Source organism: Trachinotus anak, unplaced genomic scaffold (genome assembly GCF_046630095.1).
Source record: "Trachinotus anak isolate AG129_WGS33_773 ecotype Australia unplaced genomic scaffold, CSIRO_AGI_Tana_v1 ptg000015l, whole genome shotgun sequence".
Taxonomy (NCBI): Eukaryota; Metazoa; Chordata; class Actinopteri; order Carangiformes; family Carangidae; genus Trachinotus; species Trachinotus anak.
The window spans coordinates 7,676,816-7,894,113 of record NW_027273866.1 but is presented as its reverse complement, the minus strand read 5'-3'; the positions used below and the strand labels follow the sequence as shown (position 1 = coordinate 7,894,113).

The following is a 217,298-nucleotide window of genomic DNA, read 5'->3' as shown; positions in this document are numbered from 1 at the left end:
ATTTTCAATTCGGTTGGATCAGTGTAAGACACTAAAATCAGGTGTTTATAAATTGATCCCCTTGGATTAGTAACATCAAAAAGCCCATCTAGCGCCATCACCTTTCAGGACTTTCATCTTCACTTTCATCCATTTTTTATCATGTTTGCTCCAAATTGTTCCTAGACATCAAGACATAATGAGAAATAAGTCTCTGTGCCTCCTTTGTGCATCTCTGTGGTATCAGGAGCATGAACCAATCTCTGCGTGACACCAATTGCCCTGTGACAATAAAGACCAAATTGAACTTGCAAAATAAAATTGGACTCTTGGCTCTTTGTGGTACCCAGAGGGCTCTGTGCATCGGTGGACTAAATTAGCTGCTTTTGACTGTTATCTGGCAATCAAACGATAAAAGGGTGCAGAGTGAGTGGGTTACTGGCAGCCAGGGACAGGAGACAGAGGACAGTGGAGACAAAACAGACTGACTCAAGCAAAGCAAACAGCGAAAAGCCTTGTATGTGCTGCTAAAATATAACAATACTATCCAGCGTTGAGTGATGCATGGATACAGGTGGAACAGCTCCCCACATTTGCAAGACTGTATCTATCAATAGAGCTATAAGGTATAGAAGAGCCCTGAGGGGTCATATTGAAGAACTTCTTCAGCATAATGTTGATTGAAAGACTCTGATGAGGCTCTCAATCTTTTACAATAACAGGGGTGACTTAAACAGAGAAATACCACACACAACCGCAAACACACACATGTGCGAGGGCCACGCGTCTATCATTCAACTTGTCCGGCTGCCATGATGGAGATGGATTTAGTGTGCTGTGTTTAATGGTGTGTGGCTCCATTACAGAGTCCTCTGCCCCGTGAGTTGCTTTGAAATCTGACTTCAGAGTATTAAGTTTGATTCAGGATGGGTTCTCCCTCTGAAAATCCTGTTTTCACTCCTGAGTTAAGCTTCCGCCTGTGGGCAAAGTGAGATTAAATGTTTCTCCAGTGTTGGCATGATGCATTATAACAGGCGAGAGAAAACAAAGCAGACTGATTGAGACACATATTACAGCTGTGAGGTGTTTTGCATTCCACACTGTATTTTCCTTTGTACTCTGTAGTGAAACAGATGTAGGCTTAGAGTAAGAGGTTGCAGGGTTCACTATGTATTTACTATTTCCACTTCAACTATTTTCTTATTCATAACACCCCAGATGTAGAAAATGAGACATTACAACATCAGCAGTATTGATGTAATGCTAACTACTTCAACACTGCTTTCATACTGTGCCAGTCTGAAATACTAAATGCAAAATGAAGATATTTCCACCCCGGCGCGTGTTCTAGTATTATTTGCACATCTTGCACAGTGACACTTTCTCTTGAGGTCCACTGATTTTCAGTAGCTTCATAGCTGATGTGATATAATACGTGTTTATCCATTGTTCTATAAATTGAGGAAAAAGAGATGGGAGAGGGGAACATTCTTTACTCTAAGTTAAAGAAAAGACACTGAACTATAAAAAGTAGACACACCAGATAAGGTAAACAGAATATTAGTGAGACCTCCCTCTTGAGACCATCCTCTTACCCTCATAAACCACCAGTCTGAATTTAATTAAGTATTGATTTTTTTTTTTTTAAATATTAAAACTAAATGCGTCATTGATTGAACAACAATCTTTTTATTAGTAATGCAGAATTCAAAACAGGGACTGAGAGCAAATTTCTTTGCCATATTTTCTACAGCGACAAAGCAGCTATGATTGATCTGAGCATGCAAGTGGTTACTGAGGCTGGCGAGCGTTCAGATGATGGATGGTTAATAGCTCCTTCAAAGCAAATAAAAATGGCTGTCTTTGGCAAAGAAATATTCCAATGACTGATCCCAAAATTCACACAAAAAGCACAACTGTTGTCAAAAATGATGTCAGTGCGAGCAATTATACGAATAGTTGTAGGGATAATTTTAACGAAGTGACGGGTCTTTCTGTTGCAGCAGTGCCTGAAGGTCAGATGGATAATACCCATCATCTGACAGATCTTCTGGATTGATCAGATGAAATACTTTTGTCCTAGAATGACTCAAAAAAAAAAAAAATACAGATATGCCTCACAAAGTGCATAATAGCCATGAAAAAGTGGTTCTGCTCAACTCTGTGAAAGCTCATTTGTATTTTCATGCTACACTGCACACAATTCTGCATGCTACAAAGGAGCATAATAACTTCAGGTGTATTCCAACTCATGCTGATTACCAGAGGATTTAAACTGAAATGCACTCAGGCAAAGAAAGCTAATTGAACATGAGAAATGGGCGAGATTTCCGTAATGCAAGCACATTTCTTAAAACAACACACATTTCAGGAGTTTGTTCAGCTCAGTCCTTTATTACAAATGGTTCTTGAGTATCTAATGTGATGGCTTAGGGGCCACACGTGAGAGATACTCTATCAAACACCTGCTGGTAAAATCAATACCAGATCCGAGGTCTTAATATTTTCTAATTTCACACTACTTAAAGATTATCAAAGCGGATTGCTACACTTGACCTGGTTTGATAATGTGAAATGTGCACTGAGAGTGAGGCAAAGAGAACGCACACATACACACACTTATTTCCTCACTTGACAAGCAAAACTTAAACAAGAGGTCTCGGACTCCCCCTCCTCATATAAACACACACTCCACCTCCCCGAATGTTCCTCGAAGTTACCAAGAACCACAAGAAAACAACCCCGATGAAAGAAAATCAAACACGTACTGTTTGATATTCTCCACTTGGAACACAAAGACACTCGCAATAAAATCTCAAAGGGGAACACGCAACATCTCACACACTGTGAACGCGCGCTCACTTTTTGAAGTAATGTATGCATGTCGGCTTGACCACAATAAGATGTGTTTTTCTCTCTAGTGAGCTCTCATGCAGCTCTGTAACCAGTGTGTGATGTGTGTGTTTTTTCGTACCTCAAACTGTGCAGAGTAAACAACAAACCGCATGAATTCAGTGTTTGATTAGTGCAGCAGAGAGACAAAGAAAGGGGGGAAAAAAATGGAGATGGAGAGTGTATTGGGGAGTGTGTGAGTGTATGGCAGCCATCTGGCCATGTGGGGAGATGAGAGGCAGCTGGTGGTTGGAGCGCAGGGTCCCTCGCACCGTTCCATTCCTCTATCGTCAGATCTCCATGTTTACCCTGCTCACCACGGGGACTGAGGTACCTCATTCTCCCTAATCCAGCCGGCCTGCACAGCTCCTTGAGTGACGTCACAGGCTGGAAGGATGTTTATGTACTCCAGGATTTTGGGGCGACAGATAGAGGGTGTGCAGGGAGAGGAGCCGAGAAGGGGATGGAGCCGAGGGAGAAGGCGTGCCAGGTAGAGCTCTGACAGTTCCCACCTCCTCCGGAGAAGGAACGTCACTGATTAACCTTTTAACCCTGTGGATTCTTTGGCAGGTCCAAGATCATGTTATGAGGGCAATCTTTACTCAAACCCACACAAGTGCTGTTTAACTTACAAGAAGTGTGTCCTGTGCCATTCTGTTTTATAAATGCAGCAGAGCCTACAAAATGAATTTGGATTTGATTATAATTTTTAATATATGAGTGATGAAACCCTGCAAACAGCATGAATAAAATACTTCAAAGCTACTTAATAGAAAATCTAAGGGGAATAGTAGGAAGATTAGTTTAAGTGGATAAACTGTGCTTAGGTCAGGGGAGCGCAGCTGCTCCAGAAAACTGCTCATGTAAAAATTAAATGAATGGCCCACTAATAATTCCAAATTGCTCCAACCATTCTGTAAATTTGTTAAGGTGCTTATAACAAAGTAGGCAGCAATTAATATTGCTTTGTAAAAGTGAAACCTTAGCGCATGAGCAATGTATAAAATATCCAAATGAATTCCCAAGAATAGCTGTGATTGGTTACTTTCCCACCACCGTTCCTCTTCCAAAGATTCCAATCCTACGACACATCTCGGAAACTTCAAGCCACACGAGCAAAACCTGGAGGATGTGTCAGTCTCTGTGGTGTGTCATGCATCCAAAATCCAACCTCAGCATTGGATCGAGCAATGAGCAGTGTCAAGCTTTCAGCATATTTGAACGTCATTAGGCAGACTGTTGCTGAGACTGGTATTGCCATACAGAACCTCAACTTGGTGTTTCACCTCTTTCATCACAACAAATCACCAGACAGTTTTTCCCTAGAGAGACCCAACTGCCTGAAATCCCAAACTCACCAGCAGGAAACAGCTAATGCCCTTTTAACCCTCTCTGCTTGTGTGTTCGTCTGTGTGTGTAAGCATGTGTGCGTATTCATTATTTTTCTCCCCCTTTGGCCACTGTCTCGTTTCCCCTCCACCTGGAAAAAGTGACTCATTACTGTGAAAGCGTTTGCTCATGTGGGGGAGTGCAGAGGTACAGTCCAGTGTTTCTACAGTCACAGTCTAGAGAGCCCAACACTGTATCCAGCACTTTCTTGTTGCTGTCCCAGTGGCCTCACAGCCATAGCAGCAAAACATTCCCGTTCAGATGCAAAATTTACACTCAGCAGGACTGCTGGTGTAAATCAAATTGGATTGTCTGAAGGTAAGCATAAGAAAAACCTCCCAGAAGACTCAGCAAACATTTTCAATTTTAAATTCTTGAAACTATTTCCACATGCTCTACCAGATGGTTGAGCAGCCTGCTGTACCATGGATTCACAAATCCAGACAAACTGTAACATGAGCCGTAGGAAGCTTCGAGGGCTGGAGAAATAAGAAACATTCATATTTGATTATTGGTGTGACGACTGCCAACAACTCTGTCTTTTCGCCTGCATGGAATAGAAAATCATTTGTCTAGGAGCTTTGGCTATTGTCAGTGTAAGGGTAAACAAATTGTACTCACTGAATGACATCCGCTATTAACACAGCTGGTCCTCTGTGCTTACAATGACACCTTATGAGTCATAAAGTGTCTAAGCAGATTGCTGTAGTACAGAAATGCAAAGTGATTTCAATGAAATCTTGAAGGCCGGAGAAATTGGAAACATATTCCATATTCATAACAATATTTGATTACAAGACAGCTGTTTGCCAGCCAGGTGGATTTGTTTATCCTTTATCATGCCTTATTTAATACCATGGCTTTCTAAATTCACCTAAGGACATCTGCTACAGTACAACTGGTTGTCTGCCTATCGTGACAAATAATGATGACTTAAATGCTCATCTTTTCCCTCTGCAACATGTTAGTGATCAGCTGCAAAGACCCAGAGGCAAAAAAAACAGAAGCACATTAAACTTGAACCATTTCAAATGAGGCAGCGGTGTCCAAGTCTGTTCAAAATGAAGACAGGGCTTATAAAAGAAGCCAAATCTATCAGGAATTAGAGCTCTGTAGGGAATTGGGATGACTCACAATCAAGCCAAGCAAAACATTAGATAGACACAGTTACACACACACACACACACACACACACTGCCTCTTCCACTCCTTCTGTGTGTGTGAATTCCCAGGCAACAGATATCTGTTGGCATGGCTATAGAAACAAAAGATGGTGGTCAACAGCTGCTGGAGGCTCGGGTCAGTGTTGAACATCGACACACCGCACACATCGATCAGTGAGCTGTTGGAAAATGTTCAGGTAGCGTAGGCCTGTCTGAACAGGTCATTCAGAGACATTGAGCAGCTTTCTTATGGTGACCTCGGGGAGTGACCTAGTTACTGTTCATTCAGTCGTATCTTCAGTCATAGATATTTTAGGTTTGAGTCATGGAGATGGGATGATAAATGTCATAGAATGTTATTTTTTGCCAACACTATAGCTTCTAATATCCTCATGATGTGAGACTATCATGAGACTAGTAACTTGCTTTGGTAATATAGGTCTAGCTAAGCACGTAATTCAAAGGAGTTAGACTATGAATGGTTTTAATGTTGACCATGAGTTGTCCAACTAATTTGGTCATACTGTGGGAGGCCTGCGATAATCAGATGTATTTACAATAACAATAATAATAATAAGACTTCACTTGTATGGCACTTTTCACTAGAAGTGACAAAGTGCATTATAGTTAGGATTTCAGTCACAGAGACTTTCTAATAAAACACTTGGTAAATCACTTTACCATGGCCCATAAACATTCACCTGGGGCTCCTGTTTGGAAATATTTAACCACGACACTTTCTTAAGACTCCTCCTCTCCCCCCGCAGTTCACTGACATTCCCAAAACACGCGCAACTGCAGGAGCGGGTTTTTACGTGGTCGTGTGACACTGTACGTGATTGGCGGGCGGGCTCTGCGTCTGGGAACCGGCTACTGGTTTCCCACACACACACAGACACACACACACACACACACACAGACAGACAGACTCTCCGCAGCGGGGTGAAAAACAAACTCTCCCTCCCACAGCTCAGATACCGATAACTGCTGCAGAAGTGGAGCCGACGCGATGCCGCACACTAAAAGCCACCGTTCGCTCTGAGCGGACGGCGAACAGCGAGGAGGCGGCTCCGGGGAGCGGCGGGTGAGCTGTGACAGCAGCGGGACAAATCCACGCAGGGGAGACTCCTGCTCCACACGTGGAAAGCACCGCCGAGACGCGTCGGTGAGTGCCGTTAAATGCGAGGCTGTACTTCTGTTTCAGAAAATGTAACGTGTGTATTTGTAGTTTTTGTTTTGTTTTTTTTTTTCCCGCACGGAAAAAAAAAAAAGTTTAATTGACGTTTTTTTTTTTTTTTTTTTTTTTTAAATTGCGTCAACATCTTTTTTTTTTTTTTTGTTTTTTTTCCTGCCACTTTGCGGTGGAATAGGAACAAGTGTGCACTGTACGGGGGGAAACCACTTAAATTGACGTGGTTTTGTTCTGGTTTTATGGACCAGCAAACCTGGCGATGAAGCGAATTAACCAGTGCTTTGACAAAATGAGTCAAAGCTGTAGCAAAATGTGTAATTTAGTTTTTTTTTTTTTTTTTTTTCTGTTCAGTTTTACGGAGGTGAACCGCGCCTCCGTGCCGTGGAGCGGTCTCTGCCAGGTCGCGCCGCCGTGGTCAAGGTGTGTGGTAAAGGAATCGAGGAAGCGTTTCTGTGTCACGTCTTAACTCGTCCAATATTTGATCGGAACGAGTTGAACACGTCCCCCTCCAATATAACTTGGAAGTGTAAATATCCCAAGACGAACTGGGTGTTGTCCAACTCGAATAGTAAAATGATTGTGGGCTGCGCACTCCTGTAGGATCAGTGTAAGACACATGAGACGTTTCCTTCACAGAAGTTTAACTCACAAGAAAAATAAAATCCCCACTGAAAGTCGTTTGGAGGCTGTTAGAAGTCTGGTGTTTGTGGTCTGTGCTGGTGCAAGTGAGCCATATGGGGTGAGGTGTTCAAGACGATCATCCTCGAAGCTGGTGTTTCCTCCAATAATCAATATATCTGATTAGCGTTAAATCTTTAATGTTCAGTGGATCATTTGGACTGTCACTGGTGGTTGGTGTTGGTTGGTAAGGACATTAAGCAGTCATATGAACATGCTGAAAATGTGTTTTTGTTGCTGTGTGTTTTGAAATAGGTGTTTGACGTACGTAAGCAAACCAATCTGCTGGTAAAAGCCCTGAGGGGCCACCTGTGGGCCCCTAAAATAAGAAAAGGCAAACTGATGTTCTCAGTCAAAGACTTGCATTATCGAAATGTTATGTTTTTTGAAAACATAGTCATTTTGGCTGGGTGAGAGGTTGCAATTTTGACATTATTATACAAAGGCTTCTGAAAGGCTTCTTTTTATGAGCCTAAGGAGTTAAAACATTGTCTCAGTCCATGCAATACTCAAGTTATTCAACATGAACATCACCGAAATTAGAGATACAAGTCTTGAATCATAACAGTGACCAAATGTAAAGTCCTTCACTTTATTTTGATATAATTTTAATATCCAAAAATGCTTGTGCTGGCTCTTTGCCAAGCGCAAAGAGGAAAAAGCTAGTTGTATTAAAATGTGAGTGTCTCTGAAGAGCAATTACCACATGTCTCCACCGGTGTATCTCCCTGACAGGCTGGGACCTGGAAGCCCGTTTGGTTCAGATTAGCAGTGAGGCTCCTAATCCTGCCCTTGTGGCTCCCAGTACTGTTATCTAACCCACTTACGTTAATATATTGCTTCTTCCTATGCAGGAGTTCAGAGCTTAATTTGCTCTTGCACACCATCAAAGGTGAGTTTATACCTTTCCCCATACTTCAGTGTCCAATTGCGGCATAATGTAAACTGTCGAGCTGGCTCCCTCCCTGTGTGTCCACCACTTCCGCTTGTTCTGTTGCCAGAGAGGACAAATATCCTTGAAGGGAAACATAAAGAGCCTTGTTTCTTTAATGGATCATATAATAGAAAGAGGAACGGAAACCTGACTGTCAGTGTTTCTGACAAAATGACGCTAAGATTTAGAGTCCCCAAGGACACTGAGGCTGCGGTTACCGCTCTTGCATCACAGAAATGATGTGTTCTGTGCTATGACAGTGAGCAACCCCTCTGTTTTGCAATACAGTAATAATGGAGAAGTTGTAAAGTTAAGCACGGGCGGGTTATGTTTTTGTCTGTTTATGTCAGAATTTTTGCTGAGGTTTGTGTTGCCCATCATCTAAATCTATAAACTTAGCTAAGTACTCTGACACGGTGCTGTTGCTTTGAGCTTATCCTTATGCAGGCTAATTGTACATTCATTTTTATGTTTTTAATACCTTAAGCCATTGTCCCAGTCTATTACTGAGTCACTGTGTTAATGATCCCTGCGATGTTCAAGACATCTGTTGGTAAGTGCTCTATGTTTGCTTTTCTACTGTTTGCCAACCACTGTTCAGTCCTTCCCAAACGTTTTATAGCCGTAAGGTGCTGGGCTATAAATAATGTGCTCATTTGGGGGCCTGCCATGTCATTCATTGATTAGTGGTTATCCCATACCTCCCTGGAACTGTATAACTTTCACTAGTAGCTGAGTCACCCAGGAAAGTGGATGGTCCTTCCATATCCTTCCGTTTTTGAGGGAAAATACTCAGGTCGTATTCAACCTGCTGCTTTGATGGAGAGCTATTGTTTTTGTGATAAGTGGTTTCCATTATGCCGTCGCATAAATAGACCATAGTGGGACAAAAGTGTCTTTCCTTGTGTACATTGTCGTTTACCTTTTGTCCCACACTACACAATGTGCACTTACATACTGTGAAGAAAAAAAACAGCTCACATTAAAAACACAAATTACACAGAGAGGCAAAATGAGCAGGGAGCAACTAAATCATATTAAATTATCGGAAGCACCTCTAGGCAAAAGATGGTTTTGATCCTGTGCTCCTCCTCAAAAAAGCTCCACTCTCTTAGAGCAGTCAGGCGAATTGCTGTAATGCTCTCTTAAGAATAAAGGGCCCTACAAATTACAGTATTGGCATCGTTCAGAATACCCAATTATGGATACTAACGTAGGTTTGCCCATTCATAATCCCTATGCTGAGCACAGAATTTTCATCTGCGTGTAGCCTATAATCTGTACCGCTCAATTAGATGACCTTCTTTCTTGTAATTTCTTGTCCCGCCAGCGTTGTTGTGTGTGCAGTATACAGAGTGGTTCAGTCTTCGAGTTGCACATGGAAACACTGTGCTTGGATTTGGATGTGTGGAATCCAGATGCCCTGCTGTGTCAAACACAAAACAAACAAGAAAAAAAAAGACTGTCTTTCACCTGAGTGTGCTAAAATGAAGCATAAGGAGGAACACGCGGCTCAGAACCCACTGTATCTCAGTGTCAAAAGAAAACAGAGTGCTGGATACTGAATATGAACAGTGGCTGTCATTTCTGTTGGGAAAGTTTGCTTTAACTTAGACTGTGAAGCCTGGTGATATTGTTTAGGATTGTAGTTTTCACTCCTTTGCCCTGGTTTACGCTTACTTTTCAAACCCTCACTTTATGTACTCTACTGTACAAACATAGTGGATTTGGCTCAGTCAAACATATTTGAAGATTCCTGGATGTCTGTGGTGGCAGAAAAACCGTGTTAATGAACTTTGCTGACTGGCACGCACATCGAGTTGGTTCTGATGGAGGGATTTGGTCCTACGTCTCAAAACTTGGACAGCCAAATCAGGTCTGACGTCTTACCCAGCTTGAATAAGCTGTCCTACTCTTGTGCTTGTTTTTGACTTTGGAGTTTGAAAATTTCAGCTGTTATTCTGTTGAGCACTTTGTACAAGATTATTTCAGAGGAAAAATTCTCTGACTCACTGTCTCCCAGTGCAGCCTTGAAAGTACAGCTATCAGTGACAGAGAGAGCTGTTTGATTTCCCCAAGTGCAGTATTGGAGTGGTACATTATAGAAATACTCCTCGAAAGAATGGGCTCCCTATCACCGACTTGTCTTAAGAAATACCAGAGAGATTTGTACCTCAGCATGAACTAGACTGTAGTTGTTCCACAGAAGAATTCTTGGTGTTACTGGCACCTTATCAACAAACATGATACTTTTAAGTGGCCTGTTATGGAAACATTTTTACTGCGCATGTCAGAGACAAGACAGAGTTTTGTCTGTTATTGGTAGCTCGGTGTCGCACCAAGGTAGGATTAGATTTGAATACACCACAGGCTGTCACTGACAGCACAAAAAACAGCAGGGTAGACAGTGTAATCTCTTAATTATTTTAAGAGAGGTAACATTCAGCATCTGTGCATGTGGCGGTGTTACTGTTGTATGACATCACTCTCTGAAGATGTAATCCGTGATGATGTGCGCGCTGTGGGAGGTTTCTCTTTAAAGTCGAGGCTGTGTATAGAGCCGTGAGTCAACATGAAAGACACGCATGAGAGGCAGCAGATGAGGTGAAGCTTTTATTTTATTTTTTTCATACATCTTTCAGAGTGCACTTTGGTAACTTTCAAAGAGGAAATTTTATTCCAAAGTCAGTCACATATCAGTGGGAGGAATAGATACAGAGGATGAATGGCTTCAAGAGGAAGATTATATTATCAGTCGGGCTTGGTTATCTTACTAGATATCATTGTGTTTTGTGATGCAGTTTTTGTAAATCGTGTTCATTTAGCTCAGGTTCTCTGAAATTGCGTTCATGCTCGTTGTCTACTGCTGGCAGATGGACTGTAACTTGTTTCCTTGTTGCCGTGTTGTCTTACCCACGACCAAAAATTCTTGTTAACACACCAGTGTAGTACACTTACTGTATATGTTGACTTGATGTTTCTAAAGTATGCCATTGTCCCTGTCTCTCAAATACTACATATTGGTCTCTAGAAATACACTTTTATTGTAAATGATCTGAATGTTTCTTTAAGAACATTAGTGATAGATTGTTCTTACCATTCTTTTGAAAAATAGAAATGTCCCAAAAGCAGCCCAACCTTTCTGTTTCTTGAAATTTTTTAGCATTAGCCCAAGACACCACTGTTCTTATTTGTGCTTGGTTTTGCAATTCTGGCTATGTACACAAAAGGGATTTTGGAGCGTTCCCATAGCAAGTTTTATCAGTGGACCGTAAATATGCAAAGGTTAGGTTGAAGCTGTCAGAGTCTAAAAGGAAAAATTTCAGATATACCAAGTTAAGGATGGGTTACAATTCCCATTCAGTGGTGGGTGTAAAGATAAGGCACGAAAATGTGTTTTTCCATGCTTATCACCTTTTTCTGGTGCATGTGCCCACATACACATTTGTCTGTCTAACTTAGCTTACCTTAACTTTAACCTAATTCTAACCCCAACCCTGAAACTAAGCCTTAATCCTCAAACAGTCCTTTGAAATGGTGAGGATGTTGTCACTGTCCAAAAGTGCTCTCACTCTCATTGTTCAGAACAAATTAGTCCTCACAAAGATACGATAAGCGCACACATGCATACAAAACCCTGTCTCACCAGTTTCAGTTGACCGTCAGTCTCCCTTACCTCTCTAGTCTACATCTATACTGCAGCTCATGTTTTCATATTTAGGTGATTGATTTCTAGTGGCTCACTATCTAAATATTTCTCACAACAGCTGCCAGCATTTCATTTACTTGAGCAGCAGAGTAAATTTACTTGATCATTCTTTCCTGATGGAATTTTTAGTTTGTGCCAATTGCTGGTTTGGCTTTGCGTTTTTTGCACCTCTCCAAAGGGAATTAAAGACACACCCTGGATTCAGTGTGATTATGGCCCATATCTTCCGCCCTGGCTTTGCTACTGTGGCAGGTTCTCATGGACTTGTAAGCACAGGCTGGAGAGCAGGACTCTGTTAAGACATGGCTGTGCAGCTAACTCATAGACCCCACTCCAGAGAGGTCTCAGGAGAGCCGTGAGCACTGACTGAACAGATTTCACATGAGCACACTGGGCCGGCCGGAAACAAGGGAGCGAGCAGCAACAGTGCTACTCCTTTTCTACTGCTTGGCAATACACAGCCACAGTTAATGAAGTGTTTTTGAAAGGGGCTCTGCTTGGAAATGGGGTGATAAGCAGCCGTAAAATATATGTACGTCGTTTTCACTGCCACAGCTCCTTGGCTCCCACCAACACTACAGCTCAGCCTTGCACTGTGAGCATTGTAGAAGACTGCTCAAAGTCATACCATCAGCTACGCTTTGTAGCTGGCTACATTTCTCTGCCTGGAAGCTCCTGTCTGCCTCTTTCTCCTCCTTGTTTTCCTCTCGCATCCCCAGTCCCTCCCTCCATCCCTCCATCCCCTTATCCCTCCTTCCCGTCATGCTTCAGTGGGCCACCTGAGGCGGGATACGCGCTCCCCTTTGCCTGGTGACAGCTTGCAGGGAGATGCGGGCAGCATCCTGTCTCAGCTGGAGGATGGTGGAAAGAGGGAGAGATGCTATGGATTAGGGCTTCCACAGAGAGGAACTCCGCCGGGCTGATTTACTGCTAGAGAGCAACAAGACCAGTGACTTTTCTACACTTAATTTAGATTTTCTGCTTTTTGTTTTCTTTGTGCGATTCAGTTAAGTGAGAGTGAATGTAGATATAAAAGGAGAGACTGCTAAGGGAGGGGTTGACCTCATCTGGGGCAGTTACTGAGTACCTGTACGTATGTATGTATGTATGTGTGTGAAAGTTGATCAGTGCATAATATGATTGCGAATCTCAATTGTTTTGCCCCTCAACAGGGAAATTTATTATCTTTCTTAAGATTGTGTAGAAGCTCTGATACATACAAGGATTTAGACCACCATCCTTTGTGAAAATGCTGAATACATTCAGAGCTGACCTCAGAATATTCATAAAGCTTGTTATGTTCAGAGTACATGATGTCCAAGTTTTTTGAATGCTGTACCGTTTGTGCTCTTTGAGGTTGGACTGGCACAGTACAGGTCTTGCAGTCTTTATCAGAGCTCAGTATGCCTTTGACACAAAGCTCAAAGCAGAGTTTTGCACGGTTTTTGCATGGTGTCTGGCTCACTTAAAAGGCTTCGGTTGAAAGAGCTTTCCTGCTTTTGACAAGAGTGCAAAACAACTTTGTGCTTGTGATGAATGGTATCATATTTTTATAGGAAAGTTTAGGTATTTTCCTGGCTGAAGTGTTGAGATGTTTGGCATCTTTTAAATTCCAAAGACAGAGATATTTATTAGCATTTCTAATTACTCTCCACAAAATCTTGGCCTGGGTTTTTGTTTACTGTTAAGTCTTGGTTTGCAGAAAGAGCAGAGAGGAGGGGGGAGGATAGAAAGGGAGCATATGCAATAATGCTGTAAACAGTCTCATACAGAAGTAAATGCACAAAAGTTGTAAATGTAGAACCATTAAAACTACAGTTACTAGTACCATTGCTTATGATAATCTTTAAAATTCACCATAGTAGACTTTATATAATGAAAATGTGTTTACAAGTTTACATTAAAAGATTTAATTGGAGTTTAATTGTTAGCCCCAATGGTTTGTTTTGTCATTGTTATCAAAATATTGATTTAATATATTGCAGTGAGCCATTCATATGCAACAAGTCCTCCAATCTAAATGACCATATAGGTTGGTTGTCCTAACCCTTGGATGTGACCCATAGGAGTGTCCCAATGGCAGGCGTAGTGGCCCTTCAACATCATGGTTATAATAATGCATTGCTATACATTCCACTTTTGTGTAACCTGTAACCTGCAGAAATGTTAAATTTCTGCAGGTTACAGGTTCTGTGTCAGAGAGGTGATGAGTCAGCTCACTTTGTCAGCCCCCTGAATTACACACACCTTTGCCTATAGTGCACCTCAGTAAGAAATCATCGCTAAATTCTATCCCAGAAATTACCATAGAGCTTACACATAACAAAAAAATAAAACAATAATAGCCTCATTGAAGTGCTGCTTACTGCAGGGCTATTTATTAGATTGCATTATGTTGCTGCAGTGGTATTGTGTCCAAAGGTTTTATGTTCCCCTGCTGTTGATGTTTTCCTTCTGGCTTGACGTAATCCTACTTTAACAATGACCACAAGTCAACAATGGCAGCCTTTCAGCCACTGAGTTTGGGGGGGGGGGGGGGCTTGTGCACTTTTAACTTCTCATGTAAACTTTGTGCTCCTGCAGGATTTGCTTTTTTGCTAATCAGTCAATGAAATGTTGACTATTTTCTTCTCCACAGCTGCTGCACTCTTAGTGCTAGTGTTAGTGCTCTGTTGTTTATTAGCTAGCGTGTTTGATGAAGGCATTGTTTTGCAGTCTGGCTTTGCCTTGTAGTAGAGTAATTCAACCCCTGGTTGTGAGAGACTGATTCGTTCATCGGGGTGGCCTGTGTGGTATGTGGTTGTGAGTGCTTGTGTGTCTCAAGTCAATGTGTGTGGCTGAGAGAATGATTAAGCTCCATAGTTCTCCTGAGAGCATTTGGACCTAATTAACCCACTTCTTCATGACTGTATCCTGCGCTTAAACACAGTTGGGCCGACTAAGGACAGTTTTCTCTGACGCCAACAGACATACAGCTGTGTCTCTCGTAGTACATTCCCAGTCAGCAAGAAATAAATTCACCAGTAGATGTTGCCTGCAATAATAGAAACATGATTGCTGTTCTGTATCAGTGAGACTTACCGGTGCTCTTGACAGCGTTGGTTGAAGTCATTTCATTTCTGCAAGTGGCAGGTGCTTCCAAGCAGAACATTTAGAGAGATGGCGCATGGAGACTGGCTGCAATACAGAGAGATGCAACCATTCTTCATTTTGGAGCCCTTTATTCCCTCTCTCATTACTTTAATGTTTTATACACTGTGAGCAATAGAGAGTGTAACAATCTAGACTGGCTATGTGTGTTTACTTTTGGACTGATTTGCCTAAGGCTATAAAAATACAAAAGACATCAGCTTTATAATTTTAACAGAATTATTTCTCCTGCTCACTTCATGTAACTTTAGCCTCACGTCTTTATCTTTATGCAACAATTGAACCAAATTAAAAAACAAACCAAAAAACTTTCTCACTCACCTCTAGTACAGTGGTTCCTCATCTGGGACAGAGATGTCCTTGAAGGGTCACAAGATGAATCTGATGCAGTGGTGAAATGATTACTGAAATAAAAAAAAACTAGATTCTGATATTAAAGATATTCAAAATACGGTATAGTTCTATCATCAGGCCTTTAAGTGCTCACAAATCAGACATACAACCTGTGACGAGGAGTTGCCAGTACACATGGGTTTAGAGTAACAGGCCATATGCACCGAACTTGGTGGAGGGATGGGGTTTGGGCCAGTGCAGAACCCATTGAAATTTGGGGCAGATTCGGTTCCCCATTTGGAGTAGTTTGGCTATGTTCTGAGTTATCTATCTCTGATAGTGCACTGTCGGCGAAGATTTTGTTTGTGCAGCTTAGACCATTGAAATATTATGTTTAAAAATTCAATGTTACATCTCTTTCCAGAATCAATGATTACAGTAGAGATAACAGTAGAGGCAAATTTTGTAAAATAGGAGACTTTTGGAAAGTGAGACTTTTGTGCACCGTAACTAGTTAACTAGTTAACCTGTTCCATAATTTCTGCTTAATTTCATTTGCTGTTTTTCCTTATTCTGTTCTCCTCTTCAGTGAAGAGCGGCTCCCATCCTCTCCACTTTGATTGTTTGCCACCTTTTCACTCCTGCCTACTTCAGAGATGAGTGCCAAATCAGCCATCAACAAGGAGGTCTTCATACCCCACGATGAGAAGATGCTTGCTGCCGTGCAGGTGAAGCGGAGGACCAAGAAGAAGATCCCCTTCCTGGCCACTGGTGGTCAGGGAGACTACATGACCTTTATCTGCCTCTCAGGTCAGAGAACAAATGAAACTTCTCTTCTCTTCTCTTCTCTTCTCTTCTCTTCTCTTCTCTTCTCTTCTCTTCTCTTCTCTTCTCTTCTCTTCCCTGCCAACTGTTGTGACCCAACATCACGTTCAGCACGTCTCCCTTAATTCTCCTGCTAATGTTCACACTGATGAGCATGTTTACATTTCCTCTGCCAATAGAATGACACGCTAAATCAATTTACTGCCGGGCTTTAGGTCAATCCTTTTTTAAATAGATTAGATTTAAGGTTGAAATTGTATAATTGTTTCAGCAGAAATTGAGGTTTGAATTATTCTGTTTTTTTTTCTCTCTATCTGAACATTAGCTGAGATATTGCTTGTTAATTGAATTAGCCATGCATATTATTCATGAGGAGACTAGCTAGAGCCTATTAATTTCAGTGCCAGCAGAACTGCTTATGAAGATCAATGACACTCCTTAATCCTACTATTTTAATGTGTATTAAATTCTGCTTTGACAGTATCTGATCATATCACAAAAGGTTCAAAGTTACTTAATTGTGACTAGGAGGAATTTAGAGTGTATCAGCACAGCATAAAGACCAGTAGAGCTATCTCTGTGTAGGATTCAAATTCAAGGTTGCCTTCCAGTAGTTATGCTGCTGAACACTGAGCCTCTATGTTTACACTCTCGTGTATGAACACATAAGAGCCAATTGTTTCGAGCACAAGTCACAGATTAACCACAGGTTTCTGTGAACGGACAGTGCTTTCCAAAGGTTAAATGCAATGAGCCATTTCTCCTTTGATGTGAAACTGAGTATTGCTTGATTTTCATTTGTTGTAATGACAGTCTTATCACATTTCCCACCAGCAGCCTTCACCTCCGTGCCTCGTCTGATCTCTGTTGCTGCAAAATCTATTAAAGGCACTGGATGTCCTAACTGCTTAGTCTGTGTGGCGTAATTGAAATGCATAAATTATCTGATATACTTGAATTTTTTTTAATCATGATTTCAAGAGAATATCTGATATAATATGGATCGATTAGAGATTAGTCTTGAGTGGAGAGCTGTTGGTTTGAATCCCAAATGTGGTTGTGAAAATTGGGGAATCAACTTTTTCTCAACTTTGAGTCCTACACTATTTATAGTATTTTAATTATTTCTTTGTTTTTTTTTTGTGCATTTTCATTACCTTGAAATGGATCATCTTTGTGACAGTGTAACCTGGGCAGAGAGACAGACAGAGACAGGGTCAGTCTTAAATCCCTGTTGAGGCGTCAAGAGGTATCCAATTTAAACTGCTATCAGTGGAGGATTTATGCCCCAACTGGCTGGAGCAAGATAAGTTGGCTACAGTCAGTTACTCCAACCTTGCTGTAAGGATGGAGAAACCTAATGTAGGATTGTGTGACTAAAGGAACTGTGGGCTGTTGCATTCGTACTTTGTTTACTTTTATATAACCCAACTGAATAGGTGTGCTTTCTGTTTTTGTTTACGGAGGATGTAAGTGGGAGGCTTTCAGTTTTGTTTTGTTTTTTTTTTTTTTTAACTGCCATTCATTCACTGCCACCTTTGCTTGCTATGAACAGAGACAGCAAGCTGTTTCATCCTTGTGCTGAAAAGCCATTTGTTGATTTAGTCTTGATCCTTTTTAAAGAAGAAAACATTTTCTATCCTTTGAAACGCAATATTCTGTATGTGTGACTGGATGTTACATAAGGATCTAAAGCAAAATCAAGAAGTTTAGTCCGGCCATATTTTTCCTGTTAAAAGGGTTTTTTGCTCTCTGCTCTGTATAAACAGTCTCCTGACCAAGCTGCTGTTTCGTATCACATGTGGGAGCACAGTAGTGAAGGCAAGCACTGTCAAGTAATTGACTTAGTCATGAGACATTTCTTTAAGCCAGCCAACCATTGTTCTGAGTTTTGTGTGTGTGTGTTCCTGCATGTGTACTGTACAGCTAAACCATGAGTGTGAAACCAGCCTGTGCCCATTGAAGATACAAGGCTGGTGTGTGTGACTTTAAGTGTTCAGCATGTGTGTAACCATGTGAAAGCACTGTGTATGTATATAACGGTGTGGGGGGGGGGGGGGGTCTGTCTCATGGCTACAGTAGCAGATAGTTGAGGCCTGAGGGCCATACAGTGGCAGAGTTATGTAATCTGTGGCATGACATGGCTAAAGGAGGCCTAGCTGTAATATAGAGACAGCCAGGGGCCCTACACTCTGAAGCTGAGCAGGGTGCTAGGATGAAGCACCAGGCCATCACTACAGCTCTACTCTCAGGATCATATGCTGTTATACATTCGATCTGAGTGAACACAAGAGAAACAAGATATTTTAAACTAATATGACTTTAAAAATGCCCTTGCTTGCAGTTTTAAAGTAATGACTTGTCAAGTTTCTTATCTGTTTGGAATTAATGCCTGCTTTCACAGGCATGTAATATGGACGTTATGCAATTGACCTTGTAGCCACAGCAGTCAGTTAGAGATGTCTTTTCAGTGTGGGTGAGCCAGAGTCTTTGAATTGGCTGTTTTGTTGAGAACACGACTATTTGTCTGAGGTGGAGAGCTGCATCTCTCAGTGGAATGAAATGCCTGGACAGCTGCCACTTGCAGTGTTTCTTGTTTCAGAATTACATTTGGCTCCAGGAAAACAAGTGTGGTTTGACTCTGTTGTTTTGCTTCAGGATGAAATCTTGGAAATCAGTCGTAAGTCAGCAGAGCAGAACAATACCATTCTTAAACTTGAGTGACACCACAACCTGTAGCAATAAACTGATCCCCATTAGAGCAGGCTTCTTGTCCAGAAGGTCTAAATCAGTAGTATCTTAAAAAAGGCTACTACATTTTTTGGGTGCTTGATTAAGCTCAAGCTCAGTGTTGTGGTTTAAACAAACTGGTCCATTTTGTCCAGTTTCCTTTGCAGTTATCTGTCACTATCTGGTCAGTTTCAGTCTAGATCTTGATCTTAGTCTCTGCCTCCAAGCGAAATTTGCTGTGGTTTGATTGTGGTGAGAACACACCAAAGACAATGTAAATGTATCTGATATAAATGTAAAGCTAAGCTAAACCGATTTTTCTGATTCCTTTGCTGATCATGGTAACCACTTCATTATGAGCTATATGCAGTATCAAGTGTCAAGATGGATCATGCCATTCCTCTTTTTCTAGCTGCCCCTTGTTATTTATTTCAAATTGATACCAAAGAAAGTCTCGACTGATGTTGGTTATCTGTGAGAATTATGAACTATACATGTCCATCAGGGGAAATTTATGTTGACGCTTTCCCAACAACATCAGGGATCATGAACATATAGGAGTGTGCTGGAGCAAAGCCACAAGATCAACATGGACCAAGTTGGGTAGCAGGCTTTCCCTTTGATCGCAGGGCCTCACGCGGTGCCTTTATGGCTGGACCTCAGGGCTCAAACACTGGACCGCCCACAGAATGTTTGGCAGGAGAGATCTGAGGCCAGTTGAGCTAGATAAGACACTGTGAAGGTTCACTGGAGTAGCCTCCTACTCTACAGAGTTTTCATTTCATTTTTACTCATCTCTGAGGAAAACATAGTTTCATTCCTTTCCCGCCCCATTTCTCCTTTGAGCAATTCTTGTTCTCCTGGTTTTCACCACATCTTTTTCCCTTGTTGTTTACATCTGCACAGTTTGGGTGTGTAGCTACCACGAGTTGGCAGCTTTGGGAAGAGGCCTAAGACATCTTAGGAAATGCCATCCTTTTGACTTTCCTTTTTCCAACTAGCTAACCTTACTCGATTGATGCAAGCCAGAACCCGACTCCCAGTTATCTGTCACTAACACATGCTTTGTTTGTTTGACTACGCTTATGTTTTATGTTAGTATGTGAATTTCCATGTGGGAAGCAAGTGGGTATCCATGTTCATGGGTGTATTCGTGCATTATGTGTTTCTGCAGGCATGTTATTTTGTGGGTTGGTGTTTAATGTGTAGGTTGTGTCTCATATGATATGCTGCGATCCTCGTGTGTCTTGGTTGGAGTGTACCTCTGTTTGTGGTGTTTGTGGTGTTTGTGTTGTTTGTTTTTGATGTTTAAACTTATTTTCCATCACACCTGTTATTGGAAGTTGAACCACGTAAGCAGAAAGAATCTATTTAATCAATTTAAAATGAGTAACATTAACTTGTGACAGCTGTATAAATCATACTCGGTCCCATTCATCGACAGTGAGCCCTCTTTGTTGGAGGGACAAAGATCTCATACTTTCTGTCGAAGAAATGTAACAAAGCACAGTATCAGTACTTTCTCAGAGGCTTTTTAGAACAGAAATTTCACATTATCACAGCAGTTTGTGTGTTGCGCTCTCCACTTCTCTCCATTTGTTATCACTGTCCTATTGATTAGCTTCTGAGATGGATGGGCAAGCAGATTGTGTAGATTACTGGTATATTAAGCTGCTTAGACCAGTAAGAAGATCCGGTCATAACATGTCGGTCTAACTTTATGTATTTATAAACATACATTTTGGGTTGTGGGTGTGTTTTCCAAGGTTAGCCCAAGCTTACAAATCCAGATGGAAACACAAATGAGAGACCATGAATACTTATTTATAATGACCTCGGAGGTGTAAACACATTCCACCATAAAAAGATTTCATGTTTTTGGGAGTGATTCAGTTCAAGGTAAGTAAATAACTTAGATGTTTTTCTATTAAAACCTGTTTTAAAAAAGGAAAGAAAAGAAATCATAAAGGATTACTGTCAGTATTGAAGCTTAGATCCAGATTAAAATGTTGCTTTTGCTTTTGTTTATTAGTTGATATTTAGATACTTTATTTTCCCAAATGTGGAAAATTATCTTCGGTTTTGCAGCCCAAATAAAACCACAAAGGACAGGCATCAACATCAAGATTTTGATGTAACTTTTACACTTCATAAAACTTATATAACTTTTTTTAAACATCTCAGGGAGTCTGGGCAAATGTTTGCTAACGAGGTTTAGCCAGGCGTTGGTGCGTGGGTGGTCTGTTGTGAAGAATGTTGCCTTCTGTGGGTTTCTCACAGGGCTAGTGTAGAGGCAGTGACTGATGCTGGCCTCCCAGTTTTTTACTAAGAGCACAGACATACAGCCCACTCACACAGGACCAGATACATCAGCATGACAGTAATACCCCGTCTCCTGTTAAGGTATGTGCGTGCAAATGTGTATGTGCATGCACCCACATGTCCGTGCCATCCATACCAAATCCCACTGTGTCAGTGTGCTATGGAAGTCTTTATCTCGACTCATTAGGTTCTTGCAGCAGCTCAGCTCATTTCTGTGCTGGACTACTCTCTAAAACACAAACTGTCTTCACTCTTGCCTGCTCTTATCACGTCATCCTCCCCCTCATCCCTTTGCCTCAAATCTCCTCTTGGCTAAGATGAGGGTCCTTCAAAGTCGCCGCTTGAGTGACTTTAGCCAAGGCGAGGACAGCTAAGGCAGAAAGTAACAGGTGAGAGAAATGAAGGGCAGATGGTAAAGTGAAAAGATTAAAGGGATGGAATGACAATCTTTTGGAAGCTTGGAAATGGTAAGCTGGGAAGGCCTTTAACACAGACACAAAATAGACACAGACATGTTTTTAAACAAGTGTTAAATAGGTGAATTGGGATCTCAGTTAAACATTTAACTTGAGCATCAACACAAATACTAAATATATTTTCCTAATTTTTGTTAATTGAGATGTCTCACAAATCTGTGATTGACTCAGTTTGCTGTGTAGAGTAATTGAATAGCTGAAATGCAAAAGTAGCTGAAGAGAAAATTGTTTACACTTATTGAACTGATTTAGTACCTCCTCCAAGGTGTCCTACTGTACTGAAGCTTGAATGCTATCCTTCACTTGTCTGCCAAATGAGTAAATGTAAATGCAAATCATTACTTGAAATCACACCAAGAGGTGTTTTTGATATTAGACAGTAGATGGCATATCATTTTTGGCATACTCAAGAAATGGGGTCATTGAAAAACCACTGAAATGTTTTGGATTGCTACGGCATACCTGACCTGAATGGCCGCAGATGTTGGGTTGTTATCCATTCTGTCACTGTCCAGCAGCACTTAAGTCTACAATTGTGGATCCCGTGCTCTCATCCATTTCAGTTTCAGAGTTGTTTGCCCTCACACGAGGCCTGATAGCAGACAGACAATTTAGTTTCTTGTTTTAAAACAATAGGTGTAAGAATATTTGCTAAGTTGCTGTTGGCTGGTATTTGTGACATCAAATGTAATTCATCATTTAAACATGGGTAGAAACACATTAGCTGTTTGCATGTTTCTTTAGATTTTTTTTATTTTTCACTTATTCAAATTTATCCAATTTTAAGATGGAAAATAGGAAAACATTTGTGAAAGAAGCCCAATAGCTTAAAAGACATGGCGGAAGGCAAATTGCATAATAAGGTATCCATGGTCTCTGATGTCTCTTGCTCTTGCTCAGTCAAACAGCGCCCACACACACATGCTCACAGCAGGTGGGGCTGGATAGATGAAAGACTCAGGTGGTCTGCAGGTGGACTGAGGTGTGTGCGTTGCAGTGCATACAAAAGCCTCCCTCTGTAGAATCGGCCAGTGTGTTTCATCTATTCCACAGAGAAGTGACGGTTTTTGTGTGTGTGTGTGTGCGCACACATGTTGGGAAATCAGTACATGCCCCAGTGGTTCTGACAGCTCTGTTCGTAGTGCGTTCCTAAACCAAAGCCAAACTGTCCAAACTGTCTCTCATCAACTCAATCCGTTTGCATTCTGTCCAAATGGCACTTGGGTTCACAGAACACCCCAGCAATTTTCCTTCATGATCTCCTCTCAAATCAACCATAGTCCCGTGTCCCGTTCCCGCTGCAACTGCTTTCAGCTTGTCTGTGTTTGTGTGTCTGTCTTGTTTTCCAGTAGCAGCAGTAGGGTGCTTTTCTTTGTAGCATGAATCTGTTGATTGGTGTGGTGAAGGCAGTGCACAGTTGTTGGTTTGGAAGACTCTGCTCGGCTCCCTTTAACTCGTGTAACTTCATTCACTCTTTGGCTGCTGTTGGTGCAGCCTCACTCCTTCTTTAGGGCTCTCTAGGGTTCCTGTTTACAGGCTCCTGCTTGGAGACACCCAGGAGATGGGAGATGAGAATGAAAGAGGTGAAACATGGGAGTAGGGACATTCTTTCATTGCACCTTGCATGCTTAGAGAATATGTTTGACTTAAAGGGAATTATTTTTGGTTAGCTGTGATTTGGAGCTGATATTTTTTATTTTGTTTACAGTTGTTTGTAGTTGTGGTGTAGTGGATTTCCCATCCTTACATATTACATCAAATGCAGGTAGTTTTGAGGTAAATTATTCTTGTGTTCTGGTTGTGTATTTACCACAGTCATTGGGATGAGATTTATTTGAGTCATTATTATTGAAGGGGGAGATGGTTAGAGTTTATTTCATAGGACTGGTAAACAAAGACTTCTCACTGTAAAAGATAGTCTTTGATCTGCCTCTGAAGCTGATGCATAAAGAAGTGATTCCCACCTGGAGGTCCACACACAGTTTCAGCTGGTCATTACAATAACAGAACAAGGTATGGTTCTTTGTAATCTCAAGACTTCACGACTGCTTCATTTGTTTTGACAGAAGTGTTTAGAGTGTAGAGGTTTTGTTTCTGGCCTCCTTGCTGGGGTGTACTGTTGTTATTCTGAATGTTGGAAGAGTTGATGGCACACAGCAACAGGGAATGGGCCCAGGGCGATGAGGTGATGTGGCCACTTCGGGATCATTGAGGATGTAATTATTCAAGAGGAGGACCACACCACACATGTTTTTGATGCTGTGTACTCTGACCATATGTATTAGCTCATCAATAGAGCAAACACGGATTCAACACAATTCCCTGTGTACCTGGAAAAGGTCATCTTCATGGTGTTCTCAGCTTTTGTTTTGTGTAAACAAAGTTTGTACCCCGGATCCTTCCCCTCATCCGTGCAGTGTGAAATAGTGAAATAGAGGAGCAGAGGAGGAAAGAAGAGAGAGCAGTAATGAAAGAGCGAAGAGCCCTGGCCTTATAAAAGTCAGCCAGCCATATAATTAGCTGATGCGCTGTTCTTGTCATACTAAGAGCCCTCACAACTAAACATTTAATAACCAACTTTAGTTGCTCAGTCCAATTGACTTTCCAATACAGTTCATTTGTCTGTATTAAAATAGTCTCTGAAGATACTGAAAGTACAAATGGCTCAAGAAAAACATTTTTATGAGCTGTGTCTGAGTTGTAAAACAGGGCTTATTTCAGCAGCTTATTTCGCAATGTGTTGACATTGGTTGCTTATTACAAACTGTCCTGCCAGTTCTTAATAATTCTAAGTATTTGACAAAGGTACTTTTTTCAGTCTGTCACAGTGATTTGGGGGTAATAACAGTTCTCTTTTAGGTCAAGGGGTTACCAGATAAATGGAAAAAGGACATGACTCAGGGCATGACTGCCTATATTTTTAATGATTATTAATTTTAATAATGATGTCCCAGATGTATTTCATGTAATCAGGGATAAAACCAGTTGCTTGCCTTTGTAAAAAAAAGAACAAAAAAAAAACCCTCATAGACATTGTCTTTAACACTCTTGGAAACATTTTCTTTGGCCTGTTAATTCAAGGCCTCAATGGCTGGATCCTCTTTGCTGCACTTGGCCCTCTTTCAACAAGTGCATTTCTTGTAGACTTGACAGAGGAAAACTTTTCCTATCACAACGGTGAAGTCAATGTTCTGGACTGCTTTATTTCTAACAAGTCTTTTTTGTCAACTTGTAAGATGTTTGCAAGATGTCGTCCCCCAGCAGAATAATGCTTCCCGTTGGGCTAATGTATGTCTTTTTCCACAGTTTGTTTCCTGTGCAATTTATGTGCAGTGGTGTGTTCTTCAAGCAGCAATTGAACAAACGGGACTTTTGTTTGTCTCGTACGGTTTCTGTCGACTTAAAGAATTAGAGTTTGAATGAAATAGAGAATGAATGAACTAATGCACCATGCTTCCCCCAATATTTGATCTGCAGTCTTCTCCAGGGTTGCCACATTTATTTTGTAACTTACTCACATTGGACTCTCTTGTCGTATATGGTCTTGCTGAAACATTTAGGCCACTTGCTCAAATGAGGCAAATCATTTACTGGCAGTGATGCACTTACAAGCTTTGAGTGGTTCAAAGTTAGGCGTATGTCAGCTGCATTTGCAACACATTTCTTGAACATACTGCAGATGGAACATTGTGTCTCTCAAGCTTCTGCACTCCTTGATGACAGCACTTAAAAAAGGGAGTTTGGTAATGTTCTTCCCAGTGACCAGTGCCATCTGTCTTTCAAGCCTTTACAAAAGGCAGAGAGTGCTTTGGGTATTCAAGTAATTTATATACCTGCCTTAGTGACTTAGTGTACTTGATTGGGTCATTTGTTTGTTTGCAAGCAAGGGAAAGTAGATGCTTAATAGAATGGACTTCATCATTAGAGTAGAGGGCCTCTCCCCTTCTCTCAGTCAAATGTTGAAAGATTGCATTAAAAGAAAATGCCTGCACTGTATGATAGATACTGGGAGTTCTGTAAACAGTAGCAGCTCATATCTCACAGTAGCTATGAATGTGAAAATGTTTCGTAGTTAAAAGTGAATTCATATTGTGTTGACCTTCTCTCGACAATTCAGCTGCTCTTTGTTGGATAAAAACCAGCAAACAGGGACTTACCAAAGTGTCTGTTGGCTGGAAAATTGACTCTACACAATCATCCTGGTTTTATGCATCCAGTAGAATTGATCGTCGGTTTGGCTGCCAAAGTTTGGCACATCTGTAAAAAGTATCCAGCTGTATTAACGCATATAGCCTGATTGCTGCCAGACAGCATATTTTATAACTCTGCATATAGTAGGTTGCATTTATTATATTTTATATTTAAAAATGTAAAATGTACACAAGTGCTCTAATCTTAATTTGTACTTCATTGTGATGTGTACATTCATTGTTAATAAGTCATTCTAGTTTATTTTAATAACTTTTAATGGAAATTGTTACAAGGTGACAGATGACCGATTTGAGTTTGGCTGCATCTCAGTAAGTCAAGACTCCCTCTGTGACTCTGCTTGTCATGAAAAACTTAACTGATTATTTGACACTATCAGAGACACATGAAAATAGCGACCAAAAGGAAAGGAGAACTATGCAGCAGAGTATATACCCGCTTAGTCTCAGATAAGAGGAGGCAGAGAGGGAGCTGTGGATAGTGAAAGAGACAGAGATGTGGGAGGAGAAAGGGAGGGAAAGATCTCAAGAGTCCTGACCTCTGATGGTCTTTACTGGAAAGACAGAGGATTTGAAATGGAAAATAAAAGTTGGAAAGCTATTACTGTTATTCATCTTCTGTACATTAGTTTTTTAATGGGCTTTCTATGAACTGAGGAACAATGATGGAGTATGATCAGGAGATCTGTTTGCTGATGCACTGCATTTCAGAATGCTTCCAGCATGAGTGCATATGTCTAATTGTTTCACTTTATTCCACTGCTTTGAAATTTATTTGGTGTGGACATATAAAGGCTGAAGTAAAAGCCTCAACATTTATGTTCACCATGATGAAAACTATCTTCTTTATATGAAGTATTTCTCCTCATGCTAGTTTGTTTCTCTAGAGTCATGTCTTTGTCGTGGTTAAGAGACATTTCTTCTACATCCTCCTTATGCTGATGCCTGTCTTGCCTTGATTTACAATTCCTTTGATGGCCAGAAAGGTGTCTAATACATCAAGTGCTGCATAAATAAAATATCTGCCAAAGGGAGGCCAAGGGAGCTGATCAATTTATGCATGTCCTTTATAAACTGTCAGCTTCTCCTTTGTCCATGTCTGCACACATAATTAAACACATCCATGTTTCTCAGTGTCTCCATCTTTTTCCTGTCTTTCTTAAACTTTATCAAAAGAGACTGTGCAGGAGAAGCATGAAAAAAAGTAAGCTGTACCATTCTTCACTATGCTTTCTCAATACTCTTTTTTTCCCCTTTATACAGTATTCCTCTTCTCTTTACTCATTAGCTTTAAGATGTCTCTTGTCAGTTCCTTGTAAGCCTGTATTATGGAGCTAATAAAGCTAAAAGCATACTGTGTCTAAGCCAGCACCACAGACAAACACTCACAAAAAAACTGAGAAGACTAAAATCTCGTGCTTTAACCTTGGGTTCACTGGTTGGAAAACTTTAAAGACAAATATGCTATTCTTTTCTGCTTCATCAGGACCCCGTTCTGTCTGTCCAGTTATCTTTAGCTTGGATATCTTTACTGTATGGTAGTTAGTGCAAGAGGGTTTGTGTGTGTGTTTCATGATATAAGCGAGGTAGTGTCACCATCCCCCTGGCAGAGATATTGGGTTCAGGATTTTGGGGAACATAAATGAACATGGCTTATCCATGGCACATTAGCATTTAAGTATTGCCAAGTGAAGATTTTTGAATCACTGAATGTAGCCTTTATTTAATTTAACATGACTTTATTTGTGTTTACAGTGCAAGGATTCTTACTGTATTTAATTCAGAGTAAATGCAGTCTGTTATTAATCAGTATTTCTTTTATTTATACTTTTATCTATGAACTAAACTGAATAGACAATGAGATGTATCATGATCTGGGTGGCTTGACACCTATGCTTAATAATATCCTGCTGGAAACCCTGTGAGTGGATGTGACCCTGATTGCCCCCCCTGACCATTCTCCAAGAAAGTGTAAAATAGGAAAATAAAACTGGCATTATCATGTTTAAAAAAAAAAAAATTGTGTCTCTATTGCTCAACGAGAGGAATCGGCTTGTTAACTGCCTCTAAGTGATGGAAGCAAGGAGAATTATCGATTAGGCTCTTTTTCAGAAAGGCCCTTACAGAGCTCACAGTAAATATTTGGTGGCAGTGCTGGTCTGTCATGGCTGAGGTGTAGTTACGTATCTCTTTCAAGGTGCATCTGGATCATTTATTTCTCATTTCATTTTCTAGACATTTTATCAATTTGCAAACTAGACATTCACTCCAGGAATGCATTTCTTTAAACAAAGAAACGCTGTGTGGCACATATTATGCTGCTACATACACTTTACAGAGATGAATGTCCTTGAGCATGCAGCCTCTCAATGGCCTTACCTGATGTCTCAGTTGCTTCTAAGATATCATCTCAGTGTGTGATAAATTAAAGATGCATCCTCCTTTTTATTCTTTAGGTTTTGAGCAAAGCTTATGTATTATGGGATAATTTACCATAATGTACACGCTGTAGAAAGCTAGTGGCATTAATTTGTTTCACGCTTTGAATGGAGGATACCATAATAATCCACACAGGTTCTCTCAGTAACACATAAAGGCCAAATTCTTTCTTAAAAGTAGCATGCTATGCCTACTAAAGGCAGATGATGTATTATTACATTTCATTAATTGTTTATTTTGTTCTTGTCAATGGTGAAGTTCTTAAAGTCACAAAAGAAATAGTTGAATAGATTAGATTTTTACAAAACTGACATTGAGTCAGGGGCCTATTTTCTGGAATTCCATTCATTGCCGCTTTAGTCTTGTGATGTATACCAGTTTTCAGTTGTTTGCCTCCCCAGACTCTGCAGAATTGTTCTCTGCCTCTGTTTAGTAGCTGCCCAAGAGAGAACAAGGAAGCTTTAAAAGAAGTACAGTAAGAAAAGCTTCTCTAATAAGGCAGATTGATACCATCATATGTAATGAATTCAGAGCTGTATCTGATTCCACGGGTATATGCCTACTGAGCCTGATGATTCTTATATCATTTTAAAGCTGCTAGTATTGATTTTGAAGTGAGGCACATGGATTTGCTGAGCCACTGCATCTGGAGTTAACTCTATCACTCAATTTAAAGGGAAAGTGGATTTATCTATAGCTTCTCAACAGAGAAGAATTCTGCCTTCGTAGCAGATCTGAGTCTAGCTGTAGTCTGGAAGACAAGGTGCAGAGAGCTGCGTTTAATACTGCATAGTCCCTGTTATATTAATCTTTTTAGCACATTATTTCTCTGTATTAAAGATGAATTTGAGCGGCAGTGTTGGGAATGAGGAGTAAGGAACAACTGTTTCAGTCAACAGATCCAAGGCAACTCCAGCTTTGCACCTGCTTCAGTAGGGAAGTTAACACAGTGAATGATTTGTGCTCCCTGAGCAACATGCGCTGAAGGCTAAATCTACATGAGCCAACTTCAGTGCTTAACAGTACACTGTGCTTATGCGAGTGATTGGGACTTGGCCAAGGCAGTCTCCTAGATCCCTGACCTAGTCTTTTTCTAATCCTTCCCCTCAGATGCCGCAAGTAAATGAGTGACTGAGTGAAAGAGTGTGAGTGATAATCGAAAGTAAGAGCTGGAGAGAGTGAACGAGAGTGTAGAGCTGCTGGAGAAATCACCCAACACAGCGTTAAGGCAGTGCCAAGAGACTTGTCTATTGTATTGCTGGTTTCATGTCTGGCAGGTAGCCCACAATGCATCTTGATTCAGCCAAGGATGCAGGCTGGACCTATATAGTTTACATATATGAACTTCCTCCCGCCCCCCCCCACCCCACGGTGGTCCTTTACTGATCGCTGTTTTGTTTGGGTGGTGGGAGTGTGTTTGTTTGCTTGATCAGGCTATTACATGTGGATCAGCTTTGATGCAAACAGACAGCACTGAATCTACTGAGCTTGAGTAATTGGACCTTGTGGGGAATTTCATCATACCCACTTCTGGAAAATACACACATTCATGACAACACACACATACACACGGTGTCTCCCATAATAACATTCTTTATTACAGTGATCAGATAAAACCCAGCCTATTGTTAGATTAGAATAAATGGCTCTTTTAAAAAAAGGTTTTTCCTCTTTGTCAGTAACAAATCTTGAGCAGCGTTGGGGGTCAAGACTCCGGTCAGGTAATCAGAAGAGATTGTCCAGAAAAGCCACAGTCTGACTACGGAGGGCTTTATTTTCACAGGAGGGGAAACAACGTTTGGCTGGGGTAAAAGTGTCCACTTCCACCTCAGTGAAACATTTTACAGGAACATGTTAGATGGTGTAAAAGCTCTGGACTGACCTTTACTCTTAAAATAGGTGTTCTTTAACTCTTCGAAAGCCTCAGATAGACTTGATCATATTTCTTTCTCATGACTGCCAAATAAATTACTCTAAGTATTTCTTTGAGTTGCTATCTCTTGGAAAGAAGAACGCTAGTGCGCTAGTCCAGAAAGAGAAGTACGTACTGCTCTTCATCAACATTAGGGGTTGGTTAGATAGATCATGGTTAGTTGGAAGTACATGAAGCATAGAAGAGCACTGGGTTAACAGTTTTTATGAACGCCTTTGTTAATTACACCATATAATATATGTGTAGGTGTGACTTCAAGATGCAGAGACAAAGTCAAAAGTCAAGAGACTTTAATGACTGGTGTAAAGTTTTGACACGCCTCCCTGTAAAGACTGTAGCTTTGGAGGGATTGTCATTGGTAGCACACCACACATTGTAATGACAGAGAGGTTTCCTGACCTAATTGTTTACCCCTAGGTTTCTGAATTCCAGTCTTGGCCCCCTTAGTATTTCTTTTAACCAAATGTTTCCATGAGGTGGAATGGTTCTGGTTCTGTTTATTTCATTGGTGTATTTTAATAGACTTTGAAAGCTTGGACAAAAAGAAATTCTATGATCTCATTTGAAATTGAAGTCATCAACTTGCATAATTTTTTGAAATATAAAAAATGGGAACACATACTTAGCCGCTCTCCTCCTCATAACTGGCAGGAGTCAACGTGTCTGTTTAACACAATCAGTTATACTGTGGTGTTTTTTGAAGAAGATTTTCTTTAATCAAGGCATTTCACGAGTTGTGAAATGAACCAACAGGCCACAAGTCTTTCCAAAAGAAAGAACATGAAATTGAATTTGGCCTTTTCTGATAAACTGAACTGAAATCGAGAAGACAATCAAAACAAGGCTGTTTGATTATAATCCTAGAAAAACTGACTGTTCTGTATCAAATGTACATCTACTCACCAAAAATAATACTGCTGCTCAAATGCCGTTTAATTAACAAGTTAATGATATGATGCTGATTTTCTGTTTTTGTATGAACTTTCAGTTGACGTATGAATTTGAGGAACTGAGATAACACTTTTTCAGGGAGAGTTTACCCCAGCCTCACCCTGAACCCAGCTGTTGTGAGACTTTATTTTGACGTACTTTTTTCCTGCTCTGTGACCTTTGAATAAATTAAGAGATAAGATAAAAGTTTAGATGAAGTTTACTTTCTATTACTCTTTCCTCCCCATGCAACCCATAACTCTAATTGAACAACTGGGGCCTAAAGTCATATAACAATTCCTGGCCATAACCTTTATCTGTTCATCTCTCCCCGTCCTTTTCTGCCATGGCTCTTTTATCTGTTCCTCCATCACACTCCGTCATTCCCATCTCCTCTCACTTTCTTCACTTTCATATCTTTGACCTTCTCCTTATATTTAACATCTGTTGGTCTTCATCTTCACCCCCCTCTCCTTCATACAGTACTTTCTCAGTTTGGTTCTTATCTAGTTGTAATGATGAGCTGGGGTCTCTGGATTTGAAGCTAAGGATGACGAACACTAGCCTGCATTCGAGGCCCAGTAAGAGCAGCTGTAATCGTCTGTCTGTTATTACATGTGTGCTCATGTTTATGGCATGTTTGTCACTTGAAATTCATTAGAGAAAGATAATGATATTTTATAGGGGGAAAAAATCTTAAACTGGTTTTTGTGAGAAGTGTTTCATATTGAAAACAGTAATATAAAGGAAAGGCAGTTTTTTCCACCATATGTCATCCCATGAGTGTTTTCTCTTTTTTGTTTTATGAGCTCTTCTGATCATCATTCAGTGAAGACCTGCAGGATTTATACTTGACGCCTCAGTAATGGTTTGACCTGAGGTGAAAGTTCATGTGTCTATGTCACTTACAGCTTTATGTAGAAACCATGGTGGTGTAAAGCTCTACAAAATTTCAAGTGTTCTTGTTGACAGGAGCCAAAGCTCGGCGAAAACCACCCCTGCAGTTTCAATTTGGCTGGGCTTCCAGCTCCATGTCAATAAAAGTCTATGGGTTTGGGTCAGTGAACAGTAGAATGTGAACTAGCAGTATGTTTAAAGAGTGTGCCACCTGACCATGCGTCACTATCTGCTCCAACAAGAAAATCAATCGTAATTTGCATGAGTGTAGTCTGCAAAACCTTAAACCTACACTTGCAACAATTACACATTGTAAAATGTATACAGTATACAAATGTCAGTTATTAATCATTATTGTTAATTATAAATATCTGGTTTTGGTGTATTTACTCTTAAATGTGGAAGACACATTAAGATTAGTAACATGGCTTTTATTTACTTCTAACATGTTATCTTGGAATTATTTGAGAGAGATTAAGCAACACTAACAGATACACTATACACATATGTTGTAAAGGATTTTTACACTATTTCTTCTATGGTACACTCCCTGATTCTGATATAGTTCCCATTAGTACCCGCAAACCATAAATGTTTTCTCCAGTTCATTGCTGTTCGAAGATCAACACTGTTAACAGCACAACTTTCATATGTAGTGACTTTCACAGATAGGCCTGTCTTCATTAGCTGCCTTTATGATCTATAACCATCAAACAGGCAGCACTCTAGTACTGTCAGGTCTTCTGTCATTACAAATCAGAACCTCTCACTGACCAATTAAGCACTGTTTTTTGTTTGCCCTGCCTCTGCATCTAGGGACCTGATCAGGCATGTAAATGAATGTCTCTGTGTTGAGAAGCAGTGGGAAGTAGGTGGTCGGTAATGGTCTCTGTGTTCACCTTGTTTGGCCTTTTTGGTCTTTGATTGATTAGCTTTGGAATAACAAACAAAAGTTCCTGAATAAAATGCCCATTAGCTGTTGTGCAACAAGCTGTTGTGCAATAAGCCCTTTTCCTTATTGATTTTTTATTGTCAGGGTTTCTGACACAAAGCAGAGTGTTTGTAACTAAGACTGGAGGCCTTTTAGATGAGCTAACCCATCTTTCCACGTTTAAGTCTGGGGTTCATCAGAGGCTTGAATGGTGATGACAGATTTGTAAAGACACATTTAAGGCTAATGTCAGAGAAGTCAGTGCCTATGTGTAAAGCTGTAATGTCACGATAGCTCATCTTGCAGAGAGGGACCAGGAGCTGTCTGCTTTATGATTTTCTGCATTTATATAATTGCCCTTTGTGATGTGTTTATTGTGGAAATTCATTTTGCAACAACATTAAAAAAAATGAATATCGCTCTGCATTTGAGCTTTCTTGGGGTTTCATGAGTCCTAGGCAACAAAACTTCAGTGAAGGCTGCCTGCCTGTCTTGTAGTCAGTAGGAGCCTGCTATTTTCTGTCATCATTGTATCATACTCAGAGGGATACACAAGGGATAGCAATACAATATATCTTATGTATTGATTCACACTCCACCATGGTATCAATTGTCTGGCATAGGTTCAGTATAAAGTATTAGTTAATTTTGCAATGACACATTTTTATATACTGATTTGTAATGTATGCAATTTCTTGATGTCCTGCCTTGAATGAATACATGTTATAGATTCACTCATTATAATTCTGATAACCAATTTTGCAAACATTCTTTCTTTAGTTTTTTTTCTCACTGACTAGCTGCATTGAGTCCCTTGCCCATCTCCCCTCAGCCTGTGCTTACATTGCAATGTTCGCTCCAGCCTTATGTGTCTGTGAGTGGCATGCATGTTAATTGTGGTAATGAAGGTCACCTAGAAGAGCAGCTGGAGTCGTTCTCTGTATCTACAACATTCCCTGTGGGGAAGTTTCTGCCTGGCGTGAGCCTCACCAGGACACCAAAAAACACCATATGGTCCCCACCCACCACCTCACACCTTTCTCAGGGCTGCTGCTGAGAAATTCAATCACAGAGCTCCGAGTCTTGCTTCACTATGAGGTCTGCTGCCCAAACTAGAAGTTGAAGTTACTGAGCAGGTATGGCAAATAAACATCCTAGCGGATTTTCTGGCCACCTGATGAATATTACAATATCTGAATACTCTTGTGGTTTGCAACTAATCTAACCAACAAAATAAGGGTCAATCTTAACCATGCAGACACCACAACAAAATGAGTTTGCGAGGACTTGGGGGACATCCAAGTTTACTTATTGTCATAATGACAGTGAAAATGGCAGATTGGGCCCTTAAAAGTAAGAAAATAATATTGTAGTTGGTTGAGCTCAGAACAGATTCTGTCTATAATTTGTGCGTATTTTCGTTGCCAGTTTCGTTTGTGGTTGCTAGTAGAATCACTAACTTTGCAAACGAAGTGATGTCCTGTGATGATTGACAGTGCAAATTGAACATCAGACATTCAGCTATCACTAGAAGACAAACACCTTGTCTCATGGTTCGTCATTTCAATGTGACCTTTATCTCATTCTGTCTGTCCTCTTAGATGAAGAGGCTGAGGGTGCAGCCATGTTTGGGATACATCCATTACAGGTCGCTCAGTTCTCTTATGTTGCTATCTGGTTAAAACCATTTATCTTCAAAATGCCAACTTTTCACAAAGTAAGAAAAACAATCTTCTTTTGAGCAAGGTGACGGTGCAATACAAAATCCAAAGTTTGACATAGTTCTATGAGCCTTAGAATTTTTGTAATCCTTCTGCTTATCTGAAAGTGCAAGAATCATGGAACTCTGAGATGAATGGATTTATTTGAGATCACTGCTCTCTAGCAATGTGTGGGAACCCAGCCAGTGGACAACAGCTATACAAAATGTTTTCTAAATTTTGATTTAAATTTATCACAGCAGCATTGTAGCTGAGAAGGGATCAGTGAGATTGACAGCCTCGCAAAGGATATCTGTCATAAAATGCAAAGGGAAATCAAGTCCATGCATTTGATACATTTTTTTTTTAACAGGAGACCTCCAAGCTTTTCATTATTATACATATAGTGGAACACTCTTCAAGTCTCTCCAGACCTGTAATTGGTATTTGCCTCAAGGCTCTACAGTTGGGATTGTGTAAATTCTAATTACTGAAGACCAGCGGCAGAGATTTTATGTTCATTTGTGTTTGGATTATGTATGATTGGTCTATTGTGTCGGCACCTCCTCAGTACTGATCAGCCCTTGATACTTGTTGAGTTGAGCACACACACCGTACTTTGTTTTGAGGTTAAATTAAGTGCAGCTGTGTCACCTTGTACTAAGTAGTGAGAATTCAGAGTAAAAGTGTAGTGCAACTAACATGTAAAGATATGGCAGTTAGACAACTTGACGTCTAGCGTTAGTCAGGATTTAAAGGTTAGGCAGGATGTGGACTGGCACCTTGGCATCTCTGTCTCTCCAGGCAGCTGTGTTGCTGAACCAGCCTGGTGACAGCAGACTGCAGGGACTCTAGTGATCCACTGTTGAGACTTCCTCTGTCAGGTCCTGGGTGGGTTTTGCTTTGGTATTTCACAATAAGGGCATGGCTTAGCACTCCTGCAGGTTCTCTGACAGTGCTGTACCGTTACACACTGTGTGCTAGTGGGATGCCAAGCACACACATATACACAGTGAGGAACGTGTCTATCTGTTGGACCGTAGCTCTTATTTTTGCTTAAGTTGAAGATGATTTCAGAACAAATGAGGTATCATTTTAACAGTTTCCTTTTTAGTTTAGATAGAAATCACACATTTCACTTGTTAGTGAGTCTGAAAAGATGAACTGAAGACCAAAGAATGGGGGTTGTTTTTTTCCACATGTGCTGAACACTGTGCTAAAGACGGAAGGAAAGGAGGAATGATATCACGGTTTAATATCATTCTCACAACCCCCAGCTGTTTTCCTGCTACATGGAACATCATTCATGGTGGAAAGAGCAGAGGGACACCCACCAACCGAGGGAACAAATGAAACCTTTCCTGCATATTTGTGATCCATCCTGGCAGAATAGGAATCTGTGCCCTTCAATGACACTGTGTGTGTGTGTGTGTGTGTGTGTGTGTGTGTGGGCGAGAGGCCTTCAGAGGACATATTTCTCACTCGATGCTCTGGTGTCATACAGTCATTACACTGTCACTCCCTATGATCCGTCAGAGATGGGCTTAAGCTCAAGGTGTGGCACATTACAGGATAACTTTGACTTAAATATGAAATGTGCTTGTTTGCCCTCAAATCCTCAGTCAGATTTTAAGTTTGATATCAGTTTCATTTCTCTGCCTGTCATACAGGGATTGGCCCAGGACGTGTTTAGAATAGATTGGCTCAAGGACTGTGATCAGGAGAAAGCTGACTTTTTAACTTTGGTGACTTACATGCAAATGTGTTTTTTTTTTTTTGTTGTTGTTTTTTTTTTTTTTTTCCCAATTTTTGACTGAGTCCAGCCAACTAGCTTCCAGACTTTGAGCTAAACTTTGCCAACCTGTCACAGCAGCAAAGTTTATTTCCAAAATTGTGTGAGTGTTTAACTGAAAAAAGACTTAGTGTGTGTGTGTAATGACTCCTATGTGTAGTATGTATGTCCAGATAAAGTGTAGCCTTCCTTTAGGTTTACAGTTTGGTCCGATTAACTGTAGTGTCTACGACCCAAGCCCTAGACTACATTTATTGTTTAGAAACGTCTGCTGGGACAGTAATCATTAACTCCATAAGGCAAATGCAGGTTGCATTACAAAGTCATGTGTCTCCCAGAATCTTTGTTTAATATATCATTGTGCAAACAGGTTCACGAAGTACAATTGTATATGCTCATGTGGCCTGATCACCCTATTCTTGTTCTATCCCATGACCCCTTTGTAATGTACTGAATTATTCATCCTATTCTCCTACTCCTGCTTTGACCAAATGTTCCTGAGAAGAGGACTAATGGATTTAAAACAAGAATAATGGCAAAAGGAGATGGGCATCCTGGTGCCGTAGAGTGTTTCCAACAGTATAAATTAAATTAATTCTATGACCCTCATGTTTTGGATAACCTTCCACTATTCACTAGAATTTCACTACTGAACTATCCCTTATTAAATCATCAGTTTCCAGTTTAATGGACTACATATTTGTCTTACAAACCCTTTAATTGTACACATCTGTCACCATTGCATCATCTTTGAGGTCAGGTTATGTCATCTGTATTACAACCCTAGTCAGAGGGTTGCTCAAGAAAAACACAAGAAAAAATATTTACCCTAGACACAATTATTGGCACCATTTTGATGAACTGAAATTAGTTCCTCAAACAAATTAAAAAAATCTGTCTGAGCTGTGCTAAATTTTCAATGTTCATATGACCTGAATTAGCCAGTGAATGATGGTTTTACTGTATAAAAATGGGAAGATTGTTTTCAGTTTCTTTTTCACAATGACAAAGACAATAGAGCTGTTTGAGAGCATCAGAAAAGCTATTATCAAAAAAAAAAAACCCATAACAATTCCAAAGGCTATGAAGCGATTGCTAAAGATCTTGAAATCCCTGGTTCAACAGTTTCAAGAGGATTCTGTCACAGAACTGTTATGATGCTTCCAGGAAGTGGCGCTGGGAAGACATATGAGATAAGTTTGGAAGGTTGGTGTAGATTGTGGAAAACAACAAGACATCTACAAGAGCTTCAGGCTGACCTGGAACAGTCTGGAGTGGTGGTTTCAGCCCGAACCATACAGCACACACTAAACCAAGTAGAGCTCCATGGGTGAAGGCCAAGGAGGACACCACTATTGAAAGAAATGGACAAAACGGCAAGACTAATGTTTGAAAAAAAACTTTCGCAGATAAGGTACAGTCTTTCTGGGATAATGTTTTATGGCTGCCTCTGGTACTGGAGGCAGTGAATGTATCAAAGGAATTATGAAATCAGAAGATTACCAAGGCATTTTAGAGCAAAATGTTACCCAGTGTCAGAAAACTTGGTTTGAGGCAAAGGTCTGGGGTCTTTTAGTAGGACAACAAACCAAGACACACAAAAGAAAGCTTGAAAAGGAAAAGATGGACTGTTTCAAACCATTCAGCAATGTGTCCTGACCTTAATCCCATTTAAAAACCTTTGAAGAGAGCGATTGCAAAAAAGACGGCTGCAAATGTAAAAGAGCTTTAATGCGTAGCAGTGGAAGAGAAACTACCAGCAGACAGGTGCAAGAAGCTTTTAGATGGCTACAAACATCAAGAGGCTGTCATTGTTGCCAAAGGTTCTGCAACTAAATATTAGTGAATGGTGCAATAATTTTGTCTCTCGTGTGTCTTGTCTTTGTATTATTTTACGATTACCCATTTGTTTATTTTTGTTTGTTCAGTAACCTCAGATATTGTATTAAAATATTCTGGTTAAACAAATTTGGTTCATTTACATTTATTTCTGAAGATATTCTGAATCGTCTACTTGAAATTCAGGGGTGCCAATAATTTTAACCAAGACCATCTTTTGGGTAACTCCTGTGAATGTGGACAGCAAAGGCTGTTAAGGAAAAAATATACAGCAGAGGCATAAAATTATATCCCTTGGGTTCCCTTTTTATATTCATCATTTTTAGCTTTATAGCTTCAGTTGGTGTAGAGGAACTAATCCAGGTTGCTGAAATTAAAAATGTTGTTGTAAGAACTCCTGGGCTTTGTTATAGTCCCTTAAGAAGCATACACAATTAAGCCTTCTGTTCTTTACAAAGCCATAAGTTTCATTTGTAGCTCAATTGACTATCTTCAAGACCTTGATGTGGTCTGTATTTATGATCTTGCTGTGGAGTCTTCATGCAGCCTGTCGCTGGCGAGGAAGATTGATGGATGCTACTTACCATCCTTCACTCATGGGTGTCATGCCACATCTATCATGTACCCCAGAACTTTGCACAAGTCAAAAGATTAAGCAGTTTCTGCTGCTTTATGAATTTTAGTGCAGGTGGAGCAGTGATATTCAACAACAAAGCATGATTCTGAGGTTAGTTTTTAAGCAGACTATAGAAGAAAAAATGTGTAATGGAATCGTCTGCTTTGTGAAACTAACATATGCTCCACATGAAATATTGACCTCGCTTTACAATCCTGAGAAAGCATTTCAGGTTAGGTATTAATCCTGTCTGAATACAGTACGTGGTAGGCATTGTGAATGTAACCCTCTCCCAATTCCCTACACGCGCACAAACATGTACACATGCACTCTGTATACACTATAAGATGACACTGTGTTTTGAGTATCTAATCAGATATGTTTTTTCTTTTTGACAAAAGCTACAGCATGTCCTTTGAAACAACAAAATGCCAAAGCTTTTTTTTAGCCTTAATCTTATGAAAAGCAGACAGTGTATCAAAGCAGAAAAAACAAAGTGCCCTGTAGCATAGTAATACATGTTGTCATCATTTTCTGTCTTATTCTGTTATAGTCCCAAAATATCTTTCTCTAAATTTACAACCATGGCAGTAAAACTTGTCTGTTTTCTGAGGACTCTGTGAGCAGTATGTATTCTTGGGTGTTAAGAGAGAGTTGTGCATGTAATCTCTGTCTCTCCCCTTCAGTATTACATACAGATGCCGCTTCACTAAACGTTGTGTAAAAAAGAACAGATGGGCCAGGAAATGAGATCTGGAAACAAGCCTGAAATGTAATGCTTTGATTCACCATTTGATTTCACTTTTGGGGATTTAAGGTAGAATTCAATAGGAATGACTCATCAGTATTCAGTCCAACTCTACCAGACATTTCAGTAATGACTATGAACAACATAAAATATGAGGGTAATGGATAAATTATTGCAGAATTGGACTAGTAGGTTTAAATTCCTATATTACTAACATCACATAAACACAAGTCAGACCACCCAGTCAAAAGATAAATACTCCTGTATGTCTGAAGTGACCATGTATGACAGAGGACTGGGATAAAATTACAGCCAGTTGGATTCAGTGTAAAAGGAAGAATGACCTAATGAAAGTGTATTTTTTTTGAGGTACTTCCTAAAGAGATGTCTCAGGGTTATGGTAAGACAGGGAGTGTATGCGTCCGTGATGAACAACACACAGTATTTCACTTTATCTGAATGCACCGTCCCATCTGTGCTCACTAACAGGTCATTACTAAGAATTTTTGTCAAATACTATGTGACCCCAGTTTGACACAGAGGATGCTTTCAGTTTGAGGATTTCTGTTCCAGGCACATCCGTTTAGGTCATCCCAAAGAAGTAAGTGTTGAGGAATGCACCCTGTTTTGACTGTTAGAAATACCGGCACATACTATTGCGTGATGATATCCAGATTAGGTTGTTATGAGGTCTTCGTGTATTAACATGCACCAGAGTTTTGGCACACACATGTTTTGTGTGTGTTAATTTTTTTCCAAACGGAGCTGTGATTGTGTTGAAAAATGTAATATCAAACACTTTTTGCATCTTTTTGTCACTATCCCTTACTCTCTTCTTAATGTATTTTCAGTGCATTCAGAGAATATTCAGACCCCTCCAATTAAATGTTGAAGCCTTAAGTTTAAAAAAATAAAAAATAAATAAAAATAATTTTCCCCCCTCATCAATCTACACTCAATACCCTATAAAGACAAAGTGAAAACAGAATTTTAGAAATTTATGACAACCCCTTTGATTGAAATAAGAGCAACCGGAGCTAAATTTGTGTCACAGCAAAGGGTCCAAATACTTCTATCAATGTGAGATTTCAGTTTTTCATTTTTGACAAATTTGCAAATATTTCTGAAATTCTGTTTTCATTCTGTCAATATTGGATTTTTAGTGTTTATCATTAGTATTTAGTGGCATGTATGTAGACTGATGAAGGGGATTTTCTTTCTCTTTCATTTTAACATTAGGCTGAATTGAATGGGTCTGAACACTTTCTGAATGCTACATTTACCTTTCCTCGTGCTAATTTCTACCTTTTTCTAATGAAGTGGAATATAGAAAATTTAGAAATGCCAATCAATGAACAATAAACACTTAATAAGGTTGTAAGAAAATGTCATATTTCCCTTGGAGCCTGGTGGAGTTGTGCGGAAACACAATCAGGTCAGGTGTTACGTGGCCAATAGGGAGCCTAGACAGGCAGATGGATATTAAATCCATCCCATAGCATCACAGTAGGGGAGAAGCCTCAGGTCGGTGCCCCAGTGTAATTAAATATTTCCTTGTATCCGTGGGCTCCGGCTCCAGAGGAATGTCTACAATGTGGGCTGGGGCCTCGCCTGAATAGCTGGGTTATTAAGTGGTTCGTGGAGCACTGGGTGATGGACGAGCACAGAGGGTCATAATGTGGAATATAGGCCTCACAAGAGACCTTGTGTTTCCTCCCTGGATGTGCACAGGAGCGGGAAGCAAGATGAGAAAGAGAAACACAATGACTTGCCTCTGTGGAAAGTGTGATTGTTTTTCTCTCTGTATTTGATGATGATGTTTTCCCTGGTTTCTCTTCATTGGATTCTAAGATGTAATGCTCATCTTTCGTAGTGACTAAATGTAATCTATGCTTGATGTACTGTAGGCCTGAAACTATCTACTGCTTACTATAAAAAATATCCTGCATTTGTGTACACTTGAATTTGTTTTTGCCCTGGGTCTTGCAAAATTACATAATTCCGTCACATGGGTTTGTCACGTTGACCATGACAACTTCTGGGGAGGATGAAGCCTTCAGTGAGTGCATTTGATCAACAAATACTCTAAATGTTCTTTGACACAGCTATTCTAATGGCTCTTCTCTCCCTCTTAACCTTATTTCCCACCTTCCCTTCATATCCAGTTTTTCTTTCTCATCCTCTCACAAACTGCTACTTTGATTATTTTACTCTGCTGTAACTTTACCCTTCGTGTTACCTCATTAATAAACTCCTCAAGCTGCCCTTGACACCTCTGATATCAAGAGAAAATGTCACACTGATCAGTAGCATGTTTGCACTGTATCATAAGCTGTCAACTAAGCATCTCATCACTCCATAACCAAAGTGTTGCTGAGACAGGTCTTAAATCAAGACAAGCCAAGTTTAGTTTAACTGTGATCTACACAGGAGAGATGGATATGGTGATCAATAAGGAAACTGGAAAGTTTAGATCACATTGAAGTAAGTCATTAGTTAATAATATATGGCATTGCCATAAATGTTATGTGACACTGTGCTGCTCACCACATTATATTATACGATTGCCTACATCGTGTACATTTCACATTTCAGTTCTGAGAGACTTTAATATAATCATTTCTGAGTTGCTTTGATTTGAACTGAACTTAAAGAAACTCTGGTGCCTCAAATGAGAGTTTTCACTTTGGATGGCTGGCGCACATGATTTGTCAAGCTTCCAGAATTCTTTTAATGTGTTGTCCTTGGGTGAGTGTTATAATTGGATGGATAACAGATGTGACTGGAGGCAAAAGGCAGCTATGTTTTAAAAAGCTCATTTGGCTTTTGAATTCTCGATGTTTAAAGAAGGTTGGATGAAAGAAATTATTTGACTTTCAAAATATCCCCAAAGACAGCTAGTTTAATTCTGAACATGTGGCGTGAACATGAGGTTATATCGATGCCATGTCAGTCATACCTAGGTTAATTAAAATACAAACATGCAAAGTTAGTTTTATTTAATTTGAAAATAGCTGTCGTTTTCCAGCAGTAATTTCTAGTCCCCTACTAACAGCCATTAGTAGTACCCCATGCATGTTCCCACTGTGAAGGATTACAGCAATTAGCAGTGGTGCATTATTGTTATTTTAGGGGGTTATTAGTTACAAATTTCAAAAATACTGCAGCTTTAATTAAAGTTCAAATACACTTGAAGGACAGAAAAATTGCATGAGGAACTTTTCCTTGTAATGTCTTGCTCAGTTGCCAACCAGCTGTGACAGACAGCTGGATCTGTCAAATATTCAAAAGGTTATTTGTTATTTGTTGGGTTTATTTTGTTATGTTAATGTCATTCAAAGGATCACTGCAGTTTGGTCTCGATTAAAGTGAAAGTCAGATAGTTACTGTTTGCTGCCTGCTGATTAAAAATCCTTCCATGGAATGAGGCTTTTAGGATGTATGAGAACATGATGAAAGTCCATCTAAAGGTTGATGTAAATCATGCAACACTACATGTTTTCAGTCAAACAAGTTCTACTCTACTAGTAAATGTATTGCACCAATTTTGTTATAGTCTTAAATAAAGAATATATTGTTCTATGAGGACATAAAGCTGTGCACGGCTCCATTGTGGCTATGTTGTGTTAAGCTAATGGTCTCTGTGTCTGTTTTGTAGCTATTATTCACCATGGTATATGCACTCCCTTTTACTATTGGTGCCTTGCCACTGCATGGTCATCATCCTGCCTGAGGAGGCCTTGCACACAGCAGTCACTGTGTTTTCGAACCCATGAATAGACTGTAGGGGCCTTTGTTCTGGCGTGTTGTTGCCAGTCTAGCCACTGCTGTGGTTCATTCCAGTGACAGCTTCTTTCTGAAGATAACAGCGTGTTCCAGCTCAAGCAGAGAGGGGGCAGCTTTAAAATAGACCTGTAATCACAGACCCAGACGGAGAAAAGTGTTAGACGTGCCTCTGGACGACAGCTCTAATAACAAGCCACAAAATTCAACCTGTAAGGCAAACTGTTTGGATATTTACCTTGCAAGATAATGTCTTTCGTACCAAGTTAGCTTTTTCGAATTCTGCAATCCATATGCAGGCAGTCATTTCAGGTTGTTGTTGTTGTTTCTGCAAAAAGATGGGGTCATGAAGTTTGTCGTGTGTGCCTTCTTAAGTGCTTTGTTTCGTTTGATGAAAAGTGTGAAGCAAATACTTTTCCTGAGATGAAAGCATTGTGCGCACTCTTTTCCTCACACAACCTCTGAACTTTCTTAAACTCACCACTCCTGTAGCCTCATCTCTTTTACTTTCTTCAAACACATATGTCCCTTGAGAGCATTTCTGTTTTACAATGGAGAAAAGTCCCACCGCCAAGCCAAACAATCTACAGTGCAATAGTTCTTGTGGCCAAGTGCTTCACCCATTAACATTTCCTACAACCTTAACGATACAGATGAAATTGAAATTAATTGTTAATTGTGATGCAGCTTTGAATAAAAATTGTCATGCGGACCGTCCTCACTTGCTGTCCCTGAATGCCCCTGCTTCTCAGGTGTCTTTTGTGCCATGCAAATGAGATTGCCATGGCAACCCTGTCTACCTAATGTCAGAGCAAAGAGCCAGTTGACTCCCGACTGAAGGGGTCTGATTTGTCAAGAGGTCTTAAGCCCACCTGGTTGAGATGGAGGATATGAAAAGCTGCTTTTGAAGGAGGACAGTTGGCAGTCAAATGATTAAAAACATGCTTTCCTTTTTTCAAGATCTGTTTAGCAACCTGATTACAGATTTTAGTCAAGTTTTCACATTTGCTTTTCCAGACAGATCTGCAGAGTCAGATCATTCTTGCTGCTAAATATCTTTTGGCTCACAGGAATAAGCGAATTTCATGTTTCTAGAAGAAGCAAAAATATTTTGTTTGGTAAAACCTTGTTTTCTTTTTGTTGGGTGAATCTTGAAACAACCACTCACTCCAAGAGCAACACAGTTCTCCCTGCCTGTACAGTTCCACATTATCTTCCATAGCTGATGTGATCTTTTGTTATTCTGTGGTCCTGGATTTTCATATCTCCGCACGGATGGCCCAAAATGTTGATGCTTACCATATTTCAGCCTTGTGGAGGGAAATTTTTGATAGGCATCAGTGTTGACATGAGGATTAAGTTGTATTATATAAGGGAAAAGAAGTTATTAATGTTATGCCCATGCGGGTGGTCCCTCTTCATATTCTGTTAGGTTTCATGGTGTCATTGGCAAGCTCAGATATTTCTGCATACATTCCATAGTTGTTCTGGATGATCTGTGTTTTCATAGTGTTGTATTCAACAGTTTCACTAAGGCTCGTATGCATTCAGAATCGAACAGCCTGCACACTTCTCACATGATCATTTATGTCATTACTGCTTTTGCAAGAAATCTGCTGATACTCATATTTCTCTCCTAACTTCCACAACTATGATAATATTTCCATGAGGGAAAGCTGATCCTGAGAGAGCGTTTCCTCTGTGATGTCCGCAGCATGTGAATGGTACAGTACGAGTTTCCCTCCAGGCTGCAGCACTCGTGCGTAGCCAAGCACAACAAGGGACTGATCCACTGGAGGAAGTGAGAGCATGTCACCATCAGAGCATGAGAAAGGAGCAGGACAGGAACCCCAGCGTGGCCTTCCTCTGACAGCCAACCCACATGGAAACAATAGCTTTGGCAGCCTCTCAGTGGTTGTGGTCTTTCCTTGTTTCTAGATTGGTTGACATTAGTTTCATGTTCGATCCACTTCAGTTCATATACAAGAAGGGAAAATGTGTCTTCATCCATCTTCGTATCTTCACACGTCACAAGAGTTCAAGCTCAGTGAACTTTGTCCTGTGAATCTCAATCTCAGCACAACTAGAGGAGCTCACCAGAATCATGACCGCTCATATTTCAATTATACATGCAGGAGTGCAGGACAGGGTGTTGTCTAGTTTTATAGTAGTCTAGTTGAACAGTGTTACAAGAGACAATCTAAAAGAGAAGCGTACTGATTGATGAAAAGATGTAATATGTCAACATGCCTAATGATATGAAACTAATTTCTTACAAATTTTCAGGATCTTGTCATCAGTTTGTATCTGTATGTCACTTTGTCATTATTTTGTCTGACTTTTCTAAAATCACTTTCCCTCCACGAGTATGGCCTGAGTTTAGATTTCCTACCAGTCTTCTCCTTGATTGCTGTTTGAATAAAACAAGCTCCTCTAACTCTCAGTAATTGTTTAATATGCAGCGGAGCTACTCAGACAAGACGGGTGGCAACAGCTGAATATGAAATTGATTTTAGAGGCTCAAAGGTGTCTGGCAGTTTGATTAAGATCTCAGTGTTGATGTGTTGACAATTTAGCCTCATGTCCTTGAGACGACAGGTCTCTCACATATTCCCTTATGAATTTCAGTTGTCAGGTTTCGGTGTAATGTCACAGTTTCATGAAAAAAAGATGAATGACCAAATGGTGCTACCAGATTGTACTTCAAAATGCAGAAAACATTACTCCCTGACTCATTTAGTATGTATTCCTAGTGGTTCGTGCCATTTCTATAGTGTTACACTACTGTTATTCTAATCCTGGAGTCAGTGTGATTGTTTGGAAAGCAGGCTCACCACAGATATGACAGTGAATATGCTAATGCAGGGACGTCTCAGTAAAAGCCTCTCAGGCTCAGAGGTTGCACTCATTCATAATCATGATTCTTTTTTTTCTTTCATCTGATACGTTGTACAGTATGCCGTAGGGGCAAAAATTTACAACCACTGAGCCTTGACATGAGTGGTCGGTGTAGTGTATTATACAACTACTGTAACTGTATTTTCAGTATGCTGCATTCTGCTTGTATACAGCCTGGCATATTCAGCGTGATCAGAAGGCCGGTCGCACTTATCATAAAGGACTGTATTGAAACAATTGATAAATTAGTAATTTATTATACAAAAATGACAAATATTCGCCAGCTACTAATATCTGACGGTATGCTTTTTTTTTTCTCTTTTTAATATCAATGTAAATTCAATATATTTTGGACTGTGTGTCAGACAATACAAGCAAATTGAAGACACAACCTTGAGCTCTGGGAATATGATGTGCATTTCTTGCTATTTTGTGACATTTCATAAACCAAGCAGTTTCAATTAATTGAAAAGTTATTCTCTGATTCACTGATAATGAAAATAATAATTAGTTCCAGCCTTATACAGCGAGGCTCACATCTAAGAGAGAGACGGTTTCTAGTTGAATTCTTACTGTACTTGTGTCAGTCTTATCTATCACTTATCTAGTAAGAGCAATAAGACCCCATTTCCACTCAGTCAGTTTAGAGAAAGTAATGGTTTTGTGCTGTAGTCCATCATCTGCCATGAACGTAGCTTAAAGACAAATGTTCTTGCTGCGAATTTGATGAGCTTAGTTTCCAGACTTCTACTGTTCAACATATGGGTTCGTTGCATCCAGCTGCCATCCTCTTTATAACATTTTCTGGCTTCTAGAGCTTCTATTAGCCTGCTGTCTGACCCAAGACGCTTCTGATCACTCACTTCATCTGTTTGTCATGGTTGTGGCTGTCGGTTTGAATAAAAATAAATTCACAGAAAGAAGACAAGAGGAAGAATTATCTGCCTGTATTGCATCTGTCTGCTTTTGTCTGTCTGTTCCACCCTGCGATCTCCGTGCAGCATCTCAAGTATTAACTGCAGCTGTCTAAATGGATACACAAAACATATCCAAACATTTCTCCTCTCAGGGGAGTTTGCTTACTGAATGTATCACCTGATGTAACATTCGGCCCTACCTATGTTTTCAAAATCATATCCAGTAAAGGGTGTGGTAGAGCTTTCACAAAGCAAACCTGAACAAAGGGCGAAAGGAAACACAGCAGCCAGCAGGATAGTTGTGCGTTTTTTTTGGAGAGATGAGAAACAGAGTGAAGGGCAGCAGCAGTGAAAGTGAGCTGAACGCTTCCCTTTTCTCTCTGAGGTGACACAGTGACAAATGTGGGAGAGCGGAAGCAGAGGTTCGCTGATGGGGGTTAAAAAAGCAACACAGGAGCATGTTGCCCCTGAGGAGGACAAAAGGTCTCAGTATCCAGCCACACACACATCCAGCTGTGAGCCTCGATGATCTGTAAACGTGGTGGTGTTTATCTCTGTATAGGAAGAGTCAAGCATGGATATTCATGGCTGGGACAAGAGTGGCCAAGTTTAGGACAGGAGGTAAAATGTCAGTAAAAGTTTTGGCATTATAAAACACTTGAGTTAGTTATTCACAAACATTACACTTCCTAAGCATGTTACTAGTCCTATGGCCATATACCAGTCAACAAAGAAACCTCAAAGAAATTGTAACAGAAGTCTTTCTTATTATTGCACAACGTGATTGTTCATGCACCAACTTATAAAACAAAACCTCCACAATACCTAATCATTTTAATGGAAACAAAATGTACTACCACCGTTGGATGTCATTGTTATTTCATTTTTTCTTTTGTGATGTGTTTAATGGCAGCATGTTACCCACTTAAATTTGGTCAGCAGTGCAGTGGAAGAAAAATACATCACTTTCGTGAAGGGAAATGAGTTGTGTCTAGCACTGTATAAAAAAAAAAAAAAAAAAGGCCTCAGGAATTTGTACTTTGACAGGAACAATATAACCAATTGTTTAGTTTCTTCAAACCAGCTGTATGGAAAGTTTTACTTTATGTAGCTGGAACACAACAGAATTTCATTGCACAGCATACTGTGTATATGTAAGATTAGGGTTTGTCTGTTGATAGTTAGGCTGTGTCTTCTCATAGGAAATTGTATCATAGTCTCTGTTGCTGTTGGCTCCAAAAGTGAAACATCCATTGTTAATGGTTCCCTTTGTTTCTGCCGCCCACAGAAAGAAGCTTGTGGCTTTTGCTTGACTCTAATATTCCTCATCGCGTGACCTGAACTGTCCATTATCCTCACCCACACTTTCTCGCTGTATCTGAAACATGGGAGAAGTTACACAGAAACCTCATGATCTGGAATTTAATTTTGATGTTTATAATTGCTGCAGCATTCTTATCTGGTGTGTTACATTGTTTTTGTCTCCACAGTGACGAATAAGAAACCTTCCCACTTATCCATCACTAAGGTGAAGCAGTTTCAAGGATCTTCTGCCTTCGTAAAAAGGTCGCAGTGGACAATTGACCAGCTACGGCAGGTCAACGGCATTGACCCCAACAAAGTATGTAATATTTTGTCTCCCTTTCAATCAGTGGTTTTTATTTTGGTAACATAGCCTTGGGAATCTTTAGGGTTAACGTGTGAAGATACAAAGAAACTTTGTTTTCCCTTACTACACACTTGCTCATGTCTCCCTCCCACTGTTACTCTCTCCAAGGACTGTCCAGAGTTTGACCTGATGTTTGAAAATGCTTTTGACCAGTGGGTTGCTGGTTCAGCAGGAGAGAAGTGCACCTTTATCCAGATTCTTCACCACACCTGCCAGCGCTACAGCTCAGCACGGAAACCAGAGTTCGTCAACTGTCAGTCCAAACTGCTGGGGGGTAAGACAGTTGAAAAAGCTCTCCCAACTGTTCTTGGTTAATATTTGTGTTCAGAACACAGTGGCTCTGCAATGGCGGACTCACTGCTGTCATACTGTGCTGTAAGCCAGTCTGAATTTGATTATGTATGATGACAACCAGCACCTGGTGTGTATGAAAATTCATGCTTATTCCTCGTACACAGCATCTGTCGAGCGCTCTGCTGAAGTGAGGTCAATGAGAGTGTCCAACAAAATGCATCAGCTGTGACTCAAAGCATCTGACACAGATCAACTGGTTTTACAGCACACTGAAAAACAACACTAAATAATCATTTTCACTAATTAATGTGATGTTAAAACATTTCGCTGTGTGCCTGAAGTGTGAGACTCACTGGTTGGCACCCCTTCAAAATAACATTAAACATCACAGTAGGAGCTGTAACAGTCCCATAATTATTGTTCGTCATGTATATTAAATGTGTGAGACTGTGGAAAACCGGTCAGCTAACCTCTCCCTCTGAAAACATTAACTTCATGCCCAACTAATAAAGTGAAGACCGCAACCAGCTCCCAAACATCTTAGACATGTAAAATGTAAATGTAAAGTCACATAATTGGTCATTTCCTGCAAGTGGGTTGTTTATTACCCAGGAGGTGGAGAGTTCTGGTGCAGGTAGATGTTTCCTCTACAGTGAAACGCTGTAGGGAATGCAGCATCCTGCGTAGCTTGATCAGATATTGAACTGTTTACCCCCAAGCCTCATCTTTGTGCACCATTCAACTTGTTGTTTTATTCATGTAATTATTTATTGAAACTCCATAACCTCCTGCAGGTTGTCCATATGCCCCACATACAGAAATCAACTACCAGAAACAGAAAACAAAACAAAAAAAAGTTTACATTGCCAGATTTTAAACTTTCAACTATTGCGCTATAAATGACATTTTACTGTGAGCAAGACAGGGAATAGATAACCTAGAGTCACTTTTTGGGGTTTCTGGGTGATTGGGTGATGCTGCAGCTTTGAAAAGTAATATTGAGCATACAGTGCAATATAGTTACAATACAGTTCATTGCAGAGAGATGAGACTATGTCAAGTATGTGCATAAAGATACTATCGTTACAGTTAAATGTCCTTTGTTCCTGTTCTTTCTTGGTCGGTGTGTGTGGGAACCCAGTATCTGCCCATTGATGATAAAGCTGCTCGTTCTCATCAACATTCTGTTACGTTGCCTTGACCGCCCTCCTACTCTGAAAACCATGTCCATATTTAACTCGCTTAAACTGCCCCTGGTGCGTACTGTAGTCTATGTATGTGTAGGTGGGAAGGTAGTGGTGTCCCGGAGAGCACTGACCTGGGGGTCTTTAGAGTAGGATGGATTATGGAGTGCATATCCTGCATATCAACCACACGCCTCCAGTAGATCTGAAAATTACATGTACTATAACATTATTGTAAATATTAAAAATCTAAGAAATCCATGGTTGCTTATAAGACTCATTATACTGCAGTTGGCAGAAATGCTTGTAATATAAATACATTTACAAAGACTAAATATCCCATTCAAATTACAGTCTTACGAGCCAAACTTGGTTTTGTAGAATGAGCTATTGATCCAGATATTGACACCATGCTGGGAGACCATCTGGCTGATGATTTGATAATGAACTTTTGGCTCCCAGTGTGTGTAGAGGAAACCGTGTGCGATAGATAAAAAAGTTGACAGTTCACCTCGCGCCTTGTGACAGGAGGAACAGAGAGGATGCCAGCCTGCTGCCAACTCTGTCCACTTCAGTTTAAGTCTCACACCAGTGCAAAACAAAAATCATGACGCTGCTCAGGTGTGGGACCATAACTGTGGGAGACTCTATCTACAAAAATGCCTGGCATGGCAGTGCCTTGAAAACATAAAAAATAGATGGTGAATTCACATAAATGTGGTCATACAGAGAGAGATGAATCAAGACGTGTAAGTCAGTGCAATAAAACATTTTACTTAGCACTCCTGTAAGACAAATATGTGCTGCCATTCAAGATAGCAAGCATAGAATCAATAAAGGTGATATTATTGCCAGGTGACAAATCTGTGGGGCTGGAGTGGCCATTACTCGAGCTTAATCTTTCACTGTTTTCTCACGTTGACTACATGTTATTACAGAAGGTCCTGTCAATCTTGAGTTGAAAATGGGGCTTAAAAAAGTTGCCATCTGTGAAGTGATATTAACATTTAATCATCAGGTGGTATCACCTGACTCTCAAAATATTAAAATGTATGATAGAGCAGTAAATGCACCTTTTAAATTAATTGGAGTTATTTGAGGATTTGATATTGATATGTATAACCATTTAAATGAAACTTGTCAGGTTGAAGACTGAAATTAAATTCAGGAAGCTAAATTGAGAGTTTTAAGCCCTCAGCATTAGGCAAACTTGTCTCCCTCTGATTTACAGTAAATTCTCAGTGTGAATTTTTGTTTTTGGGGTGTGTTAGGGTTAAGACTCCTCCAGTCAGATGTCAATAAGCAGCTTGCATAAACGTGGGCTGGGTTTAAAACCTTTTTCACTAACATATCATACCTGTTACACTTCCTTAACATAAAACACCCACTTCATTCTGCAACCTACATTTTACCCAACAGATAAAACCAGTTTCACAGTTGCATGACATTTATAAAGAACTAGTGTCTCACTTGTGATTACATATTCCAAAAATTATAACCCCTCTTGACTAATTTCAAAACGATATCATATTTTAAAAATCAAAGTTGACTATGACTTTCAATATTTTCTCATCACAGAAGACCATGGTGTAGATTCAGTCATTATCCGTTGCAAGGTCTTTTTCAACAGAATGAGGAAAGAATTTGTTGCACACCATGGTCATCTACTAAGACAAGGTAAGCCAATGGTATACGAAACTAAAAAGTTATGTCCCCAACTAAATATGCAGAAATTCCTCTGAAAGTCACGGTGGTACATGGTGGACTGAGTTAAACAAATACATCCCCTACTAACTAGTGATGTGTTCCCATTGTAGTCAGGTTTGATAGGAGACCACATTATCTTTCAGAAATACTTAATTCTTTAACTCATGACATACATGCCAAGGAAGTGGAGGATATGGGAGATGTGTCTCTTATACATATGTAAAAAGAAATATGGACTAAAGCAAAGCTTCGAGCAGAACCATGCAGTGAATACACTTGAAAATCTATAGTGAATTAAATCATTCTGCAAAGTTGGATTTTAAAAAGTTTAAAATGAAGCATGTCCTCTAACTTCTCACCTGAGAGTAAGCTCCTGGCTCTTAGGGGCTTAAGTGACTCATGTTGTGATTTTTAGGGCTGTACTGTATTTAATACTTACATACACACACATTCTTTTTTTCTGTGCACCCCCAGTGAGAACGGGGTAAATATTTCCCTTCTGTGTGTGTGTGTTTGCATTGCAGGGGTTGAGTACATGCTGAAAGGGGTTTTAAGTTTACATCACAAGTTTATCTGAGTTACTTTCACTGTCCCCCTCCCCCACTGTTACTGAGTGTACAGAGTCGCTGAGTAATACTCTGCACATCACATTTTGATGAACAAGGTCTAATGGTTTCTTTAGTATTCTGTTCTTCTGCATAGCATTTCACAAAATAACATATCAGCTTAGTCAAGATGATAATGGTGGGAATCATGGCTGTTAAATGCATTGTGTGATTCTGACATTTATCTGCTGATTAAAGCCACTAAGAGTAGGCTCTTCATGAATACTTAGTAGCTATTTTTCTGTCCGTGTCAGCACAGCTCTGAGGTACATTTAGGACAGAATGTTCCATGTTTGTTCCTATTAGTGTCCTTAGTGCCTTACTGAAGCCTTTCAACCAGCTTGACAGTGACTGAACGGCTAAAGGCCAACTGAGCAAGTAAGGTCAAGTCTTTCGTCTTATGAAAAAAATGGAAAGGGCAGATTGATCTCCTTGCTTCTCTCTGAGAGGTTAACCCTGGGTTGAAGGATTCATTCAGGTGCTACACATCCAAAATAATTGTTAGTATCTGTAGGATGCAGAAATATGTGCATTCAAAGTTAATCAAATGTAGTTCATGCAAGAGGGGCCAATAAGGTAATGCAGATTAACAGCTTTATTACTATTTATAATAGGATCTTTTGTCGTAAACCTCAGCACTGGGTCACACATTTTACATTAGCAACTGAGTGATGGTGCAATTGAGTTTTAATGTTGCAATGAAGACAGCCAGTGACTGCTTAACTAGTTGAGATCCTGGATGCCTGTGGTGGTGGGGGTGGGGAAGAGCAGCATTGTGATGCTTAGTATATGTATATATATATGTGTATATATATATATGTATATATATGTGTGTGTGTGTATATATATATATATATATATATATATATATATATATATATATATATATATATATATATATATATATTTCATTGGAATTAAGTTGTATCAGAAAAAGAGGAAATGCACAGTTGGCTCAATGATTTGTGGGAAAAAAAGAGAGATCTGCCCGATACAAAAGGTTTAGTAGTGCCCATCGAAAGAGAGAAGTAACTGTTTTGGGAATAACTGCAGGAAGAATACAAAGAAAAGTGATTGGATAAAAGGCTGAAGAGAAATAATAAGTGTGTATCAGGATTGCCGGGGGAGGTCCCCTTCCTGGGTTAACTCCTGCCATAGTTTTATTATACTGCTGTGGGTAATGTCAAGATTTGCATTAATTAAACTGCAGCGGGGTTTTATCTTACAGCAGGAGCAGCATGAATGTGTCTTCAGGACCATGTGATAAATACATTAGCTGATTCCTTATTCATTTTTTCTCATTTTATACACCATTCTTTTATATAGAATCAATTTGATTACTTAAAGTTGTTACTTAAAGAATCACTGCTTCATTTATTGCAAATTTCCCTTTGTAGTTTTTAATGAAAAGGGGACCAACCCCAGCAAAGCATAGCATGTAAAACAATAATAAATTATAGACTTTAAGTAAATCAGATCCTGAGTACCTTAGATTTTCTAAGATTTTATTACAGTTCCTTCTTTTTAAATCTTGTTAAATGAGTAAACTTGTCAAAATACCAGACCACAGAAGCATAGAGGAGCTTTGGGTGTTCAACACGTTTCCTATTAACTAATTGGTGTAAAATATATTTTTGTAAGTACAGTTGGCTTTGTGTGAATAGATCAGACAGATTAATAACTTTGACTTAGTGTTTTCCACTGATCTTTATTGCTTGTGACGACGTGCTTTTTGCATTAGAGAAATCTGATGTTGTTTGCCCTCTCTATGAATTGAAAGTAAGTAAATCTACAGTAAATTAGTGATAGAATATTCCCTATCCCATAATATTAGAAACTGGGAAAAAAGGCCCAGATTGAAAATAACAGCAATTACAGTGTACTTCATAGTCAAGAGACTCTGGATATATATGAATAGGACTGGGATCACTTACAGAAACCCTTCATAGTATGCTTCATGTTTCTTTGGGGGGAATAACGGCAGCCTTAAAGCCCTCTGGTAATATCTAGGTAATAAGGAGAATTTTTGATGGAACTTGCTGAAGTGCAGATAAGTATGTACTCACTAATACTTGAAAAAAAATATTGTCAGACACACTCTCCCTTCAAACACACACACTACACCCCAACACATTATCCTAGAACAGTGATTTTTATGATCATGAATGCTGCCAGAGCGTATTATTGGCATAGATCTGTTGTGTGTAGGTGTGTTTGTTCTTGAAATGAACCATCCAATCTAATCAGTCCCATATGTTTGAGAGTAAATGTGACTTGGCTGTCAGCATCTCATGAAGTGTGTCTGACATGTTCCTGTTGATATCCATCATCCTATTTTCATAGCGTCATAGCAGTGTAGCCTGTAATCTAATGCTTACAGCAGAACTGGAAAAGGAAGGGTTGACTTTGAATGATCCTTCCTCTTCGCCATTATGTTTGTCTTTGCTCATAGTTCCTATTTTCTGGAATATTTTGTTGCCGGAAAACGGCTTGCGTTTTTTGTTCGTTCTCCATTGTTAAAGAAACCACGGCTTATTATGATGAAATCATTGGGCACAACAACAAAATTCCTTCTGCATTTTTGAGAGAGGTGTGTCATGGATGTACTAGGTTCAGCCTCACACAGCACTGGAAGCCAATTTCAATCAACAATGTCAGTTCATAGTCTTCACAAGGAAGCTCCTGTTTTAGATCCACCAGTGCAACATCAGTGTCATAACAGCTCCTGGCTCATTAGAATGCAGAACGAATTAACCCGCTAAATAACATAAAAGAACTTCCATTATCTGCCCTGATAACGGCGATGGCTGATCAGCCCCCACTTAAAAGACACTAAAGCTCAAGAGTTTCAGCGATGGCACCGCGTAACATAATCAACTCCTACGCATGTTTCATTCAGCTCCTGATGCTGCAGCCCCTTCATAAGATCTCCAGAATGTCTCCACCCTGCCTTTTCTGTAATTACATTCTGCACTGGGAGAGCCCACGCTGCACCCCGCCACTGATCTCTGACAATGAAAGAAAGGCACCAGAGAAAGGAAAAAGGCTGTGCAGACAAATAAAGGAGCATGTTCTCTGAGTGCATGGTGTGGAGGGGCTGTGAGGGTGGGGGGTATGTTGAGGATGATGGGAGTATTACTCCCTGGGTTATCCCGCAGGAGGAGAGGATTAAGAGGAATCTGTCTGAAGGTGAAAAGGTCTTATCCTTTCTAGTGAAGACCTAAAGCCACTATGAGAAAATGTTTTTTTTTTCCCCCCCAGACAGAAGCAGAGCAGGAATGTATTTAGCTATGTAAACTGGGATCCTGTATTCATCAATCATTTGCAATGTGTTATGATTACACATAAACTTCACTTTGCTAATGGCTTCATAGTTCCAAGTTAAGGAAGTACATTTAAGTTGTAGCTGTGTCACAGAGTGAGTTTTGACTATAACAATTTACTATGGCATTTTGATTTCATTTTTGAGCAAATGTAAAAGTAATCCCAGCAGGTGAGGCTTATTTCATCATCGCTCCAGATGTGTTTGTCATGTGCAATGTGCTCTGTTTTTTTTTCATTTCCTTTTGTGTGCGTAGGTGTGGGTAAGAAGAGCTATATGTACATCTGTGTGTCTGCACTGGGGGTGTGTATCTCTACATAAATTGCTTTGACTTTATCAAGTTAACTTCTTTTGAAGGAACACCAGCTGGTCTCGCCGTCTGCTTTTGGGGCTCTCATATAACCCAATGCAGAGGAGCCGTCCCAATTATCTGCCACTCAGCCTACCTGCCTTGATGCCACGGGACATACGCTTGCTATATTGTAGTTTTCCTGTGGGAAAAGATAGACTCAGACTTGTCAAGTCTTAATACAGTCAGTTCTTTCAAGCTTTGCTCTGTCTGTTCCTTCTCCTCAAACTCATTTTCTGTATATCAGAGGATATTGACTTTACAAAATCAAATCTATCTTATCTTATCACTGGGTGTTTGTTGTCTTTTTCTTTATTATTTTCCAACTTTTTAAAGTTGGTACATGGTAGAAAGTGTAGTTATGAATCATTTGGTTTCACAAAACTATGTTTGGCCCTCCTGGTGTGGCTGGGGTGGTCATCTCCAAAGCCAATATCCTAAAGACATCGAATAATTCAGATAGCCCTGTGTGATGTATTACATTGGGCAGAATATTGTGCTCCTAGCCAGTTTTTATTTTGTCATATTGTCACATTGTGAACTCTGTGGTGTGGTTCTGTTGGTGTAATAAAAAATTACTGAAAGTCCCCTTTCCCTCTTTTAGCAGTTTTAGCACGTCACATCAGTGGCAGGCGTCAACTTTAAAAACAATCCCGATATTTTCCCACACTGGCTTTCTGCCCTCAGGTACATCTACATAAAATGACAGATTATACCCCAGTGGAACAACGGAACTTTATTGCCAACAAAGAGAAAGCAGCAGAAAGATTGCTGTTCTTCGTTGTTAGCTTAGCGCATAACAGCGGTGCTCTCGACGTGCGGTAGATTAATGGCTTGTCAGAAGAAACATCCGCAGGGCTGCCACAGCAATCTGAAGATGTGTTTTCTGTCTTATAGCCACTAATGGGTCTCAAGGGCTGCCCGTGCAGCCAAGCACATACCCTCCCTTTATTACTCTATAGTTTAGAAAAGAGGAGACTAATCACAGAGCTGGCATCAAAGCGGTGCTGAATGTCAACAGAAATGACACGTGTTCCTAAAAAGAGGCATTAAATCCAGCATCGCGTGTGTTGCTGTTGCATACTTTCAACTTTGAAAAGGTTAATTTCACTTGCTCTTTCCTTGAAGTAAATCGGCTTTGAAGAAAACTTATTAGCCACCTTCCTACGTTGCACCTGATGGAAAGCCATTCACTTTTTCATGTTTTTCACCATTAACACTAATGCTCAGGGTCAGTGATTGGACTGCACCCATCTAATGTCGCAGGTTCATTTGTTATAGCTTATCTCCTACATTCTGTTTTTCATCAGAGAAATGACGGTGTCTTTCCCTCTTGTCTGTTCTCTCCTTTTTCGTGTTTCACTTGTGTTGTCTGTCTCTCCCTGCTCTGTCTGAATTCCTCACTCCCCCTCCTCTTATCTGCAGGTAACAGTATACTACATTCTGCTGCAGACAGCGTGACGAGCGCCGTACAGAAGGCCAGCCAGGCTCTGAATGAGCGCGGCGAGCGATTAGGCCGGGCTGAGGAGAGGACTGCAGACATGATGAACAGTGCTGAACAGTTTGCTGTGACTGCACACAAGGTGAGGCAAAACACAGGGCGGGTTTAATGCATTTAAATTCTGACCTCGGGTCCCACCTCCTCTCTTATAGAATATCTAGTTATGATTTTAAAGTCATTACTAGTTTAGCCAAAAGATCAAACATTTTACTTAACCCTGAAGATAATTTGCAAGAGTTGCCTCATCGTGACTCCAACCTCTCAGTAGTCGTGCTTTCTGCTCTGGGAAGATAATAGTTTTTTTCTTCCCTCATTTATTTTCTTTAGTATTTCTCTATAGGGTGTTCTCTCATCCTCCTTTTATCCCATATGTCTTGCTTGTCTGGAAAACTAATAGCATGCTGTTTAATGAGGCTATAATACTTATCCTATGATATAAAAAAAATTCTATTGCTTTGCAACAAGCGCAGCTGATTACGATCATCATAGCTGCCTCTCTAATAACACATAGTAGCTATACACACCCCTGGGTTTACAGCCTGGCTTCTTGCGCTGTTGTGCTGTCAGTGGATAACCTTCCCTCTTAGACATGTGCCAGCAAAAGTGGAATGTCACTGTCTTTGATAGTGAAGCCATCCCCTACCCACGGAAATTACTGTTTTGAATGATGCATAATACCATACTAGCGATGGTGGGATAATTGAAAGACATTTGAAAAGCCTTTCATGGCCCTCTTACTGTTCACAGATGAGCCTTCCCACCGTGATGAATTACAGAAACTGTGATAAGTAGAGAAAAATGTCACGGCTGTGGTGGTTTCTGGAGAAAATGACTGTAGAACCCCCATGAAGAATCACTCATTTTTCCACATTTCTCATTTCATTCGCTGCCATTAGCCTCCATCTTTATAACTTGTCGTTTGTCCTGCACATTATTATCCAAACTCATACTGTTGCATGTCTGAAGCCCTCTGTTTAAGGCAGTAGGTAGCAGTACAAATGGATAGTATTGCTAGAATTAACAAAACAGTCTGCACTTTACCCATTATATTTCTGGCTGACAATGACTTTGTGGATGGCTTGACAGGATGTGTCGTGAAGGATTTGAGCTTTTCTATTTTTTAAGTAGCATGTGTTTTAAGTGGACTAAGCTGAGCGTCTGCAGTGCTGTGAGCCAGTCACCTTGTCCCTTATTCTCTTGGTTCACTTCTGTAATTCCATTTCTGTGCCTCGCTGTGCGACAGCAACTGATTTAGCTTGGCTGCTTGGCTTTAATCAAGACCATTCTTTTCTGCGTGCTGCTCTACTGCCCCCACTTGTTCAGTCTGTAGAATTCAATTCTATTCATTTTTCAGCAACATACCCTATACTCAATCTGTTGCCTGTGTGTGTGCATGTGTGTGTAAATGTGTGTTTGTCTACCATCCTCACCTCTCCCCACCCTGTAGCTTTGTATTAGATTGGTGGCCCAGGTCATCTCTCCAATGAGCCTCCAGCCAAGCCCATTTGAACCTGTGTTGATGAGATAAATTAAGTTAACTTGTCATTGCCTAAATAAAAAAACAAACAAAAAAAAACCCCACCAGGAACCATGGCTGATGTCCAGCTGTATAAACAAACTTCCCCTAACAGCTTCTCCTCCTTTGTTGAAGAGTACTAAAATAATCAAATCTGTACATTACGTTTCCTCATTTTCCGAATCACTGTGCTCGCATCCACATTTTTCCAAAGAGACTCTGTTGTATCTGCTTATTTCTAGCAGGGTAGCATTTTCCTGATAGAGCATTTTTTTAACATCCACTTGCACCGCCTTGTTGAGTTTCTCATGGTTTTATCCTGCTCCCCCACCCCAATTTTTCTACAGCTTGCCATGAAGCACAAGTGTTAGACCACTGCCAAAACCGACTGGGCTTGGGGGGGGGGTTCACCAATTGCCAGTCCCTGTACAGAAGAAGGATTCCAGATTTGATTCTTTTTAAAAATTTTAATATTATTACTATTTGTTAACAATGTTAACATTTTAATGTTGTTGGGTTATTGTATTCTGGTGCATCTTCCAGTGGTGACGCATCAAGCAGAGGGGAGGAAGAGAGGTAAACAATGCTACTTCACACCGTCAACAGAATGTTTCATGCTTCTGTTTGCCAAAAAAAAAAAGTTCAAATCCACGGCCATGACTGTATTTGATAACCACAAGCACTCATAACACTTCCCCTTTTCATGTGCTCACAGGCCAAATTTGAGTGTACACATGATGACAAGTCATTATCAGCAACCACTCCAAGACAAGGAACAGCTTGTGTCACAGATTATTAATTGCCAAGTTATGTATTAGCACTGCAGTGATTATGCAGTCTGATTAATGAGTGTGGCAGACCCTCTCATGGGTATCATTGGTGTGATTTAGGATTGGGTGGAACTATGCCACATAAATATATAACACGTACATACCTGAAGAAGATACCACGTTTAGGAGAGTGGTTGCCAATTTTTTGTTTGATTCCCCCAACTCTGCACTCTTTTGGGCTGTTGTTCTGTCCAGGATTTCAAATTGTATCAAAACAGTATTAGTTAAAATATTGTCAAGATGTTATTTCATAAGCTGCGGGTGAGATTGAATAGAGTTGTTTGGGCGACATAAAATATAACAGCAGTGAAATATTTAGGCCTCTGTTGTCTGTCATTCAAAAAAAAAACAAAAACAACAACGTTGAATACAATTGCCAACATCTTTGGAAGTGTACTTGAAGAACTCACTTAATAAGCTTTTTCATTACAATCATTTATGTTAAAGGGGGGAATTCAGTAAACCAGCTTCTGCGTTGTAAAAAGCGAAACATGTAATTCTTCTAGTACAATTATCTCAATGTCTGTAGAGCTAATATGTCTCATGAAAATGGGATGTTTTGAAATTACCTATGGCTGTATATCAACTACATTTAGTAGACATCCCTTGTGCTTTTTGTATAATTTGAGTTGTTATAATAATCGTAATAATGATGTGTGTACTGATAGATAAAGGCCAAAATGTCTCAAATAGCAGCAGCAGTGTGTAGTCGTTTATTTTTTCGTGTCAGTGCTCACACTGCCTTTATCTTTTGCTTCCTCACTGGCAGGATACCACCCTCACAGTTGAGATGTATTTTATTCTTTTTGTATTTTGAATTTTATAATTCATGATGTTAAAATGCACTGACAACCTTATCTTGCAGAGCACTGTTGAGTTCATAATGAAACGTTCCAGTTGCCTAACTCTTAGTGTGCTTTGATTCCTCTCTCTAACACTTTGGATGTTTATTGTTTCAATAAAAAAATACACAAAAATGGGTTTGTATTATTCTCTGTGTCCTTTTTATCACCAGCGTTAACAATTCAGTTAAACGATGGAATCGGACGTTACACATTTATTTTCGTTGGTTATTCTTCATCATTATTGCATTTGTTTGTTTTTACTTCCATGGATGTTCTCGACCTGTGAACAATAAGCTGCCAAAAACTTGTGTGTCTCAAGGGTCATTTTCTCTTCATGCTTCATGCTTCAAAAATGCTTTTATCACGCTGATCTGGACTCTCAGTGATACTGCAACATGTAAAGTAAAATGGTTCTTTATTTGTGCCTTTTGCTGTGAGCATCTCACCTCAATCTGCAGTGATTTATTTACATTGTTGAATATTATTTGCATGCGTCTTGTTTCACCATGGTTTAAATTCAGTTACTAGTTCAACAGTGTGTGTTTATGTAACATATACATTATTAATTGTAGATAAAGAACATTTTTAGTAGTGACTGAAGTTTTTATATTTCAGTTCTGTCGTGCCACAGACAACTCCGGACATGACTGAAAAAGTAATAAATATCATGCTTCTTCACGTTGTGCAGCTTTCCCCACTGCCCATGATGTTAACTCTGTAAATCAATACTGGTAATATTTCTTCTGTAAAGGGTAAATTATAGGATTCAGAATTACATTGTGTGTGTGTGCGTGGGCGTGTGTACATAATTTGTGCATTTGTGCCACTCCTGGCTAAAGTAAAGACTGCTCTCATGTGGTGTAGTTTAAAGATGGAGTCTGTGTCCCAAATATAAATTAAGGACCCACCACAAGAAATTATAACAAATGATTTTAACTTTCCATGATCTCAATTAAATATGAGATCTTTTTCATGCAAGGAGTAACTTTAAACAATAAATAAACGTTAATAGTAACGCATTTTGACACTAGAGTAAAACTGGCCTTTGAATTCTGATCGACTAGGAAACAAAATTTTTCCATATCCGTAAAACATTTAACAGCTTTAGCTTTTTGTCAAATTTCTTTGTTGTCAGGTTGAGTTTAGATTTGAAACCTAATGAAGTGCCATCAGAAGAAAATGATAGAAAGTCCATTAACAACATTTGAAGCTCCAAGCTATATTTTGTTAATTCAGTTTGCTTGGTTTGAAAAAACCTGTCAGTTTTCTTGTGACATTTTATTTTTAGGATACCCATATCAAAGTTAATCCATCTTTTGTTATATACACATTTTCCCACTGATGCCAGTATCATAAAACAATTAAAAGTCATGAACATACAATACAGAGTAGTTTAGATAATGTATTCTTGTACAACTCGGTTCACTGTTCATGCAATATCACTATATTGTATTACATCAATTATTATTACATCATTCACTGTTTTCACGGAAGCAGGGAAGAGCTGGTGAGGCTGATAAAGACTTCCGAAGGTATAGCGCAGTCAAGTGACTAGAAATGAATCTTATCTAAATATCTACATTATCTTCTCCCTCCAGGCCACCTCTTAATAGTGTTTTATTCTCCCAGTTAATGATGTGGACCAGTCTGGCAAGCAAAATGGCAGTATGTGCAGTAGCAGTCCTGATATACATGATCTACAGCTTTTAGAGCTGCAGAGGGGGTGGGGGTAAGCACCTCATAAAAGCCTCTGTGCAGGACTTTGTCGCCATTACTCACTCTGCCAAGTCCTGTGAATTATACCTCACTCCTTAAACCTCACCCCTAATCGTTCAGCTCTCTCTTTCCCTCCTCGCTCTAGCATCCCAGAGGTCCCAGCGTATTCCTGTCCAGTTGCTGCACGCACATCATGGCGTATGTCTTGAGACCTGAAAGTGAATGTTTGTATGATTGTGACCTGATTCACTGGGGTGCTGTATATATTTAACATGTACACCAAGTAGAGTCAAGTTCTTTAGGACACCACTTGAGGGTGCTCTAGTGTTGTAGAAAGACCTAACATCTCTGGCAGCTGGCTTTATTGCCCAGTAGCATATTGATTAGTAGAGCTGGTAATAAGTACGCAATTTTAGTGTAATGTGTACATTGATTGCAGGTTGAATATGTGAATTAAGGGCTGATTGGAAGCTGTTCAGTATCAGTAATTGGTACAGTCAGTCTTGACTGAGACTTGAGTTACAGTGGGACAGAGCAAGTGAGCAGTTACGCTATCAAACGTTTTATCAACCTGCAGACGGAGCACAACAAATACCACCAGAAGTCTTGACATAAAGATCCATGTATCAATTTTGCAAGTAAAAAAAAAAAATAGAATTAGTCCTTTTAAAATAAAGGGGGGTGTCTTTCAAATTGCATAACAACTTTTTTGGAAATAAATGCATTTCGTCAGACAAGTTTAAACTAAGAGGATAAGACATTATATAAAAATCAAAACAACATGACAGGAAATTATAAGCTCACATCCAAAATTATACCAAAGTAAAAGTACAGAAGTGTTATCAGTAAAATGTACCAAACGTATTAAGAGTAGAAAAGTATGTCACTGTAATAATGTTATGCATCATATTAATGAATTACTACTACTGATGCACTAATGTATAAAGATTATTTTAATATTATAAAGCTGGTGAAAGCAGAACTAATTTTGTATAGTTTATATGCTTTTGAGTCGTTTAATTTTTAGCTGCATAATATTTTATAAACCTATCATTGTTTTTGATGAACAATCTTAATCCGCAAAGTAATCACTAACAATAATTAAATGTAGTGTTGTAAAAAGTAAAACATTTCCCTCTGAAATGTCCTGAGTCCAAATGAACAAAAATGGAGATGCTCAAGTAAAGTAACTTTTAATTTAGACTCATCCCAACACTTATTTATTTTCACATGCAGAAGAAACACTGCTGGAGCTGACACAGAGTAGCCTACTGTCGGAAATTATTTCTTCGGTCATCTCAGCAAAAAACTGGGGAATTTTCCCAGTAAGCTGTCACCTTGAGAGGTGCAGTGACATTCTTGTCAGCCAGGGAGTTGGTGTCGCTTCAGGAGAGGCACAGTGGCTGCCTGACTAACTAACTGGCTGGCCAACTAGCCTCAAGGCAACTCCTTTTTAATCTGCCAGCCTCCCCAAAGCTCCATAGGAGTAATTACAGGTTACACCCAGAGGTGAGAAGGCCGAATGAATTGGGACTGCACCCCTATTTCTCATTAGCGCATACAAATCTCTGCAGTGATTCCTTAGTAGTCCTATTAGTCAGGACTGGATTTTACCCCGAAGTCAAAGTGTAATAACTGTAGCAGGATATTGCTTTTGTCCCTGAGGTATTCTGGAGAGTGAGATCTGGAGAATTGTGCCTGGGCAGGATTTCTACAAACTGATTCAAGCATCAACAGACAGTGCTGCAAAACTTTTTCACGTGATGAGGAACAGCACTGTGTAGCTGTATGTTCTATGTTGTAAATGAAATCTGTATAGCCATTTCTGAAATGTGAGAGTGCTCCGACATAGCCAAATATTTAAAAAGAGCATTGCATTCATAAAAATCACACATTAAACTATAACTTAACTTTGGACTACAGTTGCTTTGACTTTACATTTCACTTTTGAACTAAAGATGATAAATAATAAACAATACATTTCTCTTTGTCTGTGTCTTCAGAAATAAAGAGAATAGCTATATATGCAGCTCAGCCAGCTATTCCAACGGGGTAAATTACACACAGAACAATTAGAACTGCATGACTAATTAATAATTAATAGTTTGTCCGTAAGGCCTGTATATTTCTAATTGTCCTTGCATATTTACACAGTCAGGGGAGTGCCATGCAGACAACGCCACTGTAGAAATTTGATCCAAAAAAGTAAAAAATATAGAGTAGGAGCTTCATTAGTTACCTGCCATAACTATGTAATTTGAAGCAAAGCCTGTGAGTTAGTCCAGGGGGACGAACTTGCCTGCTGAACTCCCACATGATACAATCCAGTGCACCGTCTGTGGTAAGGTGGTCTACTTAAGCTGTCAGTACCCTGCCTACGCTTTGGCTGTGCTCCACTTAATTGCTAACGCAGCTGTATTACTGCTTCAAACACTTACTGCTGCTGTTTCATAAGCAAGCTCACCTGCAAACAGTCTGATCATGGTGCAGCTGGAAAACAGAGCAACTCGCCGCATGTTTTCTTTACAGTACCAGGCTAGGCTGCTGCACTTCCTTTGTGCAAACACATGTATCACGGGTTGATGTCTCGGCTCTATTTAGGCAATGTTTTTGTGCTTAGCAATATCAGTAATGTGGCATTATGAAGCTGCTGGTGCTGGTTTTCTTGCTCTCCTGCTGTAGGCTAGTTCTACTTATATGCTGCTGACCTATGCGCTGTATATGGGTATTCTGAATTTCTTATTGTGGCTGTCCTTATTTTCCTTTAGTTGCTTTTGTGCATGTGTACTGTATGCTACTGATTTACATGAGTCTGCTCGTATACAGCTGGATGTGGGGTTCATGTCATTACACCCCAGTCTGGGCTGTGCTGGGGTTGGAATGATGAGATCAAAGTCTGGAAGCCAAATATCATCTCTTATACTCCACATGAGAAGACTGACTAAATTATATTTAATATACAGTGTGTTAGCGAGTACAATTATACATGACTGCACAAATTACCCAAGCTGACAGTGGACAAAACGCTGTTCTCTCTTGGTTTTTTATCATTTAAATTTAATATCTTTAGGTTTTGGACTGTTGATTGTCACAGCAAATTTTATGAAGAAGTCAGGATTTTTGGCTATTATCTGACATTTTGTGTACATAAAAGAGAATGAAAATAAATAAATAAATACATAAACACAGATTGAGCCTGAATTCATAGTTATTATATATCATAAAGACTTAATAGTAAACAATAGAATATGAAAATTGACTCAAGCAGCAAAACTGAACAAATAATAGGTTAAATAGCAGCAAGGCTAAGAAAGACAACCTCTTGATCTTATGCAATGTAGCATTCACCTACACGGAGCAATGACACTTGTTTACCTTGGCTGAGCTGAGCTATGATCACATGGCGCCACCAAGCAGCCACAGAGTCAGCACATCTGAAGCAGATTCCTGAGCGAACTCACTGAGGAGGGAGGAGTTCGTATCTTTTCAGTGTTGCACATCAGACCTGTTCATGAATAGTGCTCCATGTCAATTGTGCAAGTAACGGAAGTGTATTTATTATTTAACTGGGGAGGAAGAAAATGAGTTTTGTCAATTTTTACGTGAGGAAGAGGCAGCGACTGACTGATGGAGCTTGGGAAGTCACCTCAGCACCCTGCCCACAGTGACTTGGCAGATGTGTAGTGAGGCGAAGTGCACAACAGCTGCTTGCTCTAAATCGGGCCGCCCATCCTCCCCATTCTCCTCTCTGCCTTTGAGTTCCTGTGGAGTGCAATGTCAGCCGTGCTGGAATCATCATTCATTATGCTGATATGTATCTACCTCACATAGCTTTCTCTCACACTTGATGTTTTTTTTTTTTTGTGTTGTGTTTATTAATAAATCCAAAGAGATATTTTTGAGCTGACAGGAAAAAGCATAGATCGGCATTTTCTCTGCTTACAGAATATAAATATCACCTTAAGCTTCTGCTGAAAATGAGACTAGTTTCTGAAGACAAATGGGGGTGGAGGAAAGAGATCTGCAGTGACCCACTTCCTTGTGCACCTTTTATGCCATTTATGTTCACAATACAGTATACACAGGATTATTGTTGTTTTGCAAGGTACAAAACATTAGAGATCCTTGCTGTTTCACTGAAATTGACAAAAAAAAAAAAAAAAAAAAACAACAACTGCACTGACTGTAAACCTCACTCTGTGACAGAGCCTGTGGACACATCTTGATGTCTGTAACACCTTTAATCCTTGAAACATACAGTATAGAAAAAACAGAAAAGCATTCTGTGTGTTATTTGTGTGTGTGTATGTGTGCACATACACAAATCCTGCAAGTCTCATGGTCTGCTGTGGCATCATTATTGATCTAGCAGCCCACCCCTCTAGTGTATCCAGCTGTTAAAATATTGACTTGACTGAAGAAACAGATTGGCTTCAAACAAACAGTGACATGCAATCTTTCCTTCTTGTGGGAGCACTCAATGCCGCAGCTCTGCCATAGGCACGCTGAGGACACAGTGCATCAAATAGGGTGTTTCTCTGTTTCAGTGGGGATACATATGGCAGTTTCAGGATCAAAGGTGCAGACCTCAGCCAGATTAATGTTTTATACTTTCTGATAGCTTCGGTGAGAGATTCAGACAGACCTCTTAACTGGAGCTCAGAATAGCAGTACACAATGACCTAACCGCGTTCATAGACGTGTGGTGATGGTTTCGGTTGAAGTTATAACATTCAGGTATTTTTGTTTTCCTAAAGCCTTACTTTAAATTAGAAATCACAGTGTTCCCATGCAAATTTTAGCCGGAATTTCCGTCAATTTTGAGTTAGCTTCCAATAGGAACAACTTAACTGACATACATTATTAAAATAAATATGGAAAAAATATCACAGCATATCAAAGTGTGTTTTGAATTAAAAACAGGAGGAGATATGCATTAAAAATGTCTATAGCTGATCTAACCACTGACACACTGTAATCATATTTTATTTTTTTTTTAGGACAGGAAGGAAAATGATCTAAAGATCCAAGGGCTTTGGTTTTGAAGTAGAGGAAGCAGACAGTATGTTTGAAGCTACATCACCCAATCTCTCATTGGGTCTTTGTGATTGCTGACAGAGGTACAGTTTATAACATAAATGTGGCTCAAATCCACTCTTGCATCCTTAATCTTGAATCTTTAAATATAGATGCTCCTAATCATACACATTTTTTTTTTTTTTTTGACTAAACCCTTGAATGAGGATGAGCAAAGTATTACGATTCACATGAACACACACATGCACATTAAAATCATGTCACTGGGTTTGACTGATTGCAGGCCATTAATCATGCTAACATATGAGCTCCAGTCCAACTCTGTTAACATTGATCCGTGACCAGAGGAGGCTGTTGTGAAGACATGGCTTCACCAGAGTCACTTCAAATGTGCTCAACCTTGATTTTTATCCTTGAGTGAGTCCTAATGCGCCTTTGATAGCTGAATTTCTTGTTTTTCAAAGCATGTGTATGTGCAAAATGTTTTCACAGGCACTTACAAGTAATATCTTCTGTTGTGTGAAGGATGGTCCTGTTAAAATGCTTGGAGGAGCCTCTGATCCTCTGAGTCCCTGCTCACAGTGAGCAGGACATCAGCATGCAGACAACGCCCCACAGTTTTGCAGTGCAGGCTGTGTGAAGCCTCTAAATCACGGTGGAATATGCAGGAAGGAGAATTCATAACAAAATATGTCGCCTCTTGTTTGTCTATGATACATCACCACAGTCTTGTTAATATTCTCCAAATTCCACCAGAGGATTGGAGGGGGGCAACAAGGCGAGTTATTGTGCGTTTTTTTTCTGTCTGGGCTGGAGGTAACTGCAGTGTGAAGCTGTGAAGCAGCAAGAGTTTGTATCTCTCTCTATTGACTTGAGAGATTTATCTTCTAGGCAAGGAGGCGTCGCCCTAAAGCGTGTGTATCAGCAAAGTAACGACAGCCGCTGCGCTGACACCAGGGGGCAGCAATTAACATGAATTAATCACATTGATTTAGGATTCATCTTCCCTGGTGAGAGCTCTGTCTTTCTCTGCTTCACATTCTCAAACACAAACACACACACACACACACACCAAACGTGACACCATCTCTGTCCATGTTAATGCTGTGATGTGACTCTTTGTTCCTGAGCAGACGGTGAAGATACAGTCTCTTTGTTAAACTGGAGGAGGAAGAGGTCAACGCAGGTCAAATAATGTAGCGAAGGGAATGGCAACTATCTGCCTTAAACATGAAATCACCATCTTTTAAATCTGAAAATATGAACCAATAGCTATTATCTTTACAGAGAGAAATAATCACGTCATAGTTTTTAGGTTTTGCGTCAAAGCATGATACCAGTTAGGTGCATGCAGTTGTATAATATTTGCTGGTCCTCTCCGTGTCCTCACGTCCTTTCTCTTCCCCGTGTCCTGCTCAAAGGTTCAGCCTGCTGTGTACGCCCGTACTCAACCACTGAGGGGCACTGCAGCTTAAGCAGAGTCCTGTGGAGCGGCGGAACCTGGCTGAACCTTTAGAAGCGAGGACCGGCCGCAACAGTGTCAGCTGCTCACTTCATTGCCAGCCCCTAAAAGTTAACCAGGATACCCAAATCTGCTGAGTTGTCCTCTCCCTCCACTCCCCGCTCTACCGCAATACGACTTTTCCACCCAACTCCCAAAGAAACTTCTTTATATCTTCGTCTTCTGGCTATCCTCCTTTCCTTGTTCCCCCTCTCTCTCTCTATCTCGTGCACTTCATGTGCTCCCTCTCTCTTGTTCTTCCTCTTTTTCTTAGAGGCATCAGGTCCAATCCAGCTGTAGTCAATCTAATCCCTCTAATTCAGTTAATCTAATTTTCTGGATATGGTCACACTGCTCATCTCCACTACTGGTCCTCTACAGTCTCTCTCCGCACTCTGATTTCTGTCCAAATCCCCCCGGGAGCCTGCACTTTCCCACTTCTCCTCTACAACACTTCAGAAAAGTAACAGATTGGCACTAATTTGATCTGGTGAGAGCGTAATATTTATCAAAGTATCAAAGTACCAAATATCAGTGGCACATTTTAATGGAAGGTAAATCACACTCTTACCATACATTAGACTGTATACACCTCCCAGTGTTTGATTTGTTTTGATCACAGTGGCAGTGACTGTGTCAGAGCCACGTTCACGTTGTATTCTGCATCACTCTCCTCTCGGTTACTGGCATAGACCCTGGGATGATTCATCCTTACAGCACGTTGCTCTGTTTGCTGATTATTGGTGATTAAATGAAAGTTTTGCCAGTCTCCTGTCTTTGTCGGGGGCAGTTTATGCGACAGAGCTCATGAGTTATTTGATTCATTTAAATCTGACTCGAGAATGCAGCGATATGGGCTATGTCATATGTTTTAGCTTGAAAATTCAGCGTTAAGTGTAACAGCTGGGTTTTAATTAAGTGTTTATCAGTGCTAAGGAACATAGGATTGCTCTGGCGTGTGCTGCAACCTGATATACAGATCTTTGAATATGTAGTTTGGACGGCTTTATTCAGGAGTCACCGATAAGCTTTCAGCGACGGACCATGTGCTCATGCTGTACTATGAACAATCTGTTGGTTTCTAGCGGACTTGTCTCTCATTCAGTATTCATTAGAAGCTGCCAGGGTACAAATACATGCGTGTTTGAGGGATTACCAAGGTCTATTAACAGATAAGAGGGCCTTTCTCGGTGGGAATCGCTGGAGATAGGCTATGTAGGTTAAACATTATGTGTCCCAACATTCGCTCTTTAATCACATTCACTGATAAGCTCGGTGTTATTCGCATCTTGCGGCCCATTCTAACGCTTGCTCGCAGCATCTCAAACACCGCTTGTTTCATCATGCTTTTCCTGCCGCCACTCTATACTTTGTCTCCCTCTTTCACTCACTTTGCCTCGTCTATCTGTGGCTCCTGGCTGCGGCAAATCTCTGCAGTGATTGTCAAAAGAATGAATGCATTTTATCCGCATGAAAAATCATCTTTTTTTGCACGTCCTCCTTTAACCTGTTATCATGTAAAAGTGCAGAAGAAGAGGAAAAAAAACACAGTGTGCGTGGGGGGTGAGGGGGCGGGAATGGTGTCAGTCTCAGAGAGAGGATTAGGGCCAGGCCAATCACACAATCACAGGAGGTGCAGGGGGAAAGTGGGCCGAGTGGGACACACCCTTGTTCCATGTCTCACCGTCGGGGTGTCTTTTTTTTTTTTTTTTTCCTCTTCTTTCACTTTCTTTTTTTTTTCCTTGCTCTCTTTGGACTTCTCTTTTTATCCCACACTCTCTATCTCCCTCTTCCTTCAGCTCTCTCTCTCTGGCCGTTCTCCTCGCCTCACCTATGGCCCACTTGTGAATTTATAGGTCAACTGTCTGACAATTTCAGGTCCATCTTATTTAATTCCTTCCCAGCGGATGTCAGGAAAATGAGTTACCTGCTGCAGCTCAGTTCTCAGAATTGTTACTGCCTGCTGTCTGCTCGACGGATAGACTGCAGGAATGTAATTTGTGCACTTCTGAAAGTCATGAATAGTAAGAGGGAGATGTCCAATTAAAAGGAGAGTGAACATGTGAGTGTTCGGGAAACATTTTGTCCATGAATTGTTTAATTTGTGAGGCCTGATTAGAGATGAGCAGATCCTGCTATGTCTTTTCAGCAGCCCTCTGCATCTAATGGCAGATGAGACTAATCATGACTCTATTTTTATGTCTCACTAATGATGCAAGGATGGATGAGGCACGTCAAAACTCTTCAGCTGAGTTTGTTCATTAGTCCTTTTCTCTTTGTTACTTTTTGTTGCCTGTCTACAGTTTCTTTTTCCTCCACTCCAGCGCTGTCCTCAGCTGCCTTTTCTTCTTCGATCTATCTTCTTTTCCCCAGTGAAATATGGATGTGTTCAGGATGACTGCAATGCAGCTGAAACAACAGCAACGGCCTTACAGATCAGGCAAAAGGGAGGCTGGCCTGTCATCCGGGCCTGCGTGGAGGTTTAAAGAGCCCCCGTGCTTTCAGGATCTGGATTGGAGCTGGGTCGTCGGCCTGGCCAACAGATCCTCAGAAACCAGTACCTTTTGTCTCAGCATGGGTACAGAGAGACAAAAGATAAAAGATAAAACAAGACATAAAAAGAGACACAGAATAAGAGACAGAACCAAAAAAGAAAAGAAACTGTGAGAAAAATTGAAAGTCTAAAAGTAATAAGCCTTCAACCCACTATAAAGTTAGACAGAGAGATTTATTCATGCTATTGATGGTACATACACAAGGATTTTTTTTTTCATACTCGGCAACCATCACACATCAGTAGGCATGTCTGCAGTATTTTCAGCTGCCTCACACTGACCGGAGTGCTTCTCGGTGTCCACTCAGCCTCTTGTGGTCTGTGTAAGCAAGCCAGACAGGTGTTTTCCATTCTGCTTATCCTTTGGTTCAGTATCACCTCAGTCAGGCCCCACGCCAACAGAGCAGGTGAATGAGTGTCACCCGGTGCCCACCATGTATCAGCGAGGTAAATATAACACTGACTTTGGGGCCTTAGAGTTGATTTAAATGCCACAGGGAGTGTTCTGTCTTCTTTAGCTGGAATTGCACACAGTACAGAGGGTGGGAAAAGGGAGAGCAAAGCACTTGTGAACATATGTTGATGATACTGTGACTTGCATTCACATCTTGAAAAGGTGCAATAAAATGTGTGTAGAGAAACCCTACATGTTGGTAGCTTGAAATGGCAAAAAGAGTTCAAATATTTGAGTCAAGGATCTGATTTGGGCTGTAACAATTATTTTCATTATCAATGAATAAATAATCAAATAGATGATAAGTGCTGATTTGTAATTAAGGCAGATTACCAATGGTTGATAGTACATTCACCCAAGTAATATACCTAAGTATTGTGAGGTACTTGTACTTCACTTGATTATTTCAAGTTTCTTCATACCGCTACTCAACTACACTTCAGATAAAAGAATTGAACTTTTTACTCCACTACATTTATCTGACAACTGGGGTTTCAGTATAGATTAAAAATATCATAATCTTATAAATAAAAATATATTGTTAAGGATTAAAACAGTGGTTGTCAACCTATTGGCATGTGACAGCTTAAAAATTTTTTGTGTTGTGCCTTCAGTGACTAGATCTGAGTACCTCTTCCACCACTGCTGGTAACTTGCTGTGTATGTGCTCTTACATAAAAATTGAAGCTGTGTTTTACGACTCTTGCCTTTCACTCATTTTAGGCGTTTAGATTGGCTCCTTTTTGCAGGATCCAATTGTGTCCCGTCTCAGTGATCAGCGCTGTCTGTCAGTGTCCTGCTGCCTATCAGCCTGGGATGAGAGACAATTAGTGACAGTAGAAATGGCTTTTGCAGCAGACCCATTCCTCCTGAATTCCCTTGTCACAGCTCATTGCGATAAGACAGTGACTGCAGAAGCACTGTGAGTGGGATAGCAGGGCAATTACACTATGCATTCATTTTTCAACAGCCACTTGGGCTAAGACTGTCTTTAGGAGGCGCACGCGCACGCGCACACACACACATGAATACTAACCATAGCACTTAGAAAACAGGCCCTACTGCATCAAATGCAAACACACAATCTCACTCTAGAGTCTGTATGTGTTTGTGTGTTGTGACGAACTCTGGCTTATTCAACACAGTTGTTTTTTTTAGCCACTTGATGAGGGGGGAAAAAAAAGCCAAATGTAATATTAAGAGTCGAGATGTGCTCTGCCGCAGCATGCCTAAAAACTACTCACTTATTCGATGCACAGAAGCAATTAGGAGAAAATGAAATCTCTGCATTTGTGAGCAGAGTTGCTGTTTATTGCTCTGGCAGTGGAGCTGATTATTTTTGACTGCTGGCACCCTTACAGACAGAAAAAAAAGAGAGTCCCAAGTGTCGGATATCTTCAGGAAAATAATCTGTTTTGCTCATTCTATTATCAGTGAACTGAGATGTTCATGTGTTGCTGGGTGTCTTCGGAAAGCCTGGAAATGGGAGCTGGTCAGAGTCTCCTGCAGTAAATCTATATGATTGGCATCACTGTGGTTGACCCAACACATTCAGCCTCTTACTTTCATTAACCACCACCCACTCCTGTGTTACTGGAAATAAGCGTGGGTAAAACTCAGAGAAAAGATGCAACTCATGCTGCCATATATTTGTGTATGTGCCTGTATTACTCATCAGTTTAAATAACCACGTGCCTGTCAGGTTTAGGATAGGGGATTAGGTTTGATTAAGTGGATTTTGACGTTCCTCTACATACAAAAAAATTATCCACATATTTGGAAAAGAAAGTTCATAAAACTAACCTTAGGAACTGTGAAACTGTTTAATGTTAAGAATTTACATACTACTAATTTTCCACCACTTATGGCCATTAACCTGAAACTAACCTCACATTAAGATCTCATTAATATCCAATAAATAAAAAAGGGAATAAGTATTTTAATAAATAACTTGTTCTTTTACAACAAATTACTGATTTGTTGACTTTGAAAGAAAAGACCATCAGATGAAACAAATCACTAAAACTATAAAATAGTCTGATAGTCTGTTCATTTTTTTTTTTTTTTAGTAATTAATGCTTTTTTTAGGGGACAGAATAATTGAGTGACAAAGAATTACTGAGTGATAAAATATTTTAACTTGGTTGCTATTTACAGGCCGGTATCTGGTGTATGTCTTTATTCAGAAACATAATATTTGAATGAAAACTTGCACTGCACAAATTAAATTAGTCAGTCACTTAAGAGAGATTTATATACCACTATTTAGGTTATATAAAATATTATGTAGCAGAAAAAGTATTCAACTTCTGTATTTTGAAGCATTCAAACAGGACCTACTGATTTACATTTACACTTGAAATGATGCTATATAGCTGACAAGCTTGTACTATAGTCTTCATAGAACCATGAAGCACCATTCATTTACAGCTGTGACTCTGGATTTGTTCTCAAATAAATTAAACCTTATTTAACCTTCATATTAACAACCTTCTATTTAGCAATACATCAACAACACCAGTCCTGAGCTTTATACATGGCCTGATGAGTTGTTCATACTTACAGCAACAGCAAGTGGTGGTCCCAAGTGTAAATGGTGTAGTGTGTGTGTGTGTGTGTGTGTGTGTGTGCGTGCGTGCGTGTGCGTGTGTGCGCGTGTGCGCGCGTGTGTATGTACATTAAGTACCTGTCTCCCAGGTTCCAGGTCATGATTCAGAGGAACCTGAGAAAAATGGTGTGACGCTAAAAGCTAAAAGAAGTATTTATAAACAACCACTTACTGTGCCCTTATGTGCATTAATGTGTGTGTGCAGTTGTATAGCGTATGTTGTGTGCACTCAGTGTAGTCCGAATGAGGACAGTGCTCCCAGGTGCAACTTATATTTAAGAAAAGGATATTTGAGCAGATTAATTCTTCATAATGGAAGTGAGAAGTGCATGAATGTTACTGAAATTTACATAGAAAGCATAAATATCTCACCTGAGACAAAGATTAACTTTCACATTATATACATTTCTGTATATGTGATAAAGTTTTCTCCATTTCAATTACATTATTAATATATGCACATTGCCAGATGGTGTGTACTGTCTCACTCTAAGACAAGATGTTGTTAATAAATGTTAATAAATGATGGTGGAGAAACGCATTGAAAACACAGATGCTAAAGTCATTTAAATAAAATGTTGTGCATACATGTTTGTGCATTTTCTACATTCTATATGTGATGCAAAACCACTACATTTTTTGCTTCACATGTTGCACCCTGGGAGGCGCATCACAGCATAGGTAGAGCTTACAGCACATGTTCCTTGCTGAGAAAAGTTCTTACCAGAAGCTGTTTTGCTGAATTACTAATGAAAAACCAGTGTACGCAGTCGGAAACAAAGCTCTGCACAGGAAACTGGTGTCATGCAAATCGCAGTGGTCTTGATTTAAAGCCGACCTTTGTACCTTGACCCTTTGCATCTCTGAGTCGGCAGAGCTGCATAGTGTGCACTCAGCATCTCACTGCCTTGTGCAGAGGAAGCTGAAGAGGCAGAAGATGTAGGCGATGGGAGGAGCTGGGACTCTTGAGTGGAGCTTTAGGGGTTGGAGGGTCAAAGGGAGGCAGTGGGCCTCTGAGACCTGTCTTGATCTCCTGGTCAATGCTCTCACAGCATCCCACATTATGATGTAACATGCGTATGCTTCTTTGATCAGCAGTTTGTCTCATGTTGGCATTTTTACAATGGATATGGATTTAGTAAAAGAAATCGACTGGGGAGAATATAGATTGTTGTAAAACAAGCATTAGGATAATAGATAATGATACTGCCATATTCATGACATCTTGTCAGATTAATAAAACATGTGATTGAGATTCAGTTTTGGATTGTTCCCTTACATTACATACAGATATGCACGGGTCACTATATAATGCAAACACCCAAACAGGATGTTGTACAATAAAATCAGTAATATTTTAAGTGGTTCCTCAAAGCTGAGTATGCACAGTGTAACCCTGAAATCAGAGGTGGGAGCTCCAAAAACCTGACAGGTAATTCTGGTCTGATAAAGATTCATATTTCTTGTACTTGACAACGTGAAAATGTGAAGGTGTAGCTAGTGAGCAGTAAGTGGATGTGGACATGGAGATTCAGCAACAGGTCCAAGTAAATTACTGTGCTGAGTCACTGGTGTTGATGAAAGCAAGGCGCTTATTTACTGTATATAGCACATTTTGTACACAAATGCAATTCAAAGATCCTTTAAAAAATGAATCGGCAAAGAAACCTAACAAATGCAAGAAATGTAACAGAAGTTCAAAATGCATATTTAGATTCATTTTTAAAGCAGAATGATTAATTACAGCTTCTCTATGATTAAATTAGATCAATTGTGTAGTTACAGTTACAATTGGCATTTTGCACAGTTAAGCAGCACATATATTTTCCTATCAAGTATTTTTTTAAATATCGGAAGCTGCAGTTTCTGCTGGAACCTTTGGCTTCATTGTATTCCACTGTTCTTCAACATGAAACGCAGCACAGTGACTGCTGCTGCTTTAATTTGTGTTTACACTGTATTGCATGGAACACAATGCACTGCAGTCCCTGACTCGTGGGTGTCTCTGTAGGTCTGTTTATCTTTGTGTCTTCCCTTCAATGAACCTGTCAATCCTCAGTAATGGACAGTTCAGTCTTGACCCTGACATGGACCAAGCACCATGTCAGAGCTGTCACATGCCATTTTAAAAGAGAGCACACATCGCTTCTGGTGCACCTTGAAAATCTCTCTGTATCTTTGCAAAAATATATATACATTTTTTTCTTCATACATCTTTTCTTATTTTTTCCATCAGCCCTTGGTGCACTTATTGCAATGTGGTGTTTCTGAATTGTCATATATTCAGTTTAGTTACATGCCAACAGTGCACACTGTGTCACTTTTAAGATGGCAGTAGCCTCAGTATTCAGAGTGTCTGTTTATAGGGGTTATTCACAATCACGTCTGAGGTGAATATAAACAGCTGTCTGAAAATGACTTTAGCTTGTATCCTGAATTCCAAAGTGTTGCCCCCCCAGTCACCTTCCACTGTCTCTTCCTCCCTCCATTGCTTTCCTGACAAAGTGTCATTCCCTCCTGTGTCTCTATTAGCCTCAGCCCTCCATCACTGCCCCTCCCACTCTCCATTCCTCCATCCCTCCCCCTTACCTCAACCCCCTGGAGAGGAGTGATACTGCTGATGCATCACCACCCAAGATAATTTGTTTAAATGACAGATTAGGAGGGTAACTCGATTTGTGTCCGATACAGTATGTAGTGTCTGTTACCAATCTAATAAAGCCTACCCCCACCCCACCCGCTTTGCTTCCTCCTGCCAGCCCCTCCCCTTTGAACATACCCTGCCCCCTTGCTTGTATCTGCTGCAATAAGCTCCCAGTTCAGTGAGAAATAAAGAGGGGGAGCAGTAGAGGCTTGTCTCCAGGGCTGTAACACGATCGCAGGCAGCGGCCACCAAGGCCTCCACATTAATTGAATTGCGAGGCCGGGAAGCTGCAAGGTTTGGCGAGGCGCTCATTGACTCATTGATCGGCGCACAGGGGTTTCAGAAATATGCCTCGCAGTCGCAGCCAATCAATCAAACAATTAAGCCTAGTCTCTGTAGCTCGCCCTGCTCCATTTAAGTCTAACCTCCCAGCTCCCGGTGCTGCACGTTCCAAATGAATTGCTTCTCGCCACAGAATAGGCCCACCACCTCCCCGTGTCTGTTCACGCCCCTCTTTGTAAAGGTAGCTGTGAGGCTGCATTTTGCACAATTCCCATCTCTGTAAAGCTTAACCGTGACAATGCGCAATCCCTCCTCTGCAGTATGTGTGTATGCAAAAGGGATGCTCAGCTCCACCTGCCTTCCCTTTGGTGTAAAATGCAAGCACGTTCTTTATCGGGTTCTTAGTAGCACAAGGAATAGTTCTGTCAGCTCTTGTGTAACGATCTAGAAATCTTCCAGAGTTAGGAGACAGGGCAGAGTATTTTTCTGTTCAGCACCCAACAAGAAGAGGAGGAAGGGGGCGGGGGTGCCATCAGTGTGGCCTTTCCCTGCAGCATGCCCCTCCTCCCTCCATTTCCTCCACCTTCCTCCCGATCTGTGTTCCTCTTTTCCTCTCCCCTCCTTCCAGTCTTACAGGGCAGTAAAGCCATGTCCTACAACAGCAGCAGGAGGATTATTCCTGGTTCATGGCATCGTGACTTGAATTTGCAGCCACACTCCTCCAGCCATATGGCATTATCAATTTTGTTCACTATGGCAGCGCCTGTCACCTTAAGACTGCGCCTCCCTGGCACGCCGCCCTAGCTAGCATCTGTCAGAGGGGGCTAGTGGGGGTTTAATGTCTCTGTCTCACTTACACTCTGACTCTTTCTTCCCTTACCCTTCTCTCTCCCTCTCCCACTTTTCCTCCTCATATCCCCTCCTTGACTTTCACCACTATCATTTTGGAATGTAACATGTAGAAGGGTTTAGGAGAGATTGTGAGTTTTGCCTCATAACTCTTGGGTATCTGCTGAAAGCCCGGCTCCATAACCTCTTACTGCTGCCCTTCTACAGCGCAGATCACCATGGCTACTGGCATGATATGATAAATCAAAGGTGTCTCTTTTTTTAGGAACGTGTCCTTAATCTTTCCGAATGGCCACCTGGCCTGATTTCTGACCTTGAGGACATGTATCTGATGCTGGGAGAAGCAGTAGGATGTCACGAATGCACACACAGGCTCACACACCACATATGCGCGCCCACTCACACGCACACACACACACACACACACACACACACACAAGCATACATTCAGGAATTCGACAAGCAGTGCATTTGTTGCAGGGGTGTCCTTGGGCTGTAAAGACGCGCACAGTCAGAGAAGTGAAGGACCTGGGATGTCACCAAATAGAGATTGAAGGTGTTGAGGAGTAGTTCTGTCATCAAGGAGGCGTCTGATGTAAACAGCCAGAGACAGACAGTCAGACTCCTGGATGCAGCTGGTCAGTCTGCACAGGGAGGTGAACACATTACATTAAATTTTTTTTTTTTGCATTTAGCCAATGCTCGTATCCACAGCCGTGTAAGATGAATACATAATGAGCTTAAACTCCTAACTTAATTAAGCATACCGATTAGTTTGATGTCACAGCACCCAGACCACAGAGGTAACAGCTTCTGTAATTTTTGGAAATGTGCATTAAGCTACAGAGGCCTGTAATCTTTCCTCTGGGCACAGCTTTCTGTGTAGTGTGTTGGTGTGCGCACAGTAAAGGTCTGTGAATGTTTTCCTGCATGTCTGTATATTCCTACATGTCCAAGTTATTTATTTTTGATTCCACTTGAATTCATGCATATGTGAGCCTGTACATGACATGGTTTAGAGATCTCTCGAATGCTTCCCCTGAGGTGGTTGTTTTCCAGGCTTTCCAAGACATATCCATGTATCTGTCTTCCCTCCTACCTGTCTTACTACTTGTGTTACATATCTAAATGTGTATGTCTGCGATGTATGTGATTATGTCAGATGTCTGTAGATCTGTGTTTTGTAGTCGCGTGCATTGATTTTTACACAACTGTTTTGCAATTTTCTTTTATCTGAAAAAAGTTTTGTGTGTGTAGGTGGTACCTGTGCAAATCTATTAAATAAGTGGTGCATCGCATACAAAACTCAGATAGATTATAAATTAAAGGAAAATCCAAATCATTATTTGATGCCCATGCTTGATATGGGTTTAATATGGGACACATGTTGAAGAAAATAGGTGTTGAAAAGTAAATGATGCATTTTACGTGAAATGATTTATCGTATATGATTTTATAATAATGAAAGATTAATAATAAATAATAATATAATAAATAATGAGTTTTATAGTTAATATTTTTATTCTTATAGCAAAGAATATTCTTTGCATAATGTTTAAACGTCCATGCTTGCAATGATGCTTAAAAATATAGTACAGTACAAAACAAAACAAGGCTGCTGAAAAATTCCACACTTAATGAAATAGTCATGAGACATTAGTCTGAACTGAACTTCTCTTGATCATCAATAGGGGCGTTTCCATGAACCTGCTTAATGCGCAATTTGAAAATGCAAACTTAAAAGAGTAATGGGAATACCTGAATTTCAAAAAAGCGATCAAATGTTGCGAAAGAGTGTATATGCTTGCGTGAGGTGGTTTTTCAGAATCAATATTTTGAAAAATTGAAATGGAAACACTTTTTTCGCATTCAAGTTGTGGCGCCTGCTTCATCACGCCCCAGGGAGTCAGTTCCAACCGTGAGTCAGACTGCTGGAAATCTGGCATCACTTTCAATTGGAAGGATATTGCAAGAGGAGAAAACCCAGCTTTATTCATACAACCTAACTAAATGGAAACATAGACCATTCGCAATTGTGTTTTGTTGACTTTTCTAAAAAAATTACTTTTATTTTGTGCAAAACTGCAGTGGAAATCCAGTGTATGAGACGTTCCTACACCTTTATTGGAGTCCACCTGTGGTACATTCAGCTGATTGGACAGGATTTGGAAAGGCACACACCTGTCTGAATAAAGCCTCACAGATGACAATGCATATTCCACATGAGGTGGAAGGAGGTCCCTGCAGTATATAGATATAGATATATAATATACCTTGCATCCTTGTTAGTTAGATATTTCTGGGCAAACTGTCATGACAGCAACTAGAAAGAGAGACAGCAACAAAGGGCATGGTTTTACTTTTCTTTACTTCCAGGCTGCTTCAGCCTTAAGTAGACCATTTGCACCATATTGAAATCATCCCAGGCATGGCGGCGGCTTATTTTAGCTGGGCAGCATTGATCTCATGCCAAGTCATTTTTAGCAGGATGATGTGTCCTTTATCTGTACCTTTTGGAGCTGTTGATTCTCTGAGCTGTGAGTCTTCTGTTTTAACTCTCAACAGCCCAGGGACCCTACTTGCTTGCAAAAAGCATAGATAATTATTAAGACTTCTAATTCGCTAATAATACAAAAGATGAGCATCAGGGTGGCTGTAACAAAACCTGTGTTGGCACTGTAACCAGCCTTTGGATAGTTTCTGCTGTGTTAGATGTGATGATATGTGAGAGAGAATCTCCTTTTCTTGGCTGCTGTCTGGTCACACAGATGCGTTGACATGGCTCCCTCTTATCCTTCACTCAATCGATCATTGAAAGACATCAGTTTGCTGAATTGGTCTTTTATTCTGGATGTCTTGACTACATCAGCTGTACAGTGGAGGGCAAGTGATGTTGAAAGCCAGCTGGCAGTGATGGCGATAACTGGCAAGAAGGACTCAATAGGAAAATAGAATTCATATTGTGTCCTCTTAATTTGTCTTTTTATATTCAGGTCTTCCTGTCAGTTTCCAGAAATTTCCAGTTGAATTGCACAGGCTTTAACAAATCGTTCACACGTTCTTTGATTTTTGTGCTGTGCAGGCAGGATAAGAAAATGGGAGCTTCTAATGACTATCACACTTCCAATCTCCAATTAGCTAAAGAGAGGAGCTGGTTAATTACATTTTATAATGTTCACCAGCCAGTCCATCAGGCTCTGAGATACGTTATGTTGCACTGGGAGGGTGATTGTGTCAGCTAATGTTTCTACATCCCCCGTACAGCCCACAAAAAAAAGACTCTGTCTGGACCTGTTTTATGTCACTTCATATTCTACTATTAGACATGTTAATGGCCACAGATCAGGCAGTTCAAAGTAACTGGTTAAATGTATGTATGGTAACATTATACATACATTTATGTGCTCTCTGTCTTCCTCATTGCTGCCCTTATTTTGTGCTGCAAACACCAATTAGTGGCTTTGAAAGTCTACTACTGACAGTGTTTTACCTGTCAAGGAATCACACACGCAAACAGCTTTGTGTTAGGGAGCTTATTAAGTAGCTTCCATGTTTGTGTCAGAGGGAAAATAAGACAACAATTGGAGCACAAGTTTGGAGAAACAGGAACGAAGACACATCCAATTATTGTAGAAGGTAGACGAGGGTGTAAACATTTTGGCAAGCTACAATAATTATGACTGTTGGACTCATCTCAAGACTACAGAACAGTCCACTGGAAGCTGACAAATGCATTTTGATGACTGATGGTTGTTTGTTTGTGTGTACTAAATGTAGGTCTGTGTGTGTGTGTGTGAGAGAGAGAGATAGAGGGAGGGAGGTATGTCCCAGCTTTAGTTTTAGACTCCAGCTTTGTCAGTGCTGACTGCTGACAGTGTGCAGGTTCGCTGTGGAAAGCTGCTGAAGAATCCCACAGGGATTCTATTAGGGACACTTCATCTGGGTGCTGAGGCTGCACTGCAGACATACAGTACACACACACACAAACACACACACGCAGAGATATTGTCTTCTGAATTCTAAATGCAGAACTATCATTTCTGTACATTTACTGTACAGTATTTACTTGTACTGTTAATGTGTATTTTCTTCTCCTTCTCTCTGTAGACTCAAGTGTCTGGAGACTGTCAAGTATCCAAACATGGCATTGAATGCTTGGTCAGATTCTTAGTCTTGTTAGTTATTTGATCAGATTTTTGTTGATCCAAATCCTAACTTTTTGTTGAAACACATATTAATAGTAATCAAAAGTATTGAACTCAAGTAGTGTATTGGCATTGGTATTAAACATTTCAAACAACCCCCCACCTCTGATCGTATTGCTTTAACTTCAGCAGCCACACCAATGCCCATTTGTTCAAATGCTCCCATCCCCCTTTTGTTTTTGGTACAGTAACTAAGATGAAGAGGTGCAGGAGGTTGAGGCAGAGACAGTGTACTATTGAACTGTACAAAGGGCACAGATTGATCTGCTTTGGAAGTCGTCGATAAATGACCGTCATGATAATCAAAGGCAGATCAATATATGACGCTGTTGCCAAAATGCAGATCAATACACAACCTTGTTATTATCGTGTAATGATTTAATCAAGCATGAAATGCCCCTCTGTAGTAGAGTCCTCGGCACTCCTAATGACTTAAGAGTGTCTGAAGAGTGGAGTTCAGGTTAAAATTCTCAGTTAATTTTATTTTTTTCCCAAATGATTTTTAAGATCCAAGCTTAGAAGTTTCATTTCATTTCATACATGATGCTGTTTGATGTGTCAGCAGAGCTCGATTCATGAACCGAAAAAAGAAGGAGGAAAATAAAGACTGTTATCTATAATATCCAGTTTTCCAGTTGAGAATATTGTGTTCTTTGAGAAAAGACAGGGGATATGTAGAAAATCAGTATCAGAACAGAGTCACAGTACATGTGCTCATGTACTATGTGATGCTCTTTGGAAATGTATGAAATAGGAGAGGGATTATGAAAGCGAATGAACACATACTGCAAGCACTATATATCTGCTAAGTCTTCCCTGTGGTCCTCGCTTACATTACTTGAGAGGTTTTGGGAGGGAGAGGGAGAAATAAAAACTGCCTCATTGACTGATTGAGGGCTCATTTTCTTTATTAGCGGATTTAGACTCATTAAGACAGATTTGTCCTGTTAATTTTCTTTCTTATTAGGCAAGGCAGAGATGTCAAACACCTTCAGTGGAGAGGGAACGTGGACATACAGAAAGCTATGTAATGCACAGAAAATGCAGGCATTCACTATGCCAGGGCTCGGGGATTTGCCTTTCTGCAGTCATAATATGGTCACTGCTGAAAGGAAAATGAGAGCTTTGCAGCACTGATACTGTTGTAGATCCATTCCACTAAAAGTCTCCTTCACTCGGCAGTTATTCGCCCCTTTTAGTTTTTTGTCGGGCATTATGTCAGGCATTTAAACATGCGCTTTACATGCCTTGTTGGGCGCCACCTGCTGAGTATCTGGCACTGGCAACTTTTGATTGGTCTGCATCAACCATTAAACTGTTACTTATAATCTCCCCCTGAAACCTCAGGGCTCTGTAATTTACGTATAGACCGCACAGACAAACACAGATGAATGCATGTTACTAACTGATATATGCATGCACATACACATGCACACATCCTGTCAGTGCTGTTTGTCCACACAGCTGTATACATAGCTTAAGCAGAGAAAACAGAGCAGTGCTCCAGTATTTGAATTGCTGAGGAGGACTAGCAATGTGTTTGGCTCTTAGTCAGCTACAAGATGACCTTCATTCACATCTATCTAGACAGCATGGATCCCTGTGAAGAGGAGGAGGGGGATGGGGGGGCGGGGGAGGTGGTGGTGAATGTCTCGGTTCTGTCCACTAGCTGCATTTCTATGAGTTCCAGGCTCTGAAATAGATACTCTCTCGCACAGGAGGAAGTGGGGGAGGAGGTGACGAGAGGACGCCTCTCAAGGTGAGCAAGGCGAAGGGATTCAAGGGAGGAAATGAAAAATACAAGACAAAAGGGGGATTGAAAACTAAATTAAAAAAGATGCAAAGAATGAGAATGAAGCAGCAAGCCAGATGGAGAGACGTGCAGTGATACAGCAGGGAAGGGAGTGGGAGATTTATTTCTGTCCCGTTCTCACACAGTACACAGACAGAAACTTATAATGTATTTATGCATGAAACATCCAGACCCTCACGCTACAATACATGTCTAATTAAGAAAGCTGATGGAGAGATGAAAACCCGATGTCTTGGCTTTTTCAGGCACCCAAGTATACACGCTGAGATGTAGCACCAGAGGTTTGGTAGAAGCTGTTCTGCTGGAGACAACTGACTATTCCTCACCTCTCGAGACCCTGAGTTACCTGACGTACAGACAGGGCATGTACAGAAAAAAGCATGTTAATTCCTACCGATTTACACTTAAGTATCCTCACAATTAAAAATACTGCACATCCAGATTCAAACATACTAAAACTAAAAATTGATAGCAGGTCAAATGCTACGGTGCACCCATCAAATGCCAAACCACACATCAGATCACCATCCATTCATATGGTATATGAAGCACCCCACACACACATAGTATGAGACTCTCATGATGGATATGTCACAGAGGAGTGTCCCATGTCCGTTTAATCATAGCAGCAGGTGTGGTGAAGAGGGAAACTTCACACTGCTAAGGAGCTGTGATTGATTTGATGGCGGTCAGGAGCACAAACTAATAGTGCAGAGAGGGATGGAGCGACAAGCAGAGAAAGAGGGATAAACTGACCAAGAAGGAAGAAGTGCAGTGAGATAAGGCTTTACAGGAAGGACCCTGATAATCATAGTAAAACTGATAAGGCAATAAGAGAGCGTTTACCACACACACACACACACACACACATATATACCATAACACATACACTGTGAGGCGAGCAGGTGAAGCTGCTGTCTCTGGGAGTAATCCAGTGTCATTTTCACCGGCCAGTGCTTCATTATGGAAGTTGTCCAAGGAAGCTATCATCGCTCCTGCTGGACAGCGTCCACATCCTCACTTGGAGAGCAGAGCAGACACCACAGTGATCATCCTGTTTCTCATTTAAATGCTGTTACCTTTTACCAAGGCTCCATACTGTAGGTTACATACAGTTTGTGCATCATAAAATGTATTCATAAACACTTAGCTACTGTTTCTGTAGTTCAGTTTTGAATTGTGTGTCTTTGCTTGTGCGTGTTCCAGGTACTGTAGGCTTGCCTTTAGAGTATAAGCTGATTGTTTCTCATTAGAAGTGTGGATTAGATCAGGATTGTAAACCTGCCCAAGGACTCTCCGACCTTCTACTTCCAGCTTTCTACTTTGAATTTTAGTGTGGCAACAGTTGCAGGGTTTGCTCACCCTGCCGATCATCCGCTGCCCTTACCCTCTCACACCTGCTTTGATGTGTTTGTGTGGGCGTGGGAGGGATGATGCCATGGCTCAGTTAGACCAGAGTGATTAGTGGTGCAAACCTAGATCAAGTCCTCTAAACTTTTTAACCAAAAATATACATTTTTATGTCAGTTTTACAGTATGTCTAATTTAATGAATCCATCATGGTGGACTTAATCTGCACTTGCACTTATCTGTGTAGACAATGTAATTATGTGCATATATGTGTGTTACATGCCTCTGTCACATCACTTGTAAGGGGGCTATCATAGACAGAGAGGGCTGGATGGGGCCTTACAAAGTGGATAAAAAGTATCACATTAGTTACGATATATTAAAGTAATTTGGGAATGTAATTATTCGCCCCTAAGCAGTCCATTGCAGTGTCCACAATCCGCAAAAAAAGATGTTCTACTTTCTTTGTTTCTCATTATAGGTCTATTCTCTGTTCAGCTCTTCTCTTTTTCTCCCTGTTTCTCTGAAATAGATGAGTGTGGTGTGAACACTCTCGTATTCTTTCATCCTCTTTTCATTTTTCAGTAGGAAGACAAGCTGTTTTTCGGTCTACTGTACCGTGGGCAGCTGGAGGGAGTTGCACCTATTTATTAGAGCAAAACCGATAGAGTCATGCTATAGACAAGAGCAATCAATTCTCACTGGCAGGTGCTTCCTTTATATTGCCTCTGTAGACCTTTAGACCTCTGCATGAAATAGAATTTGAAATTAGGGTTCAGTATTTCAATTACTTCTATTGTGCTACATCCGTGGGTGCTTTGTTTTACATTAAACGCCCTAAAAAAGGCTTTTCATTCATCGACGATCACTAACAATATTCATTGAACAAAGGACAAGGTTTGAAAATGAGCAGATGATGAAGAATGATTCTAAGAACACTGGAGGTTTTACTCACCTCATCAACTGATTTGATTTGCTGCACTGAAGTTAAGGTAGAAAGTGTGTCATAAATAAATAAAAATAGAAACAATACAAGAAGGAGAAATGTATTTTCAGTAGTTTCCAATAACATGCATTATTCTTTTATCCCAGAATGTGGAGATGTGATGTTTCTGTTCCTGCAAAATACGTTAAAAATAAACATGAACAAAATGCAGCATTCAAAATTCCAACAGATCCTAGAGGAGGAATAAAGAGTGGAGAGACGGGAGACTGTATTTTTGCTCACTAACTCCAAAACAGAACAAAAGCAGGTTAAAAGAAATGATGTGGTCATTAAGTGTCTCTTGGTTTGAGATGTACCTACTGTGTTTGAGTTTGTGTTTCTTGTTCGTTTGATTTTGATGAAGGAGGTCAGAGAAGAATTATCTGATTCAGATATGATGTAACCCAACTCCCCAAGCTGACAAAGCAAAGGCAAGACGGGCTTTATGTGCCTATAGTGACTAATGTGCCTCTAAGCACTAAGCTGTGGGGGTCATGGGTTTCTAGACACGTGTCATACAAGGAAAAGACTCCAATCCCCCACAAACATATACTGCTGGTCCTTCATCAGGCCGACTGCTTCTTTATATGGTGATTTAAAAAGACACTGGCACCAATCTATCATGATGCGGAACGCAAAACAGCTAGAACTGAATATAAATACAAGTCTTAGCTGAGCTTTATTTTGTTATCATGAAAAGAAAAGGAGAAAATAAAGCGATGGAGAACAGAGAGGAAGGAGAATTGATAGGGACTTTGGTTATGCCTTCAGGTTTAGCTGTGACTTCAGCTCCTCTTTGACATTGGGTCCCTATGACAGCCTCTGTTCCAGCTGCAAGACACCCAACACTGACAGCTGTGTGTATGTATTTGTGTGTGTGTGTGTGTGTGTGTGTGCATGTGTGTTGAATATAACTGGAATTAAAAAAAACAGACACAATAATTAGACTCTTTTGCTATTAAATCGCAGTGACGATGGTCTGATGCCACATACAGGAGGGAGAAGACATGTGAATGCACACACAAACACGAACCAAGTACTTTGACAAGTTTACACTGACAAAGAGAGAAGGAATTAGTGAAATCAAACGTTTGTCCACCCATTAGCTATGCCAGCAAGGCTTAATTACTCACCGCCTCACTCGAGGCGCTCTCCTGATTACTGTAACTCAGAGGAGCTTTTGATGTGTCACTTTGTTGACTGTGCTCATGCCTTCATCACAAGTTTGAGTTAGCGCTACTCAGCTCCACACACTACATGGTAAGCAATAAAAAAAACAAACAAAATGCACTCTGAATGCACAACTTATACACACAAATGTGATAAATGTGTCTGTCTCTTCATGTGAACTCCACTAGCTGCAGCCACTCTACTGGAATGAACTGACGTTGCCACAAAATTTGGCTTTTTTTTAATACTGGTGATGAGGTGTTTAGTCTGGAAGAAGGTTGCAACTCCTAGAATTACATCCTGGAAACTTGCTCTCACGTTGGCAGTTTAGCCTGAAATTTATCAGAAATTTCTAGAAGCTGGAAAGTGAAAACAGATTCTAAAACTGGAGAGGAAACGGTGTAAGGAAACCACCCTCAAGGTAACATGATGATTCCAAATCTTGTCTTGGTAATCAACTCTTACCATGCATGTGTCTGCTCTAATCCTTGTTTATAAGAAAACACTCCTTTGGTTGTGAATCATATTCTTTTAGTTAGGATTCTGCTTAATTGTGGCTGCTGATCCTCATCCCAGATACATGAGCAAGATTTAAGGTCTGTGATGAAGAATAATGACTATCAAGATCTGCGGCTGATGGGTAATACAGTGGGTGGTTTGGATGATCTGTTCGTTCTGCCATGGCGGCACATTGGCTTGTAGATTTAGATCTAAACAGGCGTCTGCCTGTCTGTCTGTCTCTATCTGGGCTGATTGGCCATTGGTCAAGTATAATGACAGGTCATTTAGACCTAATTTGTCACAGGGCTATGACTGCTTTGCTTGTCTCTCAATTTGCTAAGAGGAGCGAAAGAGAGATAGATGGGACGACAGGTAGGAAGAAGACAGTGAGGGGGGAGAGAGAGTGTGTTAAACAGAAACTGAGAGATGCATTTTGATGGTTTTAATGTGTGTATCACTAGGAACCTAAGCCACTGTCAGCCCTGATTCTCCAGAGAAATGAAATCCCTGGCTTTAATCCAGAGACCTCTTAAATCTCTCCAGTGGAGTGTGGCCAGCTCGCCCCAACCTTCTTACCCTCACAGAGGTAATGGCTGCTGGAGCAGGTTGCAGGTTCTGGCCCTAACAACCACTGCTGTTATTGTTTTCACGACATAGACAGCCTTTTATGTGCATGGTTGGGTACTCCTGTAGATCCAGGCTTTGTGGTCATGTGGGTGTGTGTGTATATATACACTCAGAGTATGTGTGCATTTGTGGTGCTATTGTGCTTTTTACCCTTTCAGCCCTCATCCTGCACAAACACACATACTAAAACTGCTTGTTGTGCATTCATGTAAAAGCTATTGATTTTCTTCCTCTTCATTTCTCAGTGGATCAATACCTGTCCAGGACAATGCATGTGAACACGCAGCTGAAAATCAGGGAACAAGCCCTTTGATGGCTTTTTTCCTGGGTTTCACAAGAAAAAGACACTAATTGGTGGTGCACGCTGAGATCATTGTCGAGAGTCAGCTTCATTGTTTTCAAGGGAAAAATATAGTTTACCATTGCCTTTAATAGTTAGTGCAGTTTGCTAACTAAGAGCTTTGTTACTGGCCAGCACTGGGTTTTAGCATATAAATGATGTGTTTTCCATAAAGTTTGTTGTTGCCGGCTTTATTGTTGTTTACTCTGCGGTTTAGAAATGTAATTACCAAACAAATTTATGATAAGAACTGCATCATGTTTTAAATCCCTCAGCTGTGAGTGATTGTTATTGCATTGTTATTGCTGTCAATAATTTTTTCCAAGTTTTAATTACTCTTACATTAAAAAGGCCTCATGCTGCAGTGGCCTGCGTGGGTTAATAAATGCAGTTTAACCCGGCATAGTTCTTTAGCCCCACGCTGCTAAATTTACTTCTACACAATTTCATTACTGTGCACCATTAAATATTCATAGAATATGAATGAAAAGCAGTCGAGGGTAATTAGGTGTTTGTTAAAGCACAGACTAATCCTTTGTGGGGCATAAAACACTGACTGACAGCTGTCAGCTTAACATCTTCTGTTTATTATCATTCCCTATACAGTTGTCACCACAGTGACACTCTGTATGGGTGTGTATGTGTTGTGTATTTACTATATATATTATTATAACTGATTATGCATCCTGTAGGTTTTATTTACTGAAATGCGTGACAATGCAGATTAATCAGGCTTACGTATGTATGTTCATTTATCTGATGATATTCAACATGTTACATGTGGTCAGACTGGCATTCCATCTGTTGGGCCATCATGGAAAATGCCTGTGCTTGATTAGAAGTCATGATCCCATAAATCTTCCAGCTGTCATGCTTGACTTAAATAACAGTATACAGCTGCTGCTTAATAACCGCCATGACTTCAACTTCAGTGTTTTTCACGTTTGCTAGAATTTCCTTTTTTTATTTAAGTTATTCACTGATATTTTGAGGAAGCTTCTTAACTGGTTTTTATATTTTGTAATGTGAATCCAGTAATGTAAATCTAATGATTTCATATTTTTCCTCTAAAAGGTTTTGCTCTGAAGCACAAAAATAAAAACAAATAAATTACAAATCTACATACACTGTGAGGCTCCTTTCAATGGCATTCACACATGTGAATTAGAGATGCATTTTGTTGGAGCCTAAAATTGGTGGAGACTAAAATTATTGGAGAAGCCAGTGAGACATGCGCAGAGGAGGATGGGGGAAAAGGAAACGAGGAGGTATGGAGCGAGAAAGAGAGAAAGATGAAGGGGGAGACAGAGGGCTGACACAATAGGCTGACAGCACCTGCTGCAGTCTCAAAGACTGCTGTCGCCGCTTCTATTCCTCAGCCCCCCTCTTCTTGTCAACACCACAGAGGAATGCTGCCACATGCAGTGGCAGGTGACAGCTCCATGGCTCATCATAATACTGCACGTATTCAAAGACACACACATTCCCACCACCAGGTTTTGAGTGTATGGGGACATCCTTGTAGGTGCAAGTGCCTTTTGTCTCAGGCGTCTTCAAAAATCAACACACATCTTGGACGTGACAAAGAACTCAACATGATTGTCCTTGAACTTCTGTCTGTTTTTATTTACAAGCAGTTTGAACTTTTTTGTGGGCTGGTGCTTGTCAGCTTTGCATCTGTGACATCATCTCAGTGGTGCCATAAGAAATGACATCAGCATCACCCCTTAGCCTACGGAGATGTTGCCCTTGACTTCTTGGCATCTTTGCTTTATGTGCTGCAGAGGAAGCAACGGACTAAATCCCTGACGGATCGGTGACGTACCATCATGTGTCTGCTGTGACTGTCTGACGCATTGTTGCTTAGAGTACTTCTGAGGAGTCTTGTATCTGGAGCATACTAAGAGCTTCCAGAGATTCAGTGTATAAATTGCATTTGTGAAGTGGCCAGAGAGAAATCTCTTGACAGGTACTTGAGAAGTTGTGAAGTTAGTACCAACAAATGTCTAACATATAGACATACTTATACTTGTCCGATGCAGCGTTCAATAATTCAGTCCTAGAGGAGCAGATATTGAGGTGTTAGCATAATAACAGAATTCCTCCCTAACTCTGGAAGTGGGACAGTAGATTTCTTTAGAGCCATACGTTTTAGATGGACACTGTATTTTGTCATGCTTCATGCAAAGCAAGTTTTGATTCATCACTGAACTGTGCTAAAATGCTCTTTGCAGAGTTGTTTAACATTTCAACATTTTGTTAATGTTTTTTTAGTCACACTAGCTCTGTGGCTCAATGGATGGCGATGCCAGTCCACCACTTTGGTCTCAACAAACATATCTTAACTATTGGATTGATTGCTACTACATTTTGTACAGACATTCATTTGCCCCTGAGGATGAATCCTAAAACTTTGGTGATCCTCTGACCTTTCCTCTAGCACCATCATGAGGTTCTTATTTGTGGTTTTGAAAGAGATATCTCAATGGAATTTGGTTCAGAGATTCATGTCCCTCTTCATGATGAACTGTGATCCCCTGAGTCAAAATTTTAATTTGACCAATATTTTTGTTTATGGAAAAAACAAAAGCATTCCCATCAGCTGCACTTGTATTTTCTGTCATTCTAATAGCAAGTGTCAACATAATAAACATTTTACCTGCCAAACATCAGCATATTGTTATTGTTATTGTTAGCCTTAGTATTGTTTTTATATTTTAACTTGATATTGATAGTATAGAATACTTGTAAATCTGTGTTGACATGGAAATACACTAGGATGCTTGTGGCTGAGACAACGAGAAATGTGATTTGATCTTTGCAAATATGTAGAAAAATTTTGACATTGAAACATGCCTATATACAAACCCAACAGGGCCATCTATCCTGACCTGCTTTGCATACACACACACACTCACACAGCCCCACACGCACAACCCACACAAAGCTTTCCGAAGCTGACAAGCTCAGCAGGACAGGGCCTTCTTCCTCTTCATCATTTATTCACCAACACAGCACACTGTGGCCGGCACATCCTATAGAGCAAACATTTATTCTCAGCATTCTTCAATTTCCCCCACAAAGCTCTTTTGGAGCGCCGCTGTGCCTTTTCACTATACAGTGTGGCGGCCATATTGGTTCCATAAGCCAGTTTTGGTTGCCATTATATTGTGATCTGGTCAGATAGTGCTGAGAGGAGATATTGGTGTAACTGAATACATGCATGCATGGACAGTATTATGTATGAATGGACAGGATGGAGTCATGTATTTCACAGTGTGTCCCCTGAAGGTCTTAATTTGTCAGCTATAGACAAAGAGCACTGAACCATGCAGGCGAAACAATCTATCTATGAAGTTCCATTTGAATCTTCATTACATAAATTATGAAGGAATTGCTCATCGAACATTCTTACAGAGAATGAATACAAGACAATAAATGTGACAATATACAACAATCATTACATTGTGAATTTTTTTAAATTCAAAATGTTTGATCTCAAAAGAAAATGGTTTTACCTTTCAGGACTGTAGATGCCACTTTGTTATCGCAGAATGGACGTTTTTGCTCTTCAGAGGTTCTGTTGATAAAATGAGACTCAGAAAAATATGAATCACATTGAGCTATTACATTATACAGTTGTGTTTTACATTGAGAAATTGCACACGCTCCTCATTTGCCAGTCTCATTCTATAGTGAATTGCCTCTTGCGCTTGTGTCTCATGAAATGCACCCTAATGGTATTCATATTTGTGTGCCTGCTAGATAGTTTTGCGGATGCAAATGGAATTAAAGCAATAGCCACATCATTAGCATGCCACTGAAGTTAATAAGTGATAGTGAGGCATCTTCATGGCCCATTGGCACTGCGGTCTACTGGCAAAAGAATGGAGGCGGCATCAAGGGTGATGATTTCCCTCACGTGTCGTTGTCATGCATTTTTCATTTGCCTTGTATTTTGTAAACTAGGACAATAATGCAATGTTGTGGAATGACTTAAATTAGCCAACTTTGATTAGGCTCACTATGACAACCATATCAGAACAGCACAAGCACTTTTTAAAACCCTTAACGACATGTCATGTTTGTACATCAGAGGACATGTGATTTATGTGAAGGAAAATATGCACAGTAGATTTTGAATTATTCAGATGTTAGGCCGTAAAGGGCTTCCAATGTCTGTGTCTTACTGTATCCTTCGGTAGGTGTTCTTTTTTCATGCGTGTCAATCAAGTGTTACTAAATGATTTTCTTAAACAAAATATATATTTGTTTCCTCCAAAAATGTTTGTTATTTTGCTCTAAGTATCGTAGTTAAAGCACATTAGGAGCAGGAGATTGGCTCCTATTCTGCCATACCATTTTTTGCCTATGACACTGTGTAGCTCCCAACACTAAACACACCCCTGGGGACATTTTGCAAGGGGAGATACATATCATAAATGGCCAGTGTGTTTCTGGAGCTTCTCAAACCAGCAGTAAAATATTAGAATCTGTACAGTTTCTGTACAACATGCTGTATAATTCAGTTCCACACAGCCGTGTTCATATAAGCCAAAGGAGTAATGACTAAAAGTACACTTTTCTATTGAACTATCAATACCAGTTTAGATGTGTCATAAATCAGAAGGATGCGTAACATAATGAAAATACTGGAAATGGCCCAAGCATGTACTGGAAATGCAGCAGCACTAAACATGATATAAAAAAAGCACATGTGACTGGAAAGTGTGTTCTTGTTGTGTTGATGTTTTTATTTGGTGAGAAAATCTAAGATATTTGAACATGATGCTCAGTTTCACAGCTGAGCATCATGTTCATTTTATTGACAACTCTGACCTGTTTTACTGTAAGTTACGGTTATTACAGTGATGGGCTTTCCCATTTAAATGAAGGTCCCACGAGAGCAAACAGATGATCGTCTCTCCTCATGAAAGTCAAAGCCTGAGACAAATGAAAAGTCTGTTTGCAGGAAACCGGAAGCCAGGTGTGACTCACAGATTGACAGTCACAGGAGATGCTCCGGAGCAACATGAGTAAGATTGTGAAATGTAGCGCCTCTGTCTGCGGGGGCTTTATGAGCTCTGCATCACTCACCCACCATGTGCCTGTCCACCCTTCAGGGGAGAGCAGGAAGTCCCTTGCCCAGAGCTTCGATCTCCCTGCCTGGACACAGCGATGACAAACCCCACCCCAACTTGAATCCCACTGCTCTCCCTGCTGACCTCTGACCTTGAGCGGCTCAGTTGTGCACAAAGGTCACAAAGTTCTATCAGAGGGGATGACGCTGCAGACTTTAGCTCACAGCTCAACTGAAAGCTTTGTTGTCTAAGTCGCAACGTACAGGGCGGGCATGTGTGGCAGACGCTGAGAAGCACTGAGTTTCGGAAGATTAGTCATTTGAGTTACAGAAGGATATAACAGGCTCAAGGCTGCAGTAGCCCTGACGTGAAAAATAGAGTTGTAAGAAATAGAAAGGCTTGAGCTCGAAGGGGCAAGGGTCATTAAGCTGTCCACACATTAATTTTCTGTCGTAACTATTCCACCATCCTCTGATTCAAGTATGTGTCTGTCCGTTGAAGTACTGCATTATCTTAAATGCATGCATCTTATCTATTGGAATAACAGCAGCATAGCAACAACATTAACATTCAGCAAGATGAAGACTTTTCGTAGATACTTTTATCTCAACTCCCGTTGGTTTTTCATGTCTGTCCTTATCCTTACTTCCCACAGAACAGTAACACATGTTTGTAATAAATTTTCAAACAGTGGTACTTCTCCAGGAGGCTTTTAAGAAAACCCAGTGTACTGCTTTTCAAGGCGTGTCTCTCTATGAGGAAAACCCTGTACTGACGCGGTTCTGCTGCAGGACTGGGTGTGGTACCCTGGGGTTTTGCTGCATGGCTGCTCAAAGGTATACCCCCTCCTGAACAGGACAGACGGAAATACCGTCGGAAGCCACGACTGTCTTACACACACACCTATACACACACACGCGCACGCCAACCTCTCCTCTTATAGCTGTGCGTGCATAGAGCTCAGCGGCAGCAGCTTAGCTCCTTGTCGACCTTGAGGAATCAATGCAGAGGTGGTACAGCAGAGCTGAGTGGCCGTGTGGAAGCTCATAAATAAGAATGAAGGATGGCCCCAGGGGCCCAGGGTGAGGAGGGTGTGGGGACCATCACGAAACACCCCAGCACAGAGCGGTACGATGCAGACACTCGGCTGCCCAGCGCCCCCTCACCCATCTGGAGATTAATTATGCCTGTTTCCACATTACCATCCACCCCCCCCCCCCCTCTGGGGAACCTTGACTCCTTCAACCCCGTACACACTCGTCTTCCTCCACCCACCACCCATCCACCCACACACTGTGGGCCATGACAGGGAAACAGGCAGGTCACTGTAACTCAATCTTGTCTCTTTACTGCTCCTACCGGGCTGCAGATTACAGTATTTATGGCACTGATACTGTGCCATAGAGTCTGAGAATTCATACTCTTGTCATCAGCTATCACTTAACACAGCCTGATTTTTCCCACCTCTGTAATCATATGTGCAATGCAGGAGCAGGCGCTGGAACTGTTTTCTCATTAGCCTTCTCTGCGTGATGACACCACTGCACTCATCACTCACTACTCTGCCCTCAGAGCTTATGCTGCCATTGGATATTGATAGGGCCCTTGAAAAATCACCCTCATAGAAAGCATTCCGCCAACAAGGCCCATAAAGTGAGCTGTGGATCTATATAGAGGGTTAATGGTGCTTAAAGCCTGCCGCGATGTACACCCTAATATATCAACCACTAATTATGCAATAATTGTGGTTCTTTTAAGACGACTTAAAATCGTTTTGAAACAAAACCTTCCGTCTGAAAAATCTTAGCTCAAGGTTCACTAACAGGCTTCTTCTGAGCTTTCATTGGAAACCTTCTAAGTGACAGCCATCTTAAGGGACAGATGATGTTACAGCATATTCTCTTTGTTTAGTAGCAGGTTTCGCTCCTCATTCTAACCTTGCTTGAACTTTTAAATTATTTAAATTTATGACACTGAAATGTACCCATAGACCCTGGGCCTTTAATTGAAATTGAAAAAAACGCTAAGATAAAATCCTTCTTAATTTATGTCACATTTGGTTTAACAGGTGTGGTACTGATCTGTAGTCCTATCCCTCAGCTCCTGAGTACTTGTAGATAAAATACTGAGTTATGCCTATTTCTGGGGAAGAGACTGCGCAATCTACAACGTGGCCATAAAACTGAATGCCACGGCAGCGAGAGCAGCTGACATTTCGGCTAACCTTGTAATAAAGTACGATGTGACAAAAGTGCTGACAAAGTATCTATCATTCTGTTTACACCAGGGGAATATGAGAATTGTGTATTCTGGTTAGGGGGATATTCCTTGACTCAGGAATGTATTTAGCAGCCCGGCCCTTGAGGTGACCTGGTAAAAGGTCATCATTGTTCCACCAAGAATCCCCACAGGCTCTTTTCTGTCACGTGGATTACATATAATATTAGAGTCGTCCACCTTAGTTCGATTTAAAGCTCTGCTGTCTGTAGTTTCTTTTTAAAAAGCTATGTCATGGTCATAAGGCTGGGGACAAGAGTTCCTCTGTTAAGATACTGTTACTCCATGAAACACAGTACATGGCATTGACTTAAAGTCACAGTGAGACGGAAGTTGGAACAAAAATATTGTCACATTTTAAAGAAATAGAAAAGAAAGTTATTTTGATATAAAAACACTCAAAAATGATTTGTTGACACACTGTATATTTGGAATATACAATTTGAATGTTTTTGTTTATTGTTTATTTGTTTAATTACAGGAGACAGTACACAGTAATTAGCACTGACCGTTTGAAAATATCAATATAAATGTGCTGGGGTTAGCCCATTAACTAAGTGATCATAAAGAAACAATACAATCAACCTGTTAGTAAATATTATAAACACATTAGCATGAATCCATGTCACACTCTAAGATCAATACTCCTGTATTGCATCCTGTTGTGGCTACATCAAGTGCCCATAGCTTAATAGCAAGATAAGATTGTTATTTTCAGCAAGCCTAATTATATGCTTCATTGTTTAACTCATTATATCTGTATATCTTTTCAGCTGCATTATGAACTGATATCTAGCTCACAGGTGTTTCCCCCGAAGGAGCCAGGATAATTCCAAAAAATCTAATTAAACACTTCCTCTTACTTCTCCCAGGATATGATGGAAACAAATATAAAAACTGCTGCAGATAGAAAACAGACTCCCCAAGCCAGATTTGGGCTCACTTTCATTAGGCACAGAGATAACGTCAAAGGCAAACTTCAGTTTGGTGTGTGGATTAATGATATAGAATTCAATCTGATCCTTTCTGGAGTTTTCAAATCCACCAGAACCACCGAATACAGGAGTTATCTTTTCCTCCTACCCTAAAGACATAGTGCTTATTAATTGCTGCTGCAACAAAAAATTTTAACTTTGCACTTGTGCTGATGCTCATACATTTACTGGCTTTATCTACTTGGTGACTCAGATCTTTTTTGTATTATTCTATACTTTTTTTTTTTTTTCCTCTGTTCATACCCTTCAGTCACTGTCTTTGTCTTTGCCTCTGTGCTCCCATCTCTCTCTTTTGCCCTCTCTGTCCTCCTCACTCTCATTTTTCTAACTCTAAGCCTCAGAAGCCTATATGGGGAAGAGAGCTGACAGGCCCAGCTAGGTTCACAGTGAGAGCATGATAGACATCCTCTATTCTCGCCTCTGTGTGCATGTCGACGCTGAGGCTGAACTGATGCTGTTATTGAGAACACGTCGTGCCCGCCTGCTCTGTCAAAAAAAGAAACCTCTCCATCATCTTTATTTCTTCCTCAGGAAACTCGTTGCGCTTTTAAAAATTTTTTTATTATTTATACTCTCCCACTAAGTTTGGGAATTTTTCAGTGCTACTTATCTTGTCACCTTCACTCGCTGAGATTGAATAAAGTTTGTAAGGAGGGAGAGAACAAACAAAACCCTCATTCTGTTTATTTAACATGAAAGCCCCCCCACCTGCCTCGTCCCGCTCAATCTCCCCAGACCTGGAAAACTCTTTGCAAGAGAGAGCAGTTTCGAACAGCATGTCCCAGAACACTGTGGGGTTAGCACACCTTTCATTGCCCCCCCCCCCCTGCACTGCAGTAGGAAGGGTATATGCTCAGTACTCATTGTTTGCTCTAGGTTTGTATTGATCTAGCTGTAGGCATGCAGCTCTTGAAATAGCACCGGCAGAGTCATAGAGAGTCGCTGGAAGGATAAATACCTTCCAGGAGCTGAATGGAAAACAGGAGCATGTTATGTCAGACTGGAAACCACACACCCCTTCCCCTACTCTCTCACTCTCTCTCTCACTCTCTCTGTGTTTGTGTCCCTCTCTATCTCTTGATCCAGGACAAAATGACCCCACTGAAAGCAAACCTTGACCTTTGCACACCGGGGACTGTGGTTTACTCACCGCTGCTCCGGCCCTGTGTTGTGAAACTCTGGATCCGCTCTAAAGTACAGAGACTCTGCCATAAATCAAGAGGAGTAACAGTTGTTCTTCTCTCCTCTTCTCTGAGGTTATTAATGATGTGTGCTGAGAGAGCTGAGCTGGACAAAGCCGAGAGCCTGCTGCTACTGCTGCTGCTGCTGGGATCTTCCCCTCTCAAATCCCACTGCGGGCCTTGACTTGTGCTTAAAACCTCTAATTCTGCACAGCCACATGTAGTTGTGTATGGTGTGTGTGTGTGTGTGCATGTCTGGCATTGCGCATGCTCGTGTGTGCCATGTTATTTGTTTTGAACAAAGTGATCACTTTGACACATCTAAAAACGAAGCCACCCAGTCTGCTTCATCTGCAAACAATGCAAATCTCATAATCCCCACATTTTTGACATGGCGTGATTAAAATCAGAGCTGGGAGCTACACAGAAAGATAGAAAGTGCCTAGCATGATATTGCCAGAGACAGACAGCTGGATGATGGATTCTCCTATGTAGAACGGGGGGTAAAAAGTAGATCTAACACTCAACTTGTATGGCCAGAAAATCGGAAAATACATGTGGATGAAAGGATCAGTGGCTAGGAGAATAGCACATGCTGTCTGAGGCAAGTGAAATGACATCTGCATGCAACTGTCCTACTACTAGACATATCTGGGGGGGGGGTTGGGGCATTCATCTTTGTGTTGTAGGAGAAGAGATACACAATGATAGCCTCTTGACTTCTGGACCAAAATCAGCAGCATTAAAAAAAAAAAAAAACCCAAAAAAACAAAGGATGGTAGAGTGTTAGATCATAGAATGGGGTCAGTGTGTGGAAAAAGAGATAAATGAGCCAATTCTAGATATGAAAAGGCCACGTTAGCATATTAGCTTGTCCCCGCAGCCATCATATGCACGCCGTTTTGAGCACTCTTGATAGCCTCTGCTTTACTGATTTTATTGGCCCCCAAGGTTGAAGTAATGAATAATTGTGGTATTAAGTATGAAAGCTCAAACTATATGACATTAAACCATATGACTGTATCCACATGGATACTCACACACACAAGCACAAATATACACAGAAAACCATTCTGGAAGTCGGTAAAAAGTTTTAAATATACAAATACAGACCAGCCCATTTGTTCACCATGTATACATCCTTTGTAGATTCTCTGAGCTAGTTGTCCTCTTCCTTCCTTATACCCCCTTCCTGAGATTAGGTTACACTGTTCAGAAATAAACTGGAGGATCTTTGAGGTCCAGTGGGGGCCAGAAAGATCCCCTGGATCCAGTTTCCTGTGTTCAGCTTGGCTCAAGCCTCTTCGCTTTACAATGTGATTTGTCTGAGCAGCCGAGTACCAAAAGCACAGCGTCTGTAAATTCCTTGTAAAGCCACTGGAGTAAAGGATCAGTCTCAGCAAGGTCGCCACTGTCTGTAGATTAGTTGTAGAGAGTAAGCCTTTTTGTGGATATTGTGTAACCAAAGTGTGAGGACATTGACAACACACCCATCTGAATCCTATGTTAATATTGTTGTGTAAATAGCAGCATTTCTAGTTGTTATTTAATTTACTCAAGGCCATACTGATTGTTTACGCAAATAAGAGTCTTCTTAAAGGAATGCCTGTTAGTTTTGAAAGGTCATGAATGTCATTTAATTTATTGATTCATGGCCTTTTACTCATAAGTATAAATCATTTTGACATGTTATGGCCTAGGGGGAAGTTATTCTATTACAACTCTTTAATGTTCTTAAATAAAAGACCAAGAAAATAAGATCAAGAGGCTGAGAAATAGCCTGAAAATGTTGCTGCACTTGTTGGCAACATTAGAATAAGATGAGTAATAGTTAAACAGACCGAATAAAATTGTTCTGTATGACTGAAGGGTGATGTTTATCATTGTATGTTTGTGGAGATTTACAATTAATTAACTTAACAGATGCTTTTGTCCAAAATGATTTACAAGAAGTGTATTCAAGGGCTACAGTGTATGTCAAATATTTCAACTGCATCCTGTTCAAACAAAGACCTGCAGTCGCGTTCATTGGTCCAGTACAAGTGTTTAGAGGGCTTAATGGAAATTAGATGGTAGTAAGTGCTAGCATGCGGCGTGGCCAGTCATTCAGAGGCGGAAGAATGCAGTGGAGTGTAGGATTTGACCTGGAGCCAGGAAGGAACAGTTCCCTCCTGTGCCCCGTAAGCTACCACCTGAGTGTTGAAGCGAATGCGAGCTGCAGCAGGGAGCCAGTGTAGTTAACATAGAAGTGGAGTGGTGTGGGAAAACACCAGCGTAGAAAAGGACAAATCTACAGGAGTGAAAGGTTCTGAAATTGCCCAACGTGGCCTTTTGAAAGGGGAATTCAGACACTGTTTAACCTCCAACAAACACTTTAAATAGAGCATATCTGTGCCCGTAGAGCTATGGTGGTATATTAAGGTTGTGTTCATAAAGTTTATTAATGTATATAATTGTTGGGTTTAATATAAACTTGCCTGTTAGAGCAGACAAGCGACTGTCACGTTTATGCTGAGCGTAGATCATCCTGGAAGAGTGCTCCTGTTGCTGGAAAACTGCATGACACCCCTGTTTTTTAATTGTAAAGCAGTTGTTTTGCTGTCAATGGATATGTATAGATTTTTGGCTTTAGAGAGTGTCACACGTCTTTATCAGATTAACTGAAGAAAAGAGGGAAGGAAAAGGAAAGCGAGGAAGGGAAGTAAAGCAGACTGAACAGGTGACACTGGAAGACTCTCCAATGAAAATGACTTTGCTGATGTCTGCTGCGTAATAGAAGTCGACGTCTGCAGGTGTCAGCAGAATTTTTTATGGAATCTCCCCCCTCTCAACAGGGTGTCATGGCAGATATTTCATGTCAACGGGCGGATGCAGAGAATCTTTCCTGCCCTGTCGTGCTCTAACCTCTAAAAAAGGCCGACATCAGCAGGGTAACCTGTCATCCCACATGGGTAGAAACTGACCTGGCCCGAGCTTTCTGCAGGGAGGACGCAGTCAAACAAAATCCCACCATGCAATCCCAGAGACACCACACCAAAAGAGACTTAGCATCCCATGAAAACAAATGTATAAGTAATTCCCCTCAGATTAGGCTTTAAACTGATGTGTTGAAACTGGATTCTGTGACCCTCAGTACTCTGTCTCTGTGTGTTTGTATAAAGTCCCTGTGTAGCAAGTTTTTTTGTGTCTTCTCAAAATAAAGACAATGAGTAATGGCTGTGGCTGTAAAGGCTGTGGTGAAGTTAGAGCTGATAACACGGAAGGCAGAGGATCATTTACTACTCGTTTTGACCATGTGAGCTTATTAATTGTTGGCACATCATGCTGCTGTCGACACTGCTGTTCTCTCTTTATTAGGGTCTGTTCAGGTCGACTGCAGTTTCAATTGCGACTAATTATCCCTGGGGCTTATCAGATTGGCTGTCTTCGGGTGCTTTCTAGATCAAGGCTCCTTTTTTTTTTGGAAATATTATTTTTCCACATTGGGTTGGTTTTCAAAGGTCTATTATGAATTGAATCCAAAATTTATGTTTAATGCATTACATATAACATTGAAAAAGTAATTAATAGTCTAAAAATAATTAACTTGTTATTTCTTGCATTAGATGACACATTTATTTAGGACTCTGCAGGAATTACTTTTACAATTACTTCTACAATTCATCTTGGTGTCACAATTGAATTGAAAGCAGGGAATTTCAACCAGTTTGGGCCTGTGGTTCATAAGCCAGATTTTCTGTGAGACCACACCCAGTTCAGCTTCATTTGTAGTACATTGTCGACCTAATACCAACATTGATCCCAAGCAGGTGTTTCAGGGTGGTCTGCAGCACTCTAATTGCCACCCATCTTCTCGCTTCTCTTTTAGTCTACTCAGCACATTCGTCCTGTGTGAATTCTTGTGTTTTGTGTGTCCATGTGTGTATATGTGTGCGCGTGTCTGTGCGAGAGCTCTGATCTTTCCCTGAACGACTCCTGGTGTGAGGGTCGGAAGCTCATTAGCTGTGCCTGTCTGTAGCTGACAACAGGAATAACCAATCACTAATTAAGTCACACATGACTACCATGTTCTGTTGTGTAGCTGAGATGTATAATGATGGATGTAGTAACAGTGCAGCCCTTATTACATTTAGCAAGAAGGTCGACAGTTTCTGTGCAAAAGTGATACACATAATAGTGCCTTAATTCATAAAACTACTTAAACCTTAAAATGGATAAAATAACACAACAGACTCCAGTTGGTCACCCCTTACTAGCTATTGGATATTGTCTTAAAGCCATTACTCTATGGACCCATCCTACGTGGTATTGAGGACACATGCTGCTACTGATGTAAAGGCGTCAGTATGCTTCAAATGAAGTCTTTGTCAGATATCTCATCTGAAACCTCTTCCACCTGGGGCCAGATGCATAAAAGTCAGATGACACCTCCTATTAATAGATTGTTTCAAGCATACTCTGGCCTTAAAGAATATCTTTGTCTTTTGTAATGTATCGAATGCTGCAGCAGACATAGACATTGATACTCACCTAAACATTGCTAATAGTGACAGGATAACGCATTGTGTCACAAAGTCAGAATCATTTCAAAATTATTCCAGTCATAACATGACAGTGTTTTTTGTTTTGTTTTTTTTTTTCCTGTGGTGTCCACTGTCAGAACTAGAAAAAACATACGACTAACTGGGTTTGTCTAATAAGAATGCGAGCGCACTGCGGGTCCCTAGCATACATCTCGTGTAGACAAGTAAAAATGCTCTCCTTTTTCTTGATTTATGGCTCTGCATAATGGTACACAATAGGTAAACTGTAGGTTTGAGATGAGTTTGCATTTACCGGGCCAGTCTATTGTTTCCACGGGCTTTGCAGAAATGATGGGGAAATGCGTAAGAAAGCTTTCCAGGGTGCTGGATGACATCCTGCTGTATTTATCACCTGCTCGTCCTTCCTCTGCTCTCCTGCTGAGCTAGTTGAGTCACGCACTACTCTCTAGCTCTCACATCGCCTTTGCCCTCTCTCTCTCTCTCATACCTCTGATACCCTATCAGTCTATTTTCTTCCTTTTTCCTCCCTCCATCTAACTCTCTCTCTTACCTTCCTCTCTCCGTGGTCTCTGGAATCATGTCGTTCTCTGAAGGATGAGCCAAGTTTGAAAGCCTCTCATTGGGATAAATGGGCGTACTTTCAGAAGTTTCTCCAGCCTCCTGGGAGGTGCAAAATCAGGCCTTAAAGAAGAGAGAGAGAGAGAGAGAGAGACGGAGAGAGAGAGAGCGGAAAAGAATCAGAAGGAGTCGGAAGTGAAAAGAGAAGCAAAAAAAGAATGAGATAGGAGCAGACTGGGAGAGATTGTACATCAAGGGGTTCTTTGTACATTATTAGGTCGATATCTCAATCACAGTCTCTGCGATGCAGTTCTGCCGTGCTTTATCAGCCTCCTCTTCTCCCTTTCCACAGAGAAAAGCCCTCAGAAAACCATTTACTTTACTTTGATGTGCAGAGCTTAATGTTGTTCTGAGGCCCTTCTCTCCACATTAAAACAGAGATTCCTGAGCTTTCAGATAGATGTGATAGTAGTGGAATTGTTACTGAGAGCTGATGCAGAAATTGTCCTGCAGCTACTAAAGTGAACTCCAGTGTACTCTTGTTAACTTTTTTTTTTTTTGAAGCAGTAACAAAAGGTCAGACAAGGGGAATTACCTGAGAGAGCTGAGTGCTTTATCCTTGAGGAAAGAAAGAGACAAAGAAAGAAAGATTAATTTCACTAACTGTATTTGTGACGATCTCCATAAGAAGCTAATTAATTATAGCCATAACGAGTGGAGAGAGAGAGAGCACAAATTCCCCCTGTAGCCGCCGGTCACGTGTTGAGGGATTTGATCCTGTCGCTGTTAGTTTTAGCTGTAATTAATTCGCTACTCTGTGCAAATAAGACTAACTGGAGCTACTGGTTGTTGGGAATCCACATTTAAACCATATTTGGGCTCTTTGATTGTAAGCAGCGCTGAACAGAATGATATGAACAGTATCATGCACAAACTCAAAATGTTTGCCTCTTTTAGTCTTCAGACTGAAATGGTTTTCTGCACATGCAGAAGCCTTTGTATGCCTCAAAGTCTAAACCCAACTTTCTTAACCTTTGCTAATTTGTAATGTCACAACTATGGATTAAGGAGTGGTTGGTCTGTGACTAAGTAAACACAAAAACACATTGTCCTCTTTTTACCCTCTTTCTTGATAAGGGAATTGGGCTGCAAGCCAGGACAGAGATTACAGACATCAAACTATAGCGAGGATGAAACATGCCCCATCTTAATAGTTACGTAAAGATGGGCGACGTTTCATTAAATGCATTGTCTGCTGTGAAGCAAGTAAGTAGATATTTCCTAGCTTTATTTTGCTTCAGAATCATGCTGGTTATGTCAGACATGTCACCGAGGACACAATAAGGGTTTTTATCACCTCCAAGCAGGTGTCATTTTATTGAATATATTGTTGATTATATGTGCTCTGATTGTCAGGGTGGATTTGTAGTCAGGTAAATTAAGTAATTTGAAAGATAATATATTTAGTTCTGCTATCTATTTGAACAATTTTATGCTTAATATTTGTAAAGCTACATCATTTATGCAGACAGTGACTGTGGTCAGGTACATGTATGCGCATTTCAGCTTCCAGATCAGGATTTCAAGACAAGAGGAAAGACAAGTGGGAGCAGTTAAAGGGGCCGTCTCACTCCATGCTTGACTGTGAGCGCGGTTGCCTGTGTTTGTGTGTGGTTTTTATGTGGTTTCTAGATCATTTTTATGAAATAAATTTTCTATTCTTTAACCACATAGTATTATCTCCCATTTTGTCCCCCTTTCCTCAAGACCTCTGACACAGTTCTGTGCCAGAGGAGCATGTGATTTTCGGTGAGGGATTAGACTGTAGTCTGGTTATGAATCTTCAACTGCTCTGATTTAGTAACCACGACTGCTGCAGTCCTCAGACAGCTGTGATTTGTTCATTTAATCAATCTGTACCTCGTAGACAAACAAGATTTGAGCTGCTTCATATTCAGCATCACTGTGAAATAGGGGTTCCCCACCTTAACATTTTCTTTGTAATAAAAGTAATTTTAATATTCTTAATTCTAAATATAATGTAATTTACACGTGTTATTTTTTTCTTTTTTTACTGTGTAAATACTATCTGCATTTGCCATGTTTTGCTTTATAACACATAAATGCTGTAAATTCTTGCTAAAATTATGTATTTTTTTTCTCACCTTCATGGTGATTTGAATACTTAACCCTTAGGTTACATTTCCAGACAAACTACAGCGGTAACAGTAACTGAGAAGCCTGGCCAAATAGGTTCTAAGTGAGATGTGATAAACAGTGATTGGGTGTTAAAGACCTTCCACGCCCTGGTTTTCAGTTCAAATGGGAGCAAGTCGGCTGGTGTCCAGCCTCAGGATTGATGGAACACCTAGATCCAGAGTCCCATCACACCACGACTCATCCCAGTCTCTAATGCCAATAAATTAACATCCCGACTGCCCTTTCAGTTCCTATTTGCTTATTGATCGCAGATTTTCATCAGTCTTCAGTACTGAAGTATTGCAGAGAGGGGGGCCATGAATCTTACACCAAATAGCGCCACTGGCTATAAGTTAGAGCCAAAAACAGGGGCTTGTTGGCCAGTGGAAGCCCAGCCTTAACCTGTCAGACTGGGGCTAGCGTTGTAAATCCAGGCCCAGAGCCTGTGATGGATATGTGGGGATTGGAGTGATGGCCTTAATACCACCGTCTGACCTGCCGGTTAATCACGATGTGCTGTTTAAGCAGCCTAGCACCAACAGGAACACACCTAAAAACACCCACACACACCTCTGTCTCACACACAAACACACACACACACGTATGCTATACCTATGAGCACATGCATTCACACACCTAAACACACAGCACCTCTTGCACTTCTCAGTACGTGCGAGTGCAACTAATGGCACAACAGTCCATCATGTCAGAAGCACACAGCGTGCAGTAGCCTATACTGCTTGTCATCGTGTTCCCAGGAGAGAGGGAGGGTCTCTGTCACACTGACCTTTCATTATGCTGAATTAGCATGTCATTCAGTGTCCACTCTCATGGGGGGACTCCATATAAAGTAGAGGATCACCCATGGTGTTATTTATACTACACCTAGTAAGATTCCTCTGTCACTAGAGGGGCATGCTATTCATTTTAAATGTGTGAAATAGGTTTTTGGTCAACTCTGTTTTAATGTTTATCATTATTATTATCCTCACATCTTTTTCCTAAATGCTTACCTGTGAAGAAGAAGAACATTTACAAAGTGTAGCCATTTCTCCCTCTGAGCAACACAGAGGCTGATGCACACTTTACAGACTAATATAGCTAGACTATTGTAACCATGGTGAACCGAAGAATATGATAAATCATCTCCAATTAATTCACAATTCAGCTACACTAAGACCAAGAGGAGTTTTGACATTTTGACAAGTATTGACATTGGTTACCTGTTTTTTAAAATGATTTTATTAGTCTATAAGGCATTACATGGTCCTCCTGCTTTATGAACCAGGAAGGCCCCTCAGATCCTCCGTTTTTTCTCTTTTAGCCGTTCCCCAAAGCAGAACAAAAAACATTTGGTCATGCTGCTGTCAGACATTATGCTTCAAACTCCTGGAACAGTCTTTAAGAGGATCTGAGAAGAGCTGAAAATCTTTATGTTTTGGTTGTTCTGATGTGCATAAGTCTCTTAATAAATAAAGTTTGATTGACTGATTGACTGATTGATCGGTACTGTTGGTGCAGCGTGCATGTGTCTGCTTGGCTGCCTGTTCCTGACGATGTTAAATCACTGTCATGAAAAGATGAAAAACTGTTATTCTTCTGGCTGAGCTGGAATCATTCGGAGTTAGTCTTCTTATATAGTATGCATGCTGAACATAATCTCTTAAACTGCACTGACTGCACATGCAAAGCAGGCCTCCCATGTAAGCATGCTTTTGCTGCATTCCCATTATCTGGAATGAATATGCTGACTGGACATGCATAATACATGATAAAATGGGTGTTATTGTAATGCATGTTTCTCAGTGGCCGTCCCCTCTGCCTCTTCATGTAGTCAAAACAGACACATATATGTACTAAAAGGGACATCCCAGCACTGGAGGCCCATGGCTCTCAAAACTCGGAAGCCCAGAGCTGCAACTCATTATTGTTGGCCTCTCTCTCTTTCTCCCTCTGTTTTCACTGCCTCTCCCATCCCCTCCTCTGTCAGTCAGCCCCTGGCCCTTTAGCAAGCATCTTCCTCTCTCTCCCAGTGGGTTTCCACCAGTCAGTGGATCTGTCCCGGATGCTGGCACTAAGCGCTAATTACACCGTCTATCTCGCCGCAGCGACAGCCACGGCCAAGAAGTCTCCCTTGTTTGCTAATCCACAGCTGGGCAAACAGCACTTCAGTGAATACTCGCCGCCAAGTGATGAGTTTAAGTTGACACGTAGCAGCATACAACAGCTGATGGGAATGCTTAGACCGCAACAAAGCATCCGTTGATATAATTCTCTTAATTGACATGCAGTGAGATGCCTACTGTCATCCACATGTAGTGTAGACACTGTAGACGCTTTGATTTGATGTATTGCCCTGTGTGGTATGTGTAATGTCAGCGATGCAAGGATGAAATCCAACAAGCACGCATGATCATACCATCAATTCACGTGCACACGGTGTGTTTACTGTGTTGCATAACAATGAGCATCAAGTTGCACAAGGTAGCACCACAGCTGGTAAAAAGATCTTGAATCATTTACATTGTAATCCACTTTACTATCCCTTCCTCAGATGGTAAACTCCCCAATCCTGTTACTTTAACCCTCCTTTTTCAACCTGAGGCTGCAGGTTGCCAAGCCTATTACCTGTTAGACTGGTAGTCTGCGCCATGTGTCCTAGAAGGAACCATACCTCGAGAGAGGCGCCTGTGTGGTTGTGGTTCCCCATGAGGGTCACAATGTTGATCTTGTGTTTGGCTATGCTCTCTGATCCCTCGTCATTACGAAGATACAAAGACTATGTGACAAAGAAACCAAAGCAAAAACAAAGTTAGTTTGCTTCCCAGTGAACCCATGTGTTCAAAAGACAATTAGCCATAGTATTTGTGCTTTATTCAGAAGAGAGTGGCTTGGGAGAAAGGAAAAAAAAAAAAAGAATCCAATTCCAGCCCACACATTGTGCGCGCCTTGGCCCATTTAATCAAAAAAGGCATTTCTGTTTAGTGAAACAATGTCACCAAAACATGAGCTTTGATCAGAGGTTCATTATGCACTAAAGTAGAACAACATATTTTCATGGCCATTAACTCCAGTTCATCCTTGGAAAAAACACACATTTTATTTTTATTTTCTATGAAAAATGGCTACCCTGATTCTTGTATCAGTAGTTTGATTTTTATTCTGGTCACATAACTAAATTATTGCTTTGGATAGTTTTGGGTACATTCTTTGTGAAGCTGTCTAAATATTATTCCAAGTATTCTCAGTGAAGGTTAAAGCAATGTTTTAGTCACGGTTTTATGTGCATTAAAGCTGCTTAAATTCTTTTTTGTCCACTTGGAGGCAGGACAAGAAGTTGAAAATACAATTACATTCAAATATTATTACCTAGTGCAATTGATATGGTGATGGAGCAATATTAGCAGTTAGCAGTTATTACAGTTGTTTTTCTGGCCACCTGGCAATTGTAAATTCCTTGCTCCCGGAGCTGGCAGGTAGTGTACAGTGAATTAATCACAGCTTTTTTTTACTGAAAACAGCAGCAGCAGTGGGACTGAATTAAACCAAAACCCTGAGCTCTACTGATGGGAACTGCAGAATCAGGTGATAATTCACTTTTCATTATCACACCTTTGCATTACACATCCTATAGTTTTTTTTGTTTTTTTTTTTACAACTTTAATAAAAAATTAAATGTAAAAACTTCTGTCAGATCAGGATCAGGAGACTTTCTGTGGACAATGGAACAGTTTGCTCATGCTGGAACAGCAGCTCATTCTTACTTATCTGCTAAGCTTATTGACAGTTCCCACACGAAGGTCATCAGTGTTTTCTGGTTGTCATGTTGACTCACTACCCTTTACCCAACCTCTGACCCCTGGTACCTCATGCCAAGGTCAGGCTAATTAAAGGAGCTTTAATTAGATCCTGAGATTGTGCGGTTGTGTCTGAGGAAACAAAGTTATTTCAGAGGAGCTTAACCACAATCTGCCCAGCAACAAGTTCTATGTGAATCCACATTGAAGCACATAAGACCATTTTGACAAGGTTTTATAATTATATTCAAAATCATCGTTATTTAGGACGGTTGGGATAAAATAAACAGTAACTTTCATATATGATAGTTTTGGTGCCTTTTTTTTGCAATAATCCTCTTGCAGTGCCTGGTTACAGCAGAGTGAAGGCAGAGGGTCAACGGGTGTGACAACCAGTCCCCTCACCATCTCTGTTGTGTAATCATGTGTATGTGTATGTGAGTGTGTGTGTGTGTGTGTGTGTGTGAATGATATGTTCTGTATATCACTTCCCCTGGAGGGTAGCTTTTCAGGGAGATATACCATCACACTGACGGGAGTGCTGATCTGCAAACGGGGACAAGATAAATGCACGTGTCATTCACAACCACATGGGATCTCTTCTTCACATGCCAGAGGACGGGAAATGAGAAACCGCCGGGTCGTGACAGTTGAAGGCGCAGCGCAGGTTAGATAGCAGTGGGGATACTGGAAGCTGTTTAGAGTCCTAGCCCTTTAAAACAGTTGCTGACCTGCACTGTATATTACGGTGCAACGACTGTGGAAAAGATCGGTTTGGGTCAGCTCCATCTCTTAAGTCAAGGTGATGTAAAAGAACCCGAGTCCTGTCTAAGTGAAGCCCTGCTGACTGCTGACCTTTGTGTCTTTTCCCATCTATCATGCTGAGCAGTGTGTGTGTGTGTGTTGGTGGCAAAGGATGCTTGTTTGCGTGCCAGTTGGTGCATTTGGAAGTGCGCATACAAGTGAGGGACTTTGAAGGATCTGTCTTTGTCGTTGTATTGCCTGAATGAGCAATCTGTCCTGCTCATATTCAGCCAAGCATATCCAGCCCTGGCCCCAGCCCTGCCTGTGGTGACAGGAAAGCTGTGGCAGTTTAAATCAGTTGACATAGTTCTGGCAGTGGGAAGTGCTTATGCCAAGAATATATCTGTTTGTTTTCTGCCTTCTGCAGCAGAACAAGCAGCAGTGTCCCTGATAGACACCAATCCAGGTTCAGACTAGAAGGTGAAAGGAGCTGTCAATGTCACAGTAATACATCTAATAATAAAAAATAACATAAAGACAGTGATAACATATATAATAGCTTTTAGAAACTAAATATAGCCTATCTAAGGTAATGCTCTCACTGAAATGTGCAATGCATCAGTGTATCTGAGAGGGTGAGTTACCAAAAATAATGTAATAAAGTTTGATTGGACAAAAGACTTTTAAATTAACTGTGTCAGCAATAAATGCAAATGAATAATACTTTGATTATTTCTTGCTGAGAGTTTGATGAGACGATTTATACCAATCTCATTTATACCAATATGAAGCAACAGCCAGCAGTTGGTACAGAATAGAAAAGGGGGAAACAACCAATCTGACTCTGCCCAATGGATAAAAGAAATTTCTACCACCACCACTGAAGCTTAGTAATTAGCATGTTATATCTTGTCATTCAAAAATCAAGGTGTAAAAACACTCAAAGCTTGAAACAGTTGTTGTTTTCAATTTCAACTTAAACTCCAGTTCATATTAAGGATAATTCAAAAGCTCTTCCAGATTATATGACCATTCTGTAGTTATAGCTGTAGCATATGGAGGATGTCAGTATGGCCAGTATAAGCCAAGTGAAATATTTAAACCTCAGACACCATGTTTTTATAGCTGTTTTATATCAAATGAAAACGTTTAAGATTGTTTGCACATGTTTTTAAACACACTTTCCAAAATCCAGCCTGAAATATTTGTTATCTTTGGAAATTTTGGATGTCCGTAGAATTTAATTTCTGTATAACTATGTTTTGCTATGCTGCAGTTTATAAAGATAAACCTACCGGTTTAGGTCGCAGAGCTGAAGAGAATAAAGGAAACACTGTCAATTTAGTTTTCATTAAAAAAAATGTTTAAAAAAATTTGCCCAAATTAAAATTTTATGAGTATGAGGCAGTTCCATAGATCACAGCTCCACTATAGCTCCATCGCAATGTGCACAGTGAAGAAAATTATAATAGCAGGGATCAGCAATACAACATCTGGGGAATGCCGAGGTGCAAGTGTCACCTCGGGGGGAGATTAGTGGTGTTCCTGTCTCCCACAGGGATAACAGTGGTGTATACAGTGCCGTGCAACAGATAACAGAGCTCAGACACACAGTTGGATGTGTTTATCAGTACCAGAGGCGTTCCCCAAGGCTCCATATTAATGCCAGCCTTACTCTGCATCTTTATGTGGCATTCTTTGGAGACTGGCCAACTAATTTTTCCTCCTTCCTCCCTTCCTCTCATCCCCTTTTTCTCTCCTCACTACTTGATCTCCTTACTCGCCCTCCCTTCTTCCTTTTCTTCCTCTCCCTCTTCTCCCTGCCCCTTTGCCTCCTTCCTGCCTTTTCTCTTTCCTCCTCCTTTCCACGCTCCCCCCCTTTCTGCCGCATGCCACAGTGTACCAATCATGCTGTCTGTGTGTGTGTCAGGCCTATCACTCTAGGCTGATTTACTACACTATGGGGGAGACAAAGGTGCAGGAAATGGAGGTCAGAACTCATCGTTAGTGGCCAATGAATTCTTAATTAGGGCAACAAATGGTGCAGTGCCTCCAGTGTGGCTGGAGAGCTCCCAAAGTACCAGAGATCGGAGGCCAGTCACCTACACTCCCTATATTAGCTGATCATGTGCTGGACTGCGGCAAACATGGATAATCATTCCACTTGTGTCTGCTGTACACATCACACACATATGCATGTGCTGATGTGTCTAATACGACAAGAGGAGGGTGTTTAAGCAGATTTCAGCTTTAAAATACAGGGAAAAATCCTCCTTGTTCTCATGTACCGTATGATTGGCTTATCATTGTTTTAGGATGGAAGGCTCCTGAATAAACGAGAGAACAGAGGAAGGCACATTATAAAGAGATTCTCAGCAGGGTGTGGATGTGATATTCCATGTGCTGTAAGTGATAATGGGGAATACAGCTGTGTGACTCAGACTATTTACGTACATTTAATGAGGACACCAAGAATGCAAGTGTTTTAAAGTGCCAAAGGACCATTATTTTTCTCATTCCTTCATGTAATTGAAACGGCGATACTCTTTCTGAAAAGAGTCGAGATGAGAGCAGCAAAAAGCCGAAGCTTCCATCCATTTCCAAAAACTCATTTAAAATGTAGGTCATGATTAGTATGTGAGCATGTTGCAGTTTTGCTACATGGCAGACAGTGTTTAATTACAGTTTCCTTGGTCACTCTCTGGGTGCGTTTTAACTGGAAGTAATAATGTCGTTACAGGGCAATAAGACAGTTTTCTGGCACCCAGTGGGATCCGTGCACTGTGCTTTTTTGTCATCACAAAGCCTGGCTTGGAAGATGACCTTATTAAAGTGTGCAGGATTGTCTATATCCCCATTGTCCTCAGTTCGTGACACTGTCAGGCTTGAATTGGAAAATCTTTCCCTTTTCTGGCTTTCCACCCACAAGGTTATGCAGTAAGTGTTGATCCAAGTCAATACATGTCTAATTAGCGAACCCCACTTCTGCCTGCTTGTCTTGCCGTATGCTGTACAGCAGTGTCTACTGGTCATAATTCAACACTGCTTTTCCTGGAATTCACCACCTGTCACACATAAAAGTCTTGGGTGTAAAGGGAATAATAAACCCCGTAATGGTTGTACGCGCACTCGCCCTCCATTGGTGCGTGTGTTATTTTCACCTGTTCTTACCTTCTTTTCTATCCCCCTTTCATCCATCTCTTCCCTCCCACCAATCTGTCCTCTCATCCTCATGTGGTACATCAAACGTCCCCAGCCTGGCTGTGTGCTGACAGGCAGCCCGCTGACAAGCTCCCAGGCCATTCTGAGGGGAGCCGAGCCTCCCTTCACGAGGCCCTCGAAGAGACAGTGTCACAGCGAATCCACTCTTGAGGCTGGCCAGTGTAGTCTGCCTCTTTCAGAGAGCACTCAGGAAACAAACCATAGGAGTTCTAGTTTGTGCATCTGTAATGTGTAAACAAAAAAAGACCCATGACTGTAATGACAGTAGAAGCAGGAGATAGAAATAGAAAGCTGTGACAGTTTCATGGTACCCTTAATAACGTATGATCACCTTCAGGTGACAATTTAGTAAGCAGTATGAGCAATACTCAGTATTTATGAAGCGTGGAGGGTGGGCCTTTTTAATCCTTTACAGAACCAAAAACAGGAATGCATTAAATTGCATCTTTATCTCCTCTAACATCTGGTTAGCATGTCTGGCTAACTAGTGGATTGAGTTCAGAAAAGCCCGTCGTGGCCTTTATTTAAATCTGGTGAAAGAGGAGGTCACTGAAGTTCACTAAACCCGTTGTCACGGTCATGGAATCAGTTTGAGAAGATTTTTGCTTTGTGACATGGTGCATCATCATGCTGGAAGTAGCCATTAGAAGATGGTAAATTGTGGCCATAGAGGGATGTACATGGTCAGCAACAATTCAAATGATGATTGATTTGTAATAGTGTGTGCTAAGAAAATATTCCCCACATCATTACAACACCGCCACCAGCCTGTACTGTTGACACAAGGCAAACTGAATCCATGGATTCATGCTGTTTATGCCAAATTCTGACCCTATCATCAGCAGAAATCCAGATTCATCGGCCAAGCTTTGTTTCCCCAGTCTTCCAGTCCTCCATTTTTTAGAAGCCTCAGATTTCTCTTCTTGGCAGACAGGAGTGGACCCAGACGCGGTTAATCTGCTGTTGTAGACCATCTGCCTCGAGGTTCGATGTGTTGTGCATTCTGAGATGCTTTTCTGCTCACCGCAATTGTAAAGAGTGGTTAACTGAACTACGGTAGCCTTCTGTCAGCTCAAACCAGCCTGGCCATTCTCCTCAGACCTCTTTCATCAACAAAGCATTTTCATCTGCAGAACTGCTGCTTAATGGATGTTTTTGTTTTTCTCACCATTTTGAGTAACTCTAGAGACTGTTATGTGAGAAAATCCCAGGAGATCAGCAGTTTCAGAAACACTCAAACCAGCCCGTCTGGCACCAACAATCTTGCCACGGTCGAAGTCACTGAGATCACATTTTTCCACATTCTGATGTTTGATGTGAACATTAACTGAAGCTCCTGGCCTGTATCTGCAAATTTGTTGCTAGTGTAGTATCTGAAGTTCTATAGGATATGTAACTTTATGGATTTGGTATGTTTAGATAGGGGCCCCAGGTCAGAGGATGCACTGGGAGATGGGTGCTTCTCTGTTTAGGAAAATGTGGCCTTTTTTGGTCTTAGGTCTAGGGGTTTTGGGAGATGGCTGTCTCTCTGAAAATGAGGCCTTTTATGGTATGGATCATATACGTTGTCTTAGGTTCATGAAGACAACCAACCTATATAGACGGGGAGTTAGAGCAGTTATTCATCACATCATCGCTGATTAATAAACATCACTAGACTTAGAGACTTTTTTTTTCCAAACAAGACTAGGTGTAAACCTAGGCTGTGTATGGGTGCCAACTGTTGGGTTAGGGCTACGTCTCTTGTTACAGATAGCCAACTTGGCTTCACTTCAGCATGAAGTTTACAGCAAATAAACTACTTCCATTACATCTATCATTATTACTAAAGGAGACAGAGGAATATCTAAACATAAGACACACTGAGCAAGAGAGAGCAGGAGAGCGGGAGGGAGAGATTGAAGTCATCGGTAACTGCTAAGCTAAAGAACCTAGTAAATCTGAATAGCATGTAAACAACAGAAACCCCAGCAAACACAAATTGTTTGTTGCTTGTTGTAGCACATCAGCACAGCAATAAAAGCCCTGTGGAGAAATAAATTGTGTCTGTCCACTAAAATGATAGAGGACTTTTAATTTGAAGTGGTTACAGGAAGAGCTTGTATTTATATTAATTAACGGGAGCCAATGAAGTCTTCATACTAAAATACCACTGTGACCAATTATACATATAAAACAGAGGGATTTTGAAATAAAGGCCTGCCTCAAAAATGGCATGTTACTTTCTGCAGCTGAGGTAAATAGGTCACTTTTTAAGGAAATACAGTAGTTAAAACTGCCGTGGATCCTAGAAGGAGGCTGTGCACTGTGTGAGAGACAAAATGAGAAAGATATTGTCACTTCTAACTTTCTCTCTGAGTGATCATTCAACAATTAAATCTAGCTGAACACATCACATTTGTGATGTGTTTGAGTGGCAGCTTGGAAATGGGTTGGATGTGAACATGTGGTCTTAATGGGCTGCATTTCGGTCAACAAAACAATAAAACATCAGTCAGAGTGATTATTTTCAACAAAGTCACAAAGGTAACTTTAGCTCAATTAGATAGCTAGGCACAAAAGATAAAATCAGCTAGCGACAAGTTATTTCAGCCAGCGAAATCAACAGGCTAGAAAAAAGTAGACGTCTGCTTTCGTCTGCATCTATCTGAAGTCAAGCGAGAGCAAAAGCTTATCAAGAGTAACTAACGGGAGCAGGGCTGAGCTGTTAATTAATTAGCTATTTGACTCTTCAAATATAAAGAGCCATGCTAATTTTGGTTTCCTCTGTTAGTGTGATTGGGTGTTTTACCAGGAGATGAGATACACACTGCCTGGATTGAAAGGCTTAAAGCATGTTTGTTGATATCATGCTCACTCAGTCTCCCTCTGCAGACTGTTAGATTACCTCAGTTGACTGAGCCGGGGGACAGGTTAGAATAAGAGCAGTTCCCAGGAGCGCTTATGTAATTTCATCTCATGTTGGTGAGAGCAGGAACTGGGTGGCTGTTTCCATTCCTTTTTATTCTTCTCTGTTCAGAACAGCTGCCTTGATTGTATGAACATTTTGTTTTTGTATGCGTATGTGGATGTGTGCGTATGTGGATGTGTGTGTGTGTGTGTGTGTGTCTGTGTGTATGTGTGTGTTAGTGTGTGTGTGTGTCTGTGTGAGCCACATGACTTCTCTCCCAATCTATTATTGAGCATTCTGCCACACTCTGACAAAGTCACAGCTGATTAATAAGTAAAGACAAGACCCCAGAGGTTGAGACAATCCCTGAGCAAATGACAAAGAAATGAATTCATTACAAACAGAATTAAATCTTCCAGGCTAAAACTTTTCGTTTTTGTGGGTTATAGCTTTCATTCGTCTCATTTGTTTGTCAGCATCTCAGTACTACTATCACTGCTCCCTTTGGCGGGAGTGGCTCTGAAATCATCTTAACCAATCCATCTCACTTAAGTTTCCTCAGAAGCTTCTCTTTGTGTGCCGTGTGGGGAGGGGCTGGGTGTTGTGTGTGTGTGTGTGTGTGTGTGTGTGTGTGTGTGTGTGAGAGAGAGAGAGAGAGAGAGAGAGAGAGAGAGAGAGAACGTTAGAGTGTGAGAGAGTGGAGGGTGGCACTGCGATAAGTTCACCCTCTACAGCTCCTGTATCTCTGCTTGTTTATAAAAGATGTCGGCTTGAACACCAAGATGCGACAACAAGCTACTGCTAAAAACACAGTGCTGTCTCACTATATTTGATTATCCTCACACACACACACACACACACACACACACACACACACACACACACACACACACACACCCCTTCTGAAACGCACCCTCTTGCTTACACATGAGGACACACAGGAGTGCATACGATATACACACAGTGACACAGAAACACACACACACACAGTGTCATCTTCAAAGGCACCCAGCGGCAGCATGGCCAATGTGACAACAGCCCTAATGAGCTCGCCTGAGTGGGTGACCCTGGCGCCTGGCGAGAGGAGTGGTGTCACCATGGAGATGTGGAGGCGAAGGATCTGAGTCATGCTGTCATGCAGGTATTTTTGGAGGGGGATTAAGCACCTTAATTTACAATTTGTACATTTATGTAAATGCATATTTAGGTATATTATTTATATTGTAAACTATTAGTGCGAGGGATGACCTTTTCAGAAAACCTGTGGTTGCACTTAAACAACAGTTTTTACCAGATTTCCTCAATATATTTCCAACATCTCTCCCTCTCTCCATATTACTGTACCACAACATTGCTTTAGCAGTCTGAGTAAGTGGCCATTATTCTGCCTGACAGGCCCAACCATGACACATTTCAGGGTTTGAGGTGTATAATGATGACTGTGTGCTCCCCACCCTTTCATCATCTTCAGCAACAGAACAGAGACTGAGCGAGAGACAGCGAGAGTGAGAGGGTGTAAAAGCGAGAGAGAGAAAGAAGCGAGAGGAATGCAGAGAGCCCCGGGGTCCTCAGTGTGTGCTCAGTGATGATATGAGGGGTAATGAACTTCCAGACTTTATGCATCAGAGGCGTGACACTCCACATCGCCTTGACAGTCAGCGATTTCTGCCGCGTATCGGTGAGACGAGGCCCCCGTATAATCTCTTTCCATCCACTCCATACCAGCTTTTGAGGCTCACTCTGCCGACTTAAAGCCTGCGTTTCATTTGTCAGCCTAATGGTGAAATTTGTAAGGAGTTTAAATTCATGCTTCTCCGGGAGATGTCATGCGGAGTTGTCTGCCGTGTCACCGGGGGAAAGAAGCCAGTTTGCAGCTCGATGTGAAAAGTAATCACTTTAAACTTGGACAAGTTAGAGTAGTTTAATAGAGGTAAAACATTCAGTAATGCTGTCTATGTTTCAGAATACTGTATATTGATAATACATATAGTATGAATTGAAATGCATGTATTACATAGCAGATATTTAAATCCTCCTTTAAGTTAATATTAGCCATATTATCACAAAAGTAGAGCCTCCTGAAATGTTAGTGTAATCCCTTGTTGTTCAGGAAAAGTGTGTACATGAACAGCTATGTACGGTGGTTGCACCTGGATGTTGGTCTTTAAAGTGTGATGGATGTTTACAACATACTTTTTGGGTAATAATTTTAGTGTTTGCCCTTGTTTCCTCTCCAAATTAAGTTTTGCAAATCTGGGGATTTGTTTAAAACCTGTATGATTGTCATACTGCTCCTGTTTCTTACCCTGTCTGACCTCTTTTTAGCAATGGTTCCAGCTCACTGCATTCCTAGAGCTCAGTAATTAACTTAGTGACTACATAATTATAATCATGGAAAGTAATGATGGCCAAAGCTTTGAGAATAATACCTAAATTATGAATAATCAGATTTATCTATAACAGGTATAGCAAGACAGTACATGCACGCACACACACACACACACACACACACACACACACACACACACACACACACACACACACACACACACATATACATTTACTATAGAAGCACTTTTTTCTTGGCTTGCAGTCGAGAGAAGCCAGAGCCTCTCATCACACATGAATAATTAAAACCGAAAGAACGCCTTTGCTCTTTTTGCAGGGTCAGCGCACAATCAGTAGGAAAGGTCGAGATCAGGGACACTGTTTTGAAGGGGGCAGGGAATGAAAACAAGCTGGTACCGCGGTACACAGATGAAAGAGAGGTGTGGCGTTGAGACTGGGTGACAGAGGGGGAAGGGGCAGAGCACTGGACAGGGATTGAGAGTGAGATGAAATTGATTTAGAGAGGGTGGATGGGTCTTAGGAGTTATTACAAAAAAGGATTGATATCTTGGTTTGCATGATTGGACTGAGAAATCGATCGCGACTGTGAGGGAGGTTGAAAACACTTTGAGTTTCTGCTGTAGCATTACCACCACGTCTGTCTTTGTTGTGTCTTGGAGACTCAGAGAGACATTTCTTCCTTTGATGTTAATGTTTACATGCTTCTCTACATGAAGGAAACTGTAAAGATGATTGTGGGGAGGGGTATTTCTCTGAGGGGTCGCTTTACACATGCATGCAAATAAAAAAATGTGGTAATGTGAGTAACTGAAAGTCTGTGCATGCGTGTGTGCATATTATTGCCTTTGTTGTTACTGTGGCTACCAAGCAGCAATCAGCGTGTTGTAGGAGATTAAACTCTGCATTAGCTTGGATGCTTTTTAGGCTAAGTAGAAGATTGAAACATGGTACTCACTCATCGCTGTGACTTATATACCCCATTGTGGATGCAGAGACCACTAATAATTCACTTCACCTCAGCCTTAACATCTTATCTTATTTCCCTAGAAATATATAAATATGAATAATACTTTTTCATTAATTATGTTTTTCAAAACATTACATTTTAGTATTTTTTATTTTTTTTGCCTTTTCTAACTCAGGTTGCACATACAGAGAAAAATGGCAGTGTGCAGAGCAGACTGATGAGAGCTTCAACTAATGTAATCCTCTCATGTTTTTGTCCTTTGACTCCAAAAAACAAAGCAATAATTACTTGTGACTGACTGTCACCAATTACATATTATTTGTCTAATGTATATGACAAACTCAACTAATGAGTAATAATTTCTCCTGTTTTATTTGAATATTTTTTATCGATCTGAAAGGGTACCACTATCCAGTAATTGCCCCACTTTGTTATTGTTGCTATGCCTGTCATTTCTATTCTTGTATGATATTTTTACAGTTTACAATGATAGAAGTAGTAGCTACATACTAACTTTTTAAACAATGGCTCACCAGTTTCACATAGAAGCAAACAAGAGCAGACTTCTCGTTCGTAGCTGGCAACCATCTGTTTTATTGGCTGAAACTATCATGAGCTAATTTTACCAGCTGTATCCAGCTTTGCCATCCAGCACACACTGGATGTCCCAGTCCTAAATGTGGATTTTTATATTATAACCTTACACAACTGAAAATAAGGTAGTTAGCTAATGATTAGTTAGCTTGGAAGAAATATTGGATTATTTTTGCTATTGGTAGTAAGCTATAAAGAAAAGCTCCAAGACTCTTTAGGTATTGCTCTTACTATAATTGCTACAGTTAGCTATGATTGGACAGTTAATGTGTGAGGGAAGTGGTTTAATGTTCAATTCAGTACCTAAAGAGTAAAGGAAGGTCTGAAAAAGCAATGAAAGTTTTGTGTTGCATAAATGTTTTTCCACCTATTCTATTAATTATTTCATGACCACTACATCTTGGTTTAGCTTGCAACATCTTGGGGTCCTTCTGGCCCCCAGGTTACACACACCTATCTAGCCCATGCAGTAAAAATCCTCTTTTCACAACAAACCTCCACATAAGATAATATGTAAAGCCTTGTTTATACTGTGTGTATGGTGATTAGCCTGTGAGCAAAAGATGAACTTTTAACCTAAGTTGCGATTACTAAAACCTTATTCCCCAGCAGACAAACAGACTTTTACATGACCTCACATTGGTACCAGTCCATGTGTCCATTCTGCCCACTCTAATCATCAATCTGCAGCCTGGTTCACCAGCCGCTGGCACCTGTCAGGATGAAAGACATGGATTAGAGACAGAGAGAGAGAACGTGAAAAGGTTGGGCATACAATACTAGCATCACGTGTCCCGTTGCTAGGGAGGTTGTATGTGTGTGTGTGTATGTGTGTGTGTGTGTGTGTGTGTGTGTGTGTGTGTGTGTGTGTGTGTGTGTGTGTGTATATCTCTGTGTGTGTGTGTGATGTAAGTCCAACACCCCTGTCAGGCCTAGCTGCAGGCACAATAGGACGATATCCAGATTTGTGTGTGTGTGTGTGTGTGTGTGTTTTTTCCAGGACTCATGTGTGGCTTATATGATTGCGTGTGAAGTGTAAGATAGCTTGTGCCTCTTCTGCGACGTTGTTTTGGAAAAGACTATCACTACGGATCATGCTCACCCATAGAATCAAACAGCCTCACACACACTCACACACACACACACACACACACACACACACACACACACACACACACACACACACACACATACACACATTCACACATTCACCGCTCAAGCTTATCCCCTCCCTATTTCGTTTCTAAAAATAGATCTTTTTCTCAATGAGCTCTGCTTCTCAAAGCAGCAGGCTGTAAGACGGGCATGTGCATGGGGTTAACTACAGCCCATCCTCTGAAGAGCTCTCTCTTTCTCACCACCCTCCACCCTCACACACACATACACACACACTTACACACACACACACACACACACACACCCTCAGAGCAGCCCATTCAGGGTGCAGATGGCAGCCAGTGTGTGTGAGACAAGAGACCCTGTGCGCTCAGTTGGTTAACAGGGAATCGGGCTCATTGACATGCAGGCAGCGCTTCTCCTCCAGTCCAGGAGAGTAAGCTTCACTCTGGAGCGAGCTGGGAGACAGTTAGCTCACAAACTATGATGGCCATATGTTCATTACACCCTGACTTCCTATCACCCCTCTCTGCCCTTGGAGAGGATAATATTAGGCTTACATTTAACACAGCACAATCAAGTGTAACAGACCTTTTAATAGTTGCGTAGGGATGTTGGATAAAGATGCAGAAAGAGAGCTTGCTCTGGTGCTAACAGGGACTGAATGTGAGATCCAAGTAAAAAGCTGCTTCTTCCGTTTAACTGGATATTTGTTCTTGTGCACAGAGCAGTATATTTGTTTGGTTTTTTATTTTATTTCCAGCCAATAATTATTCTGTTGCATCCGTCCTTCCATACTTTTAGCCACATCAGCCATTCATCTAGCTGGTTAGCTTTTGGGCTAGCCATTTATCTTTATATTCACCCTGCTCCACATTTACCTACAGTACCTTTCAACTATCCAGCAATTATGGGAGAAAATTAGGTTATTAAATCAAAACTGGATCAAGGATCATATAAAGGTAAAGGTTGATGTTATTTCAGTTTTAAGAGGCACTATGTTTTCGGGTTGTCTGTACATACATGGTCAAGGTCACTGTGACCTCACAAACACAACATTAGCCTTGTGAATGCGATATCTAATTCTAGTTTTTAAAAAAATAATTTTCAATAATTTACAACATTATTTATTCCATGAAAAGACCAATAAATTTCCTAAAAAAGTATTTGGCAGATGACTGTTGCTTACAAGTGACTTTCATAAAGATGGACACAGGCATTTGTAGTTTTTTCCATCTTAGCTAACCAAACTCCACAGAATAAAAATGTGGAGCTGGACAGTTCATTCTTGAACAAACAGCATTTGGCAAAACAATCTTTGGTGCTTCACACCAAAGGAATTTGTTCTGGTCAAAATAATGTAGGACACACAACACAGGACCTTAAAAATATAAACCATATTTATAAGGGGACAGTTGCAAACATACAAATAGGTGTTGTCCTCATTAGGAGCGACAGCATAACAGTGAGGTGGTTTGCGTGGCAGGTAAAGAGAAGGTCATTGTGGTGTGATTCCAGTCCGTTTGAATCTAACAAGCAGACAGGATCATCCAATGAGATTAGTGGCTAGAGCCCAGCAATCTCTTAAACGTGGACACTGAGCAGTTCAGAGAAATGGAGTGATTGAAGGTACCTTTGAAATTTTGGGTCGGTTATGTGGGAGGCTTTCCCTTATAAATATCTGAGATTAGGGACGGGAGTTTGCAGCTTTCTCTCCTTTTACTTTTACACATAAATTGTCTTCAGTTAAACCTTGTCTTTTGTTCTCCTTGTGTTGTGACTTATGAGCCGTGTCGAAACAAAGCGGACGCAATAAAACACAAACCCTCCCTCACTGCCACTGCCCAGTTAGTCGGGCTGTTCATGTTCACATCTTTTTTTATTGCCTTACATCACCAAACTAATTAATAAAATTGTTATCCCTTGTAAATTAGGATAATTTCTGGGCCGTGTGCATTTGCGTGTGCGTGCCTAATCGGTGCCTCTACAACAGACGCGGTAGGAACAGTATGTGTGTCAGCAATAGCCGTGCCCTAACAAAGTACCATCTATCACTCTGCTCAGCCAGGCTTCAATAATAATTGGGTTAGAATAAATGGGCCATGATTTTGGAGCAGAGAGGAAAAAAGAGGAGTGATTGCCAGCCAAAACAAAGCTACAGACAATTCAATAACCAGGCCCCACCCAGAGAGGCAAGGAGCAGAGCGGTGAAGCACAGCGAGGCAGAGGCTGCAGACACAAAGCGGATTGATGTCCTGCCCCTGTACGGGGCCACTTCTGAATAAAGATATATCTGTTACTGAGGCAGGGAGGAGGCTGCGGCCCTGAGGCAGTGAGATGGAGTGACACAGCAAAACTCTGCTGCATTTTATCAGATAATACACAATGACATTAAGGAAAGATAACATTTTATCATGTGAATGGTGTAGATGCTGATAGAATAAGAAGAGAATAATACACTCAAGGTAAAAGCGTAGATTGATAGATTAGACGGTTCATTTTGTTGTGTGAAATGTATAAACTGTATAATCTAAAACTTTGGCCTGTTGCTGTTAAAAGTAACAACATATCATTATTTGAAATCCAATTAATGGTAGTCTGAAAAAAGAAAAAAGAAAAAAAAAAAGCAAATTAAAGTATGTTTCCATCCACTATCATTATGTGAATATTAGGAGTTGGTTCAGATAAGTTGAGGTAAAAAGTTGATGGTGCTAATTTTCTATTGGGTGCCATTAAACCACTGCAGAAGAAGATGGCGCAGGGATAATTTGATGACATAATTAAAAGAGCATTAACCCAGCAGGCACTGGACAGCAGTGTAACCTCATAAAGACACTGGACTGTACTTTAACGTCAACCAGGTGGTCTCATCTCTCGGTCTTCATTTTCTGGTGGAAATCAAAATTGTTTGAAGACAAAACCCGACTTTGGCTCGTTCCAAAAAACATTAAAGACAAGAGTTGGCTTTTGAAGTCTTAACTTGAAGCAATTGTGAAACTGTGTGAAAACAGTATTGAAAAATGATAGCGATTACCACCCAATGAGATACGATAAAAAAGAGTTAGACCAAAGGTGTGAGGCTGTAAATATGACTTAAGGCTGCAGTGAGGAAACATGAACGGAGTAGTAGAATAGCTGACAGATTTTTACATTGTGACATTGTACTTCATGCCAGGAAGAAAGTAAGGATCACTAGTAAAATATCAAAATCATATGACTGACACTTTATCATGGTTTTTCCTTTAATTTCTCACCAATTTTTATTATGCCATTTGAATGAGGAGGATTTATGAATACGTAAGACTCATACACTGAGGATACTGACACAACTTGTAATGAAGGACTGCAATTATGATATATTATGATAATATATTACTGTGTATACTACACTTTTAAAAGGAGTAATAATAAAATGTTCACTTCTACAAATATATTTGTGAAGCCTAGAGCGTAAATAACTGATGTCGCATTGTCTGTGGTTTTGTTGTGTTTGGCAGAAATGTCTGTCATGATGGAAAGCAGAGGTTCAGGAGGGGAGAACAACTCTTGCAATGAGGACACTAAATCCTCAATTTCATGTAGGAGAGCAGGGGAAATGGGAGCAGGGCAGTGAAGAGGGGAGAGACTTTAGAAGAGAAACAAGACTTAAGATGAGGATGAAAAAGCTCAAAGAAAGAAGAAGTACCACAGACGCCTATCATTGGGCATCCCGCGTGTCATGCATGACTCCCGTATGCAAACATGCATTCACACTCTTGAGACAATACGCTTTACCCACTCATCCCCTGATAACGTGTGAATGGTGAGGTAGCAGTCAGTCACTGTGTGAATCCTCTGGCAGATTCACTCAGACTCAGACACATTCATGCTTGTACACATAAACACATGTGTGACACACCTACTGATACCATTTAATGTATGCATGGATGGAGACAGATACAGGGAGTCTGTATTACTGCAGATCACTCTCCAAAACAAAATGGGCGGATTCCACCTTCCTCCAGTGGGTTTGCATCGGGAAAGAGATTAACACTCCTCTTCTTTCAGAATCTTTTATGGCGTGAAAGAGAGTGGTGGCTCGGATACGGAGCGGAAATGTGTTGCATTGCCTAAAGTGGGGGTTTTGAAGTCACAGATAATCTGCTTTTGAAACAATGAGATAGTGTTGCTTTTCATTTGGCTCAGTTAAGCCATGCTCCAAATGAGGAGAGGGAGATAGTGTGGATCAAACGTTTTTGTGTTGAATCCTAAATTTTTACAGCTCTTTAAAGTCTCCAACAGCTACAAATTCTCTGTCTATTGTACTGACTTCTTTTGGAGATGATGGAATTTAGCACTTTGGACAAAAATAATCCTCATGAAGTACTGATCTCAAACATCAGTGGAAAAAGAAGCCAAGCTCTTTTTTAAACAGCTGGGTACTGTTTTTGTTTTTTTTGTTTTTTTTTTGCTTAATCTGCACATTGGTAGTCTGTGGTGAGAAAATACAGACAAGTGCCAAATATAACGAACAAAAGAATCTACATCAACTGAATTAGTTTCAGTGGAGTGATATGCAGAGCCATAATCAAAGTGAAGATTATTTATGCAACTACTTTCATGAAGGATATTAATTAATTTGAGGACTGTTAGTACTGATGAGTGTGAAAGGTATTCACATTGTTGCGCTCGACTGTGTTCATGAAAAGTGACAGATGCAGTGGAGAGAAATTACAGCCCTGCGTTAAAACAGTGGCTGCTGTTGTGGGAGGCCTGTTGTTTCAGGTGAGATGAATACAGTTGGATACAATCAAGGAAGTCCAGTTTGAGTTACAAATCTGTGAATTAGACGGTTTATCAGACACCAAACAGCTGTGTAGGGACAAACTCTGTTACTACACCCTCTGATGCATTATTTTTAGGGCAATGCTAAATAAAACGACTAGAAGGTGGCTCCAGAGCAGCACAGTCTCCAGACTTAAACTCAGTGGAGCAGTTTTATGATGAACTGAACAGTAGATGAAAGCAAAGCAAACTACAAGTGCAACATTTATTTGAACTTCAGCAACAATGTTGGACTGAACTTTCTGAGCAGTGCATCTGAATTTTTTTTTTTTTTTCACCCCTGTGTGTCAGAAATTTTGATTAAGTTTAGGATGTAAGATTCCATGATTCCTTTTTTTTTGTTCTTTGCTTTGATTATAAATAAAGAAAAGACAAAACTGATCTCCACAGACACACACACACACACACATACATATATATATATATATATATATGTGTATATTATATATATTTAGAAGAATATACAGACAATAGCATGTGTTTATAAATCATATTATGGTTTCATCCAGTAATAACCTCCTGGACTGAACTCTTGAACCTGCAATGTAAACATAGCCTGAAAAAAACACATAGTATATGCAGCGATGCAGCATGCATATTGAATTCAGTCACTGAATGCGCTAACCACTGAAAGAGAATTATTTATTAGGTCAATTTAGCCCAATCCATATCTTCCATGTTAGTAATGGACAGCTTTTTATTACTTGTATTATTATCATTACTAGGGTTGTGATGCGTGAAGCTCACTCAAGCTGTTATTGAAATTTATGCAGAACATAAATTGGATCCTTTTGTTCTCATGCCTGTATTTGTATGGTAATGTTTGAGAAAGAAGCGTGAAGCTGAATGACATTTCTGTATTACATCGAATATAAGCCACACCGTGTGGAATACCAACTACTGCATTAGGATGTAAGGGCAGAAAAGGACACTGCAGAATGTGTCAGAAAAGAGATCGAAACGAATGAAATGTAAGTGAGAAAACAAACAACGTTCAGAGTGATTTGTACCTGGGAAGGTGTTCACGTTTTGGTTTATATATGTACATTGTAGAGCGGTGGAGAGGTTGGGGGGTTAAAAAGGAAGAAAAACTGGAAGAGGCAGAGAACACAGAGTCCTGAGCACACACGTTCATGTTTGCTAATGGAAACAGGCTGCTTCCTTCTCAACCATTCAAAAGAGCTCTGGACCATCAACCACGCTTTAATCTTCAGCAGGTGCACAAACAGAAAACAGACACGGGGAAGGAGAAAACAAAGATTAAGTGGAAAGAGCGCTTTACAAAATGGAAACCATAGCAACTTGCTTTAGGTGTAAAGTGACTGCCCATTACATAATACAGCTAAAGTGGCAAACACTCAATCACACACAGTTCCATTAATTAACAGCAGTTTAGTGTTATCAGTGTAATTCTTTAGAGCCATTTATAATAACTCTGTCATTAGTCATTCAGTCAGTATGGGCAACCTCACCCGTGCAGTGAAGTGTCGTTGTCGTTTTGACAAGCTCTTTTGTCATCTGAAAGAGTCCTGAAATCTGTTGAGAGACTGACCTAAATCACTACAATTTTTCAACACCCTTGAACAATAATGAAAATGAACAATATTTAAAGCTGCTGTTGACAATATTCTCGTGATAAAACTGGGTCATATGATTGTAGTAACAGACACAGAGCATTATAACCCAACTCCGCAGTTCCTCTCAACAAACTGAACTTTGTATCACTTTCCGGCTCGTTTTGGTATTCTGGCCTGTAACTTAACTGTTTTGGTTCACTGTCACTGCTCTCATAGCATCACACCAGCTGTTTTCATAAACTAGTTAGAAACTAGTGAAGCATTTAGCAGCGAAAGAGCCAGATATTTTCCTGAAGTTGTTGAACACTGAAACAGTGCTAAAAGGAGAGTCAGTATGTGTAAATGGGCAACTATTTGCAAATACTTTAAGGCAATAATTAGGGCTGTCAAACAAAAAAAAATTCTTAATTGCTATTAATCACTGAATTTCAATAGTTAATCGCGATTAATCGCATGTTTTATCATGATTAAAATTCTATTATTTTGTTTTCTATTAACTGTTTTCTCTTGCTTGACAACACATAACCGTCAGTCTGTCTGAACTAGAAGCTAATGTTAGCCTGATGTGTAATTACGAAGATGTCTGATAATTTATTTATCCGTACGTGAGCTCTTGGTAAGTTATATTATTATTTTCCGACTCATTCAATCTTCACCAATTCCCTTCAACAATTCAGGCATTGGATTTAAACACTTTAGGTCTCCCGACACGCCCCTTTATACAGCCGGAACCGACCCCCTTGTGCTCCCATAGACATGACTTGCCATGAAGCACCTTGCTCCGCCTTGTAAAATCTTTGTAGGAAGTGTATGTGGCAGCTTGACAACAAGTAAGGGTGCGTCAAAGGGTCAAAATAGTAACATCACCAGTGACGGTGTACGATAAAGAATCTCTGGCGGCACATGATTGACACGATTTTTAAAAGGGTAACGCGTTATGCTCGGTCCTTAATCTCATCGCAATTAACATGTTAATGCCAACAGCCCTAGCAATAATATGTGAGTGCTGTGTTTCAAGCTTCTTTCCACTGTAGTGGGGAAAAAGATATTATTATAGTAAGTTTAACCTGGAGGGTATGAAAACAATAACCTAAACATGAATAAATACTGAAATGGCTTGATGAAGCCTTCAATGATTAACTGTTGGATGGACTATTTAAAAAAAATGTTGATTGGCTTCGGTGGCTCTTGTTATGGATGAAGGATGAACTATAGTGTTAATTATTTTTTCTGAATTGTGTTCATTCAGTGCATACCAAAGAACTGGACAAGGACAGCCTGCCCACTGTATTTCAGCCGTAACTTCCCATAACTGCATTTGAATGTCTTTGTGTGTACTGTGAATGTTTGCATGTTTGTGTGGTGTAGTATGTTTGCAGTCTGAATCGCCTCTGGCAGCTCTCAGAAACAGAGTCGGGGGCCGGGAGATGAGGACGGCACATTGGCCACAGCTGAGCTCTGGCACTGATGAGCAAACAAGTAATCAAAGAGACGTGAAAAAGAGGAGACGCTCCAGATTTGTGATAGGAAGGAACTAACAAAGGACGGAAAGAGGGCAGGACGGATCTGTGGTGTTTTCACAGCACCGTTTGGTTGGTCTATAACACTTATGATGTTGACTATGGTGGCTGACAGGCGCGATGTCTTACTAGACAGCTGTCAGGCTCGATGTCAGTGTGTGCGCGTGCTCCTACGTATCTTATGGTGGCAAAATAGAGCAAAGAAGATCTTCGACTATTCATCTTGAGTCAGCTAATGGAGTGAGGGAAAGCAGGCCAGCACCTCTTGTTTCCCTCCTGCAACTGGCAGCCTGGTCACTGCATGGCACCACAGCCTCCTCGTACAAACAACAACAAGCTGAGCGGGTGCAGTTTGAGGCCCATCATGCAAGCGTGACACGTGTTACTCGCTCTTACTCAGATGTGTTGGGCGCTGACTGATGCAATAGGTGATAAAAGCTTTTTGGATGAGCTAAGGAGCTGCACACACAGCTGTAGACTTCTGCTGGTACACACACTGTGCAGGTAAAAAAAAAACAAACAAAAGAAAACGTGGTGACATTTCAGTGGATGGCGTGTTTTATGCCGCCACCTATGTGATATTAACTGGTGTAAAAATAGACCAGTAAAGGTGCTGGTTATTTACAGTAGCTGTGCAGTTTTAGTGAAGATTTCTGGTAGAAGGGCAATACCATATCGCAGTGGAGACTGTATTCTTTATTCCATACTGATGCTTCACAAATAAACTGCAGAGCTTGCCCAGATAGATTCTAGAGATCACCTGTAACAGGAAAGTCACAAGTTTAATTCCTCTAACAGCCTTTGGCCTTTGAGTCAGATGCATTAAATTCTCTTTATCCAGCAGTGCTGCAGTCAAGCCTGACCCCTCTAGTACAGAATATTTCAATAAAAAAAGTTTCCCCCGTGCCCTGGAAATTTTTCGATATTACCCTTTTTTAGGCTCCAATATAAAACTGAAAGGAAATAAATAGAAAGTATGTCACTAGCTGAGTGGAGGTGCAGACTCTCAGGTGAGGAGTGGAATGACTCAGGAGTGACTCCCATGAGTCCCTGATTGAAGACATTCATGAATCATCACTTATGGGGCCAAGCTGAAGTTTTTGTTTGAGTTTGTTTTTGTATTATATAATTATCATCATTCAGTCCTTCCTGAGTCCATCTCTCTGGACGTGGACATCAGCAGATCCCGCGTCACTAGCTGTCGGTCAGCATCACCAAACAACTTCAGTTTTTATCACAAACTCGCTCACCCCCTCTGTTGTTTCCTGTCACTTGAGAGGCCGAAGTGGGACATGTGCATTGGGACTTCGGGCGAGAGAGAGAGGAAACTGGTTGGCTGATTGGAGATGTCAGTCCTGGGGGAATGCTCTCAGCCTTTTGACAGAAAAAATGACTGACAGTGAGTGTTTGCTTGGCTGGCAGATATGGGCACCCAGAGGTGGGTGAGTGGAGAGGGCCAGGATGGCAAAAGACGTGCCAGAATGAGGACAACAAACAAGGTCATGCAAACTGTGTCACCATCAAAACTATAAAGGGGCAAAAGGGCTTTTGAGGTGATGGTAGACATAAGGTTTTAAAAGCGGTATGGCCCATATGGAATATGCGGATGTAAATGTTTGCGTTTAGATGTAACTAAATGTTTTAGGTTATTAATGGTTATGAGAAGGCTATAGAAATACTGAAGATATGAGTTTTCTCTGAACTATGGGTTTTTGACATGGTTCCTGTATATGACAATTTGGGTCTTATTTTTGTTGTATAATGCACCCCACCAAAGGTAAGATCCGGGGGAGAAAGGTTTTTCATAACAACCCTACAGGTGTTCTAGTCTGACATCATATGCAAAAGGAGGAAGAAGAAGGAGGAAGGCAGACACAGGAAGGTAATTTGAATGGTGGCAGCAAGTGCAGGTGCAGCATCAGTTTAACTACAACTTGTGGGGAAAAAAACATACCAAGAGTTGCATTTGAGGTAGATCATCAGGGACAAGTTATAGACAACAAGTTATAGACAACCAAAAGCCAGTATAAAAATGTAATGTTAACCTCTTAAATGGATATTTTGCAGGTTTTAAACAAGGAGAAGAGAAAACTGAGCACTGCAAATACCCATCACAGTTTTCAGACTAACGTCCGGGTTAACATTTGACCTAGCACACTTGCCATAGTTCTGTGAGTTTTGGCCCCATTTTTTTCCAGAACCATGAAAAAAACACCCAAACTGTAATAAACTGCTTAAGTTTGGTGTTGAAAAGCCAAAGATTTGACAAAAGATTGGTAGCTCAAAGGAATGCAGTATGACACAGTTGTTTTTGGCACAGTACGTCCACACTCTGTAAAACAACACTCTAAATGAATACAAGGCTCAGCTCTGGTAGTGCAAAGACAGATATCTCTAGCCAAACATCTTCATGCTGGAGCACAGTTGCACCTCAGCTCTGATGAATTATGCAGTTCAGGATCATCCCAAGCGTTTTTGGGGGGATTTGGGTTTCTCCTTTGTACCCTGTGTTGTAGTAAACACTGCATGATTTATCAAAGGCTGGAAACAGCTTGTATGTCTGCTGCAGGTTCCCGCAGAGGAGCGCAGCAACTTGCATTAAAGTATTTGGCTGTTCTAGCTAATGCTGGATGGCATGGGCTCAGTCTGCATGAGTGAGGTCATATCTGCAAACAGGGAAGCTGTGGTGAAGTCATGTCTGGCTAGCTGGAGGAGACAGCAGTCTAAGAGAAACATGCATGTGGCCTCATCTGCCGCTCCTTCTCTTTCTTCCTCTCGCTCTCTCTCTCTCTCTCTCTCTCTCTCTCTCTCTCTCTCTCTCTCTCTCTCTCTCTCTGTAACTCTAATTCTTTTGTTTTCTTTTGTCTCTGTCTCCCATTCAAGGAATTGTCTCCCATTTACCCTTCCTTACATTTCCTTCGCTTGGGCTTTGTTCTGATTCACAGCACCCGTGATGCGGTGCAGAGGTGATGTAATGCAGGTCTGCACTCATGAATGTTTGAGCAGAAATTTCACACTCTATTTCGGTGATGTGAGTGGCCAATGCAAAGTGGGGATTGACTTAGCAGTTTCATAGAGTAAGTGTGTGTATGTGGTCTTGTCCTGTACTTCCACTCCAGCAACAGAAGTTGTAGATCTGAGAAAAAACTGGTTTATGCATTGCATCAATTTACATAAGTTTGCAAATATTGACCAATTATAATATGTTTGCTGCTGAAATGATTAGTTGGTGTATCTGTTATTTAGTTGCCGACCATTTTAATAATTAATGCATCACTGAAGTCATTTATCATCTAAAATGCTAAACATTTTCTCTGCAAATGTGAGGATTTGCTGATTTTCTCCATTTCATGTTGCTGTTAAATGAATATTTCTGGGTTTGGTCAGACAAAACCATGAATTTACTGATGTCATTCAAGAAAAGTATTATTATTGAGCATGGGAAAAGAAAGGTTTTTGGAAAATCAGCATTAAATAAACACTGTCAACTGAAATTTGACTCTTAGTTTGTGGTTGCACATATGACTGTGAAAAAGAGGAGAGTTCCAGTAACCCAGAGAGAGAGAGAGAGAGAGAGTGATGATAATAGCACAGTTTTTGCCAGATGTGTGACGTCTCCCGAGGGGGAACCCTGGTGCACTGTGCTCCAGGATTAATCGTTTGAATAAAAGAAAACATAATTAAAACCTTCCCTCATGCCCAGGCAATCAAACAGAGAGAGAAAGAGAGAGAGTGGGGGGGCAAAAGGCAGCTTTGATTGATAACCAATTCCAGACCCCCTTCCCTGACACCCACCACACACACACATGCACAACATGCCTTTAGCTGAGATGACATACTGTACATAAGCACGAAGAGCGCAATTGATGGGTCCTGTCTCTCAAATGCACACGGCATCAATTTTTCCTGCGTGGGATTACAGCGGCCACGAGGCGGGATGGCAGCTGAAGTTTTGATTGTCACATGAATCAGCTGTTTAGTGGGCTTCAGAGGGAGTGGAGGGTGATGGTTTTGTCTCCTATGATACCCATGGACTATTGGTTTGTTGGAGGCATTGACAATCATTGGCTTCCCATGATCGCTGTAGGCTGCACTCAGTATGTGGCACGCTTGTTCAGTGTTTGCAGACCGTCATAGAGCGATGGCCAGCTCAAATATGTTGTGTGGTTATTATCCTGTCCATGTACCAGAGGTCAAAAGTGTTTCCTCAGTGTGGGGAAAAGGGAGAACAGGAGTGGCAGGAGAGAAATAAGGAAATAAACGCAAGCAGCTACAGGACTAGAAGTGGTCATCTGTGACCTCTTACCAGGACTCTAATTCTTCCACTACACTAGATTTAAAAAATGTCAAACTTCAACTGTTTTAAAAGCCTTAAAGGTCCTGTAAATTTTAACAATCAGCGCCTTACCTTTCTTACTCTTTTTACTCTTCCTACACCCTGTGCCAGAGAGACCGCTCCGTCAATCTAATCTGATCAGACCACACCCAAACACCATTGATGAAGCTGTGTAATAACTCAGAATGTTTTCACCTCTATATTTAACTTTGATTGCTGCAATATACTTTGATATTTGAATTTCAATCGGCAAAGAAAATTCAACTTCATTCAAGAAATTTTGTGGGATGTGTTTGCACTGAAAATCTTAACCCAAGCGGAACAGATTACTATATACAATATGATTTAATACAGATGGTGTAGGTTTGCATGCCTTCTGGCTGTTTAAAAGGCTTCCACCGCAATCTCAGTAATGACTTGGCAAGCTACAAACCAACACTTGATATTCATGAGGAGATTCTATAGTCCTATATCTCAACATGAGGAGTACACAGTGTTCTGTCCATGATGGCTGGGCACACTTTTATTGTGCATGTGCATGTGCATGTGCGTGTGTTAGTGTAAATGTAAGAGAGTAACTCTGGGCACTGCTTTGTTCGAATCGTGGCTTGCACATGAGCAGAGCCTCTGCACAGAGGACATTCCCATTTTGCAGTGTGCGGTGCTGCAGGGGAGGACTGTGGGGGACAGCTGCTCGCTCAGGTCATGTGAACCCAAATCTCTGTTTGGAGGGAGACCAGCTTGTCTCCAGTTGTGCCTCCTAAGGCCATGGGAGAGCTCCCAGACCAGTCTGAGCCAGAGTAGCTCTCACTGGAGAAGCACCACACCAAGCTCTTTTTACATGCGAGTGGATGTAAAACAAGGAAATGATAGAAAAATAAAATACCTCCATAAAAGTGAGAATAGATCTTTAGTCGGCTTGCATGTGTGGTTGTGTGAAAGTTAATATTAAATAAGAAATATTCATAATGGTTGGGCTTTCATGCATTAAAATGAAGTACAAACTCATAAATAAATCTGGTATCTAAGGTATGCAAATGCATGACTAATGCATTACTTGTCACAATCCAATGTGAGTTCATTAGGTACATCTAGCTAACGGGAATGCAGTCTAATACAACACTGCAGCAACAAATCTCACCTTCATGAAGGTTGTAATGTTCAGTTTTTGTTGAAACTGTTTAAGAGAGATATTGATTCAACTATATGATCATTTTGAATTTGTTGTGATTTGTGGCGCTGTTGAAGAGTATTGCATTATACGGAGGGATGTTTCTATTATTTAGCCTACTGTCATTGATATAAATGGATAATAGAAACAACTGTCAGTGTAACACAATACACCTCTTCAAACCGCAGCCTCCAAAGTGATCATACACGTGAATCAACACCTCTGTATGACACTTCCAATAAAAACTGAGCATTATTACCTTCATGAAGTCAGGAGTCATTGCTGCAATGCTGTATTAGGCTGCATTAGTTTTAGCTAATAAAGTGGCAACTGAGTGTACAAATACATGATGCAGAAATAACACCACTGCTGATAAATGATAAATTAAGTTGGCATTAGGTCGTGTGATTAGCTAATGTTAACTAATGTTTATTGGATTATCATGTCATACAGTACATTATTAAAATATGATGGAATTAAATATACACCAGTCGCCAAGATTTTCAGACTGGTGCATTTGGTCAGCATCTATAAATGTCTTAAGCTTATATTCACTGTTTATTCCTCCATAACCCAAACTCCTCACTACTGGTCATTAGGCTGTCACATACATATTCACAAACAAGCCCCAGTTTAATGTATGAAGAAGGCACAACAACAGAATGCATGAGTGGGCACTTGTTGGGAAAATTAAATGTCAAGGATAGGAAAGCAGCAAACCACAGACCTCCAGTAAGTGTGGGCAGAATCCACCTTATTAAAATGTTAGCCACACATACAGTACATACTATATATTCAGAGACTTACATCATGCATGCTGGGACAAAAAAGAAAAAGTTTGAGTAAATGATGTGTGTTTTTCACACACATCATTTTATCCACCAGATTTCCAGCCTTAGCGTCACAAAGTATATTGTAGTAGATGTTTTTATTGTCAGATTTTCAATAATGCGTCATCTCTAAAGTAGACTGAACTGTTTGCCATTGATATCAAGTCAACCATCACACAGCTGCCCAGATGTAGCCCTGAGTGACCAGCAGCGAAGCCTATATTTTGGATAATAAGTCTGCTTTTTGGAGGAAGATGGAATCACTTCCAGTGTAAATGAGCACAAAGTGATCAAGATTCAAAAACACTTTGTTCCAAGGTAATGACAATATTTTGTGGGATGACTGAAGCTGTAGTAAACAGAAATGGACTGATCTCACCTCGCTGGCAGAAAATAGAGGATTCTGATTTTTGCAGTGTGAAAACAAATCAGCTGAAGTCAATAGAAACTGATCTTCAGCAGGTAGAGTCCATCTGTTTGCTGCTGGTATATTGATCCCAGAATACCATTAAGCCATTTCTTTAAGGATTCCACTGCATCAGCACCCTGAAGCTACAGTGCCTTCCCTTGCCCTCGCTAGCCCTGCGCAGGCCCCCATTGGTCCGACCACCCCTGTAATGATTCTTGACTTGCCACTATCTTCATAACTGCTCTAACACTGGTCAAGTTGGTCTGGTTTGGTTGTTAAGTACATCGTTAAATGACTGTTTCTTGAAATCGATCGCTTAAAAGTGTAATTTATTGACAAGAGCTACGCTTTTATAACATGATAATTAAATCTTCTTTTTGATTTGAATCTACACTATTTTTGTTTTTGCAGCATCCAAATCCATCTTGTTAATTATGATATGAAATCATGGCGATGTTACCTTTGGCTGTAAAGACGAGTTGGCATGAGAAAGCAGAGAATCATTAGCACAATCAACACTTGCTGCACGCCAAAGCCCAGCAGCTGGGATCCAACTCACAAATTTACACCAGCTTCATCAGAGAAAATTATGACACTCAGATTGCGATTGATCTCTTCTGATCGACTGGAATTTCATGCACACATTTCAAGTGGCTTACGGCTAAGACATCTTCTGGCAAGCAGAGTTGGATTTCTGGTGCGTGGGGGGGGGGGTGTTTTGTGTGTCTGTGTGTGTAACTGGACGACTTGGAAGGAGGGTCTAAGACAAGATTTCTCAGTCTAATTAACGCCTCGGCAACACCAACAGCAGCATACGTTTCTACACAAATCTCCCAGCAGCCCTGTTTTCATTTGAAACACTCAGAAAGGAGCAGCTCAGTGTGTGTGCTTGAAGGCTTGTGGGAAATGTGGGTAGACTGATTTATGTGTGTTGGTGTGTGTGTGTGTGTCTTATCATAGGTTATCTTGGGCAAATGCTGCATTCTGACACACTACTGGGAGTATTTGTGGTTCATAGCTGACAGGCAACTACACTACCGTCTACATCACATCACCAAGACGCACAAGGATCAGAGATTTCAATACGAAGTTTTATGGCTAGCAGACAGATGTAGGATGCTGGTATCTCTGTGAGTTTTGATGATGAATACGTGACGGGTTTAAACCTTTGAGTCATCTTTTAGCTGTCTCAAGAGCTCACACGCACAGGGTGTATAAGATGAAAAGGCTAGTTTTAAAACATTTAAACAAACAAACCTCATATGGGACGGGAAGCTTTTGGGTTGTATTTCTAAATTTCTGGTCTGAGATCAGTGAGATGTGTTGTTCCTGCATTTTGATACTGACAAGGTAACAGATAATCTTCTGCACTGTCCTGGATCTGTGTTAAATGAGTGATGCATTTAAGAACCAAACAAGAGGAAACACATTTTTTTCTGAAAGTTACAGGAACTGACGGACTTCCCTCAAACACTTTTTCCACAAGATAGTTTTTTTCAAGCATTAAAATCCTCTTGCAGAAGACAGGATTCCAAGAAGCATCACAAAACAAGACACTGCAGACCAGAAACTAAAACAAAGACGTGCAATTCAGTACAACAATCCTGTATGAAATAGCTCTTTAATTCAACTCTGGTAATTCTTGAAGTGTTTTTTTAGGTGTTTCTAACTTAGCTTTTTCTGTAAATAAGGGGGACAAAACAGCGAACAGTTTGGTTTTACAGCTAACAATTCTGTTCAGGTTAGTTTATAGTATTAGTTAAGAGATAAGAGGGTTGTTCCTTACCAGCCGTGACAGTGTGGCTGGTATTGTTTTCACCTTGTGAGTCTGTGTGGTAGATGTTTATATTTCTGTGGACAGATTTTGCAATTGTGTCACAACCGTGCAAGATACAATCATGAAACTTTGTAGGTGCAAAGCTAAGATCAGAACGAAGGCCGAGTCCAAAGACGAGTGTGGTGTGACCCATGAGTCCTGAGTACTCATGTAATAATGTAGTAATACCTACTACTGAATACTCATTGAATAATGTAGTAATAATTACTGCATACTCGTGGATCTGAATGTCAACATGTTGATGGATGCGACGCTGGTGTGCTCCCATGGCCAGATGGTCACTAGTTCAACTCTGTAGTTTTTGTGTTTCACTTTTCGATTTAAAGCCTTCCAACAACCAAAAAGCATCAAAACATACCAGACATTGGTCAGCATCCAACCAGTAACCTCCCCCAGGTAAAATATATAAATCTGAATAAATAGTAAATGTAGCTGTTTTTAAGTTATCACAGAAAGCAGGAGAGTGCAGTGGAGAGTAACCGGGCTGTAACATATTTAGGTGTTTTCTTGTGTTGTGTTGTGTTTCTGTTTTGTTTTGGTTGGATGTCTTTACATAAAGGTCACACTGCTATTTCAAATTTATCCTGCACAGTCTGACCTATTGTCAGCTTCATTTTCATGCCAGTTTATAGGTTCATGTTGCACAATTCACTTTTAATAACCTTGCTTACATTTTCAAATGTTTGTGTTGTGTTTTGATACATTTGCTGTTTCAGCAAACCAGCTTTAGCTGCAATCCACCACCTGTACTTTTTGCTCCATCAATAAAAGACTGAAAGCAGCAATGTGAAGTGTGATCTTATACCTTTCTTTGGAGCTCAATAAAATGACAACCATGTGATTCACGGCAAACCGGCAGTGGGAGTGGGGGGATGGGTGAAGGAGTGGGAGAGGTTAAGAAGGGAGGGAACAGAAACACACTAAGGAGGGAGAGAGAGAAAGAGATGAGAGAGGTAGTGAAACTGACAGGACTGAAGAAGGGAGCGAGAAAGAGGGAGGTAGATTCCATGGCAGGAGGGTAAGGAAATAAGGAAGGGAAGGAAGAGATACTCAGAGAAAATCAGCTGAGAAAAATCAGACGGCAGTGTGCTCGGTTCATGCAGAGTCCAAAGGTAAACCACAGTGGGGTCAAGTAGACGATCAGCAAACCAAGCAGCAGCAGCAGAGTCAGTGAGACCAGCCCACATTGTGTAATCTTACACATCCACTGGGATTTAGAAACATCTGAATTCACCATCAAAGCAGTGATATTTGTTGTTGTTTCTCCTTCTCTTTGTTTGCATGTCATTACTGGTTTTCTTTCCATATATATATATATATATATATATATATATATATATATATATATATATATATATATATATATATATATATATATATATATATATATATATATAGTAGATTCATCAAATTAAATGGTGGTCTGTGAATCTTACAACACGGGTATTATCTTCTTTCCCTGTGTGCCTCTGCAATACACAGTAGTGATTCATATTCTTCTCTGTGTGTGATTGCATTTCAGTGTGGGTTGGTGTAAATGAATATTTCTATACCTCTGTCTCTGTCTCTGCCATCTTCCTAAGCACTCTGCTATTCTGTGCCTCCGATATCAGTACAAGTCCAATTGGCTGGCGACGCCACTGTGTCCGATTAAGACTTGCCAGCCACTGATTTTTATTGGCTGTGTAATGGTGCAGAACCTAAACATTTATCAGGGTCGATGGACTGTGTGTAGTACAAGCTATTAGGGAATGCAGAGGAGGCGAGTGGGTGTAGAAAGAACGAGCAATGGGTGTCAGAATGAGCTGTCACCTGGAGGGAAATTAAAGATGTCACAAACAGGAAATTGTTTAGGGTTTGTTTTTGCTGCAGTGTGGCCTGGCGCTGTCTGCTTTGTTTTAATGACAAACTACTTAACAGTTTGACAGTTGGTGCAATATGGCAAAAAACTGTAGTATCCTATAGGTTGCAGCTTATAAATGCTGCGTCCTCTAAACAAAAAGATGGTGAATTTAAAGAAAATAATTAGTAAAACAAAGACAAATCCGACCTACCTGGTTCAGAAGAGGAGGACTTCATCAGTTTTCGGTGCGTTGTGTCCTCACACAGGTGCTGGCTGTCCCACTATGAACCTCTGGCTGACAAATCTGTGTATAATCCGCTAATGTTCTTAATCCTGGGGTCACATTAAAAAATGGATGAGAAATTAATCTGCTGTCAGGTCTGTCAGGTATATTTTGTCAGTGCCAGCAGCGCTTATTTTCTACCAAATCCTTTTGTATGGGCCAATGTGGCCCCACCACCAACCAAACCAGCCAGCCAAATCCCTCTGTGCAGTCTAATGTTCTCTGTCCTTTTGTCCCTGAATCGTGAAGATTTCATTAAAGCGGAGAAGTTTAAAGACAGAACACCCAAAGCGCAATTCATAGAACGACAGTTTGGTGTTCTGCCTCTTTGAGCAGCTATAAAGCAGAGTGGAGGGAATGAAACTATTGTGGCTGGAGACAGAGAAATCTGCTCTACAGCCAGAACATTGTGGATGCTTTTGCTCCCCTGGCAGACGGAAAGTTCGAAACTTGGTCACACTGTGAAAATGTTTTACTGCTTCCTCCCTCGCATGGGTGCAAACATCAAGTGTGTTCTGTTTCAATGTCTGCCATATCTGCCTATGCCATGCTATGCCGTGCATATGTGGTGCGGTAACCAGGCTAATTTCATTGCTTCTGGCTGAGTGGATCAAAAAGACCCGCATTCACTGTTTTTCTTCTGTTTGCTCTCCCCCTTTCATGCACTAATCTGTGCAAAAGACAGATTTAAAGCAGCGCTCCCCCGGAGCCATCCTTCTCTTTTTAGATTGGTAAAAGAGGAGAAATTGGAAGGATGTGCTTGTTTTGGGGCACAGGGATTGCAGGATTCACTCTCAGGTGAAAGTTGTGGTTAAATGTGTAACATTTTCTGAGAGGTCACACAGAGCAGAGTACGCTGCAAGAAAACTGGGGATTGTACTGTAGGAATTCCCTCCACTCTTCAGTATTTTAACAATATCTTACACACATAAATTTCCTGTTTTTTTTTCATACAGTTTTATACTTTTAATTAAATATAAAATAATAGGAGAAAGATAATAAACTTTATGATAGATAATTATGACTGAATAGACACCATATCATAAGCTTCAAATTTTTAGACTCCTTTTATGATTTATTTGGTTGTATTTTGGAGTTTTTGGAGTCAACTGTCCTCATCTACACCTTATTCCAGGGCGTTGTCAGTATGATGTAAGGTGGCGGCCATGATTGTTAATAAAGATGTCACTGCTCCAGCACCATCACTCACCTGTGCCAGTCTGGCCTTGTCCCTCGAATAAAAAAACACTCTAAGTCAGGATATATCACATCTGCAATTCCAAACCACTGAACATTCTTCATTTGTCCATCTCCTGAGAAAACAACCAAGAAACAAGTGGATCTGCTTATCAAACCCTGAATTAGACTCAGGCCCGGAGCTAAACTATTATGGAGTTCAATATGTAATACCATACCTGTTAGTGTAAATCCAACATAATGTTTAACACAAAATCTAATTGGTTAATGTCTGAAGTAGAAAACATCTTTGACTAATAAACCCAGACCACACCAGCGTCAGTACGACCAGTCTCATTTTGCAGCTTTGCAGTGTTTCAGGAATAGTTTAATCTACAGATATTTCATACTTATGAGGTTTGGACATAGACAGGATTACAGTGGAAGACCTTTTTATGGTAGCGCTCATTATCCTCCCCTACAGCATCAACATTTTACAGTTCTGTAAAATCTCTCTGAGAGCAGGTGCCTCCGGACAAAATCTTTACAAACTGTGACCCAAGGTGACCTAAGATCTAAGGTTTGAGGGAATATGACATGAAAATATCTGTACTGCAACACACAGTTTTAATGCTATAATTTTAGCCTCATCACCCACTTTAAATCTGCACCAGTCAGACTTTGACTCATAATAAATATACCTTATATGATACTGGGGACTTTAATAATCTATACAGTGGTGAAAAACAGGGAAATCAACTCATACAGGGTTGGGTTCAACTGGAACAGCCTGTCTGCTGACCTGAGAATATTACATTAAATTGTACTCATGTAAAATCAAACTGAAAACCTTAAATACTGAATATTTAGGTTTTGTCTGACATTTAAGGTAAATTATTGGTTTGGATCACTGAAAAAGTAGATGAGTATGTGCAGTTCCACTTTTTATTCCTAATTTATGGAAGTGGGGATTTTAATTCAAAATAAAATAACACCACACACCCTACAGACTAATGTGTGTAGCATAAGACTTTTCTGTCTTGAATGAAGGTGGACACTGTTATGATGAAGAAGCCCACATTGCTCATAAAAGAAGCAGTTTGTTTATGAGCTGAGTGCCTTCCTCTCCTACAGTACATGCCCAGGGAGAAGACCTCTCCTTCAGTATAAGGGTACCTCTTTGTTGATGACTCGCATTAAGAGGGGGGGGATTATGGCTCTAAAAATCCCTGCTTTCACCCTGAGCACCTTGAATCACTTGAAATTGGAGGTGTTCCTGCAGTGTTTTGCCTTGTGGTCTTAAAATAGCTTGTGTGCAGCCTTGGTGTGTTCTGCTGCAGTTGTCAGGAGGCCAGTTGATGAATGCATGGGTCCTTGAGATTAGTTAATCACTATCAACAGTAAATTTGCATAGTCTTAAATGTGTAAATCTGAAACCAAGCGAATTGCCGTGTGTATTTCTTCATGCTACCAGCCAAACGCTCTCTATGCAGCCTGTAACCTGGCTGTCATGACTACAAAAATTGCAGACACACAGGTACAGTGTAATCTCTGCTGAGCCCTGCAACACTCACATGATGTAAATGCATGACAGCATGCATAATTGCATTGGAACATACCCCAATAATTCTGCCATTTTGCTGGAGTTTGAAACCAGGTTGGAAGCAAAGCATCAAAAATGATGACAGTTGCATTTAAACACTGCACTGTAAACGTACAGTAGACACTTCAAATTCCTTGTTGAATCTAATTATTTTTCTGCGCTTATTTGCAAAGCTCGACCTATTCATTTTCTTAAATTCTGTGATGCTTTTAAGTGAATATTGAACCCTAATAGTTTGAAGGTTTTGTATTGTAGCAATTGAGTCCCAGAAATAGCTACAGATGAGCAAGGGAGAAAAGAGAGGGAGACAAAGATGCATAGAGGCGTGCACTGCATTGCATCAGACCGAAGTTGACAAACGGTTCTTCTTTCTTCTGTTTTTCTTTTTTCAAGTTCATGACTTAGGGAGAAATCTCGGGTCCCTGCTGAGTTGGAGATGGATGTGCCGGTGCCGCTGCTCTTCGATTCCTCCTGGCTTTGCAGAGTCATCTTGGCAGGTGAATCATGAAAAGACCAGCCCCTCCCCTGATCACCTGCAATGGTCAGCTGCAAATATCTCATTTTTATCTCTCTGTGTCTTTTATTTCTTTCTTGCTCACTCTCACTGTCTCTGCTCCTCTCTCTCTCTCTCTCTCTTTCTTGCGCGGGTATATCATTGTGCACCACCTCTTTTTTCTCTCCCCACCTTTTGTTTTCATTCTGACCTTCAGGAGGAGTACACCACCTTACCCTCAACGCTAGCTGCATTCTTTCATCCTTTCTCAAATGTGTGAAGACGGGATGAGCAGGGCACAAGAAAGGGCAGCCCCCCCCCCTCAGTATTCAGAGCCATGATCGGCTTTTTGTCATTCCTGCAGAGTACAAGGAAAGTCACAAACTAAGTCCATAGTGAGACCCTGCAAATGAATAGCTCACTGTAAGGGCTGTAGGCAGTGTCTGATTTGATGCAGGCCGGGAAGGTTCCCGTAGGCCACTCTGTTATGGAGCATAAGTATTGATGTGTCTCATGAAAGCAGTATCAGTATTGCAACACAGAGAGATGAGATCTTGTTCAAGGTGTGTCCTGCAGTAGTTTTTTTTTTTTTTTTTTTTTTTTTTTTTAAATACAGAGTGGGTGTGGCTAACGTCTTCACTGCACCAAGGCAAAACTTCCACTGGACATATATATAAATATATATGTGTGATAGGTGAGTCAAGACAAGCTGGAGCAGCAGACACAAAGTACTGCACCTCACACATTTCTGGTGTACACGAATCCCACTTTTATTTTCCACAGAAAAAAAAAAGATGTTTTTTTTTGTTTTTTTTTTTCTGGTCTGTTTCGGGTTACATTTAAAACCATTCTATGAAAAACTGTAGCACCAGAGCAGATTTCTATTGCCCATTCTTTGATAAAAATGTCAATTTGTGCTATTTTCCAGTTTTGTTCAGCTTTGATTGGGGACATTTTCTTCTTGTTTATAAAAAAAGACTAGCACTTCATTTCTTTTTCCAGTCATTTGCAAAATAAAACAGAGAAAACTGTATATCTTATTATTATTATTGGGTTTTTTTTTTGTTTTTTTTTTTGTCATTTAAATCACAACAAATACATTTAAAGCAAATAAAAAAAAAAAAATTGGGCGGCATTTAGCATAATCCAAGCAGGGAATCAGCTTTCATGATGATTATTATATATCTATATATTTATATGTATACATATATATTATGTTTATATACAAGTATGGCACTTGATTACACAAAAGCAAGAGAACACTTCACAAATAAAAGCAGTGGGCGCTTTGGTGTGTTATAAATTAAGGAAGTCAGACGTTAGCGTTTGCAGCAGATTCACCAGATACTGTTTTGCAAGTCAGCTATAAAGCAATGGAATGGTTACATATGTTAAGGTCAGTGGTGCAACACAGGCAACAAAAAAAGAAAAAATAAGAAAAAGAAAAGAACATGAATTACGCTGATGTATTTCAACTAGGTCGAACCATTGTCAGTAGGGATTTATATATGTATTCATATATAAATCTGGGTGGTAGATTTCGTCCGTTTAACCACTGTGTATGGTGCCATTTAATTGGGTTGGTGCCAAAAACAGGTGGAAAGTAAATGTCTTACAAACACCGTCAGGTCAGTAGCACGTTTTTGGATATAAGGTCAGGCTCTCAAGTGTTCACCTCTTAGTGCAATTTTTGCATTTACTCTCTTCAAGTACAGCAGAACAGCCCACACAAAGAGTAAATATGTGAACACGTTAAACATGGTCTCCGTTTAGCATCTTACAGAGTATAAACGTTGCTAAAAAGTTGCATCAGTGCAATAATAAATAAGTAAACAAACGTGTAATCCACGCTTGCCATGAAGTCCTTAAAAGACCAACAAATCAAAAACAAAACAAAAAAACAAAAACAAAAAAAAATCTGCCCACTCTTGAAGTCATGACACGAATTTAGGCGTGCGGAGCTGTCCATCATGTCCATCATGGTTTTCTGTTGTTTTATGTTTTATACATGTTTTCACACCCTCCTCCTCCTCCTCCTCCTCCTCAGGTGTTACACATAAGCAGAGTCACTGGACTGAGTGCGGCCAAAATTAGGCACACTCATCCTCGGCAAGTCCTTATTTCTGATTTCATAAATGGACTTCCGCCGAGCCTGCACACCCCGCACGGCCGTTTTGATTTTCCTCCAGCCCAAATGATTGAGTTCGGCCAGGTTCAGCACCACGCAAAACCCACTGACCGCGAACATGAACACCAGGAACACTGTCTTCTCCGTGGGTCTGGAGACGTAGCACTCGACATCTTTTATGCAGGGGTAGCGATCACATTCGTACACCGACGGGACGTTGAATCCATACAAGAAATACTGACCCACCAAAAAGCCAATTTCCAGCGCGTTTCTGAAAACCACCTGGATGATGTAAAACCTGGAGATGCCCTCCTGCCGCCTCATTTTGGACTTTGTAGTTCTCATGGCCGAATTAGGGATCTCTTTGACTTCTAAACAGTCCGGCTCGGCTTCTTTGGTGGAGTTCTCAGTGTTTTGCAGTACTCCGTTAACAATGGTGTTCTTGATCTTTTTGCTCTCGTCTCGCTTCAGTGAATCTTGATCCTTGTCCAGTGTCAGATAGACTGTCGAGTAGCGCCGCTCCTTCTGCTTGGCCGACTGATGCACCGAGTATGTGATAAAACAGAGACTCGGGGTGCACACCATGATGATCTGAAAAACCCAATATCTAATGTGTGAAATGGGAAATGCCTTGTCGTAGCATGCCTGGTTGCAGCCCGGTTGTAAGGTGTTACAAACAAACATGGTTTGCTCGTCATCATAGACAGTCTCTCCAACTATTGCTACGATTAGAATCCGGAAGATGACCACCACTGTTAGTAGGATCCTAAAAAGCAAGGACACAAACAAACAATGTGAAAATAAGTGTAAATATATGTGTTAACTGACACCAAATGTGGTTGGGTTGTGCGCTGCCTCGGTGGCTGAAGCGCTCAGGATCCAATTCTGGGTGTGCTGGATTTAGGGAGCTGTCCAGTCCTGAAACAGGACGCTCTTGAGGATGAGGATGCTATGTGCTGCTTATTATGTGGATCTGTGTTGTATGTGTTTTGAGATTGAATGGCTGAAGTGACACGTAAGCAATCGGCGTTGCTTTGACTGTACCTGTGTGAGCATTGTTAATGGAAAGAGGTGATAACGCCGACTCCCATCGCCCAATCTCTTCCTGCCACCACTGAGTGCACAACCACCACTCAAACTCACCAACACACATCAAATGGATAAGTGGATGAATGAATACATGAAATGACAGATGATTTTCTTTTTTTTTTTTTTTTTTTTTTTTTTGTTTAGTTAAGGCTGAACCATCCCAGGTTCGGAAAAGACAGCTGTTAACTGGTTTTTTACTCGGCCGCCTCGTTTAGGAGGACAAAAAGAAGGAAATCTGTGAAACAAGACAGAAAAATCCACAACACAGACACGAAGGACTGGGCACCATGCTACAGAAGATCCTTGAGGCACAACACAGAAACGGGGGGCTGGGAACCATGCTAAAGACGATCCTGGAGGCTGCTGCGTTTCTTCGGTTGTTCTTGCTTTTTGCTGATCATCTTACCTTCCTATCATAGTAGAGTGCTGCTGGACAGCAGCCTCCAGGAGCCTCTCTAGTATAGTCCATTCCCCCATTTCTGAGCATCCGGAGAAGACGAGGGCACAACAGCACTGTGTTCAAATCCCTCCAAAAAAAAAAAGCGCGTTATTTCCCGTCCCGCTTCTCTCTGCCTCTTGTTGTCGTCGGTCTCCAAAGCTTCCGATTTCAGCTAAAAAAAAAGATGCATCCGTCGGGGGATGCCGCTGCCGTCCTCGCTTCTCTCTGTCTCTCTGCGCGCTGTCTGCTGGGTTATGTGCTGAGCGCGCAACGCCAGCGAACGTCCTGCTGTGTGTGCCGAGCGCTCCCACGACGCTTCCACACTCTTCCTTGTCATGGGAGTCTGAAGGGCTGATTACTATAAGCCCTCCTATTTTCGATCTTCAGATCAGGTTGATGGGCTGCGCGCTGCGTCTGGATGGAGGGAGGTTGGATTTAATGTCTTGCCAGCGTTAATCCGCCTTTAAGTAGTCTGCCCCCTCCCATGCGTCACATACGCGCAGACAGGTCCGTGGAGCGCAGCCAGGAGAACCACGGTTCCTGGTTTTTCAATATTTCAGTTTTGTATACAGCTTGCGCCATTCAGTGGACACTCCTGTGGACGGTTGTGTCCACGGGAGATTGTGCAGCCTACGGTACCTTCAGTTGATACACTTTGACACGCGTGGCTCCACATGAGAATCAGACCCTCTAACCATGACTGTATTGTACCGCTACTCATCTCAGTGAGCTTCACAACCACATGTGCACCACATCCTCCTCCATCCTTTGTGGGTGCACCGCGTCCCGGGCACAAAGGGTCAGTGCGACTTCTCTGTGTTTTGAAGTTATCAGTGATATTAAGAGATTTGCAAAGACTGAGGGGTCTTGTGCAGCATATGACACCGTTTCACCAAACCTATTGTTCTGTGCATCTCACCAAAGCCTATGGGCCACACGGCTTTATAAAAGGATCTAATCTCCCGTTCTTGGCAGGGATAGCCTGGCATGCCCAGAGGAACCCCTCACCATGCCGCAGACTGCTGGCCCGGCTGGTAGAGCTGTTGTTTCCACCTCGGGCAAAGATGATGCTCTGGATGCAGTGACAGAGTGAAAGTACCATCCGAGTTGCTAATCGCTTTACAAGGCAGCCTGCTTTGCCTGCCTTCCCGTCTCTCGGCCTGCCCGTCTGTCTCTCTCTCTCTTTGTCTGTGTGGAGGTTTAAAAATAGAAACAAAATATGTGACCCCGCCCTACATATTGCTGTGAGATTTGATCAACTTACGGCGTTGCATCGTGCATGCACTCTAGTACTAGACCGTCGTGTGGTTTGACATTGAAGTCGTAGTTATTTGTGTGATTGTCCCTTTTGAGCTGGAGTTACATTCACGCCTGCAGACTGACCTGCTCTAAATTTGCTCTTCCGCACAGCCCGGCCAATCAAAGCGATGCATCCTAATGAATTGTCCCTCTGATGTGTGGTGTGTTTGTGATCGTTACTTGTCTGCCGGTGTGTTTGCAGGTAGGCAGTGTGAGCGCCGTGTCCAGCCTGGGAGACGGGGGATTACCGGTCACATGACAGTGGTGTTTTCAGTCAGTGAAACTTTGTGAGGTTAATTTCTCATGAGGTGGCTTATCCTCTCCGCTCACTGTAATCTTTTCTAATTCAAATCTTTATTAACCTTTACTTATCCATCACGTGACGAGAGGGCAGGGCCCCGCTCGCTTTCGAAAGACAGAGGGGAAAGGGAGAGAGAGAGAGAGAGAGAGAGAGAGAGAGAGAGAGAGAGAGAGAGGAGGAGAGAGGTTGTTGTGGATCCTGAACCCGGTTCTTGTTATCTCTTCAGAAAGGAATAAAGAAAACGTGTTCGGTTGGAAGTCCCGGTTCTCGTTTATTTATAAACCTATACATATCCACATATAAATTGCACTTGAGCGTAAACAAAGAATTTGACAACAACATACGAATTTCTGCTTTGGAGCCATAAATTAGGTTTTTTTTTTTTTTGGCAGAGAAGGGAGGAGATAAGGGTGAAGAGAGTGAGGGGGGGGGTCAGTCTGGTGATTAGAAGCACTTCCTGTGGACGATGGAAGGTCCAGCCTCATCATACTCCTGCTTGCTGATCCACATCTGCTGGAAGGTGGACAGAGAGGCGAGGATGGAGCCGCCGATCCACACGGAGTACTTCCTCTCAGGGGGGGCGATGATCTAAACGCAAACACACAGGTTCATCTGGGACCCCGCTCCCTAGAAATGTTACAGTAGTGCAACAGCCAGTCAAAGTTACCTTGATCTTCATGGTGCTGGGGGCCAGAGCAGTGATCTCCTTCTGCATGCGGTCAGCGATACCAGGGTACATGGTGGTGCCGCCGGACATGACGTTGTTGGCGTACAGGTCCTTACGGATGTCAATGTCGCACTTCATGATGCTGTTGTAGGTGGTTTCGTGAATGCCCGCAGATTCCATGCCTGTGCAAACACAGCAGCCAAGTTAGTGAGTTTTACCCCCCCCCCCCCCCCCCCAAGCCATCAGCTGTCCCAACAGGTGCTGAAGTGGACAGCTCCGCCAGCAGCTGCGCACTCCGCGGCACAAATGTGACCAATAAGCCCCAGCTTCAGATCACGCACGTCTATTTATCGGCCGTAATGTGGTAAATTGAAGGTGGATCAACTGTGACCTCCAGTTAGTGATCCTAATCGGGCAGCCAACCACTAATGTGAGCAATAAACACCTCTATTTTCAGTTTACTTTAAAAGTTTACTCTGATGCTGTTCCACATCGGCCGAAGATTTACATCAGATTTGTAAGCAAGCAGCGGTGGAGGTGAAGTATTCAGACCGTTTACTTCAGTAAAAGAAAGAAAAGTAACAATATCACGATAAAAAAAAAAAATCTGCCTGCAAAATCTTGCTTAGGTAAAGTACAGAAGCAGCTATTATCAGCAAAATATTTTGAGATTAATTATTGTTGCAATGATATATAAACAATTTTAATGTTGTAGCTGATGCTGTATCATAGCTTATGAGTTAATCACATGCTTTGTACAGAAACCTTTGTAACTATAGTGCCTAAAGTACCTGCATGTCACAGCAATGTTGTAGAATAAAAAGTAACTACAAGATTTCACGGAAATGTAGGCTACTGAAGTCAAATTATAACATGGTGTGAAACGGGAATGCTCAAGTGAAATAAGTACCTTAAAATTGTCCTTAAGGTTCTATCTAAACACACCTTTTTCCACACTAGTGGGGTAAAATCACGTGATTAAAATGCACGAACACTGCTCCTTGCTGATTTATGCCAAAAACAAGTGTTACCTTATAACTTCCTCAAAAGTTAATTCATCATTAAAAGTTATTTAAAACCCCTGGTTAATTGTGATAGTTAAAGACTATAAAGTTAAGTTACTGTATGTTCCCTGGACAGTGTCACTGCAACTAAAGTAGTTCCTGAATGTGTGCGCTCGCCTTTACGCACCAATGAATGAGGGCTGGAAGAGGGTCTCCGGGCAGCGGAAGCGCTCATTGCCGATGGTGATGACCTGACCGTCGGGCAACTCGTAGCTCTTCTCCAGGGAGGAGGAGGAGGCGGCGGTGGCCATCTCGTTCTCAAAGTCCAAAGCGACGTAGCACAGCTTCTCCTTAATGTCACGCACGATCTCACGCTCAGCTGGAGGGATGAAGTGACGTGAAGTTATAAATGTGCTTCATTAAACTTATCAAAACAGTGTGGCCATTAGTCCCATTGTGTACGTGAAAAGTACATTTCTTCCCCTGGTTTGTAATTTATTTTTCCCAGCTGAGCTTAAACTATTGCATTGGGGAGAAGTTTATAGTTTACAAAACAAAGTAGTGTTCCAAGTTTTTAATTCATTTTATGGCGCAGATGGATAATTGGAATCTAGAAATTACCCAGTTTTAAATTTTGTGTATGTTTTTAATGATGTGTGAGAATGTGGGAAAAAAAGTGTGTGTAGACCTATTAGAGTGTTAAAATAACTGTGATGTGGAAACGTGCAGTGCTTTAACCTTGTCAGAGGTCTGGATGAGTAGTTTTTACTCACCAGTTGTGACGAAAGAGTATCCGCGTTCAGTCAGGATCTTCATGAGGTAATCTGTGAGGTCACGACCGGCCAAATCCAGACGCATGATGGCGTGAGGAAGAGCGTAACCCTCATAGATGGGCACGTTGTGGGTCACACCATCACCGGAGTCCAGGACAATACCTTTGGATCAATAAAAAAGGATGAAAAAGATTAAATTCTTATACCAACTCGCTGAGCAAAATCTCTTTCACACCTGGGGAACGCGTCATAGGCTACCTGTGGTACGTCCAGAAGCGTATAGGGACAGCACGGCCTGGATGGCCACGTACATTGCGGGGACATTAAAAGTCTCAAACATGATCTGAGTCATCTTCTCTCTGTTGGCCTTTGGGTTGAGGGGAGCCTCTGTCAGCAGGGTGGGGTGCTCCTCTGGAGCCACTCGCAGCTCGTTGTAGAAAGTGTGGTGCCAGATCTTCTCCATGTCGTCCCAGTTAGTGATGATGCCGTGCTCGATGGGGTACTTCAGGGTCAGGATACCTCTTTTGCTCTGAGCCTCGTCGCCGACGTATGAGTCCTTCTGTCCCATACCAACCATGACGCCCTGATAACAGGAGGGTCCAGGAATTAGTGATGTGGTGGGATAACTACTACTAATCATCGCAGATACTCATCACCACAACAATATGCACAACTAAACTGTGTTTTCAGAAAAAAAAAAACAGGTCTGGTTTTCCTCCGTCATCAGCTGAAATGTAGATGAACTTTGGTGCGCAATTACGCACGGATGATCCTCCCTCATCCAAAGACATTTATTGTTTTTTTCTGTTTGAAGTTCATTATCTTAATAGGTCTGTGGGGTTCATGTGCAGTTCACATTACCTGGTGACGGGGGCGACCAACGATGGACGGAAACACGGCGCGGGGTGCGTCATCACCGGCGAAGCCAGCCTTCACCAGGCCGGAGCCGTTATCGCACACCAGGGCGGTGGTCTCTTCGTCGTCGCACATGACGTCAGCTCTGCAACACACACGCCGTAGCAATATTAGATCCAGTCATGAAATTCCCTGTCTGTTTTGAACTGGATGATTGAAGAAATCTTCTTCTCAGACACAACAATCAACACACCTAAGGTCGTTTTTTGTGGACAAACAACCCATGAAATGGGGGTTAGTTAAAGCTCATAGTGATTGATGCACATAGTACATCATATAGAAGTGTTATGTTAAAGGATTGAGTTAGTATTTCAGACTTCAGACTGGGTTAGTATTTTTTTATTTATTTTGCTGGGTCACTGACATTAGTGCTGTGCAAAGTTAGTATCTTTTTAGTATTTTCACAAAAGCAGTTACCCACAATCAGCAAAAGAAAAACAAAAGATGATGGACCACAGGCATATGAGGAGACATGATCCTTTGCAGTTAGATGGTAACATTTGGTTAGTCAAAGATGGAGGTGACCATCATTCCTGTTAAAATCCTGTATCCATTGCCTTGTGATAAATCCACCGGTTGGCTTTATTTAGTCCTCCTTTAGTCAGCCCCTGTAGATACTCACCAGATCAGCACCAGGCGCTGGATCTTGAGAGTGTAAACCAGGGGTGCCGAAATGTCAAGTTGAACCAATTTATACTCTGACAAGTGTCAGTGAGATGGGGCTGAGCAGTGCGACCCCTTCTCCATATTTGGTAGCCCATTGCCCCATTGACAACAGCCACTCCATGAATGGCATGACAAGGAGAGGGGACTCCCAGGCAGACATCTGTGCCTGCAGCCCATGTATGGAGGGCACCGGAGAGGGCAGGGAAACAATGACAGGCTTCCTTTTGATCTTTTCCGTATGGATAGATCTCTATAATATTATTGTAAAACCCCTCTGTCACTGTGGAGAGCCTACTCAAATGAATGACACAGGAAGTATAACATATTTCTATCTATTGTCAGTACAGTCCTCCTTTAATATTAGTGTTTTAACAAAGGCAAACTGACATCACATTGAAGGGCACAGTAGTAGAATCAGTGATTTTAAACAGAAAGAGGCACATTTCTTTCTCTTACTTTCTGGTGTCTAAAGAACCTATATGGGTCACAAAATGTCTTGTACTGTCAGCCATATCCGCTGTTACAGAATATCCAAACAGGGGTTTGATAAATCAGTAAATATTGACAGATTTTTAAAAATATTCTAAATAATCCAGTTTATTCCAGTAGTTTTGTGTCTGTATTTCTGGAAACCTCTCTGATCAGATCAGACTGGTAGGACACATGTAGCCCGACAGTACCAAATGGAGGGACCACTTGTGCCGCACAGCTGGTGTCAGCAGCTGTTTGACTCCATACCCCACATTTCAGACTTGTTTCAACAAAGATGGGGAAGCTACTGCTGCCGACCAAACATTCCCATTTTAGTTTGGTGTTGAGTGTGTCCCCAGTCAAAACAGTTTTATTAAATTTCACGCAAAGCCTGCACATACGTTCATAAACGACAGCACCCTGCTGGACTCACCATATGGTAAAAGAGGGAATATTTTTGCCGATGCATTAATATATTTCATTTACATAAAATCAATGAGTTTTCATTATTATAATGAGCTTCTTTGAAGTTATTGATGTGGTGGCCATGCAACATGCTGTGTCCGCATATGAAAAATGTTGAATTTATTAAAATTTATGCTCTCTTGGTTTTGCATTTGCATATTTTACTTTTATTGACATGTTAGAGAAGAAATCTTAATACAAAATATACAATATACAATTTACTAAAAAATGTTTTCAGTGCCCTCAGTAGAAAGATTTAGTCTATAACACACAGTACACACTCAAAAACAGAGAGAAATACTTTGGCCAAGATATAATATCAAAGGTTATCCAGGGCAGAGATTTTATTCTCCTTGGCATACTTCTCATCCACTGTCTGAACACATACTACTACCTCAAACACCAACCACCGGATTAATGATTATCTTTTTATGGAATAAAAGTCAAGGTAATGTATTCCTTCATGTAAGAAACCTTTACAGATAAATCAAAAGCAAAGTTGATATAATTTGTTGTTCCCAACATCAAAACAATGAGGAAAAAGGAACATCTCTTGTTGTGACATGTGCCATATTCTTTCTTTATTCCTGCACCGAGGAAAGAACTAGACACAGGAAATGACATTGCCGGTTTGCTTGAAACAGACAGAGAGCAAGCTCTGAAGGCTGTAAAATAACATTGGCTAAGAGCAGTGGATGGTCCCACCACAAGGAGGACAAGACAAAAGGGCACAGCAAGCCATGAATCATATGCTGCTGTCACCCGACCCCGAGCCATAACCCTTCACTGTGTGACTCTTTGTTTTGGTCTTATGTAATGAGTGGTAGGCTGTGGTCTGCTTTAAACATCCTTTTGCCCCAGTATTCAAATAACGCTAACATTTTATGACCAGAGTTTAGTTAAGTCTGTCAGTGGAGAACAGAAATGTTAAGAGGGAACGGAGTTTGTCCCTGGGCCAAAATATCCCATTCTTATAAAATTATATTTCAGTATTTATCCTTGGCTATCTGTTTTCACAGCGCATACGGGTACTATTACTGTTAGTCAAAGGGCTCAGGATGTATACAACAACATTGTTAAACTGTAAAATATTTGTTGTGCCCGCTCTCAGAGCACCCACGGGTGTGAAAATCTTGTGCCACTGCCTGGATTAGACAGAGACACTTGGAGGCTGCTCAAATAGTCCTGTAGTGTGACTTTCACTTCAGCAGTTGCTACTGAGATGAAATCATTGTGGCACGATCATTCTCCTCCTACTCACGACCCCCCAGGAGATCAGCCTCATTACTCAGCAGTAGAGATGAGATAGTAAGGGCAAAACTGTCCAGAACAAAAAAACATATTGATTTTCTATGGGAATTTCACATCATAAACAGAGTACAAACCCTTTTAAAGAACCCTGAGGGGAAGTCATTTGCCTGATGCAGGCAAGGTTTTGTACCTAATCAATAATGTGCACATATATAGGAATGTCCCTTTGCTAGATCGTAGCATTTGAGCTGTTCATCAAAAGCTCGCTCAATACAAATGGTCTGAAAGCACTTTGTTCTTTCCAACATGGCGCATTTATCTGTGTTGAGCGTCAGGGGCCATTTAAAGGTCACAGCAGAGAAGACATGAAACATATTGCTCAGTAAAAAATTGGGTGTCCTCTTTCTGGCCCATGCACTGAATACTGAGTGACAAGCTGTTGGCTTATGTTGAAGTCTTCTGCTGGGAACCTCAAACCAGCACAGAGCTTGGATCACCCTGACTCTGGCTGCAGTCGAACAACAAACATGTGCTTGTTCATGATCGCTGACATACTGTTAGTCTCACTTTCCTAAAATGCACAGTTAAATTTTTCCGAACCGTATGAGCATGAACTCAGAATATAAATTGTGTTGTCAGAGGAGAGAGTTACAGATTGATGAACTGGTGCAGGGCAAAAAGCTAAAGTTTATGTTTATTATCTAACTGCTACATTTAATCAAAACAAAATGCAACACCATTTATATTCATACACCAAGTGATGAAAGTTGGAGAGGAAATCTATCACATGCGAGAATTTTTCTCTAACGAAGAACTAAATTATTTAATTACTTAATGCATTATGTTAGTAGTTGTTTAGTAGTAGTGTTTTAAATGCTCATCACATTTATTACATATATCTTTTCCAACCGTAATTAGCTTTTCATGTCATTACATGGATTTTTCTTGTTTTATTTATCCAGTTAACTGCTCTATTATATTTTCTGTAAATTCTATTTTCTAAGATTTCTGAGATTTTCCAAAGTCTAAATGCCAACTCATACATATTAAAAGCTTATATAGAAATAATATTGTCTTTTTTTAAGTAGGATATTGAACCTCAGCATTTGTGGTGAAATGCGTCTGTAGCAGAAGATGTCAAAATATCACGTTTTTTATGAGCTCTTGCAGCTCGTTCATTTTTTCTTTGATCAGATAGTTCCTGATTGAAACCAGAAAACTCCTAACTACATTTGATTTGCTTTAGCCTCATGAATTTGCCATTTTGTATTTCAGAAAAGGTCAAATTATTTTCCCTTACCTCAAAGTACAGGGTTGTATAGTCATAAATATTGACACCCAGTCCAAGTCCTCTATTTGATATGTAAGTAAATTGAGTCAAAACATACTGAAACTAGCTTGTAAAATACCTGCTATTTCTTAATTGCAGAATGTGAATTCCCAGATATACAGAGCACATGACATCATTGTCCTCAGTGATGGTTACAGCCCTGTCCAAAGCTTAACCTTATTGAACTGTAACTGAAACTTTTAAATTGTCCAGCCTCCAAACCTCAATGAAAGTTCCTCATTAGGAAACTAGAAACCAGGAGAAGCTCTTCCTCTTGTGAACTGGAGAAGTGTCCCACTCTGAGGCCTGGCAATCTGACATTTCCTCACATAGCCATTTACCAGTGTTCCCACTTCACCTTGTGTGTTTGTGTGTGTGTGCATGCATGCACGTTTGTGAGGGTGAAATTACAGAGCAGTATGTGGTTAATTGAAATGGGAGGGCTATACTTATCCCCCTCTCTCTTCCTCCCAGGTCTGCTTGCAGCCAGTAGGAGCAGGCTTTTTCCATAGCCAGTCTCAGACCCCACAGAAAAATTCACCAGCTTGCCCCTCTCTCTCTCTTTTGTAGGCTCTCAGTACGGCACTGTCAGCTTGGCTTCAAGGCGTATCGCCTGCTGTATCCTCTGACAAGACTTCTGGGAGGAAAAACAGAGAAAGTTGAATTCAAATCAGGAGATTTTTTTTTTTTTTTTTTTTTTTGGCAAGGGGCTTCTATCCTCAGGATGTTTGGGAGCAGAACTGGGCAGACAAAAAAGCAATCTAACTAGGTCTCATATGACGCTCACATAAATATTGCAACACACATTTGGGCATTGGCCACCTCATTTTTTCAAAGGAATTTGTCTTAGATTAAAAGCTGCATTTAAAAGAATGAGTGAGGTTTTTGTCACTGTGTTCATCAGTCAACAGTGAGGGGTGGAAAAATGAGGTTGAAAGGCGCTTTTGGATTGAAAATGAAATATTCATGAATCAAATTTGAATAAGCTACAAAACAGACAGCTACCCAGATTTGTAGGTAGGCTGCTCAGCAAGAGTATTTTGGTAAATCTTTATAGGGGTCCCTAAGTATTGAATCCTGAGCTATTTTGGTGGTGGCTGAGAACGCACGGTGCCACTCAAAACTGATAGGAAAGTACCCAAACACTTTGCCTCGAAGAAGTTCAGCTAAATAGGCTTTTGCTTTCTGATAGTCTTGCATATATTCAAACTGTTTAATTGAACCTCTACAGCAACAACACATTAGTAATTCCAATATGTAGCTTTTATTGGAATATTCATCCACCCTGTCGGCTAAAGGGACGCTGTTATGAAGCTAAATCTTCTCTGGCTTCAAAAGAGAATTTTCCTTTAGGGATCAATAAAGTATTGCTTTAAGTATTGCACATTTTGCCCCGATTAAATAGTTCATTTATGCACCAATGTTGCTGTTCTATTGCATCTCCTTATGACCCAGTCTGCACCTCTGGGATTTCTTTTGAACCATAACTCTGTTTCACGTTCTACTGTTCGTCTCACCACCAGCTTCAAAAGTGCATTACAACATAAAAGTAGGAAAGGTGCTTCAGTTGGACTTTTCAGCCGAAGGAGACCTTTGCAGAGAACTTACTGTTGAAGTTTGCTGTCAACGTAGGCCAAAGTCAGCCTTCGATATTTTAAAATATTCAAAAGTGATCTGAAAGGCCACAAACTTCTTTTACTTTTAAAGAGAAGTATGCAGATCGTGTACTTAAAGGTAAAAGTAACACTACAACAATGCAAAAATGCTCTGTTACAAGCCCTGCATTCAAAATCTTTCCAAGTATAAGGGCTAGAGTGCTAAAAGCCAAGTACGATTAGTATCACTGATGCATTAATGTGAGCACCATTTTTATTGTGATTGGTCAAGGTTATTGGTTATACAATATTATAAGGTTATACAATATTATTCATGGAGACCCAACATTCTCCCATAAGCAAGAAATTGGTGACAGAGGCAACAAAAAACTCCCTTTTAACAGGTAGAAACCTTGAGCAGAACTGTGCGCAGGGTGGGAGTTGGCGTGCATCAACCGATTGGTCAATACTGCACGGTAATTTAAAAAATAAAAGAAGAAAAAAAGCTTTGATGGAAACCATTTTTTTTCATAAAAGATCAACTCCCATGAGCTGGCCTTAAAACCTAACTAAGATCTACTGAAGCAAACCAAACTGACCCCAACAGCAGCAAAGGTGACTTAAGGTCACTAAATTAGTATGAGCCAGATGAAAATGGTAATTTACCATGATATTCCTCTAAAATGTTTGGTCAAGCACAAGCGATCCTTTGCCCATTTGTCATGATAGCTCAGAGCACACTGGGTTGAGTCACAGAGGTTGAACCTAACAACTAGCCTTAAAGAAATGGAATAAAACATAGCCTTATGTCCCTCTGAGATACAGCATAGAGAACAACAGGCAATAAAAAAGTAGCTCAGTATTAGCACAGAAAACACTGAAATTTCATCCAGGCTATAAGCTTAACAACCTTATACATGTAGCTTCTGTAACCAAAAAAAAACTGCTGTTTTTATATCATCACATTTGAAACCTTGTTTTTACAACTTTTGTGACCTGCAAAAAGTTTCCAGCTGTGCAACAATACATTTTTCAGATAATCCAGTTGGTGTAAAATAGATTATTTCACCTAAGTAAGAGAATTTATTTAAGCCATGAAGGGAAATTTCAACATCACCATCTATGGAGATTCATGGTTTTTACTTGACACCGATGAATTATTGAACAACATATGAAACATTAGCTGAGTATCTCCCTCCTCGCAACCATCATCTACTTAAATCGATAATTTTTATTTTCTTTTTGCATTTTATCACTTGGAGATGTGAACCAGCCAACCTACATTTCAGTGTATCAGTGTTGTTCATCACTCCACCAGTTCTATCCAAGTACAACGTACTATATATCTAAAATAGCTTTATCGCATCTAGTATGTAGTGTATACTCGATAGTGTGCCTTTTGCATTCTCAGGATCGAACACTGTGCAATGAACCAGCTATTGTATTTATGCATTTACAATAGTGTGAATGCGAAAGTGGTACAAAGAAAAGCACCAAAAAAAGTCCAAAAGGCACATTATCCAATAGTGTCTCAGATGAATTATACATAGCACACAGACCCAGTTCTCCTTCACATTCAAAGCTCTTTGCTGAGAACTTTTCACCCTTTCCTCTGGGTGCTGCCTTTCAAAATTCAATAAGTTACTCAGGCATGAACCCACAATGTCAAAACTTCAGTGCAGCCATCCAGCACTTTGAACCACAGGATCAGACTTCTTCAGAGCATTTTTTGTCCAAACTTTTCAATCTCTCCTTAAGATGTTTGCTTTCAAAGGTTCCAGTCTTGGGGCGGAAAAGGAGGCCTGAACCTTGACTCCAGAACCTCAAACAAAACTTTAATAACAAGTTTACTTGTTTAACCCAAAGCCAGTTGTAGTCTCAAACAACTTCATAAGACCCACATCATTAGAAACAATGAGTAAAAACAAGTGTCTTTGAAGGTTTTTGAGCCACTGGGTCACAGCACTTTAGACACCATCTCAAAGTTTTATAGTTTTCGCAAGAGATGTTGGCATACCATATTTTATTTGCCTGCCAGGGTTTCACACTCATTTTCAGAGTGCTTTTAAAATGTTTATGAACTGCTGACAGAAGCACTCAGCAACTTTGTGTGTGTGTGTATTTGTTAGCCTGAAATCTCTGGACATTTTCCACCAAAGAAAAACATTACAATATCATCACTTTTCTGAGAACATCTTAGTTTCATTTGTGCAATTGTTTTTGTTATTTAGAGGGCTCAAACATTGAATCTACTGACTTCTGATGAGACACTACTAATATATATATATATATATGTGTGTGTGTGTGTGTGTGTGTGTGTGTGTGTGTGTGTGTGTGTGTGTGTGTGTGTATACTGTGTGTGTACACATACATATACCAGTTCTATCCATATACACATATCTGTACATATATTTCTGCCATTCTCAGAGTTTATAGACCAAAAGTGGTTTACAGCTCTTTTCCAGTTGGTTGGTTGGTTTTTAGCTGTAATCTGATTTGTTAGTGAATTTACAGCTGTGTTTTGATTGGTTGGTGTGTAGTTGTATTCTTATTGGTTGGTTGGTTTTTGGCTGTAATGTGATTGGATGGTTTGTAGTTGTGTCCTGACTGGTTGATACAAATTGCTACAAATCAATCAAAATGTGGCTACAAACCTACCAATCACAACGCAGCTACAAATCAGCAAATCAGAACGTAGCTACAAACCGACCAATTAGAACATGGCTATACATCGATCAATCATTATGAGGCTACAAACCAACCAATCAGAACACAACTACACATCCACCAATCAGAACGCATCTACAAATCAGCAAATCAGAATGTGGCTACAAATCAATCAATCAGAACACGGTTACAAACTGACCAATCACAATAAGGCTACAAACCAACCAATCAGAATAAGGCTACAAATCAAGTAAACAATCAGAATATGGCTACGATTTCTCCAAACTTGGTACAAACATTCGCTGTACTCGAGGATGAACTGACTAGATTTTGGGAGTCAAAGGTCAGGATCACTGTGACCACACAAAATACTTTTTTAGCCATAACTCAAGAATTCACACAGCAATTATGACAAAGTTTTACACAAATTATTAATATTTTATATGACTCTTGATAAACAGGGATGTAACCTGAAGCTAATCTGAGTGGCAGAGGCAAAAAGCCTTGAGGCGGTAATTCTAGTTTTGTTTTAAAATTGTCTTTCTGCCTTCCATCTACCTCATGCTGGGATAAGCTTCAACCCCCTGTGACCTTAAATAGAAAATATTAAATAAAACTTGAAATTCATCTGCTCCTAACTGCAGCTCTCTCTATATTTTTTCATTTACCTTCACCTTTAAATTTTTACATCATGGATTTTCTGTCAAATACTGTATACAATAAATCAGTCAACAAGGGCAAGTTCAAAGCAGTTTTAATCGCATTAGAAGTTTCCATACAGTCATTTACAAGTCTAAGCATTTCCATTGTTAAATTGCCTTTTCCATTCTTATCTTCTCCATGCAGTGTCATCATGAATTAAACAGGAAACACAGACCATGAACACAAAGCCTATTTCCTTTCTGACGAACCCATACAAATTTGAAATCCATGGTTAATTACATGTTAACAGAACGAGAGGAATCCATTTTCCGGACCTTCCAGACCTTTTTGTTACATAACTTGCTATAAAGTTTCTCACTGCACTGAGAGCCGATCATCTCAGGATGTCTCCAAATGAAACAGACCTTAACTGTTCTCCTCAAACTGAAGCCTTTTCTTTGTAGAAAAGTATCAATCTTGCTTCTGACCCCTGAGTTGTCTGGTCCTGGTCACTCAGGGCAGATCTCAACACAAAGGCTTGCTGTGCCTCATGTTATTGGCACAGGTTCGGCCCAGGTTGGCCCCCTCCAGCAGTAGATCGGAGAGTCGGTCCAAGCCAAGGCAGGTGGTGAGGGGGCTGATGAGGCCATAGAGACCACCTAAGGTGATGCTGAGGGGCCACCCAATGCACAGCAGAACCACCAACCAGATGATGCACCAGAAACATGACCCACAAGTGGCCATTCTAGTCTAGGAGAAAGGGAAGAAGTTGAGAGTTGGTGACATTGCATTCGAAGTGAACATCAGCATGATTTGCAAAGCAAAGTGCTTTGGCTCGAGTTAAGCAGACATACGGCTATTACATAAGACAATAAGAGTCAGAATTTGGGAGGAAGTATTTTTGATTGTAAATGAGTGTGTGTCAGTAACTACCATAGCATCAGTGTGTGTTCCTGTGAGTGACCGCGCCTCTTCAGTGATGATGAGATTATCAGATTGAAACGTGCCCTGCTGATGATCTGGATGTACTTGTCAGGATTAGGCAGTGGCCTTGACAAAGCATGATAAGCTGGCAACCTCAAGCAATAACTACCAGGCCGCCCACTTACATGGTGTTGAAGCCCGGCACTGGCACCTTAGTCACCCACTAATAGCAGATCAGCACAGATCATGCATAACTTTGGTAATGAGTATTACTTTATCTGTCAACGCTGATATCAAACACCAGCCAGGAGTATGATGTGCTGCTATTTTGAGCAGTATGAAAATGCCTGTTGTATTATTGGTGATGAAAAAACTGCTGGTTAGAATGCCATGCACTGTGTGAATCCTCCCTACCTGATGATTTTTGCAAAGTACAGTGGCAAACATATGTGAAGACTTTTGCTACAGTGAGATTTTATTTTTCCAAGAAATGCAACATGAAGCCAGTTAAAATCCACCAGAAGTATCTTCCCTGAGGCTCAGCCTTGAAGTTGAGATGGTATAACTGATGGTTTTAGTGTGGTGTGCTGTCAGATTGATTCCCTGAGCCTGTGTTAGTTTTAAGACACAATGGTCAGATCCTTGCCCCCTCCAGGCACTGCTGTCTTGACTCTTGTGTGTTTAATTTCCTGTTGTGACATTACTGTCATGTAGGGTTGGGCAATAAATTACACATTCAACACGAGCGTGTCCCATGGTGGATCCCGTGCTTTTGGGAAACGCCCTCATTTTAAAAAGAAAAGGAAAAAAAAACAACCATGTCACTACTACAGCCACTACTGTAAGGGCACAATAACATTACACAACTGTAACAACTAGACTCTTGACTTCCTCTGTTTCCTCAGACCTCACATGAAACACTTCAGCTCTCTCTACTTCCCTAACATTCTTCCTCTTGCATGTCGTACTTCTTGCTTTTGTACTCGTAAAATTTATTGCAGGCCCGCTTTCAGTGATTAATAACCAGTATTCATTTTTTATAAAAGATAGCTTTGAAAAAACTATTTTATCTGCAGCACAAAAGACATTTTTATGTGGTGATTAGTCAACACACAGAAAACAGTAACATAACATCTGTGCTCATTACATTGAAGTCATACAGATATTCCACATGCATTAATGCAGTTAGTCCCTGTGACACATTAGCCCATAGCAAAAGTTAGAAGTGAGAGCTTTGCAAAGTAGCTATTAACCTAATGAATACCTGTCGTGTGAGTATAAAAGACATGTTCACCTTCAGCAGAGAAAAGGTTCTGGAGTGAGATAGCTCCTGAGCTCCTTCTTGTTTGTAGCTTTTCCTTCCAGTCTCCCAGATCCTGTGTGAGACTTGCAGAGAAGTTGTGTGGGAGCAGTAGCCACTTCCCACCAGTTAGCTCTAATTTACTGCAACAAGGTACCACTGGCGACTGAATTAACAAGAGTCCAGCAAGTAGAAGGCGGAAAGTTAGTAACTGGAAGGCTTCACAGAGGGAGGAGATTACACAATGCAGACATTCACATGACTCAAGAGTTAAAGCTATGCTTGGTGTCATGGGTTTTTAGAGGACTAATCAGATAATGTATGACAGAAAACTATGTACATTTGTGTTATAGCTACATTGAAGTCTGTTGTAGCAACGGCCATTCAAACAGTACAAATTGTGAAATATTTAAGCATCATGTGATAATACAGTGCATTGGTCACAGTCTTATGGGCTCTATGCCAAAACTTTTGTTAGTAAATCATAGGTGCAGCCTCAGCTGACAGACATAATCTCCCTTATCCAACCTCTCATTCTAATCCTTTCTTCAGCCAACAGAAAGACATAGCCTGCTACTCCAAAATACTCATGTTAACCTCGACCCCGAGTGCCCTGCTCTCACAAGATAGAAAACTAGACATTACGTGGCTCTACACTTGACTGAGTGCAGAAAATGTGTCTCTCCACATCCATCAACACATGGTTCTCCATCAGGTCTTTAGACTGGCCCAGGCGAGAGCAGCTGTGCAGCTGACCTGTTCACTCAGCTTGCCCGAGGTATGCTGTAACAACCAACCTCTGGTGCATGATAATGAATGAATTTCCGGTCTGTGTTTTTGTCTGCAGGGCTGTGGACTGTGTTAACCTCTCCAGTTTCAGCGAATTTATATTAAAATTACCTAGTCCAGTCCTGGTTGGAACTTGGCTTTCAGATGGCTGTTTATATTTTTTAAATTTAGTCGTCAACCCTCAACCCTAACCCTGACCCAGCTGATGTGAACTCCTCTGCGGAGCACGGTGCTGTGACCCCTCTACGCAAAGTTGTGAATGGCAGAGGATTTAAGACTTGCTGGTTGAGTGACTGTGTACATCCAGAGGGCAAGATGAAATCCCCTAGCATGCACACTGGCCCTTGGGTGAAGTGACTGACCTACAAATGCAGCTTAGTCGCAGCTTGTGGAGCTGGTATAGCCTGAGCCAATCAGATTTGAGTTGTGCTTAAAGCAGAGGAGGGAAACAGATGAATGGATGAAGTATCATGACAAGGCTTAAACATGTTGACTATACACTGTATTTGTCTGTCAGCATGTATGCGTGTGAGAGAGCTATAGATTAGAGTGTCTTAAGCTCTGGTGGGTACACATATAGTAAAACATGTCACAGACAATGAAGGGTTTCCATTTTTTTAATATAAAAGTACTGATGGTTACAAAATCAAAGGTTCTAGAAAATGAAACATTATCATCAGGATCTCTTTTCAGTAGAAAACAAAATCAGAATCACTGATTCCACTAATCTTTTCTTAAGGGACAGTCTTTGGTCCCCTCAATAACTGAGGCCCTTAATTAGACAGTAGTCCCATCTGAAGATGCTCTATTGCTCTTCTCCGCTGTCCTCTCCATCGCTGTCGCTGTCTCTTCCTGGATGCTCTGGCATCTTAGCATGGTCCACTGTATCTTGATTTCCTTCCTTCTCAGTGGCGCCCTCAGAGTTTGGCTCTGAGCTTACCTCTCCTTCTGGGTTTTCCTGCTCCATGGGGGTTTCTTCCTGCGTGTCCCCAGATCTAGCTGGCTCTTTCTCAACCACAGCATCTGCTTTGGTTTGTTGCGGAGGCTGAGCCAGTTTCTGCTGTTGCTGCTAAGGACGGAAAGGGAAATAGTCAATATATGGAATTTGTGTATTTCCATGTTTATTTTCGATATTGTAGTAGATATTGTAAAATTTCAAATCTAGGTGTATTCTACTGAGATATATTCCATATTGAGGGCAATGTACTTTAGATACCATCAAAGCAAATAGATCTCTCTCCCTTGATAGTCTTGTTTGCCTCTCTACCATGCTATAATCTTCTTTAAGTGAACACAAACGACAGTATGTGACACTGAATATACAGTTGAAAAGTCACTCAAGCGCCACACTATGTTCAGCTTATGTCCTGTTAATTCTCTTCTCCACATTCACAGCTCCAACAGTTCTGCATGTGACCCTTTTACTCTGTTGCATGAAAGTGATGAGGTTAAAAGAAAAGTTTAGTAGTAGTAGTAGTAGAAGTTTAAGTATAGGAAGTATATATACTCAACAAAGCAAAAGTACCAGTTTTAAATTGTCTCAGGTGTATCATAGAAGAGAAGCTGATATTACTATGATACATAGTATATCCTGTCTGTGACACGCTTCATTAGTATATTTAACAAAGATGTTTACCTGTCTGTACTTCTGTGAGGTCTGGATCATATGCATGTACATATTATAGACCAGGTTGGCCATCTCTGGCATGTTCTTGGTGATTTGGTCTGGCTGTCCTGAAGCATCTCTCTGAGAAGAAGAAACGAAAAACAAAAATATATCAGGAAGAGAAAGAATGTTTTGAATCCATGTTATTATGTGAAAGGAATGATAATGAAGAATTTTTATCTGTCTTGTTAGCAGTCGTTCTTTCAGGCACCACCTGGTAAACTATTGATCTGAGGCAAAACGTTCAGGGAAATTACAATTCACCTGCCTGCCGCAACCTGACTGCTATATGAAAGCAAATTTCTCACTTGCTGCCTCCAGCGATCTCTGCTCACGTACTATCAAAAGGAGTCGAGGATGCAGAGTTTGTAATTTGATCAAATTAGTATGCAGACAGAGTCTCTCAGCCTAAACTGAGGAGTTAGGTGAGCAGAATATTCAATCTGCTGGGCTCTTACCTCCTAAATACAGGGGTGATTCTCACAGAGGCCCTTTGGGCATCATGTCGAGGTGAAAGCACTGACAGATTCAGTACTATAAAACTTAACTGTGTGTGATTTTATTGCTGTAAAACATCACTGTATTAATGTGCTCAGTGATTGAGTGAGTAGACATCATATTTTACAGTCTGTCCAGTACTGTCTCAAAGTGCTGTAAATATGTATATATCCATATGGAGCATTAAGCAGCAATGCTGTCCTTTATTTTTATAACTGCCTCTGCATCAGCACTGTTAAATATCCTGTGACAGTTGTGGTCGAGTGTTTGCCAGAAAAATCTGACTTTTACTCCGCATCTGCGTGTAAGCAGCAGGGGTTTACTAACTCCAGATAGACGGGCTAAGCAGGGGCCACATGTGTGTGCCCAAAAGAGCTGTCCCTCATGGGGATCAACACTCTAGAGTCAGAGGAAGTGTCACAGGCTATGGGGTATTTTAGACACCCCTGTTGCCACACACGCCAGTCAGTGAGACACAGTGACCAAACAATAGTCGTCTCATGCTGGCCTGGCGGGATTTGGGAGAATGGTTTCGCTTTCTGACCTTCGGGGGTTAATTATAGCAAGGCCCGTGTTTCCCATGCCTGCAGATGGCCCCCGCAGAATGCCGTTAATGGATCAGGGCCCATGGGTAAAGCTGCAGTAAGACTTGGGACCAGTGGGGATGAAGATGCCATTCAGAATATAGAGGCAGGGTCAGACAGAGTCAGGGGCCTGTGGCAGCAGTGGCGTGGTGGGACACTGGACATGGTTTTATGGAAATGGCCACTGGTGTGCAACATGTGGGAAAGTAAGTTTGGTTCTTCTCTACAAATCTGGAGCTTGAGAACCTCATGATCATCCAAATTTGATGGAGTAGAAGATTGTTGTGCTTCAAGATACTGGTGTGTGCATGCATTTGTGTTTACGTACAGGCTGTTCCTGGTTGTAGTACTCGTGTGGTCTGATATGCAGCTGCAGAGGTCTGGCAGTGAGCTGGTTGAAGGCAGGAGTCAGCTCGAAGCAGTTTTGGAACAGTGACACACGGGCAAAGATGTACAGACCCAGTCTGGCTCTTGACATGGCCACCACCAGACGCCTCACATCCCTGTGGAGAAAAAAAGTTGAAAATTGGTTTGACACAAGAGGAAAAAAAAAGAAAAAAAAAAAGAGAAGTGGCAGAGGTGGGGGAGGAAAGTGTGAAATTGTAAGAGGAGAAGAAATCATGTGTAGGGGCAAAAACAAAAAACTGAAGCAAAGGGATCAAAGTGGAAGAATCAAGTTAAGATTGTAAAGGAAGGGAAAAGGCAGTGCAGTGTAGGAGGACAGAGGTTTAGTGAAGGATAAGCAGCAGTAGGTGAGGGGGACTGTTAGAGAAGCTGAGAGAGAAATAAAGGAATGGGAGGCAAAGGGCAGACAAAGAGCGGGAGTGGTGGGAGCATGCAGGAGAGGGCTGTTACTTTTTCTAGTAATACAGTAGACTTAAGAGATTAGAGACAGACGAGTCATATCTCAGAGAATGGAGGAGTCCTGCTTGGCTTGCTCTAATACCCAAAGTGGTTATTTATCTGCCCCACTAGAGAGGAATGCCATTGAATGTCTATATCAACCAATTTATACAACACACATGCAGGAAGAGAGGCAGAAAGTCTTGGGCTTCTGAAAGCCACAAAAATGTGATTTTTCCACAAAGTGAACAAATAAAAAAAAACAAAAAACGAGGGAGCGGTATGTGTCAACCTTTTGGTATGAAATAAATCTTAATATTGTGTGTTTTAGGTGTTTGTATGGGCAACCTAATGGAGGTCTGCAAAATATGACAATTTAGATTGCCTATAAATCAACACTATGAGAAAGACGCATCTTGGTTTATTGAGAACCACACAGCATGGATGATGGCAGAGCAACTTGGGGGGGGGGGGGGGGGTCTCTGGCTTACTCATGCTGTTGCGATGATTCTGAAAACAGTCTTAGGTTTGATGTAGAAGAATCTGGCACACGGTCATGCTTGTACAGATTCGCTAATTCACATGACCACATACACTACACAAACTGACATGCAGCCAAAAAAGTGGAATATGGAGTCCACCGTAGCACTTCATGAGATTAAGAGGATTAATCTTGCAATATGCATGATGAGTTCCATGAGTATGTAGAATGAAAAAAAGGCTTATAGAAACCATTGTGCAGTGTTTATGAGTGTGTTAACGTGTGCAGCCTATAGATTTACGTGAAAATTAATGCACATTTGGAGTGAGAGAGGCTGCATGGTACAAAATGAAACATGAAAACACAACATCTCCACAGAGACAAACTACAAATGCCTACAACCAATGAGCACAGAGCTCTAGAAGAGATGAACCAATCACGAAGCTTGATAGCCTGTGGACCTGGCACAACTGAGGGACGCCCACCTGAGCTGAGCTGTGACATGGCAGGGGCAAAGTGGACTAGTACCGTTTGTGAGTGTGTTCCCACATGTGTGTGTGTGTTCATGTCAGAGTGTGTCTGGATCTGTGCTTTCCTGTCAAAGAGTGTGCTCCTACACGTGAGTGTGCCTGTGTGTTATCAGCAGGAATGCTTCTCCTGTGAAAGCAAGGGTCAGCTCATCATATGGTCAGCTGTGTCCCCTGTGGTTGTCACGGCAGCAGATTGCCATGAGGAGAGATGCGGGGGGGAGGAGGATTGTGAGGTAAAAGTCAGTGGCATGCCACAGTGATCCCAGTATGTGAAAAACACAAGAAAGACAGCCTTTCCAACCCCTCAACTGCCCATTCATAAGTGTCAGGATATCAGATATGAATGAATCTTAAGTTAATGCAAAACAATGGTATCTTAATTGCTCTGTTATTTAAGGGGAAGCAGGATGAGTTTATACATTTAAGTCTATTTACAGGTCTCGGGCAGTACTAGTGCATATGTTTAAAAAGTTGTGTAAAGCCTTTTGTGGCTCCAGAGGAAGCTGTCTGGAGGTGTGGGGGTCCATGTTTGACAGTGGGCTTGGTGTTCTTTTCTTTGAAAGCTCTTGTTTTATTCTGTGGCAAACCGAAGGACTACAGGTATGCATGACAAGGGAGCTTTTAATTCCAACAGTTCAGGAAGAACAGAACATTGTTTCAATAAGGTGCAAGAGCATGTCTGTAATCAACTAACCACACAACTCATCAAATTTAGAGTCAAATATTCGCATGTGAAATAACCACAAATATTTCAACTTTGACAGAAAGAGCCTAGGATCACAGAGCATCACTTGTACTAAGAAGCCGATTGAAAAACTAGGTTTTCAGGGCCCTTTAGTTTAATGTCCTTGATAAAAGTCCCTATGCAGGAGAATAGAAACGGTGGTACTTAACAATCCCCCCTCAATGAGTAACTGCAACTTTAACACACATTGTTACAGGGATGCATTTGACAGTCAGCCCACACGGTGTGGAGCTGAGAATGTGTGCAAGGCAGGGTGTAATATCCATTGTAAGACAAGATCAAATAAATGATACTGAGAGGAGAGCGGGTGCTGCTAGCAAGATAAACGACCACTTTCTGTGGCCCGCTGCACTCAGCAGCATCAAGTCACTGCTTTATCTACGAGATGAGGAAAGATCAAAATAGAGTTTTTAAGTGTTTTCTCTGCCCTCTAAAACTAACCAAGCTAAAGAGTAGGGTGTTGAGGGGAGGGACATGCGTTTAGCCACAAACGGAATGAGTTATTATTTGCATCGGGGTTCCAATTTGCAGACTGTCCAATGTGAGGATGGATGAATGCACTGGCAGTGCATCTGTGATAAAGCTGTGAGCAGTGCCATTCCAACAGCAGCCACTGTACATCACAGGCAGAGGCCAGCATGGCAAGTTTAAGTGCTGTGGAAGAGTTCAGTCTCAATTGTCTGGTATTAAAACATGCAGCATATTAAGTGTGAAGGGCTCATCAGGATCTCATGGCAGCCGAGGAGTGAAGGCCATTTCACTACGAATCAATTCAAGGAAATGAGGAGGGAGGCGGCAGTGAGGAGAAGAGGGAGCGGAGAGATAAGGAGGCTGAGTTGAACATTAAGAAGAAAGGCCAGCAAGGGACTGTAGTTAAGCGGAGACCAATGGGACATGGAATGAAAAGACATAAAAGCAACCACTGCAGTTTGGTTAACCATCATGCCTCTTAATCACCGTTATATGGTTTGTCTTTGATCAGAGCAGAGCTCTTTGTTCGATATTCTCCACCCAATCATCAGAGCACAATAGCTTCTCTTAACCGGGACAAAAGGTACAGTCAGCTCCACAGACATGCTCCTGTCCTGAAGCATCCCCTGTCTCAAATTAAGCTCATACATACTTCCAGACAGGCACAGTGTTATTGTTTTTTTGTCCCTTAGCAAATTGCATTCAGTAGTTGCACATCACAAAGAGAGAACGCCTCCTGAGAGCAGCTGTCTCCAGAGAGTTAAGTGCCTACATTTCTGCTGTGTTGTTTTCCTGGAGGATGTGTATCTTAGGTGTCGTTCTTAGTACACAAGTATATTTGTAGTAGAAAAGCTGCTGAAGGTGTCTATTTTGGGTCAGGTAAGTTTTTCTGCTTGGCATGCATTGAAGTAATTACCTCAGGTGTCCCACAGCTTTGGTGCGGACCAGTGAGAGGATGATGTAGTCATTCTGCTGACCCTGGAACCTGTCCACTGTTGTCACCTGCATGGACACAAACATATTCATTAATGAACAAAAAAAGACACAAATACACATAAATATCAAAGATATGCAAACTAAGCAATGTATTTTGCAAAGTAAATGAGTGTTTGCATTTTAGGTAGCTGCAGGGATTTAGCTGAAATGTTTAGAAACACGAGCGAGACTGCTTTCCGTCTTAAATTCTTTTCTTTTCTTTATTTATTTTTGAGGGGGGAAAGATGAGCGACGGTGACTGTATTTTCTTGTTATTGCTGTTATCGCTGTTGGCCACATGGGCAGCCAGCGGGGCTAATACGGCTTAGAGGGTATTTGCCACAACTAGCCTCTTACCTGGGCCCATGAGACTCAGGGCCAGGGTACTGGGGGCCTCACTGCTCGACTAGATCAGAGATTATTTCAGGGAGACAGAGAATGAAGGAGAAGTGGCTCTCTGTGGGATTTTTTTTTTCAAAGCAAAAGGAAATTTGTGTCAGCCAACTTGCTTTTATAACCTGGTAATCCTGTCTTGCTGAGAAATGTACTTATTCCTGTACATGAAGAACAGAGCTGTGTTTTGACTTTGTCACACATACAAAGCCAGAAAATTCATGAGATGCAAGCCATAGTATTGCTATATCTTGTATCACTTTACTCTATGCAATGTTAGCTACTAATACTAGCTCTTTATTCTTCAAGTTTTTAATTCTCAGATGCCTGGATTTTGTGTCCATCTTTAACAGAGTTGCCAAGGTGGAGAGCTACTTTGGACACCCCAAGTTCCAGAAGTAAAAGTCCCATTCATTTTCCCACTGACAATGTAATATGATTCACATGAGCCACAGCTGGAGCATTTCTACACCTTGGATTGGTATGAAACTCTCAAATCATCAGCACAAAAGATGAACAAATGTGTTTGTGAAAATATTTATTGAGTTTACTACTACAACTCCCAAAGTGCATTTCAGCAAGAAACATCTAAGTTTTTTTTTCGTTTTTTTTTTTTTTAACATGATCTCCATAGCAACAGCAGCCAAGGTTTAAGCAGACTGTGGTAATAAGATCTGTCTGCTAAACTGACAGAAAACTGATTTCTCAGAAATGTAGCTGAAATGATTAAAACTGATGGTCCTAACAAAAAGCTATAGTTTCATTACATAATCAGGGAGAGTCCACATTTTTAATATTAAGTAACATTGAGACATTTGAAGATAAATATGAAATGGGAATACAAATCAGGAAAAAACACTTCTAAAACCAGCTTGTCCTCCCACTTAGTAATGGCAATGACAACCATTTTGGAAGGAACCCTGTGAGCTTTAACTTACTTAAGGTAAGACTGTGTGAAAATAAGGTCACACAAACAAAAGGTTACAAAAAGTCATAAGTCCTTTGCTGTTGTGTGGTTATATAGGCTACATGCAGAGAAACCCAAAGCCCAGCAGAAAGAGGTTGGCTTTTCTTCTCAGCACTCTAGAGTGGATCAATAGGACATCAGCTACCATCGAGAAGCCACACAGGCCCAGGGCGACATCAACCACCCATGAACCACACATGCTAAATAAGTCATCCTGTGGTCTTACCCTTTAGGCTAAAACAACTTGAAGTGATCCTGGAACTCCCTCCACCAAAACCCCTCAAAAATCCCTTTTGGGTAACAGGAGGGCAATGTGGGGAGAGCGTGTGTGAATATGTAAAAGAGAGTGCAACGGGGCCATTGAGGTAGTACACCAATATTTATTTAGGTCTCTCTGTTGCTATGTAGAACAGGTGCAGCACCAGAGGCAACAATATGTCGGTTTTACAATAGCACGAGGCGTCAAGGGCTGTATGTTTAAGTCAAATGTTCAATGTTGAAGTCACATGGCCATGATGTGAATGCACGCACATGTCCACACAATCGCGGCACACACAGACAAACTCCAGCAGACCCTTTGGTGAAGTAGGCTGTAACAACGAAGGACTTAAGGGGCTATAACTGCAAGGTTTAAAGTGAAACGCTGCAACTTGTTTTGCAGAGAAGGGGTGCTTAAGAGAGGGAGTTATTCTTAGTCCACAGACAGTGACAACGAAGCCCAGATAGAGAATCTCCCCAAGGCATAGCAATTTGCATGGTGTTTAGTTATTTATGAGAAATCTTCCAAGGAGTGAATTACAGAGGTCACGTCATTGTGGCACATGCATGTCTGTGGACACAAAGAAGCACAAAAACACACACAGATTGTGCTGTGAGGTGCATATTTGTGCACACACAAACAAACAGATTGTTGCTGATTGCAAGTTAACTGACAATTATTTTCATGAAGACAATGACACACTGTCTCTCAGCTAATGGTCAACTGTGGATCGCTCCTCTCTGTCTTGCTTTGTTAGTCATTCTTTCCACCCTGCTATGTCTTATTCAGGGCAACTATGTGCTGGAATTTGCACAGGTCACTGTCGAATTATTACATTTTTCTCAACAGCCTCTCAGGGATGACAGTGTAATGTTTTAATTATTTAGGCTTCAAATCTGCATGTGTCTCAGGATTTCATATCTGTCAAAAAAGGCATGCTGGGTCATTTAAAGAAGACATGTTTCCCGTCGATGTCAACATGCAGTTATAGCACATAGTTTTGTTCTAGTTCTAGTTGTACTTTTGGCCACTCAACAGAACTTGCTTTGCTGTTGTTATGGAGGTTCCTGGTCTCAGAAGAAGAAGGGATTCCACAGAAAGGATGGTTAAAGAGTGTGTGTGTGGTTCTGGGTTTTGTTTTACTGAATTCATGGGGTCCAAACACGGGGAACTCATTATATGTGTTGGGTCTGACAGCTTTGTGGAGACCAAATCCTGAACCCCACAGGTTTAAATAGTCGAGGGTTCAGACTTGGGTGTTTAAGGTTAGGTTTACACATTCAGTTGTGACAGTTAAGGTTAGGGTAAGGAGCTAGGGAATGCATTATGTCATTCAGTGCCCTCAAACCAATGTAAGAAAAGTGTGTGTGTGTGTGTGTGTGTGTGTGTGTGTGTGTGTGTGTGTGTGTGTGTGTGTGTGTGTGTGTGTGTGTAGCCATGAGAATTGATTAAGGGAGGGATGCACATGGTGAACTTGAAGCTTCAAAAGGCACAGTTTTCCTTGCTTAATAATCTGTTCTTGATTGTTGATGTGCATCCAAACTAACTTAAAACAGATTAACTTCATCACAATCACTTACACCTCCCTCTCTGTTGGATTTTATCGCCTGGCCTGCTGTAAGGAGTGGGATGACACTTAAGTGGGAACAAGAGATGTAATGACTCTGAGTCTAGTTTTCATTTGTGTGATAAAGTTTTTGTTAGTCACCTGGATGAATAAATTTAAAACAGCACCAAAAGAAACACATTTCAAATTGACTTTGTCCATAAAATTTACAGAGTAAACTAAAAAAAAAAAACCAAACATCATTAAAAATGCACAACTGCATAATCACATGCATATGTATACCAACTGCTGTGTTTGGGATTCAGTAGACAGCTTAGGCTAGTGTTTATTTGAGTTTAAGGCACTGACTGGTGCTAACTGGCCTCCCTCTCCTTTTCTGTCTAATTAAAGTCATGACAGTAAAGTGTGCTGGCTGTTGACATTTGCTGGGTTTTAGCCACTGTGACACATTGTCAGACAAACTGTGGACCCAGTGCTCAGCGCCATGACCTTTCAGCTGCTCAGCATTTTCCCACAAGAGCCCCTTTCTCTTTTTCATCTCTCTCCCTCTCTGGCCTTCTTTCTTCTCAGCAAATATAAAGCCTGTCACCCCTGTCACTTTATGACTGGGCATGCATACCGACTAAGGCCATGACCACGAAGAATAGTGCTTTGTGTCTTAACATTGCAGGACATTTAACATGACCAAGCACAATTTCTGGATAGCTGTCAGGACAGGGGACATACTTGATGACAGAGCAACAAGGTAGGGTTGCACGGCACAAAATACAGACACAACAACAAGGGGTCAGTAAACACCATTAATGCACCATTCATTTAAACTATAAACCATTCTTATTAGACAATTAATGACAGCATTTGACAGCTTGTCCTAACCAACTATTAATGGATCTTACTAACTAAGACTGATACACCCCCTCCCTCTAAAACTATTAAAAGTACATGAGTGAGGCACACTGCTCCACTGGGTGACACGTTCTTTTTTTTGCGATGAACTTGGCTACTGTAGTTTATTTTGAGTTCATGCAACAAACACCATCCTGCTGATGCAAATACTCAGTATGGCACCAAATTCATATTTATCAATGGCTGAAAATAGTGCTATCAAAATGCACTGTTAAATCACTTCTAAGTCATGTCTGTGTTTTCTTTGGCAGACTGATGCATTGTTGGTTTTGTTTGTTTTGTGATATTTGATCACATTAAAAAAAAAGAATAAAACCCAACATTAACTTTCCCATAAAATTCCCAAAAGCTTAAGAATATTGTCATATTTATATGTAATGCTGCAATTTCATTGACCAGTATGAAGAACCACTTTGCTTTATGATTCAAACTACACAAGAAACAGTAAAAATATGCAACATGTCTGAACAGGTCCCAGTATTAATGGAGACAAGCTGACCCCTTGTCACTATGGCACAATGACACTCCAAATGATGGGTGAGGTGCTGTTTTCACTCCAACCTTGCAACTTTCTCCTGAATGCCTAAATAGTCTGTGACATTGTTAAGTGCGTGAAAGGCCTGAAGAACACAGACCAAAGAAAGGTGAGAGAATGCGAACAGGGAAAAAGAATAAAGAGAGAGGAAAGCTTAACCTGAGGCTAGCGGGTAAAAGCATTTAGTAGTACAAACAGAACAGGGATGGGAAACAGTGCCAGCGGGTTGCTGACTTAACGCAGTGTAAAGTAAGGAAAGGAAGAGGAGAGGCAAGAGGAGTTCAGGGGAATAATGTGGGCTGCATGAAGGCAACCCAACAGGGATCCTTAAGGGATGAAAACAGCACAGAGTTTACACCCACTCTCTAAGTATCCACCTTCATTTTAAATTGTTTTCTCAAACACACACACTCTTGCACACTCCTCAGTGAGTCTCATTTAGAGAGGTATGCAGTTGGCCGTTACACTGTGGTGGACAGAGGGCACAGCAGTGTCCTGCTCTATTTGGGTCTCATGACCTGCAGCAGTCTTAATGGTCTCATGATTTGGTGGAGCTGGAATGAATGCCATGAACAATTTTTTTTTTTTTTTTTTTTTTTTTTTTTACTTTGCCTAAAACTGTGTAAAGCAAATGAGCAGTCTGCATGAGCCACTCATTAATCTTACAGCCAGAAGGAATTTTTTTGGAGATTCACTAAAATTCAAAGATTCCTGTATGTTATATTGCAAGTATAAATGACAATTGGGAAATTTAGTTAGTTACAGAATTAGTTAGGAACAGTGTGTCTGTGGTAACAGTAGGCAGAAACCGCAAAAGCCTTGTGAGAATTGAGAGCTGTGAATTTCTCTCTCACTGTAAGAGGATAAGAGGTTGGTGAATTGATAGCAGCTGACATCTGGAGCTGTGAAAAAACTGTGTTCATGTGTGTTAGGTATGCCCCTACAAAACCAGCCTGAGTCCTACACATATATATGAAGTGAAAACACGTCTGCTGGGACTGTGGATTCCTTCCTGACAAGGAGAAGAGAAGAAATGTGTCACCCTCAAGTGATATTATGAGCGTGTACTGTTCATGCATGCGGAATCTGCTGTGTGTTTCGGTGCTACATGAATTGTGAAAGGTGTACATGTCCTTTAGGTGGCTTTTCGGGTACTAAAGGCCCTTTCCTTGTAAAAGAAGGACTCATAAAAAGTACAGAGATGACACAAAACCAGACTGAATACTTGCAAGGCTGCCAAGCACAGTACTTGCAATGTAAAGTAATACTGCTACAGAAAGCTGAGTTCTGATGTTATTACATTCACTTACCAATTTGATTTAGATGTTTAGCCCCCTCACTGAACAACTACATCAATCAATTACCATGAACAACTTGTTCTGTGACAAGATGCTGCATAAAAGCTCATTTCAGCGTGCAAACTCACACCCTTTAAAAAAGCTCCTCTAGCATTTCATAGGGAGACACGTGGTAGAATGAGTTGGATCCTACCCTTTGCATGCAACTATGTGCACTTGTCAAGAGGTACACGCGTCCTTACCTTGTTAGGCTGTCCGAAGAAGGGATTGCCAGCACAGCGTTGGTTGATGACGTCTCTGATCAGGTGTTTCTGCCCATTGTAGGTGGTCAGGATGCTGATGCGATCAGCAGGGTAGCCCAGTAGACGCATGTACATGTACAGAGCCACAGAATACTCAGCCTCTGCCAGGTTCTTCATAGGAGGAGAGAAAAAAAGAGAGGTTAAGGTTAACGTTATTATATTTTAACTATACAGTATTGTACATAAGCAATGAGGCAAGGACAAATCTGATGTTTGGGAAACTGACCTCTAAAAATCTTTTGTGCAACAATATGGTTTTCTAGTTAATCAAAGCAGTTAATCAAGCTGAACTGAGCCCAGCTACGCCCAAGTACGTGGGTCTCTCATCCCTCTCAGCACATCCAGGGCTGTCTGCTGTGTTTGACACCTTGCTCTTCTCATTCTCTTGTAATATCTTGCTCTGGCCCTTTCTCGCCTGTCAAGTGTTTAACTTTCCAGCCAGATAAAAGCCCGCTCATTCATGCATGAGTAGCCATCTGATTTGGGCTGGAATTAATTGCCTCAGACAGAGCTCAACACCACCACTAGCCGGTCTGGGACAAAATGTCCAATTCTGGGACAGAAACAAGGAGGGTGAATCGCATATTTCTACAGTGGCTTTCATATTCATTAAGTGAGGAATATTTGTGTTAATTGTGTTTTCAGAAGTATGACAAAAGCCTGCATCATTAAAAGTTTCATTGCTCATTCTGGTGGCAGAAAGTTTTCACAATACGCAACTAATATCACTGCATTTGAAGTGTGACAGGCAAGACTTTCCAAAATAGCCGCTGCCAGGTGTTTCCAGATTCTATAGGAAAGCTAGAATTACCTCCCACACCTTATGGTTGTATGCCTCCGCCATGTCGCATTTGGGTTTTTGCAGAACATTATGATGTCACAGTGAAGTTGAGCTTTGACAGTTTGGATATAAATCTATTCATTTTCATAATCAGCATTATTACCGTTTTGAGGCATGGCCAAAAATGTGTTTTGTGAGGTCACAGTAACCTTGACCTTTGACCATCAAATTTGACTCAGTTCCTGTATTACGTTCATGAGACAGACATACGGACAACCTGAATAATTACATAACAAGTGTTACAGGAGTAACAGTCAAACAACAGCACTGCCTTGAGCATGTAAATGTGCAAACACACTATTATTTATCTCTCATTTCCAATTCCAAATCTCCAGGCCCTGGGACTAAATCATAAGTCTGTTGTCCTCCAAATGTGACCAAATGTAAAGGCCAACACTGCATACCTCATTCACCTACTTCACAGTTTTACTTTTACAAATTCCTCAGCATGTGCGTGTGCATCCAAGCTCTAAGGCTATACTGTGCCCTTCAAATGTGACCAAAAAAAGGTAACAGTATGCATTATTCATGCAGTTTCAATTAAGCCTGGACTGCAGCCTCACATCTTTGATAATAATTTATGCAGCTTCATCAACAGTTCATGGACCAGCTGCACTGGAGTCAACACATCAAAAACAGTGACAGCCTTTGTTGTTCTTCCCCTATTACCTGTCACCAAATGGCAGAAATTCATATCTTTAATGACCACACCATGCTTCTACCAATATTTTATTCAAGTTTGGCAGTATGGGCTTCTGTGTTTTTTTTAAGTGATTATTCAAAATTATCTACAAAATGTTGAAACTCATTATGATATTTTAACATTATCTGCATGTCAGTGACAAGATGACTGATCCGCCCACAAGTATTGAGTGCTTGGTCTGGCTGTGCCCTTACTGTTACGTCCTGCTCCAACACTGTGTTTTACCAAGAACAAGAGTAAACAAGGTGGTTAAGACATCGCTTAATTTGAGATTTAAGATCAAGGTTGTTGCTGTAGATCCCTGTTTTCAGTTGAGCATTTGACTACATTAAAAATACTAATGAGGTTGCTTTACAGTTTGCAGAAGCAAAAAGATCACGAGAACCATTAACATATGCATGAGTCACACACACATGCGAGGAGTAATATCCAAGTAGACATCTGGCTGGCATTTCCAGCTTTCCCTACTTCATGTGCATGTTTAACATAAATGTGATCCAATGCCCTAACACCTCAGAGAACTTGGTAACCATAACAACAAGGTCAGAACCAACCCATTGGAGTTTGAGCCAGAGGCCCGAGGCTGCATGAGGACTGTGGAGGATGGAGACATGAAATAGAGACAGAAGCTGAGAGAGGCTTGTAGTGTACATACAAACACATAAGCGGTAATAAAAGGTATAAATCTAGACAACCCGTGAGTAAAGCCCACCATGCCTTTCACTCTTATACAGTTTTCAATGGAGCTTGTGAAGCAGAACAACCTCGACTATCAAACCTAGTGGCTGAGTAAAGTCTTTTTCTAACAACAGAAGATGTGGATTTAGATAAGCGCTGACTCTGTATGAGCCGTTTGACAACTTTGGAAGTACTGTCATCAGGCTGAGACTCAATATGTAAAGTGCTTTAGCAAATGAGCCGGAGAAGCAGGAACAAACCTTTGGACTGTGGAGTGTCTGTGTGCAAATACTGTACGTTTTTGTGTGTATGATGGGTGTGCAGTTGCTGTGTAAGTGTAAAACAGGGTCTGTGCTGTGTTTGTTCAGCTGTGACAGGCATTCGGAAAGCACTGGATACAACTGCTTCTCTAGTGTCCAATTTATCCCCCCTGCAAAGTGTGTGTGTGCGTGTGCGTGTGTCTGTGCATGCTCAATTCCCTTGAGGAACCAGAAAATGGCAACAGGCAAATGGAGTTGAGGTTCATGTGACCTGCCGCCTCGAGAAGTGCACATGGTCTGGATTTAAGAACAATAAGAAGCTTCATGGACATGAGCCTGCACAATGTGAGATGCTGCACGAACATGAGGCACTGTGATATGTTCATTGGCCATGCAGCTTATAAACAAAGTGTCAGTGTCTTAATTGTTTTATTTTCTATCTAATTACTGCCAGGTCTTTGATCACTACAAGCTCTGTTGTGTTTATGGTAAAAATGATATTATATCTCTGTAACAACTACTCTGGTTTTAGCTTCCTTACTTTAGTAAAAAGAACAGTTTTTCAGAACCACTAAATAATAAAGTAACTAGTTTTGCTGTCAACATTTACATGCTAACTCTGCTGTTATATTTGACAATAACATTTGGGATCCTGTGCTAGTGTGGTGCAAAAGTAAACATTCTTCTTTTTACATACTCCTATAATCCCAACCCCCCAGCCCACCCACAGTCTTGGGTGTCTCTGCAATGTCACGATGAAACACAATCTGGTTCCTGGTGTGAAGGACAAACCCAGTGGTCTCTGCTGGGCAGCCAATGTTTGCTGCAGACCAAGCAGGGTTATGAATTTATCATATGGACTGGTAGCTAAACCATTAAATTTTAAAAATGAATGAACCGCTGCGCAGCGACCAATTCAGGGGAAATGGAGGCCAGGGAAGAATATGGTTCTCTACTCTGATGGAACTAAGTGTGCATGAGTGTGTATCTGTGTAAAGGAGTGTATAAATTGTGCTTGGAACCTGCCATACATTTTGTAACATGAACTATTTCTGCTGTTCCAACATTGTGTGTACACCTGTGGTACAGATGTACTGAATACTGGTGTTATCCAAACTGAAGTAATGTAGACATTCCTTCTTTTTAGGTGATATTTATGTTGTTTGGGATTGAAAAATGGTTTTTACAGTGGATTTCTAACAGTATAAAGAAACAGATGTGTGTCTGCCAACCAGTGTGCTATCACTGGCAGGCAGACAGATTATTTTTGCATGCACTACATTCTTTTCAATAACAGTTGTGCTGTGTGTGTATTTATGTTCTGTAGTGTGTACTACTGACCTGGTAGAAGTAAGGGTTGGGCTCGGATTCTCCCACCCCATTGAAGTCCTCCACATTAATTAGCTGGAAGTCAAAGGTTAGGCCTGGGTTGGGCACCTGGAACTCAGGCAGTTGTTGGACATGAGGCAGGTTCCCCAGGTGTTTGTAGCGCCAGTTGTACAGATTACACAGGCTGCGGGACAGGGACACAGAAACACAAGACACACTGTTGTTACTGTATGCCCATTAAGTGAGATGACAACAACAACCACTAACACTGTCAGTCAAAACTGACCATTATTGCCAGGGTGACCCACCTTGCACGTGCACGGCCCTGCGCATCCAGATCTATGGTGGGCACTCCCAAGCGCACAAATCGGGTGAACAGAGACTGCTCCATGTTGGAGTACTTCTGGAAGGCCATGTTTTTGATAACAGGGGGCAACTGGTGGTGGTCTCCAATCATGATCCAGCGTTTCAGCCTGCTGTAGCCATCCTCTGGGTTCTGTGGAGAGAGGAAGACAGGAAAAAAATAAGTGGTGAGAACACCTGTTAGAGAGAATACTAAATAGACTAAATAGATAGCAAATAGATCCCCATAAATCCTACACACCGGTCCTTTAAAGTCCAGGAAGGCAGTGAAGCATGAAGGGCCAGCTTGTATTTTACTCTTAACTGCGTCATGCATCCAGATTTTGCTAATTAGATGTGGTTTATTTGGGTCTTGACCTCAGACAAATCTGATATACCAAGCTTTGTAAGTCCAGAGCTGATAAGAGATGAATGGCTGGATAATGAAAGGGAAGGGGAGGAGGGGAAATAAACAGTTTAACTGTGATGTATACCTGGAAGAAGGCTCTGGCAATAGCTAACTAGAGAAAGGAGATAAAGAGAGGAGCTCTGACGAAGTTGTTGGATGGGCTGATGTGCTTAATGAGCTCATCTGTAAACAGACATCAGCACTATCTCGGACAATTAGGCACAACTACTAAAGACAACTACCATTACTGTGCTTGGAGCCAATCAGACCTTAACAGAGAAAGTCAGGCAGCAGAAGAGTAACAAGAGTCCGAGTTAATGATTAAACACTTGATTTCAGGCAGAGCATAGGTGTAGATCTCAGTCTTGTTCATTAAGCATGCACATATCGAGATTTTAGGAGTTAGTCAGGAGAATGTTACCTGTAACAATAGAGGGATGAAGGTCTCGATCTCCAGAATCTGAGCAGCTTCTTCCATCAGGATGTTGTCGTACTAATGAAAAGAATCAGCAATTTAACACAAATACTTAAAGTAACAACAGTAAAGCTGAACCAGGTTGTCAAATCTTTTCCTCAACTAAGAAGACTCTACCTTAAATCCCAGCTCGACCAGGTCATGACGTTTGAGTGCAGCATGTGTACAGGTCATAGCGATGATTTTGGCTTCCTTCACTAGCAGATACTTGGAGCGGTCCAGTCCACTCCTCAGCAGCTCAAAGGCTCTAAACTCCTTCCAGGGTAGACAAGACAGAAGGTGGGTGTCAGGTGTTTAATAAATAGGCATGAGTCACATGGCCAAAACAAATCAAGAGAAACCACAACCTTCCATAATCAATTGAAAACGTCTTGATTAAGAGATGTGAAAAACTTAGCTCAGTTAGATATCTATCATGTACTCATCTCTTTGTGAATGCACTTATATTTTGTTTTTCATTTTCTCACACTGGGGTTGTGAGGGGAAACTAATGGTTACTGGAAGGTGACAAAATGTGACAAAATGGTGGATGATTACTGTGAAAGAAGATGGATGAGATGATCATCCAAGGTGGAGTAATAGCACCTTTAATAGAAAAAAAAGGCACAGTTCAATATCCTGAAAACACATCGGATGCATTGTTCTATCTCCCCACATTCAATAGATGTAGGTGTTTTAGAAGCTTAAGACCTAGCACTTGAATAGCTCCAATTTCCACTATTCATTTTTACACAAGACTACAAGACAGTCACAAAAGACATGAAGTGACTGGTAACCTACCCTGGTTTTTAATGAAACATATCATTAACACAATCCCTCTGTTTTCTCTCATTAGGAGACAGTCTCCTCTTTTCCCATGATGAAGTGATACAGAGACCAGTCAGACGCACGACTGCTCTGCAGAGGAGTATACTTTGTGTAGTTTGCTGTTTAATAATTTCAGCTTGAGGAGCACTCACTTTAGCACAGATTTTCTTACATGGCTTATACTGTAATGGAAAATTTATGGCCAGTTTTTAACCAAAATATGAGTCAATTCAATTCAGGAAGCTGATATCACGGCAGTGTGAAAACCACACTGTAGTGAGGATATGGGTAAACAGGCGAGCTATTTTCAGGTTGCCACACTAGCTGTATAGGGGCAGCTAAGGAAGAGAGGGAGGGAGGATGGGAGGAATAGACTTGGACAGCACTTGGGGTATAAATTTTTGATGTGTTACTATTTTAGCATTAATATTAAACCAATCAAAACATGCAATATTGATGGGATCTATTTTTAACCCTCGTGGCTCCACAGTGGTTGAGGGGTGAAATCAAGATGGTAAGGATTCAGGGACACTGGGAGGGAAGAGAGGAAAAAAAAACCAAAAAGAAATAATGAGCGGTAAAGATGAGTGGGACTGCAGAGGAGGAAACTGGAGATGTCTACAGAGAACAATCTCAGGAGGCACACTGTGTCCCTGTCTGTCTGTCTGTCTGTCGAGCAATAAATTCTTAGGATATTCCTATGACAGCTTACTCCAAACTGCTTTTACATTTGAAAAAGCAGACAGATAAGCAAATTCAGCAGAATGTTGCTTTCCCTACCCTGCACCGCAGACAGCAATACCTCTTAATGGGTGTACAGATTTCACTGCAGCATGGGTGAGGCTGAGGGAGGAGGGAGAGGTGCTGTGATGCAGTGATACAGAGGCCAGCCAGATAAATCAAGGTCACCACACGTGTTGGGATATTACCTCCAGCCAATAACTTCTTTATTGCTTTTCAGAGACCTTCTTGGTGTTCCCATAAATCTGAAAAGTTATTATTATCCCTATAGAAATACTCCATGGGTTGAGGAGGAATGATAACACATCTTCAGCTGTGTGTTTGTGAATGTGAAAGAGTGCGAAAAAGAGTGACAGAGAAAGTAAAAAAATATGAGTAGTAGTAGCTTTCATCATTTTGTTGTGTTGCTTATCTTTTCCAGAGGGTCAGCAAACATATCTACAGGTATAATACAAGTGCTGTTCAGTACCTTACATAATGAACACTCTTTCGACTGAAGCAGAGACAAGTGATGTCTACAAGATAAAAGTGGCAGAACAGCTACTCAGAAGCAGACACATCCACAAAGAGACAGTCAGTGTCTGACCAATTACTGTTAATCTCAACAACCTGTCACTACGGTGGCCAGTAAGGCACAGTTACTTGTGCATGAGGGAATGTTCAACACCTGGACACACAGCTGGCAAACAGCCTGTGAGCAACATCAAATACGGCTGACCTAAGCTGTGTGTGTGTGTTTGTGTGTGCTTCTGCATATGTTATTTGTTGTTGTGCATTTTAATGTAAAGCGCATTGAATTTAACTGTAATGACATGTGCCCTAGAAATAAATTTGCCTTACCTTAATGCACTTTGGTAACCTCTTTACATCCTGCTGGGTGTTGCTCAGCAGTGGGGGAATGTGTATACTGTGTGTGTGTGTGTGTGTGTGTGTGTGTGTGTGTGTGTGTGTGTGTGTGTGTGTGTGTGTGACCTTCTTACTTCCAGCTGGGTAAATATTTTCTTGATGTGACGGTAGCAGCCCTCTGCAATGTCCATGTCCTCCTCATACGACCGACCCTTGAACACTGGCTGGGGGGCGTTGGCGAAGTACTTGTGAAAGGGAAAGTGTGCAGCCACAGCCTCCACCTCCACTTTCTTGCCCTGCTTAGGCCTGACTTTGCTCATGTATTCTTCCCAGCGAGATATCACCTGGAATGGTAAGAGAGAGCAGACATACAGCACCCTCTGAATGTAGTCTGACTGTCAGTCGCGGTATTTTGTGTTCAGTATCAACTGTATCCACGTGGCTCTCATGTATCACAGCTACTGAAATTATATTAACTGAAAAGATAAAACCACAGCGCCGTGGAACCACAGTTATGTTTAAACTTCGAAAATCACAAAAAAACTGCACCAGTTGGTTGATGGAGGTTTAATGTTGCAAAATGCCGCATGAGCACACTTGGGGTTTTCGCAAGGCTCAGCCCAGCTTAAATGGTGCTTGTTACATTTTCTTTGACCATAGTTAGAAGCACATTATACACACATGAACAAATGAGAGCAGATAGCCTCACTCTTACAGAGGTGCCCCTGCTGAGCACCTAATAAACCAGCTTCAACCAAACAGCAGGGTAGCCTAGTTGTTGTTTTCACCCTTGTGAAAAAACAACTTTAAGGATGAAATTAATGAGTCTGCTGGAGAACTCAACTTAATTGTGTGTTAAGTATCTGTACGGACTATTAAGACCCCCATCAAAACCTTATTTATGTCTACATACACATTGTTATAACTGATCATTGAAGTCTGTTAATGTTTAAAGATTCGGAACAATTTCTTCACAGTCCTATCTTACAATGTCACAATACAACAACAATGGCCAGTTTTCAGAGCTACATAAATAAAAGAACTGAGCTTAAATGAGGCGTGGGTTGAGAATTTAATCTCCATGCAGCATCAGTTTAATAAGGAACCACATTAGGGTGTTTGTGTGTGACTGAGAGCCTGAGAGACCACTTACAGACTGACAGCAAGGTGCAAAAACGGCACCATGAACACCATGATAAACTCTGACACTGCAGCTCATGTAACAGCCATGGTATTTGTTATGGCTTTGACTCACCAACTATCTACCATAAGAGAGAAATGAGAAATTACCACCTCTGAAAACTATGTTATTGGCATCTTTGCACTGTTTATAATGTCTCACATTACTGTTGTGATGTGATGTGATGTGATGTGATGTGATACTTGACTGACAGTTGCTTGTTTTTTTTTTGTTTTTTTTTCAGAAAAAAAAAGGTTGGATATGAAACTGAGCTCTCTGTGACACTGAATATGACAGTTACACTCTACACTTCTTGTTACAAAGGTCTATCATGTCTATTTTAGAACTGTGCTACTGAAGCATGAGAATGCAAGTAAGTATTTGACTGTGGAGGCATTTTTCCTGCAGCCCGAGAGGACAGTGATAATTAGGTGACAGGAATAAACAACGAGAGTTGAGACTGTTTCTAAGTATTTGTAGTCTAGGCAAAAACAGCAGTGAGTCTGGGGAATGGAAAGTTCAATAATGTCTGAATTTGATTGGCATGAATATGTCTGAGGAATAGGACAAACAATAGAAATCCATTCTAATTAATTCTGCAAAATATCTCCTGGATCCCCTTAACTCTCTCTCTCTCCCACCATAAATCAATAGTAATATCCAAACACAAATTTCAAGGATGTTTAAAGGATTAATAGCAGGATGGAGAGGAGCGGCTGCAAAAACACCAGGATTATTAAAGGTTTGTTTTGCTGAATCTTTATGCCAAGAACAAAATAAGAGGCATACCCTATAAAACAACAGCTCATGACTCAATCACATTTTTATCTCTGCGCATAACAAAAACACATACGCACCTAATTATAGTCTTACCTGGTAGAGGTAGAAGTGGCCAGCAGTCTCACAGGTGTAAGAAACGTCTCCTGGGACATCCAAGCTCTCCTGCAACCTCGCCACCTCTTTGAGGAGCTCCAGCCTTCTGGCTAGGACATAGTTTACCCTGCCGTATCTGGAGACAGACAGCACAGCATAGTTAGTTAACAACTGTCAATCAGTTTACCTTTTTGTATTAAGGATAAACAGTAAGTTACAAATCATGTGGGGCAACTAAAATGTAAAATGATAGATGCTTATGAGAGACCTTCATAATGGTGTAGCTACCCCGATTGTCACTTCAGACAAACTACTGCATGTGACAAACGAGTTCTATGATGTTTCCTTGTGGATTAAGCCTCTGATCTGATCTGGATCACTTCTCAACATGGCATCAGATTGTTTATTGCCCATCAATTGATTCATAGAGCTGAGCTGATCTGTGTTTCTGCCTTTGGTTCAGAGCATGCAGGTACTCAAATTCTGCTCGCATGAGGGTATACAGTGCTTTAGAGTGTCAGATATTTTGTAAATATGACCCTTGCTTACAGAGGTTAGAGGGGGCAGTAACTGTCCCTGGCTGTACACAAGGTTTGTTTAGGTTCTATCTTGCATCCCTTTGTGCATCTTAACAATGCTGCTTAAAAGCAATTAGCAGGTGGCAACGAGACAAGCAGCACACACAGGAAGGGGACAGGAAGTGGGAGGGGTCGCAGGGTAATACTAGAGGTGAGTTCTATTTTTAGACCCTGTGATCCTCAGTCAGCAGATGACTCTTGTATGATCACACTGATCTGTCTGTTTGACCTGAATAAAATTAAATAAAAATGATGTTAACGTGCTTCCAAGGATGACAGACCCGTAATGCATTCAGCTACTCTCTGTGACAGAAACCCAAAATAGAATCACAGGTGTGAACGACAGTCTGCATTTATTGACATGGTAATACTTTTATTTTTTTAGTATTGAAATCCAATCAAGGTAAAACTTGCAGACATCAGTAGAAACTGTGCTTGAACCTGGAGGAGGATACGGATTTTAATGAATCTAGGGAGCAAATAGAGACTGTCAACAACTAGATGTGATCTCCCCTATGCACCGCGCTCAAAATCTCATTAAAACGGCACAAAATTCATCACGAAATGCATGGAGGCATTGTTAATTGGTAGTGCTGTAGCTTTCCCTTTGTTAGGCATTCAGAGGAGCACTGCCTTCCATTTTTCATCTCATATACAGTGTTAATTAAAACTCTCTGGCTCTTTCCTCTCGCTGGTGTCAGTGGGGTGGAAGGAGTGTGGAGTCTGCATGTTGTTATGAGGCAGCCAGGCAGGCAGGAACATATTAAATGCTGCTAGCCAAAGCTCTTTCTTTTATATCTGTGTTACTGCATAATTTAAGAAGGTAACAGACTGCCTCCACGTGCAGACCACAGTTCCCATACAACACTAGCCATAATAAAGTCATATTCTTACACTGAGCAATAGTCTCACAGCAAATGAGCGACATACATAACCCCACCCTCCCTCCTCTACAAGTGTTGCTAAGAGATGTAGGGTGCAGTTTGCTGGGTGCCAACAATGGATAAGGTGGTAATTAACAAAGTAGGCTGTAAGGACACTTTAAATAGTAACAGCATAAAAACTTAATAATATTTAATAATACTGTTCTATTTATATTTGAAAGCAGGCTAAAAAGAATTGCTAGTTAAAAAAAAAGGTCTCTGGCTGATTCATCTAATAATGGTGTTAAATATAGCAACAGTCATGTAGAACTGTAAATGTTTTGAGTATCGTGAGATAATCTCTTCTTCTCAAGTCTGTCATGAGTGCTTAAAGTGCACTGCCCCCCACCTTCTCTTTTCTCATCTCACTATGTCTCAGTAGTGAGGACTGAGTCATTATCCTTCAAGGCATTACACACACACACAGACACGCACAGACAGACACGCACAGACGCACAGACACACAGACACACAGACACACACACAGACAGAGTGGATCTTATAAAAAGACGTGGGTGAGAGAGAGCTGGGAACTACTGGAGCTTCCTTAACAGGACTCTAGTGGTTCTTGTCTGAGGCTATTTGTTCTATGCCCTGCCACCAGTGCAGTATAAGGAATAGCAGTGCTGTGTGTTTTATGTGCCCATTAGGGTGTAGACAAAGAAAGTTCTAAAACAATTTGGGGGGTAAAACTACACGCTGGCTTCATTAAATTAAATAACAGTCAGGTAATGTCATCCACCAGATTGAAGAGGGGCTCCCTCCTGACCCGGTCTTAAAATTCTGAAATGAAATGTATTTATTCATGTAATTTTTTATTCATTCATGTATTTATTCATTTAATTATCCCATCATATTGTTGTAAATTGATTATTAACTAAATGGTTTCATGTATCCCTGAGGTTGGAAAATTACATTACTACAGCTACTTTGCTGTTCACCTTATAAAAAAGGTTCTTAAACATTGCGTTAATCATTTAAATTATTTGTACATCACACTACACATTATGGATTAAGTATTTTCTAGAATTTGTTGGTGTTATGCAGGTTTTCTTATTTTGGTCAGCCACAGCTACAGATTTTATATAATCCAGACCCCAGTGGATTAACATTGTTTAGTAAAATAAGTTTCCAAATTATCCAGAGTGACTTTTAGGCAGTTCTGGAAACACTTCAAACATTCATGTTGTTTGTTTCATGTGAAAGTTTTTCACGACTGAGGTAAATCTACAAATATGGCTTTTTGCCATCCACTCCTTGATTATTCTCAAAGTGGCTGGTGCAAACAGGTACGGGGTCAGTTCTTGTAGTTCAGAATAGTAATGAGAGGGTTAATCAGACATGCGCTGCCCATGAACGCAGGGCTGTAGAGAGAGATCCCTTACACTGGTGGAAAGGCCTGAGAGGCCAACAATGCCTAATGAAGATAAACCAGGTTCCTGGCCTGGCATATGGGAGTATCGAGTAGCCCTGTCACTGTGTTGGCTCAGACTAATTATGTATGTGGGCAGCTGGGCTACTTTAATATGTGTGTGTGTGTGTGTGTGTGTGTGTGTGTGTGTGTGTGTGTGTGTGTGGTTGTTGTTGTTGGCTGGGATCAAACTGTGAGGGTTGTCTCTGAAGTGCATAGGCACTGTAAGGCTGTAACAATTTGTTGAATGCACTTTCACACATGCATGTGTGAACTGACGTCTCGATTTTCACATGTGCATTTCTGTTTGTTTAGGTGCATCTATCTGTGTATGTGTGCGTGTGTTCTCTCTCCACCTGTCCCTCGCTGTCCTCACCTGCTGAAGTCCTTCTCAGTCTCCAGCTCCTCCTCTCCGTGGCCCAGACGCAGGAGGTGACGCTCATCGATGTCTAGAGCCATGATCTTTTCAAACAGCTGGTTCAGAGCCTGGTGTAGAATGAACCATGGTAACAAGTAAACATGATCAAACAAGGAAAACCCTTTCTTTGATGTGTATGTAATGCCATCTATCAACAGTACTTGTGCATATAAATTTGTTTTGACTCTTTTCTCAATGTATGAATTTGGTCTGATTCTTGATTGACGTGTTATTTAGCTTACTTTGAAGCAAGTGCCTTTTCCACTATAAGAAATATACATGGAAAGCAGAACTGCTGCATGAGAACAAGGTATTTCATCATTTTATCCAGCTATACCTCTTGTGGATAAGGTTCCTTCTGGCAAGCTTCCACTGGTGTAAAACAACAGCAGATTACTTTATGATTAAATACTGAGGGGGGAAGACCGGGGCACAAGGGAGCTTAGATTTTAATTTTTCCTCCAAGGTTTGAATATGACTATCGCCTGATTAATGGGCAGTTCTGAGCACAAGCTGTAAATTCTCTAGACGGCTTCACAGTTTTTGAGAAGAGTGTTAGGGAAACTTTTCAGAGATCAGAGCTGGCTTTTGTGTGTGTGTGTGTGTGTGTGTGTGTGTGTGTGTGTGTGTGTGTGTGTGTGTGTGTGTGTGTGTGTGTGTGTGTGTGTGTGTGTTAACCTGGTTTGAATGCGTGACTATCAGGGTCCTCTGCTCAGGAAAGTTGTGATAGAGGTTTGAGATGATCTGAACGGCAACATCTGTCTTTCCAGTACCTGGTGGTCCTACAACCTAGAAACACAGAGGGAAGTAAATAATGGGTGGAAAGAAAGAAATGGAAAAACAGAACAAAAAGGAAACAGAAGAGAAGCACAAGCAGAAGTTAGGTTACAGCGCAAAGGCACTCCCCCTGTAGACAATCTAGTGGTTGTGACAGCTAGGCCATGGGCATGTCAGAACGGGCTAGGCGAGTGCCCCATCATTAGCCATGCTCAGACGGACCCAATGCAACGTGGTGTTGCCTGGCATGCTAAGATGGTCCCGTTGACCGCACAGATGGGCGAGGACGCAGAAAGCTACTGAAAAAGTAGAAGAGCTATAGGAGGTACAAACCGCTGTTTTTTCTTATCATCTAAATACTAGTAGTAGTTTAGCACTGTATACAAGTTATCATGATAATAAGCCTCATATTTACTTAACTGCGGGGAATAGCACATCTAATTTATTAAATAAATATTCATATTCATGAAACAGCTCTCAGGTGAGTAATTTCTGCTAAAAATAGTAAGCACAATTAGATATTCCTGCATAAATCAGTACATAATCAGCTCCTTGGTTTCCCTACATGAAAGCCAAGCTAGGCAGACCAGGAGGTAGTGTGTGTTTGTTATGGCTGCTAATGACTGTGACATATGCCAAGAAGGAAGGTTAGAGGGAGTGAGGAGAGGAGCCGGAGAAGGTATGCATGCAGAGTTGTTTTATGACTCTGCTGATAGCCTACTTGCCATATTTACTTCAGCTGGCTACACAATAAATAACTCCCTGCTGCCAACTTCCAATCACCACAGTGGAACGGCACTTTTATCAAAAACAGTGTGTGTTACACCACTCTAGAGATACAATAAGCAAGCTGAAATGAAGTGGCTGTGGATGTGCATTTGAACTGGGTGTATTCATAGCGGTAAAGGTTTCAGGAAAATCACTTTACATGAGTGATGGAGATAGGGACAGCAAACAACAGCATGTTTACTGTTGAGGGTATTCCCCTTGGTATATACATCACTAAGATTAATGACTTCAAATCTTTGGCATTATAACAGTGAGCTGGAACAGCATGCACCTGCAGTATCAGCACTCAGAGGACCCACAAGAGGCTTTGCCCAGACAGCATCACGCTCACTCAAGGATATCCATGATAACTTTATATGGCTGGATTTAAAATATAGTTTGTCCTCCTAATTAAGTCCATGATGTTCACTTTTTCGGTTGAAGCCAAAATTCCTATTTGTTGGAGGCTTTTGAATTGCTGTGATTTTTATCAAATATATAATCTAAATCTTGCAGATTGTCTATGGACAGCTTCAATTCAACCATAAAACTTGTGTGAGCCACTTATACAATGAAACAATACCAAGAGCTTACCATGGTGAGTCCTGGCTGCATCCCAGCTCGAATGGCTTCGATCTGAGTAGGAGTGAACTGAATTGTATTCCTGTAAGAAATTTACATTGCTGATGTTAGAAAAGCAAGTAATAAGCCTAAAGCACTAAATGGCCTTGACAGCATAAACACATTTGTTTTCAAATATTTTAATTTGTTTTTTAAGAGATGCTTAAGGCCGCAAGTTTTGTTGTGAAGTTTTTTGAGACCATTTTGAAAGATTGTTAAGTCGGGTTTCCCTGTGGACATGTTGATGTTGTTGCTATAAAGATTTAAATATCAAAGTGCAAACTGGAAATCCTAAAACACCAGTGAATGAATCTTAAATTTTGATGCAGGGCAATTATTTTGTGATTTTATAATCAGTACAGGAATATTAAAGCGGTTTCTGTTCACCTTTAATTGCATAAAAATTTCCATCTACTAATGTAGGCACAACAACAACTAAAATAGCACCACCACATTACATAGCAAACAAGCCAGTAGAGGTACCATGGAGACAAGCATGGACAAACAAATCAAAATAGTCAGGGAGTACCTATGATACCTATGATAAGCATTTGACTTGCAGTCTTTTATACTGAGAAGATGTTTTGGATAGAGGAGTACGTGTGGTATGTTACAATATAATACACTTGGGCCTGGACCTCAAGCATGACTGTTACTTAATGCTGTGGGTAGAGTGCAAGTTAAGGTTTAACTATCTTAACTTGCACTTAGAGGTCAGAATGCTGACTTCAGAGAGGAGTCAAGGTATAAACACTCAACAACTTCTTTGACCCCTAATCATGTAAAGTTGACCTTTTACCGTTTGGGCTGGTTGTAGGGATACGGCCCTCGGTTGGGGGTGACATAGGGCTCAACAACCAAGGTCATGTCTTCCTCTTTTTCTTCCACTTCTTCATCTGCCTTTCTCTTTTTCCCTTTGTCTGTTTTGTTTGAGATGGGAAACTTGATTCTGGGAAAGCAAAAGGAGGAAAGAGAGATCATTAGGCCATCATACAATATATATTACAATAATCAATTGGATCTAGTATTAAAATTATACTACAGCAAGTAAATAAATACTAATATCTAACCTGACCTTTCTCTTTTTCCCTTATTATTGGATCTTTGATTTTTACCTGAAAGGGGGAACTTGCAGTTCAGGATTCTCCTCGGTGACTTTTATGGTGTTACCAGGGAAACATGAACGTAAATGGTCCAGGGACAGAAAGGTGTCATTGAAGTCCAATGCAGAGATCTGATTCGGCATTTTGGAATAGTGGGCACTGCCTGGGTCGCCGTAGCCTAGGATAATGTCATGAAGCCAGTCTGGGACAACACACTCTGTGTTCATCAGGTTTCTGATGGTCTCTAGCACTGCCTGAAACAGAGAAACAAATATGTGACAAATATCAAACCGATATACAAGTTTAAGTTTTAAAAAAGTAAGAAGTAAGAAGGAGAAAAATCTCACTGGATGAGGCATGCCAGACAACCATCCCACAAGAGGTGGTTTAGCAGGTTAAGAATAGATTTGTGGTGGGCTGATGGGACAGCAGGTAATTTGTATGTCTGTCAATTATATTTTAATGAAACGCAAACTGTCTAATACCCTGTGCATCAAACACTGTGCAGGGAAACATGTTTACTTTTATCTGTGTCACACATCAAAGATGAAGGAGAATGTTTCTTGAATATCTATTAGTTCCTGCGCATTCAAATTCAAGAAAAAAAAAACCAAGACTTCAAAAACATCTGTCATTGCTCTGGCTGTGAAAGACAGAAATGGGTATGCGGAATTAGAAAAAGCTGATTTGACAAGGCTGTAATGAGAAGCTCTCAAATAAAAGTATGTGATAAAAAGCAAACAGTTTTTTTTTTGCATGGTTGATGTTCTAAAAAAATGTTGAACAAAATGGAGCAAAAAGCATAAGGCAGGTGGGATTTTCACACATTCCATACAAATGGATAACCTCTATGATCTGATGAAAAACTGACATCTGTGAAAACACTGTACTGTAGATTTACCTTAGTTAACCTTCTTTAACAGCAGGGTTATGCAGAGAATGCCTGTATGTTAAACTGACAATATAACACAGTTTGGCTTTCCTACAGAAAGCATAACAACAGTATACTACACAATGTTGGCTTGTTGCAACAAGGGGGATTTTAAATGTGAGAGACAGGTGGCAGTGCATATGACATGAATATCCAGTGAGAAGTGTCTCTCATTGGGATCATTGGGAAGGCCTTGAATGGGTGGTAATCTCAGAGCTGCCCTGGCCCCAACCTTACAGCTACAATTCCCAAGAGTATAATATGTGCGATACATCACTCAGAGGTGGTGTTGGTGGGACCAGAGCTCAAGGTCTGAAGATAAAGCACTCAAACATTGTGCAGTGAGGGGTGATCTGTGTGCTTTGGCATGCTGTCCGAACCTTGAAATTATTCTCCTTGGGTTTGCGTCTCATGATGATGTTGAAAGTCTCATATGGGTCTTCAGTGCCACTCTGAATACTGCTGGTCATGTCTTGTTGATACTGGTTCGGGTCCAGCCAAACTCGGAACGTTCTGGCGTCTCCTCGCAGCTTAGGCTTTGGTTCGGGTCCTAGAACAGTGGTGGGGAGCATACTTGTTAGAGCAAGGAGGTAATTCTAACCTTTAGTGATAAATATAGAAGTAATAAATCTAAATTTGTGTGGCAATTTTCAAAACACTGACACAAAATGTACAGTCAAAATAAAAACCTTAGCGCAGATCAGGACAGTAAAGCAGAAAACAGAAAAAAGCTTCAAAGGGACAAAGGTCAATATTAATACTGAATCTAAATCAACTAATTCTCAGAGGTAACACCATGATTTCAATATAATTTCCATTCTATCCTTATTGTACCCTTTTTTTAAAAAAAAAAAAAGGGTCACCATGGCTTGCTTTGCTGTAGTACTCTGACTCCTCAGGAACAGGGCCTACATGTTTGACTGACAGGCTGTGGGCTTTAGGCGTACTCCCATCGGGAGCCTGTGTGGTGCAGCAAATGCAGCTCTCACAGATGTCTAAATAGATTCTTGTGCAGAGTTGCAGGGCACAGAGCAGAAGAGCGAAACTCAATCCTTCTGGCCTCTCATGTCTGTGCCCATGCATTTGTATGTGTGTCTGTGTTCACATGTGTGTATAGTTACGTGGGGATCTTCACACACCCCTCCCTCACTAAGATGAGTGTGGTGACAACTTAAGAGTGAAAGCTACACCCTCAACACCATGGGATAACAATGTGGACAGCTGGGCTTAAGTGTGTGACCAGTTAAAACAAGTATGTACCATTTGTATTGAACTGTCAGGTATTGAACGGTGTGATTATATCAATACATGATTTAAAGGGAGATGCACTGCACGGTTCATCTAACTCATGTAGACTTTGTACATTGGTAACATATTTTACAGAAATGTTCTGTCTTTGAGAATTAGAGTTTTTATGAGACACTGCGAGTCAGTTATTAGTGTCTCAAAGTGCACCTCTCAGCTTGTGTCCCCCCACACCTTCACCAAGTACCCAGTGATTTATGTGACATCGCACCACCACCCAGTTAGCCAGAGTACCACTTATCCCAGTAGAAGATCTGAAAGTTTAACCAAGCCAACACCGGCAGGGCATGTTTCCTGGCAGGATGTCTATTTAGAAAGCCCTGCTCTCTGCATATTTAATCCAAACAGATGAGAGAGGATAAGGGAAAGGGTGCTTCAGTGCATGGACACATGTTCCGACAGGAGAAAAGGAAAACACTTAGAATAGCAGGGCTGCAGGCTAACTTAGGTGAACCAAACACTCAGAGGGCCTGCTCTAGGCTGTGGGGAAGAGAACAACACAGTAAACAGAGATCATGTTGCTGTATAAATATATTGTACTTTCCAGGAAAGACCAGATATTTTGGATTTAGTGTGAGCGGATTCCCTCTGTGTGAATAAACACAGAACAAACTCTTATTATATTTGATGACAGCAAATCTAAGGGTTTTTATTAGAAAAATTACAATAGTCTACAGATAAAGTTCAAGTTGTGCTAAAATCAGTTTTCTAAGAGTAAAAAGCACTGTTGCTGGCAATACCATGTTACCCTGAGACAGAGGTGAATGTTCCCTGTATGACACATCACTATATTCTGCTGGACAAGCACATTCAGTGTTCTCTAACAGACCAGATATAGCGAATGCAGCTCCTCAGTTAAATCCAATAAATACAGCAGGGGGCAAGGCCCAAAGCTCTCAGGTGTTGTTGTTGACCTCAGGTTAATGGAATGTTAATGTGAACAGGTCAGGTCTCACTTTGATTGTCACCATGACAACATCAGCCTGACCCTCTACTGAGGACCAGTCAGTGGATGATTGTCTATAGGAGGTCTGATGGGGGTGGGGGTGTGTGTGTGTGTGTGTGTGTGTGTGTGTGTGTGTGTGTGTGTGTGTGTGTGTGTGTGTGCAGGCAGGAGCACCTATAAACATACCTTCCTCAATGACACGTCCCTTGTCATCCAGCATACCCTGCACCTCGCAGCCTCTCACATACACCAGGCCAGTCTGCTCCACAAAGGGCTGGCGCCGGTCGAAGCGTGTGCCATAGGGCAGGTTGGGCCGCACCGTGATCAGAAAGCAAACATCGTGTTTCCGCAGCCCTATAGGCAAAGAGGATGGATAGAGCAGGCAGAGAGAGAGAGAGAGAAGAAAAAGAAAGGTATTTAGAGACAGAGAGAGGGAAAACGGAGAGACAGAGAAAGTTTGAAAGAGAGTGAAAAGGGCACAAAGAGAGAGAAAGAGGTGATGGAGGAGTGTTAATAAGATGGAGTAGCAGTGTGGGGGAGTTTGGGGATGCAAGAGAAACCGCCCCGTCAGCATTTGCCTGATCTTTAAAACATGAGGCTCTAATTATACAATAGGGAAAGGGCTACTGGATGGAAGGAAGTAATACTTCATACTTTCACTGAATTACAAGAGAAAAAGTAAAACCATAAAACTGGGTATAAAGAAAGTGAAGACATCAATTTAGGACACATTAGGCTTCCTTTTTAAAGCCAGTGATCACTTCATTGCTTCCACAGCATTTGCCAGCTGAAACAAACATTGGCTTGTGAACATATCCTATATCTTTCTCTGGAGAGCTAGAGCAGACAGCCTGCTGAAGGCTTTGTTGTGCTTTCTATGTTTCCAGTGAAGCAAAGTCTTTCAAAGCTGACAATCTCTTGTTGACATTATCTAGACTGCACCCATCAAACACAGAGTGACAGAGAGAAAAACGATCAGGAAATAAAACAAAGAGGCTCAGTGGAAGAGGCTACACATGAAATGGTATGTCTTCACAGAGACACAAGGTAGGCAGGGGTCATGAGTCAAGGCCCCGTGGGATGGAACAGAGTGGTAAGGGAAAACTTTATGGAGGTTATTAACTGCTTGATAGGAGGAAATAAGAAAAGTAAAGGTGCAGCAATCCAATATTATAGAGGAGAGTAAGAGGAGTGTAATAATGTATCATAGTCCTAAGAGAGGATGGAGATTTGCTGTTTTCTGAATCTGTATTGAGCATCACACAATGCAGCTGGACTGACATATGTATGTGTCATAAATGGTAGACAGACATATGAAAAGTGCTGAAAAAAGACAGAAAAGATTGACAAAAATAAATGATGGACAGACACTCATATAGTATTACCTTCCCACTCGTGCTTGATATGATCTTGTACATTGAGGTTCACAGTGACATCAGCTCGGACACGAGCAGGCCAGCTTTCCCCAATGTTGGGCTTAGCAACCTCTACTATGGAAAAGGAGGTGATCGTTTGAGCCATCCTGGCCCAGCCCCCAAACACCACTCCACCATACTCTGATTGCCTGTGCAGAGGGACAGAAACAGCAAGAAGTTAGACAAGCACTGTGGGCAGCTGTCAAGATTGAAAATCAGTTGGATTTAGGGCAGCACATGGCACTACTGCTTACTTATTTACTTTTGCAGAAACAACAAGGAAGTCGCTACATCACTTGACATAATGGGAACACTTATTATGTTAAGCAATGGGTTTCCAAATGTGGTGTACTAAATGTCACCGTCTTTTAATAAAACATTATCAATGCGCCATGCCACAATCTGAGAGGAAGACAGAGGATAAGAATCTGAAGTAAAAAGGCGAAGTGTGCTGCAGCTGAGCTAATGGTGGAAATTTGTTCTACTTATTCTGAAAAAGACAGAGATGCTTATCAGTGTGTGTGTGCAACAATCTTATTTCAAACGCAGAACCTGTTCTTTCTATATGATGATCAGATTTACTCTTATTCAAATAATTATTGCACACTTTTATCACATCCCTTTGAATATGTTGTGAAAATACAAGTATCGGACAAATACAGTAAATCTAGATTCTTCAATATTAATGCCTTATCTAAGGAAGTTCTTATTATCCCATGATTAATAAGAGATCTTTGACATTATTAAGAGTGATAATGCTATATGAGATTAACAGAAATTAAAACATTTTCTAACCTTAAACCACAGCTTTTTCAAAGTCAGAGAAATTTCTATATCTGTAGCAAGAAAAATAATAAGAGAGTCTGCATCAAGTTTCCTGCAGCTTCACACAATTGAGGACATCTCACCATGGTTTCATACGCCACACCACATCTTCTATGTCCTGTCTGATCTCATAGGTGGACTCTAGGCGAAAGAGGTTAAAGTTTCTCAACAGGTAGTCATGTAGGGTCAGGAACTGGAGGTTCAGCTTAGGCAGTGCCAGGCAACCTGAGAAGTGAGACAAATGAATAGACACAGGCACACAGAGTGAATAATAAATTAAATATGTGAGTAATTGTCATCACTTTTTCCTATACAACTGAAGGTTGAATGGGCAGTTGTACGTAGCTACCTTTGTTATATTGACTGTTTAAGTCTTTGCTTCTATACAAAGTACAGCATGTCTGCACGTTACAAAAAAATAAGGCCGTTGCTTGAATCATCAGTAGTATGTGAGTTGCTGAAGGTGTCCTTGCCAACTAAAGAGGATTCCCTAAGAGAGAGGTGCCAATTCAGTCCCATGAGTGCCCTTAGGATAAGGGATAACACAAGGCATGGGTGTGTACTTGTGACAATGAGGCACTGACGAGACATTCAAACACAATCACAGTTCACACATGCAACACACACCTTCGCCTGAGTAGTACTCTGTTGGGACAATGTTCTCATCCCAGATTATCTTCTCTGTTGGATAAAGGGGCATCTGGTTAAGTTGCTCAATCTGAGAGATTCTGCGCTCATGTCGTGACACCTGTGCATGTGTGGCAGACATAGAGAGAGAGAGAGACATGTTAGAGAAATTGGGTTAATGAAAGAAATGCTCCTCTGCCCATTCTGCTCACTGTCTAGGATCTTTATCTTCTTCACTAAAAGGCTTAAATAAATTAAATAAAAAACACGTTATCAGGTTACTCAGATCACTTTATAAAAGGAAAAATATTGAAACATTCTGGGTCATACCAGCAACCCACATTGGTTTACATGTATTTATGTCTACATGGACTGGAGGCTATGTCAAAGGATATGAAGAGTCAAAGGCAGCAGGTATTATGAGCAGGTATATTAAAGATATTTAACAGACATGGATGGCTTTGACCCTAGCACCTGCCCAACTGAGATTTTGTTGTTGTGCACACATGTGAACCCAACCATCTTTTCCATTGTATCTTTACTCTTCTGGAAAAAGACATACATCACATGAATTACTTAGTATGGGGGAGTGATACCTGCTGCTGAATACAAACCAGCTCATCTGCTTCAGCAGAGGAGATAAAAAGCCTAAACAAAGCTAACCCTGGCGCTGCTGTTCTCCCTGCCTAAGTGTTTATGACTGTGTTCTCTGCAGCATGCATGATTGTTTTGCTACCATGTGGCAGAGTCCTAGTCCTGTGGCCCCTTCCTATTAAACCCACCCGGTCAGAGATGTTGGTTGTTGGGGGCAACCTCAGGCGCACACAAATGAGTCCTCTGACATTGTCTCCTACAACAATCTAATCAGATAATTATGAAACAGCTCTTCTCCATCGCTTCTCAGAGAGGACCTGCGGAGGGTCTGAGTGGGTAATTATGAATAACCACAGGAAAAGCCTTGAAACACCCACTCTGATGAAGAGGTCTACACATGTGTGAGTGTGTATTGGGAAGACTAACGGGACAAGGGTCCAGCAGATTCCTGGAGGGTTTTTAAAAACGAAAATTTGGAGAGCAAGGGACGGGGAACCAGAGAGCACAATCAAACTAGCTCCAGCCTTTCAAGGGATACTTAAAAAAAAAAGAAAAGAAGGAAAAAAAGGCTCTCTATCTCATCAGCACCGTCTTCAATTTATCCTACGTCACACAAATGCCCACATAAAGCAGTAATTGGATTAGAAGGCAAATTCAAGAGGGACCGACGGTGAAGAGGGGATACTATATGTATTCCAAGGTCAAGAGCTAAAATTAATGACTTTAAAATGAGAAACACAAAACCTATTATGCCGTAGCGCTGACTGGCCAGCTATTGCTCTGGAAAATAACTGTTCGCCAACACTGTTTGAAGGCGTGCACGAATACCAATTATACATCTTTTATGCCAGTGGACAAGTACACAGCACAAAGTATTACTTAATTCCTTTTTTCCTTTTTACAACTAAACAATCTCGTAATAGTCAATTTAAATAAGGTCTGAGGCATTTAAAGATTTCCTGGGATACATATTTTAATTTTGATTTACAGAAAAAAGATGGGAACATATTTAGAAGAAAAAGCAACTTTTCTGGACTCACTTAAGATAGAACAAGTTCACAGTTGCAGGATAATTAGACCAATGCCCCTTTTTTTAATATCAAGATTAAATGGAATTTAATATGATTTAAAATGATTCTTTATTATCCAACACTTTCCACTGTGATACCATAGATTTGCATGGGATGAAAGACACCTAACATGGTATTTACAGCTCTAAATGCTAAAAACCAAAAATGCATAGATAGTATAATAAGAGCCCTTACACTGCACTTACCAACAGCTCAAGAAGAACCTCCTTCTCATAGGTGGTGTCCTGCCCCTCAGGCAGCTCCGGCAGCAGACATAGGTACGAGGCCACCTGGTGGAGCCTATTGGGACTACGGAGAAATATGAGATAAACAAGTGGTTAGTTAGCTAGAAGAGTAATATTTGCAAATTACACATTTACCTGACACAGTTATCCAGAGCAGGGATGAAAATAAAGCAGATGGTAACTAATTGCTAACCAAAGCTAATGATGTGGTAATGACTGAAATGGTGAAGATTAAAATGTCAACAGTGACAATGGTGACAATGATGTCTACTAACATCACACGATGATGACAAAAACATTCTGACTATTTATCATTACTTTGGTACATCATATTGAAGGGATGATGTGTAGGGGCTTTTTTGGGACACTACATCACCTTCTGAGAAAAGTTAATTTTCTAAATGGTGATGGCGACAACACTGTGTGTGTGAAGAACAGCCTTATCAAATTGTTTGTGCTTGTTAGCACTGCAGCACAAAGCAATTCTTGAGTTTGCTTTGACTCTGCAGTCCTGCTCTGTCAGCGTGTATGTTAAGAGATCGGGGTGCACTGATGCGACAGGATTATGAAAATCAAAGCCCATCTCCGTCTCAGAAAGCTGAGGCGTGGCTCTCTGCATATAGACCTGTTTTAATTAGGCTGACACACTGTGACACAGGCAGGGTCTGGTACACAACGAAGGACAGGCCCTGGACACATTGTGACAGGACTGGACAGCCACACGTGGCACTGACGGACTGTATCCGTGTATCTGCATGCATTCTGCTAGTTGTGATGCCATGCTTGGCCAGTGGGGTGGCAATTCTGCCAATGTTGCAGTTTGGTGGCCCAGTGGATGACCTGGCATAGGTCATGTGGACATTCCTTCCCTTAGCAACAAAATAACAACAGCAAAACAACTCACTCTGAGTAATGGAGATGACTGGACCAGGTCATGACTGACAGCTGAGCCACTGGCAGGGTAAGATAAGGATGTAGACATAATAGAAACTGGTCCACAGTAAGTATACTCTATAGCCCTAAGGCTGTCTAGACCCTGTTTAGATTTTAAATAAGCGATTAAACGGAAACTATTACACTAATTTGGTGTGTAATTTCATCATGCAAATTACCAAAGAGATTATCAAATCAGGTAAGAGCACTTGTATTCAACTAGTTAGATACTTGTGTAAATACGACCACGATGTGTGACAAAATCACACACCTTTTATTAAACACAAGAAAAACGCACAACTAGAACAAATGGCTGTTATGGCAGTGTAATCTGCTGAAAATTAAACTGGTTTCTGCTTTCATCTTGTTTTTGTTTTTTTCTTAGTCACATAATCTCTTCAGAATAGGAATGAACCAGGACTCATTGAAAAGTGGAGCTGTTAAAATATTAACACCCTTTCCAATGACGGGACCAAGTCACAGAACTAATTACACCAATTATTTCAACATTTCCAGTGGTGCTGACTCTCTTCAATTTGTTTCTAGCATTTCACAAAGTGATGCATACTCTTCAGTCAGGTGTTCATTCGTTTTTGGCCTGAAATGACACTCAACATGTTTTATGTAACTGGAAGAAGTATCTGTGTGTGTCTGTGTATAGGTGAGAGAATGGGATGTATATGTGTGGGCAGGCTATGCAGTAATGCTGCATATGCGTGTTTGGGGGACTTAGCAGATAAATTCAGAGCGGCGGGTGACTCGCAGCTAAGCCCATGGGTAGCGCAGCTGGAATAAACTGGCATTAGCATGAGTTGTTTGGATGAAAAGTGCCTCGTTAAATCTGATTGGCATATTTGGAGTTACCCAGGAGCTTCTTTGGTGACAGTTGTGGAGCAGGGAACAATGCAGTTCCTGCTATATTCAAAACCCTAATTCTGGGAAAAGGAGCAGAGCTTCTAGAAATACATGAAATCGTTCAGCTAAGTCTTTACCTGATTCAGCTCAGCTCGGCTCATAACCCTCTGCCTGACTCAAAGAAACTTAGTATGGGGTTTAAGCATTTATAATCCATTACAGAAGTTTAAAAGAGTTGATGATATACAAACATCGACTGCAAAGAGGAAATTTGTGGTGTTTCAATATGGCACCTCAGAGCAATCATGGCATATAAAGACATCACATACTGTACAAACAAACAAGTAATCAGTCACTCACTCAGAGTGTGCTGATGACGGCTTACAGACCCTCTAAAAGTCACTAATTAAAAAATTTCATTATGATATCAAATGCCAAGAAAGGTTAGAAACCCTGAAGTAATTACAAATTACAGATAAATCAATGTCTTTTCACTTTCCTTCATGCACATGTACGAGTTAAAAAAAAAACAAAACACACACTGGCCGATGCATCAAAGTGAGGGTGCTTTTTGGCTCTTTGGCCAGCTAATATGATCTGACAAACACAGCTGTTCAAAGAGTTTATTCTCAAGCCACTGAAAATCGATTAAATTAATGAGGCGCGCCTCTCTCTCTGGCTGGTACCAGCTGCCTGTTCAAGGGCTTCCTAGCTGCCATTTAGCAGGGAAGTCAGGCAGCAAAGGTGGTCTGGTGCTTCACTGCAACATCGGACCAAGATGGGTACAGGTTTGCATGTGTACCTGTATGTTACTGAGGCTTATATGTTTTGGTGGTGAGAAGAACCTTTTATAAGTTATAGGTCATATCAGTGTATCTCTTTCTGTACTGGTTTGCCTCTGGGAAACTCTTTAAACCAAGGACAGTGCTTTTAGAGAAAAATGTAAAAATGATGGTATTTTCTCTTAATACCTTCCAGAAAGGTAAATAGAGTGTAGTCCTACATGAAGCAAAATGGTATTAAGCAAACAAAGGTGAGCCACCTTTAAGTACATGTGCAGTACATTTACACACCAGAAAGCTAAAACAACGCTCTTGCTAAAGCAATTTTATTATTAACGGGTCACTGTAATTTTACTCAGTCCAATCATGCATAACCTCCCACATCTCTCCATCTGCACACTGATTAACTGCAAGTTCATTTCATGATTCATTTCAGATGTTTTGATTTACCTGAGATGCCCAAAGTGTTTGGTCAAGGATTCTCGAGTGTCTACTGAGGCTACATTCGACAGAGCAAAGTCGTGCAACTCTGGGAAATGAGCAAACGTTGCCCTCTGCAAGACAGAAAACACAGTGTAAAACCCTGAGTACATAGCATCACGATATCAACATTATTACTTCTACTACCAGACCTGGATCTGTTACTCAAAAATGATGCTACACGCAGCGAAGGTTATTTTGTTTCCTAAGATACGCAAACGATAACTGCTACACAATACACACATGCAAAGTTGGGCAATTGTTAAGCAATTTTGAGACACCTCACTAAGTCGCAATTAAGTATCATTGTGTGACTAGAGCTCTCAAACAGTTCAGCAAAATACACCACTGCATGTCCGTGTGTACTCTTTTACGTATCTTTACCTGCAGGGAGGTGATTCTGTCATAGTGCAGAGTAGTCATCTCTTTCTCTGTCAGGGCGGTTCCTGTCTGGTCACTGATCTCAAAGCCTGTGTAGAACTTCAGCATGTCCAACAGCTACAGAGACGACAGCAAAAGTTACGTCTACACATGAAAATCAGTGCAGGGGTGATTTTGATCTCAATATGCATGTTTACAATAATTTCAAGAGCACATGCTCATATTTTCTCATGTTTGTATGTGTGTAATACCTGGCAGAAGAGGTGTCCCTCCTTCTCTCTCTTGGTGAGGCTGGACAGGTGGCAGCTGACCACCAAGTGAGAGTCATCCAACACTGTATTAAACCAACGCCTGGTGGGCAGCAGGGCCTGGACACAAAGAACACTATTTAAGCACTGCAATAAATGCTTAGAGTTGTGGTTTACTGACGGTTTACTGACTGACAAAAATGATCTGATATTCCTCCACCACAGGAAAAAAGGAATGTGGTATTGTATAAACTGACACCTCTCAGGGGTCAAAAGAATCAATTCATCCAACAACAACCACAGTTCCGAGAATCTGGACCACGATTATCCATACATCTTATTGATCCATGGTCTTTTCTTGTCTTGAGGTTGTTTTGAAACATATGATAGAGAGAAACAATGAGGCGAACTGACAGCGAGATGTGAAGACAACAGGGGAAAAACTGGCTCAGCTACTTCTATAGCCACTATTTATTTGCTTGTTGTTACACAGGAACATGACGTGAAGGCAGAAACAGAGGAAACCTGTCAAAATGAGGAAACAGAGGTGCTTTGGTATGAATATAACAAAGAAACACTGAACGTGTTGATGAACTGAGTGAGAGGAAGACTGGTGCCCACAGAACAAAAAAGGAGCCTATTACACTGTACAGGCTGTAAGAGAGAAGAACTGCCCAGAGAAAGAAATTAGCATTGTGAAATAGAATATGAAATGGAATATTGAAATGCAAAACGCCAACAAAATGAAATATCTATTTTTTTATTCATGAAAGCTGCTTTTCAAAAGGCAGAGGGTGCAGCACGTGATACGTGAACACAGAGAGCAGATACCTTTACATCCAACGGCCATCTTTGATCTCAACACAGTCCTGACAGCCAGCATAAAACGGGCATGAAATCGGGGATCTTTTTTCCCCTGCATTAATTTTCAGGGCGTCAACAGATAGGGGAAGTATGGATTTCAGGCGACTGAAGCTTTGTAAAAGGATAGTGCTAAAGGACAAGAGATGTCTCTGGAGACAGTCCACTGGCCGGCCACTAGCCGCTGCCAGGAAAAGCAAGGCCGGCCTGTCAGCAGACAGCCAGATGAAATCTATTGAGCTCCCTTGCTAGTAACAGGAGATCTGCAAAGGCAGCAGGAGCAACAATCTTACGTGACATTGTGTCTTCACTCCAGATAGCCAACCACATCTGCAAGGTTGCCTCCCTAAAACGCTGTGTCAAAAATCCATTTTCCCTAATTATTTCTTTTAAACCAACCAATATAATGGTTCAGAAATGTTCCTCTTTACCTACTTCATCACCTTCATCATCTTCCAACAAAATCTGGTATATACTCAGTCCAGGTCTACGTGGTAAAAGGGGCATTTGTCTTGTAATCCAAACCCCTGTCAGACCAACACAGTGACACAGGTTAAGCCAGCGTTTGTAGCCAATCTATATATGAGAAAAAGGACAATGTTTGCACATTTGAGTAGAGCTGCTCAGTACGCTGCAGATCCGCCCCAGGCCAAGTACAAAGAAGCCAAGACAACAAATCATAAATAAAATGTGAAAACAGTGAAATTGCAGAATTTCAATTCTTCATTCAAACTGTTAGGATGAATACAGATACATTTGCATATTTAAAAAATACCGAAAAGACTTCCACTGCATTTCACAAGACGTTCTTCAATTTTGTAGGCAACAAAACGTAAATGAGGAATCGAGACCGAGACATTTGATGGTGAACTTAGAATTTAAAAAGTGATAATAACACGATACAGCGCAGAAATAATATAAGCTATTACTCCTTTATACCCAGGGGTTATTCTCAGATCTTAAGTCAAACACATGCCGCACATTATCCTACACCTTATACCACGTCAAAAAGCCATCATGCTAAAAATAACCTTTCCTCATCCTCTGATCAAAGACTACTGTTTCAAATCCTGCATAGCTTTGCAGACAGCAATGACAGAGACGCATCGGGAGGAGCTGAGACTGGACATTTATCCACTGTCTGTTGACCTGAGTTAGCTATAAACATGAAGGACAAAAGGCCATTGAGCTCTGCAGATATGGATGTCGACACCACTTCGTTCATCAGGATACCATGATGAAGCAAATGTACTGTAGACTTATACTCTTCTAATGTACATGCAAAGAGAAAATTAGTTTCTGACTAGACTGTGTTAAGACTGAGAGCATTGCATTTCACTGTAATCTCTTTTAGCATGAGAAAGTTCAAATAGCACAACTTCATATTCGCTGAATACGGCCGTGGAATGGTAGGCTGTGTCTTACCTCCAAATCAATCATGAGTTCAATGAATCTCTCACAATAATGTACTTTGTCCATGGATACAGTCTCTGTGGAAAAGGAATGAAGATCATAGAGGTTAGCACTTCACTTTTGATCGGGGAGTGCACGCTGTCAGTGACAAATGCAATCTGACAGAAAAGCAGACATGACTGTATGAACATACAAGGCCAAAACAAGATGGGGAGCTGCGAGATGTAGCAGTAAAAAGGAGGTTGTGTAGTTATCACCAAGGACATGAGGACAGCAAACGCATGTGGACAACACCGAGGTGCCATGCTGAGTGTGTGAGCCTCACTAAGAGATACTGCTTTGCCAGCACAGCAGCATGCTGGGACCTCAGTCCTCATTAAGCATGTTGGTGTGCTTGCTTGTGTGTGTAAGTGTGCATGCACTCAAAGTTGAAGCATGCAGCAAGAATTAGAGTGATGTGACTCCTGCTGTTCTTTAGATTATAATCTACCCTGTCAGGTTTGAATTCTACCTAAACACACAAATACACATGGTCTGTTTTTAGCATTCAGGTGGGGGGCCTCTGTGTCGGCCTGCATTACAACATAATAGTCAGTGCCAGTGGCTCCATGGCAGCTGGAGCACATGCTCCTTCAGGAGCTGCACAACTCAGAGAGAAAAGAAGGAGTGGTGGAAGTGAAATACTGACAAAAAGGGCAAATATTGTGCTTCATACAGGCAACATGGCCCTGGTTAGAAAAGATGTGCTCTCTGACACTGTGAAAGCTCTAGGAAAGCCTTAGTGCATTAATCATGCTAGGAGAGGTAGTGAGAGCAAACGCAAAATCCTGTTTTGGGACCAAAGCCACAGGAAGAATCACCCAGGATGATTAATTTTAGCCAGTAGGTAGAGGTAGAAATCAAAACCAGAGATGCACTTTTTTTTTTTTATTAAAAAGAAAGTCAAAATCCAACGGCCATTCTTCTTGCTGAAGGAATTCAATGTTAAGTAGTTGTACACAATAACACTATGAGATCCCAAGGAAAATAAAAGTGTTTTTTCCTGTTTACCTGAGGGTGGTATTGAGGTGAGAACCCCAAGAAATTTTTTAATCAGAGCTGAGAGGAAGGTCCTCTCTTTTCTTGCCCTAGGGAAGACAGAAAAGAAGATCAGAAACCTATAGGGTACAACACATAACTTACTGTATAAATCTGTCTGTATAAATCTGAACACGCTAGCAAAGGAAATAAAATTACTGCTCAGCTGCGTCAGCATCCATCTTATCGAATTTCTTCTTTATTAGATTCCAGAACTTCTGCAGCTTTGGAACTTTCTTTAGCTCGTGTTGAAGTCTGGACTGCAAACATGACAGAAACAAATCAGTACAGTCTATTTTATCTAAGAATTAGTGTCATAGCATTGAAGCAATACTTTCCAATGAAATTATCAAACAAATTAATTACTTTGTATGCACCAATAACCCACAGAGAAACTTAATTAGGGTAATAGGTTGACATCTTACTGGTAAGAGGCACATCCACATAGGCAGAGAGATGAGCTGCTGCACCTGTTCTCTGATCAAATCTACCTCCTGGGAAAGAAAGAGAGGGAGAGAGGGAGGGAGTTGTCAAAATGTATTGCATATGACAGATTTTTATTACACTTCAGCCCATAATAAAAGTCTGCAACTAAAATATTTAGAGGCCTTTATACGATACACTCAAAGTGCAGCAGGCTATCACAGCAGATTTTAAAGTGAGACATCTGCAGTGCTTCCCAGTGGTTTAATGCGGCTGCAGGATACAGATGGGTGTGTGTTGACCCAAGTTGTTCTGCCTAGTCCATTACTGCCACCTAGTGGACTTAACAAACAATTACCTTAATTTCCTCATACACAGTATTTTTTTTTTCCAACAAGGCATTTTGGCATTGATACCATTAATAAGCAAAATCCTCATTATTGAAATTGCCATGCTAATCCTTAAAGTCATATTTAGAGTAACAACAACAGATTTATGATATAATAAATGTAAAATTTGAAAATTCGAGAGGAAAAGCTCAGTTAAGTGGTTCATATTTGCTCTTTGGTGCCATGATAAGCGATGCAGAATTTTTAAAATAAATCTGTGCAGCCTGGTTTTATTTAATAAAAACGTTACTTTAAATCATGTAAATATTGTAATCAGAATATAAGATAATAATCTAGTTACTGGCATGTACACAAACATGCTCATTTATCCTGCGTGCAGAAGAATAACCCTCCCAGACATTACCAAAGATACTAATTTCACCAGTGGGTAAGTCAAGACACTAGTATTATATTAGTGTAGTGGTACTAACCAGACTGTTGAAGCAGTGGTCCAGGAAGACCAGCAGCACAGTTTGTTCCTTCAGAGTGAGGCCAGCCTCCTCGCCCGCCAACACAGCTTCCATCACACATTTGAAGAAGAAAGGGAAGTGGGTGGGCTCCTTCTTGAACACCTGATGTACAGTATACAACAGGAAAGATATCATTATAGAATGCCATCATTTTGAATGATAGTTGTGTAAGTGGTGAATACAGTGTTCAAGTAATTTGCACAAATATGGTCTCTGCAGAAGCTGGGTAACAATGCAAAGACAATTAGCCTAAACTTAGATAAGGATTAATTTTACCTCCCAAGCTGGGACATTTTCTCTGAACTTCTCATTGACAATGCAACAAATGGACATGAGGTAGGCATTGCTGGACACCTCAGGAGTGTAGTTCACCCACAGGTAGTTCTCAAGGTACTGGCTGAAAGATGGGAAAATAAATGAGTATCTATTCATTTGATAGCTACTTAATAAATAGAAGGAATAAGAGGAAGTGAAATATTTCACCTGAACTCAAGCAGCATGATTTTTCTGATGGCAAATCTGAAAACATACAGGAAAGACAATAACAAGTGTAAAATATGTATATTGCGGTAAAATGGCAGTTTAATGTAAAGATGCTATATATTCACTTACTTGGACTTGAGAATCTCTTTTTCATAAACATCTTCCATCACCTAAACAAACAGCAAAGAATGTTAGAATTTTTAGGGTAAACACAGAGGACCCCCACCGCAATGCCAAAAACATAAGTTTGTCTGTTCAGGTTCAGTTTATTCACTGGTAAAAGCAGCACTTTACACCTCTTTACCATTTTACTGCATGGAACCAAATTATTAAAAGACATTTTGGTTAGTTCCAACACACTATTATAAATGCAGTGTACAGAACACTGCCACTTATTTGCAAAAGTAGTTCAACCAAAAAGTATGGATATTTTCCCATCTAAGACGTGGCAATGCATGTATCTCACCTTAGGGTCAAATGGTAGTTTATTCTTTGCATGAGGAGCCCAATATTTATTAGCCAACTGAAACAAGAAATAAGAAAAACATCAGTGATAGTAAGCATGGCAGCTTGAATATACAAAAGTTCATCGAGCAACACAGAAGTTGTGTTTAATAAGACACATATTTTGGTTTAATACCAAACACACAACTATCTATCGAAAGAAAAATTCTCCAACTTTTACTCTACACAGAACATTGTGTTCAGCACAAATCCTCAAGTCCTCTGTCACAAGTACACTCCTCCCATTTGATCCCATTTTCCACCCCATACATACAGTAAGTATGTTTTGGTATAACAGATCATGTAATAAGTATCTTCTATCCAAGTACAATTCAGGTTCACGTATAAGATCATTTACAGGTGAATTTGCAGGTGAGGAGACAATCTCTTGATCTTCAGCATAATAAGCATGGAAAACATATTTCAACGCACAGAGCTCGACCACATATGTAGTTTAGCGGTAAAATGTAAATTACCTGTGTGACATATTCTGCGTTAATCTGAGACACAGAAGGAGCTGCAGCCTTTTTAGCGGGTGTTTCTTTCTCCATGGTGGCCTTCTCAAGCAGCTACACTGGCGGGTGTGAGAAAAAGAGTAGAAATAAAGCAATTTATTGTTTGAAAGATGCTCTAGGTGTTCACCGAGGCAAACAAGCTATTAATATGGCTATTTGTAAATATGGGGCAACGAAGCTACATGTAAACATAGTGCTGAGAAAGTAAGCTAGTTAGGTTAAAAAAGTTTAATAGGTTAGGTTGTATGATAAAGAATAGTGAAGTGTGTACAATTCTAAATATTATTATGATTGCGAATCTCTGCTTTACGCATCTACAGAATCTTATTAAAATAGCGATGTACAATACTGACATTAGTAGACGTTAGCTGTTTCACCTCATCGTTAGGTGATGAGCTAAGCTAATTAGCCAGTGATACAAAGATAGTTTACTCAAATAGTTCTTGGTGATATCGATACACGCAGTCCCATGGCGTAAACAAATATACGATAAAATAAGCTCACTAACCTTTATTCGTTTTACAGCATGTGTGGAGCGCCGTGAGAAGGTTCGTTAGGCATGTACACAACCAAAAACGCGCTGTATGCGACTGACTTCCTAAATGGGTACGTCCTTAAAATCGTCCCCGGCTACAAAATGCATGTCTTCCGGAACGGAACGTTCCCCTTTCATATTTCTTGACAAACGTCAACTCTTGACTGTTGTGTGTGGAAACTGTGGGGAGAAAGTATGCTGAATATAGCAATAAAAAAAGTACAAAAAAAAACCAAAAAAAACGAAAATATGAAACAGTACTCCAATTTGCTAAGTAAATAATGAAAACATAACTAAAAATTGGTCTTAAGTGAAGTACCACAAGGTTATTATTTTCAAGTATTTATTTTTGAGTACTGTTTTACTCTACAGACAGAATAAACTGAGCAGGATTCACTGCAAAATACGAGATAAAACAAGATTTAAAATATTCATACCTTATTATGTACCTATTACACACTTTACATACATGTATACAAACATATTGACAAATTGTGATCATCATCAACACCGTTTTACACACACACAAAAAAAAAACATCTCACTGATTATCAATGAGTCAGTCTGTGTGTTCTGACATGTGCGGATTGTGTGAAGGTTTTGCCACAAATATCACACTTAAATGGCCTCTGACCCGTGTGGATAAGATAATGCCTCTTAAGTTTAGAGGGAGAGACAAAATTCTTGAAGCAAATGTCACAATGATTCTTCTGGGCTGACTCCGACATCTTAGGCTGAACATTAGCTGAACAAAGATGTTGCTTAAGATCATTTTTGCTCTTAAAACTTTCAGAGCACTTGTCACATTCAAACACAGTTAGAGGTTCACACCAGTACTCATCTGGGAAATCTGCCTGGGTTTGATTCTCACCCACAGAAGTCACAAGTTCATCACTGATAACCTTGTTGCTATCTGAAATAGTTGGAACTCCTTTATGCTGACATGGTATTTCTACATTATGTGCATTACCCTCATAATGATGTGACAATGGAGCTGCCATGTTTTGATTTTGGACAAGCTTATTTATCTCAAAAGCAAGCTCAGAGGGAAATGAATAACTATGATGGTCAGTAACCTCACCATAACTTTCTGTAGTTTGATTGGAATTTTCTCTCTGGTTTTTCTCTGGTTCGTTATTATCATCTTGTAAGCCTACTTCCGGTACTGCCAGCCATTCGGTCTCTATTGCCTCTGTGCAATAAGATAAATCTCCATCAGTAAATGAGTAATGACCAACACTGGTATAATGCGACTCTGCCTGCTCTCTTATTGCATCCACGTTGAAATCTGTACAATCAGTAAGGTTTTCAATGATTTCATCCTGGAGAGGGTTGGTATTTATCATTTCTCTTTGGGTATAATCGGAGATCCTGTTTACTTGTCTGCATCTCTGCTCATGAACTTTTAGATGACCATGCTGTGTGAAGGTTTTGCTGCACAAAGTACATCTATATGGCCTTATCCCAGAGTGAGTGACCAAGTGCCTTGACAACTTATATGGAGAAGCAAAGGTTTTACAGCATATCCGACAAATGTGAAGTTTCTTTTTCTTACAAGTATTACCTTTAGTGTTTGTCTTAAAGACACTGTTCACTTTTGTGATAGATTTTTCATGCCTGGCACAGAGCAGCACACTGTCTCCTTTACTTAAAGCACTGTCAAAAACTGAATGTGTAGTTTCTGTGTTCACAGAGTTTTGCTGTGGTGGGATACGAACAGTGATCCTTGGGTAAAACTGCTGTTCACTATCCATTCTAAGTTTTCTGTTGTCCACCTGTTGGTGGACGGGTTTGAATGGTTTCCTCTTACAGTGTGTCCTTTCATGGGTTTTCAGATGTGAGGCTTGCCTAAAAGCTTTTCCACACGTGGAACACTGAAATGGTTTCAGGCCTGTGTGAACCATCTCATGCCTTTGTAATTTAGAGGCACTCGGAAAACACTTTAAACACTGTAAGCACTTGTGTTGTACATTGCCTGGATTTTGCATTGATTTAGCAGTCTGTGTCCTTTTCACATTCACTTTCGAAACCTCATTTTTCTTGGAGCTATGTGGCAACAATTTGTTCTCCAATTCTCTCTTGTCATAATTCCGAAGAATCACTATAGAAGGGGTCTTATCCAGGTGTTTTGCAGAGATGACATCTCTGTCAGTGTATGTCTCAACATCTTTTTTATGCACTAACACTTCCTGGATCGGGAGATCTCCTGCAGTCCTTGTGCTAAACCCACTTATGCGTGAAGGCGGCCGATTGATATAAAGCGATCGCTGTTTGTGATATCTGGACCACAGGTGAGTGCGACAGTGGACCCTCAAGTGTGTTTTCTGCCGAAATCTCTTTCCACACATCTCACATCCAAAGGGCCTCTGTCCAGTATGAGTCAGCAGGTGCCTCTGCAGTTTTGAGCCAGATGGAAAACATTTTGAACATGTATGGCATTGATGTAAAGTGTTAATTCTCTGCTGCTTACTGGTGGCATGGCAGGTTTCCCTCTGCTGTTCTACTGATGCAATTAACGCAGTCTCCCGGGGAAAAGAGTCACTGCAATTTTCACTCCATGTTTCTGGTTTAACAACAATGTTCAAGTCAATGGGGTGTGCATGATTAGGTTTAGGTAAACGTTCTATTGCTTCAGAATTGGACATTTTCGCATCACTACTGTTTTGCACAGCAGTAGGACTTTCCAATTCTTTTTGGTTCATATGAATTTTATGATGACGTATTAAATTAACTGCCAGACGAAATGATCTGTTGCAGATCATACACTGGAATGGTTTCACATCTTTTTGTGTCAAGTATTGAGGCTCGTCACCTGTTATATCACAAACACCCTGACACTGACTGCTTGTATTTAGTGGTTGTCCTGGTTTTACAATTGCATCCAATTTGATTTCAGCCTTGTTCAGGTCCTGCACAGTATTTACACTTATCTTACATTGTAACTTGAATTCCACTGATGAATTCACAGGAGTGTGATGACTGGTGGGTTGTGGAAGTGATGACTGAGGCTGTAGAGTTGAGGTTTGACTGTCATTACAAAGCCTCTGTCTTTTCCTTGCATTGATTGCAGAAAGTGAACATTTATTTGCTGTGCTTAAGTGAGATTTCAAGTGTGCCTTTTGTCTAAAGGCTTTCCAGCAGATTGTACATGAGTAGGGTTTCTGGCCTGTATGAATAAGAAAATGTCGTTGTAATTTGGATGGTGAACAAAAGGTTTTAAGACATTTAGGACACTGGTGTTTCAGAGTCATTTTGCTTGTACTGGAGATCAATTCTTGTGACTGCACACACGTCTTGGAATGGGCCTTCTTACAAAAAGTCTGGCCCCTCTGAAATGGCTTGTTATGAGTTGGTAAATGAATCCAAAGCTGAAGAGATGAACTAAATGACTTCAAACAGATTTTGCAGGTGTGTCCATTCTGGGCTTTGCACATAGATGTGTCCACATTTGCAGAAGGAACTTGATCCCGATGTGTTGGATCCATATGGGTCACTGAGCCATTACTTATATGAGGCTTATTTTTGGGTGGATTTTCAGTCTGAAACAACGGAAGAAAAACGTTGTGATTTACATATCCACTTTCCCATTCTGGCTGGGAGGCCACTGATGACATCATAGTGTAATTACTACTGACATGTGTGCTCATTCCTGCCGCTGGTTTATCTTTTTTTTTTCGTTGCTGGTTATTTGTTAAAATGCCATCCTGCAGACTGCCTGTTGGAAGCAGTGAATGGTGGACTTTCTCCAAGTGTGTTCTTAAATGCCCAGATTGCGTGAAGGATTTTCCACAGATTTTACAGATGAAGGGCTTCTGGCCAGTATGGATAACATGATGTCTCTGAAGTTTATACGGTGATGAGAAAGATTTTGGACAAACAGGGCACTGATGCATTTTCAAATCACCTCCTTAGTGATTTCTTTTCCCAATGGGTAATCTTCTTACAAGGCCTAGGGCAAAGCATAAGGCATAAAAATTCAAAGCAAGGAAGGAGTGAGTTAGCAGTGCAACTGACAATTTACAATAGGAAACATTACTGTAATAATACGACTAACCTCCCTATAATTAATATTTAAATAAAGTGTGCCTTGTGTAACCAAACTTACATATAAAAACTGTCTACAATATATTACTGCAATGAAACTGTACAACAATTATCATACATATGACTGACATTATACGCTAATAACACTTGACAAAGGCGTTAACAACATAACAGAAAAATTGCTGTAAACGTCGAAACCAGCTAACAGCGGTTGCTTTGCTGGTGTATAAGTCAAAAACACTTACTATAGACGTTCAGAGCCCCTTTACAACTAATGTATTCATTATTAGTTAACAATGTGTGTATCGTATTTAGCTTTCTAGCTAACGGTGCAACAATCTCTGACGTCACCCCAGCAACAAGAATGTACGTCCCTCAAAATGTACGGCGGGAAACAAAGATCTTTAGTTCCCATCCGCGACAGACTTGCGAATGTGAGGAGACATCACGCCATAGATATGGCGTGATGTCATATCTATGGCGTGATACGTCATATTTTCTAGATTGAAGAGATCGACGAATTATACCATTGAAATACTAAATCTACCCAAAGCCTATTATTATAAATACCTCTTCAACCAATCCGCTTTGAACAGAAAACAACATTTTTCTTTTTAATTTGTTGGTTAAAATATCTCAGGACAAAAGTATCAAAAATAAAGTAAAGAAAAAACCCAGGACCTATACTAAATTTATGGCCTATATCAAACCTTGCCTCCCTAGAAATTGACAACTTTATTGCAATCATACCTCTGTGAAAATTTCCCTTTGGCCAGAACATTTTAAACCACTTGGTATTAACTACTGCAATACCAAATGAATGACATTGGACTCCAAAAATTCATAATGCCT

At 40.8% G+C, this 217,298-nt stretch overlaps 5 protein-coding genes and 1 long non-coding RNA gene across 11 annotated transcripts; 1 reads left to right on the top strand and 5 right to left on the bottom strand.

Moving 5' to 3' along the window:
* Nucleotides 1-6,302: 6,302 nt before the first annotated feature.
* On the top strand, nt 6,303-144,835 carry stxbp6 (syntaxin binding protein 6 (amisyn)). 4 transcript variants are annotated; one of them, XR_011693740.1, is made up of 7 exons: nt 6,303-6,588; nt 16,009-16,229; nt 48,894-49,024; nt 49,181-49,346; nt 57,959-58,116; nt 144,178-144,281; nt 144,495-144,835. XR_011693740.1 is itself a non-coding variant. In XM_071499172.1 (7 exons), exons 3-7 carry the CDS (start codon nt 16,076-16,078, stop codon nt 59,919-59,921), a joined length of 633 nt encoding a protein of 210 aa, XP_071355273.1. In that variant the 5' UTR covers nt 6,304-6,588; nt 6,967-7,035; nt 16,009-16,075; the 3' UTR covers nt 59,922-61,360. The 4 variants fall into 4 exon arrangements, 3 of the variants coding, with proteins under 3 accessions (XP_071355274.1, XP_071355273.1, XP_071355272.1); XM_071499172.1 differs by lacking the exons at nt 144,178-144,281; nt 144,495-144,835 and adding exons at nt 6,967-7,035; nt 59,898-61,360 and having other exon boundaries at nt 6,304-6,588; XM_071499173.1 differs by lacking the exon at nt 144,495-144,835 and having other exon boundaries at nt 144,178-144,299.
* Nucleotides 144,836-144,971: 136 nt separating this feature from the next.
* Nucleotides 144,972-148,514, bottom strand: LOC139633455 (gap junction delta-2 protein). The gene is made up of 2 exons (XM_071499170.1): nt 147,901-148,514; nt 144,972-147,171 (listed from the first exon to the last, which is right to left on the bottom strand). The coding sequence occupies exons 1-2, from the start codon at nt 147,969-147,971 to the stop codon at nt 146,328-146,330; spliced, it is 915 nt and encodes a 304-aa protein (XP_071355271.1). The 5' UTR covers nt 147,972-148,514; the 3' UTR covers nt 144,972-146,327.
* A 1,265-nt stretch (nt 148,515-149,779) lies between these two features.
* LOC139633454 (actin, alpha cardiac muscle 1) lies at nt 149,780-153,589 on the bottom strand. The gene is made up of 7 exons (XM_071499168.1): nt 153,515-153,589; nt 152,839-152,977; nt 152,236-152,560; nt 151,978-152,139; nt 151,392-151,583; nt 150,201-150,382; nt 149,780-150,121 (listed from the first exon to the last, which is right to left on the bottom strand). Exons 2-7 carry the CDS (start codon nt 152,965-152,967, stop codon nt 149,978-149,980), a joined length of 1,134 nt encoding a protein of 377 aa, XP_071355269.1. The 5' UTR covers nt 152,968-152,977; nt 153,515-153,589; the 3' UTR covers nt 149,780-149,977.
* An 8,485-nt stretch (nt 153,590-162,074) lies between these two features.
* Nucleotides 162,075-164,483, bottom strand: LOC139632717 (uncharacterized). The gene is made up of 2 exons (XR_011693609.1): nt 164,198-164,483; nt 162,075-162,729 (listed from the first exon to the last, which is right to left on the bottom strand). It is a non-coding gene; the product is annotated as an uncharacterized lncRNA (long non-coding RNA).
* A 1,110-nt stretch (nt 164,484-165,593) lies between these two features.
* On the bottom strand, nt 165,594-212,496 carry aqr (aquarius intron-binding spliceosomal factor). 3 transcript variants are annotated; one of them, XM_071497859.1, is made up of 36 exons: nt 212,376-212,496; nt 211,829-211,926; nt 211,315-211,371; nt 210,978-211,018; nt 210,849-210,884; nt 210,642-210,762; nt 210,327-210,467; nt 209,509-209,577; nt 209,243-209,343; nt 209,057-209,133; nt 208,019-208,083; nt 205,736-205,852; nt 205,488-205,601; nt 205,074-205,177; nt 202,015-202,117; nt 200,145-200,265; nt 199,601-199,742; nt 198,663-198,841; nt 197,464-197,631; nt 195,407-195,576; nt 194,108-194,349; nt 193,792-193,941; nt 192,966-193,035; nt 191,505-191,615; nt 190,785-190,894; nt 187,497-187,632; nt 185,578-185,787; nt 183,167-183,304; nt 182,996-183,067; nt 182,132-182,319; nt 181,836-182,007; nt 177,953-178,123; nt 171,727-171,812; nt 168,069-168,243; nt 166,629-166,739; nt 165,594-166,061 (listed from the first exon to the last, which is right to left on the bottom strand). In XM_071497859.1, the coding sequence occupies exons 2-36, from the start codon at nt 211,901-211,903 to the stop codon at nt 165,798-165,800; spliced, it is 4,407 nt and encodes a 1,468-aa protein (XP_071353960.1). In that variant the 5' UTR covers nt 211,904-211,926; nt 212,376-212,496; the 3' UTR covers nt 165,594-165,797. The 3 variants fall into 3 exon arrangements, with proteins under 3 accessions (XP_071353960.1, XP_071353962.1, XP_071353961.1); XM_071497861.1 differs by having other exon boundaries at nt 165,594-166,058; XM_071497860.1 differs by having other exon boundaries at nt 211,829-211,921; nt 212,376-212,488.
* Nucleotides 212,497-212,734: 238 nt separating this feature from the next.
* On the bottom strand, nt 212,735-216,821 carry znf770 (zinc finger protein 770). Its single transcript, XM_071497862.1, has 2 exons — nt 216,692-216,821; nt 212,735-216,351 (listed from the first exon to the last, which is right to left on the bottom strand). The coding sequence occupies exon 2, from the start codon at nt 216,293-216,295 to the stop codon at nt 212,954-212,956; it is 3,342 nt and encodes a 1,113-aa protein (XP_071353963.1). The 5' UTR covers nt 216,296-216,351; nt 216,692-216,821; the 3' UTR covers nt 212,735-212,953.
* Nucleotides 216,822-217,298: the final 477 nt, after the last annotated feature.

Excerpts from the sequence above, each read along its gene's own strand:
- stxbp6 (XM_071499172.1), top strand. The coding sequence starts at position 16,076 with ATGAGTGCCAAATCAGCCATCAACAAGGAGGTCTTCATACCCCACGAT. Across the intron at positions 16,230-48,893 it reads GACCTTTATCTGCCTCTCAG|TGACGAATAAGAAACCTTCC; the intron begins GTCAGAGAACAA and ends TTGTCTCCACAG. Across the intron at positions 49,025-49,180 it reads ACGGCATTGACCCCAACAAA|GACTGTCCAGAGTTTGACCT; the intron begins GTATGTAATATT and ends ACTCTCTCCAAG.
- LOC139633455 (XM_071499170.1), bottom strand. The coding sequence starts at position 147,971 with ATGGGGGAATGGACTATACTAGAGAGGCTCCTGGAGGCTGCTGTCCAG. Across the intron at positions 147,172-147,900 it reads CACTCTACTATGATAGGAAG|GATCCTACTAACAGTGGTGG; the intron begins GTAAGATGATCA and ends CTTGCTTTTTAG.
- LOC139633454 (XM_071499168.1), bottom strand. The coding sequence starts at position 152,967 with ATGTGCGACGACGAAGAGACCACCGCCCTGGTGTGCGATAACGGCTCC. Across the intron at positions 152,140-152,235 it reads CGCTTCTGGACGTACCACAG|GTATTGTCCTGGACTCCGGT; the intron begins GTAGCCTATGAC and ends ATTGATCCAAAG. Across the intron at positions 150,122-150,200 it reads CCAGCACCATGAAGATCAAG|ATCATCGCCCCCCCTGAGAG; the intron begins GTAACTTTGACT and ends GTTTGCGTTTAG.
- aqr (XM_071497859.1), bottom strand. The coding sequence starts at position 211,903 with ATGGAGAAAGAAACACCCGCTAAAAAGGCTGCAGCTCCTTCTGTGTCT. Across the intron at positions 199,743-200,144 it reads AGAGTACTACTCAGGCGAAG|GTTGCCTGGCACTGCCTAAG; the intron begins GTGTGTGTTGCA and ends CTCACTTCTCAG. Across the intron at positions 193,036-193,791 it reads CCCTACAACCAGCCCAAACG|GAATACAATTCAGTTCACTC; the intron begins GTAAAAGGTCAA and ends AATTTCTTACAG.
- znf770 (XM_071497862.1), bottom strand. The coding sequence starts at position 216,295 with ATGCATCAGTGCCCTGTTTGTCCAAAATCTTTCTCATCACCGTATAAA.